The sequence below is a fragment of the Heteronotia binoei genome, chromosome 17 (genome assembly GCF_032191835.1).
Source record: "Heteronotia binoei isolate CCM8104 ecotype False Entrance Well chromosome 17, APGP_CSIRO_Hbin_v1, whole genome shotgun sequence".
NCBI classification, from domain to species: Eukaryota; Metazoa; Chordata; class Lepidosauria; order Squamata; family Gekkonidae; genus Heteronotia; species Heteronotia binoei.
The window spans coordinates 34,091,997-34,354,291 of record NC_083239.1 but is presented as its reverse complement, the minus strand read 5'-3'; the positions used below and the strand labels follow the sequence as shown (position 1 = coordinate 34,354,291).

The window sequence follows — 262,295 nt, the reverse complement described above, 5'->3', positions numbered from 1 at the left end:
AGAAACCCACCTACGGCCACGGCCTTCACAACGTCTTGTGGCAGTGAGTACCACAAGTCCAAGTGGGTAGTTCAACTAGTTCAAGTCAACTGGGAAGTTTGACTGCTTCCTTTGTCTTAAATCCACTGCCAACCAGTTTTGTAGAGTGACCATGAGTTCTAGAAGACGACGACAACACTGGATTTATATTCCATCCTCCACTCTGAATCAGAGTCTGAGAGTGGCTCACAACCTCCTTTATCTTCCTCCCCCACAACAGACACCCTGTGAGGTAGGTGGGGCTGAGAGAGCTCTCCCAAAAGCTGACCCAAGGCCATTCCAGCAACTGCAAGTAGAATGGGGAATCAAATCCAGTTCTCCCAGATAAGAGTCAGCGCACTTAACCACTACACCAGGGGTGGCCAACGGTAGCTCTCCAGATTTTTTTGCCTACCACTGGCCATGCTGGCTGGGGCTGACGGGAGTGGTAGGCAAAAAACATCTGGAGAGCTACTGTTGGCCACCCCTGCACTACACCAAGCTGGTTCTAGTATTACAGGAGATGGAACCAAAGAATCTCCTTCTAGGCCTTAAAAGCAACCAGGTCTAGGCTTTGACATTTTCCCTTATGTTCTTTTTCACTTCCCCTTTAGACTGTCAGGCTGGTGTTTGCATCGCTCTATACAGCAACCTGGACCACCGGGTAACGTGTAGCCACACTAATCTCATGGCAAGAAAAAGGAGCTGAACAAACTCCTGAGAAAGAGGCAGAAGAATGTTTCCCTTTGCTTGTCTGCCTCACTGCTCACCTGAAATTCATTGCAGCCATTATCTCTAGCTTCACCGATAGCCTGCCTTTCTCCCTGAGTTGTAAAGTGCGTTACAAAACCTGGACAGCAATTCTGACAGCGAAGCCATGTGCTTAACAAGATGCTGGGCCTAGGATTCATAATAATTAAGCGCCATCAAGTTGCAACCCATTAATGGGTCTTTATTACTGTCTGATCTGCCATTCATTGTTCTATTGTTTGATGGTTTTTATGTTGTCAGTCACCTGGAGCCCACACATGATAAGGTAAAGATAGTCTCCTGTGCAAGCACCAGTCGTTTCTGACTCTGAGGTGATGTCACATCACGATGTTTTCACCGCAGACTTTTTATGGGGTGGTTTGCCATTGCCTTCCCCAGTCATCTCCACTTTCCCCCCAGCAGGCTGGGTACTCATTTTACCGACCTCGGAAGGATGGAAGGCTGAGTCAACCTCGAGATGGCTACCTGAACCCAGCTTCCACGGGTTTGAACTCACGTTGTGAGCAGCGAGATTGGACTGCAGTGCTGCAGCTTTACCACTCTGCACCATGGGGCTCTGACTTGTGGGATAGGGTGAGGTATACATTCATATACTAATAGTAATCATCAGCAGCATCATCCCCCCTCATGGGGTTTTCAAGGCAAGAGCCATGAAGAGGTGGTTTGCGATTACCTGCCTCTGTGTAGCAAGCCAGGGCTGCGATCACACATGCTAAATAATGCAGTTTCGATCCACTTTCAAACTGGATTGTACTGTGTGAGCTGACAAAATCCAGTTGGAATGTTAACTGAAACTGCCAATTTTAACTTGTGTGATCACAGTCCTGGACTTCCTCAGTGGTCTCCCATTCCAGTACTAACCAGGGCTGGTCCTGCTTAGTTTCCAAACTTGGACACATTTGGGCTGGTCTGGGCTATTCAGGCTGCTAAAGGTAGTCCCCTGTGCAAGCACCAGTTGTTTCCGACTCTGGGGTGATGTTGCTTTCACGTTTTCACGGCAGACTTTTTACGGGGTGGTTTGCCATTGCCTTCCCCAGTCATCTACACTTTTCCCCCAGCAAGCTGGGTACTCATTTTACCCACCTTGGCTGATGGAAGGCTGAGACAACCTGGAGCCGGCTACCTGAACCAGCTTCCGCTGGGATCGAACTCAGATCGTGAGCAGAGGGCTCCAACTGCAGTACTGCAGCTTTACTACTCTGCGCCACAGGGCTCTTGCTGCTAGGCCTTAGGATTACAGAACTGGGAAACAGTGCAAGCGAAAAACCACGTTAGGCAAACGGAAGGATTTCTAAGAGATTCCAGCATGGAATGGTCAAGTTATCAGTCAGTTTTAATCTCTTTGGGCCTAATCAAGACCAGCATCTTCTCTTTTGCTACAGGTTATTGATAAAAAAAAAGAAAGATTGCATTTTTAGGGCATGGCAGTCAAGACTAGCATGTAGAAGGCCCCAGGTTCAATCCCTGGCATCTCCTTCTAAAGTAGGGGTGGCCAAACTGTGGCTCTGGAGCCACATGAAGCTCTTTCACACATATTGTGTGGCTCTCGAAGCCTCCACCGCCCAGTTGGCCAACTTGGAGAATACATTTAATGTTAAAGAGTCTTTCTTTCTGCCTCTCCCTCCCCCACCTATTTACCTGCCTGCCTGCTTGCTTGCCTGCCTATTCCTTCCTTCCTTCCTTCCTTCCTTCCTTCCTTCCTTCCTTCCTTCCTTCCTTCCTTCCTTCCTTCCTTCCTTCCTTCCTTCCTTCCTTCCTTCCTTCCTTCCTTCCTTCTATTGTGGCTCTCAAACAACTGACTTCATGTCTTGCCGCTCTCAAACATCTGACATTTATTCCATGTGGTTCTTAAATTAAACAAGTTTGGCCAACCCTGTTCTAAAGGAACAGGTGGCAAGAAAGACCTGTTGCTGGATAACCCCTGCCTTTCCAGTTCATAGCCTCTGTGGACAACCTTTGGCCCCTGCTGTTCACAACGTTCTCCACTATATAGAATCAGAAAGTTGGACCCCTCCAGGGTGTGTCTGTTTCTCTCTCTGTATAGATATAAAATCTACTCTCACTTCACGCATCTGATGAAGTGGGCAACAGGCAGATGAAGCTTGCCTTATATCAAGCCAGAACGTCTGCCTATTAATCAAGTATATTTTTAACCTTCCTCCAAGGAGATCAGGATGGTATATGGGGTCCATTTCAACTTCACAACAACCCTATGAGGGAGGTGTGGATGAAAGGGAGGTCTCTTGGTGAGCTGAGACTGCATTAGAACTCGGCACTTCCAGGTGCTAGTCCAGCCCCTATATCAAACTGGTTCTCAGTTCATCCATTTCACAACAGCACTATGAGGCAGGCTCGGCTCCAGGGTTACCCATCCTCGCCGATACTCCCCATCAGCATTCATTGGGGCAGCAGGAGGAAAGGGTGTGTGTGTGGGTGTGTGAAACAGTTCCACATGCCACTGCAACATCATTTCTTGCTGCATAACTGGGAGTGATGATACTACATCCTGGAGTGCTCTAGGGTTCACCTGAAACTCTACGGTTTTTAATACAGAGTTTCAGAGAAACCCTAGAGCATCCCACAATATGATGCCGTCACTTCCAGTTATACAGCCTGAAGTGACATTGTGGCCCCGCAGGACACTTATTAGGGTATGTCTTGCCTCTGCCAGTCTCCCAGCTGAGAATGCTGAACGCTACGTTGGGTTCCATGGGGGGAAAAGTGGGGTGTAAATGAAGTAAACAAACTAATCTGAGGTAATGCTGAACTCCTTTGCTGCTACAAACTAGCAGGGCTACTCCAGCCAAAATTGTTGCCATTGATTCAGCCAAAATTGTCGTCATTGATCCAGCATCTCAACGGTGTAGCAGGGATGCCAGCCTCCAGGCGGGACATAGGGATCCCCTGGAATTACAGCTCATCTCCAGACTACAGAGATCAGTTCCCCTGGAGAAAATGGATGCTTGGGAGAGTGGACGTTATGGCATCGCACCCCACTGAGGTCTCTCTCCTCCCCAGGCTCCATCCCCAAATCTTGACTCCAGTAGATTCCCAACCTGGATTTGGCAACTTCACCCCGCTCATCTCCGCTGGTGGCCGGGGGGAATCCAGCAACCCTAGCGGCTTGCAGTGCTTCCCCAGGATCTCAGGAAATGAAAGGTCTTTCTCAGCCAGGGTTGCCATCTCCAGTTGGGAAATACCTGGAGATGATTGTGAGGGTGGAGTTTGGAGAGGGCGGGGTTGGGGGGGGCGAGAACTCAGAATGGCATAATACCACAGAGTCCACCCTCCAAAGCACCCATTTTCTCTAAGGGAACCGATCTGTCACCTATGCCCAGCCCAGTCTAAGGCCCTCATATGTCCAGCGTAAGTAGGGTTGCCCAGTCCAACTCAAGAAATATCTGGGGACCTTGGGGGTGGAGCCAGGAGCAAGGGTGTGACAAGCATGACTGAACTCCAAAAAGAGTTTTGGCAATCACATTTAAAGGGACCACACTCCTTTTAAATGCCATCCTTCCACAGGAAATAATAGAGGATAGGGGCATCTACTTTGTAGGCTCAGAGAACTGGACCCCCCTTGTCCAATCTTTTAGAAACTTGGGGTGTGTTTTGAGGAGAGGCACTGGATAATATGCTGTAATTGTGGTGCCTCTACCTAAAAAAAAAAAAGCCCCCCGAAGCCCCAGCTACCCACAGATCACTTCTGCATTATACTCTATGGGAATCGATCTCCATAGGGTATAATGGAGTGCCCAGCAGACATTTCCCTCTTCATTCCCACCCTCCCCGGTTTCTGATGATCCTGAAGTGGGAGGAGGGCCTCCAAACGGGGGATCGGCAATCCGGAGCCTAAACTCCTTTTCAGCAGAAATGCCAGGGACTCAGTTTGGGACCGTCTTTGCCAGCACGGCTGCCTCGGTTCCTTTTACGACAGGCACTACCAAGCGGTGACCTCCTCCGTACAAAACATGACTCGCTGGCCCACCCCATCCCATGAAAGGGCCAGGCCACAATTTCCTTGCCCTTAGCAATATTTCACGCCTCAAGACTGCAATCAAAAGCTTCCCCGGCTTCTCTCTGCCAGAGACCCGCCTCCCACCTCCTGCAGCCCCCAATTCTTCCCAGGTACTCACTAAACTGCACCCGCGTCCTCCCTCTCGGCTGCATTTAGGCATGCGCACGATGTCACCTCCCTTCTCCCGCCCTCTCTTCTCGTTGTCGGGAATTGTAGTTCGCGCTTGCATCCGCGGCTACCGAGCTCAGAGCTCCTGTGCACTACAATCCCCAAAGTGCATCGCGCAAGCGGAGCCACTGCATGGTGGGAACGGTAGTCCTTCATTTAAATGTTCGCGTGTTGCATTGCACAACAGAGAGAGGGGGAAGGATCGTTCCGAGCGGTGCAAGATGGGAAGAACCTAAATGAGCGAAGGGAAAGACTTGATTTTTCGAAGAGGTGCATTGTGAGGATTGTGGTTCTTTACCGATCTACCTGATATGCATATGAATCCCTACTGGGCTTTTTTTACAAAAAAAGCCCTGGGTGAAACAATGGTGATGTCAGGGAGTGTGGCTTAATATGCAAATGAGTTCCTGCTGGACTTTTTCTACGAAGAAAGCTCTGGAAGGGATAGGGTTGCCAAGTCCAATTTAAGAAATATCTGGGGACTTTGGGGGTGGAGCCAGGAGACTTTGGGGATGGAGCCAGGAGACTTTCGGGGTGGAGCCGAGATCAAGGCTGTGACGAGCATCATTGAACTTCAAAGGGAGTTCTGGCCATCACATTTAAAGGGACAGCACACCTTTTCAATGCCTTCCTTCCATAGGAAATAATGAAGGATAGGGGCACCTTCTTTTGGGGCTCATGGAATTCGACCGCCTGGTCCAATGTTTTTGAAACTTGGGGGGGTATTTTCGGGAGAGGCACTAGAAGCTATACTGAAAGTTTGGTGCCTCTACCCCAAAAATCAGCCCCTCCAGAGCCCCAGTTACCCGAGGATCAATTCTCCATGATTTTCTATGGGAATAAATCTCCATAGGGAATAACGGAGTTCCCAGCAGACATTTTCCTCCCCTCCGCCTGCTTTCTGACGACCCTGAATTGGGGGGGGGAGGTCCTCCAAACCGGGGGATCCCCTGCCCCCACCTGGGGATTGGCAACCCTAGGAAGGGATCTATTTGTGTTCGACAGTCCTCCTGAGATTGCAGAGATCTGTTCAAGTGGAGGAAATGTCAGTTTTAGACGATGGGTTCTACAGTCCTACTGACAGCTGAGCTTCCTTCTCAACTTCCACCCGATGAAATGCATGAGTCTCTCTCTTCCGTCACTGTGCCTAATCTCATGGCAGTAAAAAGAGATTATCTCGGCCAGTTAAGGGGGGGAATGGGAGGAGGGGAGAGAAACCATCATCAATGGCTGCTCCTAGTTGTTTTTCTAATTGTAGTGGTGCCATTTCAGCCACTGTGTGGGTCTCTCCTTCCTAGCAGAACCAATTCTTCAGAATTTCTCTTTGGAAACTTGTTAAAATTTGCAGGACGTCCCATCTTGAGACTGCCTAATTGGCGCATGCACCCAGGCAGGTATAGCAACACAGATTGCACAGAGATGGTAGGATTGCCAACTCCATGCTGGAAAACGTCTGGAGATCAGGGAGCATGGGAAGGGAGGGGGCATAGTGAGGTCTGAGACTGTTCCTGTAGACTTCGCTCTCAAAAGCAGTCACTTTCTCTGTAGTCCATCAATTGAAACTCCAGCCTTCAGGATATTTCCAGCCCCCCTTGGAGATTGTGGCAATCTGATAACCTATCCATGCTCCCCAAACAGGTTTGGGTTGCTCCATGATCCTTCAACAGCCGGCCCCACTGATGGACCTCCTGATGGCACCTGGGGTTTTTGGCCATTGTGTTGGACTGGATGGGCCATTGGTCCGATCCAACAAGTCTTCTCTTATGTTCTTAACAGCTGCCCCGGAGTCGAGGCAATGGCTACTGTCACTAGCTCACAAGAGGTGCAGCTTTTCCCACTGCATAAACTGAGTTTCTGTTCCAGATTCACTGTTATATCAGTGTCTTTTTCAAAAATGTAATTCAATCTAGCCAACTTTGATAGATCCAAGCGGGCAGCCGTGTTGGTCTGAAGCAGTTGAACAAAGCAGGAGTCAAGTTGCACCTTTAAGACCAACAAATTTTTATTTAGAACGTCAGCTTTTGTGTGCTCTTAAGCACACTTCATCTGACAAGGAATCCAGCAGAGTGAGCAAAGCCATACATAGCTGAGCAGAGCCATACATAGCTGGTAGGCTATTGCTCAGCTATGTATGGCTTTGCTCACTGTGCTGGATTCCTCATCTGATGAAGTGTGCTTAAGAGCAGAAAGCTTATGTTCTAAATAAAAATTGCTTAGCCAACTTTGAGGTTATGTATGGGCTGTAAATTCAATAGATTTCAAGTGGGGCCTCGTCGTCTCCACAGAATGCCATAGAAAACTAACATGCCAGGGAGAAAGCTGGGAAGAACCCTTCTGACATCTAGCTCTCTGTACCTTGGGTGGGCGAAGTGGCCTGAAGGAACATCCCATGTTGAGTTCCTACCTGCAGTCTGGAGTGGTTCAAAGCAGACACATATTATACAACCTTACTAAGAACTAGGCTTATATGCAGGGCTTGAGTTCAGCAGCTTACAGAACTCCCCACTGCACACAGATCCTGGGGCATATGCAAATGAGATATGCTACTGAGCTCCTGCACCTTTTTTTCCTACAAAATGAACCCTGCTATATGGGTATATCCAGGATAGCTGTCAGTCAAGCATTTTGTCTGTTAACAGCGGATCTGATCAAATAAACTGGTGGCCTCACACATTAAGGGGCCATTCTAGCAAACTCTGCACATTTACCCAGCAGAACACCCAACTCAGAGCATTATAGCTACACAACTCAAAACTGTGTGATCCTGAATCAGACCTGTTGATAGAAAAGCACTCCGCCCATGCTCAAAGAGCCAGTTTGGTATAGTGGTTAAGTGTGCGGACTCTTATCTGGGACAACCGGGTTTGATTCCCCACTCCTCCACTTGCAGCTTGCTGGAATGAACATATGAACACATGAAGCTGCCTTATACTGAATCAGACCTTTGGTCCATCAGTCAGTATTGTCTTCTCAGACTGGCAGCGGCTCTCCAGGGTCTCAAGCTGAGGTTTTTCACACCTATTTGCCTGGACCCTTTTTTGGAGATGCCAGGGATTGAACTTGGGACCTTCTGCTTCCCAGGCAGATGCTCTACCACTGAGCCACCGTCCTTCCCCATATGGCCTTGGGTCAGCCATAGTTCTCGCAGAGGTTGTCCTTGAAAGGGCAGCTTCTGTGAGAGCTCTCTCAGCCCCACTCACCTCACAGAGTGTCTGTTGTGGGGGAAGATAAAGGAGATTATAAGCCGCTCTGAGACTTTGATTCAGAGAGAAGGGCAGGGTATAAATCTATGGTTGTCTTCTTCAGGTGTGCTTTCCTCGTTATTTTTTCAAAGAACTTGAAGTGCGCATCCAGAGAGTGAATCTTCTACTGCAGGGGTGACCAACGGCAGCTCTCCAGATGTTTTTTGCCTACAACTCCCATCAGCCCCAGCCATTGGCCATGCTGGCTGGGGCTGATGGGAGTTGTAGGCAAAAAAACATCTGGAGAGCTACCGTTGACCACCCCTGTTCTACTGCACTACAATGTCACATCTACCAAGGATTATAACTGCATACCGACATGACATCCTGCAAAAAAAAAAAGTGTCTTCGTGATGAACAGGCTGGAAGAATGTGATCTACAAGGTTGCTAAGCCACCAATCTGCTTCTCAACTCAAGCCAGGACGGAGCCTAGACACTAACAGCGCATCATGCGATTCTCTCTGCATTTGCATGCGCCGACTGCATGAATCAGCTCATGAATCATCTGCTCCAATTTAGGGCACTGCTGTCTAGTCTCCTCTGCAGAAGGATCCCATCCTGCTGACATGATCTTTTAAGTGGGTCATGCACCACCACCATATTCCCTTCCATTCCACATGGGGTAGAATGAGCTTGAATACCACGGTGCTGCTTCTAGTGACCAAAGAGACCTCATGGTGGCACTAGGGAGGAACAGTTTCATTCAGCACTGATGCTGAAATCTGGGGGGGGATCTGCAGCAATAAAAAAATCCTCAAGATTAAGATGCATTGTGGCATAAGCCTTGGGGGACTAAAGCAAATGCATCTGGTAAACAGGCTTAGACTGAAGTAACCTTGGAAAAGGATTTCATTGTAAAATATAAATTTCCTATGGTTACAGCCAAAGGTTCCGCTTCCCTAAGGAGAGGCTGCAGAAGAGAAGGATTTTGTTCTGGCGTGTTAACAGGAGCCCCCAACTGACCACAAGGAAGGCCGAGCACAGAAGAATAGATGCTTTCAAGCTGTGGTGCTGGAGAAGACTCTTGAGAGTCCCTTGGACTGCAAGAAGATCAGTCAGTCCTAAGGGAAATCAACCCAGACTGTTCCCTGGAAGGTCAGATGCTGAAGCTGAAGCTCAAATACTTTGGCCACCAAATGAGAAGGGAGTACTCATTGAAGATCCTGATGCTGGGAAAGACAGAAGGCAAAAGAAGGGGACGGCAAAAGAGGAGATGGCTGGACAACGTTACTGATGTAACAAACACGAATTTGAGCAGACTTTGGAGGATGGTGGCAGACAGGAGGGCCTGGCGTGACTTTGTCCATGGAGCCACAAAGAGTCGGACTCGACTGTGCGACTGAACAACCAACTCAAGAACAATTACAGATCTTCTGCTCCCCCTGTTGGCCAATACAACACCCTATGCTGGAGGAATATCACCAGAGCAGATAATAAATGCTATCTTCTTACCTTACTATCTTAACCTTACCTCTGTGATGATTTCCCCTGGATAATGGTGAATTATCTTACTCTTAACTGCTCCCATAGGGAAGTTCATCCTCGCTATTACTGACTTTTCTTTTCTCAGTCAACAGTTTCAGAGCTAAATTTTCTGAAGCGTTACAGCTGCAATACACTGGAGAGCCATAAGACAGCTAAAAGTCCTTTCCCTCTTCTGCCTCTCGCATTTTGGTTTGGGCCCAGCAACTTCAGTCTACAGATCTTGGGAGCTGTATTTGTGGTAAGCCCAAGCATTAGACTGTGCAAGCAGTGCGTAGCATTTAAAGGCTATGGATTCTGAAGTGTTAACAGAGCACCGCCCCGCCCCGTTGGAGGCACAGACTGTTTTTGTCAGATCTGCCAACTCATGAAGAGATAGGGAAGCTGGACAATGGGCACTGTTGAGACATATGCAAGGGCAAATGTGCCTACGCCAAGCCCAGAACTGAGGTCTTTCTGTCTGGAACATGACTCCACACTTTAAGGAAAGCTCTCAACAGTCACTGAATAGCTCTGTGGAGAGAAGTGACCTCTAGAGGTCAGGCCAGATTCACCTGAAGCCTCTAAAGAGATTGCCTTCCCTGGAGTCAATTACTTCACAGTCAGAGGCCCCCAAATAGCATCTGTGCAGGTTACAGGATTTCCAGCAAAGACAGCAACAGACATGGATCTTTCTGCAGGGAAATCTCTCGTGGAAACGTGGGATAAAAACGGGATAGATCAATGAGTAATGCCTGCAAAGATGGACCAAGAATTCAGCTAGTCCAGTATTCTGTTTAGGCTGCTTCTGGAAGCTCACAGGTTGAGCTTGAGAACAAACTCTCTTATGTGTGCTGGGAACAATTTCTGTGTACATGAAGTTCCATGCATATGCTGCCTGATTACTCACTGTCTTTTTTAGTATAGCTCTCTTCTGGGAGATATCCCCATCAAAAGGCACGCAAGGTGTGTTTTTTATGGATAGCTGCTAAGAAATGAGACATTATACCCCTCTGTCCAGGCCACGATCAAGCAAGTGACAGCTGCCCACCTCCAATTTATTCTAAACGAGTCTTGCTCTTTCGTACCAGAACCAGCAAGAAAACCAAGCAATGCTATGGCAGATGCCACCGTCTGGGTGCTCTACCAGCAAAGGGAACAGGCGCATGCACCGGTCCGAATGCCTGGACAACTTCAGTCACAATGTCTAAACAGAGCAGGGGGTGAGCCACCAAACACGCCGGGGTTCGCATAAACTTCAGTGGTTTTTATTTTAACACTTGCAAGATCTCAAGGAGACTACAGCCACACAAACCGATGCTTAACCCCAGAGGGCAGACTCTCCTCCTCCTCTTCTTCCAGGGGGAATTTGGTGCAGTTGTCTTTCACTACAGTTTAGAGGCTTGTACAAGCTGCTCTGGGAAGCAGGACTCAGATTCACGAGTACGCACAAAAAAGCTTTACGGTGACACACGAAGAAAAAGGTGCTGTTGTTCTGGGTTCTGTGGTTGAAGCGGAGAACTGGCCGGGAGATCAAACCTATGGACTAAAGGGGGTGTGAGACCGCTCTGTCCGACAGCCTGGGACATAGAGGGTAGGCAGTGCTCAGTTATGCTCCTTGCTGTACATATGCTTCAGGAGGTCTGCTACGCGGCAGCTGTAGCCATATTCGTTATCATACCTGAGGAACAGAAGCAAGAAAAGTTAAAGCCATTCTCGTGTGCCCCAAAAGGCTAAAATTTGCAAATCGGCTGTTCCTTGCAGCGTTCAACAGGATAGGAATTTAACAGCAGCCCTCCTGGATCAGACCAGGGTTCCGTCTAGTCCAGCATCCTGTTTCACAAAAGCTGCCCTGAAGAGCCGACACGTAAGACATAAAGAGGCTGTGGCCCTCTCATGATGTTGCCTCTTAATGCTGAGTTTCAGAGGCTTTACTGCCTCTGACTAGGGAGGTTCCCTTTACTCACTATGGCCAGTGGCTACTAATAGATCTCCCTTCCATGAATCTGTCTAACAGCCTTTTAAAGGGCTCTATGCTCATGGCCTTCACAACATCCACTGGCAGCAAATTGCACAATTTAATCACTTCCTGAGTAAAGTAATATTTCATTTTGCCTAGTGCCTGTCAATTTCACTGGGGCCCCCTGAGTTCTAGCATTACGGGAGAGGGAGAAAAACCTGTATCCATCTTCTCCATCCCATGCATAATTTAATCAACCTCTATCATGACCCCCACCCCCTGCCAGCCATCTCTTTTCTAAACTAGAAAGTCCAAGACTCTTCAGCCTTTCCTCATAGAAGAGGTGCTCCAGCCCCTTGGTGATCTCAATCAACAGACTGGAAATCTTGACCTTCAACAATACAAATATCTAGTTACTTAAGTCCCCTTGCACTTAGCCACATTCCTGATGGACTTTTGATGCATCAGGCACACACCGCACACTCACTGCAGTGTGGAAGAACTGGATCCAGGAAGCACAAAGAGGAACCCTACCCACCCCCACCCCACACACAAGACCTTACCAGGAGATGAGCTTCACAAAGTTATCATTCAGGGAGATCCCAGCTCCGGCATCAAAGATAGAGGAACGATGGTCACCAATGAAATCAGTGGAAACAACCTGCCCAGAAAGAAAGGGGTGAGATTGTGTGATGGGAGACTATGTACAGGCTCTTTGATTAAGGGCCCCAAATGGAGAACAGGCTGGACCTGTTTCCCAGAGAACCCTCCACACAGCCTCAAAGGAGCCACACAACCAGGGGTCGTTTTGTAGAAAAATAAGTGGTGGAGCTCATTATCATAACTCATTATCATATGTTGCCACCCCCAGCCAAAAGCAACCCAATGCAAGAAAGGAGAGCCACTGGTGAGCGAGGCCTGCTTGGGCTGGCTAGAGATCCAGCCAGCCCAAGCAGGCCTTGCTCACCAGGGGCTTTCCGGGGCTGCCCCCCCCCCAGTCAAAAGGCCAGCAAGCCACCCACCACTCACTATCACATAAGAAGTAGAAAAAGGGTGGCGTGGGCTTCTCCAAGGGTTAATGAGGGCTGCTGGGGGCATGGCAAAGTCCATGGTGGCTGTTCGCTCTCCTAATCCAGGGATTGTTATGCAGCTGCACCTACTATTCAATGGACAAGGTAGGTAGGGAGGAGGTGGGGGAACCATCAGAAAGGTTCAGGAGCTGTGCTCCTTGAGCTCCTGCTGAATCCAAGGCCTGCACACAACTCAGTAAGCTTTCTAAGCAATCACCAACAGGACTGGTTTGGCAGAGAGCAGCCCTGAGTTCCATCAATCGAGGGGCGCAAAAGCAAGATATCTAAATGTATAATATTTATAAATAAGATGCCATCTATTCAAATACAGTTTGATGAAGCACATACTATGTGAACTACAACTAGGGATGAAACTTCCCAACTTTGAATCGAAGTCCAAGCCTTTAAAAAGAAATTCAGACCAACAATGGGCTAACTCCAGCTTGGGAAATTCCTGGATATAGGGAGGTGGTTCCTGAGGGAGGGGAAGCTTGGAGAGGGAGCTCAGCAGAGATATGATGCTATTGAATCCACCCGCCAAAGCAGCCATTTTGGAGAGCAGTCATGATTCTGGAAGAAATGCAGCCCTATTTGGTAATGTCCGCCCCCCTCCATATAGCATGTCATCCATGGGAGAAGCTCTTCAAGACACCCAAGTGCTGTTTACCTCATCTTCTGTGTATCCCAGGATCCCAGCCATGGGCCCTTTCGAAGCCTTCTTGACAGCTTCTTTGATCTGAGCATAGGTGGCTGGCCTGGCAAGGCGGCAAGTCAGGTCGACCACCGAGACATCGCACACCGGCACACGGAAGGCCATGCCAGTGAGCTTCCTGTGAAAGAGAGGAACATCGCCATTAAGGATAAAAGCAGAAAAAGCAGGTCTGCTAGGATCCAATTACACAGCTCTTTTTAAAGACATTTTTAGTGCCACCTAAGCTGCAAGTACGCAGCTTGCTGGGGGTAAAGTGCAGCTGACTAGGGAAGGCAATAGCAAACCACCCTATAAAAGTCTGCCAAGAAAACGTCCTGATGCGACGTCACTCCATGGGTCAGTAATGACCTGGCGCTTGCACAGGCGACTACCGTTACCTTTTTAAGTTGCAAGCAACATAACACCTGGGAGAATTCTACTGCACACTTGGACATCAGGCCATAAATGCTGTGAGCATCCTATTGCTCTAATGCCTTTCTTTGGTGGCACAAACCAGTTACTTCATGTGGTTGGATTAGTTCTCTTGAATGCTCAGCTCTTTTAAAGAAAGGCAGACTTGTTGGGAAAGAAATGCCCTGACAGGTTAATTCAAAGACCTCAAGCAACTGACTCTGTAAGCAGAATCCTTGGTGGTGAAGCACTTCCTACTCTGCCTCATGGTCACACCGAAGCACTATGGACCATTAGCAACATCTAGCTTCCAACAAGGGGCTGCAGGAGATAGGGGCACTACAGAGGCACAATGCTTTTCCAAGCCGGATTCCCAAGGAGAAAGTACGCCCCTTACCCATTCAGCTCAGGGATGACCTTGCCCACAGCTTTTGCAGCACCAGTGGAAGCTGGAATGATGTTCTGGTGTGCACCCCTGCCATCACGCCAAGCCTTGGCAGAGGGACCGTCCACAGTCTTCTGAGTGGCAGTGTAGGCATGGACGGTGGTCTGCAAACAAGAGAAAGCAGTTTGCAGAAGGCCAGAAATGGGAGATGTTTTCAGAAGTTACTTCTGGCACTGAGCAGGTTTTTGCACAGGTTTGCCTGGGAACAAATAGCATCCCTTTGCATATATGAGTTTTACGATAACATGCATGGCGCTTGTTTAGCTTTTGCAACACCAGTCATCGCTGATATCAAGAGTATGTCTTCAGCAGTCCTGAAGACCAAGCCGCACGTTAAGCTGATTTTACTCTCTAGTACCAAGTTCCTAAATTAAAACACAGGTATTTAAGGGCTGAAGAACAGTAGTGACAGTTTGCCAAATGTGTCTGTGCTGGATTAGTGCAGGATACAGGGCCTGTTACTGAAAGTGGTTTCTTTGGGATCTACAGAAATTAGGGGAATGAGGGAACTCAAGAGCTTGCCAAAAAGGAGAGGAAATCTGCTCTTGGAGGCGAGTTCTGGTCTTACAGGGAACATGTCGGTCTTACCATGAGGCCCTCCACGATGCCAAAGTTGTCATGAATGACTTTGGCCAAAGGCGCCAAGCAGTTGGTGGTGCAGGAGGCATTGCTGGAAGGCAAGCAGAAGACAAAGCTGACTTGTTACCCAGCCAACTTGCTCAAAACCTCTATTTTGTCATCTTTACCAAACTGTAAGGCGGGGGGGGGGGGGGGGCTTGTGCCCATCATCAGAACAACAAAAACAGAGAGAAATAAGAATTTCTCCATTACTGGGGATTCTCCAGTTATAACTGAAGACTTTCCAAGTTAACCAAAGGGGAAACAAATGTTTCTACTAACCAGAGGATCTTACACTGCACATGTGTTACCAACTGTCAAATCTCTAGGCCATATGAGAACGCCCCAGTAATCCTGCTACCTCTATGAATCAGTGAGACCTGAGCATCTTTTTATAGATGCACCCAAAACTGTACCTCACTTGTGGACCACTGAAATTACTGAAGACCACCCCAATGAACTAGAGCCCTATATCCGACACATTTCCAGGCAACCAAATTATTTGAACATCAGGGGAGACGGGGGCACCTGTACAATTCTCCAAAAGCAGAAGAGCCAGCATGCATCCTCAAAGAGTTAAAAGTTCTATGCCTCTCAAAGGTGCACACACTCGTACGCAGCTCAAGAGAGACAACAATTACCAGCAGGGTCTGCAAATGGGAGATTTTTAAAAATGAAAACTCTTGACTGTTGACCACCTAAGATGCCAGCATCAGAACACACAAGAAGCCAAGTCGGCAGACTGCCGGAACCCTGTCCCCTCTTCTTGTTCCAAAGAACGCCTTTCACTGAACCCCTTAACCCTAAAGCAGTATTACAAAGCAGAGGCATTTCCGCTCACCTCACAATATTCATGCTTCCGGGATCATACTTCTCGTGATTGACTCCCATCACAAACATAGGCGCATCAGGGGACGGAGCAGTCACCACTACTCGCCTGGCCCCACCATGGAGATGAGACTGTAGAAAGACAGCAGGAGTTAGCAAGACAGTCAGGATGCGGAACGCACTATGCATGGAAGGGCTACGACAGAAATATCCCCCCCAACGCAGACAGAACAGGAGCTGGGCAGGAGGTGCTGCTCCTGCGCTCTAAGCAAGAGCGGTCCAAACAGAAGAAAGGAGATTTTTACGCCTGAAAGCCAGCTCTCAGTTTTTGAATTCAGGGTTTGTTCGGACTGCTGGATTTTGGAGGGAAAGAGGGAGAGGCCTGCAAAAGATAGTGTGTGATGCATAGAGATGACAAAGTAATAAGGCTGTTCCTAACGTGCGCCTGAGATTTGTGCCAACGGACCTAAAAGCAAAACATCTATCGGGGAGCCCATCACAGCTTCATGAAAGACACCTCAATTGCTTTTCATTTCTGGGCAAGCAATTCTGGAGGCACCCCCACAACCTTACCGAAGCTTTATCAACAGAGAGGAAGACGCCAGTAGATTCCACTACATACATAGCTCCTGCATCACCCCATGGAATTTCATTTGGTTTCATGCTGTGAAACACAAAAATGCACATCATTATCCTCCGGAGAGTCCCTTTGCCGATGCCTGGATCCAGGGGACTGGCAGTGTGTGCCCATGAAGCATGAGTGAACTCAAAATTGTAAAGGCGGGGAGGGGAACACCAATGACCAACCCATGCATTCACTGCCTTCATCTTCACAGTCTGCATAACTGGCCAAGTGATCCCTCTTCCTGACTGAAAACGAATTACAAAGCAACAATCATCACTAAATAAATGTCACTGCTTTTAGAGACTATGCAATAAAGCGGGAAGTGGATTTGCAATCCATCTGTGGCAGCTGCCCAAATTTGCTTCAACCCATTTCCTCTTTAACAGCATCTACTGGCACTTATATCGTGTCCCATCATCTTGCATATTTCCCTGGTCCAAGCTAGTTATAAGGAAACATTAGGATGCAGGTTAAGATTTACTTACATTTTTGGCCAGAAGCTATGTGTGTAACATAATATCACCTTCCAGCTTAGGACAAGGTGTTATAGCCAAGGGATATGTCAGTGACAGGGATTCATGCAGCTGGGAGATTGAAAAGGTGCTATCTCAAACACTCCATCGAGGACTGAGGGCTAGAGCCCTTGGTTCACAATGCCCAGTATTGTTAGCAGGCCAACTGCTGCCAGGTAAAGTAATATTTGCAAAGCAATTCCTTCCAGCCTCTTCATGGTTGCTGTTAATATTCCTCCAAGGAACATGGGCATGCCCAAAGAGGGGTGGGGGGGGCACAGAAAGGAAGGACGGCAACATGCATGAGCGGATGGGCATAATTTCAATTCCCATACTGTTCCACAACCCCCTCCCTCCAAGAAGATTACTCACATATCTCTCTAGAAAGGCTTGGGTATGGCCATGTTGATTAAACTAAGGAGGAATGATCAAAAGCTGTTGTGAAGAAGTGGAAAGGCTTACTTTGCAAATCTGAGCTTCACTGGCAGCAGCTGGCCGTCTGACAGAGCTAGGAATTCTACAACCCAGGTTCTGGCACTCAGTACTACATTTATCCCTAGGAATGATTCACTGGGGGTGAACTTGCAGAAATGCCAAGAGCTATTCTAAGGAGAAGGACATAAATTTTTTATCTCACCTTTTCTCCAAGAAGATATGAGCAGTCTACACAATCCCTCTTCCCATTTCTTTCCCTTGTGGCTAAGTGGGAATTTGAACCCCAGCCTTGATCCAATCATCTACCTGCTACATACCTACCACATCACACCTACATCATCTACCTCAGGGGTGTCAAACATGTGCCCTGGGGGGGGGCCGAATCACGTCACCGGAGGACTCCTATCAGGCCCCCAAGCAATTGGCTCTTGTCTGCTTCCTTCTCCCTCTCTCTTGCTTCCTTCTGCATCTCAGCTTGCTTTGCAAGGCTTGCTCAATTGCACAGGTGCTTACAGAGCAAAACCTCTATTTTCTCCATTGGTTGAGGCTCCCCCCCCGTCCTGGTTCCTTGGGGAGGGAGGGAAAGAGCCAGAGCTTCCTTTGCCCAGTTCCCTGGATCCCACGGGAGAAATACAAAGAAAGCACCTTTAAGACCAACGAGTGCTAATGTTTTAAGCATGTTTTATTTTAAGGGGTTTTTTTTAAAAAAATATTTTATCGTGTTTGTCTGTGTCCTTTAAAAAGTTTATATCTCTGCAACCTAGTCTTAAATAGGTACACACCTGGCCCGGCTCGACACGGCCCAGCCAGGCCTGACAAGGTCTCATTTATGTCAGATCCGGCCCTCATAACAAATGGGTTCGACAACCCTGATCTACCTATGACATCCTCTGCTTCATTCAAACAGTGTTGCTGGATAATGGCAAGTACTTTAGAAACACGCAAGAGAACAGGACCTGCTTGTCTGTGGAGGATTTGGTAAATATATAAATAGATGGACGTATCTCAAAGGAGCACATGTGAGTTCCTGGGGCAGTTTTGGGGTCAATTTAAAACCAATGGCACCACTGAAGCTTAAATCATCCCAGATGCACGACAACACAAAGGGGAGAGATACTGAGAGTCAAGACACTCACTTACCACTGAAATACAGAGATCTTATTCCCATTCACAATTAGCTTGCCACCTTCAGCATGCACTTCTCCTTTGAAGCGCCCATGGGTAGAGTCATACTTGAACATGTAAACCTAAGGAGGAAGGCAGGAGTCAGCCAAAACCACAGAAGCCTAGACAGATGGCATTGTTTCTGCATCACCCGGCTGGAGCTCAAAGCCCTGTAGAGGCCTTTCCTGTTGAGGGATTGTGCTAAGTCAGTCCAGCCCCACCTCCCTCTCAGCGATGCTCTGTGTATGTATGACAGGCATCCTTGCTGCCATACTGGATGAGGGGGGCCAGGTGACATGACCTGATCACTTCAGTAGATAAAAAATTACTGAGAAGACATAACTTTTCTCCAGTAGTGATTCTGCAAGGGGGGAGCAGTGTGCAGTTGCTGTCTGAGGAACACGAGACATGCTTTAGGCTAGGAAATGCAATGTTGAAGCTATTCTGAGTAGGGGCTCCTTATTTGATTAGAACATCCAAGTGGGAAACAGCACATTTCCAAATCTATTGAGCTCCTACATTCTCATCAGGAAAATTTACTCCTGAAGCAAAAACTATTCATCAGCGCTCAGCGGTAGGCATTTCTTTAAAAAAAAATTCATAGAAAATAGAATCTTAAAATAATGATCTCCCCCACCCCAATATTGATACTCAAAATACAGAAAGGAGGCACAAATACAAAGCGATTACTGCTGTACTACAAAAGTATAATTCAGATTTATAATCTTAGCAATCTCTTTTTGTTCATTTGCGATACCATTTTTTCTAAATTACAAAAGGCTAGGTATTCCTACTTCTGACCAATGTGTGTCACACAGTGCAAACTAACAAGAGAGCAGATTGTAACAGATGAGCTTAAACAGCTGCACAGAGCCTACAAACACACTCACATTTTTTTCCAGGTTTGCTACAGCTGAGTTCAAGTGCAAGGAATGTGGCACTACATTTGTTCTTGTGTGTGCTCAGTTTGGTGCAGCTTCCCCACATCAGAGCTTTGGCCCCACCCACCCCTTTGCATTGTATTTTTTGATGGATCCTATCAGCAGCCAGAGGGAGGCCACTGCAGCAGTCGGGTGGGGAGACCCAGCTGTATTCCCTGGGCAGCACACTCCAGAGAAGCCATCTCTACCACTGCCGAGACTCAGCTCTGGTCCCTTGACTAGACATTGTAATAAAATCAGTCTATGAGCCCTATGGAGGTAGAAATGCATTTGGAAATCTGTTGTAAATCACTCTCGGCCATGAGGTAGGACAGGATATAAACCAAACCAATGAATACCGCCTCCTCTTTGGTTGGTCCCAAAAAAAAAAAATTAAAATTAAACCAGACTTTGTTCAGAAGCTTTGCTCAGAATCCTACAACTAAGCCTTACCATATAGTTGAGGTCGATGAAAGGGTCATTGACAGCCACAACTTTGATCCCTTTCTCTACGCAGGCTCGGAGGACCAAGCGCCCAATGCGTCCAAAGCTGCAAAAGAAGCAAATCTGTTGCCACAAGAAGGACCCCAAGTCCCTTCTAAATGAAACAAGTAGGCAGCTACTAGAACAGACTCTCTCCATGTTGTAACAAAGGCTTTCTTAGCTAGAAGGCCAATTTCAATCAAGCTATAGCCACCTCAACAGACAATGTTATAGACAGAGAGTTCTCAGTTATAATATAATAGATGAGACGGTTGATGAACATATTGAACATGAACATATGAAGCTGCCTTATACTGAATCAGGCACTTGGTCCATCAATGTCAGTATTGTCTTCTCAGACTGGCAGCGGCTCTCCAGGGTCTCAAGCTGAGGTTTTTCACACCTATTTGCCTGGACCCTTTTTTGGCGATGCCAGGGATTGAACCTGGGACCTTCTGCTTCCCAAGCAGATGCTCTACCACTGAGCCACCGTCCCTCCCCAATTGATCATTGATTGATCACTGATTATAATCGATCATTAATTATGGTCTATATCTTTATCCATGCTTATGTTTTTGTTCATGAAAGACTACTGTTTATGTGTAAATATAGCAATGTATTGGCTATATTTTGTTTTCTGCTTGTAAAAATAAAAGCTGCAAAACAATTCACAAGGTTACCTGGAAAAATTATTAGTGACTATGATATAGCTTGCTTTAAAATTGCATATAGCAACTGCATACAGCTTGCTTTAAAGATGGATCCTACTGCACAATCTTGCATCCTTTAATGCGTTGTGTCAACACTTATGCTTTGCTCCAGCTCTGTTTTTTAAAGTTTCTGGTTGGTTCCCTAATCCAAATCCTATTTCACTGTTTCCTGAATGTCCTATCCGGTTGATTGCACTAACTCAATCTGTGTAACCTGAGGAGTTCAAAGAGAAGACAGGTAACTTTGCTGAAGGACAGCTTCCAAATGATGATCCTCCCCTGAAATGTGCAGCCACATCAATTGTGGAATGTGCTGATGCCCCAAAAGGCTGCCCAGTAGACCAGATGAGTGCCCTAGAACAGGCCCCAAAACCTTCTGCACTGTGCGAGGGGGCTACAGCAACATGTAGCATTTTTCTAGAAAATGTTCCAATGGCAGAAGCAGTCCCAAAGGTGGAGAATTTGAAAGCCGCAGGCACAAAGACAAAATAAAGAAGTTATTCATTTTATTCTTACCAACACCCTCAATAAGAACCCGACATTATTGATAAGAACTCCTTCCTCACAAGTGACCTTTGAGGACCAGCAATTACATCACTGAGGCACACACACGGCAAAGGTTCTCACCCATTGATTCCAACTGCTAGTTCAGCCATTAGTTTGGAAGGTTTTGGAGGAGGTGGTGGTGGTGGTGGCGGTGGAGGTGCGTCTGGCTCTGGTTCTGGCTGAGCCTCGGGCTCTGGCTCTGGTTCTCCTGGTGGGGTAGGTACCGGCTCCGGAGAGATCTTTGGAGGAGAACCTTCACTGATCTCAAGTCTGGAAAAGATAGGATGGAGTAAGAATGCTGGCTGGGGCAGAGGTCCTCTAGCTGGTTTTGCTGCCCTCTTGTTAAACCAGGAGACTTCCAACAAGCAACCTGCCAGGTTACCTCTGCCAGACCATCATGGCACCTCCACATCTTCATTGTTGAAAAAGCCACCAGTGCATGTCATGATGCTGCTCCAGTTTAAAAACACACACATGACATTATTTGTATGAGCTGAGCTTGTCACTTATAATCAATGGGCATCCAGAAAATGATGGGTTGATCACAGGACAGGCAAACCACTGTCACAAACCTGGAGAGGAGCCTAGCAGGAGTTAATTCAGATCTGAAGTGACCAAATGGACATTTCAGCCTGGAATAACAGAGAATTTCTTTTTATCAGCAACTTAACACAGATACTTGATGAGGAAAATAGCTTAATCCCAAACACATACTTGAGGTACCACCGATTTCACTGGGCCTTTGCCAAGAAAGTATCCCTAAGGGAACAGCCCTACTTTAATGGAAACAGTACACAGGACTGGGCTGCAATAGCACTGAGTTCAATAAGGATTATTTCTGAAAGTGGATAGTACTGCAGTCTCAGCCACTTTTAGATAGAACATGGTCAAGCTACTTGTTTTGCTGCTGTCTCATGGAGATCTTTTCACGATCGGGGACTGTGATGTATTATATGGTAATCAGAGATGGGATAACAAAAGAGAAAAGGTGAGCACGTTGCGTCATTAGGTTGGTATTACATGGATGGTGTTCTGGGCTTTTCGGATCTTACTTCTGGAGCAAAGCAGCTGTAAACAACTTGTCTAATATGTCTCAGCCTAAGCTAACAGTGGCTTCATTTTCAGTTGCTTTGCATCAACAACTTCTACAAAAAGCCCTTCATTTGTAGAAAACAGAAATAGTTTGAAACATTTTCAAATGTTGCTAAACTACATGTTAGTATTTTAATATAAGCTTAATATTTGTTTGGGAAAGGCTCCTTTAGATTCTTCTGAATGCATATGGCAGTGCCCCATTTCCACCCTGGAATCTGCTAACGTGTTCCCTGATGCCCAGTCCAAACCATTCTTCATTCTACTGGAGCAGAAGATATTTTTGAACAGTCCAAGAGGCATTACATTTATGCCTGCAGGGAGCACCCATGCGGAAACAGTTGTCTCCATCACAGGACAATACTTAGCTTGGAATATTCTAATGTTTCATGGAACTTCCCAACGTTCTATGGTTAGATCTAGCCCATGAGGCAGCCATTTTGTTGTGGCTACTGCCTGCTGTCAGAATTCTACAAGTGTTCACAGCTTCAACAAGGTGAGAGATCTGAGATATAGCACTTTCCAGAGGATTCTGGGCATATTAAATTTTCTGCTCTTAAGGCATGCCTTTCACTCATTGCAGAAAACTTCTGAACATATACGGAACCGGGATCTCAGTACTGGGAACTGGAATGCCCAGGGACATTCTTGGGGCATGTGGCTATAAATCCAAAAGATATCTTATCAGTAGTAGTAGTATCAGTTAATGGTCTAGAGAATGCTGTTATATTTAAATTGAATCAGAAAACCTTCAAGAATTTTGCTTACCTGAAAACTTTGACACTAACTGATGTGCCTGCCTGATCCATTATTTCGGAGTCACTGCGATGCATAATTGCTGGCTGACCTATCTACTCTTTCTCTACCTAGAAATACTGAAAGAGGATTTCGAGACACTTAAAACTTGAGTAACAACAAACAACTAAAATGGCTGTAGTCATTAAAAGAGATTCCTTCCCTCCCACCGTTTTTGCCTTTTTGGTTCCCTTGCAATGCTGGTTCTTGCGTGACATTCCACAGATGCAATTTTGAGGTGCATCAGGGATCAGTCAGAGAAGAGGCTCAACAACCAGCTCAGGGTGGGTAATTCATTTAGTCACAAGGTGTCCACCAGGAAACTTCAAAGTTCTTGCACAAGAAGCAACCTTAACATCCAAGAAGAAAACTAACTCCTGTGATACAAGTAACACATTGTTTCTTCGGGAAATGAAGGAAAATGTAAAATGGAGTAGTTGTACCACCACCACCCCCAGTCTGCAGAGGAGTTAGTTTTGTAGCAGTAGAATTTAACGCCTGAAAGCTGTTACACCAACAGGATGCTAAGATGGCTATAGGCTTGATCTGGACAGTATAGACTGTGCACAGAAATGTGGGGCAGAAAAATTTCCATTTCTAAAGAATCATTTGATCAAAATTAACGAGTGAATGCTACTGCAGACATAATATAAGGGAAGGGAGACAGCTTTAAAGTTGTTAATTAATATTTTTTACATAATTTCCCCTAGGAATCATGAGAGTATACATGCATGGGGGGGGGGAGTTAACCACATGTATGTATAACGATTCAATTTTCTTTAAAAAAAATCAAATTATGAATTCACCTGATTGGCTGCACAGGTGAAATCAAAACAAAAAGATTCTTCTTTACAATTCTCCCTTCACAGGGTACGCATGACACTGTAATCACTAATATGATGTCAAACTATTAAGCAGTACAAGTGATGCCAAAGAAAGGTACTGTGAATCTGAGGTTCCCCAACAGATTTTTGTGAACAAGTTACGACCTGTGGGAAAACATGAGTGACCAACCAGATCCGGGGCATACAACACAATTTTGAGAGTTCTAAATTATCATAAATCCTAGGAAGCATTACTCCAATCTGAGCCCACTGAACTCACAATACATGGTGTTTCAGTTTTCAATGCCTTTGGTTTTTCATTTAAATTTAAAAGATGCAAAAATTTGAAAACCATGTACCATGTACAAGTGTTACCCCTACAAAAATAATTTCCACAAACAGCTCTCGCTTTATTGAAATACAACATCTAATCCATACTTGACTCAATTTTTCCCTATCAAATTTCTGTTCAAGTATTTGTTGCTACTAGGACATGAAATTAATATGGGGTATTTTTAAAATTTTATTTACTGAATGAAGTCAAAGTACATTATGTTCAGAGCATCAGAACACTAATAGATTGATAGTTACCCAGAAAACCTACATCTCTATGTAAGGCTACAGCAATGCTCAATATTTATGAGATCCTTATTTTCCAAAAATAAAAAAATTAAAAACATGCGATCTTACTTTTGTGTCCGGAAAGCTTTTACAAACCCGCAGTTTCAACCTATGCCATCCGTTTATGTGGCCCATCACTGTTTTCTTTGTGGCACTGACCTAGCTGAAGCTATTGTTCATTGAGTAATATGGCCCACACGAGCCAAGGAGGACATTTTTTACTCTCTCTCTCTGTAGGCTGTCTTACAACCAACAATAGTGGATTTCCACAAGGAAAGCCTGCAGCAAGCAACAGAGTAGCTCATTCTGCAGCAACAGCAAAACATATTCAAGCAAAGGTGATTCCTTAGAGAGTTTTATTGCTAAATGTTAATATTTCTCATCATTCCTGAGCAGGGGTAGTGTTTGGCTGGAGGGTCAGACCCTAAAGTTAGATTTTGGAAACCTTATAAACCTACTCTGTTAATCTTCAAGCAAATAGTGCTGCTGACAATGTTTCCCCCTCCAGTCCAGCACCACCAGTCATGCAATACCCTGTAGCAGCCCACTGAAAACTCTCATTGGAAATTTGTCCATTTGAACAGCGCTCCTGGTAAAAGCATAAGAGCCCCATGGCGCAGAGTGGTAAAGCTGCAGTACTGCAGTTGGAGCCCTCTGCTCACGACCTGAGTTCGATCCCAGCGGAAGCTGGTTCAGGTAGCCAGCTCCAGGTTGACTCAGCCTTCCATCCTTCTGAGGTCGGTAAAATGAGTACCCAGCTTGCTGGGGGGAAAGTGTAGATGACTGGGGAAGGCAATGGCAAACCACCCCATAAAAAGTCTGCTGTGAAAACAACGTTACCCCAGAGTCGAAAACGACTGGTGCTTGCACAGGGGACTACCTTTACCCTTTTTTTACCTGGTAAAAACATCTAAATTGGAGGTCACCAAACCAATTGCCATTCCAAGACCTTTCAAGCTTACACTCAACTTCTGGCCTCAGCATGTAACCTGGAGATCTAAAGTAACACTAGTTTTGCCCTGGAGGATATGTTAGACTGAGCACTATAAGTGCTAGGCACTTTGAGACACTTAAACAAGAACCCTAAACAGAGTTAAGCCCATGAACGTCAGACTCTTGCTTAGAATTGCACCACAGTGATTCCATTTATACCCCAAAACACATGTTCGCTGCTGCATGACTAGTGCATAGCAGAATCAAAAGGAGGGACAGCATCAAATTTTGAAGTCTTACATAATCATTACTGCTTTTTGTGTGTGTGTCTGTGAGGACCCTGGCCTGCATTCAGTAGGATAGCTGGAACTTCGTTTTATATTCTGCTGATTCACACATGTGGAGCTAAAACAGAAGCTTTAAAAAAAGAGATGTCTATGTGCACTCTTGGAGACATTTTACAAGCTTTACCTGCAGTCTGCTGTATGTTACTAGTGGCAAGACGTTCTTAATGGGTTTGCTATCTGAGCTTCTTCAGAATTCTAGATTAACAGGTACCTTGCCCTCCTCAATCAATGACCTAAGCATAATTAGTTTTCCATTTAAACTACCGCTACTTTTAGAAACACAGTTCCCAGCAAAATAAAAATCTCTAATCACTGCAGCTCAGACATCTGAGCAGGGATGTCTCTGTTCCTGAATATGTTAGGTAAAGTTTCATATGCAAACGGAGAAAGGGAGGATATTAGCTAGACTCAGTTTTCCTCTTGATAGCTTGAGACCCCTGCTTTGGTTTCTGCCCTCAGATTCTTTCTGTATTCTGTAATCCATCTTGAGTCTCGGTGAGAAAGCAGGTTTAGTGTGGGGGTGTCAAAGATGTGGCTCGGGGGCCATATCAGGCCCACGAGCAACTCACTGTTGTCTGCTTCCTTCTCCCTCTGTTGCTTCTTTCTGCATCACAACTTGCTTTGCCAGGCTTGCTCAACTGCACAGGAGCTACAGAGCAAAGCTCAGAGCTACTGAGCCAAGTCTCTCTTCCTTCTGTTGGCTGAGGCTCAACAAGCCAGTGAGATGGATTAGGCTGAGTGTGTATGTCTGCATTTTTTATAAAGTTTATATCTCCTCTACCTGGCATTACATTTTATGACACACATGGCCCAACCTGACAAGGTGAAGATCCGGTCATCATAACAAATGAGTTCGATACCCCGTGGTTCCAAACTGTCATATATTTCCAATCCCTCTGACATTTCACAACTTTGACCTTGGACAAGTTCACTTCAGTGCCACACATTAAGTTCATCTGTAAAAACATGGTTGCTTCGTGGCCTTCCAAAACGCAGAGGACAATGTGAAGTGTTGGCCAGGAATCTGGCATGTGACTTCAAAGTAAGACCCTGAACTGTCCTATGGAAGCCTCACCTGCTTGCCTTCTGGGAAAGGAGCATGCCAGGCCCTCTGCAGCATACAATTCTATTAGCCAGCCCAATGTGTTATTATGGCTGTATCCTCAAAGGGTCAAATCTCAGGATCCCAACTTCCCAGTGCTCCTGAAACCATTTATTTTATACAATCAAGGTGGCCGTTTTGCCAACTTGAGCAATCCTGGAGTGACCCCTAGTAGGAGGGTATTAAAATAATCCATCCACTATTTTTTTTTAAAAAAAAAATTAATAACAGCTCTTTTATGCTAAAGTATACTGGCTCAATATCTGTATCTGCAATGTTTTAAACTGGTCTGTTTGGAAAAGTTGTCAATAAAAAGTTATTAAAGAAACAGATCTCTTGCATCTTAGAAGAGTGACACTCACAGCACTGTCACTTGTTTATTAGAAAGCAGCAAACCATAACATCAAAGCAGAAACAGCACAGCTTGGACACATGTATATCTCTTTGTACAGAACCACTGGTTCTCAGACCACTGGCAGATCCTTCAGTATTTTGCAACCTGTTATGCATTAGCACACTTTCATGAGAACGTCTATTCTCCATACTGACTTTAATCTGCACCCTTCCCGCAACAGAGTATTCTATACGGAGCCAGATACTGCAGCAACAGAAAAGGCTTGTTTTCCATGTCTGCAAAAACATATTGATATATGTATTAAGAATCTTATTAATTGTTGCAATTCCCAGGATGTTCCACTTATGCCACATCGATTCCATAAAAATATGTGGCACTTAGAACAGATTGCCAGTCGCAGGAGACTGCCAAGGATAATTCCAACCTGACTTAAAATTGGCTATATTAAATTGCACCTGTTGCTTCATTTCCATTTGCTCCAGATAGGGACAGAAAGACTAGTCTGACCAGGGACTACAGCCATTCCGCTGCAGCCATCCAGACACTGCAGTGACACTCAGCAGCCAGAAGCAGAGTGCCAAACCACACAAGAGTATATTGGACAACACAACCCAGCCCAAAGCAGACACGGCACGTAGACTTTGCCTTGGAACGCTGCACAGTCGATGTATGCTGATGCAGAGGCTGTGTGACCTTGGGAGAGGGGCAGAAGCAGCAGAGAAGCCTCTACCATTCTGATGTTATGCAAAGTCAAGTGCACCCAAGTTCGCTGACTTCCCAGAGCTTAGGTCACCTAATTCTGCATAAGATCAAGCAATAAGCTTCTCAATTTCTATCTGTAGCATCTACTATGAAGTGGTAACAGTAACACTTTAGATACAGATTTTCAGCTGCCACAATTACCATTTTCTTCCCATAAGCATTCTGGATCTGGCTTCCAGATAGCCTAGGCAGGAGGTCTGCTCTATTTCGATTTTAACCCAGCTAGTCAATATTTTCTCCTCTTCCTCACTGCTTGCACAACACAGCGAACAGGGAGCAAGACAACAACTTGCTGCTGCGCACAATGGCAGTGGAGACTTCCAGAACGTTTTACAAGATTTGTGTGTGTGTGTGTGTGTGTGAAGATGGAACATAACAGTGTATTCTTAGCCTTAAATGTACTCCTTCTGGAGGGGGGGGGGAATCTTACACCGAAGAAAGAATCAGGTTAATCCTCTTCTTAATAGCTTCGTCACTTGCGGAGAAGTAGCTTTTAAATTCCTGCAGTCCAGGAGAGAGAATCCTGGCCACCTTTCACCTGCTGCTCTCTAGAACGTGCCTGCTTGCACGCAGCAGATTCCCATCACCACTAATCTCACCAAAGCAACAGCCACATATGCAAGGCAGATCTGTTCGATCAGCAACTGACACGGGACTCCATATTAGGCAGCAAGGATCTTGATTCCCCATCCACATGAGAGGCACCCAAACATTAGAAGAATTAGCCTCTGAGTAGGCATACAAACAAGCTTCATGAAACTAAGATTGCAGCAAAGAACAGAGCCCCTTCATATATTTTTTTAATTTGTGGGAAGCTCTGATTAGTGTTTCTCAGCCAGCCCCCTCCCCGAGAAGCAGCCAAACAGGCTAAGCTTTTAGATGCCGTGAGAGAAACGCAGCATCTGCTTTCTCCCAAATCCTGTAACCAGTGATGAGGAAGGAATGCAATGTGTTCCTGTTGCGTAAGAGACAGACGGGCACTGCCCATCTACAACCCTCTGTCCTATAAAACAGGATTGTCCAAAACTGGGTCTCTAGTCATTTTCCCTGACGCAGTTCCGTTTCTGGAGAGATTCACAGTACAGCGATCAGCAAAAAAAGGGGGGGGGCAGAAGAATCTGCATCGTCCTCGCTGTGTTTCACTAGCATTCTGGTGCAAGGGCGGGTGGGTGAGGGGAGCCTTCCTCAGTACCCACTTCCTTAACTAGGGCAAATATTTCCAATGATTTCCTAGGACACCCATCCTAGGAAGGTTAATGCAGTCTCCCTCTTCCTCACCCCAGGCTACCATACTCTGCTGAAGACTATCAACCCCACAACTGACACCATTCTCCCCTACAGCTACCTGTCCCAATCCACAAACACTCTCCCACCATACACTTTCTCACTAACCCCCTAGACTCTCTTCTCCCCAGGTGTCACAAACCACCCGAACACCTAACCTGTAGCATCTTATATCGTCTGCATCCAGAAGCCTCTGTTTTTAACCCCAACATACTTTTCCTAGCTAAGGCTTGGGCAGGGAGAGGGCAGTACCACAGAGAAATACATCAGGGTGCACATTGAAAGCCTGTCACCATCTGCAACCTTCAACTGTGGAAGGCTACTTCAGAGCTCTGCATCAACACACACACACACACCGCCAAAAGCAAACAAGCAACAGCATCCTCTGTACATGACTTCCCAGCAATGTTCCCTCTAAGCTGAGTTAGTGTGAGCTAGTGCAGTTTTTTAGGCTCTGGCTCACACATTTTTGTCTTAGCTCAGGAAAAATGCCTCCAGAGCGGACTAATTGATGCAGTAGCTCACAACTATAATGCCAGTAGCTCACAAAGTAGAATTTTTGCTCACAACACTCCACGGCTTAGAGGGAGTATTGCTTCCCACCCCAGACATCGCAGTGCAGTGATGAGACCGCAGGACTACAGCCAAAGAAAGCAGGGTTCAAATCCTCATTTGCAATAACATTGACTGGGGTGACCTTGCAACCCTGCCTATCTCACAGGGGTTGTTGTAAGGGCAAAATGGATTTTTTTAAAAAAGAGCAAGCGGGGTGCACCTGCTGTTTAAGGAAGGAAGAAGGGAGAGCAGAAGAGAAAAGCCTACTCTTCAGGGTTGTTCTGAGGATTAAATGGATGAAAGGACGAGCCTGTACACCACACATGCAGCTTTTGAGACAGAAGGATAAAGGAAAGACTGCAGTACTGCAGTCCAAGCTCTCTTCTCATGACCTGAGTTTGATCCCAGCGGAAGCTGGTTCACGTAGCCGGCTCAAGGTTGACTCAGCCTTCCATCCTTCCGAGGTCGGTAAAATGAGTACCCAGCTTGCTGGGGGGAAAGTGTAGATGACTGGGGAAGGCAATGGCAAACCACCCCATAAAAAAGTCTGCCGTGAAAACATCATGATGCAACAGTCACCCAGCAGGGCCGGCCCAAGACTTTCTGGCACCCTAGGCAAGGCTAACTTCTGGCACCCCCCTGAACTGATAACGACACTGAGTCACATGGGGGGGCACCCAATTCGGCACCCCCAGAAGGCTGGTGCTCTAGGCAATCGCCTAGTGGCAGAGCCCGACCTGCACCCCAGAGTCGGAAACGACTGGTGTTTGCACAGGAGACTACCTTTACCTTTTTAAATACATCTTGCTGCTCCACCCTAAAGAAAGGCATTCTTTTATAACTAAACCACAGAGGTCCTTCCTTCCAAAGCCAACCCATTTTGCACCCCAAGAGCACACTGAGGGCTAGACAGTCATTAACTGACTCCCCCACTTCAGTATCTGCCCCGTCTGTTCCCCCAGGAGACACCCTATCAGCATCCCCCGCACCCCACCCAGGCTAGCTGAAGGCGACAGCTCAACCTCCATTCTTCATTCCCTGCTACTTGGAAGGTCCCCTCTATGCATCTGCCCTTCCCTCATCACTACCCCTTCCCACAAGCAGCCTTGCCCCCATAGGCTTACCTACGACACCCACCAAGCGACCCACAACGCCGAGACTGAACGGGGAGAGCAACGGCTGGGCGGGCGCTTATATACGTTCCTCCGCTGCTAAGCAACGCCCAGCCCCCGCCATTCGCTCCTATCTCCTGGATGGACACGCCTCCGCTCGCTCCGAGCGCGTTCTAGAAGCGCATCCCAACGAACCCCCACCCTCCTCTTTTCCCTCGCTAAGTGTCGGCGGCGGCAGCACGCCTGCGCGGAGCATTCGCCAAGGTTGCTTTCCCCTGAAGCGCAGCTTCTGGTCCTCCGGCTGCGCGCGCGACTTCGAGACACGCACGCACACACGCGCGCGCCCTCCCCACCGCTAACGGTTCCAGCGCGCGCTTCATTAGCTTGCGCATGCGCCGTGTTTTCTCCGAGCATCCCTGCAGCTGATGCACCTGCTGTTCAGGAATAGAGACGGGAGGGGGATCGAGGATGGAAAACGAAAGAATTCGCAAAGGCTTCTGGGTGTTGTGGTTTTCGCTACTTCCCTCAGTGGCCTCATGACAGCCCCTTTTCATAAATTCCCCAGTATTCTGGGCATATATTAAATAAGGTTTAATCTGTCACTCACACAAGAAACACACTATGGTGCCTTTGCAGGGTTGCCAACTCCAGGTTGGGAAATTACAGGAGATATGAGAAGTGGAGCTTGAAGAGTGCAGGGTTTGGGGAGAGGAGTGAGCTGAGCAGGGAGTCCATCCTTGACAGCAGCCATTTTCTTCAAAGCAATTTACATCAGTAGTCTGGAGCGCAGTTGTAATTCAGGAAGCTCACCAGGTTCCACTTTGGAGGCTGGCAAGCCTAGTTTATGCCTGCCAGAGAGTACTTAATGCCAAATACATGAAATGACATGCATTGAACATGCATGTGCGTCATCACTAATGTCAAGAAACGCCAGAGTCCATCTTCATTTGAAACCAGAAAATATCACAAAGACAGAAGATGGGGAATTGGGTTCTGTGAAGAAAATTGTGTGAAACAACGGTTTGTAGGGTGCCCAGGTTGCCACTCTAACAGTGTAGATTCTGAGACCACCACTACCTTTCGCTAACCATTAGCGGCCTGTCTCTGCGTAAAGAAAGGTAAAGATGACACCAGAGGCAGTTGTGTTTAAACTTGCTCAGAATCATTTTATGACACTTTGAGCACAGCTAGGTCCTTCTCCTTTGAGAGTTAAGCATATGATTACCCAGATGCCTTCTTTTTAGAGAACATGTGGGTTGTCTATGGGGGGGGGGGTATCCATTGTCTTTTACGCTTTTTTTTTAATGATGAAAATGGCCTTTTGGGTTTTTTTGAAAATTAGGAATATTCCTAGTTAGTAGCAATTACCAAAGCTTAAATTTTAGGGATATTTAAAATGACCTTTGACATTGCGATTGCTTGTTTGAAGTAGTCAGCCGGGAAATACGTCCTATTTTTTGCTTTTCAAAATATGGCAATTCTAGCATGTGGTTACATTTTTTCCACTGAACTCAAGTGCTTGAACTTCAGCTGTATTTTGGCTCTTGCTTTTGAACAAGCTAGCTACATAAAGCACAGACTGCACCTGCTTGCATAGAACATATTGGGCAGGAGTGACCAGTTCAGAATACTTGAAGGCACTTTCCCACAGGGTCGCCCTGTTAGTCTGTTACACCAAAATTAAACGGAAGTCCAGTGGCTGCTTAAAGACCAACAAGCATTATACCATTGTATGCTTTCGTGAGTCAGAGCTCACTGGATTTCTTTTTCCTTTCAAAAGCTTTGGAGTCCAATATCTTCAAGGATCTGCATGTGGTGAAGTGGGCTATTCATTAGGGTTGCCAAGTCCAATTCAAGAAATATCTGGGGACTTTGGGGGTGGAGCCAGGAGACTTTGGGGACGGAGCAAGGATGTGACAAGCATAAATGAACTCCAAGGGAGTTCTGGCCATCACATTTAAAGGGACGACACACCTTTTCAATTCCTTCCTTCCATAGGAAATCATGAAGGATAGGGGCACCTTCTTTTGGGGCTCATAGAATTGGACCCCCTGGTCTAATCTTTTTGAAACTTGGGGGTTATTTTGGGGAGAGGCACTAGATGCTATACTGAAAATTTGGTGCATCTACCCCAAAAAACAGCCCCCCAGATACTCGCGGATCAATTGTCCATGATTTTCTATGGGAATAAATCTCCATAGGGAATAATAGAGTTCCCAGCAGACATTTCCCTCCCCTCCCCCCTCCTTCTGACGACCCTGAAGCAGGGGGAGGGTCTCCAAACCAGGGGATCCCCTGCCCCCACCTGGGGATTGGCAACCCTACTATTCATTGATGGAAACTTACACTACATAATACATTTGCTCATCTGTAAAATGACAGAGAGGTTTCAGACTAGGATCTGAGAAAGCCAGATTTGAATCCCCATAGTAGCTTGTTGGGCGAGCTTGGGCCAATCACACACTCTCAGCCTAACCTACCTCACAGGGTTGTTGTGAGAAAATGGAGATAAGAATAATGTAATCTACTTTGGGGGCTCCAAGGCAGGATGTAAATATGTCCCACAGCTGCTTTTGTTACTTGGTTAAGAGAACTATCATTGGGGTTTTTTTAAACCCCAACCCCTGAGTCCGCTTGTGGAGAGGGCGGGATATAAATTGAAAGGAATAAATAAATAAATAAATAAATAAATAAATAAATAAATAAATGCATAGAGCTCAAACAAGCCAGTCAAACCAAATGTTCTTGCCTAGATAAATATAATTTAAGATCACTCTAGAAAAGAAACAAAGGAGTGAATCAATATTAATTGCAAAAATAAGAATAAAGAATAATAATAAAAAAGAAGAAGAGGCCCAAATAGTCGAGCTCTGTACATGCGAGAGAGATGAGGACAGGCTAAGATAAAATGGATGGGGGCAGATCTTGATGGATGGTGGGGTACATTCAGAACAGATGGGTGCTGCAGGAAATCTTCCAAGCTATCTTGCCTCTCTCTTCATGTTGCTGGGTTACAGGGGCTGTTTTCTTCCATCCCTCCCCCACAGGGAAAGGGGCTGTCTCTGAGTGCGAGGCCTGCACCCGAGCTGACGTCAGCCCCAGAGATGAGCCAGCGGAACTGAGCCATTAATAATTCAGAAGACAGGAGCGGAGCAGGGGAGAGAAGGTAAAGCAGCTGTTCTGTTCGCCCCAATGTCTTTGACAAAGCCTAGCCTCAAGGAGAAGCCTGTTTCTACAGCTGCCACATCCACCATGAAAGCCACGGTCCTGGGCTACTCCGCTGCTCCTTTCCAAAAACAGGAATTCCCAGTTATATGAATTGACGCACAAAGGTTCCATCCAGTAGGAAGTATAGACTAGTCTCTAAATCAGTAGCATGAATTCCTCAGAATATCTTCAGCCCACTCTGATGGAGCAGTGGGCTGCCCTGCACCTGGAGAAATTCCTGAAGATTTAGGGCAGAGAGCCTGGGAATGGTAAAATTTGGGAAGGGAACTCATCAAGGATGTAATGCAATAGAGTCCATCTTCCAAAGCTGCTATTTTTCCAGGGGGACAGATTTCTGTAGCCTGGAGAACAGCTGTAATTTTGGGAGAACTTCAGGTTGTTGCAGCTGCTAAGAGGAACCTTGAATGTTGGAGTTGCCCATTGGTTCAGTCAGTAGTAAGCCAGTGTCCCATATGGAAAGGGGCCAAATTTGAAGGCAACATCCCAGGGAAGGGGTCTTTAAGCCAACGAGGCTGGGCCAATATGTCACACCATAGTCTGGGAAGCCAAGTTTGCAACAACAACAAAATTCAATAAAAGGAACCCTTTTGGCAGGTGTTTCGGCCCAAGAGTTCAACTTAGCAATGTTATAACACATTTTTATAAATCAGGTTGATCCACCTACTATGACATATTAAAACCTTTGTTTTCATTTACGCATGTGTACAACAAAATATATTTGTCAGCACTTTTTAAATTAATGGTGCTTTGACCCCACCAGCAGTAAAGTATTACAAATAGGGCTGCCAAGCCCTGGGCTGGGCATGGGTGCTCCTGCCCTGGAGGTTTTCAACATGCTGGCCCACAGTGAGCCAGCAGGGGGAACCTCCCCTGACATTGCCAGAAGTGATGTCATTGTGCCGGTGATGCCACACGCCAGCAGTTCTAGGTGTTTCTGGGGAAACTCTATGGTTTTCCCAGACGCTCTAGCAATTTGGGAGAGGAAACTCTTTGGTACAATAGGTACCATAGAGTTTTCCCTCCCAAATTGCTACAGCATCCAAGAAAACCATAGAATTTTCACAGAAATGCCTAGAGCAGTTGGCATGATGACATCACTTCCAGGTGATGTCATCATGCTTTGCAAGCATTGAACACACAAAGAAAGTCCCCCGTGAGATGCTACAGGGGAGTTGGCAACCCTAATTACAAACCCATGTTTCAATTCAAAATTTCAAACCAGTGGTTCAGGGTTCCATTCCCAGACATTTAATGAGCAAAACAAGCTATAAATTTCAAATAACCAGGATTCAAAATACATGATCAGGCTTTATCTGATGAAGCTTACACAGTAAGGCCTTTTTACTATAGCAAGTTAATGAAGAAGATACATGTTGAACTCCAGATGATCCTATGCAAGTCCATTCTATTCCTCTATTGGTATAACAAGTGTTTAATTTACAGCCTTAGTGAGGACTAGCTTCTAATAGTGCACCAAGCTTTGATAACAAGCAATCTCAAAATGCAGCTGCTTCTACGTGAAAATAACTATACAGTTAGGTCAGGTCAGCTTCAAAGCTTATTAAAAGTGATCTAGTGTTTTTTTTTTCTTTCTTAGAGAGTTCACGTCTGAAGTTCAGGCTTGTTCTAACTCCAATACTTAATCTGACATTAATTAATAATCAAAATAGAGACTTAGCAACAATATTCCGGGGGGTGGGGAGGGTCTTGATCTTTACAAGGCTGTACTTAGAGGTTAGGACAAAAGCTTGTGACCAATTGCAAAGAGGTAGCTATGTTTGTCTGCTCCAACCCATCATCCCCTCAAAAATCTTGCAGCAAATCCAAGACAAAATTTATTGTGGTGTAAACGTTCATGAAATTTAGGTTTGAAAAATGCCTTAACTCCTCACAGAATTTCAAACTCAATAATTTTATGTGCTGTGAGCCACCCTGAGCCACTTCGGTGGGAAGGGCGGGATATAAATTGAAATAAACTTGAAACTTATTACCATGAGAAGATAAATACCTGTCTTTGAATCCTGGCTATTCATCCATATGCTGAAGATATAACAATCTACTGCCTTGGGTTGATTAGGATAAACAGAAAGTCAAGTTTCACAATCAGAAATAAGTAGATATAAACTTACTCAACTTCTAGCATTGTATATGCCAGGAGTTGCCAAACTGTGACTCGAGAGCCACGTGTGGCTCTTTCACATATATTGCATGGCTTTTGAAGCTCCCACAGCTTGGAGAAGGCATTTGTCTCTTTAAATCACTTCTCCAAGCCAACTTGGAAAATGCATTTAAAGTTGCTTTCTTTCCACTTCTCCCGCTCCCCATCTATTTCCTTCCTTCCCTCCCTCCCTTCCAACATCTGACATTCATGTCTTGCAGCTCTCAGACATCTGACAATTATTCTATGTGGCTCTTATGTTAAGCAAGTTTGGCCACCCCTGGTATATGCCATTAAATGCCAACAATACCCTTCTGCTCTCTAAAAAAAGGTAAAGGTAGTCCCCTGTGCAAGCACCAGTCGTTTTGGACTCTGGGGTGACATTGCTTTCACGTTTTCACGGCAGACTTTTTACAGGGTGGTTTGCCATTGCCTTCCCCAGTCATCTACACTTTCCCGCCAGCAAGCTGGGTATTCATTTTACCAACCTCGGAAGGATGGAAGGCTGAATCGACCTGGAGCCGGCTACCTGAACCAGCTTCCGCTGGGATGGAACTCAGGTCGTGAGCAGAGGGCTCCGACTGCAGTACAGCAGCTTTACCACTCTATGAAAGAGACACATGTGGCTCCCAAGCCAGTTTGGCCACCCTTGGCATATACAATGTTAGAAGATGAGCAAGTTTATATCTACTTAATTCTGATTGTGAAACTGTTCTCTGCATAGGGCAAACAGGTCAAACCCTACGCCAAAGGATAAATGGAAACTTGTTTCAATGTATCTGAAGAAGTGTGCGTGCGCAGAAAAGCTTATAGCCAGAATTAAACTTTGTTGGTCTTAAAGGTGCCACTGGACTCAGTCTTGGTTCTGTTAAAAATTGATTAGGCATTAGGAAAACTTTATACAATCTACAAATAACTTCAACCAGCCATTAGAAGCAAACGCATTTGAGGAAGATGAGTCCTGTCGTTCTGAAGAGATTTGTCATTCTTCTAAAAAAAACCCCAAGATGCGCCAGGAATGTATCAGCCAGGTGTGAGCTACAGCAACATAACCCAAGGGTGGGGTGATTAGTTGCTGGATTCTTACCCAGCAATGGTGCTGGACTATATAAAAGCTCTGGAGAGAGTCTGCAGCCTGCTTCCACTCTGCTGCTCCACCAATCCCTCCCTTGGTAATAACGTGTGCAGTGGAGACAGATCTTTCCTAGACATGTGTTGGCCTGCATGTGGCTCACATTCTTCTATAACCACACTAAATGGTTTCAAGTACCCAAAGCCTTACTCTTTAGGGCAAGGGTCCCCAATATTTTTCAGCCTATGGGAACCTTTTGAATTCTGACACAGCGTGGTGGGCACATTCCCAAAATAACCTCCACAAAACGGCTGCTGCATGAAGCTGAGCCAGCTGTAAAATGGCTGCCACAACTTAACTTCCTTCACACAAGGAAGATCTTGTACTATGGTGGCAGCTGCTGCCAAAACAACCTTTACAAAAAATCTATGTGACCAATCAAGTTTCCAAAGGCCATTCGGAAGCCCTGCTGGGCAAAAGCCCCACCCACTTGCTAAAAAACTTGGTGGGCACCAAAGTACCCATCATGTTGAGGAGTGGTGCTGTAGGGGACTTCACATTATGAACACTTCCTTCTGAGTTCATTTGCTACTAAAATAAATGTTTTCAACTTGGTATCTCATGATCTGTGGTCTATCTAGAAACAAGGGTGGAAAAAGAAACATTATCTTTGCTGAGGAAAATTTCAAGTCATTTCCCAACAAATTGTTTTTCTTCCTTTGGATCAAAACATTTGTTTTCCAAGGTCACCTTTTCTATTTATCTTTCACAGGCTGTTTATAAGTTAAAAAGCTGCCTTCTACCCAAGCTTAGTGTTGTCTACTAAAATTGACAGCTGCTCTTCAGAAGAGAGAGTTCTTTCCCAATGCCAGCTACCTCAGAATAACTAGGGTTGCCAATCCCCAGGTGGGGGCAGGAGATCCCTCTGTTTGGAGGCCCTCACCCCACTTCAGGGTCATCAGAAAGCAGGGGGAGGGGAGGGAAATGTCTGCTGGGCACTACATTATTCCCTATGGAGACCAATTCCCATAGGGGATAATAGAGAATTGATCCATGGGTATCTGGGGCTCTGGGAGGTCTGTCTTTTGAGGTAGAGGCACCAAATTTTCAGCATAGCATCCAGTACCTCTCCTCAAAACATCCTCCAAGTGTCAAAAGGATTGGACCAGGGGGTCCAATTCTATGAGCCCCCAAAGAAGGTGCCCCTATCCTTCATTATTTCCAATGGAGGGAAGGCATTTAAAAGGTGAGCAGTCCCTTTAAATGTGATGGCCAGAACTCCCTTTGGAGTTCAGCTGTGCTTGTCACAACCTTACTCCCAGCTCCACCCCCAAAGTCCCCAGATATTTCTTGAATTGGACCTAGCAACCCTAAGAGTAACTGGGGACTAACCAGTCAGCACCATCCATATATAAAGCAGATGCTCCATAGCCTCTCCCTAGGCCTCCTTCTGCAGACAAGCAAACAAACAAAAATAAGGAACTAAGTTGTAATGTAAAGAATAAGACAGCAAGCACATTTTGTCAAAACAAGCAGATCTGCATTTATTTCAGTGTGCTTTGCAAAAATTGTTCCTGAGCACAGAGCTACTGATTTCCAGAACAGGGTTTTTGGATAAACTGAGGATATTGTTAGAGGAGGAGAAAGTACGGCTATAAGCAGGCGCAGCAGCTCTGCTCCGATGTATCCAGTCTAGGCTAGTGCCTCAGCTTTCCCATGGGATCCCGGTCACACACCCCGCCATCTGACTGCTTTCTCCAGTCTCCTCTCCTCCTCTTTCCTGCCTCCCTCCATCTCCTCTGGTCTCCTTTGCACGCTCCACTGGTGATCCTAATGGGTTATTTTTAGTCTCCGCCACAGCAGCCCCAGGCCTCTGGGCCAGGCTGCCACGAAGCACTGCGACATCCGAACGCAGAACTCCGGCTGAACCCGGCCCTTCCTCCCCCGGCTGCTTTGGGGGTGTCTGTGCAGGGGAACGGGGATGGGCGAGGGCGTTGCACGGCATTCCCAGAGACAGCACTTTTGAGTCAAATTAGCTCAGGCAGGAAGGGACAGGGCCTCCGAGCTCCAGCTTCTGTGGAGGAGACAGAGGCCTGGTCACGTGGGCAGGTCTGCCCAGACATCATCAGCATTGATGCTCACCGACGCTGACATTGGAGCCTCATTTTGAATTCCATCTTTTGGATGAAAGAAGATACGGTATTTGTTTCCATTCCAGGAGGGCCCCAGCGGGGTACCACGATGCTTCTTGTATAGAGGAGATTCAACCACGAAGGATACCAAATGGCCCCAAGCAATTCCCAATCAGCCGGGCTTATGCCCAAGCGATAGCATGCAGGTGTGAAGATGAGAGCTTGCATTGAATATAAGACAATAATGCTCAGAGATAGGATTGCCAGTGTCCAGGTGGGGCCTGGAGATCTCCCACTACTATAACTGATCTCCGGACGACCAAGAGCAGTTCCCCTGGAGAAAATGGCAGCTTTGGAAGGTGGGATCTACAGCACTGTATCCTGCTGAGGTCCCTGCCTTCCACATGCTCCCTCTCCAAAGTCTGCAGGCATTTCTCAATCCGGAGCAGGCAACCCTACAAGGTCTGTTCTTAGTGTTCTTCCTCACCTGTCACAACGATTAGGCATCACAATACCCGAGACCAACGTTGGGAACAGGCAAACCACCCCCCTGCTAGAGAGATGCAAAATAGCAGCAGTGTCATTTTTTGCTTTGCATGAAGGGGCAATGGAGGACCAATGAGGGGCATGAAAGGCCAATATGATGAAGTCCAGATGTGTCAGCAGCACTGCTGGGCTGAAATTTTTCCCCAATGTGTCTGGCCAAGCAACTCCCTACTGCTCCACCAACCCTTTTTTCTTGAGACACCAACATCTTCACACAGGGTTTTGGGGGGGTTTTTTTGCACAGGCCAAGCAAGTTGCCTCCAGATCATATTAAAGGGGAATGAGATTCACTAACAAAACAGGCGTTCATGAAATATCACAGTTGCGAACTTCCCTGTGGTGCCTGGAGATCCCCCACTTTTACATCTAATCTCCAGACTAGAGAGCAGTTCCCCTGCAGAAAATGACTGCTTTGAAGGATGGACAGGGGTGGCCAAACTGTGGCTCAGGAGCCATATGTGGCTCTTCCACACATACTGTGTGGCTCTTGAAGCCCCCATTGCCCTGTCAGCTGGCTTGGAGAAGGCATTTCTCTCTTTAAACCACTAATTCAAGCCAAGCCAGCCTGCAGCTTGGAGAATGCGATCGAAGGTAGTTGCTTTCTTCCCACTTCTCCCCTTCCTCCCTCCCCTCCATCTATTTTCCTTCCTTCCTTGCGGCTCACAAGTATCTGACATTCATGTCATGCAGCTCTCCAACATCTGACATTTATTCTAAGTGGCTCTTACGTTAAGCAAGTTTGGCCACCCCTGCTCTATGGCATTGTACCCTCCCCTTCCCAGATTCTGCCCTCTCCAGGCTCCACCCTCAAATCTCATTTTCCCAACACGGAATTGGCAACCTGACTAAATATGCTCAGCAGGCATGTTGTGGGGGATTGGTACTGTAACTGACCCCTATTTAAAGTGAGATGGTTCTTATTTCCCACTACCAGGGAATACACTATTCCCATTTTCACCTTTGGGGGAAGGTCTCGTTAAACAGTTCAGCGTGCTAACGACGAACGTACAAACATTTTGGACTCCTGCTTTGCGTTCAAAAACATCCACAGCCCCCAACTTGAGAGGGCCTCTGTGGACTGTGTGTCCTCTGTTGCCTCCAGCAGGGCGGGCTTGGTTGTTTTCTTTCACAGCTCTGGGTCACGCAACAGGACATGTGAATGCACAAGCCACAAATGGCCCCCTCGTGGCCAGCCTTTACCACTGCATGCCTCAAGCACAGCACATCCCATCTCACTAAGCTCCACCCTTCAAGCCCAGAGGTAAGGGATGACTGCCATCTGCTGGACAGTTGGAGACCAAAACCAGTCCTTCAACATGCCCCACGGTTACTCTCAGAAGAGCTGCTACAAAACCCGTGAGCCCTTTCACTCCCTTACAATACCCAGAATTCTTTGGAGGATCCCATATCAAATTGATTTTGAGTAAGAGTGCAGTCAGAGCACAAATATGTCTTCAATCCCTTAGCACAGAGTCTGGAAACTCTTGCTTTGGCCCAGCAAGCAGCTTGCTGATAGAGAATGACTCAGCATGTAGGAGATGAAGAATACGTTTCTCAGTATTGGAGCCCAGAAAATATAGTTCTATCTCCTGGGGGTAACAAAGTTTTGGGAGGACAAGGCGGGGAAGCTGAAGGTTGCCGTTCAGCGACAGAGCAACAGTCAGGCACGCAGGAGGTCTCAAGATTCAATCTTCAGCAAAAAGGATCAGATAACAGGTGATGTGAAAGATGTCCAAGCTGAAACTCCAGCTGCCAATGAGAGCAGACGATACTGACCATGATGGAGTAATGGTCTGACTCAGGATAAAGGCATCTTCACACGTGGAAACAGATAATTCTCAGCACTGTAAATTCTCACAAATTACACCTCTTGTAGCAGTAACTGGTAGTTTACAGAGCAGCCTTGCTTCTTCTGTACCTTCAGACTTTTAAAAAGTGGAGGTCCATTTGCATAAGAATTCAGACTGATGCAACTTAGTCCAGAGCTCTGTTTCCCTCTCTCAGACCCTATATACCTCCCACAATTCTGCTTACAGGAAAAAAGCACATAAAAACCTTCCTTTACTAAAGTTGTACTGCGGCTTTCTTAGAGATACTTACTTGGAGAATCTTCTGTCCTTAGCTAGGTAGAGATGGGACCATCATCGCAGGCAGCAAGCCCGAGGAAGGTAGCCAGAGGACTACCAAGTGGCTGGAGACTCATTTATCAGAAACGAGAAAGCAGGAAGGCTGGGAGATGGGAAACAGCCAGGTGTTACAAGTCTTAGGAAGAAGGGGAAGAAAAGCAACATGGATGCCCAGGGGACAACCATTAGAAAAGGTTGTTTCCCAAATACATACCCTGAAGGATCAAGACCAGCATCCTACTTTCTACATTTGGCAACCTGAACTGCACAGAAAATCCCACAAGTGGGGTTTAGACAGCATACTGTAGTGCAGGGGTGGCCAACGGTAGCTCTCCAGATGTTTTTTTGCCTACAACTCCCATCAGCCCTAGCCATTGGCCATGCTGGCTGGAGCTGATGGGAGTTGTAGGCAAAAAACATCTGGAGAGCTACCGTTGGCCACCCCTGCTGCAGTGGTCAAGCTGTTGGACTAACATCTGGGCAATCCAGGTTCGAATCCCCACTTGTGCCATGGAAGCTTGCTGGATGACCTTGGGCCAGTCACACGCTTTTAGCCTAGCCTACCTCACAAGGTTGGTGTGAGGATACAACAGAGGCGAGGAGAATATTGTAAACTGCTTTGGGTCCACATTGGAGTGAAAGGCAGGATATAAATAAAGCAAATTAAATTTTAAAAAGGTAATAAATCCCAGGGATTTCCTCTTCCCCGAAGTAACATTCAGTGGGTCTACTACCTCTGAATATGGAGGGTCGTATACAGTCACTGTGCCCAGCAGCTGCTGATGAGACTTGCACCGACACCCGGCTCCGCCCACCCATATTTTACAGATCTAGTTAATACAAGCTACTCATTTTGTTTTTATTTATATAAAATTGTAATCTCAAAAATACAAAATAAATTGAAAAAACAAACTACTTGGCTGCTAATCGCTTTGGGGTATTTACAGCACCAGCAGCTAAGGGTAAGAGGACAAGGATTTGTTTGCTTTTTTAAACACTCAACAACAACAACAAAACCCCACAGGTCTTCAGTGTAAAAACTGTGGAACGTGTTTTACAACTTGGGCTGCGGGAAGCGACACAGCAGAGAGGGTTGGAACAATCTTAGAAAAGACGAGAGAAAGAAAAAAACCATTTTCCATCTGGTGTTTCGTGGTCTGACTGCACTGAGGGTATTATTTGCAGTACGAGCGTCCGTTTGCCAAACCCTATGTTAAAGAAATAATAATAATAAAATCTAGGTCCAAAGTTTAAAAAGGGGGTTTAAAAATTCTCGTGCAGTGCAAACTACATCTCCAAATTCTTTGAGAACCTCAGCACAAGAGCTGGGAGAAGCTAAAATAAGGCACAGAGAGGTCAGTTCCTTGAGCGCTGGGGCGGTCAGCCCATCCAGTCCAAAGCTGGAAGCAGAGAAGCACCATCTGCCCCTTGTTTTGAAGCCCTCCGGCACGAAACTGACGCCAGCAGAAACCATCACTAGAAACGGCCCGCGGCCCGCTGTGGGTACCCAGGTCATGGAACCACAAGGAGCTTAAACCACCAGGCTCTCTCTGCTCACAGCATGATTCTGTTGAAGAAGACAGAAACTGAAGTTAGTAATGCATGTTATCCCGTCCTGGATGGCCCAGGCTAGCCTGATCTCATCAGATCTCAGAAGCTAAGCATTTATGTCTCAGCTGATATTTTGGACAAGAAGGGGAGAAGAAAAATGCCAGGAGACTTGATCACCTTGAGGGTTTGTGGAGTCACGGTCTGCAGACAGATGGAACTTTTATGGGGGGGGGGAGGTGGGTTGGGTGGCTATGGAGGCTTGCAGCAGCTGTACCCCACACCCATACCCTTGTTCTCAGAACACAGGTTGTAATGCACAAGTCTAAGGGGAAGAAGAAACCCTTGGGACCTGAGCAATCTGAGAAGGCTTTGTTCCACCAATCTTGTAATTTTAGCATTTGTCTCGGAAAGAGCTTCGCTTCCATAGAAGACCTTTAAGGTTATGTTCATCAAGATGAAGGTCCAGTTACCTCCATTATAACTGTGACAAATGCATTTTGCTCAGAACTGCAACTGGTATCAACGGATACCAAGCAAGCTGTGTAGTTCTCCCCACCCCCATCCCTGGATCTCACTAATAAAGCACAATCAGACCCAGGACCGGTGTGTGGGAGTAGGCCAAGTAGGCGGCCGCCCTCCCTCCACTGCCGTCCTGACTTTGCGGAAGCTTCCAGAGGCTTGGGTGGCCTCCGCAAAGTTGGGAAGGGCAGTGAGCGCGCTCTGCGTGCACCTGCTGCCTTTGGGACTTTGCAGAGATCGCCCAAGCCTCGGGCGGCCTCTGCAAAGTCAGGTGGGGTGCACGTGACAGTGACGTCGTGATGTCATCAGCGCGCACGCACAAACTTAATCCGGGGGGGGGGGAGGAACAGCAACTGACCTGAAGCACTGAAAACTATAGCACCGGGCCTGATCAGACCTAGAAGCCCTTCATGGTGCTCTTTTCAGCCTTTTCCCAAATCCTATATGGTTTGTGACCGACATACCTGAAGGACTGCCTACTCCCTTATGAACCCCTGCCCAACCATTATGGTCATCTCCGGAGGCCCTGCTTTGTGTGTCCCTGCCTTCTGAGGTTAGGCCACTGGCAATCCTGAAGAGGGCTTTCTTGGTCACAGCACCAAAGCTCTGGAATTCGGGTCCCAGGGAGATTCGTTGGTCCCCTTGTGTTGCCATTATGCGCCAGAAGTGAACCCTTTGTTACATTTGGCTTTCCCTTGGTCATTCCACCTGCCTGCCTGATGCTTTAATTGCTGTTTTTATGTCTTTACACATATTTTAATTCCATTTTTAATTTGGTTTAATTGTTGCGTCTGGCTGTGGTTGATTTCAATGGTTTTTAAAATTTAATGTTATCATGCACATTTTAAATTGTTAAGTGCCTTGGTGTCCCATGTGAGGGCAGAAAGGTGGAATATAAATATTGTAAATAACTAAAAATTACTACAGCACATTAACCCAGTGCCCCCACCATTGTCCTCACCCTTCGGAGTTTGCGGTCATTCTTCCCGCGGGAAGAAACAGACTCTGTCTCGGTGTACGGAGGCGGTGGAGGCGGAGGGAAGCCATTGCTGTCATCTTCCCGGTTCTTCTTGTGACCAGACCTGCTGCTAGAAGGGCTCATTTGATCCAGACGCTCATGGCTGCCGGCTCGTTGCTTCCGGCGCAGTGCCTCCTCCAGGAGCCGGTCGTCATAGCGGGATGGCTCCAAGTCCCGCAGATCGTCTCTGCTCCGGCTGCGCCGTCTGCCGTAGCGCTCATAGTCATTGCGGGAGTCCGGGGAGTAGTCGCGGCGGCGCCATTCATCTGATCCGCGCCGCCCACGGCTCCTGGGATGGGCAGGATAGGGATCCCGGTCGAACTCTAGGTCATCCACGGAGTGTGCACGTGGGCGCCGGGTGTAGTTCTGCGGTGGGGAGTCGTCATAGCGATGACGAGCGGGGGGCAGCAGCCGCCGGTTCTCACTGCCCCGTAGGCTTTCCTCCTCTAGGTCGCTGATGGGAGACATGGCTTGGCTTCTCAGCCGCCCCAGCCCTGGCCGCAGGTCATAGCGCCGATCATCCTCATGCAGAGAGCTCAGCTCGCTCATCACAGAGGCTGGAAGTCAATTCAGATTTAAAAGGTCAGTGTGCCTATCTCAGATAGAGTAGAATTGGGGGGCGGGGGAGATCCCCAACCTTTCCGAACCTGCAGTTACCACTGAAATTCTAACACAGTGAATTGGGCACTGCCACAAAATGGCTGCTGCAGGAGATGGAGCCAGCTACAAAACTGTTGCTCCAACTTCTCTTCAGGCACACAGTGAAGCAGCTGCCAAAGCTACATTTTTTAAAATCTGAACAGCCAATCAAACCACCAGTGGTCAATCAGAAGCCTTGCTGAGCCAAAGCCCCAGCAGGCCCCGCCCACTTTCTGAAAATATTTGGTGGTGCCAGAAAAGATGTCAGCAGGTGCAGTGCTGCCCACAGGCACCTTATCCGGGACCCCTGGAAGAGAATATTACACAGGCATGCTTTTCTTGTTACTGTTACCACGAGCTGCTCTCAATGGGAGAAGTACCAGAGAGCCAAAAATACCTTTCTCATGTCTCCCATTAGTCTGGCCTGGCCGGGTGGGGTCAAAGTTCGCCAGCTCCTTCTCCATATAGTACAGCACCCGCATGGAGTCGTCTTGCTGGTTGGCTTGGATGCGGTAGCCACTACGCACAGCTGGGGAGAAACATCAGGTGCAGGCTTTAGGACAGCAGACCCATACCTCCACCATGAGGATGGTATAGAATATGACAAAAACAGAGGGGAGGAGACAAGCTGCAAGCTACACCACCCCCAACTTCTCTCCCCACCTCCTTTCCCATTGCTGATTTGCTGAACTGGGAACATGAAACTTCCCTTTGTCTATCTCAGATCAGAAATTTTGAATTCCCACATATTAATTTCTCAGAAGTTATCAGAGTTTTTGAATTCCCATGTATTAATTTCTCAGAAGTTATCAGAAATTCTGAATTCCCATGTATTAATTTCTCAGAAGTTATCAGAGATTTTTGAATTCCCACGTATTAATTTCTCTGGTTATCAGAAATTTTGAATTCCCACGTATTAATTTCTCCGAAGGAGCCCCATCCTTTCTCCCAGACCATCCCCCTGGTACAAAGGTGCTGGCTTCTCTCCTTCCAAAGGAATGGCACAGTATATCTCTTACACCATCATGTTTCACATTAGTATTCTCCCCTGTCCAACTGGGCAGGTCCCTCACTGAGTAATGAGCGTTTTCCTCACTACAAGGGAAAAGCCATGGCATGCCTCTTTGGTTGTGGGGAGATCAAGGGTGTCTCCTTCTACCTCAATCGCCTCAGGTGTGTCCAGCCAACACTGTCAATTGTTCCTTCATTTTAGAATCAGCCCATGTGCCTGGTGCCATCTTCAAAAGCCTCTGGACAGAACGCATTTGGGGGTTAGTCTGTGCCCCGCCTGGATTAATAACTGGCACCAGTCAGCCTATTTGCCTTTGTAATACCATTTGCCGTACGGAGATGTGTCCTACGTGTTATTTGCAATTGCTGTATTGAAATTTCCCTTCTATAAGAAGAGTCCCTTCACTTTAATGTTTATGCTTTGGGGGATGTTTCAGCCTTCCACCTATGAATCCTGAATTGTGGCTCTTGCTACAAAGTTGTTTACCCCATGAATACTGCCTTCTTGAGACATTTTTTGTAAGAGAAATAATCCCCCTTCAGCTGAAGCAGCAGCAGTTTCCTGTGATTTCGGATTATTGGAAGAGAGAGTAGCAGGGCAAGAAGAACTCTGCAAGTGCTCAGCAACTTGATCCCTACAGGAGACTATTTCATTTCCCATTACAGGAGAAGGCCAAGTGCAGAGTCAGTGAAGCCTCCTCCTCCACTGAACAAGGAGAGTCTTTCCCACCCTTATGCAAAGAAAAACAGAATTCTCAAAGATTTCAGGTTTTCACGGCTGGTAACATCATTAGGGTTTGTAGAATCTTTCGGGCTCAAGTGCCGTGTTCTACTGGAGAAAGTTTTCCTTCCAGATGTTTCATTCTCAGCTGCGGAGAACATCCTCAGTGGCGTTGCAGCCGGAGCAGGCGCTCTGACTTTCTTGGCTGCTGTGCATTGAGTGAGGCCAGGGCTGCTGGAGAGCTGCTATTTCTAGGCTGGAGGGGGTGTGGTGAAAGGGCAATAGGTTTGTGGATGTGCCCATTGTTTGGTGGGGCTTCCTGGAAGGGTAGTGATAAGGAAACTGGCTGTTGAATGTGACCATTGTTCTGTGTTAATTGCTGGGAGGGTTGGAAGGAGTGTGAAGAAAAGGAAGATGGTTGTTGACTGTGCTGATTGTTCTGTGGAATGTACTGGTTGCTAACATTCAACCTCCTGCTGTTATTGCCCCATCTTTTCCACTTGCCGCCTGCTGCCTCTTCTGACTAGAAACCTTTCCTCCCCTGCCATTAATCTTTCCCTTCCAAAGGGGGGAGCAAAACCCCTTTAGAACATACACCTTATGTCTCTTGTTTTGTGAGTTTGAAGGCAGCCCCTCCTCTCCCCTCCCAGTGCATTTTTAGCACTCTGTAGCAATGAGTCATTTTATCAGTAATGAGTCATTTTATCAGTAATATATGATAAGGCAGTGATAAAGTGGCCCTCATATTGGCCCAGATTTTTGGGTGGGAAAACTCCTCAACCTCAAGTGCAAATCAGTACATAAAAACAGAGTTCCTTTCTTTCAGACAACTGGGGGACAACCTGGAATTGGGACCCAAAAGGATGGAGGGCCTGCCTCACCACAGGAGCTGCCAGTCCCTTCTGCAAAGCAAACCCTTCTGTTTCTGACCTGCAGGGGGAAGCACTAGACACCAATTGACTGTCAAGGTTTCACAACCTTCCTGGCTGCAAATTAGTTCTTCCTGCTCTGCTACTCCAGCCTTCCAATAACTGCAGGGTCAACAGAAATGAAGCAGCCGCCAGACCAGTTCATTCAGCTCAGAGGCCCTTTCCTAATGGATCCAAAATCGAGCCACTGATTTGGGCTGCCTTTGTGCACAGCTAAGCGTGAAGAGGGGCAGTGGCTCAGTGGCAGGGCCTCTGCTTTGCATGCAGAAAGTCCCAGGTTCAATTCCCAGCTGATAAAAGGCAGTATGTGATGTGAAATGAAAGACCCCTGCCTAAGACCCTGGAGGGCTGCTGTCGGTCAGAACAGGCAGTACTGACACTGAGGGACCAATGGACTGATTCAGTATGTGTCCAAATCCATCCCCAGCTACGAAAAGTCCACACTTGTTTCTGTGCACGCACACAATGTGCAGGGCTCGGACTATCCACCTTAAATAAGCACATTTCTTACCTGAATTTGCAACACTATCTGTGTCTCGCAGGAGGGGCACCTGAGAGCTGTTTCCGCCAACTGCAATGCAAAGTGGTAATCTGAGTGATGTTGAGTTGTCTGTTTATAAAATGTTTTTATTGTATTTTATTGTTTTATTATATGTTGTACTCCACCCTGAGCCCTACGGGGAATGGGCGGAATAGAAATTTACTAAAATAAAAATAAATAAATAAAATAAAGTTAAAGGAGAGACAGTAAAGATTATTAAGAGCTATGCCACTCTGCCATAACTGGTTGGGAAAACAAAACAAATCCTGCTGCTCAAGCTTACCCTCCTAGGTCAGGAAACCTCTTGCCAACAATTCCAAGGTGGTTCTATTCCACATATCACCGCACCCTCTTTTTGGCAAGCTTTTTTTAAAAGCAACACCTACAAGGATTGAGCATATAACAACAAACAAGTTGCTCAAATGTTTAGGGATCCCACGATCCAAAGGTTGGATGCAGACAAGAGGGCTTAAAGGATCAAGTCCTTGAGTAGCAAAAATCCAGCTTCTTTTAAAATAGAAATAATGAATTATATGAAGTTCTTCTGGCACAGGGAGTAAGCGAGGAAGACTTTGCTAGCGGCTGTGGAGTTCCATTGCAGCTGGGTTTGTTCATTCATTCTTCCTCTCCTGGTAGTAGGGTTGCCAAGTCCAATTCAAGAAATATCTGGGGACTTTGGGGGTGGAGCCAAGATCAAGGCTGTGACAAGCATAATTGAACTCCAAGGGAGTTCTGGCCATCACATTTAAAGGGATGGCACACCTTTTCAATTCCTTCCTTTCATAGGAAATAATGAAGGATAGGGGCACCTTCTTTTGGGGCTCATAGAATTGGATCCCCTGGTCCAATCTTTTTGAAACTTGGTGGATATTTGGGGGAGAGGCACTAGATGCTATGCTGAAAATTTGGTGCCTCTACCCCAAAAAACAGCCCCCCCAGAGCCCCAGATACCCGCGGATCAATTCTCCATGATTTTCTATGGAAATAAATCTCCATAGGGAATAACAGAGTTCCCAGCAGACATTTCCCTCCCCTCCCCCCGCTTTCTGATGACCCTGAAGTGGGGGGAGGACCTCCAAACCGGGGGATCCCCTGCCCCCACCTGGGGATTGGCAACCCTACCTGGTAGGTACTTAAGGCCTGGGGAAGACCAGAGGAAAAGGCCTTCAGTGCTGAGTGGAAGCACGAAAGCCAAAGAGCTTTCAGACCTTGTCCTAGATCCAGGTGAGCAGCCATGTTGGTCTGAAGCAGCAGAACAAAGTAGGAGTCCAGTAACACCTTTAAGATCAACAAAGTTTTATTCAGAATGTAAGCTTTCATATGCATGCCTACTTCTTTAGATGAGGGGATGTGGTACAGTGAGCTGAAATACATATAGCTGGTGGGTTAGGAGTGTAAACTGATATAAAAGTTAGGATCAAACGGCAAAACAGTGTAATGAATGGGAAGACCATTTGGTCTGGATAGCAATAAAATGCAATAAAAGTTGTCTGTTATTTCCTTTTGCTCAAAGTCTAGGTAAAACAAAAGGACATGTGTTTACGCTGTTTTGCCATTTGATCCTAACTTTGTATCTGTTTACACTCTTAACCCACCAGCTATATGTATTTCAGCTCACTGTACCCCATTCCCTTCATCTGAAGAAGTATGCATGCATATGAAAGCTTACATTCTGAATAAAACTTTGTTGGTTTTAAAAGTGCAACTTGACTCCTACTTTGACCTTGCCCGATATCAGCAGGACCAGACCCGCCCAGCATCCCTTTGTTCCATCATTTTATTGCATTTCAGTGTTTTCTGTGAGCCGCTCTGGTATGACGCAGCATATATAAATGCCACCAACAAATACATGGAGATTTATTGCAGTACAAACCTTTTCATGGGCTAGAGCGCCCTTCAGATGCATGGAAGCATTACCGGCTGAGCTGGCAGAATTCTGACACAGCGTGGTGGGTGCAGCCCCAAAAAGGGCTGCCACCAGGAGGTAGAGCCTGCCACAAGCAAGACCATAATGGACCTTGAAATCCAAGAGGCACAGTCAGAACGTCTCTGTGCAAAGCCTGAATGTGCGGGTTCTGGGACTACTCACAGAAGGAGTAGTTGGTACTAATGTCATGGAATTGAATCTGGGGGTGCACAGGGACCAGCAGGGAGTTGAGGCCCCAGTGGGCAAAAGCAAAGAGACATGCTGTTGCCGAAAGGTTCGATTTATTATGTTTAAGCATGGAAAAACAGAAAACTTAAAACAGAAATAGTCTCAAAATGTACACCTCCCAAACTCAACAAAAATATAAGTGCGGAAGAGATCTCTTTGGGCTGCCATCTAAGGCTCACTAAAGGAGCAAATTCCTTAACAACTAACACAACTTTCCCAGCTTTGCCGTATTATTTAACACCCCACAGCCGAAGGGGGATGGGGACCCACAGCCTTGGCTCTCTCTCTCTGTTCAAGCTAAATGGGGTAAGGGGAGGAGCAGGAGGAGCCCGGTTAATAAACAGCCACTTACCTGAGCTGGCCCTGTCGTAGTCCAATCCGTAGCCATTGTGCACCGGGGCTATGGGGACCATGGGAATCACAGTGCCCGGAGGCCCTGCCTTCAGATGGCTGCTGGACGCGTACACGCTGGGAGCGTAAATGCTGGGGGCACCAGATGTGGCGGCTTTTCCTGCAACGTAAACTGAAGGGGGAGGGGAAGCAGAGTTAGGGATTGGCCAGTCATCAGCGACAGCTTCTCAGTCTCTCAGTAGCAACGTTTAGGAGCTGTGGCTCAGCTTCCTATGCAGAAGGTCCCAGGTCCAATCTCATGCCTCTCTACTTAAAGGACCTCAGACTGGGAAAGGATTCGGCCTGAGATTCTGCTGCCAGTCAGAATGGACCAGGGATCCCTAACCTTCTCGATCCTGTGGGCTCCGTTGGAATTCTGACACAGCGTGGTGGGTGCAGCCCCAAAAAGGGCTGCCACCGGGAGGTAGAGCCTGACACACATTCCATTACATTCTGTATGGAGGCTGCTTTCAAAAACATTTTTTTTAAAAAATCTGCACAAGCAATAGAATCTCAGTGGCCAATCAGCATGGTGGGTGCCGTCCCATAAGGGCTGCCACCAGGAGCCGGAGCTTGCTGTACAGTGGCTGCTACAACCACTGCTGCTTTTGTATCAGGAACTCCTTTGCATATTAGGCCACACATCCCTGATGTGGCCAATCCTCCTAGAGCTTACAGGGTTCTTCTTACAGGGCCTACTGTAGGCTCTTGGAGGATTGGCTACATCAGGGGTGCGTGGCCTAATATGCAAAGGAGTTCCTGATACAAAAAAAGCTCTGACTACAGCTTACTTTCCATCACATAGTGAAGATCCTTCTGCTATGGCAGCTGCTTTCAAAGACTTTTTTAAAAAATCTGCACAAGCAATAGAATCTCCAGTGGCCAATCAGAAGCCTTGCTGGGCCAAAGCCCCCCACGGCCCTGCCTACATTCTAAAAACACTCGGAGGGCGCTAGCAAAGGTGCTGGCAGGTGCCACAGCATTCATGGGCACTGTACTGAGGACTCCTGGAAAAGACCAGACCACAGTAGACAGACTAAGGATCCAGAGCCTGCCATGTCAATGCCGCTTGCCTGGGGAAAGACCAGAACGAGACCTTGTTCAATGAAAGAGGCCTTACGGGCTGCGTCTGTGGCCAAACGGCAGGGGCAGGTCCGAGTACACCGCCGCGAGGTGAGGGGGGGTCGAGGGAGGCGAGTGAGACTTACGAGCTTCAGGGCAGCAGCACTTCTTCGGGCAGCAGGGGCACCGGACATAGCAGCAGCAGGTGTGAGGGCAACACTGGCACCAGCAGATCCCCAAGAGCAGGATGAGAAGAAAGAACCCCAGCGCCACCACAATGACAAAGACCCAGTCTGGAAGGAGAGGGAGGATGGGCAAGGTGAGAGAGAGAGAGAGAGAGGGGGAGAAAAGCAGTCCTTTTGAGATACGAGCTAACTCTGGGGACCCTCTGGGGCATGGCCTGAGCCAAGCCAGGCAGCCCCTACGAGGCTTTAGCCAGCCAAAAGGCTGAACAGTCTGGAATTTTTCAGTTCATAAAAGAGACAACTCAGGAGGGATGTGATAGAGGTTTATAACATTATGCATGGGATAAGAGAGTTGACAAAGATATTTTTTTTCTCCCTCTCTCAAAATGTTAGAGCTCAAGGGTGTCCACTAGAGCTGATGGGCAGTAGGTTCAGGGCGGATAAAAGGAAATACTTCTTTACACAGAGAGTGATTCAAATGTGGAATTCGCTGCCAGATGATGTAGTGATGGCCACAGGAGTGAACAGCTTTAAAGGGGGATGGAGGATAAATCTATCAATAGCTACTAGCCACGGTGACTGAGGGGAACCTCCACATTCAGAGGCACTCAGCCTCTGAATCCCAGAACTAGGAAGCAACATCAGGGGAAGTTCTCAGCCTCTATGCCCTGTTCTTGGGCCATCCAGAAGAACTGGTCGGCCATTCTGTGAGACGGGAAGTTGGACTGGATGGGCCATTGGTCTGATCCAGCAAGGCTCTTATGTTCTTAACACGAACCCTAAACCTCTGGATCTAAGCTAGTTTCAGTCACCACCTTTGTTTTTTAAAATGATGGTAGCCTACTGTGCTGGTCTGGGATAGTCCCTTCCTTGCCCATCCTGTTACACGACAAACTCTAAAAACCCTCTCGACCCCTGGATCCCAAGCCTTCTTCCCCCGTTTATTTCCCTCTTCTAGGCCTCTGCCATTGCTAAGCAGAAACATGGCACAAAGCCAGCTGTGGGAAGGAGATTGCTTCTCTTCGTTGCATACCCAACCCTCTGCCAGGCGATCTGGAATCCAGAACACAGTGCTCATCTATCAGCTTGCACTTTTAGTGCTGAGGGGCCAAACTGAACACAACACCAATGCTGTCTGCTTAAGTGCAAACCAGCTCCCGTTCCATATAAAGCAGGGTGATCCAGTCTGAAGAGCAAAAGTGTCTAAGAGGGAAATCAAGGGAAGGCCTTGGCCTCTGGGGCTTGTCTGTGGGCCTTTAGATTGGTTGCTGAGTGAAAATGGGAAGCTCTGGCTAGAAGGTCCACCTGGTCTCACCCAGCAGGGCTCTTTTTATGTTCTTAAGAGGCACACTGTACAATAAGAATGGACTGAACTTACCAGCCATCCTACCAAGTATCTTTCAAGGCCATCCCTCCCTGCTGGCCTCAGCTCAGCTGAAGGAAAAAGTATCCATCAAGGAAGAGCCTGCAAGGAGTCAGTCAACAGGAATAGGGAATGCTCACTTCCTCCATATGCCCTTCCAGTCCTTACAATCAGGCCACCTCACAACAGACTTGCATTTGAAGAAACGCATCTATTATTGCTTCCACCAGGAGGAGGAAGTCAGTTCCTAGACCAACAAGCATCCATATCTATGGCTTTTGTGTGTGTGCCCATACACACCAGTATGATGTCCTGGCACTTTTTTTCTGGCTGGCCTATTTGCAAAGAGGCTGACTGGAGAAGGCAGCAGGTAGGATGAGATACTTTGCATGCAATGACAATGTCATCAGTGGGTGCAACTGAGTATATCGGCTGCTGTGTCGCCTTCTCTGCAGCTCTTCATCATGATGAGTACCGGTACTTTTTACTTTTACACAATAAGCACTGACTATATATCCAGAATTAGGAGCCCTGTGGCGCAGAGTGGTAAGCTGCAGTACTGCAGTCCATGCTCTGTTCACAACCGAGTTTGATCCCAGCGGAAGCTGGGTTCAGGTAGCTGACTCAAGCTTGACTCAGCCTTCCATCCTTCCGAGGTTGGTAAAAAAAAGACCTAGCTTGCTGGGGGGAAAGTGTAGATGACTGGGGAAGACAATGGCAAATCGCCCCATAAAAAGTCTGCCAAGAAAACGTTGTGATGTGACATCACCCCATGGGTCAGTAACAACTAGGTGCTTGCACAGGGGACTACCTTTACATTTTTATATATTTAGACCTGTGGATTTGTGCATAGGATACTAGTGTTTTTGCAGAGGACAGAATTCCCCAAAACAGCTTTTTGATGCGTTTTCTTGTCCTACAGAGAATGCATACCCTGTTCCTCAAATACAAGGAAAGGTCAACACGATTCAACTCCCAAGTATCATGATATGCCAACTACAAGCTTTGAGGCTGGCCTAGAAAAGTTTTGGCATCAACAGAGGCTCTGAATGAGCTCTTGTGGTCAGCTGACTATACAGCTGCCTCCTTCCCCCCCTAAAAAGCTACACTTCTGACCCATGTGTCTAATTCTCTGCGCTGTTAAGACACACATTGTTTTGAACATGGTCCATCTCTTCATCCTCATTAGATTGTCTGAGGAACAGGGTGAACTACACTGAAATGGAAGAGCTCTTGGCATCGTGGCAGGCTAAAAGAGCTCCACCCCTTCAGGCTGCTAATGGGTTTATGCAGCAAACCACCTCTTAGATGTCACCGGGAAGCCACTGGAGGATTCTTCAGCTCACCCTGATCTATAGCCAGAAAGACACCTCAGTCCCATGTTGCATATTAGTGCAAGGGCAAGGACTTAAGTGTTACTGATCAGCAGTCTCAAGAAAGACAAAAACTGCAGTTTCCCATTAGAAAAGAGCAAGAGTCCAGTAGAACCTTAAAGACTAACAAAATTTGTGCCGCATTTTTGCGAGTCTTTCAGGTGCTACTGGACTCTTGTCCTTTTCTATTGCTACAAATAGACTAACACAGCTACCCATCTTGATCTATCTCCATGCAATTTCCCATCTCTACCATAAATAAATAAATAAAATCGACATTTCCCACATATTACACTCAGAAAGGCATTCCGACTCTCTGACGTGCGTCTGCAGATGCTGGTTGCATTTGTGTTTGTTGCAGCCCAAAGAAAGCACATCAATGTGAGTAGCACAGCAGTCATTCTGTTCCCCAAAGTCACAGACTCCGTGGGACTCTCAAAATTTGAGTTCCACTGTTCAAGTCCACGTTCGTACCACTGGGACCTGAAAAGGGCACTTCCTTGCATATTACTGAGAGGAAAAAAATGGAGATGCCTCAGAAAACATTTACAATCTCACAACGAAAGCTCATCAGGAAAAAAAGAGACGAAAGGCAAAGAGGACAGGCACTTTCGAATCCTTTTCCAAACCCAAGTCCCTCTGAGATATTCAAGACAAGAAACGATATATTTAATATTGTACTTATGACACTTGAGTCCTGCTTCTAAAAGGGAAGCCCCTGGTTGTGGTCAGCTCTTAACTTGTTTAACCTTCAGCAGTGCGACAGAATCCAGTGGTCCCAGACCACACCATTGGCCCCAAGGAAAGGAAATGGTTAAGAATGACTGTAATCCCCGCCCACTTCCCACTCTACAGGGGGGGAGGGGGGAAAGAGCACAGAAGCAAAGCCAGTACCTGCCATATCCCCTATCTGAAAGCCTGGCAAAAGCTCTGAGACCTCGGAGGATTTGCCTAAAGAATGAGAAGAAAAGACACACACAAAAAAGAGAAAATTACTAAATATGGACGGCTGCCCCAGGGGCAGGCATTTTGTGGCTAGACTACACAGGAGATGAACTCAGCATGCAAGGTCTGCCCTTGATGGTCTCCCAGACTGAGGTCTCTGCTGCCTTGTAAAATAACTTCATACAACACCAGGCTGCTTAAGTCACTCACCTGGTCGCCTCTGGCAAGTCAATATTGACTCAAGACAATCAGATGGGATTATTAGAGAGATGTGGTGAGGACGGTCACACCCCAGTCTTCACAGCCAGGTCTGCACTCTTGCCATGTCTTTCCCCCTCTATTCACCCTTTTGCTTTTTCACCTTCTAATTTCTTTCTCCTTCGTTTGGCAAGTCCAGAAGAGACAAAGAAAGCACTTGGGGTACTTGGACTGCTCCTCATTAGCTACAATATCGATCTGAAAAATGTATTTTGCTATACCACACTAACATATATATGTGTAGGTAAGCAAGTTGGCAGGCTAATAAAAATTACTGTATGTTAAAAGTGAAGGGGCTTTTACACATTCAGCCACCAGATACCCCAGCTCTCTCTTTCAGAGTTTGCCTTGTGTTGAAATGGAAACCACACTGGACAGATGTTCACTTGAAGAACACCCGGTATGGAATTCTTTGGAGACAAATGGGGAAAAGCAGATTCCCCTCTGTACGTGCACACACCCCTTTTACATAAGGTTATTAACTCTGGGTTTGAAACACCTGGATATTTGAGGGTGGAGCCTAGGAGAGTGGGGCTTATGGAGGGGGAGGAAATCAGTAGGGTACAAAACCATGCAGTCCACTTTCCAAAGCAGCCATTTTCTCTCAAAGTGGAATAAATGCTTTAAACAAGTGGTTTACATAGTCTGGAGACCTGTTGTAATTCCAGGAGATCTCCGGTCCCCCATCTGGAGTTTGGCAACCCCTACTTTTACCAATCCTAGACATGCTTATGCAGAAGTCCCTCTGAATGCAGTGAGGCATAACTTCCAAAGAAGCATTCACTAAGGCTTGATTTCAACAACTAGCTAAAGACCTTTCCCACAGAACTTTAAAGAAGATGTTTGAGGGCCAACTGGTATGGCTGCAAGGCAACTACATGTGTCTAGAGATGTCAACTTTCAAGAGACAATGAAGCAACATGGAGAAGAAAAACAGTGGCTGGAGGCCCTGAAATACTTGTGACCACTTCCCTGTCAAGTCTAAATTTATTTTGCCACACTAATGTAAAATGCACCATTTGTAATTTAATTCGTGTGTACTAACCCATATATTTATGTAATTTACACGTATAAATGCTTTCATTTTCTCCAAGCAAAACTGCAAATATACCTTAACGCTTAAGAGAGAGCTACTAACAGCTATGCTAGCATATTTCCTTTCTTGCCCTCTAAATAAGGAAAAAGTAAATAGCTGAAAACAGAACACAATGTTGTACAGAAAAGAAAAAAAATAGCCACAATACACAAGGTAACAGGTACGATCACAATACACAAGGTAAGTTTACTGCACAGAACACTTAAATATTAAACATATTCTAGCTACTCAACTGTTGCCTAAATTTGCAATTAAACAATAGCAATGCCCTTGAAAATATGCTGTACATGTCTACAATATACAGATGAACTACCTAATATAGTCCTACACTCCACACACACACACACACATACATCATTCATTCTAAAAGAAGTTTTTCTTCCCTTTAGAAATGAATGCTTTTTAATCCAAGCCTTTCATTGCTCAAGATGTACAGCGTGAAAAAGTCTGAGGATTAGTTTCAATTTTTCCAGTGGAAAAATTAGGAGTACTTTGGGTAAAAAACAAAAAGGCACACACAAACACCTCCAAATTTCTCTGTCCTCCTCCAGGCATTCACATTTCTACGTGGACCACTTATCACATTTAGATCAAGCCTGAATTGTAGCCTGGGCCAGGGAAATCGGAATACCAACCCTGGCTTGTACTCTGAACACCTGCATGGCAGACCATAATCGAGCTTCCACAGTGAACCAACTTAATGTCCAGAGAGCCCTGCCCTTTGTTTCAGAATGGCTCTTGGGGGCTCTCAGCCCAATCCTTTCTTGCTACACAGCGACTCAGTCCAGACGGAATGCAAAAACCCATGGCTTCCTTTTAATCATGGCTCACTTGTGAAAGCAGGACCTAGGCTCACTGATAATTTCTCCATAACCTGGTTTGCCATGACAAATGCGGGTATCATCACCTGTCTTTGGCCAGGCATCTCCTTACCCAGGTGTGCCAAGTTGCCACCAACAGGGAACAAACGGGATGAAATCAGGTCGCCCACAAACTGTGGTTAATAAGCCAACCTCAAGCCTTGGTTCCAGATCATGGGTTGACGGCCTGCCCCAACCATGGTTAGTAGGGTGGCCCATGTTCTGATGATCTCACTAACTGCAGTTTTGCATTACATCTAAGCAGAACCAGTCCCTCAAACCAGCTTTCCTTCCTGACTCATCAATGCACTATTCCAGTATAATCTTAGCTCTCTTTAGGGCTGATTCACACATGTGTTCTATGTCTCTTAATTAAACATCTCAATACACTTGCAAATACAAAGACAAACATCAAGCTTTTAAGCAACTCAAAGTGAACTGAAGGCTCAGATCTAGGGTGGAAATCACTGATGTTTCAATTAACGAGGATGGATATGCTATATGTGAATTTGCCCCAAGTGAGATAAGCACAGGCCACTGCCTTTGTCTTGCAGAAACAGAGCAGACCCAGAGATAAAGAGGCAGCATTCCTGCTCTCTGCACCTCATGAATGCATTTCTCAAGCCAGACACAAGATCTCACCTACAAATAAAGTTTACAAGCATACTTCCTTTCCCGGGCTTTGCCATAAATAGCTGACATTTTTGCAGAACAACTAATCCTGGCACAGCTCGAGGAGGACATCTGATTTGGGGACGGAAGCAAAGTAGGAAAAATGAGGCAGAGCCGGTGAGAAACCAGCAAGGTTCCCTGGCCGCTCAACTTGAAGTGGCAATGCAAACAACTGTGGTACATGTAAAATGTCATCAAGTCACAGTCAACCTGTGGTGACCCTGCAGGGTTTTTGAAGGCAAGAGATGGTTTGCTATTGTCTGCCTCTGTGTGGTGACCCTGGTATTCCTTGGTGGTCTCTCATTCAAATACTGGCCAGAGCCAACCCTGTTTAGCTTCCAAGATCTGAGAAGATCGGCTAGCCTGGGCCGCCCAGGTCAGGACTGAAACAACTAGGGAGACCCTATTCTAGTACATTTTTATTCCGTCCCTGCCTCTAAGGAGGCAAGAACAGCAAACACAGCATTCCCTTCCCCTGTTTAATCTGCATAACAAACCCTGCAAGGTGGGGTAGGCTGGGGCCCAAGGTTGCCCAGTCAGCTTCATGACTAGGTGGGGATTTGAACCCAGATCCTAGCCCGATGTTATACTGGCCGGGCAAAAGCATGAGACAGCTGCGTACACCGAGACTGCACAGCAAGGCAATCAGCAGGCTGCTTGTACCGACTCCTCTTCTCCTGGCACTCCTGCAGCCTTTCAGAGGAATGTGCAGATGTCAACAACATAATCGTGTAGGAAGAGACACACCCGAGGATTGCATCAAGACATCGGGTCCAGCATCTGGGCTCCAACAGTAGCCCGTCAGATGCTTCTGGGAAGCTCTCAAGCTAGGTATGAAGCCACACCTCTCCCTATCTGATATTCTTACCCATGAACATGGGAGATTCTGTTTCACTATTGTGGCTTGCAATTATTGACAGCCCTACCCTGTCAGTTGTAAAAGAAAAACCCCATTCAGGATTAGTCATCCAACCAAGTGGCGATCCCCACACCCTGTGGGCATCTTCCTACAGACTTTGTGCTCCCAGACATCACCATCCCAGACACCACGCCCATCACTGTCAATGAGCAAAGAAAAAAAGGCTGGATTCTCAAAAACAGACATATTGAGTCCTAAAGACTTCCACCGCTAATAAATCTCTGCAGCCTTATATTCGTTGTCCCTGAAATGAATCCAACTACAAATCAGGGGGAAAAGCTAAATGGAGATGTATTTATTTAAGTTCTATTCTAATCTAATCCAACTAATCTAGTCTAATCTAATCCAACTACAAATCAGGGGAAAAAGCTGAACAAAGATGTATTTATTTAATTTCTATTCTGCCCTCCCCATGAATGAGCTCAGAGCGGGGTACAGCATAAAATTATAACAATAGTCATATTAAAACTTTTTAAACATCAATTTCAATCACAAAAGCAATAACTCTCTCTCTCGGCTTGACTTCGCGAACGAAGATTTAAGAAGGGTGCAGTAGTCCACGTCTGCTGCAGGCTCGCTGGTGGCTGACAAGACCAATGCGGGACAGGCAGATCCGGCCACAATGGCTGCAGGGAAAAGTCTGATTTGGGGTTGGTGCTGTAGCAGTGCGATTCTTCCTCAATCTCCTTTTGTCCTCAAGACCAGCTATGCGTGCGTTCTCAAAGGAAGAGACAGCCTGGTGGATGGTGTGCCTCCATGCTTTGTGATCTGAGGCTAGGTCAGACCACTGGTGATGGTTGATGCGACAGGTGCCAAGGGATTTCTTCAAGGAGTCCTTGTACCTCTTCTTTGGTGCCCCTCTATTTCGATGGCCGGTGGAAAGTTCGCCATACAGAGCAATCTTGGGAAGGCGGTGGTTTTCCATCCTAGAAATATGCCCTGCCCAGCGCAGCTGCGTCTTCAACAGCAGTGCTTCGATGCTTGTAACCTCTGCCCTCTTGAGGACTTCAGTGTTGGTCACAAAGTCACTCCAGTGGATGTTGAGGATGGTGCGAAGGCAGCGCTGATGAAAGCGCTCGAGGAGTCGCAGGTGATGACGGTATAAAACCCACGATTCGGAGCCGTAGATGAGGGTTGTCATCACAACCGCTTTGTAAACATTGATCTTTGTGCCTTTTTTCAGGTGCTTGTTGCTCCACACTCTTTTGTGCAGTCGGCCAAATGCACGGTTTGCCTTTGCCAGCCTGTTGTCGATCTCCTTGTCAATCTTGGCATCTGAGGAGATGATGCACCCCAGGTAGCTGAACTGCTGGACTGTCTTCAGTATTGATTCACCCACAGTGATGCAGGGAGGGTGATAATCTTCCTGGGGTGCAGGCTGCTGGAGAACTTCTGTCTTCTTCAGACTAACTTCTAGGCCGAATAGCTTGGCAGCCTCTGCAAAGCAGGACGTCATATGCTGCAGAGCTGATACCGAGTGGGAGACGAGTGCAGCATCATCAGCAAATAGTAGCTCTCGGATGAGTTTTTCCATTGGCAATTCCAATGGCAATTTAAAAAGCCTGCCATCCCGGTTCTGTTTCAGAATTTGTTGATATTCCGGTATATAACCAGATCTAAAGGTTCCCAATTTACTAACTTCCTGACAACAACAATTAGAAAACAGTTTAGCAGCGGGGTTGAGCAAGAGGGGCTAAGCAGTAGTAAAAGTCTGCTGCCTCAACGAAAAGCCTGGCAAAATAGCTCCATTTTTACAGGCCCTGTGGAATTCTAAACGATCCTGCAAGGTCCCTGATCTCTATAGAGAGCTCATTCCACCAGGTTGGGGCCAGGGTCCAACCAAAAAACTTATTTCAGGAACTTCCACACCCCTGTTGTGCAATGCAAACCTGTTTTCATAAATTAGGAACCCTTATGTGTACATAAATTAGGAACACTTCAGTGAAATCACCAATTCATTCCACACGCTGTAACCCAAAGGCCTATATCAGAGAGTATTTAAAATAGTTTTTATTATCACTACATCCTGCTTTAGTACTTTTTACACATTTATTGAACTCATTCGTACCCTGGTTTTCTCCCCAGTGGGCCCCCAAGCAGCTTGCATCCTTCTGCTCTTTTCCATTTTTATCCTCACAACAACAACCCTGAGAGGTACATTAGGCTGAGAGATTATCACCAGCTCAAAGTCAACCAGTGAGCTCACACAGCACAAGAGGGAGGCTGAACCTGGGTCTCCCTGAACCTAGTCCGACAATCACTACACTAGGGATGGCCAAACTGCGGCTCAGGATCTACATGTGGCTCTTTCACATGTATTCTGTGGCTCTCAAAGCCCCCACTGCCCTATCAGCTGGCTTGGAGAAGGCATTTGTCTCTTTAAATCTCCAAGCCAAGTCAGCTGGCAGAATGGAGAATGCATTTAAAGTTAAAGTTGCTTTCTTTCTACCTCTCTCCCTCCTCCCTTTCCCCATCTTCCTGCCTGCCTGCCTGCTCTCAAACATCTGGCATTTATTCTATGTGGCTCTTACATTAAGCAAGTTTGGCCACCCCTGCTTCTTTTGCAGTTTAACTATTTAGAACGTAGTAAGCTGATTCACAGATATTTAGATGGAATGGGCGTGGCCACTGCCCCAGCAAGGGATTTGTCTAGTAGTCAGAATTTTCTCCGCAGCTCTTCTTTTACAGTATGAATTCAAAGTCATCATTTTCTAGAGAACCACGTGACTCTAAAAAGAACCACCTTGGCCAGAGGTACAGAAAGCATGGAATGCTGTCAGAAGAGCTAGACACGAGGCGAGCCATAGAAGGGGCGGTAAACTGTGTGATATCTGCCAGATTGCTGTAACCACTTCCACCTTCCGGCGGCTGTTCCCAACGCCTCTGCAATGGCCTCAGAGTCTCCCCACATCTGACAATCACTTCCGCCCCCAGAAGCAGAGAACGCCACTGGTGAGATCAGATTTTGGGGAAAGGAGAAACAGACACACATGGTGATAGATCTTCAAATGATCAGTCTACAAGGAACTGGTTCCCTACTTCACTGTGGAGAAGTCGAGGGCTGAAAACATTCTGGGCTAGCAGACAGTTTTGTTCTAGATGCAGAAATCAACATCCTGAAAAGCTCACATCTGCGTTTAAAAACACACAAAGCCCAAGTTTCTAGCCCTCATGTTTGCAAGCAGACACTTGAAAGCACACAGGCAACGCCTTGCAAAATGGACCTACACCAATGGATCAGCATGCGCCAAGAGAGAGAAATCAACTATGACCATACCTATTTATTTTGGGGATGCCAAGCTACTTCCATCATTCTCGTCTCCTCTTTCACCCTCTCAACAACCCTGTAAGGCAGGCCAGACTGAGAGCACGTGACTGGACCAAGATCACCCAGTGAGCAGGGAATTCAAACCTGGATCTCCTGGATCCTACGCTGCCCCTAGCACTTTGGTCCTTTTTTCTTAGCAGCAGAGAAGAGACAACTGAGCCTGGCACTGCCTACAAAACAGAGAAGCCAGCTAAACACACCTGAACACCCCACCTACAATCCCATTTTGAAGCAGCTTCTCTGCTGCAATTATGCTCCCAGTGCCTACTATGCTGCCTGCAAAGAAAGAGCTGAATGTACACAGCAAACAAAACTTAGCCCTCCTGGCTTTGGTCCCAGGAACCTGCTCTTTGTCCCATGACACAGAATACTTAGCAGTATTTGCATTCCCTATAACAGACTTCAGGAGGACACCTGGAAGCAACAGTTTCAGTGTTCCCATGGAAGGCGATCTGGGCACACTGCGGGGGAAAGTGGGCAGCTGGAACTTCAAGCCTGGTGACGGCACAGTGGAACAGCTATGGCTAAGCAGAACAAATGATACACCTGACACAGTGCTTGGAAGAGTTATGTCAAGCACATGACACAGGCTGGATATACCAGGGTCGTTAGGTCCCCCCAGCCATTGGCAAGGATTTGGGAGGTAGGGATGCCATATCCAGGCTGCGAAACGCCTGGAGATTTGGGGGTGCAGCCTGAGGAGGACAGGGTGTTGGGGGTAAACAAAATAAAATAGAGTAACCCCCAACAAGCAATGTTCCCTCTAAGCTGCAGAGTCTTGTGAGCAAAAATTCTACTCTGTGAGCCACTGGCATTAAAATTGTGAGCTGCTGCGTACATTATTGTGCTCTGGGGTCATCCTTCCTGAGCTATGACAAAAATCTGTGAGCTTGAGGCTAAAGATCTGTGAGCTAGCTCACACTAACTCAGCTTAGAGGGAACACTGCCAACAAGCATTATAATCACTCTAATACGTGAATGGAACAATATGTAATTCAATCATAATACATAATATTCTCTCACATACTGTCAAAAATCACTATAATACAGGGGTGGCCAAACTTGCTTAATATGAGCCACATAAAATAAATGTCAGATGTCTGACAACCGTAAGGCACGAATGTCAGATGTTTGAGGGAAGGAAGGAAAATAGGTGGGAGAGGGAGAGGTGGAAAGAAAGCAACTTTAACTTTTAATGCATTCTCCAAGCCACCGGCTGGCTTGGCTTGGAGAAGTGATTTAAAGAGAGAAATACCTTCTCCAAGCTGGTTGACAAGCAGTGGGGGATTCGAGAGCCACACAATACGTGTGAAAGAGACGCATGTGGCTCCTGAGCCACAGTTTGGCCACCCCCGCTATAATATTATCAACAATGCACAGGAAAACACATTCAAGAAAATAGATTCACAGCACACAGGTGTACTGTTGATAATATTATAGTGATTTCTGACAATGTGTGATAGAATATTGTGCGTTATGATTGAATTACATATTGTTCCATTCATGTATTAGAGTGAGTATAATACTTGTTGGGGGTTACCGTACTCTGTTTTATTTTGAGGAGGACAGGGACCTCAGTACACCCTCTGAAGCATCCACTCTATCCAGGGGAACAGACCCTGTCACCTGGAGACCAGCTGTAATTCCAGGGAATCCCGAGGTCTCACCTGGAGGCTAGCATCTTTAAGATACACACACCCAGCAGGAGAAAGAGGCAGCAAAATGTAACAGAATGTTCTGTTTTGTCCAGCAGGAGAAAAACAGCACCGTGCTTCGGTAACAAAGGCTCCACAAGGTGAAAGCTAGTGGAACTTGGCAAGGGGGGGCTGTAGTCCCCCGCTAGGTTTCTTTTTCCGAGTTTTTGGTTTTGTTTTTTTCCAAGTGGACGGGCATTCAATTACACTGTCCCACCAACTGCAGTATGAACGATCCTTTACTACCTTGTGGTACTATATTCAACATCAGGATATTCTCTGGATATGAGTGGTAAGGCGGGAAGAGGAGGGAAAATGTATGCACAAGCCTTCGTTTTTCAGGGCAAACTACCACAGCCGCTCCAGCCTGGCATCCTTCCCATTCAGGGATTAACTCAGCAGGCCCGGCCAGACTAGCACAAAAAGCATCCTTCTCCTACAAAGTATCCCCCCCCCCAAGCATGCAGCTAAGCCGCCCTAGCCCACTAAGACGCTGGCACGCCACAGGCAGTGGGGCTCGTGACTTACCCAACACGATGAGCTCGGCGTAGGCTTCATTGTTGCCTTGCAGGTCTTGAGGGGAGATCACGGTGCAGTAGTACACCCCGCTGTCCCCCCAGGCAGTTTGCTCTATGCTGAGGTCAGCATCTGGGGGGGAAAGAAAGAGGATGCAAAAAAGTGTAAATGCCAACGGTAGGATGCGAAACCTTCTTAGACACATTTGTAAAGTGAAATGTGCTGTTTTTGTGCTGATTTTTCATCATCTGTAATATGCATTTCACACATATTCATTCAAAGAGACATCTTTTTGCTGCAAATAGTTTTGTAATGTTTTGTTCCTTGACATAAAAATAAGGCTCTTTTCAAGTCTTCCACTTAAGATCATCCTCACAAGCCCTGAACTCCTCGCCCCTACCTGCAGAAGTGATGCACCTAGCAACCAGGGACAGGGCATTTTTAGTGGTGGCACCCCACCTGTGAAACACCCTTCCTCTCAAGGATAGCCCAACATATGCTCTTTATTCTCGTTTAATTGCCAGGCTGACATGTTTCCTCTAACCCAAGCTTTTAAATAAGGGGTTGATCTTTTATTGTCATTATAAAAGTCTGCTTTTAGCCAGAGGATGTTTTATGAGATGCGTTTTAAGCTGTTCAACTTCTGCACTGCTTTTATGCTCCTGCTGTGTTTTTTATTAATTATTTTTAATGGTGGTTTTTGCTTTCATTATGTTTTGCTTTCTATGCTGCCTCAAGCAGGTTCTCTGACAGTATAGAACAGGGGTGGCCAAACTGCGGCTTGGGAGCCACTTGTGGCTCTTTCAAACATATTGTGTGGCTCTCAAAGCCCCCACTGCCCCATTGGCCGGCTTGGAGAAGTCTCTTTAAACCATTTCTCCAAGCCAAGCCAGATGGTGGCTTGGGGAACTCATTTAAAGTTGCTTTTCTCCACCTCTCCCTCCCCATCTTCCTTCTTTCCTTCCCTCCCTCAAACATCTGATGTTCATGTCTTGCAGCTCTCAAATTTCTGATGTTTATTCTATATGGCTCTTTCATTCAGCAAGTTTGGCAATCCCGGTATAGCCATTTTCTAAATGCATAATTAAAATAAATTCTTCCCCCAGCGTATTTAGTATTCACGATTATCTGCATGTGGCAGAAATCCATAAGGATTGCAAGAAGTGATCATTGCTCAGCATGAAGAGAAATAAATACAAATGATAAGCAATTATTAATTACCTGCCTATTAGGCATGCTGATGCATTTCAGCATGTGGGCGTTCAATATTGCTGACTTTCCAAAATACTGAAACATATGGGGGGAAATCCTAGTTTCATAAACAGAAGCTCCCATTCATTGTTAACAGGAAGAGGCCATATTTATTTAATGTATGTACGTGCTGCTTTTCAACAAAGAAGTGTTCCAAAAGCTGTTCAACTGGAGTGGGAGTGCATGGGGAAAGGCTGTGGAACTGTGCGCTTTGCACACAGAAGGCCCCCAGTTCAATCCCTGAGTCCCGACATCTGCAGCTAAAAGGATCAGGAAGCAGGTGACATAAAGACCTGGGAAAGCTGTTATTTAGAGAAGACAAGGATGATCTTTTCCAGTAGATAATTTTATTAAGTTTGCAAAAAAGAGAGGGGAAAATGGGGATAAGGACTGGGGAGGAGGAAAGGAATAATAGAATATCACATTTCTGCATATTATGATATAAGGATAAGTAAAAAAGATTTGACATATATAAACAGAAAAAGCAATAACTGCAGTTTGGTGTAGCGGTTAAGTGTGTGGACTCTTATCTGGGAGAACCGGGTTTGATTCCCCACTCCTCCACTTGCACCTGCTGGAATGGCCTTGGGTCAGCCATAGCTCTGGCAGAGGTTGTCCTTGAAAGGGCAGCTGCTGTGAGAGTCCTCTCAGCCCCACCCACCTGACAGGGCGTCTGTTGTGGGCAGGGCCGGATCTAGGGAGGGGGGTAGAGGGGGGTGCTTGCCCCGGGTGCTGACAGAGGGAGGGGGGGTGGCAAATTGGGTATGGAGTCCATTGTATTCTATGAGACCATGAGATAGAATGGCCCAGAAGGAGGCACCATTTTTTAATTTTGCTCCTCTCAAAAAAAATATAGATCCGTCCTGGTTGTCGGGGAGGAAGATAAAGGAGATTGTGAGCCACTCTGAGATTCACAGTGAGATTCACAGTGGAGGGCGGGATATAAATCCAATATCATCTTCTCCTTCAAATCATTGATTAAATATTTTTAGGACCATAATTAACAATTAAAACATTTAGGAGTCAAATAACAAAAGGATGATCTTGAGAATCCAACGGCCTGACCTGCTAGTTACTGTTTCTGATATAATTTGCCTTTCTCAATGAGACTCAAGGCAAATTACACAGGGTAAGTCAATGCAGTGATTGGATGAAACATCTCATAAAGCAATGTACTATGACTAGGATTAGAGAAATCAGAAATAAAGCATTGAACATTTGACACGACATGTTAAATAATGGAGAAATTGTGTTACTAAGAAGAAAACACAGAAAGGCAGGACAATACGTACTATACCCAGTGGTACACTCCAAAGTCGCATTCCCTTTGTAAAATAGAAGAGTTGGTTTTATACTCCACTATTCTCTGCTGTAAGGAGCCTCAAAGCATCTTACAATCTCCTTCCCTTCTCCTCTCCGCAACAGGCACCTTGTGAGGTAGGTGGGGCTGAGAGAGAGAGAACTGTGACTGGCCCAAGGTCACCCAACAGACTTCACATGGAGGAATGTGGAATCCAACCCAGTTCTCCAGATTAAAGTCCATCATTCTTAACCACTACACTGTGCCTCCCTCAGCCATTCCATTATCCTATAGCCCTATTACTTCATTACAAAGCCCTTTCTGAATAATTCTATTTTACCTCTGCAGACTGACAGAAGCATAACAGCATCCCTGACCTCCCCAGGCAGGCTATTCCACAAGGCAGGGGCCACCACAGAGAAAAGACGCGTACAAGCAGTTGCTCTTGCCCACTGGCAGGGTGGCACCTGCATAGGCTTTGGCTTAGATACACAAAGCTGCCATGGCACAGTTTAGGGGGCAAGGTGGTCCTGTAGCTATGAGAGCCCAAGGCCATGCAAAGCTTTGTATGAGATAGAACTATCCCCCAACAAAACTAGAGGGAGTAGGTGGGACTTCCTTCACGCAGTATTATTCCCAGTCCTCTCCCTATACTCCAATTTATTCCCCCATGTCTCATGGATAGTTCTTTTCTCCGATTCTCCACCAAACGTGCATTTTTTAAAAAACATTTCCAGTTTTTGCAAAATGTGCAATTAGCATACAAGTCTATTAAAAAAATAATAAACATATACCTCTCAAGGGCTTTGTCCTTTTTAGCACAGATTTTAAACCCCGTGGCTATACAAGGGTTCTATCTGGCTCTCAGAACATGTCTTTAACTCAAACGATATTTACAAGCTCAGCACAGCAAGGAGATTTTAAATATACAGCCATACCATGCCTCTCTCAGACCGGTGGAATGTGTATTGTTTGGGACGAAGTACAAAGAAAACCTAGAACTCTCCCAGAAGCAAGACGCCACACCCTGCCAAGGGGAAAAACACTCCTAAGATTAAACAGGAAACTCACAGAGGCGAGCTTCCCCAAGGCACCACATTCCAAGTTCAACAATAAATCACACTAAGCTGATCAAACATGCAAAGGAGGTATTGATTTGGGTGCTGCTGCACCCTCCTTTTCCATCTGAAGAGACAGAATGGAGATAAGGAGGCTACACGTCTGTGAAAGCCAGAGAGCCCGGGGAGTACACCACATTGGTCTTTAATATACTGGGGTGGTTCACAGAGCCCCAAGAGCTACTATATGCTTTGGGGGGCTTTTTGGAAGGACCTGCTGCCAGTGGATAAAGAAAGAGTACAAGGGCACCCCTCTTCTTGCCTGTATTTGGCCATAGGTTGAGAAGGTAGAACATCTGCCCCGGAACTCATGTTTTCCAGTCCCTGGATGGCCCAGTCTAGCCCACTATCTTCAGATCTTGGAAGCTAAGGGGGATCAGCCCTGGTTCATACTTGGACAGGCAACCACCAAGGAAGTCCAGTTACAGAGGCAGGCAATGACAAACCACCTCTGAATGTCTCTTGCCTAGAAAAAACCATGTGGTCGCCATAACTCAGCTGTGACTTGACGGCACTTTACACATACACTTGCCCCAACACCTACTGCCTTGGACATTACTTCAGTTAGAACTCTGGTTTCCCATCTCGTCACGTGACTTTGGCTCCCCAATGTCTTGTCACATGATGTCAGCGTCATGGACTCAGTGCGCTCCGCTAAAAATCTGAGGTAGACCTCAACTTTAGGAAGGATGAAGAACACTGGGATAGTAGACAGAATCAGACCAGGACTGTAAGACTCAGGATCATATGTGCATTGGAAGTTAAGTAGAACTCTGATTTTTAATCCAGAAATGCCAGTAAGGGTCACTGTGGAGAGATTCTGACCTTTTTTCTAACTGCATGAGCGAGCTGCTCACAGACTTAACAGGGAGGGCCGTGGCTCAGTGGTACTGCATCTGCATAGCATGAAGAAGATCAATTCTTGGCATCTCTAGTTTTAAAAAAGGATCAAGTAGGAAGTGATGTGAAAGACCTCCCATCTGAGATACTGGAGAGCGACCGCCAACCTGAGTAGGCAATCCTGAACTTGATCAACCAAGGGTCTGGATTCAGTATAAAGGAGCTTCATATTCATGACTGGGCACTCAAGGAAGGGTGGGAGAGAAGCTGCCTAAGGAAACTGTAGACAACAAGAGTGTCGCCACCCCTTGCTAAGAAGGTGTGAAATGACAAAGGACTCTGCTGGGTGACACGTTAATTGTCCATGTGGGAGGACTTACCGGTATTTGGAGATTTTCATCTCTGCTTCTCAGCAAATCTGAGCTTCAATCGCCCAAAAGATTTAGGATATTGCAGAGTAAACAGCAATTTAGCTGGGTAGCTCAACTCAAGCACCATCTTTGCAAAAAAATGCTACTCTTGTTGCCTGTGTACACTGCCCCCAAATTAGTTCCTGTTTATTGATTCAACCCGATTTAAACCCATCTATGGTAGCACTTTACTTTATCAAGGCAACACGACAACAGGAAATTGGTCATGTGGATACCCATTTCCACTTCAGGAAGCAAGAATTCTCTTGCTCAGGGCTTTTTTGTAGAAAAGCCCAGCAGGAACTCATTTGCATATTAGGCCACACCCCCAACATCACCATTGTTATACACAAGGTTTTTTTGTAGGGAAAGCCCAGCAGGAACTTACTTGCATATTAGCTCACACCCCGATGCCAAATCAGCCGGAACTGCGTTCCTGTGCATTCCTGCTAAAAAAAAAGCCCTGTTCTTGCTTATTCCTATAACAGCCTAGGAAGATGCCATTATCCAGATGCAACCAGTGTGGGTAGAGAGAAGGACCACTTGCATAAGAGTTAATGCCAGAGATTATATTTGAACCTAACTTCATATTTGCACTAACTTTTTGGAAGCGACAAGAGCTAACGTCAATCACAAGATGTGCTGGAAGGCCATCGAAGGCACGCACCCACATGGACACAGGAACCAGCCTTCTCACAGGTCTACCAAGATCCGTACTGTTTGCTCTGATTGGCAGCAGCTCTCCAGGGTTTCAGGCAGAGGACTCTGACACCCCTAACTGATCCTTTTGCTATACCGAAGATTGAACCTGGGACCCTTCTGCATGGCGAGCGGATTGCTCTTCCACTAAACCACAGCACAGCCCCTCTCCTATCCTGCCTCCAACCTTATTCATGGAACCTCAGCTTGTCCAATACTCATTCTGCAACTCTGAGCCAGGGAAACCTGCCAGAGCAAGCACTTTCTGCCAACACAGCACTGCAAGAGAGCTTGTAAGGAGACTATTTGCCTTCTACCTGCTGAAACAACCCATGTATAGACAGCAGTTGGGAAGTTATATGATCACATGTCCTTATTTATCTCATCTCAACTCCCCCCCACCCAAGATGCTCAGGGCTGGGCCTCATGAACAGCAAGAAAAATTCTGCAGGGCTATATCCTATTGACTATGCAGACCTGCAAAGGAAGCCCTACATAAAGGGAGGCAGGGCTAGAAGCCCAAGAACCAAAGTTTGGGAATTCCTCCCCTTTAAAAAAAAGATCAAACCGTGCCCTCATGGTATCATAGACACACTTAAAAACCAAACCACTCTACAGAAAAATAAAAAATAAAGCTAATTTTAAAAGGCTAAACCCATTTTCTCCCCTTCCATCTTTTGAAAAGTAAAAGTTGTTTGATCTCCCGCCCCCCCCCATGTTAAAAAAGTAGAGTGCTACCAAAGAATCCAGGCAACATGCAGTACCTGTTGCAGTCTTGACACTTGCCACGCTAACAAAATGGAAACATTCAGCTCACTTTAATCACTAATTATAGACCATGAAATTATGCAAATCAGCTGCAGACTCCTCGCACTAATTTGTAAATCAATCACTGCTACAGTTCAGTTTGGCAGCTATATTTCTATTTCAGCAGTGCTATAATTTGGCACTCATTTTCTTCTTTGTTACCATGTATCCCAAGAAGCACTATGCAGACAGCAACATGCACAATTCACTTAAAAAACAGACTATTTGAATATTCATTGATTTCTGCAAATGCTAATCTACTTTTAAAGTTTTGGCCTCTACGCATACTGATGGTCATCAAAAATAGACCCTCCATCTTCCAGTCTGTAGCTTAAAAGACTTACGTTACAACACTGGAAAGATAAATGCCCACCTCCAGTAATCCAATGGATTGAGAACTTTATAGCCTTTATCAAGATTCGAATATATTTCATGTAGATAACAACTGTGCCTGGGTATATTTTCAGATATTTGGAAACTTCTTATAGAAATCTCATGATTTGTGGAAGTGTTAAAACACGTTCGCAAAAACTGTAGACTTGCCACCTATGTTATCGTTTGTTATATTTTTTATTTCTTCTTGTTCGGGGTTTGATTTATTATAATATAATATAATATAATAAATGATCCCATTCAGTTCATCCTATTTCACCAGATCATTCTATCCCAGGGGTGTGCTAGGCTCCAGTTACATGGAGGCACATGCATGCAGGCATGGCTAGGACATTATACATAACCCCCAGACAAAGTAAATGTTATCTGTGCCTCAAATAATGTTTAAAGAAACAGTGCCCATATCAGCTGCAAATGGAACTGTGAGCAGATGTGTATCATCACATCTGGACTGACATTTGACAGTGACCAGATGCAACCGCTGAATGGACCACAGTAAGAACATAAATAGAGCCAGTGGGATCAGACCAATGTCCCATCTAGTTCAGTTTACAGTTCCACACAGTGGGCCAACAAACAGGCAAGAGACTCCAACCCCTTTGAGCCTGCAGGCACCTTTGGAATTCTGTCTGTGGTTAGAACGGAAAAAAGGAAGTACTTCTTCACCCAAAGGGTGATTAACACGTGGAATTCACTGCCACAGGAGGTGGTGGCAGCTACAGGCACAGCCAGCTTCAAGAGGGGATTGGATAAACATATGGAGCAGAGGTCCATCAGTGACTGTTAGTCATAGCGTATTGTTGGAACTCTGTCTGGGGCAAGTGATGCTCTGTATTCCTGATGCTTGGGAGGGGCAACAGTGAGGACTTCTAGTGTCCTGGCCCCACTGATGGACCTCCTGATGGCAACAGGGGTTTTTTGGCTACTGTGTGACACAGAACGTTGGACTGGGTGGGCCACTGGCCTGATCCAACATGGCTTCTCTTATGTTCTTAAAAATGGCTGCTGCAGGAGGCAGAGCCAGACACAAAATGGTTGCCACAGCTTAACTTCAGTAACACAGTGTAGATCCTTATGCTGCTGTGGCAGCTGCTGCCAAAGCAACATTTTTTAAAAAATCTGCAGAGCCAATCAAATCTCCAATAATCAATTAGAAGCCATGTTGGGCACAAAGCCCTACCCAGCTCTGCCCACTTCCTAAAAACACTTGGCAGGCGCCAAGAAAGGTGTTGGTAGGCACTATGGCACCCACAGGCACCATGCTGGAAACGCCTGGCCTAAGATCTTCTATTGACACTGCCCTCCAGCACTGGCTTGTTACATCTTCATGTAGACCTATGTTTTAGTCAACGTGGCCAGCAGTCATTGATGGGAGTTATCGCACCCTCTTTAAAAGCCATCTCCACATTCGTGTTCATGAGCTGTCTGAAGCCCAACCCTGCTCCAGAATACTAAAATACCTGCAAGGTAAGCACATTCCCAGGCCAGTGGCTTCCACGACTGGATCAGTCCGAGCTGCATGAAGTTTTAATTGAACCTCTCTGTCCTTGTTGGAAGCACACAACCATGCATTTAGAAAACTGCTGCGGCCGTGAAAAGCGCGCTGCAAGGATGTTATTAAGAGCATTTTAAACTGCGGGTTACAGGGCTGCTGTTCAGCACTTCACCCAGCTGTGGGGATTCAGCACCTTAATCCGCGACAGGTTGGTAGAAAAAGAAACTATGAAGCTGCTACAAGCATCACTGATGTTTCAAAAGGTTTTATTTTCCCCCTCCTTGGCATGACTCAGGCCATTCTCCGGCACAGGAAAGAAAAAGAAAATCTTCTGTTATCGCACTGTAATTTTTGCGGATTTGGGGGAGGCCAGGCAAGACGGAACAGCACAGAAAGCTTCTGAGTTTGGAAACATGTTGTCACAAGCTGTACCCGGCCGTGGACTTCTGACCTCCCTGAAACACCAAATGTTGATCTTGTTGCCGTTTTGCCTCCTACAGTTTCCTGTATTCACCAGTATTCTTTAAAAAAATATTAAAATGCCACCCACAGAATTTAGAAGGGGCCTGATTCAGAGGCAAGAAAAGAGTCGCATGAATGGGACAAGTTGACAGCCAAAAGGTACGCTTTGGTTGAGGACAGCAATGGGATAGTATAAAATCTGGCACTCTCATACCCCACACTCTCCATACCCCCTCCCGAAGGCCTGCGGAAGTCAAAATTATTTCCCCCCTGCCATCTTAGAAACTGTATTGTCTTATTTGTTGATATATGTTCTATGTCAGGGGTGGCCAGATTATAGCTCAGGTGATACATTTGGCTCTTTCACACATCTTACGTGGCTCTCAAAGCCCCCACCACGCTGTCAGCTGGCTTGGAGAAGGCATTTGTCTTTTTAAATCACTTCTCCAAGACAAGTCATCTGGCAGCTTGGAGAAGGCATTTGAAGTTAAAAGTTGCTTTCTTTCCATTTCTCCTTCCTTCCCCCATCTATTTGTCTGCCTTCCTCCCAGCTCTCAAACATCTGACATTCATGTCTTGCGCCTCTCAAACATTTATTCTATGTGGCTCTTACGTTAATCAAGATTGGCCACCCCTGCTCTATGTATTTTAACGCTGGTTTTTAACTTGATTTATTTATTGTACATGCCTTTGTTGGAAACCACCCTGATCCCTGCTTGCTGGGAAGGGCAGCCTAATAAATCCAATTAAATAAACGAACATCTACGAACCCTTTGGCCCAGCATCTCATGGTTTGTGGAAGCTTTAAAACACGTCTGCAAAAACTGTTATTCCTCACCACAGACCTCTGCTGATATCCTTGGACAGGGGTCCCCAACAAGGCACCTGTGGGTGCCATGATGTCTGCTGACACCCTTCTAGGTTTCCCCTGAGTGTTTTTAGAAAGTGGATGGGGCCAGGCCCATCTGGGCTTCTGACTGGCCACAGGTTAAAATAACATTGTTTTATTGGCAGCTACTGCCAAGTGTTTGTATTATTCTCACACCCCTCTTTCCCTGTGTATTTTTAACTATCCCTCTTCTTCCCTGCACTTGGACTTCTTCTGGATATTTGGCTCCACCTCCCACAGCAGCCATTTAGACATTTGCTCCACCTCCCACAGCAGCCATTTTGTGGTTGCACCTACTACCCTGCATCAGAATTCCCAAAGTGCTCACTGGTTCAGAAAAGTTGGGGACCTCTGACCATGTACAAGGAACAGTTTGAAGGCTTGGCACAGTTTTGCTGATGCTATGTTTGGATTTGGAACTAAGAAGCTTGGATTCAACCAGAAAAGCTACAGCCTCAAAATGTTTTGGCTGCTGATTGTAAGAGTGGACAGTTAGTTGCAAGACTGAGTTGGGAGCAGGGAGGTTTAAACACACCTCTTGCTTTTAACTGTAGCAATAAATCATCAAAACATACAGAGTATGCAGAATATGGACAGGCCAGGAAGCTCATACCAACAACTCCACCAATGGCCCAAGACCAATTCTTCTGTGAACTGTTTTTAACCTTCACTTCATGTGTTAAACTGTACACTACCTGGGACATCTTGACAGAAAGACAGTATACAGAAACATTAAAATAACTGATATATTATACAGGTTTGTACTTCCCTTCCTACAGGTGAGAACACTTCAAGATACTGGTTTTGCTCTATGAAAGCTACAAAATTTTAGCCTGAAGAGATCATCATTTTCTCTACATCGTATTTCGGTGTAAGTTGACTCTGTTCAATGTCAGTGACACACCTGGCCTACTGGGGCTTTGGCCCATCAACTATAGCTGGGTAAAGTAAGTTAAAGCTCCATAGCAAGATAGAGGTTGTGAAGAGGATTCCCTGCAGTCTGAGTTCACAGGAAGTTTTCTTTGTAGCCTTGAGCCATCCAAAACAATAAAATGATTGAAGCAGCACACATACAAGCCTTGCCACTGTATTCTCTTCAACCTCACACCTGCAGCGGCTGCTCACACTCACAAATTTGGGAATGCTCCCACAACACAGCTCATCTTTCCCTCTTTAGAAGCTCAGAGTAGGATACCCACCCTTACTGATGGTTGCCCCCTGCTTAATCCTTGCAAAAGAAAGAGCAGTGGGTCAGAATGAGCTCTAGAAGCCTTCCCCCAAGGTGTCCTCCAGGGGTCAAGTGCCTGCATGTGGCCAGGGTGTTTCCGTGGATACAGAAAGAAGGCTGTAGACCGGGGTGGCCAAAGTGCAGTTTGGGAGCCACATGCGGCTTTCAAAGCCTCCACTGCCCCATTAGCTGGCTCGGAGAAGGCATTTAAAGTTAAAGTTGCTTTCTTTCCACCTCTCCCTCCTTCTCCCCATCTCTTTGCCTTCCTTCCTGCTTTCAAACATCTGATGTTCATATCTTGCGGCTCTCAAATATGGCTCTTATGTTAAGCAAGTTTGGCCACCCCCTGCTCTAAACAACCGCCAGCAGAAAGATAGATCTTTTTGATGGTATGTCCACTTGTGAAAAAAATGCTGGAGGGGGGTGGAGGAAGTACCAAGAGGACTCACTTGCTGGGAGCCAAATTCCCCTTGTCTTTTTTCCTCTTGTAGATTTTCATGAGATCTTGAAAACCTGCTGATCATAGCAGCTCGGGAGACCGCAGGAGGTTTGCGCAATGGCAGCAGAAGCAGACCAGCAGGCAAAGGGCCAGAATTTCTCTTAGGTTCCTCCCTCAGCTCAGCACAAAACAGCTGGGTGCAACCAGATTCCATCCCTTCTCCATGCCCCAGTTTCTCCACCAGCAGACAGACAGTTCGTATTAATGCTGCCTTCTGATCAGGCACTGTTTCTCCGCCCCAACACACGGGGGCACTGGGTGTGCAGCGTATCATGACTAAGGTTATCTCTAGAGACCTTTGAAATAAAAATGAAGATCTCTGTATATACAGCATCAATCTGTGTAAACGATGTGCAGGCTGGGTAGGCTTCACTCAGTTCATTCTGCCACCCAAGGCACCTTCAATGCAGCTGGACATAAATTCATTTGTTGTGCATTATCAGCGCTATCAATTGAGACACAGGTTCAGAGCCACTAAAGATAGGGACATCTCAGAACAGAACATCCAAGCAAAGAACTGAAGCTGCAAGTTTTCAGCAAAGCTTTCAGTGTTCAAATCGCTTTCACACGTATTACCTTACCTATTGTAAGCATTACTGAAAGATATGAGTGTTATTACCATACAGGGCGGAGGAATACAACTAGGTTTGCCAACAGCTTCCTCATAAATGAGTAGCCAAGACAAAATTTGAACCTGGCGCCTTCTGATTCAGTCTTATCATTCATGATATACAAACACCAGTCTGACATTTCTTTCAAGAAGGCAGAATTTCACAACTAACACCTGGAAGGAACAGCGGGAGAATGCCAAGAGAATAATGGAAAATGCTGAAGACTTGCAGCAGAGAACCAAATCCACAAATCCTTGTTCCAAGGGGTCACTTTGTAGAAAAAGAGGTGCTGGAGCTAAGTAGCACAACTCATTTGCATATGCCACACACCGCTGATATCACCAGAAGGCGTTCTAAATTATATCAGCTCAGCATCTACCTTCAAATGATTCCTGAATTATAATTGTTATAATAAAGCCTCCTATCATACTTTTTAAATTACTTTCTCCTATGTGGCCACAGTGGCACAATGAATGTTTCCATCTATCTGCTTTATATGTTTTAGTTATTTTCCCATTTTTTGTGGGGGGAAAATATTAGAAAGTTTATCAAATCTTAAGAGCTCAGCAAAATTCTCATGGGGGTTTGAGCAATGGAACCCAGAAGCAAGTATTGGGGGGGGGGGGGGGGTAAGAAAGAAGCACAATAAAATTTAGAGGTTCCGGAGCTCTGCTCATGTCAGCTCCTTCCCAAAATGAGGACTCCTTGTTCCTTATTTTCTGCTCTGGGCAGGAGAGACAAACTGCATTCCCCCCCTGCCCCCCACACACACACAAAATTAAAAAGCAAAATCTCAGAGCCCAGGATTGGGTACCAGGTGGCCTCTGCTTTTTAGACTGGCTTGGTCAACCAGTCCACCCAAGAAACCAGACTGCAAAACACACGAGTGACTTGTGACTTAAAAACCCAACCTTGGCAAAGCGTCTCTCCCTGATTGGCTATAAACACCTCTCCCTTAGGTGCGTAGCTTGCCTTAGTTTACGCAAGACTGCTGACACGTCATAGTTACCATTGGTGATGGTGATGCGACGGCCCTGGTAAAACTCCCCGAGGGTCACTAGGTTGCCTTGCTTGGAAGCCACCATTCGCACGGTCCGGAAGTTGTCCTGACACTCCACGTAGGGGTTGTAACCGGGGTTGTTCTGCTGCAGCTGGCTGTTGATCTGGCTATCCTGGCTGCTGGGGTTGAAGGCGTCAGTCAGGCGGCTGCGGCAGTAGGATTTGTACTTCCAGGTGACCACTGGCGGCTGAGTGCCTGTGGTCTGGTAGTTGCACTGAAGGGTGACAGGCTGAAATAGGATGACCACGTTGAAAGGATTCTGTATTGTGACTTGGATGGCGGCAACGGGATCTGGGGACAGAAAAAGATAATCAGATGGTGGGCAAGAGGACACACTGGGCGGGGGGGGGGGGCAGCCATACTCAACCCCTGCAGATATCGCTGCCCCAAACACTCCCTCCACCACATTCATTCAGAAAGTTGCAAACCAGCTTCCCCTGCAACCCAGGGTGCCAAACCCTTTTGAGAGGGTAAACCAACCTTCCTCACATTTATTAACAAGCTCGTTCCAGCAGCACTGTCGCTATTCCCTAAGTCTGGTAAAGCCAGTTTGGCTTCTTTTGCTTCCTCTTATCAGGAAAACAAAAAGCCATGCAAGAACAAAGCATGAGATGTCCCTGAGGAACACTCACGGTTTCTAAAAGCCCAGACTGGGTGTCACCTTTTCCCTAAAAAGGAAGGAGAGCCTCATTTCAGCTATCAGCGGCAGGAAACATCCTCCCAGGAATTTAAGAGGTTTGGCTAGAGCGTCTTGCCCTCAAAACACAGAAGCAAACCCACAGAGAGCTTGTTACCATATAATTGCTATGGCAAGTAGTTGTAAGGACTGCCAATGGGGGCATACACACATGCACACTACCTCCAGGCAAGAGAAGTGCCTCTTGATTAATTTTGTTCATGCTGTAGGACTTGGCTGCAGGAAATGTATTATTAGCAGCATTTTTTTTTAATCTGGACGAAGTGAGAGATTTTTAGGAAGTGACAACAGGAAAGGAACCCCACGGAGGACTATTTTCTGGTCTGCCTGCCTCAACCCACAGATTTCCAAAAGGATCATTTTCCTCTTGATTGGGAGACTGTTGCTTTCTAAACATTATGGGGTTGAAGACCCGAGCTGCAAGACTGCCTTCGGATCCAGCATTTTAGACTGAAGAGCTCAACTGTCCACCTAGTCTAATACAGGAGTACAGTTCTCTGACTCATAAGAAGAGCTCTGTTGGACCAGACCAAGAGTCCATCCAGTCCAACATCCTGTCTCACACAGAGGCCAACCAGTTCCTCTGGCTGGCCAACAACAGGGCACAGAGGCCGAGACCTTCCTCTGACGTTGCCTGTTGGCTCCGGGATTCAGAGGCTGAGTGCCTCTGAATGTGGAGGTGCCCCTCAATCACCATGGCTGGTAGTCATCAACAGACATCCTCCATGAATCTATCTAACCCCCCCTTTAAAGCTGTTTATGTCTGTGGCCATCACTGCACCCTCTGGCAGCAAATCCTCAAAGATGAGCTGGAAGCAGAGGGATGGGGGACGCTCAAAAAGCAAAGGGGACAAGGTCTGCTTCCAGTCACCAGGTCAACATCCTGGGAGTTGAGCTACATTACTCCAAATGAGGCCAATTGTCCACACACTGCTGTCCACCTTGAAGAGCAGCAGCTACCCAGATCACAGGCAGAAGGTCTTTCCCAAACCTGCTTCCTCGGGAGATAGATAGATAGATAGATAGATGAATTTATTGTCATTGTTCTCAACAAAAAGAGAGCAACGAAATGAGGTGCTCTTCCACAAACATACCAACACATCAAACACACATATTCATAAACCATTTAAATACATCTGAAACCATTAAACCATTTAAACCATTAAAACCATTTAAATACATCTAAAACGGATAAACATTCATAAAACCATTAAAACCATTTAAACCATTAAATAAACATTCATAAAACCATTAAACATTCATAAAACCATTAAAACAATTTAAACCATTAAATACATCTAAAACAGATAATCCTTCATAACCCTGCATTTAACCTAACCACAGCACTTGGATAGAAACTGTCCTTAAATCTGTTTGTCCTAGCCTTCAACACTCTATATCGTCTACCTGACGGTAAGATCTCAAAAAGCAAATGGCCCAGATGTGTATGGTCCCTTAGGATCATTTGTATCTTCCTTTTACATGCTGCAGAATGAAACTTGGGCTTTATTTACTCATTTGTTGTTTATTTAATTCATTTATATGCTGCTTTTCTCCACAGTGGGGACCCAAAGCAGCTGACATCATTCTCTTCTCACCAGTACCTTGACCTGGATAGCCCTGGATAGCCCGATCTCATCAGATCTCAGAAGCTCAGTAGAGTGGGCTGTGGCTAGCAGCGTTCCCTCTAAGCTGAGTTAGCTCAGTTTTTTTAGCCTCCGGCTCACACATTTTCCTCTTAGCCCAGGAAGGATGGCCCCAGAGCAAACTAATTTATGCAGTAGCCAAATCACTTGCTCACAGCTTTAATGCCAGTAGCTCACAAAGTAGAATTTTTGCTAGCAAGATTCCACAGCTTAGAGGGAGAACTGGCAGCTAGAAGGGTACCCTCCAAGGAATACCAGGGCTGAACACAGAGGCAGGCAATGGCAAACCACCTCTGAAACATCTTTTGCCTTAAAAAAAAAAAAAGGAAGTCTAGCTCACCACTTAGTGGTGCATAATGCTAAAAGAGTTAGAACTTCTGACTGCCAAACAATCTTAGGATCTCCTGGCTATACTACACACAATGCTATACAATAATTAATTATTATCTTACCTGCACAACAACCCCGTGAAGGATGTTAGGCTGTGACTGGCCCAAGGTCAGCCAGCAAGCTTTCATGGCAGAGTTGGGACTCAAATCTGGGATCTTCCAGATACTCATCCAGCATTCTTAACCACTGCATCACGCTAGCTCACTGGGCATTCTATACATACAAAGTGAACTCCTTGTTGGCAATACAACAGCCTACTGGCAAACCAAGCCTTGCAGGCAAACCAAATGGCCCACAAAAATTAGTAAGCCTGCCCACATACGTGTATCTGCACAGCACATCAACAAACCTGGGAGAGGGAAGATACGCAAGTTCCCTGGCAATTTGCAATTGCCACAAGGAACCTGATAGATGGCTACTTACAAGCCTGCATGAATACAGATGCCCTGACCTGGACGGTCCAGGTATCCCAATCTCATCAGACCCCAGAAGCTAAGCGGGGGCAGTCCCAGTTAATACATGAATGGGAGATCGCCAAGGAGATCCAGGGTCCCAACACAGAAGCAGGCAATGGCAACCAACCTCTATTAAGTCTCTTGACTTGAAAACCCTACGGGGTTGCCATTAGATTGGGGGTGACTCGACAGCACTTTTCCACCATGAACGAAGACACTTTCCTCCCATCAGGGTTGCTCAGCTTTCTTGCACAGAAGTGAAGCAGAGTCAGTGTTGAGTCACTCCGTACAAGCCACGGCACTTGCTCCCAAGTAACCCACTGAGCACTATTGAATATCAGTAAATATCAATACAGCAAATAGGCACCAAGCACGTGAACGAATAACTCCAATCAGCAAGTGGTGATCTGCAAGTCTGTCTTTGGACCTTTGTGTCCCTTGCCCTTATAGCTCAGGTGACCACAAGGCTAACTTCTGCCACCCTCTCTAAAGGGTTCCAAGTACGCCCCTTTATTTCCCCCTATATTAATGAATGCTCTGATCAGGACGGCCCAGGCTAGCCTGACCTCATCTGATCTCAGAAGCAAAGCTTGGTCAGCCTTGGTTAATGTCTAGAACATGGGTGGCCAAACTTCCTTAACATAAGACCAACACAGAATAAAGGTCAGATGTTTGAGAGCTGCAAGACATGAATGTCAGATGTTTGAGAGCTTAGAGGGAGGGAGGGAGGCAAACAGATGGGGGAGTGAGAGGGAGAGATGGAAAGAAAACAACTTGAACTTTAAATGCCTTCTCCAAGCCAGCTGAAAGCATGGTGGGGGCTTCGAGAGCCACACAATACGCATGAAAAAGCCATATGTGGCTCCCGAGCCACAGTTTGGCCAGCCCTAGCCTAGAAGCAAGACTACCATGGAAGTCCAAGGTCATTACATGGAAGTGGACAATGGACAATTCTGTTCTCTCTTGCCTTGAAAACCCGAAGGCGTCACAGAAAAAAAGGGGGAAGGGAATCAGGTGATAGATGACTGATTTATTACACAAAGTCCCTGCATGTTTCGTCATGCAGGCTATGTCAGGGGAATCAAAACATTCACCTAGTGCTGGAACTGTCCACAGCAACTGAATTCTTTTCGCCATAAGTCAGGCTACAACTTGATAGAACTTATTTAACTCGTATATATACGTGGGCATCCAAAGAAGCTTACATCATTCTCCTCTCATCCATTTAACCTTCCCAACAACCCTATGGGGTAGATTAGGCTGAGAGACTGTGACTGGCCCACAGTCACCCAGTGGTACAAGTGGGTATTTTGAACCCAGAACCTCCTCTGGATACTAGCCCAACAACCACTACAGCACACTGGCTCTCTCTTTCCACCACCCTATTAATGAATAGCTTGTACACTGTTAGTAATGAAAAATGGTACACAGTCCCCTTTGACCCTTTACATTTTCTCGCGTCTGAGTAACAGGACAAATATTTTTCCATCCAAGTTTCATCCTCACAGCAGCAAAGCAAGCCCATATTCAGCACGCTTGCAGACTTCCCGGTTCCTGTCTATGTGCTCCTGAGGTTTCATTCCAACTTGAAAGGAGGCGGGGGTTGGTAGAGATCAGCTTCCGCCTACAAAGGGCAGGGAGTTTCGGCAGACTTATGTCACCGTTGCCACACCAGCCAGGATCAGGCATCACTCTTCCGGGGAGAAAAAAGTAATTACACTCCCCCGCAGATGGGCACACCTCCAGCCAAGCTTCAGCATTCAGACAAGGAGACCAGCACCTCATCGCTTGCTGTGGAAGTACCACCCTCGCCCTAGAGGCTATGAAACCAGGCTTCCCAGATCTTAGGGACTGAGCGACAACATTTTTTTTCACAAGCTGCATGTTTACCTTTGAAGAACAAGGTTAACGTGCAAGGATACACCCTGCCATGCAACATATGAAAAGGCCACATTGCAAATACTGGGAAAGAGGAACTGAGAAAAACCCTGAAATCTTCTGATCCATCAGCATATGCCTTTATACTGAGTCACCTCAACCGGACCTACTTATCTCAGTATTTTTCATAACTCAGGGTCTTTGGCAGAGAAAGGCCTTTCCTGCCCCACTCAGCCTCGTAGATCCTTTAACTGGCATTACAAAGGATTCAGAAGACACCTTCTGCCTGAAAAAAACACCAATTGCTCTCCACAACGCCTCTCCGAGAGATCCCCACAGTGAAATCTGTCCTTGTCCCAGAAGCAAGACTCATTTAGGGACCTAGCCCAGTACCTACTGCTGGCATGGGGTTTCTAGAACCCAGGGCAGCCAGGAATTCATCAGGTAGGGTGTGGCTTCAGATGGTCAAGACAGCTGACCTTTCTTAGGCACAAGCCTTTCATTACATAAGAACATAAGAGAAGCCATGTTAGATCAGGCCAATGGCCCATCCAGTCCAACACTCTGTGTCACACAGTGGCCAAAAAAATTATATATATATATACACACACACACACTGTGGCTAATAGCCACTGATGGACCTCTGCTCCATATTTTTATCTAACCCCATCTTGAAGCTGGCTATGCTTGTAGCTGCCACCACCTCCTGTGGCAGTGAATTCCACATGTTAATCACCCTTTGGGTGAAGAAGTACGGTACTTCCTTTTATCCGTTTTAACCTGACTGATCATCAGTTTCATCGAATGCTCACAAGTTCTTGTATTGTGAGAAAGGGAGAAAAAGTACTTCTTTCTCTACTTTCTCCATCCCATGCATTGTCTTGTAAACCTCTATCATGTCACCCCGCAGTCAACGTTTCTCCAAGCTAAAGAGCCCCAAGCGTTTTAACCTTTCTTCATAGGGAAAGTGTTCCAACCCTTTAATCATTCTAGTTGCCCTTTTTTGGACTTTTTCCAATGCTATAATATCCTTTTTGAGGTGCGGGTGACCAGAATTGCACACAGTACTCCAAATGAGACCGCACCATCGATTTATACAGGGGCATATTACAGGTAAGCAGGACTGGCCGGTCCCAGCCTGGAGATCTACCCTGTACCGGGGAGACGCAGCAATGGCAGCTTTTCCTCTGGGTACTACCACCTACCCCCTCCACCTGTCATGAGGGTCTTTATAGCAGGGAAGGAAGGTGGCAGCCGGAGGGCAGAGTAAGTAAAAACTCTGGCTAACTCATCTCCAAACACACTGAGAGGTTTAAAAGTACAAGTTTCCAGGCTGAGAGCTGGCAACCCCGAAGACAAAGAAGGGAAATGAGCCCACCAGCGAGGGCAGAGGGAAAAGAAGGTGGGAAAGAATCCAGGAGGGCAGTAAACTAGGATCCATTTCACACTAGCCTTTTAATACTGATTTAGCCCTGTCCCCAAGCTGACATTCTACACTAAAATCATAGAGTTGGTTTCTCTGATTCTATTATTCTAGTGTAGAATATCAGTTTGGGTACAGAAAGTAAACCAGGAGTAAAGGTCTGGTGTGAAATTGGTCTAGATCTCCAAAACAGGGCAGTGTTGAAGAAACGGAAGAGGAAGAGCTTGTGTTCAGATGGGGGCAGCGCATGATAAGCCAGGGGAGATGGGGCAGACGTAGAACTGCAACCTTTGAAATGGGCTACAAAAGAGGATAAAAGGACAGCGGTAGGAATACCAGAACCACAGGGGTGGAAGAGAAGCCCCCTACCCCCCAAGAGCAGACCCCCCCCCCCACCAGGCTGCTTGCTCCCTGCTGTAGCATCACATTTCCAGTTCTCGAATAGCGAGGAAGGCACAGAGAGAAGTAGGATTTTAGCCAGTATAAGCTTAGGAACTTTTCTAGAAAACCAAAGCTAGGGCCAAGTATTCTTCATCATTGTAAGAACCACAAGACACCCAGGGCACACAGCAAGCAGAGACACACCCCAGACCCTCGCCAGATAAGTGGCAGAGCCAGGAAACGGAGGTACACAGAAAAATCCTGCCACCATACCCCCCTTCACTTAGCAATTTGAGCATCTCTATGACAAAGCCAGCCCAGGGAGAGCTTCCCCGCCCCCCGCCCAAGGCAACCCCTCCCCCCCAAAAAAACCTGCAGTCTCAGGTCAACTCTTCCAGAGTTGAAAAAACCTGACAAGAGTTTTAAAAGCCACGCAACAGGCTACAATTCAACCGGTGCAGCCTATGGCAACATACAGGGGACCGAAGAGGGATATGCATCTGTTGGGTATCACCCCACTCGTGCCATCTCTATGCCCACCAAAGCAGCACCTGTTGAACCACTGCCTGCCACACAGTTCTAAAGAGGTAGGCGCCCTGCTAACTAAGTGCCCAGTAACCCCTTCCCACAGGAAGCGGTTGGTCATCCCAGAATATTGTTCCAGGATCCAGGCTCTCTTCCTTCCCCTCTTCCCCGAGGATCCCTCTGGAGTCCCGCAGGAGCCACAGAGGAAAAGGAGCCACAGACACCCCTTCAGCCAATCAGCGATCGAGTTTCCCCCTCCCCTGCACCTTAGGCGGAGACCCCGGGGGACTATTTCCCCCGCAGAGGCGGGTGAGGGGCGAAACGGGTTGGGTGTTTTGTCGCCCGCTCCCTCACAAGGTGTACTTACCTAAGATCAAAACTCTACTCAAGAACCACAGAAGGGCCAGCGTAGCCGGCCGAGGTGTCGCCCGGACCGCCATGGCTTTCTTTTTCTTCTTTCTCCCTCCCCCCTCCCCTCGCCCAGACTTGAGAAGCGGTCCGGGAGGCGGGAAGGCGCGCGAACCAACAAGCCCCTCAAGCGGGATTCGGGCCACCTCAGAAATTCTTTTTTTTTTTCCCTTTGTCCCCACTTCCCCGCCCCGCCCTTTCCTCGACGCCCGTCAGCGAACCAACTTGACTCCCAGCTTCGCTCTGGACTATGCGCGTGCCTCAGGTGCAGCTATCGCTGGCGGCACCTCGCCCAAAGGGCGGGCACTACCAAACTTCGCCCCGCCGGGGGGGGTCCGTGAGGAGGAAAGCAAACTGCTGAAGCAGTTCTTGCAAAAACTTGGAAATCAGGATTTCGGTTATTGGGGGAGGGGGGCGGTTACCCTCCGATCTCTCGTGTAATGAGGAGGATGAATGGAAGAGGGGACAAATTGAACTTCACCTGTGCGTCATCTCCCCCCCTACTGTGAAGGTGGTTTCGCCTCAAGCCCTAGGGCAATGCGTTAAGTACCAGCCAATCGAGTTGGGACGGGAGATGTAGATAAAGTTTGTTCAGACACCGCCTCCCCTGAAACAGAAAAGTGGACTCGCCCAGGGTACTGCCTAGGAACTCTCAAGAGACAAGGGGCAGTTTTTTAAAGTGTCAAAGGCGGTGACTGATTGGGTGGCCAGATCAAGGCTGAGCAGCCACGAGGCTATTCTATTGGTTAACAACTAAATTAAAAAAAAAATAGGAGATCATTGTTTAAATTCAGTAAGAACAGAACTTTGCAAACTCGGATCACCAACATATCAGCTGTTTTACCTTTACTGTTTATGGCATGTGCGGTGTATGGGGGGTGGTTTTTTGCTGTAAAGTTTTCAGTTTCCCTGGGGGGGCATAAAAGGATTATCAATCTCAAAGTGCGCCCTGGAGTTCAGTTCTTCTGGAATTACATCTGATCACCGCACTACCGAGATCAGTTTCCTTTAGAGAAAATGACAGCTTGGGAGGGTGGACTCTGTGGTATACCATAAAGCAGGGGTGGCCAAACTTGCTTAACATAAGAGCCACATAGAATAAATGTCAGATGTTTGAGAGCTGGAAAACACAAAGGAAAGCAGGGAGGGGTAGAAATAAAGCAGATTTAAATGCATTTTCCAAGCCACCGGTTGGTTTGGAGAGGTGATTTAAAGAGAGAAATGCCTCCTCAGGGCTTTTTTTGGTGGAAAAAAGCCCAGCAGGAATTCATTTGCATATTAGGCCACACCCCCTGGCATAATCCTTGTTTCACATAGCGCTTTTTTGCAGGAAAAACCCCCAGCAGGAACTCATTTGCATATCCGGCCACACCCCTGACACTAAGCCAGTGTTCCTACCCTTCTCCAAGCCGTACAACTGGGTGGTGGGGGCTTTGAAAGCCACACAATATGTGTGAAAAGCCACATGTGGCTCCCCAGCCACAGTTTGGCCACCCCTGCCATAAAGGTTGCATTCTCCTTGAACTCCCTTCCCAAACTGCTTTCCCTGGGCTACACTCTTCGATTCCCAGGAATTTCTCTCAAGCAGGAGTTAGCAGCTTTAGTTTGGGCTTAAGTTTTTAATATGCAGACATGACCAAGTAAACAAAAATTCACACGAAGATGAATAAACTAATCTGTCCCACAGCTGTTGCATTTAATTGTTTACTTCTTTCTATTTTACCTTTTTCATAAATCTGAAAGTGCCTGACAGTGGGCAGTTGAAAAATTGACAGCCTACTTGGTTGAAGATATTTTGCTGAACAGTACAAGTATTCTTAGAGTCACATAAGCATTTTTTCCGAATGAAAAGTTTACATTTAGAGGACTGTTTGAGTTATTATCTCACCTGTTAAATAAAAGTAGAAAGATTGCCAATTACTACACTGATAATTGGCAATCTTTCTAGTGCCACCAAGTTACAACCAATTTGTTATGGGCAAAAAATGAGCAGAAGTGGTTAGTCATAACCATTTGCTGCACAGTAATCCTGGTCTTCTAGGGTTTCCAGCCTCCGGGTGATGGCTGGAGATCTCCTGGGATTGCAACTGAACTCCAGGAGATAGAAACCAGTTACCCTGGTGGGAAAACGGCCACATTGGGAGGCAATCTCTATGGCACTATACTCTATTGAAGTCCCTTCACAAACCCCATCTTCCCCTGATTCCACCCCCAAAATCCCCAAGTAGTTTTCAACCCACAACTGGCAACCCTAGTGGTCTCCCAGGGTTCCCAGCCTCCAGGTGGGGCCTGGAGATCTACTTTTACAACTGATCCCCAGCTGGCAGAGATCAGCTCCCTGGAGAAAAATGGCTGCTTTGAAGAGTAGTAGAAGAAGAAGGCCGCAGATTTATTACCCTGCCTTTCTCTCTGAATCAGAGTCTCAAAGCAGCTTACAATCTCCTTGAGAGCCAGTTTGGTGTAGTGGTTAAGTGTGCGGACTCTTATCTGGGAGAACCGGGTTTGATTCCCCACTCCTCCACTTGCACCTGCTGGGATGGCCTTGAGGTCAGCCATAGTTCTGGCAGAGGTTGTCCTTGAAAGGGCAGCTGCTGTGAGAGTCCTCTCAGTTCCACCCACCTCACAGGGTGTCTGTTGTGGGGGAGGAAGATAAAGGAGATTGTGAGCCACTCTGAGACTGTGAGATTTGGAGTGGAGGGCGGGATATAAATCCAATATCTTCTTCCTTCCCCCACAACAGGCACCCTGTGAGGTAGGTGGGGCTGAGAGAGCTCTTTCAAGGACAACTCCGAGAGCTATGGCTAACCCAAGGCCCTATGCCATTGCACCATGCTGAGGCCTCTTCCCTCCCCAAACCCAGCTCCCTCACAGATCCGCCCCCAAAGTCTCCATGTACTTTCCAACACAGTCTCCATGTACTTTCCAACTTTCCAACACAGACCTGGCAACCCTATCTCCAATCCAAATACCAACCAGGTGTGACCCTGCTTAGCTTCCAGCCTCCGAATCGCACATTGCCTCTGTATTTTTCCCCGAATACGTTGAAATTTGACATAGGCTAATTTTACCTTGCACTTCCAGCATTCCATGACCTTGTTATTTGCAATTTCTTGCGTTGGTTTCTGAGGGGCGGGATAGACATTTTGGTCAAGTTGCCAAACTCTACGTTGTAATTGGAGATCTCCTGGGATTACAACTGATCTCCAGGCAACAGAGGTCAATTCACCAGGGACAAATGGCAGCCTTGGAAGGTGGATTCTATGGCATTATACCTCACTAAAGTCTTTCCCCAAACACTGCCTTCCTTGGGTTCCACTCTGGAAATGTCCAGGTATTTCCTAATATTCTCCTCACTGCTGTGACCCCAATGATGTTTAAAATGACCCAAACATAAGAACATCTGAAGAGCTAAAGTTTTTAACCAGGAACTCATTTGCATATTAGGCCACACCCTGATGGCTCCATTGTTTTACATAGGGCTTTTTCTACAGAGGGATTCATTTGCATATTAGGTCACACCCCCTGACACCAAGCCAGCTGGAACTGTGTTCCTGTGAGTTCCTACTAAAAAAAAAAAAGCCCTGTTTTTAACAATCTGTGCCTTTACCTTCAAATGTAATGTAATCTAATTTATTTTCCCTTGCTTTTTAGACTGATGTTGATTCCCAAAGTGGCTTACAGGAACAGGGAAAATCTAATGGCAATTAAAATGCCATTATTATGTTTTTATTGTAACTGTTTTAATGATGTTGTACATTGCCCAGGGCTCTGTAGCAGCAGGAATTGGATTCACAAATTTTAATAACAACCCAGAACTGGCAACTCTACATTTTTGAAATGTGTCTTATTTACAGCACACCATAACTTCTCAGTGTAAATAAGACAGGCAAGCCTTTACTGGCAGCTTCCCAGAATAACTTCTGTTCTTGTTGTTTTAAAACGTTGCCACTCCTTAGAAAGTAAGAGCTGAAAACAAGAGGAAAGAAAGGGAAGAGACAGGAAGAAAAATGTAAACAGAGATGAAAGACTGCAGCGGATGTTTTCGGCACAGATCCAAAACCAGTGCAAGAATCCTGCCTACCATTTATTTATTTTTTTCAATATGAACTTTTAAAAAATCTTTCATCTTTTGTACATGAAACAGTTTCAAAAATACAAAACACTTTTCCTCCCAGAACCTACTGTTTCTGATCTACATCACCATTCCTCCTCCAGCAAAAGAACTTCGAAGGGAAACTCCAGTGTGATAGTGCCAAATTAAGATTCATCAAGAAGTTTCATGCCATCTTCCAAGACTTAACCAAGACTGGGAATACCTACATAAGAACATAAGAGAAGCCATATTGGATCAGGCCAATGGCCCATCCAGTCCAACACTCTGTGTCACACAGTGGCCAAAAATACCAAGTGCCATCAGGAGGTCCACCAGTGGGGCTAGAAGCCCTCCCACTGTGCCCCCCCAAGCACCAAGAATACAGAGCATCACTGCCCCAGACAGAGAATTCCCAACAATTACCAATTACCTTAGCAATTACAGGTGTTAAGTAACTTAGCAAAACTGGGGCATGCTGAAGGCAACTGCCAAGCACCACTATTCTGAATGCTTTCTATACTTTCCTTGATTGCGTTTGAATGTAACATATCCCAGAGCTATCATTATGTCTCTGTATCAAGAAATATCAGCGTTTTTAATTTCTAAGGCTGTTGTTTTACAGTCATCATTCTTGGAAGTAAGCCCGACTGAAATTTCTGAGTAAACAGACGTGGGGATCAGGTTGCGTACTACTAAGTGGGAAGACTTTGTGTGATGAATATTCTGAAAGATTACTGGGTAACAAAAAAGGAAAACAGGGCCGGGCTTGGATGAAAACCCAGGATTAGTCCACCACACCTTCTCCTTTCAAGCCTCTCTCATTAGTCATATATGATGTGTGAGATCATCCCCTTGCAAGAACAATGTTACACGGTCAGGCAGAGTGCTGCTTCTCCACGACGGATCACACGGAAGGCAGTTCCACTGAGTTTAGTGTGCATTGGATCGCGGCTCTAAGCAGGTGAAGTTCCTTTGTACTGAGTCAGACTCTGGGTCCGTCAAGGTCAGGACTGTCAGCTCAGGCTTGGCAGCAGCTCTCCATGGTCTCTTATGGCTGCCAGCCTCCAGGTGAGGCCTGGAGATCCGGCTTTCACAACTGATCTCTAGCTGGCAGAGATCAGCTCCCCTGGAGAAAATGGCTGCTTGGAAGGGTGGGTTCTGGGGCATTGTACCCTGCTGAGGCTCCTCCCTTCCCCAAACCCCGCCCTCTTTGAGCTCCACTCCCCCCCCCCAAGTCTCCAGGTATTTTCTAACACAGACCTTGCAACCCTGTCTCAGGTAAAGATCTTTCCTATCCCTTGCTTCTTTGTTCCTTTGAACGAGAGATGCCAGGACTTGAATGTGGGACTTTCTGCATGCAAAACTGCATGCTGCACCACTCAGCCACAATCCTTTTCCCTTTAAAAAGGGCAGTCTTTTTAAAAACCAGAAGAATGGCAGCGATGCTAACCTCTGTAGTCATGGTCCACCACCAGGGTTGCCAATTCCTGGAGGTGTGAGGGCAGTACTTAGGGAGGGAAGGGAACTCAGTGGGAATGTGACATCACTCTAAAATTCCCATTTCTTGTAGAACTTGTACCATAGACCTGGAGGGTACAATCTGTGGTGTACCAAGAAGTCTGCCCTCCAAAGTTCTATGTCCACCAGAAGAACAGACCTACAGGCTGGAAGTCAATTATAGTCCTGAGAGAACTTCAGGCACCACTTGAGATTGGTAATCCTATCCAACACTGGGTTCTCAAACTTTGTTTCTTAACACACACATGTTTGAATGCCACCCCTCCCTCATGCCAGTATTGGAGTAAATATTTGCCTTGTTTCTGTCCTCTTTTCTCCTATTTTAAGTAGTAAACGGCTAATGCATATGAGGTTGTCTTATACCATTATTGTTATGCAGGGCTTTTTTTGTAGAAAAAGCCCAACAGGAGCTCATTTGTGTATTAGGCCACACCCCCTGCTCCCACCATTGTTTCACATGGCTTTTTTGTAGAAAAAGCTCAGCAGGAGCTCATTTGCACATTAGGCCACACCCCCTGATGTCGAGCCAGCCAGAACTGCGTTCCTGTGCATTCCTGCTCAAAAAAAAGCCCCATTATTATATAGCAGTTGCTTTTGTTTTTTTAGTTTTATTTGGGATGTATTTTGGGACTCTGTGCTTATGTCTGCTGTAACCGTAACTAGTAAAAAAAAAGCCACAGTAGTGTAATGGGGTCAGTCCCAAATCAGCATCTGGGAGACCCAACTTACATTGTATTGGGAAATTTGGTTAATATAGCAGAATATGTGTGTGGGAGTATGAGGGCATACAGGAGAGACCTGGAGAGACAGGTGTCTCCATGGAAGGCCATGTGCAGTCAGTGAGAGGACAAAGTGAGACAGAGGAGACCCAGAGGGCAGCTTCCAGGTTAAGACAAAGAGAGGTTTCCTATTCAAGGAGATAACACCTGTACACATTTCAGAGTGATGTAGCGCACCCCCCCTCCGCACGTCCAGGCATGTTGAGTCATGAACTCCAACACATTGTTCTCCTTGCTTCCATTTTATCCTCACAACAACCCTGTCAGGTAGGTTTAGGCTTGTCAACCTCCACTTGGGGCCAGGGGATCTCCCAGGATTTCAACTGATCTGGAGAAAATGGCCACTTTGGAGAGTAGAGTCTATGGCATTATATTCCACTGAGGTCCCTCCTTCCCTTCTCCACAACCAGTGTTCTCCCCAAGCTGAGTTAGCATGAGCTAGCTCACAGTTTTTTAGCCACGGCTTACCCATTTTTGTCTCGGCTCAGGAAAAATTGTCTCAGAGCAAACTAATTTATGCAGTACCTCACAACTTTAATCCCAGTAGCTCACAAAGTAGAATTGTTGCTCACAAGACTCCGCAGCTCAGAGGGAGTATTGCGCCCCAACCCCATTCTCCCCTGGTTCTACCCCCAAATCTCCAGAAGTTTCCCAACCCCAGGGCTGTCAGCAATGTTCCCTCTAAGCTGCAGAGCCTTCTGAGCAAGAATTCTACTTTGTGAGCTACTGGCATTACAGTTGTGAGCTACTGCCTAAATTATATTGTGCTCTGGGGTCAGTTTTCCTGAGCGAAGACAAAAATGTGTGAGCTGGAGGCTAAAAATCTGTGAGCTAGCTCACACTAACTCAGCTTAGAGGGAACAGTGGTTTTCAGTACTAGATTGGGAACATTTAGTAGATTTGAGCGTGGAGCCTGGAGAGGGCGGGCTTTGGTGAAGGGGAGGAACTCAGTGGAGTATACTCGGGGCTTTTGTTGTAGAAAAAGTCCAGCAGGAACTCATTGGCATATTAGGCCACACACCCCTGACAACACCATTGTTTTTCACAGGCCTTTTTTGTAGAAAAAGCCCAGCAGGGATCTATTTGCATATTAGGCTACACCCCCTGACACCAAGTCAGCTGGAATTGCATTCCTGCTCAAAAAAAGCCCTGCTGTAAACTCCACCCTCTAAAGCAGCCATTTCCTCCAGCCGTACTGACCCCACCTAGAAGTTGGCATCCCAGCCCCACCTGGAGTTGGCAACCCTAGGTAGGTTAGGCTGCTTATACAACTGCCCTGAGGCCACCCAGAGAAGCTCCTGTGGTTGCCAGGTCTATGTTAGAAAACACCTGGAGACTTTGGGGGTGGAGCTGGAAGCCAGGAGAGGGCGGGGCTTGAGGAGGGGAAGGGTCTCAGCATGAAGAAGACTGCAGATTTATACCCTGCCCTTCTCTCTGAATCAGAGACTCAGAGCGGCTTACAATCTCCTATATCTTCTCCCCCCCACAACAGACACTCTGTGAGGTGGGTGGGGCTGAGAGGGCAATCACAGCAGCTGCCCTTTCAAGGACAACTCCTGCAAGAGCTATGGCTGACTCAAAGCCATTCCAGCAGCTGCAAGTGGAGGAGCGGGGAATCAAACCTGGTTCTCCTAGATAAGAGTCCACACAACCACTACATCAAACTGGCTCTCCGATACAATGCCAGACAGCCCCCCCCCTTCAAAGCAGCCATTTTCTCTCGGGGAGCTGATCTCCACCATCTGGAGATCAGTTGGCAACCCTAGCAGAACAAAGATTTGGACTATAGTTCAACACTATAACCACTCCACCCCACTGGAAGAGCAGAGATAGCTCCCAACTCTGTGTTAAGTTTAAGAGTGTCTGCTCCAACACAAGTCTTTCAACTCACTGGGCTTTGATTACTTATGGTCCATTATGACCTCATCGTCTTGCTCACCTCAGTGGCGATGTCACAGTGAGGTCAGCCAAGCTTTTTTCTCCAGTCCTCCTTCACGGGCCAGAGCCCAGTCTGCTATGTCCTCTCGGGCAGCTACTGCGTGTCTCTTCCTCAGCCTGACCTTGGCTGTTACCAAAGGCGCCCTGTTCACAGGCCACTCCCTAGGGTCGCCATGCGTCCCCAGCCACGGCTGCACACTCGCCTTTGTCTCTGACAACCCCGTAATCCTGCACTGCCCTCATGGCTCACTTGGAGTCTTTATTACCTGGCAGTACCTCGATCTGGCCCAGACCGACAAGGAACCCACCACTTTTCTACACTCCAAGACCAAATTTTTGCCCGTGGTCAGCTACGCCAATTTGCGAAGGTTGCAACTGAAGGCCTGGCTCTTGGGCGACAACCTCTACATCTCGAGTCCCAACGTGCAGGACTCTGGCTTGTACACCTGCCGCTCGGGTGACGCCACGCTCGCCTATTACCAAGTTGATTTCCAGGACGCCGACAACATCCACATCTCGCATGCCAGCCTGAGGGAGACCACCCTGAGCAACACCACCACCGATCTAGGGAACGGGGCACAGGCCCAGCAGTTTACCTCGTGGGGGCACTGGCAGCCTTGCAATCGGTGCGACCACCCCGGAGAAAGGAAGCGGGTTGGGTTTTGTTACGCCCTGGTGAGCACTGGGAAGGAGCAGGGCGGGGAACGGCCTCTGCCATGCGGGATAGCCCGCAGGAAGCACCCGACACTGCCCAAACGGGGGCCGGAGCTACGAGTGGAAGCCTGCCACGTCCTCTGCAATGAGTCCTACCTGCTTGGCAAGGGGGAGCCCAACACTGTGCCGCTGCTTGTCTACACCACCTACTACCCCAGTTTCCAGGACACCGCCTACTTGCGCTGTCCGACCTCTTCCATCTACAGGTATGGAACTAGGGTTATCAAGTCCAACTCAAGAAATATCTGGGGGCTTTGGGGTCGGAGCCAGGAGCAAGGGCGTGACAAGCACAATTGAACTCCAAAAGGAGTTCTGGCCATCACATTTTAAGGGACTGTGCTCCTTTTAAATGCCTTCCTTCCATTGGAAGTATGGTATCCCTATATGGATCTCAGCTTTTACCAGGAAAGTGGAGGGCATTCAAGCCTCATTCTTTAGACAAATTCTTGGTTTGCCAAAATGTGTGTCCTACTTTGCTCTCTGCTCTGAAGTGGGTCAGTCTTTGGTGGAGACAAAAGCCTGGATTGCAGTGTTTAAATTCTGGCTCAAAATTCATTTTAGAACACATCCCAACAGCCTTCTTGATTGTATGAAAAGAGACCCATATATTTCATCCTGGACAGCAGTGCTTCTGTCTAAACTAAATCAATTGGGGTTAGAGGTAGATGATTTTTCTACCTCTGACGAGTCATATATCTTCAGTTGTATTAAACTGAGACTGTGGGAATCGGAGGAAACGAAATTACGGCCAACGGACCCTTATATTTGCTCTCCAGCTTCCTTAGGTCTCTATGCTTTCTGTGGCAAAATGCCCAATTATCTATCAGACCTAACCATTCTAAGTAATCGCAGGGCATTTATGTTGGCTAGGCTAAATGCGTTTCCCTCCAAAGTTTTACAAGGGAGATATCAGCGAGTCCCTTTAGCCGACAGACTTTGCTCCTGTGGAGCAAATACTCCTGACTCAATCCAGCATATATTGCTTGATTGTTCTTTTTACCATAACCTCCGTAAAGATTTATTTGGCAAGCTTTCTTTTTCCCCAGATTTGTCTATTCTGCCACCCTGTTATTATTTATTGAGTGATACTGAGGGGGTGGTTAGTGAGGCTGCGGCAAAATTTCTGGCTGACATCCTTAAATTTAATTCTGACCATGTTTGAATGCATCTGTAAGCTCGGTTTTGTTTTGATTTTATCTCCAATGTTTAAATTTTTATATTCTGTGTATTTTTATCTGAATCTATTATGCCATTAAAGGTTTGGTATGGTATGATAGGGCACCTCCTTTTGGGGCTCATAGAATTGGACCCCCTGGTCCAATCGTTTTGAAACTTGGAAAGTGTTTTGAGGGGAAGCACCAGATGCTATGCTGAAAATATGGTGCCTCTACCTCAAAAAACAGCACCTCTGGAGCCCCTTACGGATCAATTCTCCATCATACTCTGTGGAAATCAGCCTCCATAGGAAATAATGGAAAGCCCAGCATACATTTCCTCCCCCCACACACACACACACTTTCTGATGACCCTGAAGCAGGAATGGATCTACATATTTTTGAGGGAGTGGGAATTGAAAAATGATGCCCCCTTGTGAGTCCATTCTATCTCGTGGGCCCATAAAATAGAATGGACTCGATGCCCAATTTGGCTTCCCCTCTTCTGGTTGCGCTGGGGCAAACGCCCCCTCTGCCCCTCCCTAGATCCAGCCCTGCCCTGAAGCAAGAGGAGGGCCTCCAAACCAGAGGGTCCCCTGCCCCCAGCTGGGGATCGCAAACATTAAACAACCCCAAGGCTTATAGTGACCACAATTACGAAGATATAATGCACTACAATTCCAAACTTTATAGGTAAAATATAGTTACACATATACATCTCTACATGGAACAATCTCAATACAATTATACATCCACTAGAATTTCACACTATAAAGTAGAGTTCCAGTGTTCCGGGAGGTTGACTTCACGTCCCTCTTCGAGGTTTCTTCCAACAAAGGTCCACTCTACAATCCTCTCCTCAACGGAGACCACGCCAGTCATTCTGAGAACACTCCAAATGGAAGGCAACTCCAAACTCTTCTTCCTTCAATTACTTATAATAACTTTTCGTATAGTACATTCACAAATAGACACAAAGTCTCGTTACTTTACAGACAGGCAGCAGCCGTCATTTGAGCTGTCGCCTACCTGCAAAGCAACAGGAAGGAGGAAGAGTTTGGAGTTGCCTTCCATTTGGAGTTGCCTATAGCTGAGTAATTATTATTAAAATTAATATTGTTAATAATATTATTATTATTATTATTATTATTACAAAATAAAAATGGTGCATTATATCTTAGTCGCTGTGGTCACTATAACCCTTTGGGTCGTTTAATGTTCCCAGCTGGGGATTGGCAACCCTACAGCCACCTGATTCAATACCCAACAATGGTGTGGTATGAAAGCCCTGAGCAGTGGAGGCGGGTATACCGCTTTATACCTTGACTACGAAACCCTGGGTGGATTCCATCGGCACTCACCACATTCTCCTCCTTTTCTCCAGCCCCGTTTATTGGCAGGAAGGCTCCACCATGTTGACGCGTCTCCAGCTTCTCCAACAGAACAGCAGCTCCCTTAGCCTGGATGAGAGGACCGGCGGTGGGGTCCTTCGCCTCTCCTTCCAGAACCACACGCAGAGCACCTTCTACCGGTGTTACGTCAACGGGCAGCTGGTGGGCAAGTTCCTGGTCACTGCCCCCAGCACCTTCCCATCGGCTCGAGAGCTGACCCTCACCTCTTCCATCATCGAGGCGCTGGTGGTGGGGACGGCCATGTTCCTAGTCTTCCTGATGTTCCTCAGCATCATTCAGTCCTGCAGGAAGAAACCGGCAGCCGCCGTGATCTAGGCGCAGGATGCGCCGCGGACACCCCGGGAACGGCGCACGGGGTGCTGGCTAATTAAAAAATAATAATTGATGACATTTTGAATCAGGCTGAGTCCCGCAACTGCATCAAAAAGGGTCTGTGTCTCAGTAGCAGTGTTCTTCCAAAATCAGTGCACACCATAGTTCCCTGCAGCCAGGGCAGGCCCTAGACTGACTGGCACCCTAGGCAACAGGGGTGGCCAAACCGCGGCTCAGGAGCCACATGTGGTTCTCTCACATGTATCGTGTTGCTCTCCAAACCGAACCAGCTGGTGGCTTGGAGAATGCATTTAAAGTTAAAGTTGCTTCCTTTCCACCTCTCCCTCCCCATCTATTTTCCTTCCTTCCTTCCACCTGCTTTCAGACATCTGATGTTCATGTCTTGTGGCTCTCACACATCTGACATTTATTCGACATGGCTCTGACATTAAGCAAGTTTGGCCATCCCTGCTAGGCAAGGCTAACTTCTGGCGCTCCCCCCCCCCCCGCACTGATAACATCACTGAGTCACATGGGGGGTGCCCAATGTTGTGTTCCCAGAAGTCCGACACCCTAGGCAGCAACAGGAGGGGTTGTGGCTCCGTGGTTGAGGATTTGCTTTGCATGCAGAAGGTCGCAGGTTCAATCCTCAGCATCTCTAGCTAAAAGGGACAGAGGAAAACCTCTGCCTGCCAAAGCGGACAAGGCTAACCTTCGTAGACTCCTGGGTCAGAATAAGAGCCAGCTTCAGAAGTCCCTCATAAACTCTTTCTTTGCATTTTAATCCCACTCTTCCCCCAAGGAGCCTAGGGTTGCCAATCCCCAGTTGGAAGCAGGTAAGAAGTACTAAGGCATCCACGATAAACCAGCCTCAAATATATGGGGAAAAAAATCATGGATTTATCATTATAGTATAAAGAACATATACAAAAGTGCGATATATAGCACCCCCGAAACCAACGTCCTTTCAGTTACAACCAGTATTCTTATTCTTTAAAGTGGTGTGGTAAGACAAGCCGTGAAAACAGAGTCCGACGCTTCTTTCAGCAGTAGCCGGTGTAGAGACGAATAACAGCAAAGCGCAAGATCGCAACAGGGATGCGCATATTGCCCTGTTGCGCGCGAGGCTCCTACAAGTTTCAAATCATTTAAATCATTCCTACATGGCAACAGCTCAAATATTCTGCAGATGACAAATGGCTGGCTACACCGGCTACTGTTGAAAGCAGCCTTGGACCACTGGGCTCTGCTTTCACGGCTTGTCTCACCACACCCCGGACTACCACTTTAAAGAATAAGAATACTGGTTGTAACTGAAAGGACGTTGGTTTCGGGTGTGCTGTATATTGCACTTTTGTATAAGTTCTTTACACTATATTGATAAATCCACATTTGAGGCTGGTTTATCGTGGATGCCTTAGTGCTTCTTACCTGCTTCTCTTTACCACGTTACTCTTTTGGTTGCTGAAATCCCCAGTTGGAGGCAGGAGATCCCCTGGTGTGGAGCCCCCCCCTCCAAAGGGGAGGTTATCAGAAAGTGGGGGGAGGGGGTCTGTATGTCCATTGGGCACTCCATTACATCCTATGGAATCTGGTACCCCAAGGGCATAATGGAGAATCGATCTTTGGGTAAGTAGGGCTTGGGGGGGGGAGTTCAAACCCTGGTGCCTCCAGCTGGTCTTCAAGGTGACCCTGGACTCAAACTTTGTTCTGTTGCTTCAGACCCTACCCACCTGGATCTCTCTTGATGACTTGATCTCCAGTGATGGATGACAGCTCTTACGCAGGGATTAAACTCGAACTCAAAGTGTCCTGATGCGGGCACTAGAGGGAGCTATAGTACAAGGTTCTCTGCAGCCATTTTCTGCCATACAATCATAGAATCTCCAGGCTATACTTCACACCATGTCGTATGTATGAGATAGTCTGTGGTTTATCACAATAGATCTGGCTGGTTGCTTGGGTTTTTGCAAAGCGCACTAGACCGTATGGAGCTTGGTTTGATCCAGCGATGGTCTGCTCATGATCATAAGTAATGAAGGCAACAGAAAGATCACTGAACACATCCTGGTTATGCCTTCAGAGATCCTGATTATATAACCCTTTGTTTTTGTCAGTCCTGTTGGCTATAACAGTTATAAACAATAAACGAGACCAAACTTGCTTAACGTAAAAGCCATATAGAATAAACACCAGATGTTTGAGATCTGCAAGAAATGAATGTCAGATGTTTGAGAGCTGCAGGGAGGAAGGAAGGAAGGAAGGAAGGAAGGAAGGAAGGAAGGAAGGAAGGAAGGAAGGAAGGAAGGAAGGAAGGAAGGAAGGAAGGAAGGAAGGAAGGAAGGAAGGAAGGAAGGAAGGAAGGAAGGAAGATATATGGGGAGGGGGATGTGGAAAGAAAGTAACTTTAAATTCATTCTCCAAGCCACTGGCTGGCTTGGCTTGGAGAAGTGATTTAAAGAGACAAGCTAGCCAGTGGCGTGGTGGGGGCTTTGAGAGACACACAATATGTGTGAAAGAGCCACATCCTGCTCTTGAGCCACAGTTTGGCCACCCCTGGAGTAAACCATGACAGAGAGAAATCAAGCTAATCTAGAGGAATGCACAATATAATAGAAATAATAACCTAGACTTTAAAAAATAGAAATGACATTTGGGGCATCCCAGGTTTTGCAACCTGCATCAATGGAGCCAATCTGTGCATATACATTAATCGCAGAATTAATTCTGCTTCCAGTGAACTGTGGGGACAGGCAAAGAACTACTTGAGTTTCTGAAAGTGCAGCCTGACCCCAGGAAATCCTTGGTGCATTCACACACACACACACACACACACACAGAGGCCAGTTTATGAAGTTCTCCATGTCCCGGCTGCACACTTTTAATCCTAGCTTCTTGGATCACATATGTACACAAATGAAGCTGCCTTACAGTGAATCAGATCCATCAGGATCCATGTATTGTCTACTCTCTGGCAGTGGTTCTCCAGGGTCTCAGGCAGAGGTCTTTACCATCACCAACTGCCTGGTCCTTTTAACAGGACATGCCAGGGACTGAACCTGGGACCTTCTGCATGTTAAGCAGAGGCTCTGCCACTGAGCCATACCCCTCTCCTCCCAACAACACAGGAGTTCTGCCATCAGAACTTTGGGGTTTCATTAAAGCTGACACGAGGAGGGTGGGAGAGATGCTGGTTTGATCATGGAGGCAGCATGCAGCAGAGGTGAAATTGTCTGACCAACATCTGGGTTTGAATCCCCATTGTAGGGTTGCCAGCCTCCAGGTGGGACCTGGAGATCTCCCACTTTCACAGCTAATCTCCAGCTGGCAGAGATCAGTTCCCCTGGAGAAAATGGCTGCTTTGAAGGGGGGTGGGGAGGTTCTATGACATTGTAGCCTGCTGAGGCCCTTCCTTTCCCCAAACCCCACTTTCTCCTGGATCCATCTCCAAAGTCTCCAGGTATTTTCCAGCACAGACCTGGCAACCCTACCGTTCTGCCATGGAGGTGTACGGCCATGGAAGTGTACTGGGTTTTGAGCTGGACCGTCTATATCAGCCTAACCTACCCCACAGGGCTGTTGTGTGGATCACCTAGAAGAGCTGCCTGGAGGAAAGGTGAGATAAAAACTTAATACATGGCCCGTTTGTGGCCTACTAGATTCCAGGCCGCGGCTTTGACTGGGGATGCTCAGACAGTCGCCAGTTCAGTTCATGTCTCATTCGCCGAGCATAATAAGGCAGCTAATTTTCCAGCAGATCGTTCATCCGCTGACATATTCAGAGTGGTTCATCAGTTTGCCTCAGCATATTCCTAACAATATTCCTAACAAGTGCAATCGGCTGACTGAGTTCAACTTCTCTCGATTGTCGCTATTAACTCCGCTCCACTCAGAAATGGCCTAAATAGACTATTAAATCAGTCCCATCTAAGTCAATCACAAATAAATGCTGTGTTTTTTTTAAAAAAAAATCCTTCCATTTGGCGGTCATTTAAGTCATCCGTAGCGATGTTAGCAGCTGCCAATCTGGATCGGCAGCATTTTCACAGGCATGCAGTTTTGAAGAACGCAACCCCAAACCTGCCTAGCAGGCATTCTGAGTCATTCGGTGCTGACCCAGCGATCAGTTTACGTGTCCTCGTGATGGAGTTTGACCGACAAACATGGCTGCCACAAAACAGGTCTCCCTAGTCATTCAGCCTCATATTCTTTGAAACCAATTTTTGGCAACTCTGCCCACAAACTTGACATCTCTACCTCCTGTTGACAAATAAACCGGTAGGCGAAGAGGGGGGATGCAACACAATCGAAGCAGCAAAACCAGAACGCGCCGACGCCAATAAAATGCTTCTCCCCGGGGCAAGAGGAATAGACACCCTCTTTTGGGGACAATAAACCGATTCTCCGCTCCCCACTGCTAACAAAACGCAGGGCGAACGTTCCTTTGCGGCCTTTGTCTCTGCAATGAATCACCCGGCTGCGCACGGTGGCCGTTGACTGAGTCATCCAAGCTCACAACCGTGCCCTTTGTGCCCAGCGCCTGGGATGGCACGGTGGGGGACTGACACGGCCTCTGTGCCAGGAACTGCAAAGTGAGGAAAGACTCTTCATCTTCCTCCGAGGAAACCAAAGTCCTCTCCCCGCAACTTGCTGGCAGAAGTCTGGCTCTTGGGGTCCTCCTGGCCCGGGAGGGTGGGCCAGAGACCCAGAAATACCTTTCCGCCGAGGCCTGATTGGCTGAGCCCAAGGACTGACCCCCTCCCAGACACCCAGGGCTGAATGAGACCAGCTAGGGCAGGCATGGCCAAACTTGCTTAACATTAAGAGCCACATAGAAAAAAATGTCAGATGTCTGAGAGCTTCAAGGCATGAACAACAGATGTTTGAGAGCTGTAAGACATGGTCAGGTGTTTGAGAGCGGCAAGATGGAAGGAAGGAAGGAGAGGGAGGTTGAAAGGAAGCAACTTTAACTTTAAACACATTCTCCAAGCTGCCAGCCAACAGGGCACTGGGGGCTTCAAGAGCCACACAATACGTGTGAAAGAGCCACATGTGGCTCTCAGGCCACAGTTTGGCCACCTCTGAGCCAGAGATTCCATCGTCCAAAAAACACACTCAGCATGATCTCTTCAAACAGGAGCACGTGCTGGGTGAAAGCAGTCCCCGTGGCAGTTGAGCAGGTACAGACAGCAAGTGCAGGTGTGCAGCACCTGCCACGAGGCCTCTGATATTATCTGGAGCTTGCCAAAGACCTGCTAGGCCTCTGACAGTGGGTGAGCATTTGACAGCACATGCTTCTTCCCATAGCCAAGTGGAGCGTTTCAATTGCAAATCAGGGAACACTGCTCCCATCAAACTTTTTCAACACTGCAAATCAGGAAACACTGCTCCCACCATACTTTCAAAATTACTTTCTCCTATGTGGCCACAGTGGCAGGATGAAAATTTTCATCTGTCTGCTTGATAAGTTTTGGTTATTCCTCCCCTCCTTTTATGTGTGTGGGGGGAAAATATTAGAAAGTATGTCAAATCTTAAAGAGTTCAGCAAAATTCTCACAGGGGAGTTGAACAATGGAGCCCAGAAGCAAGTATGGGGGGTGGGGGACAGTAAGAAAGAAAGAGAACAATAAAATGTGCATGTTCTGGAGCTCTGCTTCTGTGAGCTCCAGCTCAAAATGAGGCCTGCCTCCATCACTTGGAATCTGAAAAGTGTGTGTGTGTGTGGGCGGGGGGGTGTGTGTGTGATGCCCATCTCTTCTGACAGTTGCATCCATTGAAAATTCTGGTATTAAATGGGCAACCACGAATGCAGAGATGAGACTCATTTCTCTCTTGCCAACTAAAACCTCCAAACTTGGTCAACAAAGGCTGTTGCCACTGCCCTTTCCTTCTGCTCTCTGCCTTACAAAGGATGTTTTTAGGATTGCCAGCTCCAGGCTAGAAATCTCCTGGAGATTTGGGTGTGGAATTTAGGGAGGGCAGGGACTCTATCAAGGTATAATGCTACAGAGTCCACTACCCAAAGCAATTGTTTCCAGAAGAAGTGATCTCTGATATTTAGAGGTCAGTTGTAATTCCAGGAGATCTCCAGCCAGGTCAGGCCGTTGGCAACCCAACCTTTTAAAAAGTCTGTTCTAAATATGCTGCTATCAGTTTTATTATTTATGACAAGCAGACAAGGCCATTACAGGTGCACTCCCATAAACTAATTGCTCCTCAGGAAGAGTTATTTGAGCACGGATTTCAAACTTCCGCCAAAGATGCGCGTAAGAGCTCCGTAGGAGGTATTTCGCTAACGCGGTACACCTACGTACCGGTCCCTCCTATTAAGCGGCGGTGGGGCATTCGATTCGCTGCAGGTGTGAGCCTCTCCTCCAATCAGGCGGCGTTTAGGGCTTCCGAAGAGCGTGCATTAAAGGACCTAATGGGGAAGAGCGTTAGCTCTCATTTGCATTGGACCGCGGACCTCTCCAGCATCATCCAATCGGCACAGTCGTCCTGAGAAACCGCTTCCTACCTAATGCAACGCCAGGTGAAACGCGAAGGGGAAAAACTACGATTCCCAAGCGTCTGTTCGAAGCGTGTGTGTCTCTTCGAAGCATAATGATGAGCAACTGGTTGAATGACCAAGAGGGGTGGATTTTTCTTTCCCAGGTCTTTCGATACTAGGCTGCCTCGGTTTGCTGGTCTCTCCCCGCACAATGCATGCCAGGACAGCCAAGCAGATGAATTCTTCCTCTTCTTCGGAGACTGCGTTGGTTCAAAACAAAATTCAAAAACCAGGTGAGACTAGAGGACTGACTCAAACAGTTTTTTTTTTAAATCATCCCTCCTGCTTAAAACAAAACTCATAGAATCTCGGGAAATTCAAAAGGCTCTTTCTTTCTCTCCTCCCCCACCCAAAACTCCAAGCATAACTGTGTTTTTTATAGGATGTCTCCAGTGGTGCCTTGAAGACCAATGAAGTTTAATTCTGGGCAGAATTTTTTTTTGTAGAAAAAGCCCAGCAGGATCTCATTTGCATATTAGACCACACCCCCTGACATCGCCATTGTTTCATACCAGGCTTTTTTGTAGAAAAAGCCCAGCAGGATCTCATTTGCGTATTAGACCACACCCCCTGACCATCACCATTGTTTCATACCAGGCTTTTTTGTGGTAAAAGCCCAGCAGGATCTCATTTGCATATTAGACCACACCCCCTGACATCGCCATTGTTTCATACCAGGCTTTTTTGTAGAAAAAGCCCAGCAGGATCTCATTTGCATATTAGACCACACCCCCTGACATCACCATTGTTTCATACCAGGCTTTTTTGTAGAAAAAGCCCAGCAACAACTCATTTGCGTATTAGGCCACACCTGCTGACGCCAAGCCAGCCGGAACTGCGTTCCTGTGCGTAACTGCTCAAAAAAAGCCCTGATTCTGGGTATAAGCTTTTGTGCGCACGCACCTGCCTACATTTGATACATTATCATTCGATTGTGCTTGATTCGCTAACTGTGATACATGCGTTATGCTGAGAGGACGCCCGATGATTCACACACACACACACAGCCACGAGGCTTGAAGCATTTCAGCTGTCTTGCCACATTTCCCCTAAGTTTCAACCAGCCGCGGATGGACCCTGGGAAACGATGGCAGGCTGCAGAAGTGTGGTTGTCAGCCTCCAGGTAGGACTTGAAATTCTCTCGGAATTCTGACTGATTTTGAGCCCACAGAAGTCATTTTGGAGAAAATGGCAGCTTCCGAGGTTGGACTCCACAGAATCAAATCCTCACTTAATTTCCTTCCCTATTTCCGGGAATTTCCCTACCTGGAGATGGCAACCTTAGTGTTGAACTTTCCCCCCTTCCCATACACCATCACTGTAGCCACGGTGCAAACATATTCATCCCCTCTTAGTGAAATGTCTCATCACCAGAGTTCCCTCGAAGCTGAGTTAGTGTGAGCTAGCGCACGGTTTTTTAGCCTTCAGCTCCCACATTTTGATCTTAGCTCAGAAAAAATGGCCCCAGAGCAAACTAATTGATGCATTAGCTCACAACTCTAATGCCAGTTGATCACAAAGTAGATTTTTTTTTCACAAGACTTCACAGCTTAGAGGGAACCAGGTCTCATTTTGGGCCGAAGCTCACAGGAGTGGAGCTCCAGAACCTCTAAATCAGGGGGTGTCAAACATGAGGCCCAGAGGCTGAATGAGGCCCCCAAGCAACTGTCTCGTCTGCTTCCTTCTCCCTCTCTCTTGCTTCCTTTTGCATCTCAGCTTGCTTTACAAGACTTGCTCAATCGCATAGGAGCTACAGAGCAAAACCTTGATTTTCTCCGTTGATTGAGGCTCCTCCCCCTCCTGGTCCCTGGGGAGGGAGGGAAAGAGCCTGAGCTTTCTTTGCCCAGTTCCCTGGATCCCATGGGAGAAATACAAAGAAAGCACATTTCAGACCAACAAGGGCTAATGTTTGAAGCATGTTTTATGGAGCCTCTAGGGTGGCTGGTGGCAGGGAAGTTGCATCTATGGTTGTCAGCTCTGGGTTGGGAGATCCAGAAGATTTGAGGGTGGGTGGAACCCAGGGAGGGAAGAGATCTCAGCAAAGTATAATGCCATAGAATCCACCCTTCTAAGCAGCCATTTTCCCCCCAGGGGAACTGACCGCTGTTAAGTCTGGACATCTGTAAGTTGATCTTTAACCTCCGGAGATCACTTGTAATTCCTGGAGGTTTCCGGGCACCACCTGGGGGTTGGCAACCCTGTTTGTGCATTGGACGGGGAAGTGATTCATTCATGGAATTCTCTCCCTCTCACCCTGTGACCGAAGCTTCTCTCATATTCCCCACTTAAACCCCCTTAATTAAGACAAAGCTTCATAGTTACATATCAGTTGAGTTTTTATTTGGGGCTTCTCCTCCAGACCTGGGGAACACACAGACAGGAACCAAGTTGCAAGTCAGGAAATGAATGCCTGTCAGCTAGAGCTGCCAACTCCAGGTCGGGAAATTCCTGAAGATTTGGGAGGCGGGATGCTTGGGGAAGGAAGAGACCTCAGGAGGGCGTGAGATCCCCGATGCAGCCAATTCTTCAGGGGACCTTATGTCTGTAGATTGGTAATTTTGGAAGATCTTCAGGGCCAACCTGGAGGTTGGCAACCATTACGGTAACCACAAGATACGCTTCGCAGTTCCCCTGCTGTGGTCTCATGCCCTTTTCAGCAGTTCCAGCGCTTTTGCAGCAGGTGGTTTTAATTAATATAAGGACTAGTTGCAGGCACTAGCCGGTTGCTGTTACACCGTCTTCAAGGACTCGAGAAGGAGGCAGAACCTCAAGGTGACAGCAGGTTTTGCTGTTGTTGTTTTCCACCAGTTCCTGCCCCCCCCCTGTCTTCCAAAAATGTGTCATGGAATCTAAATAAAGAAGCCTGGCTCACAAGCCACCTGGAAGACCGTGAAAAGTGAAAGGCTGGAGATGTTATAAATATGTGTTAAATTAAAATTCAGGTTGGTTTCCCATCACCACCATTGTGCGGCATTTAGTCAGGAAAGTGCATGGAAGTACATCCACTGGTTCTTAAATTTCCTGAACTTTTCGAAATTCCCAAAGGAAGACAGGACTTTAATTTGGTACTTGCTCTCAGCTGCTAGGACATTGTATGCGCACCTGTGGAAACAGGGAAAAATACCAGAGAAATGGGACTGGATTGTGAAAGTTTTATCGTGGAGTGAGATGGACAAATTAACTAAAACTTTAAAAGACTATGGTTTAGATATATTCAAAAAGGAGTGGAAGAAATTTAAAGGATATATGGAGAAAGAGTGGAATGTAAAAAGACATTGGACAATTTTTTAGTATTAATGAGAGAAGAAAAATATTGAACTTTGATTGGTTAGCGGTACCTTTATAATTGAATTTAAATTTATAACTTCGGGGAAGTCAAATATAGGAGGGAGGGGGGGTTGAAATATCATATGGGTTAGTATAGAAAAGAGACAATTAATTATTGTAACCATATGTTATTAATAAATTGTTAAAACACAATTAAATTTCCTGAACTTCAGCTCTAAACCAGTTCAGCAAGGCCTTTGAGAATAAATTAAAATTTTTCTCTCTTTCTGTCTCTCTCTCTATCTCCCTCCCTCCCGGGAGACCGCTTGCAGTGTTGTCCTTTCCTCCTCTGTTTTATCCTCACCACAACAGCCCTATGAGGTAGGCTGGCCTGAAAGTGAGCAACTGCCCCAAGGTCACCCAGCGAGCTTCTGTGACAGAGCAGGGATTTGAACCTGGGGCTCCCAGCCTGGCACTCTAACCTCTACCCTGCGCTGGCTCTTCCACCCATTAAAAAGGGGGCAGGCCTCTTTTGGAGCTCTGTTTACTTCCGCAATCCACTCCTTTCCTCCCTGCCCCTCCCCACCCTCCCTCGATACTTAAGCACGACCGTCCACATCTGGGACAGCTGGGCATCTTTCATCCGGACGTCTCCCCATTTCTCTTCTCGATGCCGGGGAGCACACAGAAGCTCATTGTGCTGGGCCTGTCTCTCTCTCTCTGCCTTGGCTTTAGCGGGCCGCGGGGGCTGGCATCCCCTGGTACCCGGTGCTGGGTCTGAAGCTCTCCTCTTGCTACCCAGGACATACTTGTGGGAGGAAAGCGGCAGGGATTCCTCACGCTCGGAGAGAAGAACCTCTCGGTGAGTGCTCTTTTCCCACTTGTCTGCCTTGCCTTCTGGGGGGATGCGAACGATCTGGCTTCTATCTTAATATTCACAGGCTGAATGTCCTCTCCAAGCAGGCTGGGGAGCAATTTGGCAGCAGTCTTGGGCAACAGAGCGAGAATCTCTACATCTAGGCTCTTTTCTTGGGAAAGTGGGGGGGGGGGGCTTGTTGGTGTGCACATGTGCATCTTAGGAAAGGGATCCTGCGAGCCTCGTCTGGCTCCAATATCTTCGCATCAAGAAACCAAACCAAAATTTGAATCAAGGTGCAGTAAGGACACTGTGTATACCCGGGCTTTCACTTCACCTAGCCTACCTTGCAAGGCCTATCTGGAAGGTAATGGGGGGGGGGGTAGCTTAAATCTGTGTCCATTGAAGAAAAGGTGGGATACAAACATTGTCTTACACAAGGCTCTGAAGAGGTTTTCTGAATAATATAAATCAATGTGCTACGCGTGGGCTTGTGGATAGAGTGTCAGTCTAGGACAGTAGTGGCCAAACTTGCTTAACGTAACAGCCACGTAGAATAATTGTCAGATGTCGGAGAGCTGCAAGACAGGAAAGCACATAGATTGGGGGGGGGGGGGGGAGATGTGGAAAGAAAGCAATTTTAAATGCATTTGCCAAGCTGCTGGCTGGCTTGGCCTGGGGAAGGGATTTAAACAGACAAATGCCTCTTCCAAGCTGGCTGATGGGGTGGTAGGGGCTTCAAGAGCCACAGAATATGTGCAAAAGAGCTACATGTGGCTCCTGAGGCTCATTTTTGGCCTCCCCTGGATTAGAATATGAGAGAGTCGGGTTCGAATCCTCCACTCTGCCACAAAGCTTGCTGGGTGACCTTGGGCCAGTCACCTCCTCTCAGCCTGACCTACCTCACAGGGTTGAACGGAGATCGATGTGAAGGAAATGGAGAAAGGCAGGGTATAAATGAAGTCAATACAAGCAAACGCATGCTTTCTATCACAATCTTCTGAGCCCCATTCAGAATTTTTCAGCGGGTGTTTCTACAGTTCTGAAACTGAGCTGTGCTTACAAGGACTCTGATGGGAAAACAACTGTGTTTTTGAAAATTACTTGCGAATAATTGGCTTGAAAATACCCCCCTTACCCGATCCAACCCTGTTTCAGCTCTATGTGATTGCAAAGATGCTTAGGCCCTGTTTAGAAAGGGTGGTGGTGGAAGCAGGATTCAAAGTTTGAACCCAGTGGCATCTTTAGGAACAGCAATGTTTAATTGTGGGTATAAGCTTTGGAGTACATGCGCACGTCTTCAGATATCTGAAGGCATGTGCAGGCACACAAAAGCTTAAACCCGGAATTAAACTTTGTGGCCAAACTTGCTTAACGTAAGAGCCACATAGAATAAACATCAGATGCTTGAGAGCCGCGAGACATGAACGTCAGATGCTTGAGAACAGAAAGGAAGGAAAATGGAGGCAGGGAGAGGTGGAAAGAAAGCAATTTTAACTTGACATGTATTCTCCAAGCCACTGGCTGGCTTAGTTTGGAGAAGTGATTTAAAGAGTGAAATGCCTTCTCCAAGCTGGCTGATGGAGTGGTGGGGACTTGGAGAGCCACACAATGTGTGTGAAAGAGCCACATGTTGCTCCCGAGCCGCAGTTTGGCCACCCCTGGTCTAGAAGGTGCCACTGGACTCAAACTTTGTTCCAGTGCTTTGGACCTACACAGCTGCCCACCTGAATTAGAATTCGTTACCAAGCCCAGGACTGTTTTACTCCCAAGGTCTTAACGAGGACTTAGACTTCCTCATTCACACTAGGTAATAACACCTAGCATATCCCGCCTTTTACGGATGTCAGTCAATCCTACTGTACCTTTGTAGCTTCCTATAGTCTCTGCTTAGCTCCCTTGAGGTTTTGTGTTAGTCCTGTTGTGCCTATCTTACGCCACTCCCCCACTCCGAGGATCACTCAGTTTGTTAGATCTGGTTTTAAACCGGCATCTCTTGGTCATGTCTCTTCCCGCTGCCTTCCTTTCCGTTGCAAGGAGAAAAGCACCGACCTAGTGGACATCCACTCTGATGCATCTAATGCATGAAGATGTCTGTCTGTAGCGGCAGGAGAGACCAAGAGTCCAGGAGCACCTTAAAATTAAAGACGGACACAGTTTGTGGCAGCGGAGGAGCCTTTCTGAGCCACCGCTCTGGAGAAGCGAGTGGTGACTCCTGAAAGCTCCTCCCCTGCTACGAATTGTGTTCGTTTTTAAGGTGCACCTGGACTGTTGGTCTTTTTAACTGCGTCTGATGAAGCGAGCTCTAATTCACGTACATTTATGCTGCATGAAATTTTGTCACTCTTGAACGTAGCTCTGGGCCAGTGTTCCCTCTAAGATAAGCTAGTGTGAGCTAGCTCACAGTTTTTTAAACGCCAGCTGACGCATTTTTGTCTCGGCTCAGGAAAAAATGGCCCCGCAGCAAACTCATTTATGCAGAAGCTTACAGCTTTAATGCCAGGAGCTCACAACGTAGAATTTTTGCTCGCAGGATTCCGCAACTTAGAGGGAAACATTTCTCTGGACTCCTATTTGATTCAGCTCTGGTGGAGGCATTCTTAGCAAGCACTGGCATTCACACCTCTTCAAAGTCCTCACCCTGTTCCAAGTTTGTGGGGTGAATGACGTGATCGCTGGGCTCACATGCCTTTAGTGGCGAGGATGGTATAGTAATTAGAGTGCCTCTGGGAGACGCCGGTTCAAATCCTCACTCTGCCGTAGGTGCTTGCGGGATGACCCTGGGCCAGTCACACACTCTCAACCTACCCTACTTCACAGGGCCATTATGAAGAAGAGTGAAGAATGTTGTAAGCAAGCCAGTTCAGATCTTAGTTGGGGAGAAAAGTGGGGTAGAAATGGACTAAAACAAAGAACAACACCCATCAACTTTGGTGGTGCCTTTAACGGGACTCAAAGCGCTCTCTTATGTATGAACAAATTTGTGCACCACCGAATATTTCAATGCAGAATCTCCAGTGCAGAACAAATCCTCAGATCTGTGCATGAACTAATCCTCAGATCCAGGCCTCATTTTGGGCAGGAGCTCACAGGAGCAGTGTTCTGGAACCTCTAAATGTTATTGTGCTCTTTCTTTCTTAAAACCCACCCCCATCCCCCACGCTTGCTTCTGGGCTCCGTTGTTCCGGTGTGAGAATTTTGCTGAACTCTAAATTTTCTAATATTTTTTTCCCCACCAAAAATGGGAAAATAACCAAAACGTATAAAGCAGACAGATGGAAATCTTCATCATGCCACTGTGGCCCTATAGGAGAAAGTCATTTAAAAGGTATGACAGGAATAATTGTGACCGTTATAATTCAAGAAGCGTTTTAAAGTAGATGCTGAGCTGATATAATTTAGTACACCTCCCAGTGATGTCGGGTGTGTGGCATAAGCAAATGAGTTGTGCTAATGAGCTCCGGCACCTTTTCCCCTACAAAATGACCCCCGCTGAGATCTGTGCGTGAACAAATTTCCAACGTAGGTCTCATAAAACTGTTGGACAGCTTGTCTTTTCAAGACCAAAACTGAAGGGCTAGAGAAGAAGGCTCCGCTTTGGTGTTTGCTTATGATGGAGAATGGGGGGCTTTATTGGCAGAAGGTCCCCTGACAACCCCTGCAAAAGGATCATGGGTAGGTTGTGTTGCAGAAGGCCTGATGGTTTGAGAAGCTGTCTGTCATGGCAGACAGATGATTGGTCCACTTTTGTCCCGCCCTTCTGAAAAGCAGCTCAAGGTGGTAGAGCATCTGCTTGGAATGCAGAAGGTCCCAGGTATCTCCAATTAAAGGACCAGGTAGGAGGTGATGTGAAAGACCTAAGCCTGAGGCCCTAGAGAGCCACTGCCAGTCTAAGTAGACAATACTGACCTTGATGGACCAAGGGGCTGATTCAGTGTAAGGCAGCTTCATGTATGTTCATGTGTGTCTCTCCCCTTCCACATTTTATTCTCATACTGATCCTGTCGGGTAGGTTAGTACTGAGAAAGGAAGTGACTGACCCCAAAGCTCTCAATAAAACTCATGGCCAGGGCTCTATTTGTAGCAGGAACTCCTTTGCATATTAAGCTACAGCCCCCTGATGTAGCCCAGCCTCCTGGAGTTTACAGTAGGCCATGTACGAAGAGCCCTGTAAGCTCTGTAAGCGGTTTACAGTAGGCCATGTACGAAGAGCCCTGTAAGCGGGACTTGGCGCAGTTCCGCAGGGCCTGTAAAACGACCCTCTTCCGGCTAGCCTATACCTAGCCAGAATGACAACTGATGTAACTGGCCAGCCATCTGTTTACAGTAAATTGAAATATTCTGTTTTAAAGTTTTAACTGTTTAAATATTTAATTGTTTTTATACCTGAAATTGTTTAAATTTTATGTTGATTAATTGTTGGAAGCCGCCCTGAGCCATCCGTGGGAAGGGCGGGATATAAATCCCAAATAAATAAATAAATAAAAATAAGCTCTTGGAAGTTTGGCTACATCAGGGGTGGGTGGCCTAATATGCAAATGAGTTCCTGCTACAAAAAAAGCCCTGCGCAGACTTGGGATTTGAACACAGACCCTAGTCCAGCACTCTAAATGACTGTGCAACGGAGTCAACTTGATACAGCAAGCTGTTTCCCAAGAAACACTTTTAGGCTGCAGATGATGCGGGATACAAAGCCAAAAGGAGTGTTACCGTCTTCTGAATACAAGCTGTTCCCCCTTTGCCCAAATGCTGCTTTTAAAGACTTCCCTACATTTACTGATCCTCGTGTTGCCAACTTGAGACTGAGAAATTCCTGGAGATTTTGAGGGTGCAGCCGGGAGAGAGAGGAAGAGGAGACACCCTGCGAGGCAGGTGGGGCTGAGAGAGCTCTGAAAGAACTGTGACTGACCCAAGGTCACCCAACTGGCTGCATGTACAAGAAGAGGAGTGGGGAATCACACCCAATTCTCCAGACCACAGACCACTACACCAAACTTAACCGCTACACCAAACTGGCTCCCCAGGTGGGGTTGAGGGACGGCAGAGACCTCAGTGGGTGTAATGTGATGGGAGTTCACCCTCCAAAGCAGCTGTTTTCTCCAGGGGAACAGATCTCTGTAGTCTGAAGAACAGCTGTAATCCTGGCACCTTCTCCAGGCCCCACCTGAAGGCTGTGACGGCCACCCCTAGGTCTTGCTGCTGCTACTGCTTCCTACTGGTAGGGCTCTAATGAGCTACTTTAACACTTTAAAGTGTTCATGAGTTGCTGTCACAGCAGAGATTTCTCACTTCAGTATTTTAGCCTACAGCAAGAAGACAATGACTGATTTTTTTCCCTGGCGCCTTTCACAGATGCACAGTAAACTTTTCTCCAGCACTGTATCTCCAAGGAAGGGAAACATGGGGTGGAGGAGGGGAGAGAGATTATTGGCAGGAGGAGGAAACAGGACTCCAAAAGGAATGAGCATTTTACAGTCCTAAAGGAAATCAACCCTGACTGTTCCCCCTGGAAGATCAGATGTCAGATGCTGAAGCTGAAGTTCAAATACTTTGGCCACCAAATGAGAAAGAAGCACTCACTGGAGAAAACCCTGATGCTGGGAAAGACAGAAGGCAAAAGAGGAAAGAGGCGGCAAAAGATGAGATGGCTGGACAGCGTTACTGATGTAACATGAATTTGAGCGGACTTCAGAGGATGGTGGAAGACAGGAGGGCCTGGCGTGAATTGTCCATGGGGTCGCAAAGAGTCAGACTCGCTGTGCGACTGAATAACAAAAATGCACATATGGGTGTATCCAGCAGGGGGCAGCAGGGATGCAGGCAAAAGAATACATTTCATTTTTGTGCGGTTGGAATCTACTTAGTTTTAATAGCTGGGGAAACAAGGAACTACGGTAGCACCATCAATAACCAGTACCCCATTTCCACCTGTTTATTTTCCCACTCTGTGTATTGTTGTTGTAATCGTCATTATTATTATTTTCCAAATTTGAACCAAAATAGCAACTGTAACAACATGTGTTATTTATAGAATGCTTTTTTTTCTGATTGCGGGAGGCCAAATTGCTCAACGCTGGAGTGTTATCTTGCATTCCAGCGACAGAATTTCTCACTCCGGTAACTCTATCTAACCACTCAGCTAAGATACAGCATGTGTTGAAATCCTGAACAAGTGCAGCTTTTGAAAGCTAGAGTTGTACTGTGATAGTCTCAGATGGGTAGCCTGGCAGCAGAATAAAACCGACAACTGTGGTGGGGGGACCTGAAAAACAAAATTTACTCCTGCATTAGGATTTAATGAGCCGGTTTTGTCTTCGTCAGATGCACAAAACGTTCAGCGGTGGGACACAATTGTACACTCCGGTGCCTCTGGACTCGGGGTGGAATAAACCTTTGTTTCTAAGGTGCCCCCCTGGATTCCTGTTTTTATACGGTTATCCTATGCATTCGGAGACATCTTTTATTTATACAAAATATTTAATCCTGCTACTCCTGCTGTTCTTACAAAACCCTGAATCAAAAACATGCATACATAAATAAAATGTGGTGCCAGAACAAACAAAAAAGCAGCATTTATTTTCCAGGTGCTAAGGAAATGCTTCTTTCGATATTCGATAAAGGAACCCCCTTGCCTAGGAGAAGGTTGTCTCTTGCTAGGGATGTTCTAACTTCTAGTTTTCCTGACCTGGGATCAGACTAGATGACCTCTTAGAGCCTTCCAACCCTAGGGTTCCAACAGTTCAGTCCTATGCAGAGCTACTAAGCATATTGATTTCAGTAGGCTTAGGCTGGGATCACACACACTAAATAACTTTCAGTCCACTTTCAATGCATTTTCCAATTGGATTTCATTGTGTGAACTGGCAAGATCCAGTTGGAAAGTGCATTGAAAGTGCATTATTCAGTGTGTGTGATCACAGCCTTAGACTGAAGTATTTTTACATAGGATTCAGGTAGGTAGCCGTGTTTGAGTGCAGTGGCATCTTTTAGAGCATCGAAGTTTAATTCTGGGTATAACTTTTCATGTGTAAGCACACAATGTAATGTATCACGCTCGGGGCTTTTTTTGTAGCAGGAACTCCTTTGCATATTGAGCCACACACCCCTGATGCAGCCAATCCTCCAAGCGTTTACAGGGCTCTTAGTACAGGGCCTACTGTAAGCTCTTGCAGGATTGGCTACATCAGGGGTGTGTGGCCCGATATGCAAAGGAGTTCCTGCTTCAAAAAAAAAAAGCCCTGTGTATCTGAAGAAGCGTGTGTGCACATGAAAGCTTATACCCAGAATTAAACTTTGGTGGCCTTGAAGGGGCCATGGGACGTAAACTTTGTTCTACATAAGAATGTCCTGTAACCATGTCATTGTACATTAAGTTACATCTACATCTGGATTGTGGCTGTGAGAGTTGGACCATAAGGAAGGCCGAGCGCAGAATAGATGCTTTTGAGCTTTGGTGCTGGAGAAGACTCTTGAGAGTCCCTTAGACTGCAAGAAGATCAAATCAGTCAGTCCTAAGGGAAATCAACCCTGACTGTTCCCTGGAAGGTCAAATACTGAAGCTCAAATACTTTGGCCACCCAATGAGAAAGGAGCACTCACTGGAGAAGACCCTGATGCTGGGAAAGATAGAAGGCAAAAGAAGAAGGGGACAGCAAAAGACGATATGGCTGGACAGCGTTACTGATGTAACGAACATGAAATTGAGCAGACTTTGGAGGATGGTAGAAGACAGGAGGGCCTGGCATAACTTTGTCCATCGGATCGCAAAGAGTCTGACTTGACTGTGCGACTGAACAACAAACATCTGGATTTCAAAGGGTGTAACTTTGTATAGGGCTGCACTGTTGACTGATAATACTGCCAATAACCATTTACTGGCTGCTAGATGGCACAGAAATGTATTGACATTTATTTATGAAATAAGAAGGTTTATTGTGGCTATTTACTGCCACCAAATTCCCCCTCCCCTGATGTTGCAGAAACATGCTAATAAGTTGGCTAATCGTGGGCTTATTTCTTATGATTTCTTAAAACTTTTTTTAAAAACCCTGCATTTCTGCATAGATGCTCCCCAAGCAGTTTAGAATAGCATCAAACTCACAATCAGAAAGGTAGAAACACAGTATAAAAGCAAGAAACAGTAGAGTCAAAAATCATAGTTATCATGGCCAGTACAATGTCAGGCTTCCATAAGTACACCCTCGCCATGTATTGCAATGCAAATCAATCTCCATCAAGAACACAGTGGTTTCTATTACCTTCATGAAAACCAAGAGGGAAGGTGCCAGATATGCCCACATAGGAGGAAGTACAGTTGCCAACTGTAGGTCAGGAAATTCCTGGGGATTTGGGGGGAGAGCCTGGGGTGGCTGTGGTTTTGGGAGGGAGCAGGGGAGGGATGGGCTATCATAAAGTCCATCCTCCAAAGCTGCCGATTTGTCCAAGGGAACTCTGTAGTCTGGAGATCAGTTGAAATCCTGGGAAAACTCCAGGCCTCACCTGGAGGTTGACAACCCTAGGAGAAAGGAGTTTCATAATCTCAGTACTACCACCAAAAAGGCCCTTTTGGCCATAGTCATCCACTTGGACACATATTATCAGAAGTGCCCTGCTGGATCAGAAAAATGGTCCATCTAATGCAAGATTGTGTTTCATATGGCTGCTCTGGAGGGCCACCGGACAGGGCACAGAGGCTAAGGTTTTCACCAACTAAATCGGGTGGCCGAACTGTGGCTCCAGAGCCATGAGTGGCTCTTTTGCTCATATTGTGTGTCTCTCAAAGGTCCCACCGCCCTGTTGGCTGGCTTGGAAAAGGTATTTGTCTCTTTAAATCACTTCTCAAAGTGAGCTGGCAGCCTGGAGAATGTCTTTAAAGTTAAAGTTGCTTTCCTTCCTCCCCCCATCAATTTTCCTTCCTTCCCTCCCTCCTTCTCTCAAAATCTAACGTTCATATCTTGAGGCTTTCAAACATCTGACATTTATTCTATGTTGCTCTTACGTTAAGCAAGTTTGGCCACCCCTGGACAAAATGAGCTGTTATGCATTTGTCAACTGTCTCTGGACATGGAGATTCCCATCTGTCACTTTGGCTGATGGACCTCTTCTCCATGCATCTGCCAAATTCCTTCCAGTGTACCCTCAACAGGGCCTCATCCAGCTATGTCGGTGTCCAAAGCAGGCTAGGCCTGCGGATTTCACAATTTAGCAAGTCAAATGCAACCAACCAGTCTTCTACTGTGGCCAAAAGATACCACCGGTCTCCTGCTTTTCCTCAGAGCTGGTGGAAAGGGCCATCAAGTTGCAGCCAACTTACTGATACCGTGTAGGGTTTTTGAGACAAGAGACGTTCAGAGGTGGTTGCCATTGTCTGCGTCGCGAACTTCGTCTTCCTTGGTGGTCTCCCATCCAAGTACGGACCTGGGCCAGTCTTGCTTAGCTTCCGAGATTTGATGAGATTGGGCTAAATTTGGAACTGCAAGAAGATGGAGACTGTCAACACCCAGCTGGTTACAAAGCACCACAGCTTTCCAGTTGGTGAGGCCTAAATTCTTCAGGCCAACTCTTGCCCAAGAAGGATCTCCCTTTTCTCCCTTTCTCCCTTTCTCACAATACAGGAACTCGTGGGCACTCAATGAAATGGCTGAGCAGTCGGCTTAAAACAGATAAAAGGAATTACTTCTTCATCCAAAGGGTGATTAACATACGGAATTCACTGCCACAGGAGGTGGTGGTGACTGCAAGCATAGCAAGCTTCAAGAGGAGACTGGATAAACATGTGGAGCAGAGGCCCATCAGTGGCTATTAGCCACAGGGTATTGATGGAACTCTGTCTGGGGCAGTGATGCTCTGTACTCTTGGTGCTTGGGGGGCATAGTGGGAGGGCTTCTAGTGTCCTAGCCCCATTGATGGACCTCCTGATGGCGCCTGATTTTTTGGCCACTGTGTGACACAGAGTGTTGGAATGGATGGGCCATTGGCCTGATCCAACCTGGCTTCTCATGTTCTTATGATCCAAGAAGTTTGCTCTTGCGTAAAAAGTTCTGATCCTGCGGAAATGATAAGGTTGCTCGCCAAATTCAAACGGCCCACTCGGAAAGTACAAATATATGTATTGGGCTGATATTTTCTCTCCCCGTTCATCGCGTTGACCTTCAGAAGATGCCTCCAAGTTGCCCTTGATGCTGACTGCTCGTGGATCTCCCAAGTGGCGTCTCTGACAGCTGAGTCCTCCATTAACATCATGGTGTCGCCCAGGCAACGCAATGACAAATTGCCCGGCTTCTTTTTGACAGCTTTAAAAATTATTTAAGAACTTCAGAAGTGTTCTTTTCCCTTCACAATACGGGGACGCTGCATTATAACAATTTGAAAACATGACAAACTGTCTCACCATATGCTGGGCTCTTAAAAACTTAATGAGCTGAAATCCATTTGGATGCAAACACGAGGCGCCTGTTTACTTCAATGTATCTTTAATGTATGGCGATATTTTTAGAGTCTGTGCTGCTTTTTTTCCCCAAAAAGTTTTTTGGGGGGAGCCAAACAGGGAGGGTCCGTGACTCACTGGGTCAACTTTGCAAGCAGAAGAGGCCATGTTCCATCCCCAGCATCTCCAGTTGAACGATCTCGAAAAGCAGATGCTGGAAATACCTTTCTAAGAGGCCAGGCAAGCTGCTGCTAATCACAGAAGGCTGTTGTGCCGTTCAAAAATTGCATGTTTTGTGCCGTTCAAAAGTTGCCAACTTCCAGGTGGTGGATGGAGATGTCCTGCGCTCTGAGAGCCAGTTTGGTGAGTGGTTAAGTGCATGGGCTTTTATCTGGGAGAACCAGATTTGATTCCTCCACCAGCAGCTGCTGGAGTGACCTTGGGTCAGTCATAACTCTCTTGGAGCTGTTCTCTCAAGAGCAGTTTCTGTCAGAGAGCTCTCTCTCAGCCCCACCTACCTCACACAGTGTCTGTTGTTGGGAGGGGAAAGGAAAGAAGATTGTAAGCTGCTCTGAGACTCTGAATGAAGGCCGGGGTATAAATCCAATTTCTTCCTCCTCTTCTCCAGGAGAAAGAGATCAGTTTATCTGGAGAAAATGGGTGCTTTGGAAGGTGGATTCTGTGGTACTATACCCCAGTGAAGGCCCTCCCCAGACCCTGTCCTGCTCAGATTCCAACCCCCAATCTCCTGGTATTTCCCAGTCTGGAGCTAGCAATCCTACATTAAACTCTGGTTTAGTTACACTAACCATAACTACAGTGGAACAAAGTTTGAGACCAGCAGCACCTTTAAGACCAAAAATTTTGTGGATGCGCTCTTCTTCAGATATCTACTATATATAGCTACTGTGGCTGTCTGAATGCAGGTCATTGTGCGCACTTATTTACTGAGATATGAAGGAGGAGGAGATTGCCCCCCCCCCTCCACTTGGATTCTCAGAGCGGTTTACCATCTCCTTTCCTTTCCCCTCTCCACGACAGACACCCCATGATGTAGGTGGGGCTGAGAGTGCTCTGACTTTCTGCTCTTGAAAGAACAGCACGGAGAGAACTTGTGACTGACCTAAGGTCATTCCAGCAGGTGCATGTAAAGGAGTGAGGAATCAAACCTGGTTCTCCCAGGTTAGAGCCTGCGCCAAACTGGCTCTTAACTTTTCTTCCTTTCTTTTCTGCCTTACAACATCCTTCCTTGCAGCTGCATTTGACCATCACAACCACCACCCTGTGAGGGAGGTGAGGCTGAGACGGAGTGACCGGCCCAGGGTAATTCAGCATGCTTTCGTGGCAGAGTGGGGATTCGAACCTGGGTCATTCGGATCCTAATCTTACACTTGGAGTCACACTATAATTATCTGCCAAAGCAGAGTGGGCCTGAAGGCAGAATCTGAAGTTGGTTGATTGACTGCAATTACGGTAGTCATAACTGTGCTTTCTCCTTCCTTGGAGGTTTTTAAGCAGAGGCTAGATGACCATCCGGCAGCAATGCTGATTCTGTGAACTTAGGCAGAGAATGGGAAGGAGGGCAGGATGGGTTGCATCGGTGCTTAGTTCTTTTGGCCCTTACTTATGTGCCCAGGGAAATGCTGGTTGCCGCTTTGGGGTCAGGCAGCAACTTTTAAAAAACCTTTTAAGAGCCCCGTGGTGCAGAGTGGTAAAGCTGCAGTACTGCAGTCCGAGCTCTCTGCTCGTGACCTGAGTTCGTAGCCAGCTCAAGATTGACTCAGCCTTCCATCCTGCCGAGGCTGGTAAAATGAGTCCCCAGCTTGCTGGGGGGAAAGTGTAGATGACTGGGGAAGGCAAGGGCAAACCACCCCGTAAAAAAAAGTCTGCCGTGAAAAAGTCATGATGCGATGTCACCCCAGAGTCGGAAATGACTGGTGCTTGCACAGGGGATTACCTTTACCTTTAGCAATTTTTCATCTGGCCAGTTTGGCCAGAGATCCTGGGGAGGGTTGTGGAGTTTGTTTGTTTGTTTGTTTTGCCATCTTCTGGGCATGGAGCAGGAGTCACTGGGTTTGTGAGGGGGAGGGGTTTGTGTATTCCCTGCATTGTGCAGGGGGTTGGACTGGATGGCCCTGGAGGTCCTTTCCAACTCTGGATGGCCCTGGAGGTCCTTTCCAATTCTATGTCTGAATGAAGGCATCCTGGCTCAGTCTCTGGTGTTGCCCTCTGAGGCAACAGAGAGAAGGAAAGGAAACCATTGCTTATTGGGGAGAACCAGGATTTCAGCAATAACGATGAGCAAAATCCTGGTTTCATAAAACAAAGCACAGTTAAAATAAACCTGGGTTTCAAGCTATGTCTGAACCAAGCCACTTATTAGGCCAGATGGACCAATGGACCAAGTCAGTTTCTGGCCCCTTCCTGCGTGAGCTGAGCTCCCAGGGGCTGGGAGAGGGAACACTTGCCCAGTCCTGTGCCCTGTTCATTGACCCTCTTGATGTTAAATGCTCAAGTGGATGGCTGTGGCCAAAAGGGTCTTTTTGGTGGTGGCGCTGTGATTATGGAATGCCTTCCTTGTAGGGTTGGGAGATGCCAAAGAGCAATCACATAAAGGATGAGCAACCAATGACCTGAACAAGCTACTGTGATCAAAAATTACTAAGTGCCATTAACAAACAAGAGAAGAAATTTAATCTAACAGGTGTATCTATAAATCAATATACAGAATATTAAAAGCTTCATATACAACTTCACAGCAGAAAATCATCTTCAAATCCCAGAAAAAAGTTGCGACAGGTTTGTTAACTTCAACTTCCTGTTTCATTTTCTTTTTTTTCTGGGATTTGAAGATGATTTTCTACTGTGAAGTTGTATATGAAGTTTATAATATTCTGTATATTGATTTATAAACACACCTGTTAGATTAAATTTCTTCTAGTTTGTTAATGGCACTTAGTAATTTTTGATCACAGTAGCCTGTTCAGGTCATTGGTGGCTCTTCCTTGTAGGGCTGCCAGCCCCCAGTGAGGCTGGAGTTCTCCAGAATTATAAATGATCTCCGGATGACAGAGATCAGTTGCCCTGGAGAAAATGGCTGCTTTGGAGGATGGACTTTATGACACTGTGCCCCTCCCCGGAGATCCCTCCCCTCCCTAAGTTCCATCGCCACATCTCCAGGAATTTTGCAACCCTATATGTGAGTGTGACAAAAATGAAATGGGAGGAGGGACTCAACTCAAGATATAGCCGTGATTATGAGGATCAAGCTGTCAAAATAAATTGCTATAAAAATTGTTGTTCAGTCACAGAGTCAAGTCCGACTCTTTGCGGCCCTATGGCCAAAGTCACACCAGGCCCTCCTGTCTTCCACCATCCTCTGAAGTCCACTCAAATTCATGTTAGTTACATCAGTAACGCCGTCCAGCCATCTCATCTTTTGCCGTCGCCCTCTTCTTTTGCCTTCCATCTTTCCCAGTATCAGGGTCTTCTCCCGTGAGTGCTCCCTTCTCATTTGGGGGCCAAAGTGTTTGAGCTTCAGCATCTGACCTTCCAGGGAACAGTCTGGGTTGATTTCCCTTAGGACTGACTGATTTGACCTTCTTGCAGTCCGAGGAACTCTCTTCTCCAGCACCACAATTCAAAAGCAGCTATTCTCCTGCGCTATAAAAATACAAATATTTATTGTGGTGTACACATTAGTAAAAGATAAAATAGGTTAAAAGAAATGGTCCAGATATCAGAATCTTGAAACTTTGTACTCTCTTGATTGTTCTCATCAAACCAGTCCTTGTTCTTCCTTGTGGAGAACCCGAGGAATTCTTCAGAGATCTGCAGGACGTTAGTTTTTAGGTGTTTCCAGAGTGCTTCTGGAGAAGGGTCTGCGGGGCAACTGGGGTCCTCAATTCTTGACTGGAGTTTTGCCTGGAAGGCAGCTTTAACTTCGGCTGACTGGAGACTGCCAACCTGAAACTTCCTCCGAGGGATACCTCCTCTCCATACTGAACCGGTGGTCGGAGTATTTTCAGGTTCTCTTCAGTGCCAACATAGAGATAATAGTTAGACATATACAATTGATGGATATATCATGACCATTAGACCATAGGTATTATGGCCTCCTAGGGCCTTCCTCAGTAGTCAATATTACTATTATAAAACAATACACATCCAGGGGTGAATTTATGAAAAAAAGGGTTTTCTTTAAGGTCAAGTTTTGCGTTCTCATATGAGGTGCAATAACTAGAAGTTTTAAATATTAAAATATTAAAAACATTAAATATTTAAATATTCTCTCATGGCAACTGCACATGCTCTCCAAATTGTTCTGCACTTGTAGCAAATACCCAACGTCTGGATGTGTGTTGCTTCCACCAAAAGTAGTAATCAGTGTGGTATTGGGGTTAGAGGGTCCAAGGGCCAGGGATGTCGAACTCATTTGTTATGAGGGCCGAATTGGACATAAATGAGATCTTGTCGGGCCGGGTCATGCGTGCACCTTTTTAAGATTTGGTAGCAGATATATAAAACTTTATAAAGGACAAAGATAAACACAATTAAAGATTTTTTAAAAACCTTAAAACATGCTTAAAACATTAGCACTTGTTGGTCATTAAGGTGCTTTCCTTGTATCTGTCTCATGGGATCCAGGGAACTGGGCAAAGGAAGCTCTTTCCTTCCTTCCCCAGGGGACCAGGAGGGGGAGGAGCCTCAGCCAATAGAAGGAAGCGAGGCTTGGCTCAGTAGCTCTGCTGTGCAATTGCAAGAGCCTGGCAAAGCAAGCTATCCCTCCTCCCCTTCCTCCCCCAGGGAGGAGCCTCACCCCACAGAGAAAATAGAGGTTTTGCTCTGTAGGCTCCTGTGCAATTGAGCAAGCTGTTCTGCAGAAGAAAGCAAGAGAGAGGGCAAAGGAAGCAGATGACAGCCAGTTGCTTGGGGGCCTGATAGGAGCCCTCCAGGGGCCTGATTGGGCCCCTGGGCCACATGTTTGACACCCCTGGCATAGAAAATCCAGATTCAAATCCCCCACCATCACAAATCTCGCTGGGTAAGCCTGAGCTAGTCATATTCTCTCAGGCTATTCCACCTCACGAGATTGTTGTAAGAATTAAAGCGGGAAGGGGGTAGCCAGGTACTGAGTTTAGAGGAAAGGGAGGATAAACCACAGATAGGTAGGATAGTCCACAAGTTGCATTTTCCAGCATTTCCAGGCAAAGCAGTTTCAGATTCCACGTCCCTCGAAGTCAGATTTCAAGATGCAAAACGTTTGGAATTCAAAAAGGAAGGCTGGGAAGTTATTTTATTTTTTTTTTAAATAACTTTCCCCTCTAAAGCTAAGCTGCCCCCTTGTTTTGAGTTTCCTCCTGTGAATGTCCCGGGAATGCAGCGGTCCTGCAGGGAACGGCCTGAGCTGAGGCTGGACAATCCGCTTTGTTTCGTGACCTTTGCTTTGAGCGTCGCTGCCAGGCGGTGCCATTCCAGAGCCTCCGAGCACAGCCGCCTTTTCACATCAGCCATTGTAGTGAAACGGAGAGGGAGAAGGCCAGGCAAGGGAGGGAAGAGAAGGCACCTTTGGGACATGATCCAGTCAGGAGGGGCGTGCAAGAAACGAGTCCTGCTTTGTTGCACCAGCAGCCCATGAAAGGTCAGGGCCATCTGTCTCCAGCCAAATCCCCAGGGGCTCAGGCAGGTTCACTGGGACCTCCAATGTTGTTCCTTTGGTGTAGTGGGCTCTGTACCCTTGGTGTTTTGGGGGGGGGGGGGCAGTGGGAGGGCTTCTAGTGTCCTGGCTCCACTGGTGGACCTCCTGATGGCACCTGGTTTTTTGCCACTGCGTGACACAGAGTGTTGAACTGGATGGGCCATTGGCCTGATCCAACATGGCTTCTCTTATGTTCTTATGGTTAGCAGAGGATTTGGCAGCCCCCAGAATCAAATCCCTGCTTTGGCCAGGTTCACATTTCGCCTTGGCCCAGTCCCTTTTTCTTAGCGTTATCTGACCTCACAGGGTCATTGTGGGGATAAAATGGAGGAAAGAACAATGTCCTAAGCCACTTAGGGTCCTCACTGGGGAGAAAGGCAGGGTAGACATATCAGTTTTGGGCCATATCGACAGAAGTATATAGTGTCCAGATCAAGTGAAGTGATGGTATCGCTTTACTCTGCTCTGGTTAGACCTCACCTATTATACCCTCCTCTCCCCAGGCCCCACTCCCCATATCTCCAGATAGGGTTGCCAGGTCTGTGTTGAAAAAAGCCTGGAGACTTTGGGGATGGATCCAGGAAAAGGTAGGGTTTGAGGAAAGGTAGGGTCTCAGCGGGGTTTTTGTTTTTTTTAAAAAGCAGGAACGCACAGGAATGCAGTTTTGGCTGCCCTGGTGTTAGGGGGTGTGGTCTAATATGCAAATGAGTTCCTGCTGGGCTTTTTCTGCCAAAAAAGCCCTGGGCTTCGGCATGGTAACAAGTCTACAGAGTCCACCCCCCAAAGCAGCCATTTTCTCCAGGGGAACCGATCCCTGCCAGCTGGAGATCTGTTGTAAAAGCAGGAGATCTCCAGGCCCCACCTGGGGGCTGGCAACCCTATCTCCAGGTATTTCCCAACCCAGAGCTGGCAACCCTAGATCAAGCTGCAATCAAAATACACATGCCGGGGCAGCTTCGTTCCATTTGCAGGTTGGAAAGGGGGGGTTGGTTACTAGGCATGCCTTTCCATGCCCTTAAGTTCTGCTTTTCCAAGCAGCCTAATATTCTCCATTCAAGCCCTCCTGCTTTGCTGCTCCTTTTCATCGCTCCAAAACCCTCCCAGGATGGAGGAGGTTTTTTGTTTTTGTTTTTGGGGGCTGCGGGGGGGGGGGACGACGACTGTTCAGTCCTCCCGCAGCAGGTCTCCTGAGCTCCTTTCTGCCAGGCAATTAGCACTCTGCCGCTCCAGGCCTCCTGCAGGCTTGCCCCAGCCTTCTCCTTTGGGGAAGTCAGCCTGGGCCTTGCGCTGGAGGCGTGCCCGAGCTCGGGCCTCTTGCCAGAGGTGGGCGGCCGCAGCTGCTGCCCGTAGGAGGGGAGTCGACGCCAAAAGGGAGCTGCCTGGGCCAGAACGGATGCCTACGTGCTGCGCGCTTGCGTGCGCGCAAACACAGCAGCACCAAACAGGCACATGAGCCCATACGTGCACACAGAGAAGCAGCTGAGGCGAAGCTGCTTCTAGCTTCCAGCCGAGAGCCATCCTGGGAACGTGGCAGCCGGCCAATCCTACCTGTCTTCGGTTTCCCCCTCCGATTAGGCCGCCCCGAGCTTTTCGGAGGGAGGGAAGGCTAAAAAAGCACTAAATAAATTTTTTAAAAGCAAATTCAAGCAGAGGTGCGCCTGAAGCAGGGATTCCAGAGGAGAAGCTTCGCTGGGTTGTGTTGGAACAAAATTTTTCGTTCTGGGGTTCTAGCTTGTCATGTTGAACACAACGATATCTGCTATGGACGTGCATTTCAAGGCCTCGGAGAAAGCGGGCTGGGCCTATGAAGGTGCACGGAAATGCGCAAGCCTTATGAGGTGCTGCAATTAGGGTTGCCAGCCTCCAGGTGGGGCAATGAAAATATTATAATTAAACCCGCAGATAAGGGTGGGGGCATTGTAGTCTTAGATAACTAAAGACTACTTACAGGAAGTTTACAGACAACTTGGGGACTTGACGTATGATCGCCCTTTAAAGGATGATCCAACTGGAAAGGTTAAAAGATCAATACAGATTTCTTTAATGGAAGCAAATAATATGGGCTTCATAGCCGAAACATTAAAAGACTCTGTATAACAAATTTCCGTGTACACCAGTTTTTTACATCCTGTCTAAGATTCACAAAGAGGGTTTCCCTCCCCCAGGCAGACCAATTGTTTCTGCATCTGAATCATTACTTGAGCCCTTAAGTCAATTTGTAGATTTTTATTTAAAGCCTTTTGTGTCAAAATCACAAACATATATTAAAGACACCACCGGTTTTATAAAAAAAGACTGAAGGACTGCAAGTCACTAAAGAAGCTGTGTTGGTATCTTTCTATACCAATGTGCCACAACAACGAAGCTAGACTTGTTATACAGAATATACTTGACTCTAGAGTAGACAAAGCTCCTCCTACAGCATTTCTCATGGAATTAGTGGACATAATATTAGAGTATAGTTTTTTTTTCGTTTTGATGACCAATACTATCTTCAAGTCAAAGGTGTCTCTATGCGCAGTCCCTTTTCACCAAGTATTGCATGTTTATTTATGGATTTTTTGGAAGAGAAGTTTTACTGTAATCCTTTTGAAAACCCTTTTTCTTCCTCTGTTTTATGGTTTCAGAGGAATATAGATGATGGACTGGCCGTATTATCCAACGATAACGTTGTAGTCCCATTTAGGGAATGGATGAACAATGTACATCCCTGTATTAAATTAGCTACAAAGCGGATGTCCGAACAGTAGCTTTTTTTGGATACTCTAGTGCACTGTTTCCCATTTGCAGGGTCAGGACCCGGTACCGGGCCACGGAAGCCTCACTACCGGGTCACAAGAAAAGCCAAAGCTAGCCCCGCCCCCAGCAAAGCATGACCTCTGTTCTGCTTCCTTCCTTCCACCATCTCTCTGTTGTGCAGAGAAAAGCTAGCCTTGGAAGACTAACACAGGCTGCAAAACCTGAGCTCCATTTGGCTTCCTTCCTTCCCCCATCTCTGTGTTGTGCAGAGAGGAGCTGGGCTGCCTCTCCTTCCTTCTCCCCCCCCTCCCAGAGTTTGAGAGAAAAGCTGGTGTCCAATGACACTTTAAATCCATGATGTGTTCTTCAAGGTATGAGCTCTCATGTGCCTTGCAGTATGTTCTTTTAGGGTGATTTCCCAGGAGGCCTGGGCGGCAAAGAAGGGGTGTGTGTTTTTTTCAGCTGGGAGGGGTGGGGAGTGGGCATTCCAGTAGCTATTTTTTTTTAACCAAACCACCCCTGGGCAGAATTTTTGCTGGCTGGGGTCATCTGATGGTGAGGAAGGCTTCCCCCCCCCTTTGCCCCCCCCTTCTTTCTTTTTCTGTCTGCAAGGGATGCTCTGTCTGTATTCTTGGTGCTAGGGGTGGGGGAAGCAACAGTGGGAGGGCTTCTAGTGCCCTGGCCCCACTGGTGGACATTCTGGTGCTTTTGGGGCATTGTATGAGAGAATTTTGGACCAGATGGTCCACTGGTCTGATCCAACATGGCTTCTCTTATGTTCCTATGTACTTTCCATGCCTTTCTTTTCCTTTCCTTCCATTTCATCCTTTCCCTTTCTCTTTCCTTCCATTTTTACTGGATGAAACTCTTCTGTGTATCATACTGTTGTTGCAGACATAAGAGCTCTGTCAATGAAAAATTGGCACCCCCAGTTGTAGCCAGCTGGCCTTTCTATGAGATTTCTGTGTGAGTGAGTGAGAGTTAGAGGTGTGGGGCAGAAAGGGATTATTGGAGATTACTGCTGTATATCTCAACAGCAGTGGAAGTGATGGTACTATGAACTTGGTACCATTTTACTGGTCCTGCTTTTAACAGCTGTCTGACACCAAAATTAAACTCCTCCTGTAGATATTAAAAAGGATGAAAGAAGTTCACTGGCTAAATATCTGCACAACAGGTTGCTTTTAAAGGCATGGAAAACATAGCCAGTGAAAAGCTGCAAGCCCTTCATAAATATCCTTTTTGGGATAATTGCAAAAAAGCTTGTATGAACTTTATATAACTTGAAATTAATTCATTAATTGCAGTACAATTCTCTGCTACCTTTCACAGCAATTTCCCAGTGTTTCAGTCAAGGAAAAGTATGAAAAATAGCTATCAAAAGATTTTCTTGAAACCAAGCAAGCTTGGTTGTAGCTTGAGGAAGGGTTCCAGTAGTAGCAGCTGAAGGAAGGGCCTACTAAATGTGTCAGCATATTTTGAGGTACAGCAGCTGCCAGGGCCCAGTGTGGGTGGTACACAGCACTAGCATTCCTGACGGCAATGACAACAGTACTTCCAACGGCATACACTGACCAGTGCTGTTGAGGAAGGGGTGTGTAGGTGGTGCAGGCAATTGAACATGGGCATTAGCAGTGCTTGCAAGCTGGAGAAGAACACACAAACAGATAGGTGCATGCAGGTGTGAGGGTGGAAAGAGAGGATCCTGGGAATATATGAAAAAGTTGCAGACCACCCACTTTCCATCCCCATTTTGGCTCAGTGTGAGTTTCAGAGATATTTTTCTGAAAACAAAGTTACTTCAGAAGAAGAGGCAGGTTTGGGGGAGTGCCCTGGAAATGACATCACAGGAAAAGGTGGAGTTTTGGTTTTGGTGGAGTTTTGGTTCAGTGTGCCCTGGAAGTGATATCACTTGGCCCTTGACCTGGAAGTGACACCACAGGAAATGACATAATTCCTGTCGCCCAGCTCCATCCCCAGGCTCCACCCCTGAATTTTAGTGGGCCACGAAGGAGAAGTGTAAAAATAACCGGGCCACGGGAAACCCTGCTCTAGTTTATAAAGCTGCAGATTACAAACTAGCCGTTAAACCATATAAAAAACCAACAGATAAAAATAAACCTTTGAGCTTCGATTCGTGTCATCCTGGCCATTTAAAAAGAAGTTTACCTTTCTCACAGCTGGTGAGAGCTAAACGCAATTCAACCTCTTTTGTGGATTTTGAAAATGAAAAAATGTGCATATGCGCTCAATATAAAGCCCGAGGATATCCTGCAAGGACTCTCAGAACAGCCTGTGATAGAATTAATAAAGTTTCTAGAACATCTATGTTTACAGAGGCTGGCTTATTAGATACAGATCCTATGCAGCCAAATAATAAGTTCTGTGCATTTCAATTTTCTACACTGGCTTATTCTGTCCAAAATATTTTAAAGAAACATTGGTTTATTGTAAGAAATATACCTGGTTGTGAGCTGTTTCCCAATATAGGATACAGGAGAACAAAAAATATTGCTGATTTAGTGACTAGGTCCAATTTTGCTAAACCTTTGCCTAAAATACCACCACAGACGGACACCATAAATGCGGAGCGTGCTCCGCCTGCGGTTTGTCTCTTGATCTGAAATAGGCTTCCCAATCCCCAGGTCCCAGAGGGGGATCCCCCGTTTTTACAGGCTTCCCCCCTCCCCCAGCCAGCTGGCCGGCGGGGGAAGCCCCTCCCCCACAACCATCATGCACCTCCATGAACGATTCCCATAAGGGATGATGGGGAATTGATCCGTGGGTATCTGGGGCTCTGGGGGGGCTGTTTTTTGAGATAGAGGCACCAAATTTTCAGTATAGCATCTAGTGCCTCTCCCCAAAATACCTCCCAAGTTTCAAAAAGATTGGACCAGGGGGTCCAGTTCTATGAGCCCCAAAAGAAGGTGCCCCTATCCTTCATTATTTCCTATGGAAGGAAGGCATTTAAAAAATTGTGCAGTCCCTTTAAATGTGATGGCCAGAACTCCCTTGAAGTTCAATTATGCTTGTCACACCCTTGCTCTCGGCTCCGCCCCCAATGTCTCCTGGCTCCACCCCCAAAGACTCCTGGCACCACCCCCAAAGTCCCCAGATATTTCTTAAATTGGACTTGGCAACCCTAATCTGAAAGAGTTCATCCATCCTGCTACTGGCTACAAAATTACTTTGAGAGACACTACTACTTGTTCGACACGACATTGTATTTACGCGATTTTATGCCTTTGTTTATAAATCTACTTGGGAAGCATGACGTGTGTCATTAGGACACGCATCTTGGAGCATAAATCTCGCATCAAGAATTTTGTGCCTGAGGCGCCTCTTGTTGACCATTTTCGCAAATTTGCACATGATCCTGAGTCCCTGAGATTTTTTGTAATTGAAAGATTCCCCAATTGGCTACAAGGAAAAACGGATATGAACAAGTGGCTTCTTAGACAAGAAATACGCTGGATTTTTAAACTCCAAACCGTAATGCCAAATGGATTAAATGATTGGGACCTTTTGTGTTTTCTTTAAACTGTCACGCATTAAAGATTTTTTGTACCATTTTGTTGGATGTCTGTAACTTTAAAGAACACTGTAATGTTGTACATATAATCATGTGATTTCTTGTAATCAGTGTCGATTACATCTCTAAGAATATTGAAGTGTTGCTCTCCTAGGAAAGAATTTTAGTAATGTACTCTTGAAGGTTTGTAAGTGGTTTTATAATTATTGGAAGTATTCATGTATTTTTATGAATGATGTTTAAAGCTTATAACTGTTTATGCAGCTCGCTGAAGCACTATGTGAAACAGAGAATAGCGCAACTCTGTCGCGTTCTGATGCCTTGCTGCATTACATCATTCTGCTTACCTGTTCACCAAAAAGATTGGAGCGTTGCACTCCGTTTGAATATCGACGTTTTTTCACCACAGCCCGGATCTTCAGTTCAAGGAATTTCATGCTTAAAGACTTAAGTACTATGGATACGGGTGTGGTCAGTGTTCTGTCACTTTAAATTGTGATTTACTTCACTTTTGATATGTTTAGTTGTGTTATAAGTATTTTGTAAATTACACTTAAATTTCTTTACCGTTGAAGCTGGTTTTCGTGGAGGTTTTTGTACCTTTACTCTGCTCCGCATAGCCGTGTTTCTCTGTTGTGTTGCTATAAAGCCTCCAGGTGGGGCCTGGAGTTCTCCTGGAACTACAGCTCAGACTACAGAGGTGAGATCCCCCTGGAGAAAATGGCTGCTTTGGAGTGTGAATCTACACCAGGGGCGGCAAAACTTGCTTAATGTAAGAGCCACATAGAATAAATAAATGTTTGAGAGTCACAAGACATGAATGTCAGATGTTTGAGAGCAGAAAGGCAGGTATGCAGGAAAGCAGGCACATGGAGGGGGAGAGAGGTGGACAGAAAGCAATTTTAATTTTAAAAGAATTCTCCAAGCCTCCAGCTGGTTTGGCTTGGATAAGTGACTTAAAGAGATAAATGCTTTCTCTATGGCTTTTTTTTTTTTTTAGCAGGAAGGCTCAGGAACACAGTTCTGGCTGGCTTGGCATCAGGGGGTGTGGCATAATATGAAAATTAGTTCCTCCTGGGCTTTTCCTACAGAAAAACCCTGTGTGGAACAATGGTGATGTCAGGAGGTGTGGCCTAATTTACAATTGAGTTTCTTCTGGGGTTGTTCTACAAAAAAGCCTTGTGCAAAACAATGGTTACATCAGGGGGTGTGGCCTAATATGTAAATTAGTTCCTGCTGAGCTTTTCCTACAAAAAAATCCCTGGCCTTCTCCAAGCTGGCCAATGAGGCAGTGGAGACCTCAAGAGCTACACAATATGTGTAAAAGAGCCACATGTGGCTCCCAAGCCACAGTTTGGCCACTCCTGCTCTGCACCATTATAACCCACTGAGGTCCCTCTCCTCCCCAAAGTTTCCCCTCCCCAAGCCCCAGCCCCAAATCTCCAGGAATTTCCGCCCCCAGTTTTGGCAGTCTCTATCTGATATTTGCTAGTCCACCAAGGTTTGTCCTCCTGTCAGTCTCATGCCTTTAAAAGTTTGATTCACTCACCCCTTAGGAGTATTGTGTGCTTTTTAGGATGAGCTTCTAGAGGTGCAGCTGGATGTGGGATTTTGACAGATGTCACAGGGAATTTGCTTGCAACACGCCAAAGGCTAGGGGGGTCTGCAGTGGCACACTGAGTCATGATATGCACTGAACATGCCTTCAGCTATTGTGTCCCAAGTGCGGTTGAAGATAGGAAAATGACGACTGCTAGACCAGGTGGAAAAGAAATGCTCTTGTGTAAACACAAAAATGGTGTGAAGGAGCCCAGCCCCAGGTTAGAATTTTGAAACATACTGTATATAGGTGCATATCTGGCCAGATCTGGATGGCCCAGGCAAGCCTGATCTCATCGGATCTTGAAACTAAGCAGGGTCGGCCTCAGATTTGTACTTGGATGGGAGGTCACCGAGGAAGTCCAGGGTTGCTGTGTGACTAGGGTTGCCAATCCCCAGGTGGGGGCAGGGGATCCCCTGGTTTGGAGACCCTCCCCCCGCTTCAGGGTCATCAGAAATCGGGGGAAGGGGAGGGAAATGTCTGCTGGGAACTCTATTATTCCCTATGGAGATTTATTCCCATAGAAAATAATAGAGAATTGATCCGTGGGTATCTGGGGCTCTGGGGGGGGCTGTTTTTTGGGGTAGAGGCACCAAATTTTCAGTATAGCATCTAGTGCCTCTCCCCAAAATACCCCCCAAGTTTCAAAAATATTGGACCAGGGGGTGCAATTCTATGAGCCCCAAAAGAAGGTGCACAGGTCCACAAGAATATGGAGCACACAAGAATATGGAGCACAGGTCCATCAGTGGCTATTAGCCACAGTGTATGTGTGTATATAACATTTTTTGCCACTGTGTGACACAGAGGGTTGGACTTGATGGGCCGTTGGCCTGATCCAACATGGCTTCTCTTATGTTCTTATGTTCTTATGAGTTTGCTCATCCCATTTTGAAGTTCTTGTGCAGAACGTTGGAGAGCCCTTCTCTCACGGCCAAACTACACTCCCTGATCCAAATCCCTCTGTGATTAGAAAAAGGGAAACGGAATGATGTGGATACTGGACACCTGTCTTTGTCAAAAGAGTAGCTTTTGGATGGAGATGTGGGGGCGGGGAGAGCTTAAATAGGAGGAGGAGTCGTCAAAAGGCCTCGCCTGTTGCCCTGAGTCTGTTCTCAGGTTGGAGGTCATCTGTGGCTGTGGTGCTTTTCTCCCCCATCATGTACAGATTGGATCTTGGACTTCTTCCACGCTGAAGGCTTCCCATTTCCACCTAAGCAAAGGGTGGGTCCCTGCTGCTGCTTCATTTGCCCAGGTCTTCTTCTGCCACAGCCACACTCTGGCCCCCTCCACAGCGGGCAGGGAACGGAGAGGGCTTTGTGGACAGCTCCACAATAGGCTCTTGTCTCCTCCGACCCTCCAGTCCCTCCCGAATATGGTGTGGAATGGAGACCCAGTTTGGTGTAATGGTGAAGTGTGCGGACTCTTATCTGGGAGAACCGGGTTTGATTCCCCACTCCTCCACTTGCACCTGGGGAGGGACGGTGGCTCAGTGGTAGAGCATCTGCTTGGGAAGCAGAAGGTCCCAGGTTCAATCCCTGGCATCTCCAAAAAAGGGTCCATGCAAATAGGTGTGAAAAACCTCAACTTGAGACCCTGGAGAGCCGCTGCCAGTCTGAGAAGACAATATTGACTTTGATGGACCAAGGGTCTGATTCAGTATAAGGCAGCTTCATATGTTCATATTTTATTTTTATTTTTTATTTTGTGCCCCTATCCTTCATTATTTCCTATGGAAGGAAGGCATTGAAAAGGTGTGCCATCCCTTTAAATGTGATGGCCAGAACTCCCTTTGGAGTTCAATTATGCTTGTCACAGCCTTGATCTTTGCTCCACCCCTAATGTCTCCTGGCTCCACCCCCAAAGTCCCCAGATATTTCTTAAATTGGACTTGGCAACTCTATGTGTGACATAAGCAATGGTAAACCCCCTATGATTGTCTCTTGCTTTGAAAACCCTACAGCAGGGGTGCCCAAATTTACTTAACGTAAGAGCCACATAGAATAAATATCAGATGCTTGAGGGGAGGGAGGAATGAAGGGAGGGAGGGGGAAGGAAAGAGGAAGGAAGGAAGATGGGGTGGAAAGAAAGCAACTTTAAATGCATTCTCCGAGCTGCTGTCTGGCTTGGCCTGGAGAAGTGATTTAAAGAGACAAATGCCTTCTCCAAGCCGGCCACCGAAGTAGTGGGGACTTCAAGAGCCCCACAATATGTGTGAAAGAGCCACATGTGGCTCCCAAGCCACAGTTTGGCCACTTCTGGGCTACAGGCTTACAGTAAACTGGCTGTGACTTCACAGCACTTTCCACCACTATGTATATAATTTCCATTGATTTCCTGGCTCGTTCTTCAAAAGCATCATTGGCTTTTCAACAGTACAATAAATCAGAACTCTCCTGCTCTCCCTGTGATTGTATATGTTTGCGTAGGATTTCAAAACATAGATTTATCTCACCCCTGGAGTTAACCACGACTGGGGAAAAAGAAGGCAAGTCCATACAAGAAAGTTTTTTTTCAGAACTTCTTGGAAATCTGTCAGGCCTCGCACATCTAAAAGATCCGAGATTTCTGTAGCTGCAAGGCAGCCTCCATGAACGCCTGTCAACATGCGTTCAACGTCACTGTATGGCTTTTGCTGAACTGGAAATGGCGCTTGTCAGAATGATGCGTCTGGAACCATGCCAGCTTGGAGCTATTCAGGCAGAAAGGCAGCCGCCTTCTAGCACCCTCTGGAGGTAATGGAAGAACACAGGAGCAATATTCTTGGGGCTGGCTGGGCAACAGTACTTCAGTCTCTGATTGGCCATCCATAAATTCTATAGCTGGCCATTGTTTGTTTTGCTAGTTGCACCTAAGGACACTTTGACCACTTTTCTCTTGGACTTCTCCACTACCGAGTTACTGCTCCCACTTCTAAGATTGGGCCTCGACTCCCAGTGAGCTCTGATCCTGTTCCTTTGAATCTGCCACTTCTTAGTAAGCCGTAGCAGCGCTCTTAGTTGTGAAGGAATATTGAAGCCAGTCTCTTGAGGCACACGTAGGGTTAACAATTTTGATGGAGTAAAAGAAAAAGAAAGTCAAAACTGAGGAGAAGATTACTCAGTGTGGCGTCTGCCTTTCCTTCAACATGAGCCACAAGGATGGTTCCCTTGGATACAGATTCAGAATTTTCCTCCCAATACAAATTTTAGACAAAGGAACCAAAAAAGCTAATCCACCTGTTGGCAAATCTCAACAGGGTTGTTATGAATTTAGCAACTGTTAAACAATGCTCCTGGCATCCTGGGAATGTGGAAGAAATCTGTGTTTTCCTAAAAGCATTAAGTGGCCAGATTTTTTTAAAGTATCCCACACACATCTGTCTAATCCTGTGAATCACTTTTCATAGCCCTCAGAGAAGAGAGGGGTGCATTTTCAAGTGTCACAAAACAGGCATGTAGGTAGGTTTGCTATTTGCCCACCCTTAGCAAGTAAATCCCTGCCCTTGGCCCCAGGCCCCCACCTCTCAGAAACTGAAGAGCAGGATGGGGGGGGGAATGGTATTCATAGTGATGCTCTAGGACTTTCCCATATGTCTCTATGGTCTTTACCATAGATATTAGGGGAAATTCCTAGAGTATCACAAAAAAATGATGTCACATCTTCCACAAATATTACTCCAGGCGCTGCTCTCAAAATGTCCTGGCCTATAAAAGTTTAGCATCAATGGAAGAAGAAGACCGCAGATTTATACCCTGCCCTTCTCTCTGAATCAGAGTCTCAGAGCAGCTTACAATCTCCTATATCTTCTCCCCCCACAACAGACACCCTGTGAGGTAGGTGGGGCTGAGAGAGCTCTCACAGAAACTGCCCTTTCAAGGACAACTCCTGTGAGAGCTATGGCTGACCCAAGGTCATTCCAGCAGCTGCACACTCAACCACTACACTGTCCTGTGGAGCATGACAGTGCGCTTGCATTACCAAAGTTGCAGCCTGTACCATCAATCAAGGCTGGCCCCACCCAGATCAGGCAAAGTTCCGCAGATTTCCCAATTAAACTGGAAACCAAAGGGTATGTGCTACTCTAGTATTTGTCTCCATGCTCCTTCCTACACTTGGAATCCAAACTCCGCCCTTAATCTCAAAGCTGTCTCTGATTGGTGGTAGCCAGTTAGCTGGGATACTGGCATCATCTTCTAAGGAAGCTTTCTTTCTTTCTTTCTTTCTCTTCTTTCTTTCTTTCTTTCTTTCTTTCTTTCTTTCTTTCTTTCTTTCTTTCTTTCTTTCTTTCTTTCTTTCTTTCTTTCTTTCTTTCCTTTCTCCCTCTCTCCCTCTCTCCCCCTCCCTCTCCCTGACATAACACTGCATTAACTCCTCTCGTGCACCATCAGCTAAGGCAGTCACTCTCCATTCATGGAATTGCCCCACTGCTGAGGACAGATGGAATATCTAATCTAGATAACTAGGTTTGCACTGTGGGGCCAGTGACTAGAAATCCCCTCTGCTCTTCCCTCCAGCTGAAGCTTGGCTTTAGTACCGGTGATGCAGTTCAATGGGGGAGGAATACATATGGTGGTTAAATAACTGCAATATCCACCCCCCGACACACACACACATATTTTTGTTGCACAGTCAAAACAAGCAGACAGATGGAAGTGAAGCATTCTGACAGATAAACAGCCGTGTCAGAGTTGGGAGGGGGGGATCCAGTTTTAGGATGGGTGTAGATCTGGGTTTTTGAACATACAGTCATAACTTAGCCAGGGGTGGAATAACAGAATGCTTCTGAGCATGCCCAGATTGTGGCCGATTTCCCACTCACCCTACGCCGCTCTGACGTTCCTCTTTTCAGCGCAGCATCCTGATTTCCATTATCTGCCCTGGGGCTTCAGCTTGTGTCGGCATTTTTGCACGGTAACAAGAAACTGGTTTTTAGTGGTCTCTGCTTACTGCGCAAAAACGCCGATGCAACTGTGGATCGCTCAGGTACACTGCACACATGAAGCCTTCCAGTGCTGTAAATCTCCCCTGGATACGTACCACAGGTTCACAAAGATTATAAATGCAAGAGATCATCAGCTGAAAAATCTGTTTGGTAGGGAACAGTCCTGATTAAGTTGGCTTAGGATTCAGATCCACAATGCAGTGATGCTCAGTGGTGCAGAAGGCATGTGCGGCTCTTCGACTCACCAGGTGTGGCTCTTCTGAGCAGTGTATTCCAATGTGGCACCTGCCCCAATGTCCCAGCAAGTGAACAAGGCCTTTGCCTGGTGGGGCTTGTGGTTATCGGGTTGTTTCCATCTCAAGCTAGCAGCTATTGGAGGAACAATGCAGCTGCACACCTTCCTCAGGTGCAGGCTTCATGCTGTGCGTTGACATAGATGTGGCTCTTTGGATTGACAGCCATTGTGAATGCGGCTCTTCATGAGTGCCTCTGCTTATAGCAGGACTCGTACAGACACCACAAATACACATGAATCTGCCTTGTACTGAATCAGACCCTCAGACAATCAAGGTCAGTGTTGCCTACTCGGACTGGCAGCAGCTCTCTGGGGTCGCAGGTGAAGGTGTCACACCTGGTCCTTTAACTGGAGATGTCGGGGATGGAACTTGGGCTTTCTGCATGCTAAGCAGATCCTCCATCACTGAACTACAGCCATGAAGCTTTTTATAATGAATCAGGTCCTTAGTCTATCAGTATTCTGGTCAGTGGCTCTCCAGAATCTGTTGCAGTGGTTTTTCGCATTTGGAGATGCTGGGGATTGAACTGGAGACCTTTTGCACGCAAAGTGGAGGCTCTTCCACTATGGCCCCACCTCGACAGCTATGCAGAACTTCAGAGTGTCCAACTGGAAGAGATAGCGTGAAAGATGTCATTCCAGCAGCTGCAAGTGGAGGAGTGGGGAATCAAACCTGGTTCTCCCAGATAAGAGTCCACACACTTAACCACCACACCAGACTGTAGCTTTCATATGCTGTTTGTGGGCTTCCTGAAGTCCATTTTGAGAAAGGGGATGATGGCCTGGAGGGATCGTTGGCTTGATTCAGCAGAGTTTGTTTTCATGCCATGCAGAGAGTCATCCAGAGCTCTACTGCCCCCCCCCAGCTGTTTGACAGAACTGTAGAAAGACCCACTTTACCACAAGGAACCTTCCTTCATAGATGGGGGGAACAAAAGAACTCAAGTGTGACTCACGGCTGGAAATGCTGATAAAAATAGAAAGTCGTTATTAGGCATGATTCTCAAAGGGGCGTCATGCTATCCCTTGGCACCCCTATGTGAGAAAGAGGGAGGGACTGGCCTGAGATCACCCAGATTTTTCATCACAGGCAGAATTTGAACCTGGGTCACCTAGATCCTAATCTGACACTCTCACCTCTGCACTACGCTGAAGCGCCACATCTGTAGGGGAAGGAAGGAAGGAAGGAAGGAAGGAAGGAAGGAAGGAAGGAAGGAAGGAAGGAAGGAAGGAAGGAAGGAAGGAAGGAAGGAAGGAAGGAAGGAAGGAAGGAAGGAAGGAAGGAAGGAAGGAAGGAAGGAAGGAAGGAAGGAAGGAAGGAAGGAAGGAAGGAAGGAAGGAAGGAGGCCGTAGATTTACACTCCACCCTTCTCTCTGAATCAGAATCTCAGAGTGCCTTACAATCTCCTTCCTTCACAACAGACATCCTGTTAGGTGAGTGTGGCTGAGAGGGCTCTCACAGCAGCTGTCCTTTCAAGCACAACTCCTACGAGAGCTATGGCTGACCCAAGACCATCCCAGCAGCTGCAAGTGGAGGCTTGGAAGATCAAACCCGGGTTTTCCAGATAAGAGTCTGCACACTTAATGACTACACCAAACTGAAGCCACTGCCTGAGTGCCCATTTCTCCACACATCTCATGATGTTTGCAAAATTTTCTTGTGCTAAGAGCAGACATAGAGAGGTGGGATTTTTTTTTTTTTGTATTTTTGTATTTGTGTGTGTGTGAGAGAGAGAGAGAGAGAGTGCACACACACACCTGGAAGTCATGGCGACCATGGTGACTGACTCCTACTGGGGGCCTGGAGGATATTCAGAGAGGTGGCTGAATGAAGCCTGCTCCTGTGCTCTAGACTGGGTATTCCAAGAAGGTCTCCCATCCAAGTACTTGCCAGAGTTGACCCTGCTTACAGTGTTCCCTCTAAGCTGAAGAGTCTTGTTAGCAAAAATTCTACTTTGTGAGCGACCGGTATTAAAAGTTGCGAGCGACTGGCATTAAAGTTGTGAGCTCCTGCATAAATTATTGTGCTCTGGGGCCATTTTTCCTGAGCTAAGACAAAAAATGTGTGAGCTGGAGGGTTAAAAATCTGTGAGCTAGCTCACGCTAAATCAGCTTAGAGGGAACACGGCCTGCTCAGCTTCTGAGATCTAAGGAGATCATGATTGCATGGGCTCTCCAGGTCAGGGCAGACATAGAGGTTGAGCTATTGGCGGAGGCAAGGTTTGGAGTCCAAAGGCGTGGCTTCCAGCAGATGAGACCCCCGTTGAGGGCGATCGATCAGAAGTGGTGGATCAGGCCCTGGCAGCAGGCGACTGAGCAGCTGAGCCTGCACTTTGCAGATCCTGGGTGATTAATGCATTGGCACAGTGATCCCCGCTGGTGGGCGTATTTACTGTTCCGCATCCTGCCAAATCTTCCTGTAAGGAGGAGCCACCTGAGAGAGACGCAAGAGACTGTTTCTACGTTCGCGCCAACTGTTCTTGTTTTCCAGGGACTGTTCCTGATCAATCGCCGCGTCGTTAACAGTGTCCTTGTTTTTGTTTTTATTGGGAGGGGGACCGAGTGACTTTTGTATTTTATGTGCATGCCACTGAACTACAGTGGCTAGGTTTGGAAGCTTTGGACCCCTCCGCCTGCTCTGTAGAGGTGAAACGCCCAAGAGTCTGCACACGTGGCGTGCGTCTGGCCTCCGATACACATTCATCTCAATGCACACGCATGAATGCTAAGGCCCCCTCTTGCGCATTGTCTGCCATTTCACACACGGCAGCTGATGAGTCGTCTTTGGAGCCGTACGATGATCTATTATTGGATGGTTTTAAATTTTTGTTTTGAAAGCCTGTGGCAAGATCTGGGCCAGATCTAGAATAGGGTTGCCAGGTCCAATTCAAGAAATATCTGCGGACTTTGGGGGTGGAGCCAGGAGACTTTGGGGGAGAGGCCAGGAGACATTGGGGATGGAGCCAAGAGCAAGGTTGTGACAAGCATAATTGAACTTCAAGGAGAGTTCTGGCCATCACATTTAAAGGGACCACACAGCTTTTAAATGCCTTCCCTCCATTGGAAATAATGAAGGATAGGAGCACCTTCTTTGGGGGCTCATAGGACTGAGACGGCTGGACACCGTTACTGATGTAACAAACACGAATTTGAGCAGACTTCAGAGGAGGGTGGAAGACAGGAGGGCCTGGCGTGACTTTGTCCATGGGGTCGCAAGGAGTCGGACTCGACTGTGCGACTGAATAACAACAACAACAACAAAAGGATTGCCCCCCCCCCCCGGTCCAATCTTTTTGAAACTTGGAGGGTGTTATGAGGGGAGGCACCGGATGCTATGCTGCATATTTGGTGCCTCTACCTTAAAAAACATCACCCCAAGATACCTGCAGATCAATTCTCCCTTATACCCTATGGGAATCGGTCTCCATAGGGAATAACGAAATGCCCAGCAGACATTGCCCTCCCTCCCCCCTGTTTTTTGATGACCCTGACGTGGGGGAAGGGCCTCCAAACCGGGGGATCTCCTCCTCCCACTTGGGAATTGCCAATCCTAATCTAGAATAATTTAGCCAGCATTGGCAAGAGATAACATTCTGAGAGGATTCCAGGCACCCCCTATGTATACAAGGCAGGTGATGATCACTGATGTGAGACTAGGTGTATTATCCAAGTACACATCGAGGCTCATATTTCCATTTCTGAAATGCTGGGAAACAAATGTTTCCCTGAGTGTTTCTCAGTCCACCAAAGCACACCTCTCTCAGAGGCAGGAGTTCGGATTAGGCTTCACATTTACCCCTCCAGAGTAAGGAATTACTGCCCCCCCAGCCCCAATTTCCCATCCCTGAGAAACTAAGGAGCATGAAAAAAATGGCATGCCCATAGTGACACTCTAGGAATCTACCTAGTTTTTAGGGACTTGAGGAAGCAATGCAGAGAACCACCCAGCAGTGACATCACATCCTACCCAAACTCTACCCTCCAGAGGCACTGCCCCTAAAATCTCCCAGCAATTGCAGAGACTCCTGTTGAGATCATAGAATTATAGAGTTGGAAGGGACCTCCAGGGTCATCTAGTCCAACCCCCTGCAAAATGCAGGAAATTCACAAATACCACCACCACCCCAAATTCACAGGATCCGCATTACTGACAGATGGCCATCCAGCCTCTGTTTAAAAATCTCCAAGGAAGGAGAGCCAACCACCCTAACTCAGATCTAGCTCTTCGTTTCCAGCCAGGATAATTCCAGGTGAAGCAGCTAATTCTCCTGGTATACAGAAGGAGCTTCCCTTGGGGAAGTTTTTCGCACCAGAGCTGGCCTTTGACCCAAGTCATGTGAGGCCTTGCAAAAGCAGAGCAATGAAATGCAATTTTAAGCTGGATATCTAATCACAACTCCAGAGGCCAATCAGAAGCCCTGATGGGCAAGAGTCCCAACTGGCCCCACCCACTTTCTAAAAACACTTGGTGGGCTCTGGAAAAGCCTGTCGGCAGGCTCTATGGCGCCCGTGAGCACCACGTTGGAGAAGCTTGCCCTAAACCGGATTTGCTCTATTTCCCCTATCTGTTTGCCACCAGAAGATGTTGTTTCGTTTCGTTTGTTTACAGCCCAGCCTGACTTTAAGGATGGATTGTAGCAATTTCACAAAAATAAAGAGATGATTCATATTTCAAAAGGAGCTCCCAGCAGGTCCGCAGCCAGAAATGGTTGAGGACTGTGGGGAGGGGAGAGAGCCGACGGTTCTCAGTGGGGGACCTGCCGTACGGCTCTGCCCGGCTATGGAAACGTAAATAACTAGAATGTGCTTAACGTTATCGCACTGATTAAATAAGGCTAAGTAGATTAAACGTTAATAGCATCCCCCCCCCCCGAAAAATGCCCCAGCGCAGGCATGCCCTTTCTGATCATTGGTTAGCAGACGAGAAGGCAGGAACACATTTGCTTTTCAGTGAACAGTTGGGTGGAATACTGAATGGTGTGGGTCATGTGGCAGAGAGGAAGCCATTTGCAGGAGGCATGAACAGGCCTTGAATTCAGCAGCAGCTCACAGGAGCTCAGCTCCTGAACCTTTCTAAGGGTTCCCCCTCCTCCTCACCTACCTACCTTGTCCATTGAATAGCAGGTGCAGCTGCATAACAAGTAGGAGAGTGGGCAGCCAGCCAGCCACCAGGGGCTTTGCCACACCCCCAGCAGCCCTTGAGAACCCCGCACCACCCTTTCTCCACTTCTTATGTAATTTTGGGCAGCTTGCTGTCTTTTTGACTGTGGGAGGGGGGTGGACAAAGAGAGCCCCAGGTAAGCGAGGCCTGCTTGGGCTGGCTGGATCTCTAGCCAGCCCAAGCAGGCCTCGCTCACCTGGGGCTTTACTTTCTTGCCTCAGGTTGCTTTTGGTTAGTGGGAGTCGACATATGCTAATGAGTTATGCTAATGAGCGACACCACCTATATTTCTACAAAACAACCCCTAGGCATAAACAATGCCAGTTCCAGGTTTTGGAAGGCCCTGCCCACTTTTTGCTCCTCATGCCCCCCTTTCCACCCTTTATCCTGTGAGTGTTCCCACCTGACTGTGAATCCTGGCCATTCTCACGAGCCCTCCCCTACCTGTCCTCACAGCCACTTGCTGTGCATTCATACCCTTTCCTCAACAGCGCTGGCTGGTGCACGCAGCTGCTGTGGCCGCCAGAGGTGCTGCGCCTCTGTGCATCACTTGCATGCGCTTCCCCATCTGCACTGGGAACAGGTTCTTTCCAGACTTCAGAGGTTGATTTTCCTGGGAGGGAAATGTCTGCTTTGGAGAGGGGGGGGGGGAAACGCTCTGGCATTGTACCCCACTGAGGTCCCCGTCCTCCCCAGGCTCAACTCCCAAATCTCCAGGCGTTTCTTAACCTGGATCTGGCAACTCTAACCCCCCTCCCATTCCCTACTGCTGGTAGTGGTGAAGACCTGGCAATCCTCTGCCCCACCTCTGGGTATGCCGATATCCAGTGCTGAATTAAACCCCGTGGAGGCCCTCAGAAAGTCAAAATCTTGGGGGGCCCCTTGCAAATTATCTCAGAGGTGGAGAGCCCACCCCACCACCTGCAGCCTCCACTGCAGCCTTCAGGCACCCTCTCAAAAGCCCCGTTGACAAAGTTCCGGGGGAGAGGCAGAAAGCGGCAAAATTGGTGATGACGCCAGCAGCAGGCAAGTGAGGCAAAGAGCGGCTCAGTTGCTGGCTGCACATGCAGGCTGGGAGGGCTGCAAGCAGGGGGGAAATGGGGGTGGGGAGCTGGCCTGGGGCCCCTAAAGCCACGGAGGTCCATAGACTAGTGCCTACTTGGCTAATTGTTAATCTGGTCCTGCTGATATCAATCCTTGGCATGCACAGTCATTGCCCCATGTTACAGAGATTCCCTAGCAGTACCACTAGAAGGCAACAGGGTGGAGATTTGCCAACTTCTCGAGCATCTGGCTTCTGTCGGGTTGTTCTTGCAACACAAGATCCACCGCTAGAAACTGTCTCCCGTCCTCCGGAGCCTTCCAACTTCTGTCTCCTCTGGAGAAGACATGGCATGCTGTGCTTCAGGTTTATTATAGAGTTTTGTTGATTTGGGCTCACCTTCAGAGCCAGCCAGCTGTTTGAAGCAACCTCTCCCGCGTCACTGCTGGGAGTCGGATGAAGGGATCGCACCTTGAAAGGCACTCGGGGAGGGATCACCTTGGGCTGCCATCACATATATATGTTTTCCCCTGGCAGGATATTCTGTAACGTTGCGACACAAGTAAAAATTCAGCCGCAGAGCTCTTTCTCCCGAGCATGATTAAAAGAATGGTGGGGAAAATGACTCAGTGGCTAGATTTCTGCTTGTTCATTCTCACCCTTCTCCCACAGGGTAAATTGTCTACAATATTCTTCGCATGACACAGTCCATGCTAATTTCTTTCTTTTTCCACCATCCGCATGCTGTGATTTCTCCCAGGGTAATTATTGCCTCTTTCTGCAGAGCTCCCCTTCTCACTTTTCATACCAGGAACTGCCGCGGCCCTTGCATCATTAAGAGAAAGAGACCAAATTAGTCAGACTAGGAGTTAAAAAGAGTCAGATGGTCTGCTTCACACAGTCTCCTCTGGCTGGCAGTTGGTCTCTGCAGGGTCATGAGCGAAAAAAGACGCTTGAGAAAGGGAGAGCCGGTTTGGTGCCGTGGTTAAGCGCGTGGACTCTAATCTGGGAGGACCGGGTTTGATTCCCCACTCCTCCACATGCAACTGCCGGTGTGACCCTGAGCCAGTCGCAGCTCTCTCAGAGATGTTCTCTCAAGAGCAGTTCTCAGAAGAGCTCTCTCAGGCCCCACCTACCCCACAGGGTGTCTGTTGTGAAGAAAATAAAATAGGAATCAAGTAGCACTTTTAAGACCAACTTAGTTTTATTCAGAACGTAAGCTTTCGTGTGCTCTAAGCACACTTCATCAGACGAGGAATCCGGCACAGTGAGCAGAGCCACACATAGCTGGTAAGCAATGGCTCAGAATGCAAAATGGTACAGATTTAAGATCCACTGACAGAATAGTAAAATGAACAAATTGAGCAAACCTTTGATCTGAGTAGCATGAGCATGCGAAAGAAATAAAACAGGAGTATGTCAAAATGTGAGAGTGTCTGTTAATCACACTATTGTTATAAACCTGGGCCAAAAGGAAGGAATTTTCTATCTCAGAAGAGAAGGAGATTGTAAGCCACTCTGAGACCTCCAGTGAAGAGTGGAGTATAAATCCAATTCCTCCTCCTCCTCCTCCTCTGTTCAGACCTTGAACAAAACTATGGTTCATTTGCACAACGAAGGTTCAGCATGTAGGCGATCACTCATATCTTGGTATGTGTTAACAAATGTTGTTTTCATCGCCTTCAGCAGTCGGTAACTAGACAGCGCGTGAGGGGCAGCACCAGGGAACAAACTCAGATATCTGCATTCACTCATGACAAGGATGCATCAAGCTGCCTTCTGCGTCTATCGAATTCAGTGTTGTGTACTCTGGCTGGCAGCAGCTCCCCAGGGTCTCAGGCCCAGGTCTTTCCCATCACTTCCTACCTGATCCTTTAGCTGGAGATGCCAGGGATTGAACCTGGGACCTTCTAGACACAAACCAGATGCTCAACCACTCCCCGTATGAATATCAAGTCAGACTATTGGTCTGTTGAAGTCAGTACTGTCTATTCTGACTGGTAGCGGCTCTCTAGGTTTTCAGGCAGAGGTTTTTCACGTCACCTGCTGCTTGATGCTTTTAGGCAGAGATGCTGGGAGTTGAACCTGGAGCTTTTGATATGCACATTTTTACTTTGCTGGCCCAGTAGTTCAAGCAGATTGCAATAAACAAATGCAAGCAAGAAACTGAGAAGCACTGTAGTGTCATGGCCAGAAGGTTAGGCTAGTATCTAGGAGACCTGGGTTCAAGTCCTCACTCTGCCACAAAACACAGTTGGGTTATCTTGAGCTACTCACCTTCCCTTGGTGTAACCTACCTCATAGGATTGAGGAGGAGGAGGAGGAACAAATTGGATTTATACCCTGCCCTTCGCTATCCAAAGGAGTCTCAGAATGGCTTACAATTGTTAGCCACCCAGAGTCCGTTCACAGAGTGGGAGGCATATAAATCTAAGGTAAATTAAAAAAAAAAAGAATCTCCTTTCTCTTCCCCTTCCCACAACAGACACCCTGTGAGGTAGGAGAAGCTGAGAGAGCTCTTGACAGAAACTGCTCTTGAGCAGAACAGCTCTGTTAGAACTCGTGACTGACTCCCGGCCACAAGAGCAGGTGCAGATGGAGAAGCAGGGAATCAAACCCGGTTCTCCCGGATAAGAGTCCGTACACTTAATCACTACACCAAACTGGCTCTCTGCAGTGAATATAAAAGGGGAAGGAAGCCTCACGTACATTGTAAGAGTAGGATAGAAATGTACTAACTCATCAGGATCCAACACTTTCACATGGTGTCTATTTCAAAATAGACTCGCATGCCTCCTTCAAGGCAGAGAAGACTTTACATAGATACATCTGAGCTGTGGAAATGTCGCAGACTGGATCACTTACACTTCACAGTCTTTTGACTCCAACGTTGACAGGTTTCCCCTCCATGCTTGTTACATAAACAGGTGTGCATCTATACTATGCATAGATATATGTGCATGTGAAAGTGTATGGCTGATGGAATGTGCTGTCAAATTGCAGTGACCCTGAAGGGTTTTCCAGACCAGAGACATTTCAGAGGTGGTTGTCCCATTGCCTACCTCTGTGTAGCAACCCTGAATTTCCTTGGAGGCCTCTCATCCAAATACTGACCAGGGCTGACCCTGGTCTGATGAGATTGGGCTAACCTGGGCCATCCAGGTGGGGATGCCAGCCTCCAGGTGGGACCTGGGGATTCTCCTGGAATTATAGCTTATCTCAAGACTACAGAGATCAGTTCTCCCAGAGAAAACAGATGCTCTGGAGGGTGGGCTCTACTGCATCGTACACCACTGAGGTCCCTGCCCTCCCCAGACTCCAGCTGCAAATCTCCAGGAGTTTCCCAACTTGGACCTGGCAACCCTACCCCCCCCCCATCCCTCTCCAGGGAAGACATGACAACCTTACATCCAGGTCAGGGCTGCGTGTATATATGTAAATAGAGCCAGCTTGTGGTTAAGAGCAACTCTAATCTGGAGAACTGGGTTTGACTCTGCACTTCTAGACCTGCAGCCAGCTGGGTGACCTTGAGCCAGTCACAGTTCTCTCAGAGCTGTTCTCTCAAGAGCTCTCAGCCCCACCTTCCTCACAGGGTGTCTGTTGTAGGGAGGGGAAGGAAGGGCAATTATTGAAAGCTGCTTTGAGACTCCTTAAGGTAGAGAAAAGTGGGGTATAAAAACCAACTCTCCTCCTCCTTCTCCTCAGTCTGTCAATTAAGGGCACAGTTCGTGCATCCAATAAAGCAGGCTCAAGTTCACAGATGCGACAATCAACCTGTTCAGTCTTTTAAAGTGCCATAAAGCCTCTTTCTTTGCTTTCCCCCTTCAGCTGAGGTTCCCCCTCTCCTCTCCTTTCCCAGTTCTCGATTCCAGCAATAAATAACATCTTCCTATTTGGTGACTGAATTCAGAAACATCCGTTATGTTCTTAGGAAGTGTGAAGAGTACTCATTTCCCTTTATGTTCCCAGGAATATTCAAGAATGTGGCCTCTGCATCCATCTACCTGTTCAATCCCACTGTTGCCACTGGGCATAGCTATCAATCTCTCTTTCTCTCAAGCATGCTCTGGAACTTCACATCTGGCTGCAGGCTTAGAAAGGCATTTTGCTACCACCACCTCTGTCCAATAACAATTCCCCCTGCCTTTGCAAAACAGAGGAAATGCTTTGCATAAGAACATAAGCTAAGGCTTGCTTGATCAGATCTAGAGGTCAAAGCAGGGGTCCCCAACCTTTCTGATCCTGTGAGCACTTTTGGAATTCTGACATAGCACGGTGGGCGGAGCAACAACATGGCTGCCCCAGGAGGCGGAGCCAGCCACAAAATGATTGCCACGGCTTAACGCAGCCCAGATCTCCAATGGCCAATGGTCCACCTAAACCACCCGCTTTCAAAAACACTTGGAAAGTGCCAGAAAGGTGCCAACAGGCACCAATCCAAGCTTAGAATGTCAGACTAGGATCTGGGAGACCCAGGTTCGAATCTCCCTTCTGTCATGGAAGTTCACTGGATGACTTTGGGCCGGTCACCCACTGTAACCCCAACATCCGTCACAAGTGAGGATGAATTGGAAGACAGGAGGGCAACGTATACTGCTTTTAATGTTCAGTGAGCAGAAACGGGGCTATAAATGAAGTACATTAATCAAAATCCATTCTGTGTCCCAAAAGGGCTAGCAGGATGATTCCAGGAAGACCACAAACCAGGTCCAAAAGGTGATAGCCCTTTCACACCGTTGCCTTCCCCAGCAACTGGAATTTTGTAGCACACTGCGCTTGAACATGGAAGCTACATTGAAATATATGAGAGATCCACTTTCAACCCCTGGAGTCTACAAAATACCCTGCTCCTGTGGTGCAGTCTACATTGGCACTACCCAACGCAGTATCAACACCCGTCTCACCGAACACAAGAGACACTGTCGCTTGTTTCAGCCAGAAAAATCAGCTGTAGCTGAACATGCACTTCAAGAAGGAGACCATGTCATCCACTTTGAAAGAACTGAAGTCCTTTCTACGGTCTCACATTATCATACCCGCCTGAACAGAGAAGCTATTGAGATTTACAAACACCAGCACAATTTTAACAGAAAGGAAGAAGGCATTTTCATCCACCAATCTTGGTACCCAGCTCTGCAAAACACCCTACAGACTATAAATTGCAGAAAGTCTCAGAACAACCAGCAAATTCCACAGAACAATCAGCACAGTCAACAACCTTCTATCTTATCTTCAAACCCCTTCCAACCCTCCCAGCAATTAACACAGAACAATGGTCACATTCAACAGCCAGTTTCCTTATCACTACCCTTCCAGGAAGCCCCAGCAAACAATGGGCACATCCACAAACCAATTGCCCTTTCATCACAGCCCCTCCAGCCTAGAAATAGCAGCTCTCCAGCAGCCCTGGCTCCACTCAATGCACAGCAGCCAAGAAGGTCTGAGCGCCTGCTCCGGCTGCAACGCCACTGAGGATGTTCTCCGCAGCTGAGAACGAAACGTCTGGAAGGAAAACTTTCTCCAGTAGAACACGGCACTTGAGCCCGAAAGATTCTACAAACCCTAATGATGTTACCAGCCGTGAAAACCTGAAATCTTTGATCATACCTTCAATAAAAACTCTGTTGGTCTTAAAGGCGCCACTGTTTTCTACGAGTCAGCCTAGAAATATCCAGGGGCATTCTTCAGTGGGTGTCCCCAACAGATTTTGTTGTTGCTGTGTAACAACTGCGAGAGGCCTTGAATCAGATTAGGGTGCAGAAGGCCTGCATTTAATCCTCCCTCCTTCTCATACCATTTTCTGGGCCTCAAAGGGCACCCCAGAACTACAATTTGCACCAGCAGGGAAAAACATACACAGGAGACTTTTCTTCCTCTTCCGAAATACCTCAACTCAAGGTGGGGGGTGGAGTTCCCCTAGGAAACAGTTCAAGGTGGGAAGTTTTCCCTAGGGAAACAATTCAACACTAGATTCAAGGTACAGAAAAGGTCCGTATAACCCCCAGAGAGCCTTACTCTCCATGGAGCAACATCTGCTGGTAATCCCAGTCCCAAAAGGTCCATTTAGCCTCAACCTGGGCCAGGGCATTCTTTGTCCTGGCCCCTACTTGGTGGAACAAGCTCCCATTGGGGATCAGGACCCTGCAAGGACTGTTGCAGTTCCACAGAGCCTGTAAGACAGAGCTGTTCCACCAGGCATTCAACTGAGGTGGTGGATATTTTGTTATTCTGTGGCCTTCCTGCTGCAGGGACCCCAATGAAATAACTCTGTCTGGCCATTTATCTTGTACCAGCTGGGGGATGTCTGGAAGGAGTGGAGGCAACTGACAACCAACTGCAGAATTGGAGTTTGCTTTTAGACTGTTAGATTGTTTTTAGATCGTATATTATTTTATTATATGTATCTGATTTTGACCGTGTATTAACAGTTGTTACCCGCTCAGAGCCCATTTGGGAAAGGGCGAGCTAGAAATCGAAAATGATCAATCTATCTATCAGTAAATAAATAATTATTGCTTCATCCAGTGGACAGTTGGTCTATGCAACTCACGGCTACAAGGTGTTTTGTTGGCTACTGACTGTGATACGGGCTGGGCAGATTTTAGGAGGACAGGTGTATTGTTAGCTATGAGAGTCAAATGCCACCCACCCCCCGATTATTGTCAGAGGTTGGGAGGCTAGCCTTCTTTGGTCTTTCCTGCGGCATCTCACTGACCACGGCTGGTTGCTGGGCTGGAAGGGCCATTGGGCTGATGGAGCAGGGCGCCTCTGATGGCAGCCGGTGTGGGACGGTGGCGAAAGAATCGGACTAGGATCTAGGAAACTACTAGGGTTGCCAGCCTCCAGGTGGCGACTGGAGATATCCTGGGATTACGAGAGATCAGTTCACCTGGAGGAAACGGCCACTTTGGAAGGTGGACTCTATGGCATTATACCCCCATCGAAGTCCCATCCCCCCCAACCCCACCTTCCTCGGGCTCCACCTTCAAAATCTCCAGGTATTTCCCGACCTTAACAGTAACCCTGCAGAAGAACCAAGTTTGAATCCTCATGGAAGCTTGCTAGATGACCATTCATATGCTCTCAGCCTAAACTGCCTCATAGCATTGTCTTAAGGATAACATAGAGGAGACCAATGTAAGCCGCTCTGTACCCACTAGGGAGAAAGACAGAGTACAAATGAAGTAACATTAAAATACGTTATGTATGTTCCATGCAGCACGGCAAATAGAAGCTCCTGGGGGCTGTCTGAGGTCAGAAAAAATGGCTTGTCCTACAGTCCCGATCGCTAGGAGTCTCTTTATGGCATCTAATAACTCTTTTAAAGTTATTAACTCTTTTTAAGACAACTCTTTGAGAGCCAGTTTGGTGTAGTGAGGACTCTTATCTGAGAGAACCGGGTTTGATTCCCCACTCCTCCACTTGCAGCTGCTGGAATGGCCTTTGGTCAACCATAGCTCTGGCAGAGGTTGTCCTTGAAAGGGCAGCTGCTGTGAGAGCCCTCTCCAGCCCCACCCACCTCACAGGGTGTCTGTTGTGGGGGAAGAAGATATAGGAGGTTGTAAATTAATCTGAGTCTCTAATTCAGAGAGAAGGGCGGGGTATAAATCTGCAATCTTCTTTGTCTTCTTTTTAAAAACTCTGCAGACTTCCCAGTGTCTCTTAGATCTTAGCCACTCGCAATTACCACATCATGTGGCGGTGAGTTCCATAAGTTAATTGCGCATTGTATCAAGACGTCTCATGTCGGTCCCAGTTCTGCTGCCCATCCCTTTCACAGAGCATTGTGGGACGTTCTCAATGCGCACTTTCTCCATGCATCTTGGCATTTTGCTGCAGAGGTGAGAATAGGAAGACAGATTACAGCACAATCTTATCACCACCACCTCTGAGGGACTTCTGTAACTTGGCCAGATGGCTATTGCCTTCCAAATCAACTCAGAACGCTGGAGAGTTTTGATACACCGTCACAGCCTCGGCATGTTTTCTACAGAGAGGTGCTTGTCTCCCCCCTCCGCCCTCTTCAGCTCTCTCTCCACTTCTTTGCAAGCTCTGGTGCGCACTGAAAGAAAGCAGGCCTGGGCGTGCAGCTATTTACTTGGCTGTGAAATCAACATGATAGGATTCACCATGGCAATGTGGCGTGGCACGGGCAGAAGGGAGCTGTTCTTGGAGGAAGTCGGCATGAGTGCCCATATGTTCCACAGACTGAAGTCAGTTCACACTAATAATTGGGGCTGGATCCTGCTTCCTTTCCAGTAGAGAAGCTCAGAGAGGTTGGGGGGGAGGGAACCAGGATTCAGGATCTCTGCCAGTGACTCCGAGTTCAGTACACAAAAGCCTGCAGCATTAAGAAGACTTCCTCTCGCAATAGGCAGCTACTTCTGAGACGGGGCAGCTGCCGAGAAGTTCCCTGCAAGGCCTGTTAGTACTGAAGCTCAGGGTTTTGGAGAGGCAAAGAGAGACTCTGCAGGTGGTTTGATTGCTCCGGTTGGGAGCAGGGGATCCCCTGGTTTGGAGGCCGTCCTCCCGCTTCAGCGTTATCAGAAAGCGGGAGGAGGAGGGATGTCTGCTGGGCACTCCATTATACCCAGGGGTCATTCTGAAGGGAAAAAGGTGCGGGAGTAGGGTTGCCAATCCCCAGGTGGGGGCAGGGGATCCCCCGGTTTGGAGGCCCTCCCCCGCTTCAGGGTCGTCAGAAACTGGGGGGAGGGGAGGGAAATGTCTGCTGGGAACTCTATTATTCCCTAGGGAGATTTATTCCCATAGAAAATCATGGAGAATTGATCCGCGGGTATCTGGGGCTCTGGGGGGGCTGTTTTTTGGGGTAGGGGCACCAAATTTTCAGTATAGCATCTAGTGCCTCTCCTCAAAATACCTCCCAAGTTTCAAAAAGATTGGCCCAGGGGGTCCAATTCTATGAGCCCCAAAAGAAGGTGCCCCTATCCTTCATTATTTCCTATGGAAGGAAGGAATTGAAAAAGTGTGCCGTCACTTTAAATGTGATGGCCAGAACTCCCTTTGGAGTTCAATTATGCTTGTCACAGCCTTGATCTTGGCTCCACCCCTAATGTCTCCTGGCTCCACCCCCAAAGTCCCCAGATATTTCTTAAATTGGACTTGGCAACCCTATGCAGGAGCTCAGTAGCATATCTCATTTGCACATACCCCGGGATCTGTATGCAGCGGGGAGAGAACTCCCCATTGCATGCAGACCCTGGCTGGAGGTTCAGGAGCTGCACTCCTCTGAGCTCCTGCTGAATTCAAGCCCTGATTATACCCCATGTAGACCAGTCCCCATAGGGTATAATGGAGAATCAAGCTGTGGGTATCTAGGGCCCGGAGGAGAATTGGACCACAGGGTGCAATTCTGTGAGCCCCAAAAGAAGGTGCCCCCATCTTGCATTATTTCCAGTGAAGGGGAGGAATTTAAAAGGAGCACATTCCCTTTAAATGTGATGGCCAGAACAATCTGTTTGAACAATCCCTTTGAAGAAGCTCTTTCTATTGATGGGTGGCCAATTCGACTGTACCCCGGAAAACCTGGACCTGGCTCTTCAAGCCATAGCATCTTGGCTCAGGCTGAGTCGGCTGAAGCTGAATCCGACAAAGACAGAGGTTCTCTATCTGAGCCAGGGTGGTCCAAGGGGAGGTGTCCATCTGCAGGCTCTTGACGGGGTCCCATTGATACCGGCCCCTAAGGTCAAGAGCTTGTCCTCCCTTACAGTAGAGGCCCAGGTAGCAGCCACTATTAGATCCGCCTTTTTTCATCTTCGGCGGGTGCGGCAGTTGGCTCCTTTCCTGGAGCACAGCGACTTAGCAATGGTGATCCATGCTACGGTCACCTCAAGAATAGATCACTGTAATGCTCTCTACATGGGGCTACCCTTGACGCTGACTCGGAAACTACATCTAGTGCAGAACACTGCGGCATGGCTGTTAATGAGGCTCCCCCGATGGGAGCACATTCAGCCAGTGCTGAAAGAGCTGCACTGGCTACCTATTGTGTTCCGAGTCCATTTCAAGGTGTTGGTATTGACCTTTAAAGCCCTTCATGGTCAGGGACCTGTTTATCTGAGGGACCGCCTTTCCCCATATATTCCCCAGAGAGCACTGCGTTCAGGGACAAAAAATCTGTTGTCCATCCCTGGACCAAAGGAGACCAGGTTGCGTTTGACACGAGCCAGAGCCAGGGCAGCACCAGAATTATGGGATGCTCTCCCGGAGGCCATAAGGGCCCTGCGGGACCTTCCTACATTCCTCAGGGCCTGTAAGACCGAGTTGTTTCGACAAGCCTTCGATGTTTAAACCGAGAGAGAGCTGCCACCTGACATCAGTAGAGTACTCGGTGATCACCGTCTGAAAAGCAGAACCGCCAATATAGTAATGATACAGCACCATGAAATAGTTTTTAAAAAATTTTAATTGTATCAACGTTTTGTAGATTTTATTGACTTATTGTTCTTAATTTGTGTCAATGAATGTTGTAAGCCGCCCTGAATCCGCTTGCAGAGAGGGCAGGATAGAATTTTAATTTAATAAATAATAAATAAATAAATTTGAAGAATCAATCTGTGGCTCTGGGAGGCCTGTTTTTCTAGGCACCAAATTGTCAGCACAGCATAGTCCCTCTCCTAAAAAAAAAAAACCCTCCAAGTTTCAAAAAGATTGAACCAAGGGGTCCAATTCTACGAGCCCCAAAAGAAGGTGCCCCCATCCTCCATTATTTCTAATGAAGGGAAGGCACTTAAAAGGAGCACAGTCCCTTGAAATATGATGGCCAGAATTCCCTTCGGAGTTCACTCAAGCTTGTCGCAACCTTGCTCCTGGCTCCACCCTCAAAGTCCCCAGACATTTCCTGAGTTGGACCTTGTGATCCTCTTGCTGTACCAGATATGGGTACAAATACAAGTTGATGGGGTGTGAACTGGCAGAGACTGACCAAGACAGAGATCTTGGGGTCATGGTAGATAACTCACTGAAAATGTCAAGACAGTGTGCGTTTGCAATAAAAAAGGCCAACGCCATGCTGGGAATTATTAGGAAGGGAACTGAAAACAAATCAGCCAGTATCATAATGCCCCTGTATAAATCGATAGTGCGGTCTCATTTGGAGTACTGTGTGCAGTTCTGGTCGCCGCACCTCAAAAAGGATATTATAGCACTGGAGAAAGTCCAGAAAAGGGCAACTAGAATGATTAAAGGGCTGGAGCACTTTCCCTATGAAGAAAGGTTGAAACGCTTGGGACTCTTTAGCTTGGAGAAACGTCGACTGCGGGGTGACATGATAGAGGTTTACAAGATAATGCATGGGATGGAGAAAGTAGAGAAAGAAGTACTTTTCTCCCTTTCTCACAATACAAGAACTCGTGGGCATTCGATGAAATTGCTGAGCAGACAGGTTAAAACGGATAAAAGGAAGTACTTCTTCACCCAAAGGGTGATTAACATGTGGAATTCACTGCCACAGGAGGTGGTGGTGGCCACAAGTATAGCCACCTTCAAGAGGGGTTTAGATAAAAATATGGAGCACAGGTCCATCAGTGGCTATTAGCCACAGTGTGTGTGTATATATAAAAATTTTTGCCACTGTGTGACACAGAGTGTTGGACTGGATGGGCCGTTGGCCTGATCCAACATGGCTTCTCTTATGTTCTTATGGGGGTTTGGACATAAGCCCCAGGTTCCATTTCTAACTCAGTCTCAGCCTTGACAGCTAAAACTGTTCTTCCAGCCTTGGTTTCCTAATCTGTGAAATGGGAACACTAATGATCTACCTAACTGGTGTTGCCATCATGACAAAGGGAACAGCAAATCAGTCTGTATATGAAATCCCAACAAAAAAGTCCATTCTTGAAAGGAATGAGTCATTCTCCAGTCTCTGCAGATGAAGGGGCAGGGATAGGTAGACAGGAATAGGCTTTGTTCTCCAAGGTTTTCCACTGAATTCTATGGGAGAAAAGAAATGGATTGCAGTCTGCAGATTGGAACAAACTTTGTTCTCCGTGGCTTCCCATTGAATTCTATCAAACAAAAGAAGTGGCCTGAAATCTACAGATCAGAATAGACTTTGTTCTCCATGGCTTCCCATCGAATTCTATTGAACAAAAGAAATGGACTGTAATGTGCAGACTTGGAACAGGCTTTGTTCTCCATGACTCTCCACTGAATTCTATGAGACAAAAGAAATTATCTGTAATATGCAGATTGGAATGGGCTTTGTTCTCTCTGGCTTCTCATGGAATTCTGTGGGATAAAAAAAACTGTCTGCAGATCAGAACAATATTTGTTCTCCATGGCTTTCTGTCAAATTCTATGGGAGAAAAGAAATGGATTCCAGAACAGGACACAGTGGGAATGCTGGAGTTACTGGGACACTGGCAAAGTCTAGCTCTTACCCCCAAAAGTTCTCCCCATTACCTTAACCCATGTAAACAGGTGCCATTCACCAGTGTAACAGAAAGGTGCTAAGTCTATCCTCCCAACATTAAGTGGCCCAGATCCATGGGTTTGGGCGGGGGGGGGGTCAATCTGCATATATGCGCAGAGTACAAAGAGATGCATTGCACACACACCCAGGAGGCTGTGTGATGTATATGCTCTCCTTGCATATGCTCACCACCATAAGCGTTTTTCGCTATAAATAATAATGCTTAGAGAGGCGTCCGGGAGAGGTAGGAGGATTCAAGACAGCTCTCAGCATGCGCAATGGTCTCTGCTTGGATGCCATAAACATCTCTTCTAATTGGGTTAGCTGCATTTGCAGATGAGATAATTGTCTGTTGCTGTTCAACGGCTGCTGAGCTCCCTCCCAGAGGTGGTCGCATTCCGCTGCCAAAGGAAAAATCCACTGGGAGAAGGGAAGTTATCCGTTCTGGAGGTGCCCGTGTCACAGTGCAAGGCCATTGGGCGCCCATGTGGCAAATAAGATCACAGTATAAACGGTCGCACCGAGAGGAGGCTGTGCATGCAAAAGACCACCGTGTGCCGAACAAATGATCCAGGAGGGGAAAGGAAAGCAATTGGCATATGCCAAGTGTTCCAAATGACTCAGATTTGACAGTGTCATTTCCCAGCCTGGCAGTTTGGATGGAAGGAGGACCGTCAAACAGGGAGCTTTTGTGGCTTGCATCATTTTCCATGGGGGAATAGGGATGTGTGCCTGCCCACTGGGGAGGGGGGAGTGAATCGTGCCAGGAATGTGTCTTTGGGCATGTCAGGAATTCTTCCTTATAAAAAAGACTCTGTTGGAGGAGATGGTGCTATGAGATCCGTGGAGGAAAAGGGGTCACTAAATTATCAGGGGAAACTATTTGCTTTCCAGGACACTGGAATCCTTGGAGTCTTGGCTCTAAGGTACCATAGCCATAGACCACAATCCCATCTGGAAAGCAAACCCCCCCCCCCACACCCCCACACATCAACAGTTATACCCAATCCCCTTCTGCCAATCCCTCTTGTCACTAACAAAAAAAAAACCCAATTCCCTCCTGCTATCAATATCTGAGACCAGTCTCAGCTGCCACCAACAGCACAGCCCAATTCCCTCTTGCAGCCAACCATAAAAAACAATCCCTTCTTGCAATCAGTAATTGAGGCCTACTCCTCTCCTACCAGCAACCGCACAGCCTAATCCCCTCTTGCCACCAACCACAAAAACCCAATCCCTTCCTGCCATCAGTTATCTGAGCCCAATCCCCCTCCTGCCACCAGCAGCCCAGCCAAGTCCCTCTTCCCACTAACCACAAAAAACCCAATCCCCTCCTTCTATCATTATCTAAGACCAGTCTCAGCTGCCACCAACAGCACAGCCCAATCCCCTCTTCCCACTAACCCCCAAAAAACCAATCCCTTCCTGCCAAGTATCGGAGCTCAATACCCACCTGCCAGCAGCAGCGCAGCCCAATCCCCCTTGCCACTAACAACAACAAACAATCCTTTCCTGCTATCAGTATCTGAGCCCAGTCTCAGCCACCACCAACAGCACAGCCCGATCCCCTCTTCCCACTAACCACAAAAAAAGCCAATCCCCTCCTGCAGTGCCTGAGCCCAGTCTGAGCTGCCACAGACTAATCCCTTATCGCCATCAGTGCCTGTGGCCAACAGAGCTTCCACAACCAGCACAGACCAATCCCATCCCACCGCCAACAGCAAATCCCCTCTTCCCGCTAAACAAAAAAACCCAATCCCTTCCTGCTATCAACTACAGGACTAATGTCTTCACATCTTGTACACACTCGCTAAAATTCCTCTCTAGTCATGTTTTGAGCATCCCTCTTCTTTGCTTGCTGCATTACTCCAGAATGATCTGTCCTGCACTAGATTCTTTGCACAACAGAAACATTGGGAAACTGTCCTAAACATTTTTCTTCCTTTTCTAAATCTCTCTCGTTTAAGTCTCCCTGGGTCTGGTTCTACTTCTGAAACCGCAGCTGCTGTCTTTTCCTTTGGACGCGAGGGATAAAAGGACTGAGGCAGATTTTGCTGCTGCCGAAGTGATTTTAGGATTGTTGTCTCTAAGCAGCTAAAACCGAGATTCCAGCCGAGATTAAGCAGATAAAACCGAGATTATGGTCCTTCATAAATGGCTTAATACAGCAATCCCTAATATTCTTGAAAGAAAAAAAGGCATTCAAGCAGAATGTGAAATGACGTGTCCGTTTTATTAAGGCCACAGGGACAAGTTCTGCCCTAATAAGGCCTATTCAAATATCTCACGGCTGTTATTTAAACCCTATGGAATATTTACTGTTCATGTTTCAGACAGGAGCAGAGCAAGCATGGGAAAGCAGCAAGCGTGCTGGCTCGTGGTGCCGACGCACATGCAACTGCACGAGTGCGATCTGTTGTTCAAAGCATGAACTTCTGTCCCTCTCCTCCTCTACCCATGCAAAGATTAAATCTCGAGCCCTGGGGAGAGAGCTGAGATCTTTAGAAACCCAGTACAGCCGTGTGCACACATTTAGCTTTTGCAGAAAAGCACTTCCAACGTCACTCCAAAAGCCTGAAGTCAAAACATTATTCTCAGGGAAACAGATCAGCAAACGGAGACTGCCCTTGCTAGGAAGCAGGGCTCCCAGCGCTCGCTTCCAGCTGCCTTCCTCTAACCTCTAGACCCTGCTGCTTTCCCCATAATTCCAGGGTGGCAAACTAGGAGGGCCGCCTCTGACATCCAAACAATGCGCTCAAAGGGAACAGGTATTTAGCCGATCATGAGCTAATAGCCTGGTGCGAGGAGCGAGGGAGCTGGCAGGGGAGAATTAAGGATGTGTTCCTCCTGGTCGGGGAGCATCAGGCCCAGCCCCGATTGCATCCACTCAGGAGAGGGGAAGGAAGATGTGCTGGAAAGAGGCAGCCAATGTACTCCAGCAAGCGTTCCCCCCACTCCCGCAGCAGCCTCTGTTTCTCCTCAACAACCCCCCCCCCCCCAGCACGCACACACAGCCGGTGGAATTTGTGTGTGGGCTCCGCTTGCAGAAATGCAGAGCTAACATAGTCGGGCACCCACTAACACTTGCGACGAGCCCAAAGAGACGCAGGCTCTCCCCACGCGGCCCAGCAAAGGATGGTCGAGCTGGACTGCAACTGAGCCCTCCTTCAAGGCCTGGAGCCGGGTGGCAGTTGTCCCGGGACAGGACCTCGGGAGTCCCCCTGCAGAGCCGTCCCCCTTGGATATCCTTCCCTGCTGCTCCTTCTCACTCCCTCCAGCCCGAGTCTCCTGTTTCCATCAGTAGGCAGCAGCTCCAAAGGGAGTCTCTGTTTCCGAGAAGAGCAGCTGCCTGCCTGGGAAGAACTGCCCCCCTCCTCCTGCCTCGAAGACACTCAGACTCCGATTCAACGGGTTGTTTCCATTCCAGATCCTCATCCCAGCTTGGCACCGATCGATGCTGGAAAGGTTGGCGGGCGAGAAGGACGCCAGCGAGACGCCGTCAAAAGGTAAGGCCAGGCGTTGTGGCTCGAAGGCTTCCTAGGGGCTGGACCCCAGACTCTTGAGTTTCCGTAGGCAGAGTTTTTGTGAACCCAGCCCTCAGCTTGCAAGTGGAAACCTAGCAGTGTTCTTGCCTGGAAGGCTACTTTTCTGAGCCTTGCCCAGTTTTTGTTTCTGACCAAAGTGTTGACCGTATCTGGGAGGCCCTTCAATGGACAAGGGCTGACAGCTGCAAATTGTCTCTGGCTGTTTAGGACCCTGTCCCCTCTTGGATGGCAGTGGCCTTCTGCAGCATGGGTGTCCTGAGCCCAGGGTCAGCAGCCAAAGCTAAGAAGCAAGATACAGGCAGCTGTCGAGGACGGCACACCACTGGGGGTTACAGATGACATGGGAACCTTGCCAAACAGTCCCTCTCTTTGCATCGGAGGATTCTTTCAGGGATGGCCAAACTGTGGCTTAGGAGCCACATGTGGCTCTTTCACACACATTGTGCGGCTCTCGAAGCCCCCACTGCCCTGTCAGCCAGCTTAGAGAAGGCAATTCTCTCTTTAAATCACTTCTCCAAGCCAAGCCAGCCGGCTGCTTGGTGAATGCATTTGAAGTTAAAGTTGCTTTCTTTCCACCTCTCCTCCCTCTTCCCTCCCACAACTATTTCCTTCCTTCCTTCCTTCCTTCCTTCCTTCCTTCCTTCCTTCCTTCCTTCCTTCCTTCCTTCCTTCCTTCCTTCCTTCCTTCCTTCCTTCCTTCCTTCCTTCCTTCCTTCCTTCCTTCCTTGTGACTCTCAAACATCTGATGCTTATGTCTTGTGGTTCTCAAACATCTGACATTTATTCTATGTGGCTCTTATGTTTAGCAAGTTTAGCCGCCCCTGCTTAGGATACCAGGAGATGAGACGTGGGGACTTTCTGCACCCCCTGTCCTGTGGACAGAGCAAGCCTGTTCATTCACTGGTATGGGAAATACAATCTGTCCAATGCTCAAAAATGGAATGATGTTTTGGTGTTGGGGGCATCTTCCCCCCCTCCCACACACACATCTAACCCAGTTTTCCAAATTTCAGTCCTCCCCTTCTGTCCATTCAGTTGGAAGGGGAGGGGGTCTGGAAAACCTGCAAAGTGGCAATGCAATCTTTTTTGCAGGCAACAAAACCAAAAGGAGGAGAGGAGCAAAATCATCTTCCTCTTGGCTATTGTAATAGATGGGGCAGACCCAGGGCTCTTTTTTTGAGCAGGAATGCACAGGAACACAGTTCCGGCTGACTTGACATCAGGGGTGTGGCCTAATATGCCAGTGAGTTCCTGCTAGGCTTTCTCTACAAAAAGTCCTGTGTGAAACAATGGTGACCTCAGGGTGTGGCCTAATATGCAAATGAGTTCCTGCTGGGCTTTTTTCTACAAAAATAGCCCTGGAAACAGCAAGCATTGGGTGCAAAGAGGCCTTGTTCGAAATGCCCTCCTGCTTCTGGCGATCGCTTCCTTTCTGGAGGCACAAAAGCATCTCTGTCTTGGTGTCGTCGCAGCCAGAGACAAGCAGCTTGTTTATCTGCTTGGATCCTGCCTTGGGGGGGGGGGAGAGGTTGGAGAGTGTTCTCCCCCTGCCACTCTGATCGTGTGGGTCTGGACGGATGGATCTGGGCTCTGTTGCTGGGAGTGGGTAGAGGCAGGCTGTTTTCGTTGGCCAAGGGTTGTGGCGAGCCAGTCCCCCTCCCTCCCTTCCCAGGGATATATAACAGAGCTGCTAATGACAATAATGGATTGCAGCAGGGTAAATGCTGAAATCTGAGAAGTGAGGGACAGCCGCAAGATCAGAGCCGAGGTGCTCACAAGAGAGGGCGTTTGATCCTAAATGAGCTGGAAATGTGTGTACCCGAGTGTAGGCTGCGAGTTGCGACGACAATGTCCATAAAGATTGCCAGAATCTTTAAAGGCTGGCCAAAGATTTCAATGGAGGAGCAAGAGTTTTGGGGGCCCTCCCCCTCCCAGCACAGTTTTAAAGGCTTTCTTTTCTACGGGCGAAAGCAACTTGCAAAAAGGCAGGAGATGCTGTATGCCCAAGGGCAGCCACATTTTACTGTTGCAGTAAAATAAAAACAGGAGTCCAATGGCACCTTAAAGACCAACAAAATGCATTTCATTTCGTGGATCGGAGCTTACTTCAGCAGACACTATCAGTAGGAAATCGTTGGGGAGGTTTTTATGGCAAGTCACGATGGGGGAGCGGGAGCAGACAGATGCCTGGTGTGACTCCTGTCATAAATAATTTTCAGTGGTGATTCTCTATGCAAGGCAGACAATGTAGCTTAGTGGCTAGGGTTCCTAGAAGTTTGGGGTGGAACCTCAGGAGGGTGGGATTTGGGGAGGGAGTTCAGCAGGGATGGGATGCCATAGAGCGGGGGTGTCAAACATGCGGCCTGGGGGCTGAATCAGGCCCCCAGAGGGCTCCTATCAGGCCCCTGAGCAACTGGCTGTTATCTGCTTCCTTCTCCCTCTCTCTTGCTTCCTTCTGCATCACAGTTTGCTTTGCCAGGCTTGCTCAATAGCACCGGAGTTACAGAGCAAAGCCTCTATTTTCTCCACTAGCTGAGACTCCTCCCTTGGGGTGGAAGGGAAGCGGCAGAGCTTGCTTTGCCAGGCTCCTCCCCTTCCTGGTCCCCTGGGAAGGAAGGAAAGAGTCAGAGCTTCCTTTGCACAGTTCTTTGGATCCCATGGGAGAAATGCAAAGAAAGCACCTTTAAGACCAACGAGTGCTAATGTTTTAAGCATGTTTTATTTATTTATTTTTAAAAAAACTTTAATTGTGTTTGTCTGTTTCCTTTATAAAGTTTATATTTCTGCTACCTAATCTTAAATAAGTACGCATATGGCCCAGCCCGACATGGTCTCATTTATGTCTGATCTGGCCCTCATAACAAATTAGTTTGACACCCCTGCCATAGAGTCCCAGGGGCCAGTGATCTCTATTGCCTGGAGATCAGTCGCAATTCTGGAAGATCTCCACCACTGTCATCCCTGGAGGTTGGCACCCCTGCTAGAGATAGCTGTGAAGCACAAAGGTCCCAAGTTCAAAGCCTGATTTTAATACAGCTTGCTAAATCGATGAGCCCAACCGGTTCAGCTTTAATACTGGCCTCCTTTGCAGGGTTGCTGTACAGGGGAAGCAATTTTGTCAACTCTAGCCAACCCATCAGTAAAGCAAAAAGGCATTGTGTTCTTGGCATGCAGAACTAATTGGCGGGTTTGTTTGGCACGCATACTGAGTAGGCAGATCTCTTTGTTTATGGCAACCATCTCAGGCCAGACAAACCAGAAATTATTAAACCATGAATGCATCTCCTATCGTGTTTTACAGGGGAGGTAGGAGCAGTGGGGCCCTTTAGAATAGAGGCTCAGGGGATCAATGCTTCTCTCCTTGCCATTTCCCCAAGTTTAATCACACCCACGAATCTGCCCTTTGGCCAATGGGGAGAAGAACTGTATAGACACTCCATCGTATGTCATAACATCAGATGCAGGACCCAACATTTTGTCAATCCCCCCTCCCCCCCCGCCCTCGCCTTGAGGAACGGTAACAACTAGAGAGGTCACTCTTGACTCACAAAATCACAGGGACAGAAGAATCAAACCTCCTCTTTCCCCTTCCACATGGTCTTGATCCGAATTGTGTCCCCCTGGGTCTCCTCTTTGCATTTTGGAGAGCCAGTTTGGTGCAATGGTTAAGTGTGCTGACTCTTATCTGGAAGAACCGGGTTTGATTCCCCACTCCTCCACTTGCAGCTGCTGGAATGGCCTTGAGTCAGCCATAGCTCTGGCAGAGGTTGTCCTTGAAACGGCAGCTGCTGTGAGAGCCCTCTCAGCCCCACCCACCTCACAGGGTGTCTGTTGTGGGGGGAGAAGATACAGGAGATTGTAAGCCGCTCTGAGACTCTCTGATTCAGAGAGAAGGACGGGGTATAAATCTGCGGTCTTCTTCTTCTTCCAGGGGGTGGGGGTGGGGGGTGGGATATCAGTCCTGGAGCCTGAAGCATCTTTTCTCATTTGACCCACAGCTGACCATAAATGTGATTGGTTTTGAGGGGTAGCCATATAAAGTCTGAGCCAAGAGAGCTGGGAAGGTGGATCCCTGCCTGCCTTTCCCTAAACAACCCCATTTCTATGTGGGTGGGGGAAGCAAAAAGAAACAGAGAAATTCATCCTGTTCCATCTGCAGGACATCTGTCAGCAGATGGTAAACACTGAGGTAGGCTACGAAAGCCCAGAAGCAACCTTTCTTGTGTTGTTTGTTTTATTTGGCTTCATCTATAACCTACCTTTCTCCCCCAATGGGAACCCAAAATGGCTGACATCATTCTCCTCTCCTCCGTTTTTATCTTCGCAACAATCTTGTGAGGTAGAGGGAGTGACTGGCCCAAGGTCACCCAGCGAGCTTCCATGACAGAGTGAGGAATTTGAACCTGGGTCTCCCGGACCCTAGTCCGGGGGTGGCCAAACTTGTTTAACATAAGAGCCACATTGAATATATGTCGGATGTTTGAAAGGTGCAAGACAGGAAGGGAGGGAGGGAGAAAGCAACTTTAACTTTAAATGCATTCTCCAAGCTGCTGGCCGGCTTGGAGAAGTGATTTAAAGAGACAGGAATTTCTTCTCCAACCTTGGTGATGGAGCAGTGGGGGCTTTGAGAGCCACACGATATGTGCGAAAGAGCCACAGTTCAGCCACCCTTGCCCTAGTCTGAGCCTCTAACGGCAACACCACGCTGGCTGTCTTAGGACCACCTGCAGCGTACATTGATATAGGTCAATCTCTGCAATAGGCAGGGATCCTTAAGCAGCTGCAAAAACGTTTCGAAATCCCTGCGACGGAGCCCAGGAGTTCTGGATTCCAGCTCTTTCTCTCTGAGCCTCTTTCAGTGAACCAGCAACACTTTCTCCTCCCACAGCCTATTAAAGGAATGGATCCCCATGCTTTTTAATCTCCTTCCTTCGCAAATCCTCCCTCTCTTCGTTAAGCCTCTCCCTTGCTTAACCTCACAGGCTTGTCTGCCACTTCCGATTCCCTACTGCAGACTCAACCCAGCTCCCCGTCCCGACCGCAGGCCAGCGATAAGATCTCGCGTACGTAACCTGAGCGGATGTCGCTCGCCCACAAGAGGGTAGGAGCCATGCCCACTGCTCCAAAAGCCCTGCCAAGGCTTGCTGCCGCAGGGTCCCTGGCAGTGCCATCTGGCTGCCTCTGGACGCTGCTCAGTGGATGCGAGTGCAGCGTTTGGTGGACGAGGCGAGAGCAGGCCAGGGGGTGTGTGGCCATTGGGGCCTGGCGCTGCACATCAGCAAGCAGAGCAGTTTGAATCACACGGAGGCTGCTTCCCAACCCTGGCGGCAGGCTAGGTTTGCCAGCTCCAGGTTGGGAAATACCTGGAGATTTTGGTGATGGAGCCTGAAGAGGGCGGGGTTTAGGGGAGGGATTTCAGTGGAGTACGATTTCACTTGGGAGCCAGCCCCCCAAAATACTGACTTTGATGGACCAAAGGTCTGATTCAGTATAAGGCAGCTTCATATGTTCATATGTTCAAGCTTCTCGAGCCTTGGCGTGTTTTCTCGGAAGTAAGCCCTGCTGTGTTCAAGAGGAACTTGTTCCTACTTCTGCTTGGGTTCATGCAGAAGGGACAGTGCGGTAGTAGACCAAACCATTCACCTCTACTCACAATCTTAATTTGTAAAGAAAGAGGCCCACCTTCTAAACTGAAAGCCCTTCCCCCAAAGCCAGGGGTGTCCAAACTTCCTTAAGGTAAGAGCCACATAGAATAAATGTCAGATGTTTGAGAGTTGCAAGACGGAAGGAAGGAAGGAAGGAAGGAAGGAAGGAAGGAAGGAAGGAAGGAAGGAAGGAAGGAAGGAAGGAAGGAAGGAAGGAAGGAAGGAAGGAAGGTGGAGAGGAGGGATGGAGGGAGAGGTAGAAAGAAAGCAACTTTAACTTAAATTGCATTCTCCAAGCCGCCTGCTGGTTTGCCTTGGAGAAGTGATTTAAAGAGAGAAATGCCCTCTCCAAGCCAGCCAAAAGGGCAGTGGGGGCTTCAAGAGCCACACAATATGTGTGAAAGAGCCACATATGGCTCCCGAGCCACAGTTTAGCCACCCCTGCCCTAAGCCTAGATTGTGGGAAGAGAGAGAAGCTCTTTACACAGCCTCAGAGGCACTCTCTTCAGCACTGCTGCTCCTCGTGCTTCTGGGCTGGGCCCCTGACGTGCCCGTTTGCCCTCAAACTCTCAGAGGATTATGTGTTGCCGATCAGTGTCGGTATCTCTGATTAAGTATCAGTGGCATCTGAGCCGCTGGGGGTTTGGAGAGAGGGGGACATGAGCCACATTCAGGCTGCTCCAAGGATCGCGCTGCCTGTGTTTTTTCAGGCACAAGCACCGTTCTCCGAAAAAAGGGTAAGACCAGCTCGGTCCAGTCCAAAGGACCCTGGAGGTGAGACATGACCAGTGGATGTGGAGGGAGAGATGAGGAGAGGCTGGAGGAGGAGGAGGATCAACGCCAGAGGGGACAAGCGGTGTATTGACTAAGGCACAGGTTGCTTTTGTTGGCTGCCTGATGCGGATGCCTTGCCCCACCCGGCCAGGATCAGACCAGCTCTTGTGCCTTGCTTTGCGACAGAAGCGAGCGAGTGGGTGTCTCCGTCAGCCGCTCAACAATGGGGGCCTGTGTCACCCTGAGTGCAGCGTTTGTTTGGCAGCTGGCTCCTCAAGAGCAGATTCTTTCCTGGACCTGCTCGCCAGCCTAGCACTGGGACAGGGGGAGACATTGACTTGATCCCATTGGGCCATTTGGGGGCAGCCATCTTGCGCTGGGAGGCTGTTTGTGGCCCCTGATGGCCTAGCACCGCCATTCAAAAGCAGGAGATGTCATTTTGGCTGCAACACAAAAATATCACTTGGCTACTGTGGGGGCAGCCATCTTGCTTTAGGTTGAGTTGCCAATTAGGAAATTCCTGGCGGTTTGGGGGGTGGAATCTGGGCAGGGAGGGATGCAGTGTCATCAAGTACATCCTCCAAAGCAGCCATTTTCTCCAGAGCAATGAATTTCATTAGTCTGGAGATGAACTGTAATTCTAAATGTTGTTAGCCAGTATATCACAGTGTTTGGTTTTTGTATCCACCTGGAGGTTGGCAACCTGATTTTGGTCTCTGAGGGCGTATGTGGAGCAGTCGTGTTCTCTCTTTAGGGGCACCAGATAGGCCCTTGGAAGCCATGTTAGCTAGCCAAATGGAAAGCGAGGACACCACTGACGGGGGCTTCAGCTGTCCCTATTCATTAGGGACAAGTCCTATCTTCTTAACCCTCTCAGAGCACATTTGCCATTTTTGTTTGTTTTCATTCATGAAAATGGTGCCGCTGTGGGTTAGGGTTGCCACCCTGCTGGTGAGGCCTGGTGTTGTCCCAGAATTACATCTCATCTCCAGACTACAGAGATCAGTTCCGCTGGAGAAAACAGCCAGTTCGAAGGGTGGGCTGGGGTTGCAAACCTCCGGGTAGTGGCTGGAGATCTGGGATTACAACTGGTCTCCAGGCAACAGAGATCAGTCCCCCTGGAGAAAATGGTTATTCTGGAAGGTGGATTCTAAGGATATTATACCCCACTGAAATCCCTCCTCTAAACCCCTCCCTCTTCAGGCTCCACCCCCCCAAATCTCCCAACCTGGAGCTGGCAACCCTAGGAAGGACATCACATCCCTGCTGAGCCCCTCCCCCCTCCCCAGACTTTACCCTGAAATCTCCAGGAATTTCCCCAGCCGGACTTGTTAAAGTGATCTTCAGGGTTTAAGTCCCTTCCCCAGATTTTCTAGAAATTAAATCTCTAAATAATCTGAAAAGGTGGGTACAGAAGAATCTAGTCAGTAGCACAGAGCTTCTTAAAAGCATTTGCAGGGAATCTATGGCACCATGCAGCACATGATGTCATAGAATCATAGAGTTGGAAGGGACCTCCAGGGTTATCTAGTCCAACCCCCTGCACAATGCAGGGAATTCACAAATACACAAACCTAATGACCCCTGCCCCATGCCCAGAAGATGGGGAGGAAGCTCCAGGATCCCTGGTCAAATTGGCCTGCAGAAAATTGCTTCCTGACCCCATAGTGGCGATCATATAATCTATTTCACATCGGGAGATAATGAAGTATGTTTTTACCTATTGATAATACACTGTAAGATGGGGCAAACAGAGATGCTTTTTCTTACCACACAGAATGTGGGATTTACAAATCCAACCGAGGTCTCTAGCCACTAGGGTTTCCATGGATAGGAAACACGTCTGACATTTTTTGTGGCATAATAGCAGCTTGTCTACATCTCCTGAAGCTGCTATCAAAGGGACAGGACCAGATGACAATTCTACCAGACACTCTCTCCGCTTAACCTAACTCGCAGGGTGGTTGTTACAAGGGTAAAATGGATGAGGGAAGAACGATGTTATAAGCTGCTTTAGGCCCCTACTGAGAAGAGAGAGAGAGAAATATCTAGAATGAATAAACAAATCAAGCCAGCTCCCGTGGTAGTAGCGTTAACCCTCGAGGAAACCAACAACCTGAAATACTGGCCTGATTCAGAGAGTTCAAACCTCTCAAGAGAGAAGTCTTGTGAAGGGGGGTGCGAAAGATAAGGGGGAAACAGAGTCTTATTTTTATTTTATTCATAGGGTTGCCAAGTACAATTCAAGAAATATCTGGGGACTTTGGGGGTGGAGCCAGGAGACATTAGGGGTGGAGCCAAGATCAAGGCTGTGACAAGCATCATTGAACTCCAAAGGGAGTGCTGGCTATCACATTTAAAGGGACGGCACACCTTTTCAATGCCTTCCTTCCATAGGAAGTAATGAAGGATAGAGGCACATATGAACATATGAAGCTGCCGTATACTGAATCAGACCTTTGGTCCATCGAAGTCAGTATTGTCTTCTCAGACTGGCAGCGGCTCTCCAGGGTCTCAAGCTGAGGTTTTTTCACACTTATTTGCCTGGACCCTTTTTTGGAGATGCCAGGGATTGAACCTAGGACCTTCTGCTTCCCAAGCAGATGCTCTACCACTGAGCCACCATCCCTCCCTCACCTTCTTTTGGGGCTCATAGAATTGGACCCCCTAGTCTAATCTTTTTGAAACTTGGGGGGGATTTTGGGGAGAGACACTAGATGCTATACTGAAAATTTGGTACCTCTACCCCCAAAAACAGCCCTCCCAGAGTCCCAGATACCTGCGGATCAATTCTTCATTATTTCCTATGGGAATAAGTCTTTATAGGGAATAACAGAGTTCCCAGCAGACATTTCTCTCCCCTCCCCCCGCTTTTTGACGACCCTGAAGCGGGGGAGGGCCTCCAAACCGGGGATCCCCTGCCCCCACCTGGGGATTGGCAACCCTATTTATTCAGCTTATATCCCACCCTCCCCGCAAAGCAGGCTCATGGCAGGTTACAGCAGAAATCAAACAATTAAAATGATTTAAAACAGATTACAGTTTCAATATAGAATGACTAAAAATGCAGACGGAACATAAAACCAGATTTAAACTAGGCTCAAGAAACTCTGCCTCGACGGGGCTTTTTTTTTTTTAGCAGGCACTCACAAGAACTTGGTTGGCTTGGTGTCAGGGTGTGTGGCCTAATATGCAAATGAGTTCCTGATGTGAAACAACGACGTGTCGGGGTGTGGCCTAATATGCAAATGAGCTCCTGCCGGGCTTTTTCTACAAAAAGAACCCTGCTTGACAGTAATGACCTATCGGTCCAAAAGCCCATACAGGGGCCGATCTTTAGATAGGTTTGGTTCCTGAGACAGATCTGAATTCAGTGGTAGTGCTGCCAATCCACAGCAGTCAAGGTTGCCAGGTCCTCCTTGGCTATCAGCTGGGTTGGGTGAGGGGCACAGGGTTGCCAGCTTCAGGTTAGGAAACTCCTGGAGATTGGGGAGGACAGGACCTCCGTGGGTACAATGCCATCCACCCTCAAAAACATTAGGGTTGCCAGATCCAGGTTGGGAGATACCTGGAGATTTTGGGGGTGGAGCCTGAGGAAGGCAGTGTGTGGGGAGGGGAGGCACGTCAGTGGGGCATAATGCCACAGAGCTCACCTTCCAAAGCAGCCCTTTTATCCAGGGGAACTGATCTCTGTTGCCTGGAGATCAGTTGTAATCTCAGGAGACCTCCAGCCATCACCAGGAGGTTTGCAACCCTATAGGCATTCATTTTCTCCAGAGGAACTCAGCAGTCTGGAGATGGGCTATAATTCCAGGGGACCCCCAGGTCCCACCAGGAGGTTAGCACCCCTAGTCTATATTTGTTTGTTTGTTTCCAAATTTCTGCCTCTGCCACTAACACAAAGTCAAGTGCCAGGCGGCTTGAGCACTGTCTACGATCTTGGAACATGAGGGATATAAGCCACAAGTTTTTGTGAATCTTCTTCTTGTGTTTGGTGTTTTTACTTGTCTTTGGTGTGCAGGGGAGATCTGCACGTACTGTGCCATTCATCGTAAGTTGCTCTTTAGTGGAGGCAATTAACCCTTATTATCTGGCTAATGAATCTTTGAACCAGTGCTGTTGAGAGATCAGGCAAGTCATTGCAGTATCCTATGTCTGGAAGTATCTGATGTCTGATGACTTGGAAACTGGCCATGTTTTGAAGCTGCAGGATTTCTGATTGCCCTCTTACAGAGATTCTGGTATCTAGCCTATCCATCTTCTCATTTGTTTAGTAGATGCCTATTATGCATGGGTGTTTTCCCTCGCTTTCACTTTGCATGTCAGGTTTTCTTTGTCGTTCTGCGTTGATTTTCTTCCCTTCAGTGCTCAGTTCACTTTCCCGTTGCTGTTTCTCCAGGTTTTCTGAGAGTGCTTTTGTGCTGATTTTTCCTTTGTTCCAAGCCAAAAGTAATGCAAAAGCATACAGATTCCCTCAGATTCCCTCCTGCCCTTTTGCTGCCCTTCAAAGGTCACTCCCTGCCCACATGGAGGTCATTCCAGCTACTCTGCACCTTTTGCCATCCTACCCCCCCTTCATCACTGTACAAGCTCCATTTCCCCCTCATTTTAAAATTTCTTAATTTTCTTACAAGTGCCACAAATCTAACAATATAAGACTGTCGCCAGTCTTGGGTTGCTGAATTTTTAAAAATTAAACAATGAGAAAGTTTTAAAGGAACTGTGCAAGGTTTAGTTCATTGCTGGTATTGACTTGAAAGAGGGATTCGGAGAGGAGGATTTCAGTGCTGCATGCAAACAAAATAAAAGGGTGGGGATCATCAGCAAGGAATGAAATTGACACAGGATGTAAAGAGAGACAGGCACTGGGATGAACAGAGTCTGGAGGGGGGGACCATTTTGGCAGTCTCTGGAAGCTTGACATTAAAATGGCAGCTGAGCCATGTGGACCTTCTGTGAACTGCCAAACTTAAGAATCACTTGGAATCAATCAATTTGAAGGAAGAGTGCAATCCTCATAAGCCAGGCTTCAAAAAACTGCCAAGATCACTACCAGGGCGCAGGGTCAAATCAGAGAATCAAAAAGAGAAACCCACCCAAATTTGCAAGGAAGGGCAGGAAATTAAGTGTTACTTTGCAGCCGTGCTAGGACATCAGTGAAAATATCCCCTTTTTTCAGTTTAGTGACACAAAATTTAAAAAGCTCCCTGGAACTTCTGCCAGAGGACTTCTCACCCAAACAAACTGCAGCCCTGTGCAAAGCATTGTGGAGTCGTGGTCAGCTTTGCAGAGACATGCGCATATACCCACATTTGCCGGTGATCATAGCTTGCAATGTCAGCATCAGTGGGTTCTACCATGCGTTCTGTACACTCACATGTTCCCCCATATTGTGAGATTGTGTGACTCTTTCCCGTTTTTCACAGTGGCCGATAATACAGCAGACAATCCCCTAGTGCTGGGCAATATGGAGGGGCTTTGCAGCAACCTGTCAGTTTCAGAAAAAGTCTGGTCAGTTTCAACAGTGGGTTTTCCCACTCTTGGCCTGCCTTTAGTTCTGTTCCCTTTCATTCAAGGAACTAATGCTAAAATGCATGTCAAAACCTGAACCATGAGAATTTAAATGGAAGGTGCTTGCTGGACACTACTGCACAGCAGTAATAGGGCAATTGCATAATTAAAAAAAAATGTTGGACACCCCCCCCCCATCACAAGTGACATTCCATTCCACTTTAGAAAAGTGTTTTTAAAATCGTAGCTGCAGAATAAATATACAGGGGGGGGGAAGAACGGTGCATAAAGCAGACACCGAATCTGAAGTCAAGTATAAAGTCAAGTTTCTCCCCTGAAGTTGCCATTTTTCTCCCAGGGAACTGATCTCTTGGATCTGGAGATCAGTTATAATTATGGAAGTACTCCAGACCCCATTTGGAGTTTGGCTGCTCAGACTCATTTCTGCTCATACTGGAGGAAATGTTAGAGGAAGAGGAGGAGGAGGAAAAGGAGTAATAGTAGTAGTGGTGGTTGTTGCTGGTGTGGCCTCATTTGGAATACTGTGTGCAATTCTGGTCACCACACTTCAAAAAAGATATTATAGCATTGGAAAAAGTGCAGAAAAGGGCAACTAGAATGATTAAAGGGCTGGAACACTTTCCCAATGAAGAAAGGGTAAGGTGCTTGGGGATCTTTAGCTTGGATAAATGACAACCAAGGGGTGACATGAGAGGTTTACAGGATCATACATGGAATAGAGAAAGAAGTACTTTCCTCCCGCTCTCACAGCACAAGAACTTGTAGGCACTCAATGAAACTGCTGCGCAGTTGGGTTAGAACAGATAAAAGGAAGTACTTCACCCAAAGGGTGATTAACACATGAAATTAACTGGCACAGGAGGTGGTGGCAACCACAAGCATAGACAGCTTCAGGAGGGGATTGGATAAACATATAGAACAAAGGTTCATCAGTAACTATTAGCCACAAGGTAGAAATGGAAATCTCTGTCTGGGGCAAGTGATACTCTGCATTCTTGGTGCTTGGGTGGGGGTGGGGGGACAGTGAGAGGGCCTCTAGTGAATGGGCCCACTGGTGGACCCCCTAATGGCACCTGGGTTTTTGGCCACTGTGTGACAGTGTTGAACTGGATGGGCCATTGGCCTGATCTAGCATGGCTTCTCTTACGTTCGTCGGAGGAGGAGGAGTGTGGATTTATACCCAGCCCTTTACTACCTGAAGGAGTCTCAGAGTGGCTTACAATCTCCTTTCCCTTCCCCTCCCCACAACAGACACCCTGTGAGGTAGGTGGGGCTGAGCGCTCTGACAGAAATGCTATTTCCAGAGCAGCCTCTGACAGAATTATGACTGACTCAAGGTCACATCAGCAAGCGCATGTGGAGGAGTGGGGAATAAAACCGGGTCTCCTAGATAAGAGTCTGTGCACTTAACCACTACACCAAACTGGCTCCACCACTGGTGGTGTTGGAAAGTGCCGTTAAGCCTGGACTTCTGTTTTACTCTACTATAATAGACTAAGATGGCTACCCATCTAGTTTTGTTTAATATCACCCTGAGAAATAATGATGAAACTAAAGCCACCCAATAAATTTTAGGGCTCTGCAGGTCTGTTCCTGGCCTTTATCTACTGACTTGAGATATTTCACCATGCCACTTCATTTGGCATTCCCTCAGCAATCCCTCTGTCCTGCCCCATGTTTTGTTTTAATAGTTTTCCCCCAAAAAACCCCCTTTATTGGCATAACTAGTTGTTTTTTATGACTTTGTAAGTTGTTGGGGGGGGGGGTTCAGCACTGGTTTTCATTACTTCAACGAAGTATTGCTGTTGGTTGGTTTTAAAATGTGATTTTTTATTAGGTGTGTTTTAATTTGTTAGCTGCCTTGGCAGCCCGTGAGGGCAAAAAGGGGGAATAAAAATATGTAGAATTTTAAAAAATATACTCTTTGGGGGCTTGATAATGACATTTGCTAGTGAGTGGCTTGCTGAGTAACAGGTAAAGAGCCATAAAGATGGACGGTGGCAGGATTGCCAGAGAGACAGTGTCACCCAACTGCTCTTTCCTGTTCTCAGCTGGGTAGGCCTTGTATGCGCACACATTCCCCCAGCTTTTTCTTTTGAGTAGGACCAGTGCGCTTTTCTAAACAGCATGAGAGGCAGACATGTAATTACGGCAACTTCCCTCCATCTCTGCATCTGCAGGAGGCTGCAGCCGGGTACAGGGGAGAGGAGAGGGAGAAAGGATTGGCCTGTTGGGCTGTTCATGTCCAAGTGATCTACATGAACAGAGGGAGAGAATTGGTTGTACAAGCCACTGATGTCACAGTGATCTGCATGATGACTGGTCTGCAGGCTGAGAATGTCACAGCGATCTAAATGAGCAAAGGGAGAGGATTGGTCTTCTGGCTCTTGATGTCACAGTGATCTATGCAAGCAGAAGGAAAGCACTAGCTTATCTTAATGTGCAAAGGGAGGTAATTAATCTGCTGGTGAGCAATGTTGCCACGCCCCCAAACTTTGTACTGAAAAATCTCCCCCCTCCACCCCACCTCCCCCGCTTCTGCTAAAAGGATGTAAGCATCTGGGGAGGCAATTCCTCCCACAATGAAGCCCACAGATTCTCCGCAAGTCTATAATTTTGCCCTCCCTCTGCTTTCTGACGGTTCTTCTCCTGTGCATGCTAGGGGAAGGAATCAGTGGGAATAAGCTAGCAAGAAGGCATATATTTAGAAACAGACATCTCAGGCATTTTTATGGCAGATTTCAGGATGCAATTGCTTCCTCTTTATGTAATATCATCGTGTGGTTTGGCCTACGGTGAAGAGCCAGACATCATCATCATCATCTAATTTAAATGGAATGAATCGCCCCATCCCGGCTAGTGCCAGGCTCTGGGCGATTTACAACAAATAATAAATACACTTATATTAAAATCCAATAAAACAATTAAAAGTTATAAACCCCAGTGGCATCCGAGTAACAACTTTCTATTCCAGATTTCCAGGCACTACATGGGGAGGGGGACCCCAGAGAGGCAGAGGAGGGAGGTGCCAGCTCAGCAACCATCACTGTCCTAATCAAAAGCCTGGAAAAGTATGTTGACAGTTCTCAATGAGTCTGGATTTCCCCTCAATGGGGAGGCAGGAAGTGACCCACTGTCAGCTTTCTGTAGCACCTCTCAGAGCTTGGAGAAGGTTTCTTCTCCTGGCTGGAAGGGATGAAGCAGAAAACCACAGACTGAGCTTAGGAGAGGCAGAGAGAGAAGTTAGACAGACATTGCTGTGATGGGTGCAGCATCTTGGAGGTATAGCACCTACTTGACAAAGGAGCAGGATCCATGCTGCCACCTTCTTTCTTTCCTTTCCCCTGCATTACTGCACTGCTTACTGGGAAATCTTGGACGAGGTGGTGATGCCCAGTGGTCAAGTTGTGAAGGACCAACTACTGGTTTCAGGGTATAGACGCTTGTCTCTGGGAACTGGGTTCTGGAGATGCCCCCTGGTTGAGGGAGCATAACATCATACCCTTCTGTTACTGTCCATTTGTTACTGTCCATGGGGTTTTCTTGGCAAGGATACTGGAGTGGTTTGCCATTTAATGTATGGCTGTGATAGTTGGACCATAAGGAAGGCCGAGCACAGAAGAATAGATGCTTTTGAGCTGTGGGGCTGGAGAAGACTCTTGAGAGGCCCTTAGACTGCAAGAAGATCAAATCAGTCAGTCCTAAGGGAAATCAACCCTGACTGTTCCCTGGAAGGTCAAATGCTGAAGCTGAAGCTCAAATACTTTGGCCACCAAATGAGAAAGGAGCACTCACTGGAGAAGATCCTGATGCTAGGAAAGACAGAAGGCAAAAGAAGAAGGGGACGGGAAAAGATGAAATGGCTGGACAGCGCTACAGATGTAACTAACATGAATTTGAACGGACTCTGATTCAGAGTGGAGGGTGGGATATAAATCTGCGGTCTTCTTCTTCTTCTTTTGAAAGCCATCCGTGCTTATGGCCATTACTCCATCCACGGGTATCGATTTCCACAACTGAATTACTCATTGAGTGAAGAAGTGCTTCCTTTTGTCCATTCCATCTCAATACGGCATTTCATTAAAAGCCAATGGTCTGGATCTCTCTAAAGTTTTGTGCCATTTGCCTGAAGCATAGAATGATCAAGTGTTTTGGCTCAATGACGGAGCACCTGCCTTGTATCACAGAAGTTCCTAAGTCCCATCCCTGCCATCTGCACTTAAAGGATCCCAGAGAGAAGATGTCGAGGGAAAACACCTCTGCCTGAGAGTCACAGGTAGTTAGAGTAGCCCAGACTTAGCTAGGTTGGGTCAATAATTTGGTATAAGGCAACTTCATCTGTTGATTGAGAGGGAAAGCAGCAAGGTATAGCTTGACCTTGCCAGTACTTGGATGGAAGACCACCAAGAATGGCTCTGCAGAGGAAGGCAACAGCGAACCATCTCTGCTTTTCACTTGCCTTGAAATCCTCTGCAGTACTGCAGTCCAAACTCTGCACAGGACCTGAGCCCATAAGTGGGCTGCGACTTGACTGTACTTTGTACACACACACGTGTTCATTTCAGAGTTGTCCCATTCACCTGAGTTATTCTCTGAAGATGCCGTGGGACAGATTTTCGGTTTGGTCCTTGCATAGAAGTGCTTGGCCTGTGTCCGAAATGCTGCTTTGTTGCTACTTGAGATAAATGGCAATGTTAATGTGCAATGTTAATATATGACAGTGTTCAGGGCCAGTGCGGTGTAGTGGTTAAGAGCAGTGGACTCTAATCTGGAGAACCAGGTTTGATTCCCACACATGCAGCCAGCTCGGTGACCTTGGGCCAGTCACAAATTCTAGTAGCGCTGTTACCTCAAGAGCAGTTCTCTCCCAGCCCAGTTCTCTCCCAGCCCCAGGGTGTCTGTTGTGGCAAGAGGAAGGGAAGGCAATTGTAAGCCGCTCTGATACTCCTTCAGTTAGTGAAAAGTGGTGTATGAAAATCAACTCTTCTTTCTATTCTTCTTCTTAATTCCAAGGATGTAACAAACCCCAACTAATATAATATAGCAATACTCTGACATGAATAGCCCAGTCTAGCCCAATTTTGCCAGATCGCAGAAGCTAAGCAGGGTCTGTCCTGGCTAGTATTTGGATGGGAGACTTCCAAGGAATACCAGGGTTTTGTGATGCAGAGGCAGGCAATGGCAGAGCACCTCTCAGCATCTCTTGCTGTGAAAACCCTGGCAGGGGTGTCAAACACATTTGTTATGAGGGCCGGATCTGACATAAATGAGACCTTGTCGGGCCGGGTCATGTGTATACCTATTTAAGATTAGGTAGCACAGATATAAACTTTTTAAAGGACACAAACAAACACGATTAAAGATTTTTTTAAAAAAAAACCCTTAAAATAATACATGCTTAAAACATCAGCGCTTGTTGGTCACAAAAGTGCTTTCTTTGTATTTCTCCCATGGGATCCGGGGAACTGGGCAAAGGAAGCTCTGGCTCTTTCCCTCCCTCCACAGGGGACCAGGAGGGGAGGAACCTCAACCAATGGAGAAAATAGAGGTTTTGCTCTGTAAGCTCCTGTGTGATTGAGCAAGCCTTGCAAAGCAAGCTGAGATGCAGAAGGAAGTAAGAGAGAAAGAGAAGGAAGCAGACAAGACCCAGTTGATTGGGGGCCTGATAGAAGCCCTCTGGGGGCCTGATTCAGCCCCCGGGCCGCATGTTTGACACCCCTGCCCTACAGGGTCCTCCTCATAAGTCAGCTGTGACTTGAAGGCACTTTCTGCTACCAATAGAGCAATGTTTTCTTCAGTTTGGACAGTGTGAAACTGCTGGGAACTGGAAGCTCTTGTGTCAAAGATATTCTGTTCTGCTGCACAGTTCTCAGCTCTGCCAGACTATCTGAAGATCATGGAATGAGTCAGAGATCTCCCCCATCTGTAAGCTTCTCCATCAGTAAATGGCCGCTGGGAAAACGGAATAAAAATATTTGGATTAGGATCCATTTGGAGCGCTCTTCCTTGGCTGTTCTGCTGATTTTCTTGCAAAAATATTTTTTTCTTTTGGGGGTGGGTCAACTAACACAAATTTGAGCAGACTTAGCAAACCACCCCGTAAAAAGTCTGCCTTGAAAATGTTGCGAAAGCAATGTCACCCCAGAGTCGAAAACAACTAGAGCTTGCACAGGGGACTACCTTTACCTTTTAGGAGGATGGTGGAAGACAGGAGGGCCTGGTGTGACTTGATCCATGGGGTCGCAAAGAATCGGACTCAACTGTGCGACTGAACGACGACATAATGAAGAAGAAGTAGGACTAATGCGCCTGCTATTTACTGCTACAGCTGGGTCGGGGTGGGTGATGGAAAGCTGTGGCCGCTTCATCTGTCTTGCCACTGTGCATGAAAAGATTATAGACTAGACAGATCTTTGATCTGGTCCAGTGAGGCTTTGCTTATAGGAAGCCCAGTGCAGACAAGAAGGGGTAATGAAGAAGGATACAGAGCCAGTTTGGTGCAGGGGATAGAATGGGCAAGGCCAGCCATGCCACAAGGCAAACTAGGTGATTGCCTAGGGCACCAGCCTTCTGGGGGCACCACATTGGGTGCTCCCCATGTGACTCAGTGACCGGGGGTGTGTGTGTGCCAGAATTCAGCCTTACTTAGAGTGCCAGATAGTCTAGGGCCAGCTAGGAGACCCAGGTTCAAATCCCCGTTCTGTCACAGATGCTCCCTGAGTGAACTTGGGTCAGGCGTGTTTTCTCAGCCTAGCCCGCCACACAAGGTTGCTGTTGTGTGGATAAAATGGAGGAGCTGAGAACCATGTTGTAAGCTACTTTGGGTCCCCGTTGGCAGGGCCGGATCTAGGGGGGGGGCAGAGGGGGGTGCTTGCCCCGGGTGCTGACGGAGGGGGGCGCCAAATTGGGTATGGAGTCCATTGTATTCTATGGGACCATAAGACAGAATGGCCCATAAAGGGGAGTCATTTTTAAATTTTGCCCCCTATCAAAAAACACATAGATCTGGTCCTGCCCGTTGGGAAGAAAAGTGGAGTATAAATATTGAAGCAGAGAAAGAAACTCTTTCTTCCTCTCCCATGATAGTGGAACTCATGGTTTGGCCTATGAAACTGATTGGCGGTAACTTCAAGACAGACAAAAGGAAGCGTTGCTTCACACGTTTGTAGTCGACATGCGGAACTCACTGCCACAAGAATCGGTGACAGACACCAGTTCAGATGGATTTAACAGGAGGTTGGGCAGATTTATAAATCTGTCACTGGCTATTTGTTATGCTAATTGAATAAGGCCTCCACATTTAAAGGGGTCTGCAAGCTAGAGAAAGTCTCACCTGCTTAATCTGTGAAACCACACTGGGAAAATGCTGGAACCTAAACTTCAGAAATGATGGCAGCCTCGAAGGATGAGTTTAGTACCAAACTAATCAATTATCATATGGCAGTATGTGTAGTATGTGGAGATCCTAAGATTGTCTGGCAGCCATAAGTTGTAGCTTTTTTGCTGTTATGCACCACTAGGTGATGAGCTAGACTTGGTTTTGTTTTGTTTTTTAAGACAAGGCATTTCAGAGGCCATTTGCCATTGTCTGCATCACAACTCTGCTCTTCCTTGGAGGTCTCCCATCCAAATACTAACCTGGGCCGATCCTGCTTAGCTTTCATGATCTGACAAGATTGGGTAGTCTGAGCTATCCAGGTCAAGGCAGCACCACCCTGTTGTGGTCTAATTCATTACTAGCTTTTAAAGGTAAAGGTAGTCCCCTGTGCAAGCACCAGTCATTTCCAGCTCTGGGGTGACGTTGTATCACATCTTCATGGAAGACTTTTTACAGGGTGGTTTGCCATTGCCTTACCCGGTCATCTACACTTCCCCCACCCCCACAGCAAGCTGGGTACTCATTTTACCGACCTCGGAAGGATGGAAGGCTGAGTCAACCTGGAGCCGGCTACCTGAACCCAGCTTCCGCCAGGATCGAACTCAGGTCGTGAGCAGAGTTTGGACTGCAGTACTGCATCTTACCACTCTATGCCACGGGGCTGTTAGCAGCTTTCAGCAGTAGCTAAACACATACCGCAGGCAGGAAGCATGATACTCCCAAGGAAGCCTGTCCCATCCCGTCAGATCCTGGAAGCTAAGCAGGGTTGATACTTGGGAAGGAGATCACCAAGGGTGATGATGCAGAGGAAGGCAATGGTCAACCATCTCTGTTTCTCGCTTGCCTTGAAAGCCCCTTGCTGGGGTTACCATAAATCTGTTGTGACTTGACAGCACTTGACACACACAAATACAAATTGTACCACTGCCCTCTGCTGGCACATTGAAGCAAAGCAATCCATTTGCTTACCCAAACGTAAAAACCCAGGGTTGATTTTAATATTCTTTGCGGGTATGCATGGGGGGGGGGCTGTACTCCTGCCCCCTCAGTGCACCTGATGCACCTGGTTCTGATCTGACCCACCACCACTGTGGCAAGCATTGGCCACACACCAGCACTCAACTCAGCTATTGCATTCGAAAAAACAAATTGGGAAATTCAAGTTCACACCCACCCATGGTGTTGGCTCTGGGCCATTCTTTGCCACACTGGTTTAAGATGTACAACGTCCTCTGTTCCTCTTTTCCCCCACTTCCTTCTTTGGCAGGAAGCAGCAGAAGGTGCAGAGCCAGCTTTCAACGCTGGAGGTTCCCTCTGATATGGGCCCACCCCCTCCACCCTCTCCCCCTGACACACCTCAGTCCATATTCTTAGAATCATAGAGTTGGAAGGGACCTCTAGGGTCATCTAATCCAACTCCTTGCACAATGCAGGAAAATCAAAAACACCTCCTAAATGCAAAGGATCTTCATTGCTGTCAGATGGCCATCTAGCCTCTGTTTAAAAACCTCCAAGGAAGTAGAGCCCACCACCTCCCAAGGAAGCCTGTTCCACTGAGGAACCACTATAATGGTCAGGAAGGTCTTCCTAATGTTGAGCCGGAAACTCTTTTGATTTAGTTTCAACCCCACTGGTTCTGATCCTACCTTCTGGGGCCACAGAAAACAATTCCACACTATACTCTATATGACAGCCCTTCAAGTACTTGAAGATGGTGATCATATTGTCTCTCAGCCGCCTTCTCTCCAGGCTAAACATGCCCAGCTCCTTCAACCTTTCTTCATAGGACTTGGTCTCCAGACCCCTCACCATCTTCATTGCCTTCCTCTGGACCTGTTCCAGCTTGTCTATATCCTTCTTAAAATTCTTACCTCTTGGAACCGCTGTCCTCTCTCACCTTCGTATTCATCTTCTTCCTTGCCTATGATATCTGTAGGGAGGCCCTGATTCACACATGCAGTTCTGAATTACTAGTCAAAGGAAAAAAACACATTTCTTTGTTCGACAAACATGTTGCAATGTGCATATCAGGTTTCGGTTCTTGTGCTACCCTCACCATGTCCTGGACTTTGCTTTGGGTTTACATTTCCTGCTGGTCTTATATCTGGATTAGGTTTCCAGTAATCAGGAGCAAAATGTCCTGGGCACAGATTGGTTTGCAAGCATTTGAAAAAGTCTTGTAGAATAATACAGATTAAACGTATCAGAAACATAAAGCGAGGGGAAATAAATTGATTCATGGTTTTGAAGAATAAAGGCAAAGGTAATCTGCCTACGCAGAAGGGTAATATATGCTCCTTGGTCTGAATTTGGACTAAGGTTGTAATATGTGAATGTATGTCTTTCTTTAACAAAGAAAATCATATTATTCCTCTTCTTGCTTTCAGTTGTGTTAGCTGATTTCATGAGTAGCTTTATATTTTTCCCTCTTTTTTCTTTTTGTTCTTTGTTTAGGTTTATTTTTTTTTCATTATCTTTCACTGTATAAAAATCCTTTTAAAATGCATGTATTAAAAAAAGATGAAGCCGGGGGAGGGATGGTTGTGATGAGTATGACCTTTGGTGAGTCACTGCTCACTTTGTCACTTCTTGGTCCACCAAAGCCAGTATTGTCTTCTCAGACTGGCAGCGGCTCTCCAGGGTCTCAGACTGAGGCCTTCCGCTTCACTCATGACCTGGTCCTTTTAACTGGAGATGACGGGGACTGAACCTGCTGGGACCCTCTGCATGCCCAGCAGATGTCCCCCCAGTAAGCCACATGGGAACATACATGAAGCTGCCTTCTGCTGAATCAGCCTTTAGTCCATCAAGGTCAGTACGGTCGACTCAGACTGCAGTGGCTCCCCAGGGTCCGTGTAACATTCCCCTTCAAAAATGCTGGTTTTAGTGAGGCTTTCACATGAGGTCCATTTTGACTAGGGCAGCATTTTGGTCTTTTTCTATTTTATTCCTCTGGTGAGCTGCTTTGGGTACTTTATTCAGCATGTTTTCCCCACAAATGCCTTAGGAAATCCTTAGGAAAGCTTAGCTGCTCGACAGGCTCCTTATAAAGGCCGCTCCTTTGCCACCTCTAGACTGAGGCTCAGTCCTTAATCGTGGTCTAGTGGTGTTTTTCTCCACCAAATGGCGCAGAACCAGGCATTTTGGCCCTGGCCCTGACCTGGTGGAATCAGCTCCCTATGGAGATCTGGGCCCTACCTGGCTTGTTAGCCTTTTGTAGGGCCTGTAAAATGGAGCTTTTCCACCAGGCTTTTGGATGAGGCGGCGGGCATCTACTTGTTAGATCGGTTGACCTCCCCTGCAGTACCATACTACTATACCATCCTGTACTACTAATAACAAGTTATTATAATTGATTTTATTGTGATTTTATTGTAATTTACTGTGATTTTACTATTATCTATATTGATGTACTCTGCCCTGAACGGAGAGAATGGGCGGAATATAAATAAACTAATAATAATAAACTAATCATAATAATTGGCCCGTGGTTGAACAATCACTTTTGAATCCACCCTGTTCCTCCACTATGATGTTCTCTCTGCCTATCCAACTCTATCGCTTCCAATACAAATTCCTGGCAAATGATTTGCCCATCACGCCGAGCAAGCTGATTGGATAGTAATTGAAAGGGTTGGTGCTTACCCACTTTCTTATATATTGAGATGATAACAGCCATGCCCCAGTTGCTAAGAATCTCAGCAGTTTGATTGATCTAAGCCAGGGGTGCCCAAATTGCGGCTCAGGAGCCACATGTGGTTCTTTCACACATACTGTGTAGCTCTAAAAGCCTCAACCACCCCATCAGCTGGATTGGAGAAGGCATTTCTCTCTTTAAATCACTTCTCCAAGCAAAACCTGCCTACAGCTTGGAGAATACATTTAAAGTTGCTTTCTTCCCACCTCTCCCTCCCCCCTCTCCATCTTCCTTCCTTCCTTCCTTCCTTCCTTCCTTCCTTCCTTCCTTCCTTCCTTCCTTCCTTCCTTCCTTCCTTCCTTCCTTCCTTCCTCCCTCCCTCCCTCCCTCCCTCCCTCCCTTCCCCCCTTCCCTTCCCTTCCCTTCCCTTCCCTTCCCTTCCCTTCCCTGCCCTGCCTGCTTCTCTCAAACATCTGATGTTTATTCTATGTGGTCCTTACATTAAGTAAGTTTGATCTAAGCAAAAAGGGTTGCTAAGACAGGTGCCACAAGTCAATATCCGATATAATCAACTCTGGTGGGATCAAATTGCTCCCTGGGGGCCTTCCCTTACCTCAGATGGGCTACAAACCTTTTAATTTCTGAAACCAACACGGGGAGGTAAATTTCCCATACTGACAGGAGGGCAAGACACCAGGGTAGGCTCTGCATCATAAAGCGCAAAGAAGTGGATCTCCCAGGTATTTGTGGAATTCTCCTAGGATAGTTTCGGGGCATCAAAATGTAAATCTCCAGAAACTAATCTTCAAAAGAGAGAGGAATCTTTAAGTTTGGCGACCTGGTTCAGTTGAAGCCGGGCCGTGTTGAGTGCTTCTCTCTTTTTTTTTTCTGGACTTGGTCCTTCCTTGTTCCCAAGAGTCCAGTGGTTCTTTTTGCTTCAACTCAAACCTGCCTCTCATTCTGTCCCACAGGTCCATCTTCTCACCATTCTTCATAAGTCTGCAACATGAAGGTCTTTTACAGGACTCTCCCGGTCTTCTGGATGCTACTGAAAGGTATTTATTTAGATCTTTATACCGCGCTTTTTATTCCTGCAGGGGCCCAAAGTAATGTACCAAGTTTTCCTGCTTTACCCTCCCCTCCTCAACTTTCACACAATCACTCTGTGAGGTAGGTTAGGCTGAGAGTGCATGACAGGCCCTGATAAGGTTGCCAATCCTCAGTTCGGGATTGTACTACTAATCCCCTGATTTGGAGGCCCTCCCCCTGCTTCAGGGTCATCAGAAAGTCGGGGGGGGGGAATGTCTGCTGGCACTCCATTATACTCTATGGAGATCGATTCCCATAGGGTATAATGGAGAATTGATCCAAGGGTATCTGGGCCTCGGGGGGCTGTTTTTTGAGGTAGAGGCACCAAATTTTCAGCATAGTATCCGTTGCTTCTCCTGAAATCCCCCCCCAAAAAAAAGTTTCAAAAAAGATTGGACCAGGGGGTCCAATTCTATGAGCCTCCTAAGAAAGTGCCCCTATCCTTTATTATTTCCAAATGGAGAGAAGGCATTTAAAAGGCGTGTGGTCCCTTTAAATGTGATGGCCAGAACTCCCTTTGGAATTCAGTCATGCTTGTAACACCCTTGCTTCTGGCTCCACCCTCAAAGTCTCCCGGCTCCACCCCCAAAGTCCCCAATATTTCTTGAGTCAGACCTGGCAACTCTACAGGCCTAAGATCACCCAGCAAGCTTCTATGGCTGTAATGTACTGAGAACCGAGACGGTTTGAAGGCAACATAGTTTAATCAGAGGTACATCACAAGAGAGAGAACACGCGGGCCGGGCCCCGCTTATATACATTACCCAGAACAGCCCCCTCATCCGACCAGGCCAATCCTGGTCGATCAAACTTCCCGCCACAGATCTTGATGGGCGGGGCGTTAGGCGAGCTCCATCCAGGGACCCAGGGGTCGCCTTCAGTAGCGATCGCCATGCGGCCTGGTCACTTATGTTCAATACATAACACTGGCAGAGTGGGAATTTGAACCTGGGTCTCCCAGATGTGGAATGCAAAATCCCTCTGCTAATTCTCCCTGCTCTGCCTGCATAGTTTGTATACTATAAGCGTTCCCACCAGTTCTGTTACAACTGCGCTGCCACCACCCATGTTTGTCCTGCATTACGAGGGGCCCAACAAGCTGAATGTAGTAGTCTCCTTGTGTTATAATCCACCAGATGTCTAACAACTGCCTTGAATTGCATTCTCAAGTTTTGAGCAAAAAACGGGCCTTTGGTAGAACCACTGTACAGATTGGGTGGCTACATGTCACTCATTGGATCATGGATTTTGCAGACTAGGAGAGTGAATGTTTTAACCAGTAGTAACCAGGGCTTCTTTTTTTGTAGCAAGAACTCCTTTGCACATTAGGCTGCACTCCCCTGATGTAGCCAATCCTCCAAGAGCTTACAGTAGACCCTGTAAGAAGAGTCCTGTAAGCTCTTGGAGGATTGGCTACATCAGGGGTGTGTGGTCTAATATGCAAAGGAGTTCTTGCTACAAAAATAGTCCTGGTCAGGGGTGGAATTCTAGCTGGAGCTCCTTTGCATATTAGGCCACATACCCCTGATGTAGCCAATCCTCCAAGTGCTTACAAGGCTCATTTTTGTAAGCTCTTGGAGGATTGGCTACATCAGGGGTGTATGGTCTAATATGCAAAGGAGCTCCTGCTAGAATTCCACCCCTGGCCGCGATAGTAACGTAAAATAAAGTATACATTGCAAGGCCAAACAAAGAGGAATGACTACAGAGAAAGGAACAGACTTCTGGATAGGAAAAGGCTGAAGACAAATCGGAGTTTCCTACCCAGTCCTACCAATTCCTGTCATCTCTCCCCTTCTCTTTTCCAAAGGGGTTCTAGCTGGGCCATGGAGTGCCTGGATGCCAGAGAACATTGCTGCCTTCGAGGGCACCTGCGTGGTCATCCCCTGCCGCTTCAACTACCCTGAAGAGCTGCGCCCATCGGTCGTGCATGGCATCTGGTACTTCAACAGCCCTTACCCCAAAAACTACCCTCCAGTGGTCTACAAGTCCCGCACCAACATTGTCCACGAGAGCTACGTCGGGCGCACCCGGCTGCTGGGAGACCTGAACACTCGCAACTGCACTCTGCAGATCACCCGCCTCAGCCCGGAGCTGACTGGCAAATATTACTTCCGCGGAGACCTGGGCGGCTACAATCAGTACACCTACTCGGAGCATTGCAACCTTGAGATTATCAGTGAGTACTGGGGAAGCAGGTGACATTGCCGGCTGATGTAGGCTTGCCAATCCCCAAGTCCCAGCGGGAGTTCTTCCGCTTTCCCAGGCTCCTTCCCGCCCCCAGTCAGCCCCGCCCCCAGAGGACCATGTGCCTTTGCACCTCGCAGGCTTCAGTCTCCGATTGAAAGGAGATGGTGTGTCTGTGTTGCTGTGAAGAAGTTGGCAGCAACTCGTGAGTAGAGAGGCCAATCCCCTGCTTCAGACTCACCAGAAAGGGGGTGTTGGGGGGGAACGACTGCTGAGCACTTCATTATTCCCTGTGTGGAGACTGATTCTCATAGGGTATAATGGGGAATTGATCTGGAGGTTTCGGGGGCTCTGGGGGAGCTGTTTTTTGAGGTAGAGGCACCAAATTTTCACTATAGTATCTAGTGCCTCTCCCCAAAGTACCCCCCAAGTTTCAAAACGATTGGACCAGGGGGGTCCAATTCTATGAGCCCCAAAAGAAGGTGCCCCTTTCCTTCATTATTTCCTATAGAAGGAAGACATTTTAAAAGGTGTGCTATCCCTTTAAATGTGATGGCCTGAACTCTCTTGGAGTTCAGTTATGCTTGTCACACCCTTGTTCCTGGCTCCACCCCCAAATTCCCCAGATATTTCTTGAATTGGACTTGGCAACCCTAGGCTGATGCCATTCTGTGACTGACTTCCTGCCTATGCTCCACCTAGGCTTCCCAATCCCCAGGTCCCAGAGGGGGATCCCCCGGTTTTACAGGCTTCCCCCCTCCCCCAGCCAGCTGGCCGGCAGGGGAAGCCCCGCCCCCACAACCATCATGCACCTCCATGAACGATTCCCATAGAGAATGATGGGGAATTGATTCTCGGGTATCAGGGGGCTCTGGGGGGGGCTGTTTTTTGAGATAGAGGCACCAAATTTTCAGTATAGCATCTAGTGCCTCTCCCCAAAATACCTCCCAAGTTTCAAAAAGATTGGACCAGGGGGTCCGGTTCTATGAACCCCAAAAGAAGGTGCCCCTATCCTTCATTATTTCCTATGGAAGGAAGGCATTTAAAAAGATGTGCAGTCCCTTTAAATGTGATGGCCAGAACTCCCTTGAAGTGCAATTATGCTTGTCACACCCTTGCTTTTGGCTCCGCCCCCAATGTCTCCTGGCTCCACCCCCAAAGTCTCCTGACTCCACCCCCAAAGTCCCCAGATATTTCTTGAATTGGACTTGGCAACCCTAGCTCCACCTGGCCTCGCTGATGGGACTTGGGAGTTAAGAGAAGAGGGAGCATTCAGCTTTATCTGAACCAAGGAATAGTGTGAGGCTGCTCAATGAAGTAAGAACGCCGCCTAGAACGCTGAACCCATGAAGCTGCCTTATCCTGAATGAAATCACTCAGGGCTTTTTTGTAGCAGAAACTCCTTTGCATATTAGGCCACACACCCCTGATGTAGCCAATCCTCCAAGAGCTTCCAGGGCTCTTAGTACAGGGCCTACTGTAAGCTCCAGGAGGATTGGCTACATCAGGAGGGTGTGGCCTAATATGCAAAAGAGTTCCTGCTACAAAAAAAGCCCTGAGATCACTGATCTATCAAGAGCTATATTGTCTGCTCTGACCAGCAGAGGCTCTACAGGCAGAGGTCTTTCACAATATCTACCATCAAATAACTGAGTTTACTTAGGAGCTTGGAACAAAGTAGGAGTCCAGTAGCACCTTTAAGACCAACAAAGTTTTATTCAGAATCTAAGCCGCCCTGAGCCTGCTTCGGCGGGGAGGGCGGGATACAAATAAAAATTATTATTATTATTATTATTATTATTATTATTATTATTATTATTATTAAGCTTTCGTATGCATGCATACTTCATCAGACGAGGGGATGTTATACAGTGAGCTGAAATACATAAAGCCAGTGGGTTAAGAGCGTAAACTGATACAAAGTTAGGATCACATGGCAAAATAGTGTAATACATTGGAAGACTATTTGGTCTGGATAGCATTTGCGTGGGAAACCAATAAAAGGTTTAAAAAGTTGCTCGTTAGTTGCTCTTGTTACAAGTCTAGATAAAACAAAAGGACATGTATTTCCTAGTGATGTTCTTGTCCACCTAATTTACTTTTTAACGTGCAACATATATTATAAACATCATTCTATACATTATAAACATCATTACAGTTTGCCATTAGATAAAAAAAATACATTAAAATATAGTGGAAAATGGGTTAAGTATATGTACCATCAAACTGCTTATAATTGCGGCCAGGGAAGTTTGTAACCTGAAACCCCCAGATCTGTCCATACTGTTGGAATGTTAGCAGATTGAGAAAAAGTATTGGTCCGGCGTGATTCTTAGGCCCCGTTCAGACACACAGTATAATCAGATGTCGCTGCTGTTTCCTTCCGGATTTAAAGTGGCTGATCAGACAGCAACATCTACCTCCCGGTATTAACTCGTGGTAGCCCCCCCCCCAATCCTTCTCAGAATCGGATTATTTTGTTACCTGCTCCTTTGTGGCGTTTTTTGAGTTCTCCAGTTTCACCTCGTAGTTTTCTCCATCTGGATAGTTCTGCTGCGATATTAACCAACTTCTGGATGTCTGAAGGCTTCCCCAGAGCAAAAGGAGCCTCAGACATCCGGTTTACAGTTGCCATTTTTTTTTATTACTTAGTAATATGTGCATAACTGTATAACCACATAATGTTTTTACCTATGCGCAAGTGCATGTGCGCATATGTGCATATGCATAATGTGCACATGTGCATAATAATGGAGAAAAAAAGAACTGCATGCTGCCCTCGTGTGGACGGCAGAACACGGTTTCACTGCGGAGTGATTCGAATTGCAGTATGGCAGTCTGATCGATAATATCTGGAACAAAGATATTTGGAACAGAACCGGGTCAGTTTAACATGAACTCAACACGCTGTGTGAACAGGGCCTTAGGTTGCCATCTCATAGTGTCATCTCTATTATTTTTTTGATTGGAAATTGTATGTTTTTAATGTGATTGATGTAAATGTATGTTGTAACCCACCCAAACCCCGTTCACAGGGAGGGAGGGCTAGAAATTAAATTAATAACAACAATAATAATACCTTTCTTGCAAGGAAGTTTGTCCTCTGTGAGACCCAGTTTGGCGTAGAGCAGGGTTGGCCAAATGGTGGCTTTGGAGCCACATGTGGCTCTTTAACACATATTGAGTGGCTCTTGAAACCCCCACTGCCCTCTCAGCTGGCTTGGAGAAGGCATTTCTCTCTTTAAATTACTTATCCAAGCCAAACCAGGTGGCAGCTTGGAGAATGCATTTAAAGCTAAAGTTGCTTTCTTCCCACCTCTCTCCCTCCATCCCTCCATCTATTTGCCTGCCTTCCTTCCATCTGACATTCATGTCTTGCATCTGTCAAACTTCTGATGTCTATTCTATGTGGCTCTTACATTAAGCAAGTATGGCCACTTCTGGTGTAGAGATTAAGAACAGCAGATTCTAATCTGGAGAACCGGTTTGATTCCCCACTCATCCACATAAAGCCAGCTGGGTGACCTTGGGTCAGTCACAGTTCTCTCAGAGCTCTCAGCTCCTCGTACCTCACAGGGTTCCTGCTGTGGGGAGAGGAAGGGAAGGTGATTCTGAGACTCCTTTGGGTAGTGAAGGGTGGGGTATAAAACCCAACTCCTCCTCCCTCCAAACTTCTCATTGACAAAAGTTCCTTTAAAACTCTTAGGGATTCCTCAGGAGAAAGATTATAATGGTGGATGAGTTTTCAGAGAGAGGTGGTTAGTTAGTCGTAGTCAGTGACTTAGACCCCCTAAAAGGGGTGAAAGTACAGGTGGTTAGAGAAATGCCTATTTCCTTATCGTGCCTTTATCCCCACAGACAAACCCACCATCGTGACCCCTCCAGAAGTGGTGGAAGGATCTGAGGTCGAGCTGCGTTGCATGGTGCCCGACAACTGCCCTGAGATGAAACCCATCATCTCGTGGACAAATCACGAGGGTTTAGCTCAGTATTCAGTCTACGGGCAGGTGGAGGAGGAAGGTGGCACCTGGTCTCTCATTTCCATGCTCAAGTTCCTACCTTCGCGTGAGAACAACCATCAGGAGTTGGGCTGCAAGGTCAACTACGCCAACACCACCTTCGAGTTTGATTCTTTCTCCATTCTAGATGTCAAATGTGAGTTCATGTTGCTAAGCGACTGTCACCAAGGCAACCTACCACCCTGGTGCTGGAAACCTCATCTAAAGCATGTTGTTCAGTGATTCCCCAGTGCCACTGTAATCCTCAGTGTGGTACCCTTGGGCACCATAATACACCCCAATGGGTTCCCTGGTGCCCAACTAGTTTTCCCAGCCCTCTCTTTCTTAAAGCCCCTGGCTATCATCCAACTTGCTGGGTCAGGAAGTGCTTCAGAAGACCCGAGCAGGTATCATCTTTACATTTCCAGGGAACATCCATTCAGAAACATCTGCCCCCATCAACAGAAGAATGGTTTCAAACCTGCCAGTGCTTTGTAGCTGCTCCTTCGTGGCAGCCATTTTAAGTTGGTACCCATTACCCTTTCTCAAAAGTCCAGAAGTGCCTATGGTCTTAACAAGGCTGAGTAACTCTGGTCTAGTTCGTCCCTTTGCTAATTTTAAAAGCAAGTTTCTAGCTCTAATGGCTGCAGTAAGAAACCGGACAATCTATCCAGCGCTGACCTCTTTTGCTTTCCTCTGTAGATGTACCCCGTATCGTGCAAGCAAATGCCTCCACAGAGGTAATACAGGGCTCACCAGTGGTAATGGTGTGTGCTGTGGACAGTAACCCCCTGGCACTGATCTCATGGCTCAGGGAAGATGACATTCTGTACGAAGAGGTTGGTGGGAGCCTAACGCTTCGTCTGGAAAACGTAACCTACCTACAGGACGGCATCTACACTTGTGTGGCTGAGAACATCTATGGGAAGGAGAACCATTCGATGGCCTTGACCGTGATGTGTGAGTGGCTAGCCTCTGAGCATTGAGAGGGTGGGGATCTGATTCTTGGAAGAGAAATAGGGTTGGGGGACCAAGATGCTGATTGTGTGGGATTAGAACTCTAGCACCTTTGCAGTAAGGTTGCCAGGTCTGACTCAAGAAATATCTGGGGACTTTGGGGGTGGAGACAGGAGCAAGGGTGTGGCAAGCACAACTGAACTCCAAAGGGAGTTCTGACCATCACATGTAAAGGGACCACGCTTCTTTTAAATGCCTTCCCACCATTTGGAAATGATGAAGGGTAGGGGCACTTCCTTTTGGGGCTCACAGAATTGGACCCCCTGGTTCAATCTTTTTGGAAATTGGAGGGTGTTTTAAGGAGAAGCATTGGATGCTATGCTGAAAACTTGGTGCATCTAGCTCAAAAAAACTACCCCCCCCAACGCCCCAGATACTTGCAGTTCAATTCTCCATTATACCCTATGGGAACCAGTCTCCGTAGGGAATAATGGAGTGCCCAGCAGACATTTCCCTCCCCCCCCCGGCTTTCGGATAACCCTGAAGCGGGGGGAGGGCCTCCAAACTGGGGGATCCCCTGCCCTCTTCTGTTGATGGGGGATTGACAACCCTACTTTACAGAGTGATCAAACTGGCTGGATATCAATGTGGAATGAGCTTCCTAGGATGGCTGTATAAATCTCCTTTGGGAGGGTATTTTGAATGGGGTTGACTCTGAAACAATGTTTGGGATTGGCTTCTGCTCTGCTCAGGCCAGGGCTTGAAAAAGCCAGGAATCCAGTCATTTTGGAAAAGCCAGAAGCGCAGTCATTTTGTCGTACCAACATTCCAGAATCGAGGCCTCTAGGATCACATAAGTGATGCTATCAGGAACTCCTTTACATATTAGGCCACACACCCTGATGTAGCCAATTCTTACAGGGCCTACTGTAAGCTCTCGGGGGATTGGCTACATCAGGGCCTAATATGGAAAGGATAATATGTGGCCTAATATGCAAAGGAGCTCCTGCTACAAAGAAAGCCCTGGATGCCATTGATGTGTAGACATATAATGCAAAGCCTGCCATGGTCTGAAGGAATCCAAAGGGGTGCTAAAACTCTCCTCATGCTGTTCCATTTTGCAGGGTGTAAATACAACATTGGTCAGGGCAGGCCCACAGCCAGAAAATCTTTGGTGAGGGGGGACCACAGAATAAAATTTTGGACGGAGGGGCCTCCCCTCTCACGGCCTCCGCTCTCTCTTGCGCCGCTTCTCTGGCAACCCCCACCCCCTCTGTGCGCGCCTCTCCCTCCCTTCCTCCCTCCCTCCCCGTGAAGCGCCAGCTCCTCCTGGGGCTCTTTCCAGGCCGCCCCTCACGCTGATTTTGCCAATCATGTGAAAAGCCATGTGGGGAGGCCAGTGCTCCTCTGCCGGCCCTCCAGTGCTCTCCGGAGCTTTAGCACTGGGACTACGGCGAAAGGAAGCACCAGCAACCTACAAGAGCGCCCGTTGCCTCTGCTGCTTCCTCCCTTCCTCCCTCTCCGGATTGGAGCACCGGCCTTCCCGTGTGGCTTTTCCCATGATCGGTGGGCGGGGGGCTGGAAAGAGCCCCAGGAGGAGCCAGCATTTCACAGGGTGGGGAGGAGGAAGGGAGGGGGAGGCGCCGTGCGGAGGGGAATGGGGATCACAAGAGCGGCAGGGAGTTCAGGGGCCACCAGGAGGGGCCACACTAGTCAAAGGAGGGGTTCAATGGAGGGGTCGTGTCCCCCCACCCCGTGGCTACGGGCCTGGGTCAGGGAGTCTTCTGAAAATGTTTTAAAATTTTGGGATTCGTCTTTGCATTGCCATTAAGGTAAAAGATGCACGTTTCCCTTGACCTTTTCTTCCCTCTTCAGATGCCCCTTGGAAGCCCGTAGTGAATGTGTCGGTGATAGCTGTTGAGGGAGATCCTTTGACCATCCTGTGCAGCACGCAGAGCAACCCAGAGCCGATCATCACCATCTTCAAGGAGAAGAAGGTCATGAAGACCGTGGTCTACAGTAGCCAGCTGGCTCTGGAGTTCTCATCCGTGACACACGAGGATGACGGCGAATACTGGTGCATTGCTGAGAACCAGTTTGGCCAAACTGGCAGTGCTTTCAATCTGACCATTGAATGTGAGCATAGATCTTAAGGGGTTCGTTTGAATACCAAAGGCATTTAAAGCAAGTTGAACAATAAAGAGAGAGACAGAGAGAGAGAGAGCATCAGGGCATGTGCAGAATGCCACTGCTTGATTACGCATGGAGCTGTATGCCTCTCCACCTCGTCTTCCTTTCTCTGTGGCTTCTGGAGCAACAGGGATTTGCAGAGGTGGACAGTCCATCACATCAGCATTGCTGCTTCGCCATGGGACAATCCTTACTGTTCCTGTGCATACACTCGCTCTTAATACTAATACTGAATCCAGACTCAATTGTCTATGAGTAGAAGGAAACTTTCCTGCCCATCCCCTCCCATTGTAGGCCACTGATCTCCACAAAATGCTGCTTCTTGGAGACAGAGGACCCTGGCGAACAACAGGGGGAGGGTATGAAGTGGGAGGTGGGAGGGATCAGTAGGAATTGCTAATTTAATCTGGTTTCCACCCAGTACGTCAAAAGAGAATGTATACCATGTTGCTGTGCAACTGCAACTGAGCTGCGATTGCATTTAAAAAAAAAAATACCGGCACTGACAATACTAGCCTATGCAGAGATACTCCCATCTAAATCTATTGGTAATCAGTAAATTTAGACTGGAGTAACTCTGCATAGGATTGTGCCGTTAATGACTGAACACTCCATGCATCTGATGAAGTGGAATATGAATCACATAAGCTTGTGCTGAAATCAAATGTATGTAGTATTGAAAGCAGTAGTCCCCAATGTGATGCTGTGGGTACCACGGCAGCCACAAACACCTTTCCTGGAACTGGTCAAATGTTTTTAGAAAATGGGTGTGGCAAGGGGGTGCTTTTGCCCAGCAAGGTTTCTGATTGGCCACTGGAGATCTGATTGGCAGATTTTTAAAAAACATTGCTTTTGGCAGCAGCTGTCACCACAGCACAAGGGTCTTCAATGCATGGCTGAAGGTAAGCTGTGGAAGCCATTTTATGGCTGGCTCTGGCTCCTGAAACAGCTACTTTGTGGCTGCCATTCTGTGACTGCCCCCACCATGCTGTGTCAGAATTCCAAAGGTGCCCACAGGCTCAAGAATATTGGGGACCCTTGCTTTAAGGTACCCATAAGATTCCTGTTTAATTTTACTATAACAGACTAATGATGCTATCTTGTTGGAATCGTTCCATTTCTCTTTTTCCTCCCTGTCCTTTAGTTGCCCCCCTTATCCTCCCGGAATCCAAGTGCACGGCTGCCCGGGACACAGTGCAGTGCATCTGCGCAGCAAAATCAAACCCAGAAGCTGTGATCATCTTTAAGCTGCCCACCCGCAACGTGACAGTAAACGAGACCGACCGGGAGTTTGTGTACTCACAGAAAACCGGCTACACCATCACCAGCATCCTGACCCTGCGGGGGGAAGTGGACTCTCAGCTGTATATCGTCTGCTCCGCCAGGAACCTGTACGGCACCAAGGACCAGCAGCTCCAGTTCCACCACTCCAGTGAGAGCCCCCGCTGGCAAAAGTCCCACTTGTCTATTATAGCTTTGTTCCTCAACCAGGTGGTCCACAGGTCCCAACGAGCTGGTGGTGGCAACTCACTAATCGGTCCTCTGTTAGTTTGGTGTAGTGGTTAAGGGTGGCACATTCTAATCTGGAGAACCGGGTTTGATTCCCCACTCCTACGCAATGAGTCAGCTAGGTGTCCTTGGACCAATTACAGTTGTCTCAGAGCTCTCTTGGCCCAAAATATGTCTAGCTTGTCACCTAGTGGTGCACAATGCTAAAAGAGCTAGAACTTCCAGCTGCCAGACAATCTTAAGATCTCTTCTTCCTCCTTCTTTCCTGTTTCTACGGCCTCTTACTGCGGTTGTGTTCCTGGCCATCATGTCTCATTGTTCAGCTGTTTTCATCCACAGCTTTCCCCACATTCCATAAACAGTGAAAGAAACACCTCTTAGCTGGCAATTCCAGTTAAAGGATCTCAAGAATCAAGTACAGGGGGAAGACCTTTCTTGGGTTCAAGACCACGGAACCCTGCTGCCAGTCAGAATAACTAATGTTGAATTGTGTTGCCCAAAGGTCTGATTCATATAAGGCAGCTTTACATATTTATTCAAATGCTGCTTTTCTCCCTGCTGGGAACCCAAACTGCCTTATACTGTCATTTTGCTATATCCTCACAAGAACCAGCCTTTGAAATAGGTGAGGCCCAAGGTCACCCAGCAAACTCCCATCACTGAGTGGGGATTCCAACCAGGGTCCTCCAGATCCTTTCCCAAGACTAATCATAACACCATGCCAGCTAATTCCTATGGTTATATGATGCAGGAAGTTCCAAAGGAAGCCCCTACAACAGGGGTGTCAAACATGTGGCCTGGGCGCCGAATAAGGCCCCAGAGGGCTCCTGCCAGGCCCCCGAGCAACTGACTGTCATCTGCTTCCTTTTCCCTCTCTCTTGCTCCCTTCTGCATCCCAGCTTGTTTTGCCAAGCTTGCTCAATTGCACAGGAGCTACAAAGCAAAGCCTCTATTTTTCTCCACTGGCTGAGGTTCCTCCCTTGGAGAGAAAGTGGGGGGAGGCAGAGCTTCCTTTGCCAGGCTCTCTCAATCACACAACAGAGCTACTGAGCCAAGCTTCCTTCTATTGGCTGAGGCTTCTTCTCCTTCTGGTCCCCTGGGGAAGGAATGAAGGAGCCAGAGTTTCCTTTGCCCAGTTCCCTGGATCCCATGGGAGAAATACAAAGAAAACACCTTTAAGACCAACAAGTGCTAATGTTTTAAGCATGTTTTAGTATAAGTTTTAAAAAAATCTTTAATTGTGTTTGTCTGTGTCCTTTATAAAGTTTTTATCTCTGCTACTTAATCTTAAATAGGAATACGGCCCTGTCCGACAAGGTCTCATTTATGTTAAATCTGGTCTTCGTAACAAATGAGTTTGACACCCCGCCCTATAGGGTTTGTTCCTTTATAAGAAAAGAGCACAAGTGACCCAGATATGCAAGTTGAGAGTGAAGGGGAGCAATAAATTTAAAACCATACCTGCTCCCTCCAAAAAAATACACAGTGAATGCGTACCGCTATTCCCAGCACATTACCATTGAAGCTCTCCAGTCCTGAATGAGAGTTGTACCCTTTTAAGCCCACTGAATGTCATAGGTTTAGAACTGGGTACCTCTGCCTAGGAGTGGACTCTGGGCTTTGCAGCGAATTTGAAGGGGAAAAATTTCAGTGCGTTCTTTCCTGTTTCCAAACCATTTTTTTCCAGCATGCGCTATAGAGCATAGCCATCAGCCATCAATGCTAATTAAAGAAACATCAGAATGAGCATCTTCAGCTGCCTCCAGAAAAGGCAGCTGACCACCAATACCTCTTAATGTGCAAGCAGGTTCTAGAGAAGATGCCATGCACACTCATACTAATAAGCAAAACTTGACAAAACGGCACCAGCATTAGACTTGGCTAGATATTTCCTTGTCAAAGCTCAAACACCCGCCTTGCTTATTCCTTGGCTATGCTCTAAATCCCGTCCTGGCTTTTTCCTGTCTCTTCCTCTGCAGAATCACAAAAGCATCATTGCAAATCCCACACATGTGTCTCCTTGTCTTTTTCAGACAGTCTGATGTGGGCAAAAGTCGGACCAGTGGGAGCAGTTGTAGCTTTCGCAATCCTCATAGCCGTAGTGTGTTACGTCAGCCAGACCAGGAAAAAGTAAGTTAGCGTCATGGTTGAGGTTGTCAGGGTCTCTACCAACAGCTGGGGTGGGCGGGTGTGGGGATCAGAGCAGGGCTTTTTTTGTAGCAGGAACTCTTTTGCATATAAGGCCACACCCCTTTTATGTAGCCAACTCTCCAAGAGCTTACAGGGCTCTTCTTACAGGGCCTACTGTAAGCTCTTGGAGGATTGGCTACATCGAGGGGTGTGGCCTAATATGCAAAGGAGTTCCTGGCAATGTGTGGATCTCATTCCAGCAAAGGCTGGACTGAGGCCTTCAGTACTCAAGCAAGGAGGTGGGAATTCAAGGCCTGCCTCCCTGGAGTAGAGTACTGACAGTTGCCTGGTTACAGCAGTGGGATAGGGCTGTGGCTCAGTGGCACAGCATTTGCCAGGCATGCAGAAGGTCCCAGGTTGAATCCCCAGATCAAAGAGTAGGTGGTATGAAAGACCTCTGCCTGAGCCCTTGGAGAGCCGCTGCCAGTCAGAGTGGACAATACTAACCTCGATACACCAATACTTTGACTCTGCAGAAGACAACCATGTACATGTTCCACACGGCAGGCTGCAACCCAAGGTTTCACATTCAGCTATCACGCAAAAACTGTCCTTAAGCTTCCTCAGTCCAGGTTTGGCAGGAATAACCTGCTTATTTAGAAACTGATAAGTGTGCATGCGTTTATCCAAAAAAGACAGATACTTCAGATCACTTTCAGAACATCCAGGCAGTTGTAGATTCCAGCATCTCTTTCTCTTCATACAAGATCGATTAGTCCTTTGCTTACGCCCTTAGTGAAATTTTACAGCTCAATCCACAATCCAATTATGTGGAAGTAATTGGTTTTGAAATTATTTTAGTCCCGCCAGCAGTTGCTGAATACTAACAAAAAAAGCAATCGAACCTTGAATTATCTGCCCATCGTTGACTGCCGAATGAGGTTCTTCAAGAAAGATGGGTGAACGGGAAATAATTAGGGATTTGTAAACAAGAGCGCAATTTGACCATTAATCCTAATTGCAGACTGCCAAAATTGCCACCAGGCCTCCATTACGAATGGATGCTGATCAAAGCCTGCTGTTATATAAGCCATCAGTTTAATAATTAAACAGCTGACTAATTATTGATCACCCAAGATTGCAAATTGAAAGCTCATGTCAAGTAGATGAGGCACGTGGGTGTCTGGCTAAGGACATCGAAGGTACAGCTTGTGACCAAAAGTATCCACTGGCCACGATTCCCTTTTGTGACCAGAACCTTTTTTTCATTCCCAGGAAAAACATGAATCAAAGTTCAAGCTTCATGCAGACAGAAAACCCTCCCGTCATCTACAGCGGAGACTACAAGACTCCAGGCAACCTGGAGAAATCAGAGGTACTGATGAAAGGAATGATAGGCAAAGTAGAAATTCAATAGGCTGGAAACTAGAAAGAGAGGGCAATAGCATGGTGTATTGATTAGAGTGTCAGTCTCAGATCGGGTAAAGCCATGGTTCAAATTCCCACTCTGCCATGGAAGCATGTGGATGACCCTGAGCCAGTTACTTGCCCTCGCCACCTAAACTACCTCGCTGGAGTGTTGTGAGGTTAAAAAGGAGAAAGATGTTATAAGCTGCTTTTGAGTCCCCATTGGGAAGAAAAGCACGGCAGAAATCTCAGAATAAATGAAATAAACAGTATTTACCCCGTATGAGCTATAAAGACCCAATCCCTGCCTATGACACATGACACAGTTCAAAAGACCTCCCCCCCCTCTCACCCCAAGCCCCTTCAGTCAAATTTTGAGATTAGGATGACAAGCTTAAACCTGAGTTTCGGAGAGGAGTCAAAACCATTTTCGAGCTGCCGGGGATTCCTGTGTTCCCACAAACATGGCTTTTACAGAGAAAAGGGAGATGAGCTTAGGGGAGGTGCAGCAAGGTCAAGGGACAGAACTCAGAGGAGAATCAGAGGGCAGATAAGTTCTTTTGCTTTTAGTAACTGGGCTGCAGAGAGAATCCAGCATTGCCTCCCTCACAGTGGCTCAGTCTTGCCATTACACAAAATACTGGTTTTGCACTAACCATCATTTAGAAGTTTCAGAGGGGAGTGATGTTGGTGTTTACGGAAGAACAGCGATTGTCAAGTCCAGTAGCAATAATATCTTGAGGATCAAAGCTGCCTTTGTTAGATACGTCAAGGGAGCTTTGACTCTCAAAAGTTTGTTCTCCGAAATTCTTGTTGGACTCCAAGCTGCTACTGGACTCAAGTCCATCATTTAGAGCAAAACCATGGTTACAGTTGCTACCCGTAACGGTAAACCATGGTTTAGATTGGCTAGTCTGGTGTTCTTCTGCATCTGCTCATCACTGCATGCTCTACCTATGGTTCATCAATAGAGACACTGTCCCAAACCATCACTAACACCAAGTGTGGTTGCCAAACCCGCTTCAGGCCATGGTTTCTGACCCTGGCTTGGTGAACGATGGCAAACCAGGGCTTGTGCATTGGGGACAGCCTGCCAAACCAGAGTTTGGTTTCCTTAACTGTGATTTCAGGTGGTGTCTCAGTTGAACCAAAACTGGGAACAACTGTAGCAAGCAATATTTTCATTATTTATGGATTGCACTTATCCATAGCTCCTTTTCCAAAGAACTCCCAAGTTCATCATTTCAATCTCTCATTTGGACAGTACAGGGCCAGATCTGGATGACTAATAGTGGGGAAATGGTTAGAATGCTGGGCTAGGGCAACCCAGGTTCAAATCCCAAATCTGCCATAGAACTTGCTGGATGAACAAGTTCAGGTCAATCTCTCCCAGTCAAACTCAAGATAAAACCGGGAGAGTGGAGAACTATGGAAGGTGGTCCAGGATCCTTGGAGGATCACAAGAAGCTGCCTTCTTTTGATTGAGCCCATTGGTCTGTTGAGATCGCCTTTGATTGGCCCTGACCTGGAGAGCCCAGGCAAGCTTGATCTTGTCAGTTCTCGGAAGCTAATCAGGGCCAACTATGGCAGATCTCCAAGGAATACCAGGACTGGGATGCAGAGGCAGGAAGTATACAAGCCACCTCTCTGAAACATCCTAGCCCTACGAGGGGTCACCACAAGTCACCATGACTTCTAGGCATGTAAGCACACACACAAACAAATACTAACAAAAAAAATTCCTCTAACTGGCAGCAGCTTTCCAGGAGCTCAGGCTTAGGTCATTCCCATCACCTACTACCTGAACTAGAGACGTTGAGGAGGACTGAACCTGGTCCCTTCTGCATGCATAAGTATGTCCTGCTACTGAGCCGGACGCCCTTCCCAAATAATGGGATTAAAATGTATGGACAGATCTGGCTGCGATCACACACACTAAATAATGCACTTTCAATCTTCTTCCCAACTGGATTTTGCCAGTCCACACAGTAAAATCCAGCTGGAAAGTACATTGAAAGTGGATTGAAAGTGCATTATTTAGTGTGTGTGATCACAGCCTCTGTCGGGTTTCTCCCACTGAATTGTGTCCTGTGCTTTCAGTCTAAGCTTTGAGTCTCGTGCCTTCTGAGTTTTAATGGCTCAGCAGCACTTTTCAAAGCTAGGGTTGCCAGGTGCCTCAGAGATGACAGTGGGGGGGGGGCAACCTGGAAGTGATGTAAGCACTTCGGTGAAGTTGGGTGGGGGACACTGGTTTTGGGGCAAAACTCTATGGTAAAATCAGCCTCAAACCATAGAGTTTTGTCCAAAAACCAGAGCATCACACACGCACACACCAACATCACTGATGCAGGCACATTGTGTTTATTTAATGAAATGTTGCCTCCAGGGCAGAAAGTTTCCTCCTGCTGGCCACTGGCCAGCAGCAGGCAAGAGCCCACAAAAGCAGGGGATTCCCCCACCCCCAACTGGAGAATGGCAATCCTATAATCAAAGCTGAGCAGTTGCCCACATTACCCAGCAATAAGGAGGTTTCCCACCTTGGGGGGCAATCTCCCCATGAAGCTGCTGCAGCTAAGTCTTCAGCAGCTGGTTCCAGATTACACACCAGGGCTTGCCCAAGACCCAAGAAGGAAAATCCATACAAGAATTCTCTTGGTGCTTCATGGATTTATCAGGCTTTCTCCCTTTTGGTTGCCCCAAATCTACCACTATCCCTTGCCTCATAGCAGGACTGGTTCTAGGACCAGCCGGGATATCCTTTCCCACTCAGGTCACTAGTGACTGCTCTTCCTTTTCTGATAGTCTAAGGAGATCTGCTCCCTGGAGAGCCACTGACCCGGGCAGGTAAGTACAGACTCCCCTTTCAGTGTGTCACCTTGTCGTCCCATTTCTGTGTATGTGACATCTGGGTCTGGGAAATGGAAGCTTTCGCATGTCATGCTTGCCCTCCTTTCCCCTTTAGCTTTCCTAAGTAATGAGGAATCCACTGCAACCTTTTACAGAAGCAGTCTCCGATCCTGTGGATTGATTTGGAATGCTGAAGACAGGGAGTTGGTGCCTCTACAAAATGGCTGCCATAGAGGAAGGACCAATTATAAAATGGCTGCCATGGGCTGCTGAGGCCAACTGAAGAATATTGGGAAGCTTGCTAGCCTATGATGGGGCAGTTATTTCCAACCAGGAGCTCCTGAAAGACACAAAGAAGAACCTCCTGGTTCTTCTGAAACTCATCCTGCTCCAAAGAGAGGGAGGAAAGCCAGGATTCACCGTCAGTTTGGGGGGAGAGCTGTTTTGACAAAGCAGCAAATGGACACTGGGAAACCCATCAGTGAGCACCATGCTTGGGATCACTGTTTTACAGTGTCCTGAAGAAGCACTAGAGGCTTATGGCATCTTTGTGATAAAAGCATGTTTATGTTGGGCAGATGGGATAAAAGGGACAGAAGCAAGCAACAGGCAGGCAGTTCTAGTCTCCAAAGAAACTTCAGCACACTGGAATTGGGTTTCCACCAGCCATATAAAGAGTGATTCTGTTGTGCAGCGCTCTTTCTCAGTTTGAGTCACGTGCTTGGCAAGCAGTTGTTTCAGGTGTTTGGAATGGCCAAGTGCACATCGGAGTAGTCCCATACGAGGTCAAAGTTTGCCCATCCCAGCAAAGGGAGGCTTTACAGAATAGGGTAAACTCAGCTCAAAATAGCAGTCCTTCCCAGCAGTTGTCAGCTAGCTAGAACAGCGGTCTTCCACGGAGACCCACTCAGATTCAAGCATGTGGCAAGAAAGCATGTGCCATCAGAGTCAGATGACAGGAAAAGGAGGAGCCAGGGTTGTTGCATCTCCCACATCTGGAATGTAAATGTGATAACAGCTGCCTTGGTTTATGTACGTTTCCCTTTGGACACAACCTCCTTCCCTAGTCAGTCCTCCATTAACAATATTCATCACAGTACAAGAAAGGCTCCAAAGTGGCTTTCAGTGTTGTGTGAAAATGTCCATCTCGGTTGCTTTTGTCAAAGCGATACATCTGCAATGGCTTTTGCAGCAAAATCAAAGCAAGCTTTTGTGGCTGAGTCTCTACCTGTGTGTGTCCTTCCCAGGTGCTGTCATGGTGTTTTTTCATCATTGTGGGTTTTTTTTTTTAATGAAATCCTCCAAAGAAGATTCTCTTATGCCTCTCAGACTTGGCTCAACCATTCCAGCAACCCAAGTGTTTAGGATTAACGGGATTTTTTTAAAGTGGCACTAGTAAAACAATATAAATATTCAGCTCAGGATCTCTTACGATGTTGAAAATGAAGTTGGGGCAGAACGCTTGGATTGCTGGGATGCTGTGAAAATAATAGACAAGAAAAGCAGCTCCACCAGTAGCCATTAGCCGTGGTGGCTAAATGGAAATCCTATGTTTAGGGTAGGGTACTATTGGCAGAGGGGTGAGAATAGGGATAAAGTTTGTGCCTTCCTTGGAAGCCCTACTGGGGTGTTCGGTGGGCCACAAAGAGAGGCAGGATGCTGGGCTGGATGGACTTTTGCCTGATTCAGTAGGGCTTTTCTTATAAAGGAGAGGAAATGTTCTCATCTTGAAACTCTAGGCATACTGAAGTTCTATATCTCTGCCAGTGTCAGGGCTTAGATCTAGGCCCAGGGCTTTTTTTGTAGCAGGAATTCCTTTGCATATTAGGCCACACACCCCTGATGCAGCCAGTCCTCCTGGAGCTTACAGTAGGCCCAGTACTAAGAGCCCTGTAAGCTCTTGGTGGATTGGCTACATCAGGGGTGTGTGGCCTAATATGCAAAGGAGTTCCTGCTACACAAAAAACCCTGGATCTAGCCTTGGTTTTTAATGCCAGTGCTCAGCTCTGGAATATTACAATCGACAAAGTGCCCCTGAGTAAGGGCAGGATACAATTCCTTCAGAACTGAGGATTTGGAGAGAAAGTCTTCCGGTTTGATGGATAGTGTTTCCAGGCAGACTTCAGCATCCCCCGCCCTTTAGAGTAGCTAATTCCCTTGAAACGCAAAATAAATGGAAAGCCCATTTGGGGAATTGTAGTAATTGAAATTATACATTCAGCAGAAATTATGCAAGAAAAGTTGCTATGAATCATATTTCTTCAGGCAGCAGGTGAGGGGTATATGCTTGAATGCTCCTTTATGAAATTAAAAAAAAAATCCCTGCATCTAAAAAAACAATTATCTATCTGTAAGAAGTTTTTAGAAAAGTTCAGACTAGTGGTTCCCCCCCCGCCCCAGCCTGGAATGGTGTGGTCCACAAAAGGGATAATTGCTTAATTCAGGTGAATATATAAACTAACCAAAAGTGAATGATAGTTCTTGAGGTTCAGTAGGGTTACCAGATGTCCTCTTTTTTGTGTGTGCCAGTCCTCTTTTGGGCTCTTTTTTAAAAAAAAAACTGATGAAAATGTCCTCTTTTTGAATTGGAAGGTTAGACTATTCCTTGTTAGTGGCAATTAGCACAGCTTAAACAGTAGGGGTATTTAAAATGAGATTTGTCATAGTGATCACTTGAAGTAGTCAGTCAGATGTCCTCGGTCCTCTTCTTCAGATGTCCTTTGGAGATAGCTATTGCTTCCCATTCATTGCCATTCTCTTCCACAGGATCTCTTCCCCTCCACCCCTGGTTTTTCAGCACTAAAGTGGACAAAACCAGTTTTGTGTAGTGGTTAATTGCACACTCTTATCTGGTTTGATTCTCCACTCTTTCAGTTGCAGCTGCTGGAATGGCCTTGAGTCAGCCATAGCTCTCATAGGAGTTGTCCTTGAAAGGGCAGCTGCTATAAGAGCTCTCTCAGCCCTACCTAGCTCACAGGGTGTCTGTTGTGGGAGGGGGGGAAGGTAAAAGAGATTGTGACCACTCTGAGATTCAGAGTGTGGGGTGGGATATAAATTCAATATCTTCTTCATATAGCCCAGGATGGAGCAGACCAATAATCAAGGTCTTTGGATCATTAAAAAAAAATAATCAAAGGCATTGGAGGGGTCCTAATCCAGACTGGGGGCCACAGCACACAGGAGGAAATGTTAACCCTCCCCCCCAGGCTATCTTCCCAGCCCCATGGAGCACAAATTGTAGTACTGGGATGGGGAGGATATCTACAACAGGAAAACAACATAGAGGGAAGGTTGACCTCCCTTTCAACCATGTGGTGGCCCTGATCCATCTCTGCACACCAACCCATAGCTGATTTCTTTACAAAAGCAAACTATCTACTCATGAAGGCAGATGGTTCGTTTGAGCTTCATGACCCAGGGTTTCATCCCCGCTGCAGTAAATCCCACAGATTAAAGGTCTTTTGGGGGGCCCTTGTTGACATCTTCTCTGTTCCGCTTCTGTAGTACGGACGACACCCAGGAAGTGACAAACGGCTCCTGAACAAGCGTGAGGACCTGGGCATTGACTACGCCAACATAGACTTCACCAAACTGTCCACCAAGGATAGCTACACCCTGACGGAAGAGCTGGCTGAATACGCTGAGATCCGAGTCAAGTGAGATTTGTCCCCTCACAACAGTGGCAGCTCCCACGGAACCCCAACCATTGGAACTGTAGTAGTCTAATGACACCCCTCGCCAAGCCAGCTGGCCCAGCTAACCCTATTGGTCCTCCTGAGATGAGCCTGCTCCATTCGGCTTCATCTGTAAACATATGTCATGATGCTCCTGCTTTAAGAACCCCAGGGGTTGTTTCTGTTCCCTTCACGATACATACTGAAGATCACTTTAATATATATTTATGCATGCCCCTTAGTTGCCCACTTTTCAATATATTATTTCAGCCACGCAGTCAGGGTGGTTATGAAATTGTAATAGGACAGCGGTACTCCACTTTTGCAATCTGTACCAATTTCTCCAGTCTACATTTCCCTAATCCACATTTGTAAGGAATGGAAAGCTGTCATTGTTCCCAGTTAATGCTGAAGAGATTAATGAAACCAGAATAACAGAGTCATTTGTAGAATCTATGTACCCCTCTCATTCCACTCAAGAGTACCTTAATGGTGTGTGCATGTGGATTTGGTGGATCTCTGTTGGCACTCACAGGGCTGGTTCTAGCACAAACCATGCCAATCACTACCTGCTGCAGATCTGTGGTCTCATCAGATCTTGAAAGGTCCATTTTACATTCCAGCCCATAGAAAGCCCATAGTCCTGAAGGTCAAACATTGATGTAGGATCCCTGACAGACCAGTGCCCTTGATGAAAATAATAGGAAGACAAGGCATGTGATTGAGGTGACACATGCAGTGAATTCCAGGCAATGTCACTTGTGAGAACACCTTAAATTCCAATGAAGCCTTTGAAGTATATGCAGCTAGATACAGAACTAGGATCTCCTCCCAGGTCAGCCACTGATTAACTGTTTGGCCTTAGTTTTAAGTTGTTTTGTTCTTCACAGACTACCCTGCTCCTGTGTCTTTAAAAACTACCTGATTTGTAGGGCAGACTGGGAGGCCAAAACAGCCCTGGGCCCATAACCCTAATGGAGGGAGGCAGGCAGGCAATGCAGGCTGAAAGTGAAGGCCACGGCATTCAATCCCACCTGCCTTGCACAAAGTGAGGACCAACAACTTAGCCCACCTGCCTTGTACAGTGCAAGGACCACCAGTTAAGCGTGTCCATTTTGAGCAGAGAAAAAGGCTGCTGGCTTAGGGCAGCTCCTGCATACCTTACATGAGGCCACCCTGCACAAGGTGATTCTCACTTCACTCAGGGCCATGGTAGACCTGAAATGGGGGTATAACTTCCAAGACCATTGGCCCACTGGGACTCTTCTCAGGGGCTACAATGGCCAATCCAACCCTGTCCTCCATGTCGGTAACAGCTTCACCCACTAGGGAGTTAGCAATCTGTGTTGCAAGTCCCACAGAGCAGCATTTATAAAAGAAGAGCACTTTCCCCCACCCTGATCCTAAAAACCAACGCTCCGTTCTCCTTCCTCCTTTCCCAGTACCCATGCATCCTATATCTGTACTGTACAGAAAAAAACAAGTATTTCGCTAATCAAGCAACTGATAAATCACAAAGGAAAGGAGCTGACTTTAAATTGGGAATTCATGAAATACAGCTGGGGAGGGTTTTTTCCCCACCCCAGGGAGATGGATTTACAGCAGGCGCAAAGGGGTATGTGCACATTGGGAACTGACTGCTGGGATTCCCAACTGGCAGCGCTGGAGGCAGTATCCAATAGGTATTATTTCTATTGCAATTCTGAAAACAAAGCAGATAGTTACCCAGTGATAGGAAAGAAAATGCCCTTCTCCCCCCCCCCCTCCCCTTTTCTTGTAACCAAACTAATTCTACCTACCGGAACCAAATCTCCTAATCTTCTTAATCCCTAACTCTCCGGGCAAAATTATGGTATGATCTATTTATTGTAAAGGTATATTCAAGGAGGATTTTTTTTTAAAGAAGAGAGCAAGGGTGGAAAGGCTGGAGTCTTAACAGTCTGATCTAGAGATTCAGCAAGATATCCGAAAGGTATTTAAAATGTGTACCAACTAGGGTTTCGACCTCCTAGAGGCCCTGAAAGTTTCCTGGATTTACAGCTGATCTTCAGACTACAGCCGTCAATTGCCCTGCCAAAAGCAGTAGTTTTGGAGGGTGGATTCTGCAGTATCATACCACACTGAGGTCCCTTCCCTCCATAAATCCCACCCTCCCTAGGCTCCATCTCCAAATCTCCAGGAGTTTCTCAATCCAGTGTTGGCAACCCTCATAGCAACACCTAAGCCACAGAGAATGACTGGAAGGTACCACTGCAAGAATCTCAAGATACTGTTGCTGGTGGCAGACCAGCCAGGAAAAATCCTTAGACACTTGCTGCTGGAGACAGACTACCGTTTTTAAGGACCAAACTAATGTTATGTTGGAAGATCTATGACTAATTTCTCAACGTTTTCTTTCTTGTACTAAATGGAACTGTGTATTGGGGGGTGGAAGGTACTCATATGGTGCTGTGAGAAGTTACCCTTCCTCCTATACCATAACTCTTGATCGAGATCAAAAACACAAACCCTCAGAATGATATTTGCCTGGAAGGAGGAAAGAACATAAACTCACGCCTGTATATTCTCCCTCCCAAACAGAGAGAGTGAACAGGTTAGAGGGAAGATTTAGGACAGGGAAATTGTGCAGAGGGTTAATCTTCCTCACCCCTTAGGCTGTTTTCTTGATTTCCTGCCACACAGCTAAATTTAGTTGTTGGCTTTTTAAACTGAGAAATCTGGCATAACATGCAGTTTACCCAGAAGAGAACTTGGAGTGATTTGTTGTGAATGGTCAAACAGGTGTGGCAGGTTTTTGAAACAACCAGCCTAATCCATTTACCTGACTGAGTCCCAATCAGACCAGTTCTCTGAGAAAAGTCCTCTGCCTTCAACCTTAAGCATCCTTGAGTCACAGCCCTTTGTACCAGTTCAGTGATATCAAGGAAGCATGACAGAGGTCTAGTCTTACTATGAAGCTATAAAGAGTTGTTTGTTTGGTCGGCAGTATATGAGCAGAGAAAGGGTGGAATGTCCCAAAAATTTCTGACATCAATTCTACTGGTGGGGGAGGGATTCCCACTTCTTTGGAGTTAAGGTGCATCCCTGAGAGGGCTTCAAGAGGGTATCCTCCTTAGGAACTGGAGTATAGAGTGAGTCAAGAGTTCCATACCAGAATTGGAAACCTCTGCACTACTGCTGTTAGCAAAATAAGTTCCTGTACTGAGAAATGTTTTGGATCAAGACTGTTACATGATTTGGAGCTGAAATGAATTGGAATAGTGTGGGACATCTCTTGGTGTAGAAATGCGAACTACCCTCAAGAACCACTCAAATGTTTTTAGGTTCTAAAGAGACAGCAACAGTATAATCTCCTATATACTCACCAATATCCTAATATGCAGGGAAACTGCATATTCAAATTGCGGGGATGGGGGGAGTGTGTGTGTGTGTGAATGAAACTTCATGGAATACACCATATAAAAAGCTAAGGAGAGCTTCATTTTAGCCTGATGTGCAAGTGTTGCCAAAATATTGGTTCTTTTTCACGCAAGACATTTCACAATGGACCTTTGCTCTTTCTTCAGCTTTGATTTGGCTCCAGTTGAATGAATTGTAAGATCAATTTCTTACTTAGTGAATTTAAAGCTTCATGACACTCAAAAGACCCAGTTTGTTTCAGCTCCAAGACAGTCGGCGTAAACTGCATGAACACTGTTTTTGTCACGTTCTCTTTCTCTGTGTCGACTGAGTGAAAGAAATGGAAGTTTCTGCTTCAGATGGTCGAGTCATCTGTCTCTGTTTCCTAAACGGGCAATTTCAGCTTGATTGTAAATAGGGGGGTCCGATGAAGATGTAACATTTTTAAAAGCGACTGTTTGCTCTTTAAACTCCTTCCTCCGTCTGTGCGTCTGTGGTAGGTACGCATGTGTGTGAATGTGTGTTAGGCAGGTTAAAAGAAAAAAGAAAAAAAAACTCTACAATGATTTCTCTGAACAGTCTAGCCTAGGGAATATACACTAAAGACTAGCCTGCCTTTCAGGTTGGCAGGGTTAATCCAGCAAACTTGCTGGGCGTTTTGTACATCTTTGGTCCCACAATGCGGCAAATATTTAATGACTTTAACCCATCTGACTTTGTATTCTGAAAGAAATAAACAGTATTTTACAAATCCACATGGTGTCATGCTCCTTTAAGTACTGACCTCAAAATCATGCCTAAAAACACTTCTGTGTTGTAGGCAGGGCTTCTTTATCGTGGAAAAAGAGGTGCCGGAACTCTCAAGAGGGAAATGAAGGAGAAACGCACGGGTTCCCCTCATGAACTTTTAAAACTTTTTTTGAGACTGTTGTTTCCACAAAGATGTTCCGGAACTCCATTTCGCCACGTTCCCCCAGGTAATATAAGGAGAAGGCATTTTAAGAAATGATAATGCTGCCATAGTAAAGAAATTTACATTTTTCAGCTCTGGAAAAAAGCTCTGGGGAAAATGTTTTTGTAGTTTCCAACATAGTTCAGCTTGATCTGAGGAAAAGTCAGCTGTTGTGCGAAGCTGGTGCCAAGGATATCTCTAATATACACACATGCAGAGTTCCTAGAACAGATTTGCAACTGTTTTTGAAGTGGGTGTTGATTGGCCTGCACCCAAGCCATACTCACACATATTCTCACAGTTTCCTGGAGCAGATCTGCAACTGTTTCTGAAATTTTTATGAAATTTGTGTGTGGGGGGGAGCAAAAAAAGGATATGCACACATATAATATGTGATTCCAAAATGAGGAAGAACCATGAGCTGATGGTGGCAACATCTCTGACATGAAAAGCAAAACTCTGGCACAGCATTATTTCTGTAGCACAAATGCAAGGCCAAATCTGCTACAATTACTCTTAGTCATCCCAAAAGTCAATCCCGCCCCCCACAAGCAAAGTCATAAATAAGGATCCAAAAGTTACAGTTGGCTGGGGAAACAATCTTTTCTACTAGCTTGCATGGCTCTGTTTTCTCATTTCCTGTTCCTCAGCCAAAAGGGTATTACGGAACAGAATTTATTAATCTTCATTTATAGCCTACCTTTTTCACCGAGACTCAAGATGGATGGCGAAATATTTTTAAAAATTCAGCCAAACACCATAAAACATCCATTAAAAGGTTATAGAATTAGAACACAATGCAAACAAGAAAAACTGTCCAACGCAAGTGTTCCCTTTCATTGTGCTCATGGCGCTCACTGATACCTTCCCCGTCACCTGCCAAACACCTGCAGAAAGTAGGTAGGGCTTGTTGTTGTTCAGTCGCACAGTCAAGTCCGATTCTTTGTGACCCCATGGACCAAGTCACACCAGGCCCTCCTGTCTTCCATCATCCTTTGAACTTAAGGTGGCTTTTTTCCAACAGGGCTTCTGATTGGCTGTGCAGTGCAGATTAAAAAGCATCCTGTGAAACACAGCTTCTGCCAGAAGAGTTTGCAATCAGTTATCTGTAGACTAGCTGCCTGACATGTTGTAATTGGCTCTGCCTCCTGCAGCAGCCATTTTGTTCTGTGCCCACTGCTCTGTTTCACACTTCCAAAGGTGCCCACGTGCTAAAAAAGGTGGATGACCCCTGGTCCAAGACATGACGTAGCATAATGTAGAAAGCAGACAGACACACACACACGAGGCCAAGGGTGGAATATATACTTGAAAGGGAGCAAGAAATCCAGGGCTCGTAAATCCCAACAGCAGAGCCATTAGTATGATATTCTCTTATGTCGTTTCAGAAATTAGACTTTTTACTTTTCATGAGTCACGTAGGTGTCCCTGTCCCACAGAATTCTGATCTTGGGTTTCAGTGATTGTTCCCCAAACTGTCAGGCAAGAGGGCAAAAGCAAAACCATTCAGTCCAGAGGTCAGGGTTCCAGAAGTCAGGCCAGATAATCCAGTCCAAGGGTCAGGTTTCAAGAATCAGACGAATGCTGAGTCAGTGTCTTAGCATTTATCATGCATGTTACTTCCGCACCTAGCAGCCTCTCTTGGCAGGTTTTTTAGCCATACGCCAAAAGGTCATGCTTGCAGCCAGTTGCCTGTGATTATCCTGCAACTACTACTCATCTGTGTTATCAGCAAGCAGCTGGTGTCAGGCCCGAAGGCGTGCACTTTGCCTTCTCTCTTGTAGCTTTGTTCTTAGACTTTGTCTGCGGCACTCTAAAGGTGCAGATGACACGGGCGGGGGAGAGGAGGCTGAGAGCGACCAACTGAGTTTCATCTGCTGGATCAGGACCCTGCACCAGCTGCTGGCGTGAATCCTGACAAGCCTGCAGTTCCTCTTCCTCCTTTGCTGGCTTCTGCTAACTCACCTGGCTACACGAGACTCCCCCTTCTCCCGAGGAGTCCTCAATTATTGCTGAGGCCTGGCAGGGAGGCATTACGAGTTTGGCCCGGGTTCAAAGGAACAATGTTCAAGCAAGTGCAAGTCTGGAGCAATGTGCCCAATCTGTTACGACATATAATGCTGTACAGTGCAAGGTTCAGCCTGTGCTATGTTAAGGATTCCCTGTGCTGGCAATAGCTGTTTGTTTCTTTTAAAAAGTCACTGTTTGGAGTAGTGACTGATTTTGACTTTTATCATCTGTGTTTATTTGCTCAGCCAGGGACGAGGTTTTGAAATGGTCACCATCTGAACTTTTTAATTGGTAAATTAAATTGATATGTTTGGTTTCACGTTTTAGCCAGTTTCTTTCACGCAGTTTGCCAGAATTAAACTTCTGGGCAACTATTTATGGACCTTGGCTTATTTACATTTCATGTATTGTTATGATAGCAGAGGATCCAGACAGTTTACAAGTAAAAATGTAGCTGACATAAATCAGTATGATAAAATACGAAAACCACACAAGCCAGATCACGAAAGCTGCATAAAAAATATTACACTAAATGCCAAACTACAAGTAAAAACAATAAATGTATTAAAAACCTTTTCAACAACATGCTTTCAGACAGCAGTGAAGTCACATCTAAAAGTCAAGTGGCTGCTCCAAAAAGTCACAAAATTGGGTCACGCAGAGCCCCAGACTAAGGGCCAGAAGAAGCACTTATGCACATAAGTCTTAAAAGAAGCCACTGAGCATGTGGCTGAGACCCCTGAGATTTTAACCTGTGGTCCCAAGGGCCCCATACCCTGAGTCTTGGCAACTAACTTTGTGTGATCAGAGAACCTTCTCCACATTACATGCCAGATGTAGCTGCTCATCCTAAAGCACAGACAAAGGGCTCTTTCAATTTTTCTTCAGTGCTTACATTCACACTATTGCCTCCCTCACACCATTCTACATATATTCTACACTGAAATCAGGGCTGGTGTTCTCCTAAATGCCCTGGGACACACATTGGGATCTGAACTCATGTCTATCAATTTAACCCCCTGCTGGCTTTGGCAGTGGCCATAAGGACATAAAACAAGCCCCTGTTGGATCAGATGAAAGGTCCATCTTCTAGTCTTGTTGGGCCAATCAGATGCCTCCAGATAGCCAACAAGCATAGCACAGAAAGACCCAAACCTCCTTGTATTACCCCCTCTCCACTCCAGTAACTATTGTTCAGAAGTACACTGCGTCTTGGGGATATGGAATGGTATAGTATAGTTGGATCTCATCAGAAGCTAAGCAGAGTCAGTACTTGCATGGGAGACCACCAAGGAAGAATTTGCAGACGAAGGTAACGGCAAACAACCTCTGCTTAATTACTTGCCTTGAAAACCCTATGGGGTCACCCAGGGCTTTTTTTGTAGCAGCAACTCCTTTGCATATCAGGCTGCACACCCCTGATGTAGCTCATCCTCCAAGAGTTTATAATAGGTCCTGCACTAAGAGCTCTGTAAGTTCTTGGGAGGATGGGCTACATCAGGGGTGTGTGGTCTAATATGCAAAGGAGTACCTGCTGCAAAAAAAAGCCCTGTGACACCACCGTAAGTCAGCTGTGACTTTACGCAAATGTACACAGCGCTTAACGTGGAGGCTCCATTATCTCTCCTGGCTCATAGCTGCTGACAGAACAACCCTCCATGAATTGTCCAATTCCCTTTTGAAGCCCCCTAGGAGAACGATCACTACATCTTGGGGCACTGAGTTCCCCAGGCTAAATATTTTCCTAGATCTCAGCCATTTGTCCATGTATCCCAAAAGAAGACAAACACTGATGGGATAAAAGGGGGAAGTGTAGCTATAGGAAAGTCTTTATTGCTAGTCAAGCTAGAAAGGAGGAATTACAAAGCTCTCCGCCTTACTTTGCTTAGGAGAAAACATCTACACATTGGGGGGGGGGGGCGGGTTTGGGTGCTGTGCAAGAAGCTAGACGGCACCATTAAATGCTTTACTGGAGAACTTAAAACCCTTCATCCCAGCACAGCCTTGCTGACCAGCTGACGTGATTCGAACTCATCTCCCGATAGGGTAAGTTAGTCACTTCAGGAGGTGGGTTCGCTTAGGTCATGGCTGGGGCCAGTGCCAGAAGTCTGAATCATATCATAATTATTTTCCCCCTATAGAAAAGTGGGGATAAACAATGGCTCACACAATAGCAGCTTTACATTGTCTCAACACAAGACTATTACTCTGTTCTCATTTGTAATAAGCTATCACTGTTCCACTGTACAGGCAACAGTGGGCTACTCAATGGTCCCTGCAGTCAGGGCTGGTTTCACACAATGGAAAACCTATCCTTGCTTCCTACAGTCCTGCTGTCCCTGCTAATGGGGGGGCAGGGAAGAAGCCATGAGAGTTTCCTACAGTGAACCACGGCATTGTTTCCCAAGGCTGGGTTTGCGTGTATTCTATACAAGCACAGAATCTGCTTAATTGACACAAAATCTGACATCCAGAGAATCTCTTCTCTGTCTTTTTTATTTCTTATGTAGGTTTCTAGCCCACATAGCTGCAAGAGAAATAGTTGTGCAATACCTATTGGTAATTTCACACACACTTTTGACATGCAAGCCACATACAAAATTCACATTTTCAAAGAATCTGGAACTGTTCACCAAGGATTAATGTGGCAGAAAAGTCTGGGAATAACAAGGGCATGACCGCCAGGACCAGATAATCAGTACGTTCATGGGAGCATGGATAAGTGGGCCAACTTCTTTATTGAGCTTAAATAAATCACTCTTCTAGGGTTACCAACTACAGATTGGGAAAATCCTGGAGATTTGGGGGCAACGCCTTGCAAGGCAATCATTGGGAATGTGACATCATTCTAGGACTTCAGTTTCTCCTAGATTTAATAGTCTACCACCCTCTGAAGTTGCCATTTCCTTCAAGGGAAGTGATTTCTGTTGTCAGGAAGTCAGCTGTAATTCTGCAAGATCTTCAGTCCCCACCTTGAGGTTGGTAACCCTATCTCATCAATTCAAAGTAGCTCTCCTGGTTCTTTTCCCAGGCATCAACAGTGTTACTTACCTTTTCCAGGGAAAACATAGAGGTTTGCTTTGGGGAAACAGTAGAAAAAAACTTTTCCCTACCTAAGCGCTGCAGTATAAATCAGCTCTGTCATGCTGCAATTTTGCTCAAGATGTAGTGTTGCCAGCTCTGGGTTGGGAAATTCCTTGAGATTTGGGGGGTGGCACCTAAGGAGGGCAGGGTTTGAGGAAGGGAGGGACTTCAGTGGGGTTATAATGCCATACAGTCCACCTTCCAAAGCAGCCATTTTCTCCAGGTACTCTGTCACCTGGAGATCATTTGTAATAGCAGATCTTCAGCCACCATCTGGATGTTAAAAAAAACCACAACCATGAGGTTACAGTGACAAAAATTACTAATTGCTAATAACAGATGCAATATTCATGCACATAATCTATGATCTGGATGTTGGCAACCCTATCAAGATGCCATTTTTCAAGCCTCTCCAGTTAAAGAGCTGCGATAGGAGGCTGGGAACTAACTTCATCCTCCTAGCTGCCGTTTTGTTATTGGCTCCACCCTCCTAAGCTGCCATTTTGTGAATGATTGCTACAAAGTGTCTTGGAAAAAATTAAGTAGATCCCAGAAACATAGTCTGATCCCCAAATTGTAGCTATTTAACTTGCTCCCGGGATGAAGAATAACTGAATGAATTTCTGATCCATTTTAAAAAATCAAAATGCAACCAAAGTAACATACTAGCTTTTGAAACCCGGAGGTCAAATATCTCTGCTTTTAGACACCGACTATATTAGTCACATCATGCAAATAATAATTGCAGAGAGGTAGCCATATTAGTTGGTTGCAAACATAAAACAGCAGCCTTGGGAGAATTTAGACTTCTTCTGTATCATAAACTTGGAGCGGAGGGGAGTATTGTGGGTGGCCCCTTAAACAAGCTTTTGTTCTACTTTATGGAAGCGTGCGCTAGAATAAGTAAATACTAATATTTAAGAGGCCACAAGACTCCCGTTTATAAGCTTATTTTAACTTTTCCTGGCTTCTTCAATTCACCTCAGGAGACCCGTTGCCCGTCTAAAACTACAAATCCCAAAAGGCTACTCGGTACCTTGAAGCAGCCACGGAACTCCATCTCCCAGCATGCCATGCAGAAGAGGCGGGGCAAGCGTGGGCGCGACTTGGCTGGGAAGGCGCCGGAGTTGAAGTTTCGCGGGCGCCGTTGGAGGCGGCCCCTTGGCCGCTATGGCGCGAAGCGGGCCCTCGCTGGCGCAGGAGTTGCGGCGCTGGGCGGCCGAGGAGATGAAGCTGCCGCCGAACAAGATCCCCTCCGAGAGTGCCGCCCGCCGGTGGGTGAGATTTGGGCAACCTCCTTATTGCCTGTCCGTTAGAGCTCTGTGGGCGAGAGTGTCTCTGAGCAAGTGCAGAGAGTCTCGCGGCTGCTTTCTCTCTTCCAGGCTGTGGGTCTTTTGCCATTTGCTTTTCTGCAAGGCAGGGCTTTTTTGTTGTAGAGAAAGCCTTGCAGGAACTCATCTGAATATTAGCCAACGCCCCCTGACATCACCATTATTTTATGCAAGGTTTTTTGTAGAAAAAGCCCAGCAGGGACTCACTTTCATATTAGGCCACACCCCCTGACAGCCATTGTTTTGTACAAGGTTTTTTGTAGAGAAAGGCCTGCAGGAACTTATTTGCATATTAGGCCACACCCCCTGATGCCAAGCCAGCCGGAATTGCGTTCCTGTTCAAAAAAAGCCCTGCTGCAAGGTATATAACTTAGAACACTCCATGAGAGCTTTAACTAATACATATATTGAAAACAAAATTTCAGAGTGAATCCTTCTTCAGGCAGCTCACCAAGCGATGCAATTTCAATTTGGCACTGCTCTGTCTCTCTCTAATCTTCTCTTGAAAGCTAAGGACAAATAGAAGTGTGGAGCCGTGCTTGATCCTTGGAGACAGAGCAGTGCCGAATTGAAATTGTATCCCTTGGTGAGCTGCCTGAAGAAGGATTCGCTCTGAAAGTGGATAGAAGCAGCAGTCCCGTTAAGCAGCCACCCCAGGTTGGGATCTGCAATCACACCTACATTGGACTTCAGGAAGAAACGAAGAAAAAGATTGTATATTGTAATAAAATGGATTGTAAAATATTTCAAATTAATGTGAAAAATATTGTGCTTTAAAATTTTGTTTTCAATATATGCATTAGTTAAAGCTCTCACTGAGTGTTCTAAGTTATATATCTTACTCATACCCGTGAGCTCTCTGGTTTCACATACTTGCTTTTCTGCAGCTGGCCTTAATTACAAAAAAAAATATGTGGCTGTCTTGGGGCAGCTTTCCAAAAAACCCTGAGGTATTATTCCAGGCTAAACTTTTGTTGTGAAGTAGAGACCTCCATTACTTCTAGTGCAGTGTGGGGTTATTTTCTGTGCTTTCATTTTACGTTAGATGTTCAGGGCAGGAGACTCATCTTTAAAAAGGTGTGCGAGCAGCAGTCGTTTCCGACTTGGGCGATGTTGCATCATGACATTTTCACAGCAGACTTTTTTACAGGATGGTTTTGCCATTGCATTCCCCAGTCTGGGGAAGACCTATCTTATTCCACCTTAAATTTCATTGCCCAGGTAACCCACGTCCTTAGATGGGGTGAGCAGACCCTCACTATGCTGTCATTTTACGTAGGGGCTTGAAAGAAATAGGTTTCCTTTGGTGTTTAAAAACCACCTTACCTAAAATGATTGAAGGTCCAAATCCCCTACAGAAAATGATTGAAGAGCCTCACTTTGTACAGGTGTTGTGTTGAAGGAGACTTTTATAGACAGTGCGAACCATCAAAAAGTCAAATAAGCAGATTCTAGATCAAATCGAGCCTGTGTTCTCCCTGGAAGCTACAATGACTAAACTGAGACTGTCGAACTTTAAGTTATATCATGAGAAGACAACAATTACTGGGAAAGACAGTAATGGTAGGAAAAGTTGAAGGCAGCAAGAAAAGAGGGAAGACCCAACATGAGATGGGTTGACTCAATCAAGAAATCTATGGCCCACAGTTTGCAAGACCTGAGCAAGGCTGTTAACTGTAAGGATGTTTTGAGGTCATTAATTCATAGAAGTGCCATAAATCATGTGACTTGATGGCAAACACTTGTGGGGCAGGAAGCATTGTTCCCTCCCCCCCAAAAAAGGTCCCCCTCCCCCCATATATTTTACACAATATTACTGCATAGTGACAAGGTAATCACTGTGTTTGAAGACTCTCACCATTTTCCGTCGTAGGAGTAAGAAAACCATAAATGTATATGGGGAAATCCACATGGATTTCTCTTTCTTTGACTATATTCTGTCTTCCTCGCTCTCTTTTCTCCAGAATCTGTTCTGGCCAATGTGCCGAGATATGGAAGTACGTCATCCGCCACGTTCGCCATCAGAGGTAAGATGCTGAGCTGGGGAGAGAGCCAGGTTTGGATCTAGCATATCTTCAGCAGTTCCTGGCTGCAGTTTGGCCCTGGTTTGAATATGCCAGAAGAAGATGATGATACTGGATTTATATCCCGCCCTATACTCTAAATCTCAGAGCGGTAAAAAAAATCTCCTTTACCTTCCCCCCCACCCCCCCACAACAGACACCCTGTGAGGTAGGTGAGGCTGAGAGAGCTCTTACAGCAGCTGCCCTTTCAAGGGCAACTCCTACGAGAGCTATGCCTGACCCAAGGCCATTCCAGCAGCTACAAATGGAGGAGTGAGAAATCAAACCCGGTTCTCCCAGATGTGAGTCCGCGCACTTAACCACTACACTAAACTGTCTCTCTGTGGTGAATATGAAAGGGGAAGGAAGCCTCATGTACATTGCCCTGAGCACCTTGGGGGAAGGGTAGAAGCTCACCCATCTGCTGTTGCATAGCCCAATGACGCCTTTAAAATGGGCCACTAGCCACACAAGGTTAGCCGGATAGCTCGGCAGTGGCCAGGGTTACAGATGCTCTGCCATGTATGTATAATATGATATACGTGGCACTTAAAGGCAGCTTTAATTGAGATGTGGCACGGAATGGTTCATTCTTGTTACCCATCAGCAGTAGGCACCAGCGTAGAAGTTCTCTATACAAGCTGTTAAGAATGTTCCTGGACTATAAAAACCCCCCAGCCCCTTCTAAAGAAGGTAGTTGATCCATTTGATCATTTCTGCTACGACCTTTGCCTGTTAATTCTGCATGCTGGGCTTGTGTTTAAAAGAGGTGTGGTAGGTTTTTTAAAAAATGGCAACCCAGTGACCTTTTAAGCAAGAAATACCTCTTTGGCTAGCTGTTGTGAGTGCAACTTTAGGTAGTGCCAAAGTGCCTGCAGTTTCTTCCGAAATAAGTTGGCTTTGGCTGCCCTGTATGCTCCCATCCCCTTTTTCTTCCCACTTGCAGTTGCTCTATGTTAACTTAATATTGTGCTCGTTTCTGTTACAGGAATGTGAAGAAGATTCGGGGGAACTTGCTATGGTATCCTTTCTTTTTGACCTTTGGAAGGCCCTGACCCAGATAGCTCAATCTCCTCAGATCTCGGAAACTAAACAGAGTTGGCCTAGGCTAAGCAAGATCGACCTCCAAGGAATACCAGGGTCATGATGCAGGGGCAGACAACGGCAAATCACCTCTGAAATGTCTCTCGCCTTAAGTCTAGCTCACCACCCAGTGGTCCAGAATGCCGAAAGAGTTAGAACTTCTGGCTGCCAGACAACCTTAGGATCTCCCGGCTATACTGCACACAAGGCCATGTGATAATTAATTGGTTACTCACCCTTGCAAGACTCTTTCTCTAAGACTACCATGTCTTGCTGTCTTCGACCATAAAATGGCAGGTTTCAAGTGAAGCTGTTTCTCCCGTGCTTGGGGAAAGTTTTACCATATAATAGACAGCTTGAGCTGCTGTAGCCAATGGGGGAAAAGCGTTTGTTACCTTGACCTTCTCTTTCCTCACTTAGGTACCAGCAAATGGATGAGACTAAGGTAAGTGAGAGAGAACAGGAGATGAAAGGGTGTTTGCTAATCCCCTGGGCGGGAGGAGGAGACAGTAGTTCCCAAAATCCAAGGGTATGCCCCATCCTCCTCCTGAGAATGATGGAAATCTAAAGTTTAAGAGGCTGGCACAGACTACCTGCGGCAGACAATTCCACATCCTTGGAATTCACTGCCACGGGCGATGGTGGCAGCTGCAAGCATAGACAGCTTCAAGAAAGGATTGGATAAACATATAGAACAGAGGTCCATCAGTGGCTATTAACCACTGTGGGTATTGATGGAACTCTATGCCTGGGGCAGTGATGCTCTGTATTCTTGGTGCTTGGGGTGGGGCACAGTGTGAGGACTTCTAGTGTCCTGGCTCCACTGATGGACCTCCTGATGGCATCTGGTTCTTTTTGGCCACAGTGTGACACAGAGTGTTGGACTGGATGGGCCATCGGCCTGATCCAGCGTGGCTTCTCTTACGTTCATCTGTTCTTAAATCCGATGCCTGTCCAAGTTGTATCAAGGACACGGGGGATTTCAACAGAGTCGTACCCTGTGGACCCCACACTCTCGGTTTCTCCCCAGGGCAAATCCAGGGGCTCCGATTCAGAGAAGGAGCGCCGTAAGCAGCTGCTGCAGGGCATCGCTCGCCTGCGGGGAGAGCTGGAGCAGATCGACAGGCAGATTGAATCAGCACAACGCGAGCTCGCAGCTGATGGTGAGGGGCAAGGCAGGGGTCCTGCTGGGAACAGGCTGTCGGGCACTCTTGGGTCAGGGAAGGTTTCGGGGATGACTGGGGTGGGCAAGCCAGAGGCATTCCCACCTCTGGGAGGAGAAGAACTTTGGCTAATAGGTTCAGACCATTAAGCCACATCCATGGCAATGCCCTGTTTGGTTTAGTGGGTTGGGAGAAGGAGTGAATGTGAGAATCCTATGCAGCGCTGGCCTGAATTGAGTTCAAGAGTCATGGCTTCCTCCGCTCAAAACTCCTGGGGGTTCTGGTTCAGTGCACATGCTCAGAATTGTCTCAGGTCTCTCTTCCCCTGTGTGGCCCACCCGGCTTCATGCTTGAAGGCCTTTGTGTAGTGCTGGGATGGGGGAGGGGGGGAGAACCAAAACTGTGCAGAATCAGAGTAAAGTTTTAGACGGGAGAAGGAAAGTATGGAAGGGGAGGAGTTCTCGAAAGCATCCGGGAAACAAGAGATGTCTTGCAGCAGTTGTAAAATTGCCTTGTGCTATAGAGGCGTAACAATGGGATTTCCCAAGTGGCAATGGGTCGCCCCTGCTTGTGCATTCTCTGTTGCAGCCCCCACCCGCCTTGTGGAATGGCGTCCCCGATTAGGTGAGGGAGGCTTCCCTGTCCCTTCCATGTTCCATAACCTATGCAAAACAGAATGATTAACGAGGGCTTTTGCACAGGTTAAATAGGGCTGTGCCACCTGGCCTCCAGTGACTTCTAATGTTTCCTACTTGTGAGCCGTAAGACTTTCTTTGCAGCCGTAGGGACTAGCCCAGGGGTGGCCAAACTTGCTTAATAATAATAATAATACTTTTTATTTGTATCCCGCCCTCCCCGCAAGAGCAGGCTCAGGGCGGCTCACAACATATGAATCCAGTACAATAAAATTATAAAATTATACATAGTACTTACATTTATAGTTATAAAATCGACATAAAACCATTTACAAATTGTATTAAAATTAATTGTGGTGCTATAACGTCGATCTTTAATACATTCTGTGGCTAAAAACATATCCAGCAGCATTTCCTTAGCTCAGCATTAGGTGAAGGCTGTTTTAAAGAGGTAGGTCTTACAGGCCCTGCGGAATTGATCTAAGCATCGCAGGGCCCGTACCTCCTCCGGGAGTTGATTCCATAATAGTGGGGCTGCAATTGAGAAAGCCCGATCCCGGGTGGTCTTCAATCTGGCCTCCCTGGGACATTCAGCTGGTTCTTCCCTGCTGACCTCAGCACTCTCTGGGGCTCATATGGGGAGAGACGGTCCCTCAGGTAGGCAGGTCCTCGGCCATAAGAGCCACATAGAATAAATATCAGACGTTTGGGAGCCACGAGACATGATCGTCAGATGTCAGCTGAAAGGAAAGGAAGGCAAATTAGATGGGGGGGAGAGGGTGATGGAGAGGTGGAAAGAAAGCAACTTTAACTTTTAATACCTTCTCCAAGCTGGCTAATGAGTTGGTGAGGGCTTTGAGCGCCACGCAATATGCGTGAAAGAGCCACCTATGACTCCCGAGCCACAGTTTAGCCACCCCTGGACCAGCCATTTGCTTTTCAAAAAGACAGAGATAATGCAGGTTCTGCATCTGTCCAGCAGTCAACACAATTGGATACAACGCATGCAGAGAAACTCAAACAGTGCAGCCCCCCCCCCTTCTCTCTCTCTCTCTGGTTTTGCAGAGATCACCCTAGAAGCAGCTCAGGAGAAGATCCGCGACACCAAGCGTCGTACGTTGCTGCTGAAGGCCTACTCAACCCGGGTCACAGCAGAGCGCCAGCAGCTGAAGACGCTAGTGGTGCAGGTCAAGGGACGTCTGGAACAGCTCCAGGAGATGGAGAGGTATGGGCCCCATCCTTGGGTCTTCTGCTTCCTGGCAAATCATGGGTGGTATTTGTTGGTAATTAAATCATTTAGTTGCCTGCGGATGTGGCGTTGGCCATCCCAAAAAGGCTATCTAAATTATACTCAATGATTTACAAAATTACTTCGATAAATTATTTGGGACTGCGGCCTGTATTATTGTGTCTCGCTGACTGAAGCTCGGCTCCTATGATGGAATTTTTTGTATCACTTAATGCAGGGATGTCAAGCTCATTTGTTATGAGGGCCAGTTCTGACATAAATGAGACTTTGTCAGGCTGGGCCATGTGTGTCATAAAATGTCATGCCAGGTAGCAGAGGTAAAACTTTATAAAGGACACGGACAAATACAGTTAAAGTTCTTTAAAAACTTTAAATATGCTGAAAATGTTAGCGCTCTTGCAATATTTTGTTTACTTGACCATCTCTGATAACTGACTCCTCTTCCTTTGAATTATTGCATCAAAATCTGGAAACAATATAGCAATCTTGAGTATGCTGTTCAGGTGCGTGTCTGTAAGTTGCAAACCTACTTTTGATTTACTGACATTCGTTACAGAAATCTCATGGTCAGTGCTTTGAGCCTAAGTCCCAGGGGAAAACATGAAATGGCTGGGCATTGTGAGCTTTTGTAAATGTTGCTTCATGTGCTGGTCAGCCAACAGAGAAAGTAGAGGCTTTACTCTGTAGCTCCTGTGCGACTGAACAAGCCTGGCAAAGCAAGCTGTGATGCAGAAGGAAGCAAAAGAGAGAGAAGGCAGCAGATGACAGTGAGTTGCTCAGGGGCCTGATAGGAGTCCTCCAGGGCCTGATCCAGCCCTCGGGCCTCATGCTTGACACCCCTGAGTGCCGTGTTAAGAGTGAGTATCGACAGGATGGGACATTTAGTTACCTAAGCCTATTGCATCATTTACTAAACGTCCCATCCTGTCAATACTCACTCTGTGTAATCCATATTGCACGTCCAGGTGAGGAAGGCAGACTATAAATGATTCAAATAAATAACAAAAGGAAATAGTGAAAAGGGGGTGAAAGATTCATGCAGAAGAAGATCCGTCGTGGCTGTTCGCCATGGTGCCTAAAAGGAACTTCCCTATTCCGAGGCAGTCAGCCTCAGAATACCAGTGCTGGGAGGCAACCTCTGGAGAATGCCTTGGTCTGTCTGTGGCTGTCCACTGCAATTGGTTGGCCTCGACATGAAACAGGATGTTGGACTAGATGAGCCATGGGTGTGATCTAGCAGTGACAAGGCAGAAGAACATAAGAAGCAGGGCTTTTTTTGTAGAAAAAGCCCTTCAAGGATTCATTTGCATATAATGTCACACCCCCTGATGCCAGTCAGAACTGTGTTCTGCTTAAAAAAAAATAAATAAAAAGCCCTGATAAGAAACCATGCTGGATCAGGCCAGTGGCCCATCCAGTCCAACACTCTGTGTCACACAGTGGCCAAAAAGCCCAGGTACCATCAGGAGGTCCACCAGTGGGGCCAGGACACTAGAAACCCTCACACTGTTGCCCCTCCCAAGCACCAAGAATACCGAGCATCACTGCCCCAGACAGAGAGTTCCAACAATATGCTGCGGCTAATAGTCACTGATAGACCTCTGCTCCATATGTTTATCCATTCCCCTCCTGAAGCTGACTATGCCTGTAGCCGCCGCCACCTCCTGTGGCAGTGAATTCCATGGGTTTCCTTTGGGTGAAGAAGTACTTTCTTTTATCCGTTCTAACCTGATTGCTCAGCAATTTCATGGAGTGCCCACGAGTTCTTTTATTGTGAGAAAGAGAGAAAAGTACTTCTTTATCTACCTTCTCTATCCCATGCACAATCTTGTAAACCTCTCTCATGTCACCCCTGAGAAACCAACTCGCTCTTTGCATTGCTGCGTGTGTTTAATGGTGGAAGAGAGGCTTCCTCTTGCAGGCAATCATCCCAGGAGTCCTTCTCCTGCGGAGGGATCTTACGCTGGTGACTGTGTGCTGAGCAGTCCCAATCTGCATGAGAAGTAGATGACCCATCACCTACCCCCAGGGTCATTTCCTAGAAAAAGAGGTGCTGGAGCTCATTGGCATGGCTCATTTGCATATGCCACACACCCCTGACATCACCGGAAGGTGTGCTAAATTATATCAGCTCAGCATCTACCTTAAGATGCTTCTTGAATTATCATTGTCATAGTAAAACTTTACTCCCATCATACTTTTTTTAAAACAGTTTTTATTATAAAAAAAAACAAAAACAAAAGACAACCAAACAACTCAACATTGAAACATTGAAACACAAAATAACAATAAAAACAATAATAACACGATAATAACACAAATAACAAATAATAATCATACAATCATACAACAAACCATCCTACACCAAAATAACATCATTCCAAGATCCCCAATCACACAAGGAGCATTGGGGGATATCAATTTACAAGCTCTGTTGTTCCAAGTCTACACCTTTTTCTTTCACCCAAAGATAGACTGGATTCCACGTCTCACTACATTTCTGCATATTACCCTCTCATAATCTTGTAGTTAACATATCCATCTCAGCGGCTTCTAATAATTTTGCAATAAATTCCTCTCTATTTGTAATTAAGGATGTCTTCCAATACTTAGCATAGAGGATTCTGGCTATAGTAACAATATGTAATAATAATTTATTGGTGGATTTAGGGAGATTATTTCTACAGATGCTTAAAAGGTACAATTCCGGTACATGGGGTAAGTTAATTTTAAGAATTTTTTTGATCCATGTACTAATCAAAGCCCAGTATTTTTTAGCATAATCACATTGCCACCATATATGGTATATGGATCCTTTTGTTTTTTTACACTTCCAGCAATTGTTAGAATAGTCGGGATATATCTTTGCCAAACGTACTGGAGTAAGGTACCAGCGATATGCCATTTTATACAAATTCTCTTTATATACCGTAGATCTTGTCAGTTTAAAGTTTTGTTTCCATAATTTATCCCACTCATCTAATTCTATATTGTATCCTAAATCTTTTAACCAATTTATCCAAGCTTCTTTGACTACTTCACCTTGCATTTTGTCCTGAAGCAACCATTTATACACATTAGAAATAATTTTTGGTTTCATTTGCCATAATCGATCCAACTCATTCAATTTTGATTTTTTCGGAAAACCTTTTTCTTTATCCAATTTATATTTGGACTTTACTTGGCATTGCAGCCACCAGTCTAATTTGCCAACTTCCTCCAGTTTCAAATTATTTTGGTTGTCTAATAAGTCTCCATATGTATTAGAGCTTTCCCAATTAAACAAATTCGGATGCGTGGAAGCCTCAATAGGCGATAACCATAAAGGGGTATATATATATATACTTGCTCCTAATCTCAAGCCACACTTTAAATAAGGATTTTCTAATTTCATGTCTTAAAAAAACTACCCTTGGATGGATTTTGGTACCAAAGGTAGTTATGCCAGCCTCTCTATAATCCTGCTCCTTCACTGGCCAGCAGTCTTTTATTTTCTAGGGTTATCCAGTCTTTAAGCCATACAACGCAGCATGCTTTGTGATATAAAGTCCAGTCCGGAAGTGAAAAGCCTCCTCTAGATTTAGTCTTGTAGCACTTTAAGCTTAATTCTGGGCTTCTTCCCCTGCCATATGAATTCCGAAATCATTTTGTTAAGTTGATGGAGAAATAGCTTTGGTAAGATAATTGGGATCATCTGAAAAAGAAACAAGATTCTTGGCAACACATTCATTTTAATTGTTGCAACTCTACCCAGGAGCGTACTCCCATCATACTTTTAAAATCCCCTCCTATGTGGCGGCAGTGGTATGAGGAAGGTTTCCATATGTCTGCTTGATACGTTTTTGTCATTCTCCCATTTTTTGTGTGTGGGGGAAATATTAGAAAGTTTGTCAGATCTTAGAGTCCAGCAATATTCTCACAGGAGCCCAGAAGCAAGTGTCTGGGGGGTGGGCGATAAAGAAAGAAAGAAAGAGCACAATAAAAATGAATGTATGCCGGCAAAGGACTGTCTCTCTTGTTCTGAAGAGAAATGTATGAGTTGCTGCAAAGTATGTGAAAGAGTAATCCCTGAGGAAGCTGTGAAAGTGAAACACGGTTATCAGCTGGCGAAAGTGTCAAGGTGTGGCTGCTTCGGGGGCTCATGGAGAATTGTGTCAGTCTCCCAAGGAATCACAACAAACGACTTGGATTTTATTTCTTACAAGCATCACCTAAGTGGACTTCGTTCTGGGCTTATACAGAATTTGAAGCTGGACGGAGATATTGAACTGAAAATAAGACCTGGGGGAAGGTTACACAGTTTAGTTTAGTGCTGTACGTGTAAGTGTGTGTGAATTGGTTTTTGAATGTATGGTTTGAGCCTTCATTCTATATGATGTGAATTTCCATGAAAAGTGTATTATAATTTGAAATTATTGTTTACTTTATTGTGTGCACAGTTATCTTTTTTTCCCTACTCCTACCACAATGGTGAGGCCGTAACGTTCACTGTCTTTGCAGGAAGGCCAAGACAGCAGTGGTGTTTGGCGGCGGGAGAGCCCCCAAGGCTGGATTCCCCAGTTTGGAACCGGAAGTTCTGGTGCGTGCTCTTGGGATGCATTCCATGATCTGCGTCTGCTTTCCGTAGGAAACTTGCTCCAGCAAGCAGATAGGACCTATCTTGAGCTCTGAAGTTTCACTCATGGGGGCTGACTATTACGGAGGGTGGGTGGTGGGGAGGTCATGCTCAGGTTGCCCTGATGCTGACTGTATTGTTGGGGTGTATTTGTTGAGCCCTAAGCCCTGCTTGAACGCTGTGTAGACAGGCAGGCATGTCCCAGAACCCTCTGCGGCGAGCCAGGCTTCCCAGAACCCTTTGCGGCAAAGCCAGGATTCCACGGTGGCTGCAAAACCAGAATTCCATGGTGTCTGCTCAGGGATTTCCTCTCTAGGCACGTTGTGGGTCACGAGAGGGTAGGAAGGGTTGAAAACCTCTGCCCCGCCTGAGCATTGATTCTCTTTCTCTCCAGCGCGACGTCCAAGAAGCCTGCCGCCTGCGGTTTCTCTTTCTGAAGACACTCTTTGAGCACAGCATGTCTGGGAATTTCCCGTAAGTCCCCATCCCATGTCTCTGAAGGGTCCCGGGCTGCGCAACCTTATTTTTTGACAGTTCCGGAAGCTCTTTCCTTCTGTGTCTCTCAGCAGCGGGATGAGTGAAGAGCAGCTGAGCATGTCCTACCAGCACTGGCTAAGTGTTGTGGAGGTAAGGGCTGGCAGGGAGCAGCAGTCTGTTTTTCTTTTCTCAAGTCCATTTCCTTGGCTTCCCAACCTTTTTGAGCCTGTGGGCACTTTTAGAATGATCCAGCATGGTGAGTGCAGGCACAAAATGGCTGCCACAGGAGGCGGAGCCAGACACGAGTAAGCTGCCACAGCTTACCTTATGCAGAGGGGTCATTTAGTACATATGAACATATGAAGCTGCCTTCTACTGAATCAGACCCTTGGTCCATCAAAGTCAGTATTGTCTTCTCAGACTGGCAGCGGCTCTCCAGGGTCTCAAGCTGAGGTTTTTCACACCTATTTGCCTGGACCCTTTTTTGGAGATGCCAGGGATTGAACCTGGGACCTTCTGCTTCCCAAGCAGATGTTCTACCACTGAGCCACCATCCCTCCCCAAAAGGCAGTGGCACTGCCAGAGTTTATTTGTATAATTCATTTGCATATGCCACGTACCCCTGACGACGCTGGAAGGTGTGCTAAATTCTGTCAGCTCAGCATCTGCCTTAAAATGCTTCTTGAATTAGAATTGTCATAATAAAACCTGACTCCTGTCATACTTTTAAAATTACTTACTCTTATGTGGCCTCAGTGGCCTGATGAAGATTTGTATCTGTCTGCTTGATATGTTTTGGTTATTTCCCCATTTTTCGTTGAGGAAAAATATTAGGAAGTTTGTCTGATCTTAGAGCTCTGCAAAATTCTCCCGGCGGGGGGTGGGATTGAACAATGGAACCCAGAAGCAAGGGGGTTTGGGGGGGGGCGGGGTTAAAAAAAGAGCACAATAACATTTAGAGGTTCCAGAGCTCTGCTCCTATGACTACCTGCCCAAAATGAAGCCTGCTTCTGCAAGTAAAGATCTTTGTGCTGGGATGGCAGCTGCTGCCAAAATAAACATGTTTTTAAAAAATCTGCACAGCCAATCAGGGGCGTTCCTGAGCCAAAGCCCTACTGGGCCCTGCCCATTTTCTAGAACCACTTGGTGGGTGCCAAGAAAGGTGTTGGCAGGCAGCCTGGGCACCCCGTTGTAAAGCCCTGCCATATCCAGTAACTCTGTGTCTCCCTTCTGCAGAAGGTCTCCAGTTCCCACCCGCCAGCCCACATCCTCTCAGCCCTGGAGCACCTGGCCCTCCAGAACACCCGCCGGCTGCAGGAGCTCACCGACGGCATCGACATCCCGCGTGACGTGGAAGCGCTCAAGTTGGTCCCCTTCCCCCAGGGTGGAGGGAGGCAACGTTCCCCTCCCCCTTTTCCCTTGGCGGGAACTATTATGGATGCCTGCCTGGCCCTTCAGTGCTGCCTGTTCTGTCCCGTGCCCAGGTTCCGCTATGCCAGCGCCCACCTGGAAGACATCTCTGATGCAGCGGATGACCTGCCCTCCGTTCAGGGACTCATACAGGTGAGCGCTCAGCTGTCGTCAGACAGAAGGGTAAAGAGGCTAGCCGGCCATCTGACAGCAATGCTGATTCTGCGAATGTAGGCAGACCGTGAGAGGGAGAGCAGGAAAGGTTGCTTAGCTGAGAACATAAGAGAAGCAATGTTGGAGCAAGCTAGTGGCCCATCCAGTCCAGCACTCTTTGCCACACAAACGAGGTGCCATCAGCGGGGCCAGGACACTAGAAGCCCTCCCACTGTTGCGCCCCCCCCCACCCCAAAGCATCAAGAGTACGGAGCATCACTTGCCTCAGACAGTGTGTTCCATCTAAACCTTGTGACTAGTAGCCACTGATGGGCCTCTGTTATCCAGTCCCCTCTTGAAGCATGTCTATACTTGCAGCTGCTGCCGCCGCCGCCTGCAGTGGCAGTGAATTCTATGTGTTAATCTCGTGGCTGCTCCTTACACGCCCAGGGAGATGTCAGTCGCCACTTTTGAGGTCGTGCAGCAATTTTTCTCCAGGCCGGTTTGGACAGGAATCCTGGGGGGGGGGTTTGCCATCTCCTGGGCATGAAACGGGTCATTGGGTGTGTGTGTTGGGGGGAGGTATTTGTGAATTTCCTGCATCGTGCCGGGGGTTGGACTAGATGACCCTGGAGGTCCCTTCCAACTCTATGGTCCTATGAATTGAGCCACTGTCGGGCAGAAGAGTAAAGAGTCCACGAGCATACTAGTTTCTTGGCCCCTGGTGATGACTTGCCTGCGACTCAGCCTTCTCTTCCTCATCTCTTCCGCCAGCAGGAAGGCTGGAGCGAGTGCGAGATGCTCTGCGTGCAGCTGCTCCCCCTACAAGCCAAGGAGAAGCAGCTTACGGCGCAGCTCGAAGCCATCGTCCAGGAGATGCACCGTCTGCTGTCTGACGGCTCCGAGCGCTCCATCTTGGCCAGGTGAGAGACGCCCTGCCGAAGACAGCAGTGACAGCAGTCTGACAGCAATGAAGAGCCTGTGAATTTAGGGGGAGGTGGTTGTGAGTTTCCTGCATTGTGCAGGGGGTTGGACTAGATGACCCTAGAGGTCCCTTCCAACTCTCTGATTCTATGACAGGTCGCTGGGCTCTAAAAGTCTCTTTTGTAACACCTGGGCTCTAAAGTCAGCAATTTCCAGCCAGGTAGCACAACACAAAACATTTATTGCCGAGACATCCGCTTTGGGCATGCATGGTGACGTCTAGAGGCAGGAGAATGTGGTCCCCAGGGCTTTTTTTGTAGCAGGAACTCCTTTGCATGCTAGGCCACATCCCCTGATGTAGCCAATCCTCTGAGAGCTTACAGTAGGCCCTGTAAGAAGAGCCCTGTAAGCTTTTGGAGGATTGGCTACATCGGGGTGTTGATGTGCCTGTGCTTAGTGAGGTTGGTCTTTAGTGACGCAAAGAATGAAGGCTTGCACACAGTAGTGTTAAAAGCACTATATACAATTTATTTACACCTCCACTCTCCAAACCGACAGAATGCTCCGCTGCTCTCCACCATACATATCCCACACACAGTAAAGTGTCTTTGTACATTTATACATAAGGTCCACCCAGGTAACCAATCAGCTTACTGCTGAGTCATGCTGACATTGCCCAGGCTGATGCAATCTGGCAACCAGCCACCTTCTGTCACTTAGATGATCTACCTGGCAGTTCTGTTACTTTCACTTTCCCAGCATGTGCTAGAAACTGCTAGGCTTTGCATACACACTGACACGGAGGGGGGGGGGGTTGGCCTAATCTGCAAAAGAGTTCCTGCTACAAAAAAAAAAGCCCTGCTTGTCCCCTGGTTGTTCCATGGGGTCTTGAAAGCACCAGCCCAGGCATGACTTTCTTGCACAGAGCTGTCCAATGCAAGCACCCAAAGGGAGTGCTTAGTTTTCATTTCAGGGCTACAAGGCATTGCAAAGGGGGAAGAACCACGATGCAGGAACCTCCCTAAGCCCAAGTCCTGTTCCTTTCTTTGGTTTCTTTCTCCCTTCTGGCTGGCTTGGTTTTCCCTTTCTTCCACTGCGCCTGTTTCCTATCTCTCCAGCCAGCCTCCTCCCATTTCCTCTTCTTCCCTATTTATAGATTCCCAACCCAGACTGCGGGCCCCTGCCCTAAACTCCGTCCTAGACCGTTCACAGCCACGCCCAGGGCTTTTTTTGTAGCAGGAGCTCCTTTGCATATTAGGCCACACCCCTCATGTAGCCAATCCTCCAAGAGCTTACAGGGCCTACCGTGAGCTCCAAGAGGATTGGCTACATCAGGGGCATGTGGCCTAATATGCAGAGGAGTTCCTGCTACGAAAAAAGCCCTGGCTCTCCCATCCAGACTGGCCTGCTGCTTCCCCGTGGCAGGCTGTGTCAAAGCTGTCCTGTTGCTGAAGCCCACACTGGCTGCACCCACCTGCCCCTGGTCCCACCTGGATGAGCTTTGCCCCCTGGAATAAAACAGGCAGGGCGGTTTTTTTGTAGCAGGAACTCCTTTGCATATGAGGCCACACACCCCTGATGTAGCCAATCCTGCAAGAGCTTACAGTAGGCCCTGTAAGAGCCCTGTAAGCTCTCGGGGGATTGGCTACATCAGGGGTGTATGCAAAGGAGTTCCTGCTACACAAAAAAAAAGCCCTGAAAATAGGACTAATGAGTAAACCTCTTTTAAGAGCGCTCTTGGGTTAGCCTTGGGTTAGCCATAGCTCTGGCAGAGGTTGTCCTTGAAAGGGCAGCTGCTGTAAGAGCTCTCTTAGCCCCACCCACCTCACAGGGTGTCTGTTGTGGGGGAGGAAGGTAAAGGAGATTGTGAGCCGCTCTGAGACTCTTCGGAGTGGAGGGCGGGATATAAATCCAATATCTTCTTCTTCTTCTTTCAGTGTCTCGGCCTTTGCACTAAACTAATACCGCTTGCATAGACGTGTGCATACTCTCTGTTTTGTGATCTGACTTGCACATACAAGGCTAACGGTATTTTTCTTGTATTGATTAACTTAACATATGAGTCACTTTTTGCCCTGCTGGGGACTCAAAATGGCTTCCATAATTTTCCTCTCCTCCTCCATTTAACCTCATAGCAACCCAGAGAGTTCGGGTAGGCTGAGAGCACACCATTGGCCCACGGTCACCCGGCCAAGTGGGATTCGAACCTGGGTCTCCCAGATCCTAGTGGGACGCTCTGCCACACCACGCTGGTTCTATAAAGAAATAAACCCCCTGTGCAAGAGGGGAAAGTCTCCCCACCCACAGAAATCTTCTTCCTCTCTTCCCTCACTCCCTTCCCTCCTCCGATTCAGAGCCGTGTTCGAACTGGAGCTTCGAGCGGTGAAGTTGCAGGGGTACAAGGACGGGCTGCTGAGCAGCTGCAGGGTGCTGGAAGAAGCGCTGCAGACCCGTCACGAAGAGCTGCAGGGCTTGCAAGCCAAGCGTCAGCGCATCCTGGACTTCCGCCACCTGGTGGTAAGAGCTGGGAAAGGCACGGAATTCACTGCCGCAGAAAGCGGTGACAGCAACAAACAGCTTCGAGAGGGGGTTGGATAAACGTATGGAGCAGAGGTCCATCAGTGGCTAATAGCCATAGCGTATAGATCAGGGGTGGCCAAACTGGCTCAGGAGCCACGTGTGGCTCTTCCGTACATATTACACGGCTCTCAAAGCCCCCACCACCCCGTCGGCCAGCTTGGAGAAGGCATCTGTCTCTCTCAGTCACTTTTCCAAGTCAAGCCATCTGGTGGCTTGGAGAATGCATTTAAAGTTAAAGTTGCTTTCTTTCCATTTTCCCCTCCCCTTTATTTCTTCCCTCACTTCCTGTCTTGCGGCTCTCAAACAACTGTCGTTCCTGTCTTGCAGCCCTCAAAGATCTGACGTTTATTCTTTGTGGCTCTTATGTTAAGCAAGTTTGGCCACCCCTGGTATAGATGAAACATTACGTCCGGGCGGTGATGTTCTGTATTGGTGGTGGTTTGGTGGCAGCAGTGGGAGGGCTTCTGGAGTTCTGGCCCTGCTGGTGGACCACCTGATGTTGCTTGGGGTTTTGGCCACAGCGTGACACAGTGTCAGACCGGATGGGCCATTGGCCTGATCCAGCGTGGGTCATTCTTAAAGACAGCTCAAGCTTTTGTGGGGTGGGTGGGGAGGGTGCTTTTATCGAAACAACTGGATTGGCCACTTCCTTCATCGTCAGTGTTTCCTGGGTAGCCTCAAGTCTGACTTTGGTGTCTAAAACTCTAATCTTGACTGCAGTACGCAAAATGGAATTATTCCAGAGGGCATTTTTTTAAATCAATGGAATAAGGATGTCATTTTAAAAAAAAAAATGCAGGAAATTTGAGATGGTTCTAATATGCTTATTGTACATAGTAAGCTATTTGTGTTTAACTTCATTTAAAAAAATTTTTTTAAAAAGAGGCTCGGCCAGAGAGGCAGATTGCAAATGAAATAAATACACGGCCTCACCATCACAGGTTATAACCCTGGCCAGCTCCATCTTTGTTACACTGTGAGGGGTTGGCATTAGGCCACTCCCACGAGAGTATCCTTTTGCTCTCATGCTGCTTAGCAGTTTTTGTCTCCAAAGCCTGAGTTGTTCCCTTTCACCGCTAGGCAACCAGGTACAAGACAGCCTGGGTTTCTTTCTGGTTTCACGGCAGTGATTCTCACTATAGCAGGGGTGACCAAACTTGCTTAATTGTAAGAACCGCATAGAATAAACGTCAGATGTTTGAGAGCCGCAAAACGTGAACATCAGATGTTTGAGAGCCCCAAGAGAGAGGTGGAAAGAAAGCAACTTTAAATGTATCCTCCAAGTTGTCAGCTGGCTCGGCTTGGAGAAGTGATTGAAAGAGAGAAATGCCTTCTCCGAACCAGCTGATGGGGTAGTGGGGTCTTTGAGAGCCACACAATATGTGTGAAAGAGCCATATGTGGCTCCCAAGCCACTTAAGAGAACCAAGAAAAGAGCTGTTCACAAGGCCGAGCAGAACCCTCTTTTTGGTGGTGTCTCTCGAGAGCAGTGGGGACGTGTACAAATCCCTCTTTGGTGCTTGCGGAAAGCTTCCTTCTGGGCTTTGAGAGATGTGTGCATGCATGGCGGCGGAGTAAGCTGAAGTGTCCCGAATCCCACTTTCTTTCTTCTGTTCCCACAGAACGAGAAGCAGCAGCATATCCGGACGCTCATCAAAGGCACCTCGTACATTAAATCCCAGCTGCGGAAAGACCAGGCTGAGGTGAGAAGTGCCGGCTGGTGCCCTTTTGTTATGCACGCCTTTGACTTGCATAAGGCAGTGAGATTTGAGTCCGGTGACATGTTACAGACGAAAAAGATTCTCAGAGTATGCGCTTACGTTTAAACCGCTAAAAGTTCCCTTTAGTGGTTTAAATGTAAAAAATAACCTTTGCCATGAAAGCACAAAAGCTTTTTCACAGTATCCCCGATCCTCCACCTTTCCCAGTTAAGGGAGAAATGCTGTCCGAATCAATCACAAAGACGATCTGACTCCGATGGTAACAAGAGAAAGAAATTTTACTTACAAAAATAGAAGCATGTCTTCCATGACATATTCATGTGTGGACATTTAACTTATTGGGAACAGATTAACTTGCTGCGGCCTGACTTGGTGGCGAGGCAGGGGTGGGGACGAGACAGGGCTGCACGGGACCACAGAGAAGCCGTCAATCCTCTCACACCCTTCCGCTGTCAAAGACTCTGCCATTGGCAGGCAGACAAGCAGGAAGTACCAAGTGCAGGAGTTCGCTGTCATAGACAGCGGCTGGAATGTGTGTCTGGGAGTGAGCAGCCCAGCAGCAGACACCCTCCGATCCAGAGACCCGCCCATGTTGCCCTGATGCCCCCTGCCATGTGTACGGAACACCTTCCCCAGGGGTCGTGGAACTCAGAGTGCGAGTGCATCAGCCACAGAACTCTGAGTCTACTTCATCAGCCCGCCCCCCCCTTAGTGCCCTGCGCACAACAGCCCTGTGGGGTCGGGTAGGCTGTCAGCCCGGGCAGGCTGAGGGGCGGCACTCCCCTCCCGTGTCCAGCCACACGGGGGGCAGTGTGGCGGCTCATAGACTGTCCCCCCCCCCTCAAAAAACCAAGTCTGCCCACCCTCCCAGGCATTCCCTCAGAGAGGCCACTGATGGGGCAGGGAATATGCAGCAGATGCCAAGCAGGAGAGAACAGAGGGCACAGCTCAGACTTATTTTTCTGGAACAGAGTACAAGAAGTCTCCCTTGTGTGTGCTGGGCAGTCTTGCCGTGGGCGACGCTCCATTCTGAGCAGCGGGCAGAAACAGCTGAGGGAGTGGGGTGGAGCGGCACATGCAGCAGCCTCTGTGTTGGAGTCCCACCTGCAAGACGGAGATAGAGATCAAGAGCACCTACAGGGGTGGCGGCTGGAAGAGCAGGCTGCGTTTCAGCTGGCGCTCTCTTAAAGGGACAGTCTCTGACCCACCTCCCCGCAACGGGGCAGCTGCCACACATACACCCCGCCAAGGGTTGGGAACGCGGCAGAGGGCAGACCAAGGGAAGGGAGCAGGCGGCAGCACAGGGGAGCAGTGTCAGCAAATGCCCCCTGCCTGGTTCAAGTGCCAGAGACGCTCACACACCAAGCGGTCGAGAGCAAGGGGAGGGGGGAGGCTGGGGGGGAGGGGACAGTGGAACTTACCCAGCCATGGGCGACAGTCCTTGCATGCAGAGCCTCCGGGAGCCTGAAACCTGTGGAGACCTGGAAATAAGAGCAGTTAGCCCCAGGGGAAAGACCTCTGTCTCCCCCTCGCAAGTCAAAGATACTCTAAAAGCAACCGCCCAGTGCATAACCTTTCACCAATGTGCCTGCCTGTCCCTCACTCTAAGTCTGTATGGCCGGGAGCTCGCTGGCAGAACTTCCTGCCATGCACTCCTTCGTAACAACTGAGTTGTGCGAGGCCAGAGCGGAAGTATTTCTAGGAGGAGGGAGACCACGATTGGGTGCTGGGGACGGGGCTCGTCAGCCTGAGGCGCGAGGGGATTGGTGAGGCAATCATGCCGCTTCCTAAGGGGTTTGCGAGCTTCCGCAGCAGCGGAGGCAACCTTTGTTTTTGGTTTCAACGAGTGCCTATGGGACACGTCACCATTTTTGTCGGCGTAAAGTTGCGCCTCTCGGGGGAGGGGGGACATGTCATGGGCCAAACTGCTCAGGAAGCCTCCTAAGGCTGGCCGCGCCCCCAACTCCACCCCCTCCTCCACCTGAACGCTGCGGTCCGCCTCACTTCCGTCCACGCTCAGGTGCAGCCCTCAGGCGCCGTTGCCCTCGGGCGGAGCGGCGCTCAGGTGGTCCCTCGCCCACGTAACTCCCCCCGTTGTGGCAACGCCGGTCGTAAGACGGTGCAAACCCTTCCTGCGCCCACTTAGCAGCTCGTCTGCTCCCAAAAGACTTTCTGCCCCCCCCCCCCTGCCGGATTGTGCTGTTAGTGGGTTAAATGTTTTTTAAAAATAATTTGCCGTGGAACCACAGAAGCCTTTTTTTCGTGGTATCCCCGATCCTTTGTGTTTCCCGGTTAAAGGAAAAATAGTGCTCAAGCCAATTGCAAAGATGATCTGAGTCCAGCGGTAACGAGAGAAATACATTTTATTTACAGAAATAGAAGCCCATCTTCCATGACATATTTGTGTAGGGATATTTAACTTAATGGGAACAGACTAACTTCAAAAAGGTTGACTTGCTACAGCTCCCAGCCCAGGTAAGAGACAGAAGAGACAGAAAAGAGGTCCTGTAGAAGATGAAGAAGACTTATACCCCGCCCTTCTCTCTGTATCAGAGTCTCAGAGCGGCTTACAATCTCCTTTATCTTCCTCCCCCACAAAAGACACCCTGTTAGGTGGGTGGGGCTGAGAGAGCTTTCACAGAACTGCTCTTTCAAGGATAATTCCTGTTAGAGCTATGGCTGACCCAAGGCCATTCCAGTAGCTGCAAGTGGAGGAGTGGGGAATCACAGATAAGAGTCCACACACGTAACCATTACACCAAACTGACAAAACTGGAGGCAAACAAAGCTCAAAGAGGGTCAACATCTGACCAATGAGTGGGTGGGGCCAAGTGCGGCCAAGAGAGAGAATTCTCTTTACCCTTTTCCTCCTGGACCCTCTGGCATTCAGAGCTACAATTCCTAATACCCTTCACCAGACATGAAGGGAACTTTGACTTTCAAAACCTTATACTCTGAAAATCTTGCTGGTTTCTAGGATGCTGTTGGTCCCAAATCTAACTTCTTTGCTGCAGACCAGCATGGCTGCCCTCTGAGGCCAGGCAGGCAGAAAAACATAACTAAGGGGCATCAGCAGCATTGGGGTGTGGTGTGTTTAGGTGGGGACTTTGAATGTAAAAGAAGCTCTGTTGAGGTGTCTGCGTCAGATTGCTCCTTTTTACAGAAGCAAAGCCTGATCCTGCCTAAGGAGTGGAATCTTTTTTTGCTGATGGATTCCAAAGCAAATTCAAGCACATTTGCAAATGCTTTACTTGAGAACATAAGAAGAGCCGTGCTGGATCAGACCAGTGGTCCATCTAGTCCAGCATCCTCTCTCCCACAGTGACCAACCAGTTCCTCTGGAGGGCCAACAACAGGGCAGAGAGGCAGAGACCTTCCCCTGATAACGTAAGAAGAGCCCTGCTGAATCAAACCAAAAGTCCATCTGGTCCAGCACCCTCTCTCACACGGTGGCCAACCAGTTCCTCTGGATGGCCAACAACACGGCAGAGAGGCCAAAACCTTCCCCTGATAAGAACATAAGAGCCCTGCTGGATCAGACCAAACGTCCATCTACTCCAGCACCCTCTCTCACACGGTGGCCAACCAGTTCCTCTGGAGCGCCAACAACAGGGCAGAGAGGCCGAGACCTTCTCATGATAAGAACATCAGAAGAGCCCTGCTGAATCAGACCAAAAGTCCATCTGGTCCAGCATCCTTTCTCCCACAATGTCCAACCAGTTCCTCTGGAGGGCCAACAACAGGGCAGAGAGGCAGAGACCTTCCCCTGATAACGTAAGAAGAGCCCTGCTGAATCAAACCAAAAGTCCATCTGGTCCAGCACCCTCTCTCACACGGTGGCCAACCAGTTCCTCTGGATGGCCAACAACACGGCAGAGAGGCCAAAACCTTCCCCTGATAAGAACATAAGAGCCCTGCTGGATCAGACCAAACGTCCATCTACTCCAGCACCCTCTCTCACACGGTGGCCAACCAGTTCCTCTGGAGCGCCAACAACAGGGCAGAGAGGCCGAGACCTTCTCATGATAAGAACATCAGAAGAGCCCTGCTGAATCAGACCAAAAGTCCATCTGGTCCAGCATCCTTTCTCCCACAATGTCCAACCAGTTCCTCTGGAGGGCCAACAACAGGGCAGAGAGGCAGAGACCTTCCCCTGATAACGTAAGAAGAGCCCTGCTGAATCAAACCAAAAGTCCATCTGGTCCAGCACCCTCTCTCACACGGTGGCCAACCAGTTCCTCTGGATGGCCAACAACACGGCAGAGAGGCCAAAACCTTCCCCTGATAAGAACATAAAAGCCCTGCTGGATCAGACCAAACGTCCATCTACTCCAGCACCCTCTCTCACACGGTGGCCAACCAGTTCCTCTGGAGCGCCAACAACAGGGCAGAGAGGCCGAGACCTTCTCATGATAAGAACATCAGAAGAGCCCTGCTGAATCAGACCAAAAGTCCATCTGGTCCAGCATCCTTTCTCCCACAGTGTCCAACCAGTTCCTCTGGAGGTCTAACAACAGGACACAGAGGCCTAGGCCGTCGCCTGAGTTTGCTTCCTGGCTCTGGGACTCAGTGGCTGAGTGCCTCTGAATGTGGAGGTGCCCCTCCGTTACCATGGCTACTAGCCATCGATAGACTTACACTCCATGAGTCTATCTCATCCCCGTTTTATTTCTGAACGCTCCTCTTTTTTTTTTTTTCTTTAAAGCGCTTGGAATGTTTCAGCCAGTTCTGAGTTGCCTCAACAGTTGAGGGAAGGGGACAGTTTAGGAACAGGTGTGCGGTTAAGGCAGGGGCCGATAGCTTTGAAGCAGGAATGTCAAGAAAGGGGCAGCGGATGCCCAAGTTCCAGCTGTAATGACTTTCCAAGGCACGCCGTGCAGCGTTGAGAACCAGAAGCATGAACATACGAAGCTGCCTTCTACTGAATCAGGCCCTCGGTCCCTCAAAGTCAGTCTTGTCTACTCAGACTGGCAGCGGCTCTCCAGGGTCTCCGGCTGAGGCTTTTCACGCCTACTTGCCTGGACCCTTTTGAGTTGGAGATGCCGGGGATTGAACCTGGGACCTGCTTACCAAGCAGACGCTCTGCCGCTGAGCCACCGTCCCTCCCCAGATGCTCACGCTTTTTCCAAGTCAACATTTCGTGTTCTACGTTCTGCCCCTGCAGGCAGATTCTGGGCTCAGGTGTTGCAGGTGTGGCCATAGATGTAGCTTTGATCCTCTGCCTCTCCATCAGATCCAGGGCTTCATCGAGAAGAAGCTGCTGGCTCAAGAGCAGCGGGTGGAGCAGGAGGCACTGCGGCTGCACAACAGGGTCGATCGGGAGCTCCAGCAGTTCCAGGGTGTCGCCCTGCCTTGCTTGGTGCGCCGGGACCTTCCCGGGTGAGTCTTTCCTGGCCGCTCCCTCGGGAGGGAGTGGTGCTAAGGAAGATGCCCCTTGCTCTGAATAAAAGGGCATCATTTGACGGCGAGCTGGAATTCAGTTGTCTAAGAATCCCCTTTTGGTTTCATAGAATCATAGAGTTGGAAGGGACCTCCAGGGTCATCTAGTCCAACCCCCTGCACAATGCAGGAAACTCCCCCCAAATTCACAGGCTCTTCATCCCTGTCAGATGGCCATCTAGCCTCTGTTTAAAAACCTCCAAGAAAGAGCACACCACCTCCCAAGGAAGCCTGTTCCACTGAGGAACCGCTCTAACGGTCAGGAAGTTCTTCCTAATGTTGAGCCGGAAACGTCTGATTTAATTTCAACCCATTGGTTCTGGTCCTACCTTCCGGGGCCACAGAAAACAATTCCACACCATCCTCTACATGACAGCCCTTCATTTCCTAGTCTACACAGTTCAGAAGGAAGAAGATGATATTGGATTTATATCCTGCCCTCAACTCCAAAAGAGTCTCAGAGTGGCTCACAATCTCCTTTATCTTCCTCACAACAGACACCCCGTGAGGTGGGTGGGGCTGAGAGAGCTCTCACAGCAGCTGCCCTTTCAAGGACAACTCTGCGAGAACTATGGCTGACCCAAGGCCATTCCAGCAGATGCAGGTGGAGGAGTGCGGAAGCAAACCCAGTTCTCCCAGACAAGAGTCTGTACACTGAACCCCTACACCAAGGAGACAAGCAGTTTGGTGTAGTGGTTAAGTGTACGGACTCTTATCAGGGAGAACCGGGTTTGATCCCCCACTCCTCCTTCCTCCTCCTCCACTTGCAGCTACTGGAATGGCCTTGGGTCAGCCATAGTTCTCGCAGAGTTGTCCTTGAAAGGGCAGCTTTCTAGGAGAGCTCTCTCAGCCCCATTTACCTCACAGGGTGTCTGTTGTGGGGGGAGAAGATAAAGGAGACTGTAAGCCGCTCTGAGACTCTGATTCAGAGAGAAGGGCGGGGTATAAATCTACTCTCTTCTTCTTCTAACTGTTGTAGATTTCCAGCATACAGAGAGGCAGCTGAATAAGATCTGCAATGGCCGCAGCAATGGGGAAGGCCATGCAGATGTCACGCCCGTACCACTGTTTGCTCTTTGTGTCTGTCTTTCTCCCCTGCTCTATATTTGCTTTTTAAAAATTTGCCTGGAATCTGCATGCTAATGTCAGTGACCCCAAAAAACACCAAACCCAAAACTGGGTACACAGTTTTGGGTTTGGTGTTTTTTGGTGTTCGTTACACAGCCGTCTCTTTTGGTGATGTCAGTGACCCAACAAGCTCCCAGGATAGAGTAGGTATTCAAACCTGGGTCTCCTGGACCCTAGCCAGATGCTTTAACCACCACGCCCGGTTCCCCCCTTTGTGCAGGAGGCAGCGCATCCCCGCCCACGAGCTCTCAATCCATCGCCTGAACCGGACCGCACCGGTGGAGTACCGGGCCTTTACCAACGTCTGCAACGGGGCTTCCTTCCCCCTTTACAAGGTCTGTGTGCCTTCTTGCCTTGTGTTTTGCGACTCTCTCCCTGGAAACAGTCGCACAGGGTAAAATGGGACAGAGTCGTGGGGGCTCCTGCCTTGCCCCTCTCTCTTTGTACTCCTGCCTTGCCTCTCTCTCTGCAGGCCCCCGAACAGCTCCTCTTTCATGTGGCAGAGATGAAGAAGACACGCCTCTCTCTGAGGACCCAGCTGGGCTCGAAGCAGAGGACAGTGGGAGACTTGCAGCGCCAGCTGGAAAACACTCCAGAGCCTGACGTGCAGGGTGAGTTTGTTTGTTTTTGTTGCACGTCAGTCCCATCCTTGGCTGGGACTTCCTCTTCCTGTGTGAGCCTGCCCACAGGATGAGATTTGGGGAAAGGCTGTGCTCAGGGTGCATCCACCTCCGTGGTAAGAAGGGGGCAGTAACCAGGTGTAGAATCTGCCTTGTGGTGGCCCCACCAGCTGTAGAACACCCTCTCAAGTCTAGCTTGCCAGGTGTCCCAACTTAGACAGTTTAATTGTATACATTTTCTCCCCGGTGCTTAGCAGTATATTAACCTCGGCTACAGACCTGTAGGCTCTTAGGACTTCTGCATCCAAATCTGGGTAGCTAGAGAACCCCAACTGGGTCCCTCCCTTTTTGGCTCCTTCTCAATGCCCTTTGTTCGTTCCCAGCCTTACTCAAAGAGGTGCAGGCCCACGATCAGGAGCAGGCCCGCGAGCTGCTGCCCCGGATCCTGCGGGTGACGGAGCAGTGCAAGCGTCGCATCGAATGCTGGCCGGAGGTGCAGGCCGTGGTGGACGCCTGGTGAGTACGACGGGGAGAGCGGAAGACCTCGAGGGGAGCTGGACGACCTTCACAGCATCACTAGGGTGCTTTTACACAGGCTTAATCTGTGGCGCAGAGTGGTAAAGCTGCAGCACTGCAGTCGGAGCCCTCTGCTCATGACCTGATCCCAGTGGAAGCTGGTTCAGGTAGCAGGCTCCAGGTTGACTCAGCCTTCCATCTTTCTGAGGTCGGTAAAATGAGTACCCAGCTTGCTGGGGGGAAAGTGTAGATGACTAGGGAAGGCAATGGCAAACCATTCCATAAAAAGTCTGCTGTGAAAACGTCTCCCTTAACGTTTGGCTCTGCGTCACCCCCAGAGCCCAAAAAGACTGGTGCTTGCACAGGGGACTACCTTTACCTTTTTAATCGTGCACTTTAGTGGTATTTTGTACATGGATTTTCCAACTTTCCACAGTAAAATTCAGTTGTAAAGTGCACATATAGTGGATCGAAAGTGCATTATCTGGCAAGTGTAAAAGCGCAGGAAGCAAGGCACGTGGGCTGTTCAGCACCAGTGATGCAGGGTGGAAATATTTCCAAAACACTGCATGGAGGGGGGATTTTTTGCCCTGTATGTGTCAACGTGGTCTCTGTTTATAGTTGTCAGGGCTGTTGTGTTAAAATCCTGTGGCGTTGGGTGGACTAAATGTGGGGTGTGATGCACAGGCAAACCCCAGGGCCGGTCCATGATCCAAGCTCATACATATTGTATATTTGTGTCCTTTTGCCAACATTACTTAGATTTGAATTGGTACGTTTTCCATTTTTCAAATTTTCACAGCAAACCCGCATCTCTAGTGAGAACAGAAGAGAGCTTCCATGTTCAGGGGCACCATACCTTGAACTTCAAGCGGGGAGGGCTGTTGCCCTAATGCCCGGTCTAAGAGCTTCCATGAGCACCTGGGCTGTCCCCCTGTTGGAAACAGGATGCTGGCTTAAGCAGACCTAAGAACGTAAGAGAAGCCATGTTGGATCAGGCCAGTGACCCATCCAGTCCAACACTCTGTGTCACACAGTGGCCAAAAAACCCAGGTGCTATCAGGTGGTCCATTAGCAGGGCCAGGACACTAGAAGCTCTACCAGTGTGTGTCCCCCCCCCCCCCCAAAGCACCAAGAATACAGAGCATCACTGCCCTATTCAGAGAGCTCCCAACAATAAGCTGTGGCTAATAGTCACTGATGGACCTCTGCTCCATATGTTTATCCAGTCCTCTCTTGAAGCTGTCTGTGCTTGCAACAAACTTTGGTCCAGTTTAACACGCTGGATAAATAGATGGCATGCCTCAAAGCGCCCTGCAGTGCACAGGAGGACGGCAATGCCATTGAGATTATATAGAAGTCAAAAATGGTTTATATAGAAGTCAAAAACGATGCTGAGCGGCAAGGAAGCCCTTTGCTCGATGGCTCCCAGGGTTTTAAAAGTATCCCTGTTGCAGAAGAACCCAAGAAAGGCTACGCTGGATCAGGCCACTGGCCCATCCAGTCCAACACTCTGTACTACAGAGCAGCCAAAACTCACATGCCATCAGAAGGTCCAGCAGCGAGGCTAGAACTCCAGAAGCCCTCCAAGAATACAGAGCATCGCTGCCCCAGACAGAGCGTTCCATCTATACCAGGGGTGTCAAACTCATTTGTTATGAGGACCGTAACTGATATAAATGAGACTTTGTCAGGCCAGGCCGTATGCGTCATCAATTGTAATGATGGAGATACAAACTTTATAAAGGACATGGACAATTTAAAAGCAAGCTGTGACACATTAAGGAAGAAAGAGAGGGAGAAGGGAGCAGATGAGAGCCAAAAGCTGGTCGTGGGCCGGAGAGGAGCCCTCCAGGGGCCTCATCCATCCCACGGGCTGCACGTTTGACACCCCTGATCTATACCTAGTAGCTAATAGCCACTGATAGGCCTCTGGAGTCAACAAGGAAATGATGGAGGGGTGCGTGAAAACCATGAATATTGGGGCAGATTGAGAGGGAGGCTCTGGCCATGCCGGCTTGTGTCTCTGGGAGGGGGCGGTCCTGCACTTGCTGCTCACCCCCGTGCTCCGTTTTCCAGGTGGGAGCAACCCGGACAGTTTACCCTCCCTGGAGAACGGCGCTTCGGCCGCACTCTGCAGCAGTGGCTGGAGCGCTGGACCTTGGCCGCCAAGGCAGTGCAGTGGAAGCAGCAGCAGCAAGAGCAGCAGCAACGCAGCTGGGTCTGAGAGCAGGAGCCAGATGCAAGCAAACCCCCCGTCTCTGGACCCAGCTGGAATGAACCATTGTGCTCTTTTCTGGAGGGGTGCAGGGGTTGGCCAGCAGGCAAAGGGGAATAGTTTTACCCCTAAACAATTGGAAGGCGCTAACATCTTGGAGTGGGGGGGGGGGGCGATATTTTCCCATCTTCTTTGCGGGAACACAGGGCTGTCAGTGACATTAAAGGCCTGTCTTTTTTTTTTTCTTTCGGATCTTTTGAAATAAAATTCTAAATGCACCGTTAATCAATTATTCTGAGTTCAGTTCCTTGGGGGCTACCAAACAAAGTTTTTTTCCCTCTTTTGTCCACACAATGACGACTTGCTAAGGTAGTTTCAGCTGGGTACCTGCCTTAGTCTGTAGTCCTAAAACAAAACTAGAGCCTGGTAGCACCTGAAAGACCCAACGTCGACTCACCAGAATGGTTTGAGTCCAGTGGCCCCTTTAAGACCAACAAAGTTTAATACATTGTATTTTATGCTATGCAAGCCGCCCTGAGCCTGCTTCAGCGGGGAGGACGGGATATAAATTAAAAATTATTATTGTTACTGGGTGTTGCATGCACACAAAAGCTTATACCCAGAATTAAAACTTTGTTGGGCTTAAAAAGGGGCCACCGGACTCAAGCTTTGTTCTGTTGCTTCAAACCAACATCGCTACTCACCTGAACAGTTCACCAGAGTATAAGTGTCTGTGAATCAAAGCCCCTTTGGTCAGAGACAAATGAGAACGAAGATCCATCTGCCCCTTTTGCCTGGTCAGAAGGGTAGGAGGGGTGTTACCAGGGGTGGGATTTTAGCAGGAGCTCCTTTGCACATTAGGCCACACACCCCTGATGTAGCCAATCCTCCAAGATCTTACAAGGCCCTTTTTTGTAAGCTCTTGGAGGATTGGCTACATCAGGGGTGTGTGGCCTAATAGGCAAAGGAGCTCCTGCTAGAATTCCACCCCTGGGTGTTACAGAGGAGAAGCCCGATGGAGGCAGGATTCCTACCTTTTGACATGGATATAAGGGCAAGATGGGTGTACGTTCTCCTCTGCATCTGATGAAGCAAGCTTCAATTCAGAAAGGTTATATCCTAGTAAATCTTGTTGGTCTTTAGGGCACCACTGGGGTCAAATTTTGTTCTGCAAGGTTGGTGAAGGCTGAGCAAGAGCCAGTGGCCCAAGGTCACTCTGTGAGTTTCTCTGGCAGAAGGAGATGTGACCTCAGCCCTACCCCCTCCCCAGTCCTAGGGGTCCTAAATGCGCCACAGCACTGCTCGAGTACACACAGCTAAGACGAAAGGCATTGATCACAGCAGGATCTGCTTTTGAGCCCTGCCCTAGGTAGCCCAGGAAAATCACATCTCAGAAGCTAAGCAGGGTGTCAAGTACTTGGATGGTACCCCTAATTGGAATACCAGAGCTGGGAGGGCAGGGCAGGCTTTATTCAGCCATCTTTCTGAATATTCTCTGTGCCTCCAATAGGAGTCAGTAGCCATGACTTCCAGGTGTGCACACACATGCAGAAGAAAATACAAATATACTTCCCAAAAAAGACGCTGTGACGGATCTGGATTAGAGTCCCGTAGCACCTTAACAGATCAATGTGATGGGGGTGTGGGGTATTAGCTTTCAAGGCATCTGATGAATGGAGCTTTTGACTCAAAGGCTCATACCCCCAAGATCTTGTTGGTCTACTGGATTCAAATCGAGCTCTTCAAATCCAGTGCTACTGGATTCAAATCGAGCTCTTCTATTGCAAACCAGTACAATTACTCCCTAAAACTATTTTTGGGAGATTGTGCATAATGTCTAATAAAATATACTTCCAAAGTATTAAATGCTGCATCCTTCTATATCAGGGGTGGCCAAGCTTGCTTAATGTAAGAGCCGCATTGAATAACATCAGACGTTTGAGAGCTGCAAGACATGAATGCTGGGTGTTTTGAGAGCTGGACGGAGGGAAAATAGATGAGGGAGGTGTAGAAAGAAACCAACTTTAAATGCTTTTGGCTGGCTTGGAGAAGTGATTTAAAGAGAAATGCCTTCTCCAAGCCAGCCAGTGGTGCGATGGGCCTGGGCCAGGGTTCAAGAGCCACACAATATGTGTGAAAGAGCTGCATGTGGCTCCTGAGCCACAGTTTGGCCACCCTGTTTTATAAATGTTCTTGTGTTTTGGCTGTCTTACCTGTCCACTGCAGCAAATGAGCCAAATGGTGAGCTACTAAAGCAATGCACTTTTTATTCTGTTCATTTCCTATATATATATACACACACACACATTTGTATTTTAAAGAAGAGAGAAAGAAGTGCAGGAATTGCATGTTAAGTGTCCGACAGTCCCAGTTCGTCCCACCAGGATCTTGCCTTTGGGTGTCTCCTGGAGCGTTTTGCCCGTCAGCGCGTCTCTGAAATGGACCGATCCGCTGGCAAAGTCTCCCCATTATGACCAGAGTACTTGGGAACCCTTAGAAGCCACACCATGCCGGTATGATTCTTCTGTGGCATTTTGAGAGGCAGAGGCTGTTCACGAGGCCAGCGTTCTCTCCCGGTTCTGCAGCTGCTCGGCCAGCTCCCCTAGCAGGCCCCGGACGTCACGGACAAAGCGGTAGACGTAGCGCTGGCCGCTGGTCTTGTGGATGATGTTCTTGTGATAATAGTAGCGCAGCCCCCGACTCAGCTTCTCATAGGTCATGCGGGGCTTGTTCTTCCGCTGGCCCCAGCGCCGTGCCACCTGGCCGGAGCGGAGGAGAGAAGAGTATATTTAGCGAGAGAGTTTTGCCGGCAGATAGCATTCAACAATGGCTGAACTCCCTGTTCCAGCAGCCAGGTTGTGGAGAGATGAGGGAGAGCTCGATCTCGGAAGCTAAAGCAGGGTCATTACTTGGAGGGACCACCAAGGAAGGCTCCGCGGAGGAAGGAGATGACAAAACTGCCTCTGTTCATCGCTTGCCTTGAGAACGCCCGTAGCCCTGGTGTGCATTGGTTGCAGCTTGCGGGCATGCTGTTATTACAGGCCTGTAATGGCTCGACAGGAGGGAAGGCAGCGTGGTATAGCCCCATCTTGTCAGATCTCAGAAGCTAAGCAGAGACCTGGCATTTGGACAGACACTGCAGAGGAAGGCAATGACCAACCCCCTCTGCTTCTCACTTGCCTTGAAAGCCCTGTGCTGGGGTCACCATAGTCAGCTGCTACAGTTATATGCATATAGTGTAGACTACTATATATTCTAGTAGCCAGAGGGTAATTTTTTTTCTCAGTTTGCTACCACAGGCTTCCCCAGAAAAAAAAAAAATCGGAGACCCTTCACAGTAATATTTTGTTTCTACCCTGCCTCCCCCCCCCACTGGGAAACCAAAGCATTCTCCTTTACAGGGCTTTTTTGTCAAAAAAGCCCAGCAGAGGTTCATTTGCATATTAGGCCACACCCCCTGATGTCACCATTGTTTCGCACAGCTTTTTGCAGAAGCCCAGCAGCAGCTCATTTGCATATCAGGCCACACCACCTGATGCCAAAGCCAGCCAGAATGTGTTCCTGTGCGCTCCTGCTCAAAAAAAAAAAACCTGCTTCTTTCCTTTATCTTAGCCTCACAACAACCCTGTGAGGTAGGTGAGGCTGAGAGACACTGATTGTTTCCCATCTCTCACAGAAACGTGACCATCATGCTTTCCAGGGTGATGTGATGGAGCTCTTTGAACTCTCCCCAGCTGTGATTGAAAATTTAGATATTACTAGTATATAGGGGAATTGCCCAATCGGTCCATGGAGCTGTTGTATCAACTATGTTATGTATTTTGTATTACTATATGCTTCTTGTGTGTAGCCCTACCATAGAATAAATAAAATAATAAACAATACTTGTTGATATTGTTTGCCAATGGTACCTATTTGTTTTACTGCTTTCCACCCTCATAAGAACAAGAAATATTCTTTTGAACATATGAACATATAAACATATAAAGCTGCCTTATACTGAGTCAGACCCGGGGTCCATCAAAGTCAGTATTGTCTACTCAGACTGGCAGCGGCTCTCCAGGATCTCAAGCTGAGGTTTTTCACACCTATTTGCCTGGGGACCCTTTTTTAGTGGAGATGCCAGGGATTGAACCTGGAACCTTCTGCTTCCCAAGCAGATGCTCTACCACTGAGCCACCGTCCCTCCCCTTTTGCTCTCCTGTAAAAGAAAACACCCTCAGGAATGGGCTCAGATATCAGCATTATCTTTTCAGCTGGGATTAGCAGAGTCATTCTTAGGAAGAGACCACGTATAGTCAAGGGGGCCAAAATGGGCCCTTACCTCATGAGGATCCTGGAGTTTGAATTCCCAACCATTCCCCGTCCAGCAGATGAAGGCCTGGCAGGACCCGTCCTGGAGAAGTTCCAGCAGAAAGCGCCACAATTGGATAGGCCCTGAACCTGGCCAGGAAATAATGGGAAGGGGGAAAGATGGGCTTGGAGTTCATTCATCCCAGAACCGGAGAAATAACAGTTCCTCTGATATACATGTTTTTTAACTGTCAGGACTAAGGGCTTTTGAGGCAAGGGGGTGAAATCAGCAAGTATGGCTCTCCCCCACTTCAACATCCTGTTGCTGCTTTTTGTCCCCCCCCCCCCCCCCCCACCGCTACCGCCCATCTCCTCATGTTCTTCACTGATTGTTACCTGTGTGATTCCTTTGGGGCCTGTGAGAATAAATCTGACTCCGCGGCACCCTCTTTCTCCTGCCATTTTGCTCACATTGACATGAATCCCCGTCTGAGGTGCTGGGCCGGCTGCTATCAGCTGAGGCAGGCCTCTTAGGCCTCTCACAAGAGGCTGCAGCCCTTGAGAAGGTTTGTTCTGAAAGGAATAGCAGTGCATGAACGGGATGCTGGATGTTGCCTTCAAAATGGAAGACGGGTGGGGGGTGCTGAGCACCATTTCTGACAAGGCTGGAGGGTTCATAAATCTATCTTTCCCTCTGCTATGTTTATTAGCGGCAACAAAAGACCTGTTTTCTAAATGCATTTTAAAAATCCATTCGTCTGACTAAAGGAAGGATAAAAGCCACCCAGAGTTCCTGTGAGGTAGAAAGTTTTAAAGAAACCAAGAGTCTTGAGGCTTTTCAGTTTATAGGAAGGGGCCGTAAAGGAGGGCATGACAGACGTTTATAGAATTATGCACAAGGTAGAGAGACTGAAAGAACATTTTCTCCCTCTCCCATTATACCAGAACGCAGGAGCACCTAATGATATGAAGAGGCAATAGCTTCAGGGTGGACAACAGAGAGTATTACTTTGCTCAACAAGTTATTTAGTTGCAGGATTCCCTGCCAGTTAGGGTTGCCAACCCCCAGGTGGTAGCTGAAGATTGCTATTGTAACTGATCTCTAGGCAAGAAAGATCAAGTCACCACAAGAAAATGGCTACTTTGGAAGTTGGACTCTATGGTGTTACGTCCCAAACCCTGGCCTGCTGAGGCTCCACCCCCAAAGTCCCCAGGTATTTTCCAACAGACCTGGCAACCCTAGATTCTGAACTAGATGGACCATTGGTCTATTCCAGCAGGGCACCTCTTCCACTCTTATGTTACGTGCACCATTCTTTTTCTTGGGGCTGAATCTTTGCACATAAATTCCATGTTTTAAATATTAGTGCACTGCTGTGGTACATCAAGCCAAGAGAACACCTCTTCCAGTTTTAAGTCTCAGAATTTTAAGGGTTTTTTTAAAGGTATGTGAATCCCCCCAGGGGGTGTTTTGTTTTGGTCTGCACAATCTGAGGTACATGGAGGTTCCTTTATGTCTATTGAAAGATAGCATTCATGAATTTTACTACCTTCAATATAAAGCTTTTGAGAGTTTTTGTTTTTAAAATCAGTTGTGCTGGATTTTTAAAATCTGTAACCAAAGAGAACATAATTTTTAAAATGTGAACATTCAAAGAAGTAAATACACTATCACTTTGGTACCAAAGAAAAGATACACCTAATTGTTTTATGTCTTCCATGTTAGCAGCTGGATTATGCAAATTCACAATTAGATCTCTTATTTTATGATTGGTAACCAAAAGAGAATATATTTTCTTAAAACAGGAACACTGAGAGAAGTAAAGCAGGGGTGGCCAACAGTAGCTCTCCAGATGTTTTTTGCCTACAACTCCCATCAGCCCCAGCCATTGGCCATGCTGGCTGGGGCTGATGGGAGTTGTAGGCAAAAAACATCTGGAGAGCTACCGTTGGCCAGCCCTGAAATACAGTATTTCTTTGGGACTAAAGAAAAGATACACCTAATCGTTTTATGTCCTCGTTAGCTGTTGGATTATGCACGTATGGTCTTTTTTTGTGATCTGAAAGCAAAAGAGAACATATCTTTTTTTTAAAATGAACATTTAAAGAAGAAAGTACAGTATTTCGTTGGTACCAAATATATGCCTAATTGTTTAATGTCCTCCTTATTAGCAGCTGGATTATGTAAATTCAGCTCGGTCTGTTGTCAGGGCTGTTGTTCTTTGTCAGGGCTTTTTTTTGTAGCAGGAACTTCTTTGCATATTAGGCCACACCCTTCTTTGCATATTAGACCAATCCTCCAAGAGCTTACAGGACTCTTTTTACAGGATGTACTGTAAGCCTCGGGAGTATTGGCTACATCAGGGATGTGTGGCCTAATATGCAAAGGAGTTCCTGCTACAAGAAAAGCCCTGGTTCTTAGGGCAGCACACACTCCCTGTCTCCTTACCTGGATTTCCTTGGCCCTGAGAAGGCAGAAGGTGAGAGTGGAACGTCTGTTCTTCAGGAGACCAGAGGTGTAGTGGAGATGTCAAGGAGTGATGTGGGAGGCCAGGAGAGGTTGAATCATCCAGCCGAGGCAAGACGCTCTCCAGGTTAGGACTAGAAACTGACAGACATTAAATAACCAGGTCACTAAGAAACTGGGGCAGCTGCCACGATTCAGGGCCAGGTAGAGACCTTTTAGTTTGGAAAAGACAGATCTTTTCCCCTACCCAGATAGGAATTAACTCAAGGCATAATCGATGTAAGCAGAGGACCACATCCGTTTAAGGCCCGTCTTCCCACTTGCAACCATGCTGCTCTCTTAAAGAAATAAGGTGTTTCTCTCCCCCACCCTTTCTCTAAGGAGCTCAGGACAGCATTACACAGATCTCTTCCATGTTAGCCTCACAACAACCCTGTGAGGTAAGTTAGGTTGAGAGAAGGAACTGGCCCACGGCCACTTGATACGTGGCTCAAATCTGAACACTGGTGGGCCTCGGGTTGCCAGGTTTGTATTGGAAAATCCGGGAAATGTTGGGGCTGGGAGAGGGCAGGGTTTGGGGAGAGGAGGGGCCTCAGTATAGGACAATGCCATAGAGTCCCCCCTGCCCCTCCAAAGGGGAGCTGATCTCTGCCAGCTGGAGATCAGTTGTAAAAGTGGGATATCTCCAAGTCCCACCCGGAGGCTGGCAACCGTACTGTGGCCCTAGTCCAGTGGTGGCCAAACTGTGGCTCGGGAGCCACATGTAGCTCTTTCACACATTTTGTGTACTGTGACTCTTGAAGCCCCCACCACCCCACTGGCCAGCTTGGAGAAAGCATTTGTCTCTTAAAATCACTTCTACAAGCCAAGCCAGCTGGTGGCTTGGAGAATGCATTTAAAATGAGTTGCTCTATTTCCACCTCTCCCTCCCCTATCGGTTTGCCTGCTGCCTTCCTTCCTACCTACCTTCCTTGCGGCTCTCGAACGTCTAACATTCATGTCTTGCAGCTCTCGAATGCCTGATGTTTATTCTATGTGGCTCTTCACATTAAGCAAGTTTGGCCACCCCCGCCCTAGTCTAACCCTACAAAGAGGTGCAGTGAGCTCTGAATTACTCGAACGAGTGAGATTTGCAGGGTTTCCCCCTATTTGAAGTAGGCAGAAGGTTTTGAATTAGAACACTAGCCTCCGAAGACAGGAACTGGCGGCAGATCGCCAGAGAGAGATACCTCCAGCTACTGATGGTTTCAAAGAGAACTCCTAGATATGTTGAGGGATTGTCCATTTGAAGCTGGCGTAGTGACCCCTCACTGAGGTGTAGCAGCTTGAAACCGCAGCCAGTGGAGTTAATTCCATGTTCCCTAAGCTAGAAACAGGTGCTGGGGGAGGGAGCAAAGTTCATGCAAGACTTAAACTGGGAAGTTTTTGCCCCACCATGGAAAAGAGCATGCAAAAATGAAAATAAGTCAGCCTTGAGTGCACCATGTTGAATTCCAGTTTGTGGCAACTGAATGCAGATGCATCTAGTGCTGGGGTCCCCAACATAGTGCCTGGGGGCGCCTTTCCTGGCACCCACCAAGTGTTTTAAGAAGTGCGTGTGGCCAGGTAGTGCTTTTATTCAGCAAGGCTTCTGGTTGGTTACTGGAGATTTGATTGGCTGCAAAGGTTTTTTTAAAAAACATTGCTGTGGCAGCAGCTCCCACCACGGCACAAGGGCCTTCACTGTGTGACTCAAGGTAAGCCGCAGCAGCCATTTTGTGGGTGGCTCCACTTCCTGTGGCAGCTACTTTGCGGCAGCCATTTTGTAACCATGCCCACCACACTGTCAGAATTCCAAAGGTGCCCGCAGGCTCAGAAAGGTTGGGAACCCTGATCGAGCTCCTTCTGTTAAATCACATACAAAATCCCAGCTCTGTGCCCTAAAACGACTAGCCTTCCTCTCCATTCTTTTCTTCTAACCATCAAATCCAAAACCATCACCTGTGTTGCAGGATCTTCCATCATCCAGGTAGGAGGACACCTGGGGGAATTCCACAATGGTGTTTGTGTAGTCTGGGAAGCCTAGGGGCAACAAATGGGGACATTGCATCAAAGTTTTGTCCATCTAGCTTTCAAATGTGGCTGTTTCAAGGTGGGGATGAAGTAAGGTTGCCAGCCCCCAGGTGGGGTCTGGAGTTCCCCGGCTTTTACAACGAATCTCCAGCTGGCAGAGATCAACTTCCCTAGAGAAAATGGCTGCTTTGAAGGACAGACTCTATGGCACTGGAGCATGCTGAGGCCCCTCCCCTAATCCCACCCTCTTCCCAGCTTGACCCCCAAAGTCTCCAGGTATTTTCCAACACAGACCTGGCAGCCCTAGGGTGAAGGCAAGTTGAATGCTCACAGCAGCAGCCCCTAGAAAAAATTTACCTTTCAAGCCAGCAGTGTGATGGAAATGCCTCTCCTCCTGAAAGTCCTCTAGCTCAGCTAGGTAGCTCCCAACGCCCCAGTTTGGAAGTTGTTGATCTGTCCCATTTGGGGGCTGGAACCAGGAATCCAGAGTGCTGAAGTCTTCCTCTTGGGAGATCGTCTCTTCCATGGAGCCTTGTTGGGGAAAAACAAGAAACAAGAATTTAGATGTGGGTTATATATGCCTGAAGAGCCCCGCGGCGCAGAGTGTTAAAGCTGCAGTGCTGCAGTCCAAGCTCTGCTCACGACCTGAGTTTGATTCTGGCGGAAACTGGGTTCATGTAGCTGTCTCAAGGTTGACTCAGCCTTCCATCCTTCCAAGGTTGGTAAAATGAGTACACAGCTTGCTGGGGGGGGGGGAATGTAGATGACTGGGGAAGGCAATGGCAAACCACCCTGTAAAAAGTCTGCCGTGAAAACGGTGTGAAAGCAACGTCACCCCAGAGTTGGAAACGACTGGTGCTTGCACAGGGGACCTTTCCTTTCCTTTTTCCTATATATGCCTATAACCTCAATAGCCCAGGCAAGCCCAATCTTTTCAGATTTGGAAGCTAAGTAGACTCTGACAAGTACTTGGGTGGGAGACCTCCTTGGAATACCAGCAGTCAAGAGGGCAGAGGTAGGCTTTATTCAGCCACCTCTCTGAATATCCTCCAGACAGGGCTGGCCTTGCTACTAGACAAATTAGCTTACGGCACCGGCCTTCTGGGGGCACCAAATTGGGCATCCGCAATGTGACTCTGTGACATTATCAGTCTAGGGGGGCATTGTAGACGTTAACCTTGCCTAGGGTGCCAGGCAGTCTAAGGCAGGGGTGGCCAAACTGTGGCTCGGGAGCCACACGTAGCTCTTCCACACACATTGTGTGACTCTTAAAGCCCCCACTGTCCCATTGGATGGCTTGGATAAGGCATTTGTTTCTTTAAATCACTTCTCCAAGCCAAGCCAACCAGCAGCTTGGAGAAGGCATTTAAAGTTGCTTTCTTTCCACCTCTCCCTCCCTCCACCCATCTATTTGCCTTCTTGCCTTCCTACTCTCAAACATCTGACATTCATGTCTTGAAGCTCTCAAACCTCTGATGTTTATTCTGTGTGGCTCTTATGTGAAGCAAATTTGGCCACTCCTGGTCTAGGGCCAGCCTTGCCTCCAGACCCCCAGTAGGGGGGCAGTTACCAGAGGTCGCCATGACTTCCAGATGTGCACACCCAAAAACCCCACAAAAATAACCCCCCCAAAAAAAGAAAAACAGCAGCCAGGCTTTGAAAGACGGGAGAAGTACGATTACCTAAGAAACAAAAGTGAGCTTCATGTGTAACATGCTGAAGGTTTAATCATAGGCCAAAATCATAGGAAAGAACTAGTCTTTTTCAAATAGCATTTTAAACCCAAAATATTTGATGGAAAATTAAAGCTGTCATGCCATTTTCAATGTGGAGAGCAGGATTCACATTTTTATGAATGAGCAGGCATGCTGCTGTATCAGTTAGAGTGTAAGTCTAGAATCTGGGAGGCTTGGATTCGAATCCTCCCCCACCCCCTGCCATGGAAACCTCCTGGGTGATCTGGGGCTGGCCACACACCTCACAGGGTTGTTGTGAAGATAAAACAGAGGAGAGGAAAACAATGTAAGCCGTTTTGGGTCCCCAGTGCATCACATCAAAGGGGTGGGGCTGCCAGCCTCCAGGCGGTGCCTGGAGATCTCCCACTTTTGCAAATGATCTCCAGCTAGCAGAGATCAGCTCCCCTGGAGAAAACGGCTGCTCTGAAGGGTGGATTCTATGGCACTGGCCCATACTGACACCCCTCCTCTCCCCTAACCCTGCCCTCTCCTGGATGTACCCCCAAAGTCTCCAGGTATTTTTCAACACAGACCTAGCAACCCTATCAAGGGGGCTTGGGTAGGGTTACCAAGTCCAATTCAAAAAATATCTGGAGACTTTGGGGGTGGAGCCAGGAGCAAGGTTGTGAAAAGCATAACTGAACTCCAAAGGGAGTTCTGGCCATCACATCTAAAGGGACAGTGCACCTTTTAAATGCCTTCCCTCCATTGGAAGTAATGGATAGGTGCACTTTGTTTGGGGGCTCATAGAATTTGACCCCCTGGTCCAATCCATTTGAAACTTGGAGGGTATTCTGGGGAGAGGCACTGGATGCTATGTTGAAAATATGATGCCTCTACCTCAAAAAACAGCCCCTCCAGAGCCCCAGATACCTGCGGATCAATTCACTAGTATACCCTAATGAGAATCGGTCTCCATAGTGAATATGGAATGCCCCATTATTCCCCTCCCCCCACTTTCTAATGACCCTGAAGCGGGGGAGGGCCTCCAAACCAGGGGATCCCTTGCCCCCACCTGGGATTGCAAACCAAACAAAATACCTGATACAATTACGAATATCATAAGAATCAGTAACCACAATTTATCAAAAGTTCTTATAAATATAGTGCTATTTTCACAAATTTTCAACCATTCTTACAACAAGGTCAGTAATTCATACAAAGTCATATAATACGCCCTTGGAAGGTCTTGTGAGTGCTTGTATGTGCTTCGGAATAATTCTTTACTGTGAAAGTTTGGAAGAACTTCTATCTCCCCTCTTTGACAAAGGATTTTGAAACGGTGCAACAAGCGTCAGCCGGCTTCAGGCTCCGTCGGAGGTGGACCTGTGGAGTCTTCAGGAAATGAACGTTTGGTTACTTTAGTATGCAAGCACTTTTTGCACTCAGCACTTTATTGCGAGAATTTTATTCTCTTGAAGTATTTTACGTGCTCAGTTATTGTGAATGGCTTTATACGGCTTTGTATGAATTACTGACCTTGTTGTAAGAATGGCTGAAAATTTGTGAAAATAGCGCTATATTTCTAAGAACTTTTGATAAATTGTGGTTACTGATTCTTACATTCGTAATTGTATCACAGTATTTGGTTTGGGTTGCTATCTCCCCATGATTCTCCTTTGTATATTACCCACCTGGGGATTGGCAACCCCAGGCTTGGGGCAGGGAAGAATCTGCAGCATCATTTTACTGGTGTGAACCAAGCATCTGCAAAGAAACACCGATCTGGAAATCAGCTCAGTGTGAGAAACGTTTTATTTGGACATTAAAGTGTACTTTCACATACAGCCGCCTGTTTAATGCAATCAACATTTCTTTCCTTCCAGTACAAACAGTGATCTAACCTGATGCTCTTTTGTGCAAATTGCTAATTATCACGGCATTCGAAATAGGCTTCTTTTATTCATGAAAGCTTGAAAAAAAATATATCCATGGATAGATTCACTACCACTTACAGACAGACTGTACCACATTAGCCACACTATACTGGAAGGAAAAGAGGAAATCCTTTACCTGGGCTTTCGATCTCTGCTCCAGTCTGGTACCACCTGCTGGGCAGAGTCCATCCAAAAGAGCCACCAAGAATCCTGGTCTCCCATCTGAGGGTCAAGACAGATGCGCTAAAAACAGATCGCTTAAGAGTGTGTTGTGGAGCAGGCAGGCCCAGTTCCACACATGGAACAACAGTCAGATCAAGGTATCAAAGTAGAGTTGCCAACCTCCGGGTGGGGCCTGGAGTTCTCCTGCATTTAGAACTGATCTCCAGGTCAATTCCTCTGGAGAACACAGCTGCTTTGAAGAGTGAACTCTATGGCACTGGACCATGGAGAGATCCCTCCCTAAAACCTTGCACTGTCCAGGCTCCACCCCCAAAGTCCCCATGTATTTCCAAAACCAGACCTGGCAGTGTTGGCTCAGTCCTTCCCTGCATGCTTTTTGCGGGGCATTTTCATGATCATTCTCAAATCATACTGGGCCTTATCCAGCCAGGTGTTCTGTTTTTTTTTTTTTTTAGAAAACCCAAGCTCCCTCAATTCCCTTTCTCCCCGCAGCCCCCATCCCACATGGGTTTTTTTCCAGGAAAGTCCCCTGATTCCCAGCGTAGCCTTCTTGGTGATTGCTCCTTTTTTCATCAGCAGAAGAGCTGGTGCAATCCAACCCACTTAATATTATCTGTTCTTTATTGTGCATTCCTTTTTAAAAATACCCCATATGGGTTAAGACCATTATCCCGTTCTAGATAGGGTTGCCAGCCTCCAGGTGGGAATTGGAGATCTCCCATAATCAAAACTGATCTGTAGAAGACAGAGATCAGTTCCCCTGGAGAAAACGGCTGCTTTGGAGGGTGGACTGTAGGGCATCATACCCTGCTGAGGTACCTCCCCTCCAGGATTTTCCCAGTTCAGAGTTGGTAACCTGGGCTAGGTGACCCCAGATTTGCTATCTACACACCTCTCAGCGATTCCGTTTCCTTGGATGGGTGGTCTGCTGGTGCAGTCCCGTCGTCTTCAAGTGGCAAAGCTTCTGGTACCTGTCCAGTCTCTATCCTCAAGTAACCGCGTCTCTCCCCAACCGAAAAACCCCCTTCTCTCTTCCTTGGGGAAAGAAAGTCTCCTCTCTTCAGACCGGAGACTGAGCTATTGCCCCTTCTGCCCCTATTCATACCCCCACCCCCCTCCTCTGCATTCTCATTGGCTGGGTTCACATTTCGTGACTTGGGGGGGGGGGGGAGAGATGGAGTTTCCATGACATCACGGCCAGGGGGGTTGCAGGTCTATCACGACTCTGCAAGCCCAGAGCAGGGGCCAGGTGGCCAGAATCCAAGAGGAGGATGGGGAGGGGGGCGGAGGGGGTGAGAGGAAGCAGGCCTGGTGTGTTTATCTCTTGGGACCCTGATGTAGCTGGCAGCAATCGCCTAGGCCGGCTTTCCCCGACCCTAATAAATCTTGAAAGGAGACACACTCCAGCTTCCTTTGAGGCCTGCCCCTGGATAGAAGACACGAAACAGAGAAAGGTCGAAGCCCTGATGTTACAGCTACCCTGTTAACGAGGCCTTCTGTTTTTGTTCCTTCATGGGGTTGCCAACTATGGGTTGGCAATAGGGTTGCCAAGTCCAATTCAAGAAATATCTGGGGACTCTGGGGGTGGAGCCAAGATCAAGGCTGTGACAAGCATAATTGAACTCCAAAGGGAGTTCTGGCCATCACATTTAAAGGGACGGCACACCTTTTCAATTCCTTCCTTCCATAGGAAATAATGAAGGATAGGGGCACCTTCTTTGGGGGCTCATAGAATTGGACCCCCTGGTCCAATCTTTTTGAAACCTGGGGGGGGTATTTTGGGGAGAGGCACTAGATGCTATACTGAAAATTTGGTGCCTCTACCCCAAAACACAGCCCCCACAGAGCCCCAGATACCTGCAGATCAATTCTCCATGATTTTCTATGGGAATAAATCTCCGCAGGGAATAATAGAGTTCCCAGCAGACATTTCCCTCCTCTCCCCCCCACCCCCCGCTTTCTGATGACCCTGAAGCAGGGGGGAGGGTCTCCTAACCGGGGGATCCCCTGCCCCCACCTGGGGATTGGCAACCCTAGTTGGCAAGTCCCTGGAGATGTTGGGGGTTGAGCCTGGAGAAGGTGGGGTTTGTGGAGGGAAGTCGGGCTGCCTGCCTCCAGGTGGCTGCCTCTCAAAAATTCTCTTCTAGAAATTAAACACCAGTGGAAATACTTAGAACCAATGTTCCCTCTAAGCTGCAGTCTTGGGGGCAAAAATTCTACTTTGTGAGCTACTGGTATTAAAGTTGTGAGCTACTGCATAGATTATTGTGCTCTGGGGTCATCCTTTCTGAGCTAAGACAAAAATGTGTGAGCTGGAGTCTAAAAATGTGTGAGCTAGCTCACACTAACTCAGCTTAGAGGGAACGCTGCTTAGAACATGAACTTTGTATTATTTTAAGGATCACAGAAAGTACATAATGAATAAATATAAAACGGAACAATCACAGCACAGAGAGGAAAATCAACCCCCAAAGTCTAACAGTCCGGAACATTCAGACCCCATTTTCGCTGAAACCTTCATCTAAGCTTCACATTCAAGACAAGGCATTTCTTTAGATCCAAAACTCCCAATTCTTTACAGCGAAAATGGGGTCTGGATGTTACAGAAATGCTTGTTTAGCTGTATGTCTGAGAACATATTAACTGCATATTTGAAAACTGAATTGGGACTGTGTCCTGTGAAATCTTGGCTTTTGCGGCTGGCGCTGTGGATGTCCGCCTGAGGAAAGAGAACAGCATTTAGACTACAGTTTTGAAACTTATCCGTTGGACTTTTGGGTCTGATGTTCTGCTATGTGCTGTGATTGTTCCATTTTATATTTATTCATTATGTACTTTCTATGATCCTTAAAATGATACCAATTTCATGTTCTAAGTATTTTACAGCAGTGCTTAGTTTTTTGTTGTTGTTCAGTCACACAGTCAAGTCCAACTCTTTGTGACCCCATGGACAAAGTCAAGCCAGGCCCTCCTGTCTTCCACTATCGTCCAAAGTCTGCTCAAATTCGTGTTAGTTACATCAGTAACGCTGTCCAGCCATCTCATCTTTTGCCGCCCCCTTCTTTTGCCTGATGTCTTTCCTAGCATCAGGATCTTCTCCAGGGAATGCTCCCTTCTCATTTGGTGGCCAAAGTATTTGAGCTTCAGCATCTGACCTTAGTTACCATAAGAGAAATTTTGAGACTCAGTCCAGTTGCATGGAGGCAGTGCCTTCCCCCCACCTTACCATTTCTTCTGTGATTCTCACTTTGGTTGCCAAGCCTCCAGGCAGCACCTGGAGATCTCCCATTATTACAATTGATCTCCAGACCAAGCATCAGTTTGCCTGGAGAAAATTGGTTGCTTTGGAGGATGGAGCTCCCAACATTGTATCCTGCTGAGGTCCCCCCTCTCCAAAGCCCCCCTCCCCAGGCTTCATTCCCCCCCACCCCAAATCTTCAGGTATTTCCCAGCAGGAACTCAGCTGGGTATAATTCCATAGACCAGACCCTCGAAAGTAGCTGTTTTCTCCAGGGGAACTGATCTCTGTCATCTGGAAGTCACTTCTAGTGCTGGATCTCCAGGCCACACATGGAGGTTGACATCCCAGGTATGATCCACCAGGAACTTTGGCCCTTCGCAAAACAGTAGCTGATTTCCCTATGGCCTGTGCACAAAAGTATTTCAGTGGTCTAGTAGTTAGGCTAAAAGCTGGGAGACCTGGGTTCAAGTCTCCATTGTGCCATGAAATGCCCTGGGTGTGCTTTCTCTCCCACACACACACAAATCTACCTTACAAGGTTGTTGTTAGCAGGGCTTTTTTGTAGGAAAAAGCCTAGCAGGAACTCATTTGCATATTAGGCCACACCCTCTGTTGTCACCATTGTTTCACATAGGGCTTTGTGTAGAAAAGGTACAGCAGGAACTCATTTGCATATTAGGCAGGGGTAGAATTCTAGCAGGAGCTCCTTTGTATATTAGGCCACATCCTCTGATGTAGCCAATCCTCCAAGAGCTTATGAAAAAGAGCCTTGTAAGCTCTTGGAGGATTGTCTACATCAGCAGTGTGTGGCCTAATATGCAAACAAGCTCCTGCTAGAATCCCATCCCTGATATTAGGTCACACCCTCTGGTGCCAAGCCAGCTGGAACTGCATTCCTGCTCAAAAAAAGCCCTGGTTGTTAGTGGCCACACAAACATATGCCTTCAACTTAGTCAGAGCCTTGGCCTATGAAAGTCAGTATGGTCTACTCTGATTGGCAGCAGTTCTTCAGCATCTCAGGTGAAGATCTCTCCCATAATCTTCTACTTGATCCTGAGACCTGCCAGGGACAGAACTGGCTCCCTCCCAACATTTCATACTCTGCATTTCAAACCTATACTTGCCTCACAGCATTGTGTCATGGTTGGAGCATCGGCCTTGAATCTGGAAAAACCAGGTCAGAATCACCATTTTACCATGGAAGCTTGCTGGGTGACCTTGGGCCACCAGACACACACACAGGGCTGTTGAGACAATAAAATGGAGGAGAGAACAATGTAAGCTGCCTGGGTCCCTGCTGAGGAGGACAGTGGGGTATAACCAAATTAAAGATAACATGCTCAAAGGGTGTCATCTCAAATACAAAGAGCCAGTATGGTGTAGTGCTTACAGAGCGGTGGACTCTAATCTGGAGAACCAGGTTTGATTCCCCACTTCATATGCAGCCAGGTGGGTGACCTTGGGTCAGTCACAGTTCACTCAGAGCTGTTCTCTCAAGAGTGATTATCTCGGATCTTTCTCAGCCTCACTTACCTCATGGGTATCTGTTGTGGGGAGAGGAAAAGAAAGAGATTGTAAGCTGCTCTGAGATGCTTCGTTTTCTTCTTTTTCTTCGTCAACACAAGTTTTGGAAATTCCTGGAGATTTGGGAGCTGTGCCCAAGGAGGCTGGAGTTTGAGAAGGGAGTTCAGTGGCAACAGGATGCCATAATGTACCCTCTAAATAATCCATTTTCTCCAAGGGAATTGATCTCTGTAGTCTAGAGATCAGCTGTAATTCCAGATCTCCAGCCCTCGCCTGGAGGTCGTGCACCCTTCCTGTACTGTGCCCCTATTCAGAAAACTCACAGCTTTCACAGTCCAGATCCCACATAATAAAAGTAGGAAAGTAGGACACTGGATGGGTATGTCTCAGTGACAGAGCATTTGTTTGGCATGCAGTCTCATGCCAAAGTTCAGACGCAGCATCTTCAGCTCAACAGATCAGCGAG

The 262,295-nt window shown here is 47.3% G+C and overlaps 6 protein-coding genes across 11 annotated transcripts; 3 read left to right on the top strand and 3 right to left on the bottom strand.

Annotated features, from left to right (window-relative positions):
* Nucleotides 1–10,922: 10,922 nt before the first annotated feature.
* Nucleotides 10,923–31,010, bottom strand: GAPDHS (glyceraldehyde-3-phosphate dehydrogenase, spermatogenic). 2 transcript variants are annotated; one of them, XM_060258662.1, is made up of 11 exons: nucleotides 30,889–31,010; nucleotides 21,176–21,364; nucleotides 19,809–19,905; nucleotides 18,412–18,518; nucleotides 16,273–16,363; nucleotides 15,713–15,831; nucleotides 14,842–14,923; nucleotides 14,206–14,357; nucleotides 13,374–13,536; nucleotides 12,200–12,297; nucleotides 10,923–11,357 (listed from the first exon to the last, which is right to left on the bottom strand). In XM_060258662.1, the coding sequence occupies exons 2-11, from the start codon at nucleotides 21,202–21,204 to the stop codon at nucleotides 11,282–11,284; spliced, it is 1,014 nt and encodes a 337-aa protein (XP_060114645.1). In that variant the 5' UTR covers nucleotides 21,205–21,364; nucleotides 30,889–31,010; the 3' UTR covers nucleotides 10,923–11,281. The 2 variants fall into 2 exon arrangements, with proteins under 2 accessions (XP_060114645.1, XP_060114644.1); XM_060258661.1 differs by lacking the exon at nucleotides 30,889–31,010 and adding an exon at nucleotides 22,955–23,067.
* An 11,966-nt stretch (nucleotides 31,011–42,976) lies between these two features.
* LSR (lipolysis stimulated lipoprotein receptor) lies at nucleotides 42,977–79,357 on the bottom strand. The gene is made up of 9 exons (XM_060257664.1): nucleotides 78,895–79,357; nucleotides 65,896–66,015; nucleotides 56,490–56,546; nucleotides 52,821–52,967; nucleotides 51,575–51,745; nucleotides 49,038–49,097; nucleotides 46,263–46,394; nucleotides 45,170–45,783; nucleotides 42,977–43,705 (listed from the first exon to the last, which is right to left on the bottom strand). Exons 1-9 carry the CDS (start codon nucleotides 79,355–79,357, stop codon nucleotides 43,670–43,672), a joined length of 1,800 nt encoding a protein of 599 aa, XP_060113647.1. The 3' UTR covers nucleotides 42,977–43,669.
* A 15,797-nt stretch (nucleotides 79,358–95,154) lies between these two features.
* Nucleotides 95,155–98,724, top strand: FAM187B (family with sequence similarity 187 member B). Its single transcript, XM_060257663.1, has 2 exons — nucleotides 95,155–95,996; nucleotides 98,329–98,724. Exons 1-2 carry the CDS (start codon nucleotides 95,155–95,157, stop codon nucleotides 98,669–98,671), a joined length of 1,185 nt encoding a protein of 394 aa, XP_060113646.1. The 3' UTR covers nucleotides 98,672–98,724.
* A 10,404-nt stretch (nucleotides 98,725–109,128) lies between these two features.
* On the top strand, nucleotides 109,129–206,307 carry MAG (myelin associated glycoprotein). 5 transcript variants are annotated; one of them, XM_060257829.1, is made up of 11 exons: nucleotides 109,129–109,347; nucleotides 160,616–160,694; nucleotides 184,671–184,754; nucleotides 186,599–186,967; nucleotides 190,834–191,130; nucleotides 191,676–191,933; nucleotides 193,806–194,066; nucleotides 195,265–195,552; nucleotides 197,663–197,759; nucleotides 199,035–199,134; nucleotides 205,518–206,307. In XM_060257829.1, exons 3-11 carry the CDS (start codon nucleotides 184,706–184,708, stop codon nucleotides 205,671–205,673), a joined length of 1,875 nt encoding a protein of 624 aa, XP_060113812.1. In that variant the 5' UTR covers nucleotides 109,129–109,347; nucleotides 160,616–160,694; nucleotides 184,671–184,705; the 3' UTR covers nucleotides 205,674–206,307. The 5 variants fall into 5 exon arrangements, with proteins under 5 accessions (XP_060113812.1, XP_060113814.1, XP_060113813.1 ...); XM_060257830.1 differs by lacking the exon at nucleotides 109,129–109,347 and adding an exon at nucleotides 201,969–202,010 and having other exon boundaries at nucleotides 160,543–160,694; nucleotides 205,518–205,657; XM_060257831.1 differs by lacking the exons at nucleotides 109,129–109,347; nucleotides 199,035–199,134 and adding an exon at nucleotides 201,969–202,010 and having other exon boundaries at nucleotides 160,542–160,694.
* Nucleotides 206,308–216,212: 9,905 nt separating this feature from the next.
* On the top strand, nucleotides 216,213–244,741 carry HAUS5 (HAUS augmin like complex subunit 5). Its single transcript, XM_060258280.1, has 19 exons — nucleotides 216,213–216,406; nucleotides 218,428–218,490; nucleotides 219,515–219,547; nucleotides 220,030–220,054; nucleotides 220,640–220,772; nucleotides 222,473–222,632; nucleotides 227,157–227,235; nucleotides 227,666–227,745; nucleotides 227,838–227,898; nucleotides 228,985–229,112; nucleotides 229,233–229,311; nucleotides 230,089–230,234; nucleotides 232,590–232,752; nucleotides 234,437–234,517; nucleotides 239,769–239,914; nucleotides 241,323–241,437; nucleotides 241,575–241,713; nucleotides 242,106–242,238; nucleotides 244,318–244,741. The coding sequence occupies exons 1-19, from the start codon at nucleotides 216,303–216,305 to the stop codon at nucleotides 244,463–244,465; spliced, it is 2,016 nt and encodes a 671-aa protein (XP_060114263.1). The 5' UTR covers nucleotides 216,213–216,302; the 3' UTR covers nucleotides 244,466–244,741.
* A 1,962-nt stretch (nucleotides 244,742–246,703) lies between these two features.
* On the bottom strand, nucleotides 246,704–257,128 carry ETV2 (ETS variant transcription factor 2). The gene is made up of 7 exons (XM_060257662.1): nucleotides 257,018–257,128; nucleotides 253,626–253,799; nucleotides 253,197–253,277; nucleotides 251,199–251,357; nucleotides 249,692–249,707; nucleotides 248,781–248,934; nucleotides 246,704–247,215 (listed from the first exon to the last, which is right to left on the bottom strand). The coding sequence occupies exons 2-7, from the start codon at nucleotides 253,792–253,794 to the stop codon at nucleotides 247,009–247,011; spliced, it is 786 nt and encodes a 261-aa protein (XP_060113645.1). The 5' UTR covers nucleotides 253,795–253,799; nucleotides 257,018–257,128; the 3' UTR covers nucleotides 246,704–247,008.
* Between the last annotated feature and the right edge of the window lie 5,167 nt (nucleotides 257,129–262,295).

What these genes read in the sequence shown, in the direction of transcription:
- GAPDHS (XM_060258661.1), bottom strand. Translation starts at nt 23,019, where the DNA reads ATGCATCGCAGTGACTCCGAAATAATGGATCAGGCAGGCACATCAGTT. An exon ending in CTAGCAGTTGGAATCAATGG is followed by an intron (nt 19,906 to 21,175) that starts GTGAGAACCTTT and finishes CTTCTTTTGCAG; the next exon opens with CTTTGGACGCATTGGGCGCT. An exon ending in TCATCGACCTCAACTATATG is followed by an intron (nt 18,519 to 19,808) that starts GTAAGGCTTAGT and finishes CTTCCTCCTTAG; the next exon opens with GTTTACATGTTCAAGTATGA.
- LSR (XM_060257664.1), bottom strand. Translation starts at nt 79,357, where the DNA reads ATGAATGTGGTGGAGGGAGTGTTTGGGGCAGCGATATCTGCAGGGGTT. An exon ending in GTGCTGCTGCCCTGAAGCTC is followed by an intron (nt 51,746 to 52,820) that starts GTAAGTCTCACT and finishes CTCCCCCTTCAG; the next exon opens with TTTACGTTGCAGGAAAAGCC. An exon ending in AGATAGTGTTGCAAATTCAG is followed by an intron (nt 46,395 to 49,037) that starts GTAAGAAATGTG and finishes GTTTCTCCCCAG; the next exon opens with CTGTGCGTAGTGGCTACCGC.
- FAM187B (XM_060257663.1), top strand. Translation starts at nt 95,155, where the DNA reads ATGTCCTCTCGGGCAGCTACTGCGTGTCTCTTCCTCAGCCTGACCTTG. An exon ending in CCGACCTCTTCCATCTACAG is followed by an intron (nt 95,997 to 98,328) that starts GTATGGAACTAG and finishes CCTTTTCTCCAG; the next exon opens with CCCCGTTTATTGGCAGGAAG.
- MAG (XM_060257829.1), top strand. Translation starts at nt 184,706, where the DNA reads ATGAAGGTCTTTTACAGGACTCTCCCGGTCTTCTGGATGCTACTGAAA. An exon ending in CTCCATTCTAGATGTCAAAT is followed by an intron (nt 191,131 to 191,675) that starts GTGAGTTCATGT and finishes TTTCCTCTGTAG; the next exon opens with ATGTACCCCGTATCGTGCAA. An exon ending in GCTCCAGTTCCACCACTCCA is followed by an intron (nt 195,553 to 197,662) that starts GTGAGAGCCCCC and finishes TGTCTTTTTCAG; the next exon opens with ACAGTCTGATGTGGGCAAAA.
- HAUS5 (XM_060258280.1), top strand. Translation starts at nt 216,303, where the DNA reads ATGGCGCGAAGCGGGCCCTCGCTGGCGCAGGAGTTGCGGCGCTGGGCG. An exon ending in AGCATGTCTGGGAATTTCCC is followed by an intron (nt 227,746 to 227,837) that starts GTAAGTCCCCAT and finishes TGTGTCTCTCAG; the next exon opens with CAGCGGGATGAGTGAAGAGC. An exon ending in ACTGGCTAAGTGTTGTGGAG is followed by an intron (nt 227,899 to 228,984) that starts GTAAGGGCTGGC and finishes TCCCTTCTGCAG; the next exon opens with AAGGTCTCCAGTTCCCACCC.
- ETV2 (XM_060257662.1), bottom strand. Translation starts at nt 253,794, where the DNA reads ATGGAAGAGACGATCTCCCAAGAGGAAGACTTCAGCACTCTGGATTCC. An exon ending in TCACACTGCTGGCTTGAAAG is followed by an intron (nt 253,278 to 253,625) that starts GTAAATTTTTTC and finishes TGTTGCCCCTAG; the next exon opens with GCTTCCCAGACTACACAAAC. An exon ending in AACTCCAGGATCCTCATGAG is followed by an intron (nt 247,216 to 248,780) that starts GTAAGGGCCCAT and finishes CGCTCCGGCCAG; the next exon opens with GTGGCACGGCGCTGGGGCCA.